The following is a 221,398-nucleotide window of genomic DNA, read 5'->3' on the forward strand; positions in this document are numbered from 1 at the left end:
TATTTTCTATGTACGAGGTGCCACACTAGAACTTTTTACAATATATTCACACACTGTTGACCCAAAATGTGGGTCTTCACAAGGCCACCCGAGTGGAACATTAGTTTACTCTATGGACACATTGCGTACATTGTTTAAACATTATGAAGACAGTCCACGCTATTGGCATAAATGGCATTTCATGTTCTGGATTAGATCCTGGAGGGAGCAAAAGCTGTTCGAAAAGCGGTTAGGCCAGGCTGCATTTGTTAGTTATCTTGTGTCCAGCAGGGGGCGGCTCATCTTACCGAAATCGAGATTACTCTAAAGTGTTCACTAAATATACTGCTCCCCCTGCTGGAGCCTCGATGTATACAATCTATATAAATCTAACACATGTCTATGTCTGCACACATAAGACACTGAGCTACTTCCGTCATCATCTGCTCCTACCATGGACACATGCAATTAACACACACACTTACCTGCGGCGTCTGGGGGAATTCAAAATGAAACGCAGCATTGGGGCAAAACGCAAAGCGCCCAGTTCTTCTTGGGAGGCCCCACGCCTGATCAGCTGCCGTCGCTGCCTGATGAATCGGTCCCTCACACTGGACCACCTGGTCTCCACATAGTTAGCTTAAAACAAAAGCATCCACACATTAGGAATATATCAGCGTCAGGTGACCATAACACTCGAGTTAATGGTTTGCCACAGTGGCTAAACAACTTACCAATTATCCATTGCTGTAATCTAGTATGCTGGTCCCAATCTGGGTATACAATCCGGGCAACCTCCCTCCATGCGGCACTCCGTGTTAGCCGGCTTCTGTACCCAGGCGCAGGGCCGTCCCATAGCACTGGCCGAGCATGGACCTGAAAATCCAAAATAATTACAGTAACGTCTTAGAAATTATTAGTCAATAAGGTCATAGCTACTACACCCATTTCACATGCTACACGCCATGTTTGATTGTAAATAGTACGTCACTTATGTGGGTGGGGTCTCCAGCTTCACCTGCAGCCAACTCCCTCCCTCCATGATGTTTGCTGGCGCCACATATCATATACACAGTACACTACTACTCACATCATGTCCTCATAGTATTTGCCCAAAATATATGTGCTTACTACTAGGGAATGGAAGGCCACAATCCGGCGCGGGGGTCTGGGATCGGATAGCGACACGGGGGGACACGCCTCCTCTCTGTAGTCTCGCCACCTCAGCACTGGGCGTAGCGGGGGTGGGGGGGGTTAACTATTGCGTGTCGTGTGCTCGGCGAATTGCTATGTGACACCATGTAACGATGCTCAGCTTACCCATTTCTGTCCGGCATTGTCACGTCGTAAGCCGCTGCACTACAAGTGCCATAATGGTCGGCCACGCCTCTTTGAACGTGGCTGCTGCGGATTGTGTGTGCTTCCGACGTTACAACGCCTGACAAAGTACAAAGCAGAGCAGCGCTAAAAGCCAAAATACTCATTAGCCGAGCAGTGAACATAATTAGCACAGCACACCAAACACTCCGGCTAAACAACAACCCCGCTACGCACACTGATGACGTGCATGTACTACAGAGAGGGGGCGTGTCCACGCTGTGTCGCTAGCCTATAGCATCATCAGCCTGCGCCGGATCTTGTGCGTGATTTGCGTACTATTTAAGCGACCTCCTTATGATGACACTATCAGCACATTATATGGGAGGATTTCTACTATGTATGTGCCGCCAACAACCATCATGGAGGGAGGAGGGAGGAGGGAGGAGGGAGGAGGGAGGAGGGAGGAGGGAGGAGGGAGGAGGGAGGAGGGAGGAGGGAGGAGGGAGGAGGGAGAAGGGAGAGAGTTCGCTGCACGGCCATCTCGCTAAGAGCAATCCTAAGTCACGCCCTGTTTGCCCAACAACATGTGCTATTACAAGGACAATTCCTCGACCAGCCATTACTTTCAAATCTCGCCTAAAATACGATGTGCGTTACATGGTCCGAAAGAGCTAACACATTCACAGATTTGGAGGAGACACACACATCTGAAAAGACTCATGCAGTCATTGCTCGATTTCAAGCGCCCCCTGATGGCAAACACATAGGAATTACACACAATCGTACTTACATAAACTACTCGGAGCGATGTATCGTGCCACTAAATGACTATAGACAATCGTACACATAAAATAAATATTATCTAGCATCTATTGATCATTACATAATCGATTTGTTTTCACAAAATTATTTACCACTTAAACAGGATGCAATAACAGATGTGACTTTTGGACATCACAAAAACCGATATAAAAGACAAGACTTGTAAATTACATGTATGTAAATGTGACTCACACAACAAATGACAGTCATACATTAAGTCACGGCCACACAACTATCTTCTCCGAGTCCAAAGGACGATCGAAATCTTTCTATCGATGATCTTATCTATGTATAAAGCACTCCCAACAGCTCCAGAAAATACTTACTTCACTGATCAGCTGGCCGACGGCTATAACAGACCGATCAGGATACATCTCGGGCTCCATGAATCACTCCGGCTTTGTTGTCCAAATCACTTCTTCTTCCAGCGACGGTTTTCAAAGTGCCGATTCTTACAATGCAGACACATCCTAAATAACCTTGGCTTCTACCCATAGGAACTCAAAATGATACATTTGTTATCTCCATCCAGTCACGGACACGGCCTAGGTGAAGCCTGGGCACAAGCAGTTGTTACATTCATCCCTGTATTTTGAGTTATATTTAAAAATATACAAGGACAATTACAAAATAAGACCGTGAGAAATGTGTGGCAAACAATATTTCTCTCATGGCTAAGCTTCAAATAAATAATTCCTTTCTTCTATCATCCTATGTCAAGGCCAAATGGCAATCCTGCTCTCATCACACAGGTGCAACTAGCCACATTGCAGGGTGGCACTCAGATACATGCACTAACAATGCTATATAACATTTGGACACTTCTCCAAGAAATGGACCACAAACACAACATTCCTTTCCCTTCCGGCCCAAAAGGCACCTGCAAAGGTCCAGGACACATGTCCACTCTCTGACAAGGCCGAGAGCACACCTGTACCAACGATACCTCATACCCAGCCCTCAGGCCAGGCACTCACTGGTCGTCAGTTAACTGCAAACTAAGGTGTAATCTCCAGAAGGAGAAAACTGTTGCGCATCCAAGAAATGACCACAGAACAACACGTTTGTTATTCCTAGATTCATTCCTTACACCCCTTTGTTTGCACCATGTCGTACCTGCTTGCCGCTTGTGCCCCACTATTTCTGTGATCCATTCTATATTGGAGCTACCGAACCGGTGGATCAGCCCAGCCACTATGTCCATATGTGAGCGAACACACTCATTTACATATGCAAATAACCAGCCCTTGGCGGCAAAGCCCACTGTTGACTAGAAATCAACGTTAGTTTTCACTTTGGTTACTGACAGGGTTAAGAAATTGTGAATTACCATATGAAATAGAGGCTTTGTATTCAGACTGATAAAGTGTTGCCATCTGTATACATGGCTAAAATAGGCATGTCGCATTAATGCAAATCATTACGCGAAACAAAGTGCACAACCAGCTAAGCTTTTTCAGGGAGAGGTGAAAAAATGAGAGATTATATAAATACACAAGGAATTGTATTCCAAAACATTCTCAGACTTGCCAAGCAATATGATGTCACAATAGTAAAGTCAAAGTTAGATTAGGACAGAGGGGGAAGGGCGCATGAAGCTGCAGCTTACTGCAGACAGATCATTGCATTCTGCTGCAGGCTCCCAAAGGCCGATCTCGTGGGCCAGTCTAGGAGCAGACTATCAGATATTCATCCAGCACACACTGAGTCAATGATTAGCGTAGTGACACAACATGTTAATAAAAGCCTGAGACTTGGGGGAAATGTTACATATATATCGTGAACACATCCATTAACTGCACTATGCGCAAAGGCCAAACCAATACAAACATAATAATCGTAAATGTTTTGCTTTTTAAAGTGAAAACATGTGAATAGATCCTTGATGTATCCTTGGCAAGGCTTTAGGCCTCTCCATGTGTGAAAATGGGGAGTTTATTATAGGATACAGTACATTGTGTAAGCGCGCGGTACTTTAGTAACCTTGAGCCAAATCACTACATTACACCTCCCAATCGAGAGAGAACAACGCAGATGTGTGTGGAAGAATGTCAACTATTCGACTTACACACACACACAATGTAGCATTGTTTTCTCCAGTCCAAATCTAGTTTGGATTTTATTGTTGATCATTAAAATACTTATAATGTTGAATTAAATATTATATCTAAAAGAATTTTACACCAAACTCAGCATGTTCTGTATGAAATATCACATTAAACACATTATTGTGTATAAAGGTTAACAAAAAGGATACATTTCACAAATCAACCTTCTGTGCAAGATGCTGAGTCAAACATAGGCAACAAAAGTCAGTAATGGATGTAAAAACCGGACACATCAGACACTTGCATTTAGGAACTCATCTATTTGTATGACAGTCCTTTTTTTTCCTTATTGACGTTTAAATGTAGTGACATATTGGTTCTGCTAACAAGGGCCCCTACACACAAGAACCATTCGCCCTGGAGATAGCTCAAGGAAAGACATTATGATTTTACTTTTTTCTATAGATTCTTTTAAATGAGGATCTTAGCAAACTGTTTTTTCAAACAGAGTGTACCATGTCACCCCGGTAAGGTGTCCTCAGGGACATGGACCCTACTCTACCCTAACACAAAATGACCTCTCTGGGCCTGAAAAAGGAGACCACTTGCCATAAACCAAAGAAAAAAAAAAAAAAAAAATAATAGAAAAATTAAAACAAAAAAAAAAAAATAATATTATGATGTATTGCCTCATACATCACATAGTAGAAATCATAAACGTCGTGAGGAACGAGATGGCCGAGAGCGCCGTCCACGCCGTGGCTGGCGCCTAGGAACGGCCCTAGTACCCTCAGATGGAGGGGGCATGGCACCAGGTGGCTCTCGGGACAATGCTGGGGGGACAAGGGGGGAGAGAGGTGGGGGCACAGGTGGGGGCGCAGTGGTCTCGGGGAAAAGAAAGCCCTCCGGCGGGATATGTGGCCTCCGTGAGTGTAACCCATACACAGATTGTAGGAGGACGCCCACATAGCAAGGGTCGGGGAAAGTATCGGGGTCAATCTGCTCGTGACACGACAGCAGCACTTCTGTAACCATCCGCGCACTACGTGCCAGATTAGTAGGGAGATTCCGTAAACGGACTCCCAGATAGTAGCAGAAGAAATCATTCTGATCATCTCCTCCATCAAACCGCCTGACAAAGTTGACGACAGATTGATCCAACTCACTCAGTGCTGAATGAGGTTCTTCTTGCTCCCGACGCCTCCTGGTGGTGGTAGTAGTGGGCCTCGTGAGTGGCTGACGTGGCCGAGCTGCCAGGGGCACACCACTAGGACCTGCACCAGATGTTGATGGTGCTGCAGCCTCCTCCTCTTCGTGCATGGAAGTCGAGCCAGAAGGTCCTGGCATCGGCTCCGTGCCCTCAGAAAGAGTAGGACTGCCAGGCTCCTGTGATGGCGGTGGCGTGGCACTATCCCCCTCCTGCTGTGATGCTGCAACATCAGAACCAGCAGCATCCTGTCCTCCCGGTGGGTCTGAGAAATTGCCACTGGTTCTGTGGAGAGACAGAAAGGTTAGCTAATATGGACACATTCATAAAGGTACTTCATATATCGAATGTTTAAGTTTTGATAACATACAGTATGTCGAAATGTGTGTTTTGGTAACACGAAGACATTATGTAGTACTATGAGCATCCTATGTTAGGACATACAACTATATTAACTCATTCACATTAGTGTTTTCTAATAAACTTAAACCAAAAAACATTTGCCCAAAATGTTCCCCTTTCTGAGTGTGTAAACAATGCTCTCATCTTCAGGGCATGTTGTGGGCATGGAACCATTCTGGTGACAACACAACAACAAGTGTTTTTTAATGTGGCCCAGCAGGGAGAGGGGCCTGAGTTAGTCATGTGACCAGATACACAAGCGGCCAGTAAGAGGCCTGTGTACCTGTCATAGATCCCCGCAGGCCACACTGAGACAGTGACAGAGCAGCAGGCCGCCCAGCATTGAGTATAAAGGAAGTGAATAGTGTGGGCCGGAGAACAGCTCTCGGACTGCTTAGTACTGTAGGACACAAAAAACATTATCCGCTGCATAGAAACAGGCATTTCATTCACCATGCTTACTGGCTCTGCCACCTACAGCACACGCTAAACAACTGAGGGAGTGACCGTGATCTGCAAAAATCACGAGATGTTGTTCTAGCGCCATGACAGAAACTAACATATTTTAGAGAAATGACAGGATGTTGAAGCACGAGTCAGAGTGGTGTGTAAGCATTTGTTTGAGTGTGAGCAAAGGGGACTATTGTGATTGGTCAGGATACATTAACCCTCTCTGGACAGTCACATACACCAGCATGAAGGCTAACAAACATGACACAACTAGGGCCTTATAAAGAATGGCAATAGTGTATGTTGTCAAATTATCGGGATACATTAAAGATAATTGTCTGCACATTCCTATAAAACATATACATAAAGAGGAAGATTGGTGAAATCGGATGAGATTATCTGCTAGTGAGTATGGACCAGGTTCTGCTGAACAACCAAAGGCAGAATTAAAATTCATTACTCCCATATAACATTTTATCTCATGTATTACATATTGTACACTATATGATACTATATACATTATGGAATAAGAAAAATATACTTACTGCCGTTGACTGCGGCTCGGGATAAAATCCAACAAAGGCGCATAGCGCATGGAGATCGGCTCCCCACCCCTCTCCTCCGTGCGTATCGCCCGTTGGTACTGGTCCCTGACACTAGACCAGCGTGTCTCCACTGCTCGGACTGACAAAAGCCAAGATTTATTAGAAATAGATAGATTTTAATAATTGATATATATTTCGAGGTCTTGGTAGAAATATCGGACATTGTTCTCACAATTTTATGTCATACATTATTTGACAACACGACATACCCATCCGCAGCTGCTCGCTGTCCGTCACATCGCCCCACTGTGGGACTACCACAGCCGCTATCGTCTCCCACGTCTCGCGACGCAGGACGCGGTCGTGGTAGCCACGCACAGTCAAGTCCCACAAATGGGGACGGGACCGCACCTGAAAAATTATATAGAAAGACAGAAATCACTAGACATCTCCATCTGACTTCACCTCTCTGTGTGTCTACATCGATTAGAATAAGAACATGTTTTCCATTATGACATTACATAGAGTGGTGTTGGGATTCCAACAGACCACCTGTGTAATCTAAGGAACACAACCTAATAACCACTGAGCCAAGACTCACTAAACCAAGGAATGCCAGAACTCTTTGAACACACTTCTGAAAACATACCAAGATTGGTGTCTAATGATTGAATTTAGGAAAGGCTTTGTATCTTAACTAGCACTAATTAGTAGGCCACAAGACCAGATCAATGCCAGCTTTGCATTCACACCTGATGAAAGAGAAAATCCACATTGTTTAGAAAATACATGAACACATGTGCAAACGAGTGAAGCTAACTATTTCACTGCTGCGGTGTTTGTTCTGGTGTGTGTGTGGTGTTTTGTTATCTTAGTGTGTGGATAAAACATGTCACAACGACTATGGTTAGAGATCTCGACATTTTGTAATAACTATGGTCAACATTTATGTATTAAACAGTCGCTGATATATAGTGAAAAATATATTTTAATAATTAAATACATGTAAGGTTAGGTATAGCATTAGGTCGAACATTCTAGGAGGAGCACACAATAACATGAAACTACGTGCAAAAACGAGCTACATGAAAAACGCATCAAAAACGCAACCTTGCTCGACTCGATTGGCAAAATATTCCACAAACATTACTTGACTATACTGTGTACTGTGTAGTGCGCACGCTTACTCAGATTCACATGCACTATATCACACAAAAAACGCATCAAAAACGCAACCTTGCTCGACTCGATTTGCTAAATATTCCACAAACATTACTTGACTATACTGTGTACTGTGTAGTGCGCACGCTTACTCAGATTCACATGCACTATATCACACAAAAAACGCATCAAAAACGCAACCTTGCTCGACTCGATTTGCTAAATATTCCACAAACATTACTTGACTATACTGTGTACTGTGTAGTGCGCACGCTTACTCAGATTCACATGCACTATATCACACAAAAAACGCATCAAAAACGCAACCTTGCTCGACTCGATTTGCTAAATATTCCACAAACATTACTTGACTATACTGTGTACTGTGTAGTGCGCACGCTTACTCAGATTCACATGCACTATATCACACAAAAAACGCATCAAAAACGCACTATACTGATTTGTGCAGAAAAATTGTCTACATTTGTACACATGTCACTGTTATTAAATACAATTGATACATGTAAGAAATACAACAACCCTACACTCAATAGGGATACTAAATTCGACATATGTAAGTAGTGGTTTTATATGGGAACTGCACTAGAAATTAATACTATAGCAGATAAGGAAACACATGACGATACTTTGTGGTTTTTTTCAGGCCACATTCCCACGCCCGTGTCGCATGACTAAAACGATTATATTTAAGACCACTAACAGTGTTGACATTCATATGTGTGTTACATGTGGCTTAGGTGCGTTTTGGTTGGCCGAGACGACCATGTGCATTTCTAAGTCCAAGTAAAACATTTTAACACATCACATAAATATATAAACAGAGATATGTATTTTGGCTCGCATACATTACATATTATTAGACATATATTTACATAGATATATAGATAGAGAGAGAGGGATAAATAGATACACAGAAAGAGACTACACATCCTATTTTCGAAGTAAAACCATTCTAGAAAGATGAGTGTAATTCTTCGATCAAACTTACCTCTGCGATCAGGCGTGGAACATCAATGTCCCGCTGCCAGGAACCACGTCGCCCACGACCAGCACCACCATGCTCCGCTCGCCGTGCCATCGCTCCAGATCGGGACACCTAAAAGGATGGTCACCTATTGAAGCCCATTCACTTGGGCCTTTTAAACTGAAGGGGCGTTACGCATTGATGAATTATTCTAATGAGAATCCAGATTGATCCGGCAGTAATCAGAGGTTCCGGCAGGCCCGAATGTTACTTCCTACGGTCGACTTGGACCATTTCGGCCCGGAAATAATGGTCTTGCTCATTTTTTACGGACCCGGATACAATCAGGCCAGAAACTCATACGGAGTGTGCACTGTGCAGCCGCATATCCTATACTTCCCAGCATACACACGAAACATCAAATATACGGCCGCACTATTACATCCGTACATACGGACGCACTATTACTACGTGTGAATCGAGCCTAAGGCTGCGTTTACACATACAAAAACTGCAGCAGATTTGATTTGCTTTGAATCTGCAACTTCAAATCTGTACCATCAAATCTACTGCAGATCCTGTACGTGTGGACAGAACAGGCCTTAGTCATGGCTCTACATAGGCATAGACAAGAAACATAACGGGAGTTAGACACTGACATGTTAGTGACAAAAAATTACATATATTCCAACTCTGCAGTATGTTAAAAAGAGACATACAATACATGGCAACAGATGAATTATTAGTACGTATATAAATTAGCTTAGTATTATGTTAGTTAGGAGCTGATGTGGAGGAATACTTTGTCTATATGTAAATAATCTTTATGTGACTCCACTGACAATAGACAGTAGAGTAATGTTATGTTATTACATCCCACCACACTCTTATAACATCCCACCACGGAAATACATTCAGCATAATGAAGGGGGACCATAGGTAATAGCAGGGGTGTAGCTAAAGGCTGATGGGCCCTGGTGCAAAATTTTAGCTTGGGCCCCCCCCCCCCCCTCAATCCCACCCGATCAGACGCAGTCAGACGCATTCATTTACTCTAAGGTGACGCCCCCTGATGTGCCACCGTGTCCTAATGAATTGTCACTGGGTCTCTCATGTACTGTGCCACTGCCCCCTATAGTTTGTTTCATTCCCTAATCATTGTTTCACAATTTTTGAGTCTCCAGCTTGAAAACTACAACTCCGATCATTAACTGCCAGCAGGGTACGATGGGGATAGTAGTTCTGCAACATGGAGAAACCGAGACTGCCAAACTACAACTCCGATCATGAGCTACCAGCAGGACATGATGGAAGTTGTAGTGCTGCAAACTGGAGAGACGCAGACTGAAAAACTACAACTCCCATCATAAAAAACGTCAGCAGGGCATGATGTGAGTACTAGTAAAGCAACCTGAAGAGACACATGGTGCAAGCCTACAACTCCTATCATGAACTGTTAGGAGGGCATAATAGGGGTTGTAGTTCTAGGTATTATCTCACCTGTCCAGGTTTCTTCTCCTCTCTGGTCAGATCTGGCTGCTATGAATGGGGGCGAAGCTGATCACTTTGCTCCTCATTGCACAGATCAGAAGTGCTAGAGGCAGAAGAAGGAACAGAAGGCTCGGGCCAGCAGTATATTCAGTAATCAGGGCCGTTTCTTGGTTATTTTGGCAACAGGGCGAGTATTGGAAAAAGCGAAGCCCCCACCTTGTGTGGGTCTGGTGCTATCAATCACTGCCATATATAGTACTATGTAATATTTATGGCATACTGTACTATGTGGCATACTGTACTATATGTGGCATACTGTACTATATGTGGCATACTGTACTATATGTGGCATACTGTACTATATGTACTATATGTGGCATACTGTACTATATGTGGCATACTGTACTATATGTGGCATACTGTACTATATGTACTATATGTGGCATACTGTACTATATGTGGCATACTGTACTATATGTACTATATGTGGCATACTGTACTATATGTGGCATACTGTACTATATGTACTATATGTGGCATACTGTACTATATGTGGCATACTGTACTATATGTACTATATGTGGCATACTGTACTATATGTGGCATACTGTACTATATGTACTATATGTGGCAAACTGTACTATATGTGGCATACTGTACTATATGTACTTTATGTGGCATACTGTACTATATGTGGCATACTGTACTATATGTACTTTATGTGGCATACTGTACTATATGTGGCATACTGTACTATATGTACTATATGTGGCATACTGTACTATATGTGGCATACTGTACTATATATACTATATGTGGCAAACTGTACTATATGTGGCATACTGTACTATATGTGGCATACTGTACTATATGTACTATATGTGGCATACTGTACTATATGTGGCATACTGTACTATATGTACTATATGTGGCAAACTGTACTATATGTGGCATACTGTATTATATATACTATATGTGGCAAACTGTACTATATGTGGCATACTGTACTATATGTGGCATACTGTACTATATGTACTATATGTGGCATACTGTACTATATGTGGCATACTGTACTATATGTACTATATGTGGCAAACTGTACTATATGTGGCATACTGTACTATATATACTATATGTGGCAAACTGTACTATATGTGGCATACTGTACTATATGTGGTATACTGTACTATATGTACTATATGTGGCATACTGTACTATATGTGGCATACTGTACTATATGTACTATATGTGGCATACTGTACTATATGTGGCATACTGTACTATATATACTATATGTGGCAAACTACTATATGTGGCATACTGTACTATATGTGGCATACTGTACTATATGTGGCATACTGTACTATATATACTATATGTGGCAAACTACTATATGTGGCATACTGTACTATATGTGGCATACTGTACTATATATACTATATGTGGCAAACTACTATATGTGGCATACTGTACTATATGTGGCATACTGTACTATATGTACTATATGTGGCATACTGTACTATATGTGGCATACTGTACTATATGTACTATATGTGGCATACTGTACTATATGTGGCATACTGTACTATATATACTATATGTGGCAAACTGTACTATATGTGGCATACTGTACTATATGTGGCATACTGTACTATATGTACTATATGTGGCATACTGTACTATATATGGCATACTGTACTATATGTGGCATACTGTACTATATGTACAGCATACTATATTACACTGCTGTACTGTATGTACCTGATCAATATGTAACTTACTACCTTGTAGATAACATAACATACTGTATACACCATGGGTGGCAGGACCCCAGCGGTCGGAGCAGGGGGTGAGGGGTTTCCTATTGCATACCTAACCAAATACAGTCGTACCTTGGTTTAAGAGTAACTTGGTTTAAGAGCGTTTTGGTTTAAGAGCTCACAGTTTTTCAAAATTGTGACTTGGTTTAAGAGCATTGCTTTGGTTTAAGAGCTCCATGTTCTGGGTGGGAGCGCGAGTGGAGGAGGAGCATGGTCTGCATAGCGGGGTCTACAGCACTTTACTCTGACCCAGGAAGTCTCCCTCACCTTCCAAATCATAGCAGATCATAGCACTTCAGGCTGGGGCTTACATCAGGGGACAGGACTGTGGAGGTAATCTCTGCATAGCTGTAACCCCTCTCTCCCCGGACAGAGAGCGCTGCATGTATGTGCCCACATCTGCCCCGCTCATTCCTTCCTGCTCCCTGCAGTCTCTGTCCGCCCTTGTGTTTCCCATCCTCTCCATTACTGTACAGTAGTTTATGATATCACATATTCTGCTGTTTCTTAATCTTTGTTTCATCTGTTTTACATGTAATTCAGAAAAATAAATCATTATTTTTGGGGTTTGGAACCAATTGTCTGCACTTCTATAATTTCTTATGGGAAAATTTGCTTTGGTTTAAGAGCAGATTTGGATTACAAGCACGGTCCCGGAACGAATTATGCTCGTAATCCAAGGCACCACTGTATATTGTTCAGGACTCTGGGAAGGCTGTATCCCACCTGTAATAATCTCAGTACAGCTCTGATCTAGTGTCTCACCCAACTTTCCAGACTCCTGAATGGTAGTTTATGACAACTGCATTGGAGTAAGGGGTTAACCACTGCACAACCAAGCAAATATAGTGTTCAGGAGTCTGGGAAAGCTGTGTGCCTCTTATCTAATAACTATTAGAACTATAAAGTTGAAGTCCAAAACTTTTGACCCCAGAGTTGTGGTGAAACTACAATTCCCAGGATGCCCTGAGAGCTGTATGAGTTGTAATTTCATCACGGCTGGGGAGCAATAGGTTGCATACTGCTTGCTGCCATACAGGATCCTGAGAAAGCTGGGTGACATTTGTTATGATGCAAAGTGCAGCTCTCATTGTCACCCAACTTTTCAGGCTCCTGAATGGTGGTTCATGACAGCTTAGTAGCAATGCTGAAGTGAAAGGGTTAACAGGAGTGAGAAGGTTACCTGAGCCTCTCATGTGCTTGCACAGTAGCCACAGCTCAGCAGTCCCAGGTACACAGTGCAGGATTGTGGCACCTCCCCCTCACATGTCTGTGCCTGGAGAGGAGCAGACCATCCTGGGAGACTGGGGGGAGGACAGACTGGAGAAGCTGTGAGCGGACCTACAGATGAGGAGCCACAGCAGAAGCAGAGCTGTCTTCACCCTACTGTACTGTACAGGGGGCACTGCTTGCAGTCCAGGGAGCTTCTAGGTCCTTTCGATGGTGGCAGTTTGGGGGGCACCTACAGTTACCCCTACCACACAGTGCTAAACACGGCCTAATTCACTTGTATCACGGATTTGAGAGCAGCTCACTGCAGTTCTTCCAAACCAGCTGCAGAGTGACAGGAAGTGGTGAGGGGGGCCAGCGGGCCCCCTGTAGCTAGGGGCCCGGTCGCCATGGCTACCGCTGCGACCCCTATAGCTACGCCACTGGGTAATAGCATTAATTACCTTTACAATCTTGTTCTTCAATAAGGTATGTTACAGGTATATCCCGTCTTGTTCCATCACATCAAGCGTATGGGATATTAACATTATATATCAGATGGAAACCTGTATACTGAATATTTTCTCCCTAGCGCCCTGAAAGTCCTGCAGCAATGTCCATGCAGCCCCTATGCATGATTATCGAGCCATGCATAGGCTTGGTAAGCAAGCACTGATTGGTACTCGCCTACAGTGGAATCTCAGGTTGTCTAATATGGCCCTTAAAGGGGTCCCCCGGGCCAGGGGGTATTTTTGAGGATCGCCAGGGAGGGGCTGGAAATTGAAGCCGGAGGTCACTTGTGTCCAGTGTATCCAGGGTTTAAAAAGGGCTGAGTTGTCCAATTTAAGGACATATTTCTTAAGAGCCGTATAAAGAAAGGAAACCGACAATTTGCTTGAACCTTAACCAATAAGATCATCAAATGCGTTGTCTGGTGATTGTTTGGATAGGTTTGTTACTCTAGATGTGCAGAATGCGTGCAATTGATAGAGGTATAGAAAATGTGAGGAAGGGATATGGAATTTACTTTCTATTTCTGCAATAGTGAGCCATTTATGGTTCGTTGGATCTATGAGGTCCCCTATTACCCTCAGGCCTGATTGTGCCCATTGAGCCAACCACGGAGCATGTTGACCTAGGAAGAGTTCTGGATGTCTGGCCCCCAGGTCGCTACCCCTGGCTTGGTTGCTAGTGACAGCAGGCGAGGCGTGGCAGGAGCAGTAGGCAGATGGTAATGCAGGCAGAGGTCTGTAGGCGTAACCGCAGGTGGCAGGCAGAGCTCAGGAACAATGCGTAAGCAGCGGACAGGGACTAGGGACCGGGACAGTGGACAGGGACTAGGAACAAGGACTGAGGTCAGGAACAACAGGAAACTGGGCCAAACGCTATGGGAAGCATGTAGAGGCTCCAACACCTGTGGTGGGGTATTCTGGGATTATATAGGGAGTGACCAGAGCAACTATCAATTAAGGGCGGACTGGCCCTTTAAATCTGAGGCAGCTCCGGCCGGGACAGACAGAGACAGGAGCGGGACGAGGTAAGGCGCCCCCCGGGGCCGAACTAGTGGCAGCGCCGGGTCCCTGCACATGGACCCCAACGGCTGCATGAGGCAGGGGAAAGTTGCGTTGGCGGCCCGGACCACGGGACGCCGCCGCAGCCGTGACAGTACCCCCCCCCTTAGGCCTCCCCCTCTTTCTAGCCTGCAGGAACCTCTTGATGAGATCTTGGTCCAGGATATTAGCCTCGGGTTCCCAGGACCTCTCCTCAGGACCAAATACTCTCCAGTCCACTAGGAAGAACCGTCTTCCTCTGACAGTTTTCATGGCCAGAATGTCTTTAACAATGTAGACGTCGTCAGAGACGGCTTGAGGAGCAGTGAACGAAGACTTATTGGAGAATCGGTTGAGGACCACTGGCTTTAAGAGGGAAACATGGAAGGCGTTCGGAATCCGCATAGTAGGGGGTAGGCGGAGTTTGTAGGTGACAGGGTTGATGCGTTTTAGCACCAAGAAAGGACCGAGGAATCGAGGACCCAACTTGTAGCTGGGAATCTTGAGTCGGACATATTTGGCCGAGAGCCAGACTTTGTCACCTGGGAGAAAATTTGTGGCAGGTCTTCTTCTCTTATCCGCCTGGTCCTTCATGCGGTCAGATGACTTGAGCAAAGATTGTCGAGTCTGTTCCCAGATCGACTGCAGGTCAGACAACAATTCCTCCACGGCTGGGACCTCAGAGGATGGAGAGAGAGGCAGAGGAGGACGAGGGTGACGCCCATAGACAACATAGAAGGGTGACTTGCCTGTGGAACTCGAGTCCAGATGGTTGTAGGAGAACTCTGCCCATGGAAGCAGACTGGACCAGTTGTCCTGGCGAGCGGAGACGAAGTGTCGTAGATAATTGCCAAGGACCTGATTGACCCTCTCCACTTGCCCGTTGGTCTGGGGATGATAGGCCGATGAGAAGTCCAGCTTCACTTGAAGTTGAGAACAGAGAGTACACCAGAATCTGGAGACTAATTGTGAGCCTCTGTCAGACACTATATGAAGAGGAAGACCATGTAGGCGAAAGATATGCTGAAAGAACAGCTGGGCCAGGCGAGGAGCGGATGGTAGTCCAGGAAGAGCCACGAAGTGGGACATTTTGGAGAAGCGGTCAGTAACAACCCAAATGACAGTGTTACCTGCAGATGGAGGCAAGTCTGTGACAAAGTCCATGCCTATATGGCACCAGGGGCGGTCTGGAACTGGCAAGGGCTGAAGTAGGCCGGCAGGTTTTAGACGGGAGGACTTGTTCCTGGCACAGATGGTACAGGAAGCCACAAAGTCCTTGACATCTTGAAGTAGGCTGGACCACCAGTAGTGGCGGGAGATCAGTTGCCCGGTCTTTTGAACTCTCGGATGCCCGGCCACCATAGAGGAATGACCCCACTTCAAGATCCGTCTTCGAAGAGCAGGGCCCACATAGGTCTTTCCGGGAGGCAATCTTTGAAGAGTGGATGTGGCAACTGGCACTAGGCGATCAGGAGGTATAATGTGGCGAGGAGAGTCCTCTTGTCCCATGACGTCAGATGCTCGGGAGAGGGCATCGGCTTTCACATTCTTCTCAGCCGGACGGAAATGGATAACGAAGTTGAAACGTGAAAAGAACAGCGACCACCTGGCCTGCCGGGGATTGAGACGTTGGGCCGATTGGAGGTAGAGAAGATTCTTGTGGTCCGTGTAGATATTTACCGGATGCCTAGCCCCCTTTAAGAGATGACGCCACTCCTCCAGTGCCAACTTAATCGCCAAGAGTTCTTGGTCGCCAATAGTATAGTTCCTCTCGGCAGGGGAGAAAATCTTTGAGAAGAACCCACAGGTTCGGGTCTTGCCAGATGCGTCCCTTTGCAAGAGAACGGCTCCAGCGCCTACTGAAGATGCGTCGACCTCAAGTGAAAACGGCTGGGTGGCATCCGGGCGGACTAGAGCAGAAGCAGAAGCAAAGGCTGACTTTAGGCTAGTGAAGGCTTGCTCGGCCTCAGGTGGCCAATGCCTGGGATCCGCCTTCTTCTTAGTGAGAGCCACGATGGGTGCGACCAGGGTAGAGAAGTGTGGGATGAACTGCCGATAGTAGTTGGCAAATCCTAGGAGGCGTTAGATGGCTCCACACAGGAGTCCCACAGGACGTGGCCACTGGAGAACAGCTGAGAGCTTGGCCGGATCCATTTGTAGACCCTGGTCGGAGACGATATACCCAAGAAACGGAAGTCTGCGCTGATGGAAAACGCACTTCTCTAGCTTGGCGTACAAATGATTGGCCCGAAGTCTTCGTAGGACCTGACGTACTTGTGTCACGTGAGTCTGCTGGTCAGGGGAGAAGACCAAAATGTCGTCAAGATAGACAATGACGCAGTCATAGAGGAGGTCACGGAAGATGTCGTTGACGAATTCCTGGAAAACCGCTGGGGCATTGCATAGGCCGAATGGCATGACCAGGTATTCGTAGTGCCCATCTCTGGTGTTAAAAGCGGTCTTCCATTCGTCTCCTTCATGAATACGGATTAAATTGTACGCTCCCCTGAGGTCCAGCTTAGAGAAGATCTTGGCTCCACGGAGACGGTCGAATAGTTCAGGGATGAGTGGAAGAGGATATCGGTTCTTGACTGTCACCTTATTTAGGCCCCTGTAGTCTATGCATGGGCAAAGAGAACCGTCCTTCTTCTGCACAAAAAAGAATCCTGCGCCAGCAGGGGACGTGGATTTGCGAATGAAACCCTTCTGTAGGTTCTCCCGGATGTAGGAAGACATGGCCTCAGTCTCGGGCACGGAGAGAGGGTACACCCGACCTCGTGGAGGAGAAGTTCCAGGAAGGAGATCTATGGGACAATCACATGTCCGGTGAGGGGGTAGAGAGTCCGCCTCTTTGGCAGAAAAGACGTCAGCCAAGTCTTGGTATTCTGTCGGTAGGCCGGGTAGAGGCTTGACCGAGTCAAATGACGTCATAGAGCACTTGGGCTGAGGAAGCTTCAGACACCGGATAGGACAGTCCAGACCCCAACTGAGAATCTCCCCGGTTCTCCAGTCTAGCTTAGGGGTATGTAATTGCAGCCACGGTAGACCCAGCAGGATGTCGGAAGAGGAATGGCGCAAGACGTAGAAGGAGATCTTCTCCTGATGCAAGGCGCCCACCTGGAGGACTAGGGGTGCTGTCTGGTAGCGTACAGCTTCAGTAAGAGTCTCACCCGTGACCGAGGAGATAGACAGGGATCGGGCTAGCTGGGTCACGGGTAGCCGCCATCTTTGGACCAATGTGGCTGCAATGAAACTGCCTGCAGACCCAGAGTCGATGAAGGCAGTAGTCTGGTGCGTTTGTCCTGAGAGTGTCTGGATGGAGACTGGCAGAGACAACCTTGGAGAGGTAGCATTCACACCTAGGGAGGCCTCTCCTACCGGACCTAGGTGCAAGCGTTTCCCGGACGCTGAGGACGTTGAGGACATCTTTGCCGGAAGTGATCAGAACCACCGCAATAGAGACAGAGGTTCAGCTCCAGTCGGCGAGACTGGATTCTGGAAAACCGGTGCCAGACGGTGATGGCGACGAGGCAGGCTTAGTCGCCGTTCTTGCCGGACCTCCTCCTCTCTCTCGGAAAACCGGTTGTCGACTCTGGTAGCCAGTAGGATGAGATCGTTCAAGGAGGTAGGAAGATCTCGGGCGGAGAGCACGTCTTTTACCCGACTGGACAGGCCCTTCTTGAAGGTGGCTATTAGAGCGGCCTCATTCCAGTCTAATTCTGCTGCCAGGGTGCGGAACTGGATGGCGTAGTCGCCAACGGTGGAACACCCCTGAGAGAGATTGAGGAGAGCTGTCTCAGCCAAAGACGCATGGGCAGGTTCCTCAAAGACGGAGCGGAATTCGGCCAGAAAGGTTCGGAGATTGGCAGCAGCAGGGTCATCTCGGTCCCAGAGAGGTGTGGCCCAAGCCAGAGCTCTACCCTCCAGTAGGCTGATGATGAAAGCCAATTTAGAGCGCTCGGTGGAAAACTGACTACTTAAAAGTTCAATGTACATGGTGCATTGAGTCAGGAATCCTCTGCACAACTTGGGATCACCTCCGTATTTACTCGGGAGAGCCAGTCGAAGTCTCGAAGGAGTTGCCGGAGGAGGAGAGCGCTGGGCTGTAGTATGCTGCTGTAAGGCGGCTGTCAGTTGCTGAATCAGCTGCGACTGTTGCTGGATCTGTTGCGCCTGTTGGGCAACCACTTGGGCTACGTCACGGATATCAGGCACCTCGCTGGGATCCATGGTTGGAGCCTACTGTAACGCCTGGAGTTGTGGATCCGCTGAACTGTCACTAGCGATGGTGGTAACCGCACCAGGGAGCGGAGTCTAAGGGGCCGCTGGTTTTCACCAGAGCCCGCCGCAAGGCGGGATGGACTTGCGGCGGCAGGCGACCCCCAGGTCGCTACCCCTGGCTTGGTTGCTAGTGACGGCAGGCAAGGTGTGGTAGGAGCAGTAGGCAGATGGTAATGCAGGCAGAGGTCTGTAGGCGTAACCGCAGGTGGCAGGCAGAGCTCAGGAACAATCCATAAGCAGCGGACAGGGACTAGGAACAAGGACTGAGGTCAGGAACAACAGGGAGCTGGGCCAAACGCTATGGGAAGCATGTAGAGGCTCCAACACCTGTGGTGGGGTATGCTGGGATTATATAGGGAGTGACCAGAGCAACTATCAATTAAGGGCGGACTGGCCCTTTAAATCTGAGGCAGCCGGCGCGTGCGCGCCCTAGGAGGTGGGGACGCGTGCGCCGGCCGGGACAGACAGACAGGAGCGGGGCGAGGTAAGGCGCCCCCCGGGCCGAACTAGTGGCAGCGCTGGGTCCCTGCACATGGACCCCGGCGGCTGCATGAGGCAGGGGAAAGTTGTGGCGGCGGCCCGGAGCACGGGACGCCGCCGCAGCCGTGACAAGTAGAAATGGCAAGCCATGTGCCTTTCTAATTTCCTTCCAGGTTATTATAGTTTCTCGTAACAGAGTGGAGCATTTAACCTTCTTAGGGAGCTTGGCAAAGGCTGTGTGTAGTAAGCATCGGAGATCCCATGGGCGGGCTAATTCCTTCTCTGGAGCAAGATTGGAAAAATAAGAGGTATCATGCAACCAATCTAGAACGTGTCTAAAAATGCAGGCTAAGTTATAGCCTCTGATACAAGGGAGATTGACCCCGCCTTCTAGTTTCCCCAACATCAGTTTATGCAGAGATATCCTTGGTCGTTTGCCCTGCCATATAAACACTGAAAAGGCCTTATGCAGAATTTGTATATCCTTGTGCTTTAATAGAACACATGGTCTGGTCTCTTTAACTGAAATAATTTTGGTAGATTTTACTTTTTTGTTACATGGATGACTGCATGTTACTGTCACATGGCTTTATTTGGTACTTTCTGCGTGTATTTAGAAAAAAGTAATTTATTTTTTTATTTGTATTTATTAAAATATTGTTTATTTGGAATAAATGTTATTTTTCCAGGTGAGAATGAGATAGAAGGATCCCCTGGACATCTTTTACCTTCCCATTATGAAGTAAATGATGACCAATCACAGATTGGCAAAAAAAACACTGGACTCTTTTGCTAAAACTGAATGTGGGAACATTTTTGAAAGGGGTCTAAGTTCTCCATGCATGACATAATTCACACAGATAAAACGCCATTGTCATATTCAGAATGTGGGAAATCTTTTAGTAAGAAATCACAACATGAAAGACATAAGAAAACTCATCCAGGAGAGAAGCCATATTTATGTTCAGAATGTGGGAAGTGTTTTAGTTGTCAATCAACTTTTTTGAAACATGAAAATTCACACAGGAGAGAAGCCATTTTCATGTCAACAATGTGGGAAGTGTTTTAATTGGAAATTTACTCTTCTAACACATATGAAGACTCACAGAAATCAGCAGATTGGGTTGTTAATGCTCCATATGATCAACATTGAATTCTGAGCAGGAATCCTATTAATTAGAATTGAATCCATGTACAGTAACTGTACTGCCCAGCATGGACTTGTCTTTCCACCTTAGTCAGATCATCAGACCGGAGACTAACATTACATATGCTTAGTTAAAACACTCAAAACCATTACTGCTATATTTAAACTCATCCAAGTTTTCTTTAACACTAATTAAACATGAACACAGCCTGATACAGCCTTGGCCATTTTATTAAAAAACAAAAGGGGGTTTCCTGCATTAGAGCTTGACTAATTGAGAAATGTTTCTGCCCACTGACGCAATCTGTGCCTGTTGAAATAAAATTAAAGTGTTTCCTGCATTAATGGAACTAGAGTGTGGCTAATTGTGAAAAGTCTTGGGACTGTTATGCAATCTGTGCCTGTTAAAATCAAAATAATTTTAATTGGAAAAAACGGGTTGCTGCAGTTAGCCCATTAGTGCATGCCTACTGCACAGAATTCCTGGGTGACAGACCCTTCAGTGCGTGATTACCATACTGAAAGCCTTTTACTGTGTGGCTACGTCAGCAGATGATGTAATGTGTGTTCATTGAACAACTTTAGTGTCTGTGCCACTTGTTAAAAGGGCCTTCATGTTCTCAACCCCCCCCCCCCCCATATCACCACATAGTTGGAAAATATTATCCCAAAATTTCTACTGGATAAAACCTCTGTACATAGACCAACACTACTTCTGTACAGTGACCATAGTAGCAGATAATAGTAGCAGATAATAGTGTTGCGATAGTTCTGCAGACTGTGCAAGTAATTATTGTTACATCCAGTGACTCACAGGGGGCTTTTTTCCTGAGCAGAATTTAAGAGGGGGAAATGTAAAACTTGACTTTTATTTAAAATTTTAAAATTAGTCAGTTATGTCCACATGCTGGTGAAAAACAACACCATTACATCACTCAGATGCAGCTAACAAGAACCAACCAAACGTCAAGACAATCAATGCCTAGGCAACACTGTTTTGGTGTGAATACAATATTAAATGTTTTGCAGAAATAGAAGTGTGAAACGAGCATTGCTCCATATCTGTGGAGTGTCTCTTTCTTTGTTCTATACACTGCTGCTGTTTTGCGTCATTAATGGAATGAACACATTTTGCACTTTTATCCCAGAGGGTCACTGCTTTACGCTTCTGTTCCTGCAGGACTTTGTGAACTTTACGAAAAGCTGAGAACCACCTGGGTTTTATTTTTCAAGCAAGAGCTGAATTCCATTTAGGTGCAGAGAGGAGCATCACAAGGCAGTGCCGGGTATTTATTTCTTCCATTTTGCCTACAGTATTAAGGCCCGTTCACACTGAGCAAAACATTTGGAAATTCCACGCAGAACCCGCACCGCAGACTCGTTCAAAATCCCGCCTGCCTCACCGTCTCAATATGATGTCTCGCACGCCTCCACTCTCCACTCATGTCAATTGTTTGAGCGGAGCGCAACACCTCCTGGTTATACTCCTGAACACCTCCTGGCATGGCTTCCGCTATACACTACATTACAACACCTCCTGGTATTACTATTACAACACCTCCTGGTATTACTATTACAACACCTCCTGGTTATACTCCTGAACACCTCCTGGCATAGCTTCCGCTATACACTACATTACAACACCTCCTGGTATTAGTATTACAACACCTCCTGGTATTACTATTACAACACCTCCTGGTTATACTCCTGAACACCTCCTGGCATAGCTTCCGCTATACACTACATTACAACACCTCCTGGTATTACTATTACAACACCTCCTGGTATTACTATTACAACACCTCCTGGTATTACTATTACGACAACTCCTGGTATTATCATTACAAAACCTCCTGGTGTATTTCCTACAACACCTCCTGGCATGGCTTCCGCTATACACTAAAAACATGGCACTACCTATATGTTGGAATTCCATTTTTTTCCCCCAATAATATTTTATTACATTTTATTAGGTAATGAGACAGAGAAATAAATAAAATAATTTGACATATACAAATTCAGATTAAATAAAGCAGTAATAATAAATAGTCCAACAGAAGTGATAGTTTGTAGGAAAAATTATATAGTTTGGAACAGGGGTGTTGCTAGGGTCTTAAAACATCTGTTGCACGGGCCCCCTGAGTTGACTTCTGCAGTGACGTTACACACACACTATATACTGTATGTGTGTGTATAACTTTAAAAAAAAAAATAGATGATCACATAGGCTAGTACTTGAAATTGTGACAGTTGACGTCTTCTCTGATCAGATTCGCTCACTTTTCTCTTTATTTTCCATTCAGCCCAAGCCATAACCCCCTTCTCTTCAGAATCTGCCAGGAAAAACATTTTAGGCTCCTTGCTCCAGCACACACAGTAATTAGGGCATATAGGGCACATAGGAAACCTATCTGTGCTCACATAGTATAGGCCTTCTCTCTAACCCCACATAGTTGTAGCCCCCCCCTTCCCTCTGTGTCTGCATAAATTATAGGCCTCAACTGTGCCTCCAAATAGAATAGCCCCCCTGCTCAGCATCCTCTCTATATAGAATAGCCCTCCTGCTGTACAGCATTCCCCTATAGAATAACCCCCCTGATGTGCAGCATTCCCATATAGAATAACCCCCCCTGCTGTGCAGCATCCCCATATAGAATACCCCGCTGTGCATTATTCCCGTATAGAATAGCCCCCCTGCTGTGCACCCAAATATAGTAATAATGCTCCCTGCTGTGCCATCCCTCATTGTTAAATGCCCCTACTGTGCCTCCATATAGTAATAATGTCCCCTGCTATGCTCCCATATAGTAATAATGTCTCCTGCTGTGCCCACATATAGTAATAATGTCCCCTGCTGTGCTCTCCATATAATAATAATGTCTCCTGCTGTGCCCTCTATATAGTAATAATGCCTCCTGCTGTGCCCTCCATATAGTAATGTCTCCTGCTGTGCCCTCCATATAGTAATAATGTCTCCTGCTGTGCCTAAATATAGTAATAATGCTTCCTGCTGTGCCCCAATATGGTAGTAACGCCTCCTGCTGTGCCCCTCATATAGTAGTAATGTCTCCTGCTGTGCCTCCATATAGTAATAATGTCCAGGCTGTGCCCCATATAGTAATAATGTCCCTGCTGTGCCCCCATATAGTAATAATGTCTCCTGCTGTGCCTCAATATAGTAATAATGCTTCCTGCTGTGCCCCAATATAGTAGTAACGCCTCCTGCTGTGCCCCTCATATAGTAGTAATGTCTCCTGCTGTGCCTCCATATAGTAATAATGTCCATGCTGTGCCCCATATAGTAATAATGTCCCTGCCGTGCACCCAAATATAGTAATAATGCCCCCTGCTGTGTCCCCCATAGTAAAAATGCCCCCACTGCTGTGCCCCCTATATAGTAATATAGCACCTACTGTACCCACCATAGTAATAAAGTCCCCCTACACACACTATCCCACCTTACCCCCCCTACACACACACTACCCCACTTGACCCCCCCTACACACACTACCCCCACCTGACTCCCCCTACACACACACACACACTACCCCCACCTGACCCCCCCTACACACACTACCCCCACCTGACCCCCATACGCACACTACTACCACCATCTGACCCCCCATACACACACTACTACCCCTATCTGACCCCCATACACACACTACTACCACCATCTGACCCCCCATACACACACCACTACCCCTATCTGACCCCCCATACACACACTACTACCCCCCATCTGACCCCCATACACACACTACTTCCCCATCTGCCCCCCACATACACACACTACTACCCCCATCTGCCCCCCCATACACACACTACTGCCCCCATCTGCTCCCCCATACACACACTACTGCCCCCATCTGCTCCCCCATACACACACTACTACCCCCATCTGCCCCCCATACACACTACTACCCCCATCTGCCCCCCCATACACACTACTACCCCCATCTGCCCCCCCCATACACACACTACTACCCCCATCTGCCCCCCATACACACACTACTACCCCTATCTGCCCCCCCATACACACTGCCCCCCCCCCATACACACACTTTTATGACTTGTTAATGGTTGAACTTGATGGACATGTGTCTTTTTTCAACCGTATTAACTATGTAAACTATGTAATGTCTCGGATAACACCTTTAGGACAATGTACTGCTGCAGTAAAGTCTTATGTTCTGGATTATATAAAGTGGAGGGTAATGGTGGACTGGGAACTTCTGTAGGGCAGATCGGTATTGGATACAGATACTCCTGTGTGAGGAGGGTTGGTAGGACATTACGTTGGGGTAATGGAGATATGAGATGTATAGTTGTGTGAGATATTAGATCTGGATACTGTATGTAGTACACTGCAATATGTATCCTGAGTAATACAGTGACATCTCTCCAAAAGATCACACTCTTATGCAGATTTCTGGTGACTAATGTTCCACCATATATAATACATACTGACCATTTTCTGTGAGAAGACCACCCCCTTAGAGGATTACTTATTCATGTAGTTTGAGGGTTTACTGTAGATTATATTAGGACTCTCATAGTCACACCTATCAAGGATGAAGAGAACACAACATTAATGATATAATGTACCTCATGCTACAGATACTCTCATTTAATCGATAACCATAAAAATTGACATTAAGGGTACAAACCCACTTGACGTATTTGCTGCGTGAATCAGTCTTAAAAATAAGCAGGCAAAACGCAGGTTGGCTTTATACAATAGTTCTGCGTTAAAATACGCAATTGCTTGGGGTATGTTCACACCTAATGACTCGCAGTGGAAATCTCGCTGCGAGTTTAGCAGTGAGGTCCACTACGAGCCAAGGTCCTTGCAGGTCCCTCCGACCACACACTCGCAGCCGTCTTTCACACCGCTGCGAGTATGTAATGCAGCCGACCCCTTAACCCCTTCATCTGCTCCCGCCCTATGTAAACATTACCTCTCTCCTGCAAGGGTCCCGGTGTCCTGCTCTGCCGCCCAGCCAATCAGTGGCTGTGGTTGGGCAACACACTGATTGGCTGGGCGGCAGAGCAGGAAGTCGGGACCCGTGCAGGAGAGAGGTAATGGAAACAGAGAGCGGGAGCAGATGAAGGGGTTAAAGCGACTCTGTACCCACAATCTGCACCTCCAAACCACTTGTACCTTCGGATAGCTGCTTTTAATCCAAGATTTTTACTGTGGTCCATTTGTCAGGTGATGCAGTTATTGTCCTAAAAAACAACTTTTAAACTTGCAGCCCGTGCCCTATGGGTGTGGCCTAGATTGTGTATGCATTAGGCTGGCACAACCTCTCTGTCCCTCCTCCCCGCCCTCCTCAACATTAGTAATGCTCCAGGCAGATTTTCTACTATTCATCAGCTGTGTCAGCCCGGTACATGGGCTGGATCATTAAGGCACCTGTGCAGTGTTCAGCATGGAGAAAATGTTCTAGGGGCATTCCTGATGATGAAGAGGGTGGGGAGGGGGGACATAGGGGTGGTGCAAAGTTAGAGCACAGATACTGTAGGCCACTGCCGTTAGGCACGGCGCTGCAAGTTTAAGCTTTAAAGGATACCTGTCACCCCCCGTGTCGGGGTGACAGGCTCCCGACCCCCCGTTAGAGCGCCCTATACTTACGTGATCCCGCCGGGTCCCGCTTCCTGATGCGGTCGGGTCACAGAGATTTCAGCTCCCGAAGCCCGGCGCGCGCGCTCACAGGAGAGTCCGATGCCCATAAAGAATGACGGAGCATCGGACTCCCCATTCATTCTCTATGAGCGTCGGACTCTGTGTGCGCGCGCGCCGGGTTTCGGGAGCTGATATCTCTGTGACCCGACCGCATCAGGAAGCGGGACCCGGCGCGATTAGGTGAGTATAGGGGGATCTAGCAGGGGGTAAGGAGCCTGTCACCCCGGCACAGGGGGTGACAGGTCCTCTTTAAGCTTTATTACCACTGGACCTACCAGGATAGTTAAAGGGGTACTCCAGGTAGAAGTTAAAAAAATGAAACTTCTGCAGAAGCATATAGCATTACTTACCTGTCTATCCCAGTCTTGAAACTACCAAAAATCCATTTGTTTGGTTTTTTTTTTGCTCTGTATTGTGTTTCTGTCTTTCCTGGTTTAGCATTTCCCAGAATGCAATGCTTTCCCTCAGCTGACCATCAATGTCCCCAACCCACACAATCAGTAAAATTAGTGCTGCACCTGCTTCTGGCCGGTCAGAGATGGCGAATCACTCAGGGGATTGGGGGATGCAGCCCCGCCTCCTGTGTCATCACGCCCTGCCCCCTGTCTGCATCATCAGCCTGTGCTCAGCAAACACACAATGTGAGACAGAGGCATGGAATATTTGTCTCCTAAGGGGGGGAGAGCAGAAGGAGCAGGAGACAATGTGGATTGGCACTTTTTTTTTCACTTCCTGGATTTCTATCAGCTACCAGTGTGGCAGAACCGTACAGATACGGTAATACATTGTATAGACACATCTATATAACTTTAAGGGTGCATGATTCTCAAGCCATCTAATAGGCTCAGTAAGTAAGTGGCAATCTGGTAGCCAGAGCAGCCAGAGGATTTCCTCATAGACCCACTGCAGTGTATCCGCAGCCTACAGGATCCACAGCAGATTTGATGGTGCAGATCTGATGCTGTGTTCAGTTATTTAAATTAAATCTGCTGCGGATCTGCTGCAGATCTGCAGCTGAAAATCAGCTGCGGAACCGGTAAGTGTGAACGTACCCTTAATGTATTTTTAATAGAAAACACGTTTTCTTATCCGGAGTTCCCCTTTAATACACCTGACCTGGGATGGAATCACACATGGAGGGGATGTCTCTGAATGCTTGAGCACTGGCAGCACCCAGCTTCTTTTTTTACACTGCAGTGGGTCTTTGATGAAATCCTCTGGCTACCAGATTGGCACTTGCTTACTGAGCCTATTGGATGGTTTGAGAATCATGCAGCAGGGCAGGAAATCATTAGTAATGTGTTACCTATAAACATAACTGAGCTCAGGGAGGGGAAACTATTGTGTATGCCTATGTCTGTAGCTGATACTTGTGCAGTTTACTAAGACTCCAGCTGGTTACAGAGAGTGGAGATAACCCAGCAAGATAGGAAGTGTGGAGGGAGAGGAGTCATGTGATCAGAGGAGGAGGTGGAGGGAGAGGAGTCATGTGACCAGAGGAGGTGGAAGGAGAGGAGTCATGTGACCAGAGAAGAAGGTGGAGGGAGAAGAGTCATGTGACCAGAGGTGGAGGGAGAGGAGTCATGTGACCAGAGGAGGATTGGGCAGGACACAGATGCTGGGGTGTAGTAGGAGGGGATGCAGCTAGTGACTGAGATGCAGATGGGAGGGAGGTGGAAGAGCCGGCAGAGAACTACTCCCTCCCCCACTAGGAAGTGTTACTGCACAATGAGGAGGAGAAGAGACAGAAAGCAACACAAACACAGCCAGGTAGTGATGTATATTTAGTTATGTGTATATTCACTTTCTGTAGCACTTTTATCACTTCTTAAAGGGGTTATCCAGCACTACAAAAACATGGCCACTCCCCCCCCTCCCCCCCCCGTGTCTCCAGTTCAGGTGTGGTTTGCAATTAAAGGGGTTATCCAACGCTACAAAAACATGGCCACTTTCCCCCTACTGTTGTGTCCAGTTTGGGTGGGGTTTTGAAACTCCGTTCCATTGAAGTAAATGGAGCTTAATTGCAAACTGCACCTGAACTGGAGACAACAGTAGGGGGAAAGTGGCCATGTTTTTGTAGCGCTGGATAACCCCTTTAATGTCTGGGATAACCCCTTGTAGGGAATGTACTGCTGCAGTGATTTTCTATAATCTGGGATTAGATAAAGTTGGGGGAAATGGTGGGCAGTGGAAGGAGACCTTCTGTAGAACAGATCAGTATTGGATAGACACTTCTCACTGGGTAGGATTATTAGGACATTACTTTGGAGTAATGGAGATATGAGATGTATATATAGTACACTGCAATATGTATCCGTAGGCTGGCTGATAATACAGTGACATCTCTCCATAAGACCCTCCTTTCCAGAACACAGTTCTTGTGACTGATTTCCAGTTCCACTATATATATATATATATATATATATATATATATATATATATATATATATATATATACATACATACTGACCATCTTAAATGAGAAGACCTCCCCCATAGAAGATTACTTATTAGGCTAGATTCACACGTAATGGATCTGCAGCGGATTTCACTCTGCGAGTTTGCAGCAAAATTGGCTGTGAATCCCTTACTGTTATTCTGAATAGGGTTACATACAGCGGAATCTTCATCCTGCTGTGAGTATGTAAAGCGTACCTGGTCCATGCTCTGGCCTCCTCCTGTGGCTCCTGGCATCTTGACGTCCTTCTTAGCCAATCAGTGCACTGTCCTGAAGCCAGAGGGGGAACAGGTAATGTATGCACCAGGCTGCCGTGGGTTAAGGGGGCCGGCGTTTACATACTTGCAGCGGGATGAAAAATCCACTTTGCAAGGATTATCCCGGCCGGTTCTGCAGTACCGGCCGGATGATCTTTTGGCCGCAGGGTTCTGATGCGGGCGCATCAGCTTGTGCCCGCATCAGCCCCTCCCACAGCACACAATGAAGCAGGCGGCCATTGAATTGCAGCGGCAGAAAACTGGCATGTTAGTTATTTGCGGGGTACGGGATCCCGGCCGGAGCGTATACAATGTGCTGGGATCCCACAGAAGATAAGGCTATGTCCACACCGCACAAAGTACGTCCGTTGTTGCTGATGGCAACAACGGCCGTACTTTTACGTAGTGTGAACATAGCTTGAGTTTGTAACCCTATTCAGAAAGACAGTAAGGGATTCGCAGTGGATTTCACTGCAAACTCACATCGAGAAATCTGCTGCAGATCCGTTATGTGTGAATCTAGCCTTAATGTAGTTTTGAATGTCATTTCAAATAGCTTTTACTGTAGATCATATTGGGACTCTAAGGGGCCTGTTCCATGAAGCGATAATCGGCCAATTCGCTCAGTGGAATAGAGACAACGATCAGCCGATGATCGTGTCATCGGGCACCGACCGTGCATCGCTGCGAGGAATAGCCTTGCGCTGCGGGCGGCCGACGATTTAAAAACCTCATACTTTACCTATCCAAGCTGCAGGTCTTCTCCTGTGCTCCTTCTCTCCCATCCCCGTGCGCAGCAGCATCTTCGGAGCGGCCTGTCTGAGCTGACAGACCGCTAAGTTAATCATCGGCCAGTGATTGGCTGAGCAGTCTGCTAGCTCAGACAGGCCGCTCCGAAGCTGCTGCTGCGCGCGGGACCGGGAGAGAAGGAGTGCAGGAGAAGACCTGCAGCTTGGATAGGTAAAGTATGAGGTTTAAACAAGGGCTGCAAGGACATCGGTAACAATGTCCCTGCAGCCCTCTCTAAATGATTATCGGGCCGTGGAATAGGCCTAGTAAACGACATTTACATTATTGATCAGATCCCCATCGGCCCATGGAATAGGACCCTAAGAGTCACACCCATCAAGGATGGATAAGAGAACACAATTGTAAGGAGTGTTGAGATGCCAAACTGTTTAGGTTCATAGAACATTGTCTATTCCGAACAGTTCAGCATTTCCACTTAACACTAGATATATATATAAGACCTCATCCTACAGATACTCCAGTTATATGAATATCCATAGTCCTTTACAATTGACAATTTGTGACACACTTATTTTTATATAAAATGACATTCAGCACAAAATCTTTTTTTCCCTCAGGTACTTTAGGGACAGGACTCTTATAACTACAGTTTTCCTTTTAAGGATGATGACTATTCTTGAAAATCACCCACCAAGGATGAAGAAGAAGAGAGAACACATGGCGGGAAGGATATTAGACCTCACCCTAGAGATAATCTACTGGATAACTGGACAGGTGAGAGTCTCACATGACATCACTTGTATCTCTATTAGTAAAGCAGGTAAATGACTGGAGGGGAAGGATTGTTAGACTCTCTGTAGTGATCAGTGTCACCATACACAGGATTACACAGTAGTGAAGAAGGGGTCTGGTGAGTGTGTGACGCCCCCTGGTGTCAGGTCAGGAGGCTGGAGCAGGACCCAGAGCCCCATCACCGAGCCTCCACCTCAGTCACTGATACATGAGCAGAAGATTCTAGAACTTACCTCCAGGATCACTGAGCTGCTGACTGGAGAGGTGAGCAATGCTGCTGGGAATGCTGGGACATTATACAATAACACCAAGGGGTGAGGGGTCTGGAGGATAATTGTATCATTGTCTGTGTCAGGTTCCTATAAGGTGTCAGGATGTCTCTGTCTATTTCTCCATGGAGGAGTGGGAGTATATAGAAGGACACAAGGATCTGTACAAGGATGTCATCATGGAGGATCATCAGTCCCTCCCATCACCAGGTAAGAGGAGAGGAAACACTAGGGTTATGGATCTCCTGGATCCCCCATCATCTGATCATCACATATATACAATGTATTCAGTCACTGTGATTATTTCCTATAGATGGATCCAGTAGTAGAAATCCACCAGAGAGATGTCCCTGTCCTCTATATCCCCAGGATTGTAAGAAGGAAGAGGAGGAAGAAATCCCACTGGATCATCAGGTACATGAATCCGAATCCTCTTGTCAGGGACTTACCTTGCCATGTTCCTGCTTAGTCTGTGTCGCCTCTTTAACAGCAAGCACATCGGGATACCAGGATCTAGTCACCTCTAGGGGGCGTGATATCAGGAACTCCATAGTGTCAGGTCAGTCACAGATGGCCCAGCTTTCTGGAGTGACATCAAGCACAAAGTTTGAACGGGCATCTATCTCATAGCTTTCTGTGATAGTTTTGGCTTGCCTACTTCATCGCTATTCCTGTGTACTGATCTTCTGTGTTCCTGACCTCTGCTGGTGTTTTCTGACCTAGGCTTGTATTCTCATTTTGTACCTTACTCCTGACCTTTTGACCTTTGCTTGCTATACGTTATCTATGGGACACTGAGGCCGTGCGATTCCGTTGCGGAAATTCCGCCACATTTACTCAGTGTGAACATACCCTTAAACCTTTTGTTTCTGGCACAAGCTGAACACTGTCTTTCATTGTGGAGGTTTACGCATATGAATTTGAAGAAGGTAGAGCCTTGTCCCAAGTTTCTGCAGCATTGACTAATCTCTGTCCTAGTGGTTACTTTTCTGCTGGTTATTTTTCCTAGTGGTAAATTTTCCTCTGCAGAAAGAAATTATGAAATTGTTGGTTTTAGTCCTAGATTAAAGATAATCTAAGGTCTCTCTTTGTTTTATTCCCAGATCCATAATGTGAGATCATTGCAGGAAAGTTATGGAGGAACAACGAGTGACCCTGAGACCCCCATATCGGTGTCAGAGAATGGTGAGAGCCTTTCATACTTATTATGTTTACAATCTTCTACCTGTTTTTCAGTGGAGGAGATGTATAATGTATAGATAAATATATTGAAAAAAAGTCCATCAAGTTCAACCTCTAACCCTACTGACATATAATGTAACAATGAAAACCCGTAGATCTGTATAGGAGCTGCAAACACAAAACACTAGGATATTTTTTGTGAAGACAATTTATTTATCCGTTTAGATGTTGTAGGACAATAAAACTAGATCCTTATTTCCAATATTTTAGGAATGTTATATAGGGTCTGATCCACATGACTTAACAATTTTGATGCTAATTAGAGATGAGTGCAACTCAAGCATGCTTAAAGCCAATTGTTCAACATTTATATTCCGGTGGCTTAAGAAGTTGGATGCGCCCCTAGGGAGTCCAGGAAAATCTGAATACAGCCATAGGCCTTAGGCTATGTCCATGTTTTAAAAGACTCCCTAGGGCTACATCCAACTCCTTCTGCCACCGGTATTCAAATGTTAAATGATTGGTCTCGAGCATGTTTGAGTTCCGCTCATCTCTACTGCTAATATTGAAAAGATGATCAAAAAATTCAGGGTAAAAGATTTTCTAAGAGGAGCAATTCTTAGTTATCTCAATGATCAGAATTGTAAGGTTTTAAAATCATCATAAGGGTACAAACACACACACCGTATACGTAGCGTATTAACTGCTGCGATACGCAGCAGATTAGATCTAAATAACTGAACACAGCATCAAAACTGCACCATCAAATCTGCTGCGTATACGGTGTGTGTGTTTGTACCCTAAGGCTGGGTTCACACTACGTATATTTCAGGCAGTATTGTGGTCCTCATATTGCAACCAAAACCAGGAGTGGATTAAAAACACAGAAAGGATCTGTTCACACAATGTTGAAATTGAGTGGATGGCCGCCATATAACAGTAAATAACGGCCATTATTTCAATACAACAGACGTTGTTTTAAAATAACAGCAAATATTTGTCATTAAATGGCCGCCATCCACTCAATTTCAGCATTGTGTGGACAGATCCTGTGTTTTTAATCCACTCCTGGTTTTGGTTGCAATATGAGGACCACAATACTGACTGAAATATACGTAGTGTGAACCCAGCCTTAAGTGCAAATGTAATCAGGACCCCAAAGGCCAAAAATTCATAGATTTTCTTTCTTTTTATTTTAAACTGACCACGTTTAATGGAAATAATTTAATTTTTTTGTGTGTTTATATGGGCATGACTTAGGGCTGGGCGGTATACCGTGAAAATACCGATACCGTCTCTGGCGTCGGTTAACCGACCTCAACTTTGCCAGGACGGTATCTGCGGTATTTCACATGTTTGTGTGCTGAGCAGCGACGCAGGGATGCCGGCAGCCAGGCAGGATGTGGCTGCAGCAGATCGAATGAGGGATCATTGGCCAAATGCAGCCTCTAAGTGTCCTGCGCTCCCCGCCTGGGCCTCTCTCCCCGGTAAGCGCATGCAGCACAGAGCCGAGGACCGTGACCGCTCTGCCCCCTCCCCCTCCTGTCACTGCCGGGACCCGTCTTTTCAAACAGGGCAATTGCCGCGCAGAGCAGTGACCTGGAGCCAGAGCGGTTCCAGAGGCTCCAGTCACTGTGCGCAGCCACAACTCTCCCCCTCTGTGTAACTAACAGCAGCTCTCATGAGGTAACCTCTTCCTACTATGTGCCGCTGCCGTCCACACAGCCCTCCCCCGTCACCAGTCTCCGGGAGGTACACTCTCCAGCCACAGGGTTGTAGATCATCTCCCCCAGGTCAGATAAGGATTGATGGGACAGTGTCTGTGTAGCAGCAGGTTACTGCACGGAGGAGCCGCTGTCTTGTTTAGCTGCCGTGCTCGTCTCTTATCACTGACACCCGAGGCAGAGGCTAAAGGAGGCAGCGGTTTCTCAGTTCTCTATGTACACAGAGCATAGCAGAGCTGTCTCAGTTGTCTCCTGTGTGTATACAGACCTGTCCCCCCTCCTGTGTGTGTATACAGACCTGTCCCCACCTCCTGTGTGTGTATACAGACCTGTCCCCCCTCCTGTGTGTGTATACAGACCTGTCCCCACCTCCTGTGTGTGTATACAGACCTGTCCCCCCTCCTGTGTGTGTATACAGACCTGTCCCCCCTCCTGTGTGTATACAGACCTGTCCCCACCTCCTGTGTGTGTATACAGACCTGTCCCCACCTCCTGTGTGTGCATACAGACCTGTCCCCCCTCCTGTGTGTGTATACAGACCTGTCCCCCCTCCTGTGTGTGTATACAGACCTGTCCCCCCTCCTGTGTGTATAGAGCTGTATAAGGGTATGTTCACATCTCATTTTTCTCCACACGTCGGGCTACACGTCAGGAATCAGTGAAAAAAAGGATGCGGACGTGCGGACGACAGCCACATGACGACCACATTGACTTTAATGAGCAGGACGGAGTCATTACGTGTCTGTGTTCTGCTCATTTGCCGGACGTACACGGCTGTTGTGCAGGATCTGGTTGACCACTCTTTTGAGTCTTGCACAAAAGCCGTGTACGTCCAGCAAATGAGTAGAACACAGTCACATAATGACTCCGTCCTGCTCATTAAAGTCAATGTGGCCATCGCCCGCACGTCGGGCTGTGCGTCCACATCCTTTTTTCACTGATTCCTGACGTGTAGCCCGATGTGTGGAGAAAAACAAGATGTGAACATACCCTAACTCTGCTGAGACCCCTAATAATGACAAATAGACTAATTTCACAGCCTTGTGTTGCTGCTCAGAAAGTTAATTTTTTTTTAAACAAAATATCCTGAGTTTGGCACAGACAAGTGGGTGTGGCTTACAAAGGGGCGTGTCATAATTATCGTTCAATTATCGTTACCGCAGCTACATGTGCGATAAACCGCGATATTGATTTAGGCCATTATCGCCCAGCCCTAGCATGACTGCATGTTACTGACACATGACCTTACTTCTTGCTTAGAAAACCTGAAACCTGTGTGCTTTCTTTATTATTATTTTTGTTTTGTTTTGTTTGGATTGAATTTTATTTCTTTTTCCAGGTGAGACTGGGGTGGGAGGATCTCCTGGACATCTTATTTTATCTTCCAATTTTAAAGTAAAGGATGATCAATCACAATTTGACAGAAAAAGCACTGGACACAGCCTTTTTGCTAAATCTGAGTGTGGAGATATTTTTGAAAAGAAATCAAAATTTTCCATGTATGAGAAATTTAACACTGATAAAATGTCAGAATATGGGAAATCTCTTATGCAAAATTCAAGTCTTGTGGAACACCAAAGAACTCGCACAAAAGAGAGGCTGTTCTGCTCAGAATGTGGGAAATATTTTAGTAAGAAATCACAACTTGTCAGACATCTAATAACTCACACTGGAGAGAAGCCATTTTCATGTCCAGAATGTACAAAATGTTTTAACCTGAAATCAAATCTTGTAAAACATATGAGAACTCACACAGGAGAGAAGCCATTTTCATGTTCAGATTGTGGAAGATGTTTCACCCACAAATCACTTCTTGTTAGACATTTAATAACTCACACAGGGGAGAAGCCATTTTCATGTTCAGAATGTGGGAAATGTTTTAGTCAGAAAATAAATCTTATTACTCATTTAAAAACACACACAGGAGAGAAGCCTTTTTCATGTCCCGAATGTGCAAAGTGTTTTATTCTGAAACCAAATCTTTTGAAACATATGAAAATTCACACAGGAGAGAAGCCATTTTCATGTTCAGAATGTGGAAGCTGTTTTACCCACAAATCACTTCTTGTTAGACATGTAATAACTCACACAGGAGAGAAGCCATTTTCATGTTCAGAATGTGGGAAATGTTTTAGTCAGAAAATAAATCTTGTTACTCATATGAAAACTCACACAGGAGAGAAGCCATTTTCATGTCCAGAATGTGCAAATAGCTTTGTTTTGAAATCAAATCTTTTGAAACATATGAAAACTCACACAGGAGAGAAGCCATTTTCATGTTCAGAATGTGGGAAATGTTTTAGTCAGAAAACTAATCTTGTTACGCATACAAAAACTCACACTGGAGAGAAGCCATTTTCATGTCCGGAATGTGGAAAGGGTTTTATTCTGAAATCAAATTTTATAAAACATATAAAAACTCACACAGGATAGAAGCCATTTTCATGTTCAAAATGTGGGGAATTTTTTAGTCAAAAAATAAATCTTGTTACTCATATAAAAACTCACACAGGAGACAAGCCATTTTCATGCCCAGAATGTGGAAAGGGTTTTATTCTAAAAGCAAATCTTTTGAAACATATGAAAACTCACACATGAGAGAAGCCACAGAATTCAAAAATGTCATGGATACACAATCTAGAACATGTAAGTACCAATTACAACATAACATTGCTTGGGTGTCCAAATGTGTTCCAATAAAAGTTCTCCATTTGTGGAAGAAACATTTTGCTTGTGATTCCTTGTATCTCTCCAAGTCTATTTGATCTACTCTAAAGAGAGTGAAATAAGATTTCTTTAGGTGTCAGGGTCATTGAGTGTAGATATAGCTGATGATTTTGGTCCAATATATAATAGTTGACGAGCAACTCCAAACTCCATGCCATAGGTTTGTTAATGGAGCAGTTGGAGCATGCTGTTATCCTTTCGGAAAATGATGATTAGAGATGATCAAACATCGAAAAATCTTAAAGTGACTGTACCACCAGGCCGAAGAACTGGAGGCGGGCCGACCCACCCTTAGTGGGAGGAAACCCTAGCCCCTCTATGATAGGGTTCCATTGATTCTAATAGAGTCACGTCATGGAGGGGCTGGAGTTTCTTCCCACTAAGGGTGGGTCGGCCCTCTTCCAGTGCTTCAGCCTGGGCCTGGTGGTACAGTCACTAAGTTCTATCGAACCTGGAACCTTGTCGAACCTTCCACATTTGATTCCTGATGCCTTCCCGGTCCGTGGGGAAGGAGGAGATAGTCCGGGTACCACCTGGAATTCCGGGATTCAGCCTAGGTAATAGGCTTGCCACACTAGAGTTTTAGCCATAACTTTTTGTTTTGGGGGGGAAATTCAGCGGCCTTTATTTAGAAAGCAAGAAGGGTAATCTGAAGCATTTGCTTCCAGGTAATAAAGTTGGAAGAGGAACACTCAGATTTTAACATCTGAGTGTTTGAGTAGTAAGGGCAGTGTCTGAAGGCGGTATAATAGTTTGGAAAAAACTGATCGTTTGGCAGAGTCCCATAAATGTTAATGGTAGGGAGCTCCAATTTAGCAGTTTTGAAGTTATTTTCTGTATGATTAGAGTATAGCACACCAAGCGTGCTCCCTAGTAACTGCAGGTTTTGTGTTTTTCCAATTGAAGAAATTTGCAGAAAAAGCCCAGACAAGCCATAAACATGTGAGGTAGGAAGTAAAAAAGGCCAGCCCAGCCTTTCTAAGGCTTTATCTGCATCCAGTATCACAGATAGGGGTGAACATACTAAGAAATAACTTTTATTACGTCCATATATATAAAAAAACATAATCCCCACATGACAAACACAGTCGTGGTCACCTGAACCACTTAGGAGCTATCACCAACCGGTATTACTCCTCAACCAACACTGGACAACGCCAGACAGACAACAAAACCAGCGATAAAATGAAATAAACCGGTAATCTCACCCTTCCATGGTCTCCCTTCAGCTTTCAAGTCCAGTGGTGTGTAGGAAGAAGCCGTATCCAAACTTGTATAGCAACGTTTTTGACCCTGTTATTCCCTGCGGTGTCAAAATATGCCGGCTCTCCCTCCTCGCTCAGGGTGTTTGGGGTTAACCCTTAGTGAATCGGGTTGCCCCTACCCCGTGCTACCCCTTTGTTACTGCCCCTAAGATACCAAGTCCATACTCTGTGTCCCCCTCCTACGATTGTTTCAGCCAGTTTGCTGGGATCTTCAGGGAGCGTGGGCATCAAAAACGGGACATTTGTATCTACATCAGGCAGGGTAGGTTTTGCGTGTCTGCTACAGTGGTAGCTAGTACGCTATATCGCTCTCGCTGGTGTGCGCTGATCCGCATGCACGAGAGTCGGCAGGAGAGCCACCCGTCTATCCGCCAATATCTTGATGAATATTTTGAAGTCTGCATTTAGCAGGGAGATTGGTCGGTAACTAGCCGAGTCAGACGGGTCTTTTCCGGGGTTAAGGAATAACTGTTATAAACGAGTCCATCATAGCAGAGGGGATCTGGTTGTCTCCTAAGAAAGGAGTTAAAGAGAGGAAGCATATGGGGGTACTAAAAGAGCAGAAAAAGTCTTATAGTAAATATAAGACAAGCTGTCAGGCCCAGGGGATTTTCCTGAAGGCAGATCTTTAGGGATGTCCATGATCTCCTCCACCAAGATGGATCTGTTAAGCATGTCTAAGGGCCCTATTCCACGGGCTGATCATTAATGTAAACGAGTGCCAATCTGCTAGATCGGCGCTCGTTTACTGGGCCTATTCCACAGCCTGATGATCGTTTAGCGAGGGCTGCAGGGACATTGTTACCGATGTCCTTGCAGCATACATTACCTAGCAGGGCTTCTCATCCGCTCTGTCTTCATCCCGGTCCCGCTCGCAGCATCAACTCCGAAGCAGCCGGCCTGTGATTAGCTGAGTGGTCTGACAGCTCAGTCAGGCGGCACCGAAGCTGCTGCTGCGTGTGGGACCGGGATAAAGACGGAGCGGAGGAGAAGCCCTGCTAGGTAATGTATGCTGCTTGAATCGCAGCACATCGCTATTCCACGCAGTGATGCTCGGAGGGTACTGAAGATTTTAGGTTTGGGCCTAAATAAACGATCAACCAATGACACGATCATCGGCTGTTTGTTTTCTTTATTTCACGGAGCGATAATCATCCGAGTCGACTCGATTCGGCTGATTATATCGCTCCGTGGAATAGGCCCCTAAGTCCTCCGTGGAAAGCTTTTGTAACCTACAATGAGCCACATAGGACTGAAGGAGGGGGTCTCTTTCATGGAGGTCCCTAGGGAGGGAATATAGTGAAGAGTAGTACTCTGAGAAGACAGTGGCTATACGAGTAGGGTTGTAGTGCAAGCCACCCGCTGTCTTATCACAAAGGGGAACTTCTGCAATGTCTGATCTCACAGTTGGGAGGACAACAGTGTACAGTATGAGCCTTATTGGCTCTGTCATAATATTTGTGTTTGGTGTAAGAGAGCAGGCAGGTGGCTTTAAAGACCGCTTCGTCTTTCAAAGAATTACACAGAGCCACAATTTCCCTCAGAAGATGGAACAGTAGGGCGGCGAACCATATGCTCCTCCTTGTAGCGTAGTTGTTGAGTGAGGCTTACAATTCAGGACTGCGCATCTTTTTTAATACGGGAGGAAAGGGCAATACAATTACCCTGCAATACAGTTTTATGGGCGTCCCACAATGTGGATGGGGCAGCAACACTGCCCATATTCAGTTGGAAACATTCCCGGATACCAGCAGCCAAGATGTTTTAGCAAAGACTCGTTCAGTCGCCAGCGGCAGACCCTGCGAGCATGTGTCAGTAGCAAAATGTCCAAAGAAACTGGGGCATGGTTTGACCAAGTAATTGAGTGGATTTCACATCGCATCGTGGAACAAATCTATGCAGGTATGTGTGGAGCGCAGGTGCGAGTAAAAGGTATAGGTTTTGTCCATTGGGCAGCACATCCGCCAAAGGTCAAACAGCTGTGCTGCCTGATCAGTCTGCAGAAGGCTGAGGAGAGCTGAATCGTGCCCCTAGGCGGGGTGCAGCCGGATACTTTGGGGGAGATTTATCAAAGGGTGTAAAATTTAGACTGGTGCAAACTGCCCACAGCAACCAATCACAGCTCAGCTTTCCTTTCAGCACTGCCTAAAGCTGAGCTGTGATTGGTTGCTGTGGGTAGTTTGCACCAGTCTAAATTTTACACCCTTTGATAAATCTCCCCCTTTATGTCTATCCCAGGTCTCAGAGGGCGGCAGGTTGGTCTCCAACAGGGACGGAGGAAGGCGAGAAAATTTGGCAAAAACTTGCATTAGAAGTGTAGCTGCCACACATTAGGAGAGTATACAATACACAGAGTAATTTGGACACCTTCCAATTTGCTAGTTAGTATAATACAACATCCCTAAGGATCAATTTCACTGGTATCAACTAGGAATGGACAAGAGGCACTAATCAATATGGCTACTCCCGCCCTCTTCTAGTCTTTCGTGGCAGAATAAACAGTGGGATATTTATGATAGGCAAATTTAAAAGTGTCCGACCTATCATGATGCATTTCTTGAAGAAAAACTATACGTGCGCGTAAATGCGCAAGCTCACACAAAAGCAACCTCCTCTTCAGGTCAGAGTTAAGACCTTTCACATTCTAAGTCCAGGCGGGAGACAACATAACCGAAATGTACCTTAACTCTAAGCAGAGGTGAAGCTCCGGAGGATAGGGGTCCCAGCGATCCCCGGTCCATAAAAAGAGGCTGGCCTGATGGATCAGGTGGGATGTCAACAGGACGGCCAGGCTACCACTCACAACATATAGCCAAAAGAGATGTAGAACGGTTCTCTGCAAACAGAAACAAGACACAAAAGGGACAGACTCCATACAGACAAACAAAAGGAAACCAAAGACTAAACCCCTTAAGGACAGGGCCAATTGTCACTTTTGCGTTTTCGTTTTTTCCTCCTCGCCTTCTAAGACCCATAACTTTTTTATTTTTCCACCTACAGGGCCATGTGAGGGCTTGTTGATGGATGATGGAACCCCCAAAATATCATTCATTGGGTAAATTTGGGTAAAAAAAAATGCGTTTCCACAATTTTTTTTGGGGGGGGGGGTTTCCATGTTTACGTAATGCACTTTATGGTAAAAATTGCATTTTTTCTTTATTCTATAGGTCACACACTGAACACAGCAATATGCATGTTTACTAGGTTTCCTAAAATTTTACTATTTTTATTAGCAGTAAAATTTTTTTTTTTTTTTTGCAAATAGGTATATTTAAAATGGCCCTATTGTGACTCTTATAGTGTTTATTTTTTCACCTACGGGGTCGTATGGCCACCCGCCATTAACGGCAAGGGCCTGGCTGCAGATAGCAAGCCAGAGCTCGCTCCATAGCATCTACCGCTATGGAGCGAGCTCAGCTCCTGAGTCCCCTCTATAGCCCGAGACCCCGACATGGCGTACATTTACGTCCTCTTGCTCCAAGACCCAGGCTACGGGGTGTAAATGTACACCCGTGGTCCTTAAAGACCAGAGTGAGCTGTCTGGTTTAGAAAAAACAGAGACGTCCCCTTCTGGTGGAAAAAGGCAAAAATAAAGAAAAACCCTGCCACATAAGTAAGAGACCTGAAAAATAACACAAGGTTGTGTAGCAAATATAGTATAAAGGTTTTTATTTACACTACATCTGTACAGAGCCGCAGTATTACAAAGACGCTTGACAGTAAAAATCTGGCACAAATATGGTCAATATCTACAATAAAAAGCAACATTAGTTCATAGAAAAGTAAAACTAAAACATATATGCTCCCCTGTTAAAAATACACAAGCCCTGGGGTGTTAGGTGTCAGAGCAGAGATCTGTTCTTGCTTCAGTTACCCTGACTGTATACTCCATTCACATACAGAGCTGCGTTCACAAAACTGCTGTTGCTGTTAATAAACTCTGACAGGCTCCAAGACATCACATCTCATTGCTAGTTTGTGCTCTGCACAGACAAAGTTGGCTCTACATTTCCCATTATGCATTGCACTATAGGAGCTCAGCTGCGACTATGAAAATTGTGAATACAGCTTTGGATCTGACAGCCCTAGAGCATACAATGTTACTGTGTACATATATTACATTACTTCTCCTGAGTTACATCCTTTATTAAACTCCAGAGCTGCACTCACTATTGTGCTGGTGGGGTTACTGTGTACATACATTACATTACTGATCCTGAGATACATCCTGTATTATACGCCAGAGCTGCACTCACTATTCTGCTGGTGAGGTCACTGTGTACATACATTACTGATCCTGAGTTACATCCTGTATTATACGCCAGAGCTGCACTCACTATTCTACTGGTGGAGTCCAACTACAACTCAAGTGTCACCATCAGAATAGGGCAGTTCTGATGTATAATAATTAATGTATGTATACAGTGAACCTATTATTATATCTAAGGTGATTTTGTTGGTTGACACTTTAAGGCAAGGGCCCATTCTCCCTTGAAGTTCCTTACCCTTGTATGCATTTTGATGATTTTTCCAGTTGAGATTAATTAAACTAATGGTTAACTATTAAGTTTCTGAAATTAAGAAAGTAAATCTGCAGCTGCATCCCCCTCCTTCCTGTCCGCCATGTAGTTTTACAATAGATAGATTTTTTGGTGACTGAGGAGGTTTATATTTAAAGCGACAAATAGAAACATCTAGACTTTAATCTCTTGATCTTTCTTATCTCACAGATGTAGCACAACATCTCACACGTGTCACCATAGTGCCCAATGTATCCTTGTCTGGAGAATGATCTTTATGTATTTATAGCGCAAGCGGCAGGGAGCATCTGCATACGTATATAAGGCTCACTCTACTGTGAGCATGTCCTTTATTCAGCATAAAATTTCTATGATTGGTTGAAGCTTTAAGTGACCACACATATCCTCAAAAAAAGTTTCAGCAATCGGCAGCCATTCAAGTAAGTGGGCAGCAATGGCTTATAAGAGCAGTACCCTCTCTCTGACGTCCATATGTCCTTATGGTATACATGAAAAGGGGGTGCTACAAGTGTAGAATGACTACTACTATGTGTCAGGTTCCCTTTGAAATACAAACTGGTGACCACGCTGAACAAGTGTCGTCTTTGCAGCCTTGGAATGGTCGCCATGTTGTCTTGGTTTGCAAAGCAGTGGTGACGTGAGGCTATGGAACTGTATATAGTACTGTATATTTATGGTGCCCCTTCCAGTAGCATCTCTGTCCACCACAGTGTTCAAGTCAATGGTGGACATAACGAGAAGGAACCCTAAGGAGAGACACTGTTCTTATTACTGCCAGGCAGATAGGCAAAGGTGGCATCTCCATATAATGCTCCAGGAGGCGCTGTCCCTTTACATAAAGGTGCCCAGAAAACATGTTTGGAATGGCGAATATGGTGTTGATCCCTCCTCTGTGGTTGGTTTATATCTATGCAGGGAGCCTTGTCTATTAGATAACCATGCTCCGTCCACTCCGGGAACTGCGATCCTGAAATATATATAAAATAAAATATAGATCAACAATTAAAAAAAAAGTACAAAACACTGCATTACACAGATAAGAGTCAGAAATGTTGGCTGTAAATAACAGTTATCCCTTCTCTCTGATGGTTTCAGTAAAAGGACATCTTCGTGCACGATTGCGGGGAGTCTTCCTGGTGTGCTCAATCAAATGTCCTCTATAGACTGCTGCTTGCACATGATGCTGATTTACTGAAACAAGCTGCAGCTGCATCCCCCTTCCACCCCCTCTGTCCTGTCTTCTAATCACTGTTCTACACTAGATGGATATTTGGCAAATAGGTTTCTGAATATTTATGCAATATCTCTTGTGGTTCAAAAGTTCATAATGATTGAACCCAGGGCTTTGTGTTAAGCAGAGCTGTCCATGGTGCTGAACACAGAGCTAAAGGCACTGGATCCAATCATTATGAACTTTTGAACCAATAAAGGTATTGCAAATCTGATTGCGGCAAATGATTTCTGAGAAAGCTTAAAGTGTAACTGTCATTTCAGGGTCATTTTTCTGAAAACATTAAATATCAACAGTACAAGCGATTTTGAGAAACTCTGTAATAGGTTTTATGTACTAAAAGAGTTTCCTTCTGGACTGAAAAAGCAATCTCCCAGGCTCCCCCCTCACATCAAATGAAGATGAAACCTATTACAGAGTTTCTTAAAATCGCTTATACTACTGATTTCTGCAATAAAAAAAAACATGACAGTTACTCTTTAAGTCCTTCTCGCATCACAACTCTCAAGAATCAGAACAAGAACAAGACCAAGAATCGGCTCACACACCTCCTAAAATACTGTGTTGATGTGAACCTTGCTCTTTCCATAACTCCAAATAGTCTCCTTTGAAATAATAACAGTATAATGCTACCCTGTCCTTATTAGCGCCATCTTGTGACTAGTCACTGTCTGCCACAAGATCAACATGCTCCTATCTTTCACTGCTGTTAACATCCCCATTATCTGATGCCAAAAATACAAGGAAAGGATCTATTTGGCAGACCGAGCCTTAGAAGTGCATCCCCATCACAGACACTCAGAAATGTCTTGTCATTGGGGGTTTGATGGCAGGTATCTTACCGATTGTCTGGCCGCAGCACTTCGATGGTTTTTGCTCTTCCCTACAGTGATATCTAGTGATTTGTAGCTAGGTGGTTTGTCCTCCCGCCACTCATTTGACCTTGGACGTCTTTCTCTTCTGTCTCTGTACTGACTTTCATCATCTGAACTCCATGAGTTGCGTTCACTTGGCGGAGAGTAACTCCTCCTTCTACGGTTGGGTCGTTCGGGACTTCCTCTCCTCCTGGATCTTTCAGGAGACCTTTGCCTGTCGGAGCTATAGTTGGGACGACCACGACGGTCATGGTAGCCATGGTCATCAGAAGGGCTGATTCGGTCACGTCTACGAGGAGGTGAGAGATCTCTCCTTGGACGGCCATCACTTTGGGGATCTCTCCTATAACCCTGAGACCTGTCGCTTCTCTGTCTGTCCCGTAAGTCACTCTCACCAGAGTAAGAGTCTTCCAGGGACCTGTTCCTCCTCCCCCGATCGCTCTCTAGCTGATCCCATGAATGATGCCTTCGATGCTGGGAAGAGTTGCTGCTTCTGTGGGAGTTGACAACATGCTCCACAATGGGAGGCAGCTGAATAACTCTGCGTTCTACTTCTCGTACCCCAACCCCCATCTCACTGAGGGAAGACAACACGCTGGGTTGATGGCCGGCTCCGCTGTAAAGGCCGCCTCCTGCTAGAGGTTGTGCCGGGTTTAAATTCTTAATCTCACTCTCCAGAAAATCCAGCATGTGGTTGTTGGAGGAAGGAAAGCTTGGCTGCCGGACCATGGGAAGGCTGTTTTGCTGGGAAAAGTCTATGAAACATAAAGAACCACAGATTAACTATATGTAATATGGTGCATCCAGTCCTGCTGACACAGCTAGGCATAACACAGTGTATAAGATGTGATCAGTATATTCGGTGTGCACTCACCTCTCTGGAGTAAAGGGTTGAGCTGATAAGAGGAATGCTGAGAGTTGCGGTCCGCTCCAGCATAAAAAGCTTTCTCTAGCATCCAAGGAGCATTGGCCTGAACTTGCTTTATATACTGGTGACGAGCAAGGGCTGCAAGAGAGATCACATAGTAATGACATGAGGACTATATCATAGTGCTGGAGGTAAGCAAGTGCAGGGAAACCTTAAAAGAGGTCCTCTGACTTTATACTGTGTGTAGGGGTTTCTAAATTATCACATAACTATGTTCACAGGGCTCCACTTAAATGGGTTATCCAGCGCTACAAAAACATGGACACTTTTGCCCCACTCTTGTCTCCAGTTTGGGTACAGGTTTTAAAACTCAGTTCCATTAAAGTAAATGGAGCTTAATTGCAAACCACACCTGAGATAGAGACGAGAGTGGTGCAAAAGTGGCCATGTTTTTGTAGCGCTGCATAACCCTTTTTAATTAATGAAAGGGATGAGCTTGTTCCTGTACAGAATGCTATATGTGTATCTGGGGAGATTCATGTTCCTCTAAAATGCTGGTTTATTTCTGTTCAGAGCTCAGCGGGTGCTTCCTGCTTGTAGAGCTGCAGGATCAGTTTAGTGGTTCTTACTGGTAGAGCTGCAGGAACAGCACTATGCGGGTCTTCCTTGCCTCTGAAGCTGCAGATTCAGAATTCATTGAGTGTTTCTAGCTTGTGGAGGTTCAGAATCAGAGCTCAGAAAGTGAAGTGTACTCTGCTATCAAAGCTGCAGGATCATGGCTCAGCAGGGGTACCTTACAAGCAGAGCCGCCATCAGGGCAGTACTGAAGCTGACAGCTGTACTGCACACACACACTGCTCTTTCCTGCCTGTCAGCCTGCTCACTGTGACAAACAGGGTTCCAGGTGTAGACAGAAGCAGGGCCCCCTCTTCCCTCCCTGGGCCCCTCCCCAGCCACATCACTACCTTCTCTGGCTGCTTTCTACTTGTCGGGACAGAAGAGGAAAAGGAGGGGCCCAAAGCCGCTCCATGCCCCCCTGGAGTCTCCCTGCAAAAAGTGTAAAGGCCCTGTTACACGAAGCGATTATCAGCCGTATTCGGTCGATAATCGTTTTGTGTAATAGAAAACAACGATCAGCCGACATGCACAGTGTCGGCTGATCGTTGTCTTCCAACAGGCTGAAATGCCAATGATCAGCCTTTTAAGGATCTGCCGCCGTTGCTCCGAGTATTAGGAACAGCAGACTGCCGCTGTCTCATATGCCCCCCCCCCCCCCAAGGTTTTACCGGCTCCTCGCTTGCTGTCTGTGCGTGGGGGCAGGCTGCCACCGCGTGCACACCAGGTAGTAATGGAGCACATAGCTCTTGATATCTCGATCAAACTTTCAGCCCCTCTCTGCTATATGCTGGAACTTGTAGTACACCAATTACAGCTAAAAGATGATGTCTGGTTCTTTGTAAAGTAAGAGGCTTCTAAGGTTCTGCAGCAGCTGATCTGTATTATGAGGTTCTGCAGCAGCTGTGTAGTATTATGAGGTTCTGCAGTAGCTGAAGTGTGTTGTGATGCCTGTGTAGCACTACTTACATTCATTATTCACCTCAGCTGCTGCAGCACCTCATACTACACCTCAGCTGCTGCAGAAACACATTATACACCTCAGCTGCTGCAACATTATGCAGCAGCTGCTACAACATTATAATACACCTCAGCTGCTGCAGAACCTCATAATACATCTAAGCTGCTGCAGAACATCATAATACACCTCAGCTGCTGCAGAACCTCATAATACACCTCAGTTGCTGCAGAAGTTCATACTACACCTCAGCTTCTGCAGAACATTATAATACATCTAAGCTTCTGCAGAACATCATAATACATCTCAGCCACTGCAGGTCCTCATAATACACCTCTGCTGCTGCAGAACCTCATAATACACCCCAGCTGCTGCAGAACCTCATAATATACCTCAGCTGCAGCAGATGTATGTAATATATACAGTGTGTTGTGTATATCACTTGTATTATACCCTTGTATATAATATGCACATGACCTGTATTATACCCCTGTATATAATATACAATTTTCCTGTATATAATATACACATCACCTGTATTATACCCCTGTATATAATATACACATCACCTGTATTATACCCCCAGATATAATATACACATCTCCTGTATTATACTGCAGTATACAATTTACACATCACGTGTATTATACCCCCGTATATTACATACACATCACCTGTATTATACCCCCTGTATATAATATACACATATCCTGTATTATAGCCCTGTATATAATATACACATCCCCTGTATTATACCCCCAGATATAATATACACATCTCCTGTATTATACCCCCAGATATAATATACACATCTCCTGTATTATACCCCCTGTATATAATATACACATCTCCTGTATTATACCCCCTTTATATAATATACACATCTCCTGTATTATACCTCCTGTATATAATATACACATCCCCTGTATTATACCCCCAGATATAATATACACATCTCCTGTATTATACCCCCTGTATATAATATACACATATCCTGTATTATAGCCCTGTATATAATATACACATCCCCTGTATTATACCCCCAGATATAATATACACATCTCCTGTATTATACCCCCTGTACAAAATATACACATATCCTGTATTATAGCCCTGTATATAATATACACATCTCCTGTATTATACCTCCTGTATATAATATACACATCCCCTGTATTATACCCCCTGTACAAAATATACACATATCCTGTATTATAGCCCTGTATATAATATACACATCTCCTGTATTATACCTCCTGTATATAATATACACATCCCCTGTATTATACTACCTGTACAAAATATACACATATCCTGTATTATAGCCCTGTATATAATATACACATCTCCTGTATTATAGCCCCTGTATATAATATACACATCCCCTGTATTATACTACCTGTACAAAATATACACATATCCTGTATTATAGCCCTGTATATAATATACACATCTCCTGTATTATACCCCCTGTATATAATATGCACATCACCCACTGAAGCTGACAGCTGTACTGCACACACACTGCACTTTCCTGCCTGTCAGCCTGCTCACTGTGACACGCAGGGTCCTAGGTGTAGACAGAAGCAGGGCTACAGCAGATGAGGTGTATTATGAGGTTCTGAAGTAGCCGAGATGTATGATGAGGTTCTGCAGTAGCTGAGGTGTGCTGCAGTGTGGTACACTCCCACTCTGTGCTTAAAAAATAATGTAAGTCTATGATCGGTACGGATCTGAGAACGCAGACCTGGACCGATCAAAACTTTTGACATGTCTCTATGATAAGTTTTTTTTTAAACTACAGGTACCCTTTAAAGGGTGCCTGTTACAAAGTTCAGGTCTCCACAGTGGCGTTCAGATGCAGATGCTGCTGGGAGATTCTGTTACCGTGTTTTTTTCTAAAATAGGGCTTGTGCATGGAACTGGTCTGGTGTGGGACATGTCCAAAACAACTCAATCTTTTACAGGCAGCTGAGTCTGCAAGCTGCACCAGAGACATCAGCCAAAGATACATCTCAGATTTTTTGTTAATGGGGTGGCCCAGACACTTTGGGTCAATGGGGCCCAAAAATTCCTGATGGCAGCCCTGCTTACAAGTAGAGTTACAAGATCAGAGCTTAGTGGGTATTCCCTGCTGGTAGAACTACAGATTGAGCACTTAGCGTTTCCTGCTTGAAAATCTAAAAGTTTAGAGCTAAGTGGAGCTTTAGAGACTCTACAGACTCTTATTGGGTACTCCTTGATAGAGAAACTGCTTGTTGAGCTTAAGGGTAAGTGCTCAGTGGGTTTTCCCTGCAATGCTGCTGCCACTCATTGTTCCGACTCTCAATGTGGTATCTTGTGCAGTTCCGGTATATTACATTTGTACTACGATTATACTCCTAACATAGACAGGTCTACAGTGCTGAGGAGGAGGCAGATGAGTAACACATGACTGAAGCATCTGACTACAGTGTGTGTAGTCTGTAACTATGGGGACATGTAAGCCTGCATAAAAGCTGAATACAAACACTGTGGGAGAGGTTCACTCAATTCTATCTGCAAAGTAGGTTTTGTTTTTTTTTGTAAATTGTAGGTTCACTGGAATAACAAAAAAGTTACCTAAGATCACATGACCCTAAAGCTCTAAAGGGCATTTGATATATATATGTCAGCACAAGCAACATGTACAGTACCTTCTTCCGGACAGCAACACTTAGTCGGACAACAGGGACAGCGGACATAGCAGCAGCAACAGTGAGGACAGCATTGGCACCAGCATATAGAAATGAAGATGAGTAGTAACAACCCGCCCAGAACAATCAACAGCACAGTAAGCCAATCTGCAGAAAAACACAAGGAAATCCTGAGGTCACCACATATGTACGCACAGTATATTCCTTCATCACTGACCACCAAAATACTGTTCTGCCTGCCAGGAGTCATGGAGGTTTCTCCTTCATCAGCTCCTCATAGAAAATACATATAAAAAAGAATAATTAAATGTTCATACAGAGGAGACCTAAACTTACGCAAGACGATCAGCTTCACTTCCTTATCAGGGTCCCCGGATGTGTCTCCTTGAGCCTCCACAGAGCAGTAATAGACACCGTGATCCCACCACATCACTTCACTGATCACCAGATCGGCTTCTGCACAGAACAGAGAATCAGAGTCAGAAGTCCCGAGCTGTATGCTAGTAGTCCATCTGGGCCAGGTAGTCATGTGAGCATATGTAGTCACGGTCCTGGGTGGGTTCCAGTGCTGTAATCACACCCCTCTGGGCATGATTGAAAGCGATCCTGTCCTGTGACGTCACCCGGGGGGCATCTGCACATGCGAAAGATGACGCTGCTGTACTGCGCCTGCACAGTACAGCAGAACCTTCTCCCCCTGTACTGCGCATGATAGTATAGAAGTCAGCACACCGTTGCGCAATGCCGCCCCCAGGTGACGTCACAGGACAGGAGTGCTTTCAATCATGCCCAGAGGGGCGTGATTAAAGCGCTGGAAGCCGCCCAGGGTACAGGGGTATGTTTGGTGTACCAGCACGATTCCTTAGCTTTAGGGACGTTTTTGACGTGATTGGTTCCCTTGACTACAGGATGTAACTCAGGATCAGTACAGGATCATTTAATTTGTGCAGCTTCTTATCTATACGTACAAAAAGATTGATGTGTGATCAAGATCTCTCCTTAATGTGCACTGTACACATTCATCTGTCTGTAGTGGGGAAACTTCTGGCCTTCAATATATTGCTGCTGGTGCGTAACAAGTTTATTGTTTTATATGCACCAGCAGCAATGTATTAAGAAAAGAATGCCGACAACCAGAAAACTCCTTTAAAGGGGATTTTTTAATCTGGGGTAGTTATGCCATATCCACAGTATGTACAGGATGGAAATACCCCTTTAGAGTGGGTTCACACATACCATATCCGCAGCGGATTTGATACCTTCCCAGTCACTTCAATGAGATTACATACTCACAGCGGGATTGTTACCCGCTGCGAGTATGGAAAAGTCAGCCTCTTCAACCCCCTGCGGCCCGAGTACATACATTAACGGTTCCACGCTTCAGCTTGCTTCGGGGTCTCCCGGCGTCTCCCAGTGCTTAGCCAATCAATGCGCTGATGTCATCACTGCGAGTATGTCATCTCATTGAAGTGACTAGGAAGGTCTCTGCAGCGGATTTCGCTGTGTACTTGCAGCGTGAAATCCACTGCGGTTACGGTATGCGTGAATTCACCCTTAAACAGAGCACGTGTAGCCCACCTTAGTGAATGCCCAAGGGCAGCATCAATATATTAAAAAAGGTCAACCACCAAACAACCCCTTTAAGCCTCAAAGTTATCAACCATATTATGATTTGTGGCACCACTGACCTGATCCCTCCTTCCATTGCTCCATCTCTGATGCCTATTGTAAACACTTTCAAGAGTGAATAGAGAGTCACATAGGTACTGTAATTGGTCTTTGGGGCAAAATATACTGCAAGCTGCTATTTCCTGTGTGACCTGACTTCTTTATATCAAAGTAGGAAGACCCCATCCTACTTTGGTTGGTACTAAAAACTACAGCCAGTAGGGCAGCACTGTGGAGGCACAGGAAAAGGTACATAGTGCTTGTTTTATTGTTTTTTTTTTCGTTCCTGCCCTTCCTGCTGGAATTTTTTCATTTCCTTCAGACTTCTTTAATAGTAATCAGAAGTGTGCTGCAATTCCCCCCTCAGCCACTAGATGGCAGCATTAACTCATCTCAAAGACCAAGCCCAATCACGAGGTCACACTAGAACACAGCTTGTGCCAATTAATAATTTACTTTGCATCTGTAATTCTGCATGTTCTCATTTATTATTTGCCCTTCAAGGGCCATTGGGTTGGTGACCTTAAAGGAGTTGTCGAGCGAAAATCTTTTTTTTTAATCAACTGGTGTCAGAAAGTTATATAGATTAGTAACTTACATCCATTAAATAATCTCAAGTCTCCCCATACTTAACAGCTGCTGTATTTCCTACAGGAAATGTTGTTTTATTTTGAGTCTGACACAGTGCTCTCTGCTGACATCTTTGGGGAGACAGGAAATGTCTAGAGTAGGAGAAGTTTTCTATAGGGATTCCCATAGAAAGCCTCTCCTGCTCCGTGATTTTATAAACAGAGATCTGAATCCATCTGAACGATCATGTTTCTCCAGAGAGATCTGAATCCATCTGACCAGACCATGTTACTCCACAAAGATCTGGATCCATTTGACTAGACCATGTTTCGCGAAAGAGATCTGCATCCATGTGACCGGCCATGTTTCTCGACAGAGATCTGGATCCATGTGGCCGGCCATGTTTCTCCACAGAAATCTGCATTTATCTGACTGGGACATATTTTTCTATAGAGATCTGAACCCATCTAACCAGCCCATATTTCTTCATAGAAACCTGGAGCGCTCTGACCACCTTGTTTCTTCACAAAGATCTGGATCCATTAGACCAGGTACCAGGAAGGCAAACATTAGACTAGGGCTAACCACATTTCTAACATATATTTATGGAAATATTATTTTTATTCAGAGGTTTAAAATGCATCTTAGCTGGCAAAAAACCTAGATTATACCAATATGAAATACATGAGGATGATGGCATCTGTAGCCTGTTCTGACGGTGTGCTACACTGTGTTAGTACAGTCTGTTTAGATCATTGAGGATTATTCAGACTGAAAAAAACTGTAGCAAACCCTCACCTACGTTAAATGTTATTATTCCTTTCCAGAATTATAAAGTGCTGTGGAATATGTTGGCGTTATTTAAAAATGTTATTATACAATGTCATATAGATCCTAGTAATGGGAAAGCTCTGAAAAAGAATAGAAAACAGGGGGAAAAAAGCAGCCATTCGGGCTCCTAGTGTAATAGTGTTTGAAAGAAGTCAGAGAAGAAAGCGCTGATTCTCCGCTGTATGGCAAGCACGAGCTCACACAAAAGACAGTGCAAACAGTAGTAGCACCACACTAGACAAGATTCCATGTAAATTGCTTCCGCTGTCTATATGACAGAATGTAAAATGCATTGTGCTGCGAGACAGCGAAATATGAACCTGTGTCATCAAATTACACTGAAAGAAAAGAGAAGGAGGGCAGCCATATATAATCCAGCATGACTGCTTAAAGAGAATGTGTCACCTAAATTTTCTTTTACTGATCAGAGTCAGATACAAAAACTTGTTCCTTTTTTCTAATCTGTTTCTATTTTCTGACTGTATTTTTTATTTCACGTTTTGCACATTGTTATGGGGGCGGCCATCTTAACTGAGCTGTCTTTAACAGTTTTTAGTGACATGCTTTACAGCAAGACTCATGGACATAGGTGACAATAGACAGAGTCTGTCCCCTTTAGATGAATATAAATACATTACTGAGCATGTTCTGTGACCTTTGAAGAGGTAATTCCAGCAATGCTGTAACAATCACTTTACAGCAGCCTATTCTTATCACTACAGACACAACATGAAGTCTCTGCTTAGTTTTAGCCCCAGTGGTAAGAAAATAAACAGGAAGATTTCTGGATTATTTTATAATATAGATAGAAATATAGAAAATTAGAAAAAAGTCACATAAAAATAATAAAAAAAATTCTTAAAAAATATATAACAATAAGCCATCACCTGCATCTTCATAAAACTGCCCTTACATAAAAGAATATTAGTACTATAATACTGCTCCCGTTCTACAAGAATATTACTACTATATCACTGCCCCCTACATACAAGAGTATAACTACTATAATACTGCTTCCTATATGCAAGAATATAACTACTATAATATTGTCTGTTATATACAAGAATATAACTCCTATATTACTGCTCCTATATACAAGAATATGGCCATGGCCTCCCTTACCTGCATGTGCACGCTTTGCAGGGTTGGCAGTCGCTGACCGACACAGTGTGCAGTTAGCACAGGGACCCGTGTGAACCAGGAGACCGGCACGTGGTACACAGGGCAATATGGTTTGATCAAATTATATACCAACATCCTGGCATTGGTTTTTAAACATAGCCTAGCGGCATTAGTATCAGCCATAGGTGGGATGTGCAGCCGCTCCTTTCTCTCCATGTCGTATTTTATAATTCACCCTTTTCTGAGCAGCTGGCACTCGCCTTTATAAGGCCCACATGACCCAAATTGGCAGGATATACCTGTGCTTACATGTCAGTACCTCATGTTTTTCCCGTTCTGTCTGCAGCAGTGGTGGTGAGTGCAATACCATATTCATACTTGTGTTGTTTGGGGGCAGCCTTCCCCTCCGGTGGTGCCGGCTGGGTTTTGGTGGGGCATTTTGGGTTTGGTCCTGTGACATTGGGGTTGCAGGGCCGTTCCATGACCTCCCTTCTCTGCATGTGCACGATTTGCGGGGTTGGCAGTCGCTGACCGACACAGTGTAAAGTTAGTGTAGGGACCCGTGTGAACCAGGAGACCGGCACGTGGTACACAGGGCAATATGGTTTGATCAAATTATATACCAACGTCCTGGCGTTGGTTTTTAAAAATAGCCTAGCGGCTTTAGTAACAGCCATAGGTGTGATGTGCAGCCGCTCCTTTCTCTCCATGTCGTATAGCTACTATAATACTGCCTTCTATATACAAGAACTACTATAATACTGCTTCTAAATACAAGAATACAACTACTATAATACTGCCCCTATATATATAAGAATATAACTACTATAATACTGCTCCTATGTACAAGAATATAACTGCTATAGTACTGATCCCTGTATACATCTCTAACACAGCCTGGTCACTGGTCTGGTACTTACTGTTCTGTATGGTGATCTTCCTCTGCCTGTAATCCATGCCCAGTACCGGCTCATTTTGCCCCCGCTTCTGGATGACGATCCGCACCTCCCGCATGTTGTCATTACAGTCATTGGACGGATCCTGACTCAGGCTTAATGAAGCCTGATACGCTGAGGAAAGATATTACAAAAGTTCAGGTCTTTACACAGGAAAGATCCGCTATTCAGGACTCTATAAAAGTCCAGGGAACCATCCGCAGAGAGGGTCATTTTATTGTACTATTTGGGTAATGGAGAAGCCCTTACATTTTATACATTTATGTTGCCATATTTTATAAAATATTTTTTAAGAACCTTACATGCAGAGTAGTAGTCAAAAATGGGATCTTTACAGAAGGACTTGTAGCGCCAGGTGACGGCCACGTCCTGGATGAGTGCGGAGGTGCTGTAATCGCACTTAAGGATGATGCTGGAAAATAACATTGTATATCGCTGCGTGTCCTGGACAGTGACCTGTACAGCCAGACATCCTGGAATACAAAAACTTAATCAGTACCACAAATCACAAAATATAGACTCCACTCACATCATCGTTATACAAGGATTCTGATTGGCTAATCACGTCAGGAATATTCATATAGGAATTGACTTAGAGGGTTTGTCCACTTTCTTAAATGGGTATTCCCCCCCAAAACTATTTTTGCATTAATAAAAAGCCGGGGGCCATGTGTTACCTGCTGCTGCCTCCGCCACTGTTGGTCGGTCTCCCTGACTTCGCCCTTAGCATAGTGTCATCTGCTGCAGAGGACTGTAGGTCTCACTGTGTGCTGCCCACTGTACCACCGCTGCTGCTGATCAGTCTCCCTCAATGTGGATGATGACACACTGTATGACCCCCCCATGATCACTGTGTGTGTTTTGTCACACAGTAAAGACAGTGCTGTGTTTACTTTGCAATGAAGTAATGATCAGCAGTGGGCAGGAAAGAAAGCTAAGGGGGCAGGTACAAACAGACCAATCAGGGAGATGCATGATGGGAAATGTAGTTTCCCAGCCAGCGCCACCTCGGATATAGACAGGCTTTTAGAAAAAAAATTTAACTTCGGAACGGCAGCAGCTAGAAAGACGGGAGATGGTTCAAAATACTCCGAGAGACTTGGTGAGTAAGGCTATGTGCACACATCGTAAGAGACTGGCTGTTCTCTGAAAAGCTCATCCCGGCCGGTACTGCGGTATCGGCCACATGATCTTTTCGGCCGCAGTGTTCTGATGTGGGTGCATCCGTGTGCGCCCGCATCAGAACTCTCCACTGCACGCTATGGAGTGAGCGGCCGGAGGCGCTTGCTCCATAGTGTGAACTGACAGGGTTTTCTGTGGCCGCTATTCACTGAATAGCGGGTGCAGAAAACTGACATGTCAGTTTTCTACGGCGCCACTAGGGATCCAGTCCGGAGCGTATGCTATGTGTATACGCTCCGGCCAGGATCCCATAGACGGAGAGTTAATGTATATCTTCTTAATAATTTTACGAAAATATAAGTTGTGTGAACATAGCCTAAGGATATAGGACCAGAAAGAGAAAAGACAGGTGCAGCCCTGAAGCTTACGTCCACCCCCCTGTCCCTGCCTACTTGCCTCAAAGCCCTAACTGCAGCGGACAACTGGTCGACGGTCCCTAATCCTTATTAAGTGTGAACACGGAACAAAAAGACAAGACAAATACAAAACAATAAAGTAAGGTCAGAGGTCCAAGTTAGCAGTGCAAAATGTAATCCAAGAGAATAGTTGAAGCCCAAAAGCCTGAAGTCAGAAAACCACGTAAACAAATGCAGGAAGGAACACTTTGTCAAGACACACTAGTAAACTAGGCTCTATCGCAGGCATGAAATAACGGTCATGGGGGGCTTGAAGTCCCAGCCCCAGGACAAATACAATAGTGTAACTGGCAGCTGTGCTTCTCAGCCGGGGGCAGGAAGCCCCGGCAGAATCAATGAAGGCCACCTCGCCCCTAGCAAGAGGCCGGCCACACGCTCCAGCAGTGCCGTGGGACAGAGACCAGGTTGGTCAGGGAGCTTTTTTTTTTTGTTTCGCTCTTGGGTGGAATACCCCTTTAGGGCACAAACCCACTTGACGTATTTGCTGCGTGAATCAGTCTTAAAAATAAGCAGGCAAAACGCAGGTTGGCTTTATACAATTGTTCTGTGTTAAAATACGCAATTGCGTATTTTTGAAGCGTGAAGCTACATGCGTTTTTCACACAGGTTGTTAACAACTGATGCTTTGCTAACAACAAGCTTCATGCTTCAAAAATACGCAATTGCGTATTTTAACGCAGAACAATCGTATAAAGCCAACCTGCGTTTTCCCTGCTTATTTTTAAGACTGATTCACGCAGCAAACACGTCAAGTGGGTTTGTACCCTTAAACTATTTTTTTATGGTTCACAATAAATAATAACATAAATTTAAATCCGTTTTGTGTATACAGTTCCTAAGGAGAGCTATATGTCTCCATAGTAATAGAAGACAGACAAACCCTGCGGTATGTGTATTTTACACTCAAAACAAGTGCCTCCAGTGGTCATAACCTGGAAGTGCATTTTTGCCTAATCTTGCAGGACTAGTCTCTGTATCTTGCTCTTATGTGTGTGCAGGACACCTTGTTATTTCACGTCCAACGTCTACAATTATATGACATTACAGCAATGTGCCGAGAAGGGACGTGACTCACTGCTGGGGCAGGCAGGAGGCGTGGGAACATTCGATCTGGGTATTGCTTACAATCACAGGATTTAAAGGGGAAAACACTAAGTTGCTGCAACCTTTACTGTATCTCTAGGCAAGTGGCTAATGCACCAATAGGAACCAATAGGATATACACAAAGTGTGGCCATATGCTTTGAATTGATCCTAAAGAGTAAGGCCAGAGGTGGTGTACATGAAAATTTACAGGACAAAAAACGTGAAGGAGATTTCTTTATACTATACTTTGCAGGAATAAAAATTATACTTACCTACTCCCAGTCTCCTACAGCAGCTCCTTCTGGTTCTGCTCCTCTCTTCTAGGACACTGCTGCGGCCTAATAGGCAGGTCCTGCTCAGACATCTCATCTCAGAAGCAGAAGAGAGGGGCAGCTGGAAACTGAAGGCCGCCATAGTGAGAGCAACAGGGGAACAGGACTTTTTTTTTTTTTTTTTTTAATAACCCTAGTAGTATAGGAATAATTTTACTACACCAGAATACCCCTTTAAGGTGGCATGAACATTCCTTCAACCAAGAGTTACTCCATACACATGAATGCTTGCTTGCTTTCTCTTCCAGTATATTCTTCTTGTATAAGCCACATTTCTTATTCTACTCTCATGTATAATGGGGTCAGAATCAATCAATGAAATGACAAATTCCACTCTGCTATATCTAATATAAACTTCACTCATCAGCGCAGAACAAATAGTTCCTTATTCCAGATATATCACAAGGCAACTTTACTTTACCTGATAACAATATGAACATGCAGCCAATGTCAATACTGAGGCCGAAGATAATATTATTATTATGTATAGTGACCAGGAAGCTCTGAGCACAGCTAACATACAGACAATATGGCCGGGTATTTTCATCATCAAAAGGTATCCTATAGCAATGGTATAACCAGTGGATTGGTGGGGGTCTGACTGCTGGGACCTCCACTGATCCTGAGAATGAAGAACAAATCAATGCTTGGCTATGTCCACAAGCCCAATAGAGAATGAATGGAATAATAGTCACACATGCTTTCTGTCGCACCTTTCATTCAGAGATTTTTCTCTGGATCAGTGAGAGTCTCTGTGATTGGACTCCCAAAGATCCACTAATTATTTCCTATCTATACCAATAATGAAACTTTATAGCGATCAGGCCGTATATTGTATAAGCACTGAAAGCTTCTATATGTGATACAAGACCTCATATCCTGCATTTCTGTAAAATGATGAGGTTCAATAAAGTAAAATGTTATCCATTCCTATCCATATACACTGAGCTTTCAAAAGGGAACCAGTCAGCACGATTGTGCTGATATGGTTCCCAGAATCATAGTATAGAGCTACTGCTGCAGCCGTGGTACGTTCCAACCCCCGGCTGAAGCAGTAGCTTTAGTAAGGAGAAAAAGGACTTTTATTTTGCTGCGAGACCAGGAAAGAGGTGGCAACTAGTCACCTGGGCGGGCAGCCGCCCATGACTACTCACCCCTTTCTGCCTGTCAGTGCGCTTTGCTGGGATTATAGACAGACAGGGAGGTCATCAAGTGGCAGAGCCCGCTGCCAGGCATAGAGCAGTGACCCGTCACGGGCGGCTCCCTGCCCAGATGGCTAGTTGCGGCCCCTCTCCCTGCCTCGCGCAGCAGAATAAAAATACTTTTTCTCTTTACTAAAAGCTACTGCCTGCAGCCGCAGCTGGTACATACCAAGGCTGCAGCAGTAGCTCTATACTATGATTCTGGAAACCATATCGGCATAATTGTGCTGATTGGTTCCCTTGAAGGGGTTATCCAGGATTAGAAAAACACAGCTTTCTTGCAAAGAAAACAGCACCGCCCATGTCCTCAGGTTGTGTGCAATATTACAATTCAGCTCCATTCAATTCAAGTGGACTGAGCTGCAAAACCCAACCTGAGGATAGGAGAGGTGCTGTTTCTGGAAGAAAACCACCATGCTTTTTTAAGACTAAACAACCCCTTTAATTTCAGGCCATGTTACTTGTAGCCTGCCCATCTGGTCATGCATGTCCTTGTATCAGCAGCGTCTCTTCTTGTATTCTTCATGTTGCATATTTCAGCACTTAATATACGCTATATAAATACAGAAACTTTTTTTCATTGCCTAAAGAAAGGGCAAACAACCTGGTTATCCTAAGTAACTAAGATATGACTAAGTAACTTTACTTTACCTGATAAGGATATGGCTACCTGATAACAATGAATTGACCCCCCCCCTCCCGCGCCAATGTATATATACCCTCTGTCAATGTCAATACAAAGGAAGAATGTCACACACACTATATATATTATACACACATGTGAACACTGACTGACATGGAAACTGATCTTCTTGCTAGATACAAGCCTAAGATCAGTATGTTCAATGGTAAGCATCTGCTGGAGAGGCATAAGGGACATCATCACTAAAGCAATTGAAACACCATCTCTAAAATGATGAATCGCCTCTCATATAGATGTGATGTTCAGGGCAAGACGGTGTAAGTATTAAGAAAACAGCCGTCAAAGCCTACAGATCTGTTGTGCTGTGAATGAAACACAGGTACAGTTACGATCGGCTGCGAGTTGGGGCAAGATCCCAACCCTACAGGATCATAGAAAACCTGGAATTTGGAATGGTTGCAAGTTCACCCGCCATCTTGATTTCCATAGGTTTTGCGTTAATGCCACCACTTTGCTCCAGCTTGCGGACAACCAAATGCCATTACATTGCCCTATAATGTACACTATTCGTTAGTAGCATTAGGTATCCCCAGGGGTGTACGTATGTATATACTTTTTTTTTCACACTGTGTCTTTGCCATCCCCACTAATGGTGCCCTATGCAGCTGCCTACTCTTCCCACTACCTTTAGAGAAGGGATAGCCTGCATGACAGTTCTATGTTGGAATACCTGAAAGCCTTATTACACTGTATTCAGGTACTAATAGGGATGTGCGGATGGTATATAACATCCATTGCATGATTGCCCATAGCAACCAGCCACCATATTCCAACACAAAGAAAATGAAAGCAAACTCTTGACCGCTTGCCACGGGCAACCCGCTGTCTGCAGTACATCCAAACATGGCTTCCAGTATGTGTTTCAGTCACGTGTTGGTTGTAGCACCTGATCACGAGATCACTCTAATTCTAAGTAATGGAGTCATGGCATGTCACTTCCTGTCAGATAAGACACCGCGTGTTATCAGTGTAGATGTGAAGTCCACGTGTCGCCATTATGATTCCAATCTCCTAATCCCTTTAGGCATCGCTATAATTCACCCTCATTATTGCGGATCCCTGTCATAAGGTTAACGGGTCATTCGAGAAGTATGTCACCAGGATACCTCAGAGCCGTGTAAATAACAAACACATGGGACAGGGCAAGACCGCACCGCAAAGTGACGGCACCTTAAAGAGGAACTCCATGAAAGGGTTGCCTAGTTGCTCACTCCTAAACTTCCTTACATTATGTCAAAAGTACAATGCTAATTCATCTGGTAACATTGCAGACACCATAATGGGAATCGGACAGAGGTCGCTATTGTCAACGAAGACCATCAGACATCATAGGTGACCAGATCATGGGGTGCTATAAGGGTATGTTCACACTGAGTAAATGTGGTGGAATTCCGTGGCAGAGAATCCTGCTTGCCTCAGTGTCTGACAGCATCTTTATGGGAAGGCTTGCGCGCCACATTTACTCAGTGCGAACATATCCTAAGGGCCAGTTCACACTAAGTGTCCTGCAGTATTTGAGTGGGAAAGAGTGCGCCTCTGCTCCCAACGCTCTCCACTCAAATAATTGACATGTCAATTCTTTGAGTGAAGAGGGGAGGAAGTGGAGGTGCGGGAGTTCTCCCATTCAGACACTAAGCACGGTGGGATTCTGCGCGGAGAGCTCCACCACAGAATTTCGCCATTTCTGCTCAGTGTGAACTGGCCCTATCTGTTTCCAGGAAAGGTCAATGACAATCCTGCCATGACGGCTTCCCCACAGTCCCATATGTCAGTTTCCAAAGTTATTCCCTTCTATAAATGACAATTTATTGGTTCTATTTTCTTCTAGGAAAGCTGAGTGGCTTTATAGTCACCATTACCGCTCACTCTGCTTTCCCAGCCTACTGAATGGCAGTCTGATCTATTTCTACAAAAAAAATTCCAGTAATATTTTCCCCTCATCATCTTTACTTCTAATAAACTTCCTAACTTCAAAAGCCAACCCAGCTTTTCCAGGGTTCTGCATGTCAACCAAGTCACCCTCTTCCTTACAATTTCTACACAAATGTTTCTTAATTCAATCCCCTTCTGGGAAAGCTGGGTGACAACTGATAGTCATTATTCCATCATCCGGTAGTCACCCATATTTTTCAAAGTTCTAAATAGATAAATCGGGAGAATGTATATCTACATATTTTTACAGTGGTGCATAACAACCAAAATTTACTGTACAGTATAGCAATCAGCATGTGGAGTATAATGTATAGTAAGTGCATGAACCTGATAAAACAGCAGCAGCTTAGAGATACCGGATGGAACTGCAGATCCCCATAATGCAGTAGCGTAGTACAACAGACTAGAATAGAGAAGCAGGGCTGCTGTCAGAGGTCTGTGTGGTCACATGACAGCAATGGGGGAAGGGGGCGTGTTCAGCATGGACCAATCAGGAAGTGAGAATCACAGAGCTGTGCAGGAGGACAGTGACAGAAACTTTATATACAGCAGTGTGAATGGCTGAGTGTAAGCGCAGGCACATTATGGCATGGATGGAGAGGATGGGAAACACAAGGGCATCATTCAGCTTTTCCAGGGTCCTGAACATCAGCTTTCCTAAATCCTGCTCTTCTTTAAAGTTTTTTTTTAAATAACAATTTCTTGGTTTAACATGTTTCTAGGAAAACTGATTAACACCATCATCTTCATGCCCGGTGATGCCCCAGCTTTCCCAGTATCCTGAATGGCTCTTCTGCCTGGTTACACAGCATCAAATGGTATTTCCTCTCCACCCTCCAGCTCAGGGCCAGGACAGGAGGACAGCGGCGTACGTTCCGTGATGTAACGCTGCTGTGGTGAATGAAAGCTCCTTTCATGGGGAATTCAGAGGAAAACAACCTGATCCTGACTAAGGGAGGACTGTGTGGCCAAGGCGTCTCCCCACTGAGAGGCTGCTCTGCTGCTGTAGCACTACAAGGCCCAGCATACATAACAAAAACTGCACAATGCTTTTCCCAATCAAAGTCACAGTGAAACCTTAGCTTTACTGTGAGGCCATGTTCACACAGAACACATTTTTCTGTGTTTTAATAGTTTTTTGGTGTGTTTTATGTTTGCTTTGAATTAACTGCCTCTGTTTCCCTATGTTTAATTCTGTTATACACAAAAAAGCGATCAGCCTTTCTTTTGGATACGTAAAAAACAACACGCAGCACAATCTGATTTTTTTTCTTTAAGTATCCATTAGCGTATAAAATGTAGAGGTTAAACAAAAGCGTGGTGTGAACGCAGCCTTATTCTTAGGCAGTACATTGCTTGCAATTTTCAAGTTTATTTTACGTGTCAAAGGTGTAAATAAAATAAGTGTGTAAAATTACTGCATCACTTATTAAATAAGCATGTCACTTTTTTACAGCTGTAATATATTCTGTTGCAAAACTACCACTCCCATCATGCCCTGACATTTTGCAACAGGTTGGAAAATACTCATATAGATGTACCTGACCTGAGCTCCCACAATCCCCTGCGGTGGCAACAGGTGTCTCAGGAGGAAGCCCCTGTCTACACAACACCTGCCATAGGTGTGTTAGCGCACGCGCACTGCGCTCCCCGACCCCCGCAGACAAAGTGAGATGGACTCTCTCTACAATACCCCAGTAGCCGTTGTGCTCCCCGGGCACCCCCCGGACTCACCTGATAATAGACCGCTCCACAGCAGCAGCTGCAGCCGCCGCACCTGCCCCGTCATGGCCGCCTCAGCTGCGCGGGCTTCCTGGCACTTGTAGTTCTCTCCTCACAGGTCAGCCTCAGGTGTCGCCTCCTCGCAGGGATGGGAAGTCTATGGGGATCCCCTAGGCTGGGGCTCAGCCGCCCGTCTCCTCCATCAGTGACCCGGAGACACCCGAGAGCGAAACTTCTCTGCCAGCCAGAAACCTGTTCCCCCTCCCCCAGCTACTGGCAACGGGTGACACGGTGCCCCTCCCTAGCCCCGCCCCTACCTACTCCAACCTGTTCGCTGCCTGGCTGCAGAGGATTGCACTCGGCTGCAGGGAGTCCTGCAGAACATCGCAACTGACACCCTGTACATCCCTATACAGACACTATATACACTGCACAGCATCGCAGGGGACACCCTGTACATCCCTATACTGACATCCTGTACAGACACTGTATATCCTGCAGAGCATCGCAGGGGACACCCTGTACAGACACTATATACACTGCAGAGCATCGCAGGGGACACCCTGTACAGACACTATATACACTGCAGAGCATCGCAGGGGACACCCTGTACAGACACTATATACACTGCAGAGCATCGCAGGGGACACCCTGTACATCCCTATACTGACACCCTGTACAGACACTGTATATCCTGCAGAGCATCGCAGGGGACACCCTGTACAGACACTGTATATCCTGCAGAGCATCGCAGGGGACACCCTGTACAGACACTATATGCACTGCAGAGCATCGCAGGGGACACCCTATACAGACTTTATTTATCCTGCAGAGATTTACAACTGACATCATGTGTACTTCTGTACACACACTATATACTCCGCAGAGCATCGCAGCTGATATTCTGTGTACAGACACTCCATTGCACGTGACCCCGTGTGTATCCCTGTAGATATACATATAATGTTCCATAAGATGATAGAATCCAGGGATTTGATCAAATCCTGGGAATGAACACGCTGTTCCATCAGTGATTTGATCAAATGCCTGACCCCTTTTGGGGAAATGATGGAATGAACGAGTCAGGAGCCGTCCGGCTCCCCGGTAGGCATATGGCAGCGGGGTGGATGGGACCGGAGACAGACAGGGAGCAGAGCGGCACGCCTCCCGGTAGGCATATGGCAGCGGGGTGGATGGGACCGGAGACAGACAGGGAGCAGAGCGGCACGCCTCCCGGTAGGCATATGGCAGCGGGGTGGATGGGACCGGAGACAGACAGGGAGCAGAGCGGCACGCCTCCCGGTAGGCATATGGCAGCGGGGTGGATGGGACTGGAGACAGACAGGGAGCAGAGCGGCACGCCTCCCGGCAGGCATATGGAGGCGGATGGGGGAGCAGAGCGGCACACCTCCCGGCAGGCATACGGCAGTGGGGCGGATGGTAAGCAGAGCAGACAGGCTGGGGGAGCAGGAGACATGTTGCAGGGCATAGCGGACAGGACCGGAGGAAGACGGGGAGCAGAATGGCACACCTCCCGGCAGGCATACCACGGCGGGGTGGACAGGAAGTGGGGCAGACAGGCTTGGGGAGCAGGAGGCATGTGGCAGGGGAAATTAGCCGAACGGGAAGCAGAGAGGCCGCAGAGGTGGACAGGGAGCGGACAGGCTGGCGGAGCAGACAGGCGATACAGTAAGCAAGTTCTGTCTTGCAGGGGGAAATGTTAGAATTCGTTCCATCATTTTCCTGAAAGGGGTCAGGGATTAGATCAAATCACTGACTTTCTTCAGGGAAATGATGGAAAGGCGGCGCGGTAATTTCATCATTTCCTGATTCAATCATTTGACTGCAACATATACACTGCAGAGCATCGCAGCTGACACCCTGTGAACCCATGCACAGACGTAATATATATCCTGCAGAGCTTTACAGCTGGCATCCTTGTACACATACTGTATACTCTGCAGAGCATCACAGCTGACATGTCTGTACAGACACTATATATACACTCTGCAGAACATTGCAACTGATACCCTGCAAACCTCTGTACAGACTATATATATTCTGTAGAGTTTTGCAGCTAATACCCTGTGCATCCATGTACAGATAATATATACTCTGCAAAGCTTTGCAGCTGATTCCCTACATACTTATGTACAGACACTATAAATACTCTGCAGAACATTGAAACTGACACTGTGCATCCATTTATGGACACTTTATGCTTTGCAGAGCATTGCAGCATTCCATAACTTCATACAGACTTTAAATACCCTGCAGACCATTGCACCCTTGGCCTAAAGCAGGATTATTTATATTGCTGTGTGTACCCCAGATTCAGCAAACCCTGCTTTTCTGCTATAGCCACAATGATAGCAGTGTGCACCGCCATATGATCCAGCCATGAATATAGGTCAGGACAGAGGCGGACGTGTCTCCAGACTCCAAAGACTTGTACTGGGACCTTTCACAATGTGGAGAGGTGCCCATCCCCCATCCACTTATTCCACATAGGACAAAAGACTTATCCAGTGAATGGAGTAATGTGCCCCCTGCTGAGCACCCGCTACATGCCATTCATGGGGGAGATGAGGGTTGGCCATTGTTCTGCCTCCACAATTACAGTTTCTTCTTTACCATAATATTTGTGCATTAGTGTACCTGTCTATAATACTTACACAATTATCAAATAATACAGTAATAAATAGTGGCCTTATTACCATACATATTACTGTCTAATTGTTACAGAATAACTACAGTATACAAGGAGTAATATTGTCACATTACATTATGCCTCCATATTGTTACAGAATAACTCCAGTGTACTGAAACCAATAATATCTATGATACCAGTATACAAGGAGGGGGCGGGGCATGGTCACATGCTCCTCCATGTCAGCCATTGTATGGACAGACTCATCGCAGAGCAGTACAGCACAGTCGGGAGAAGGGATTTTAGCTGTATGAGGTACCCAGGGAGCGGATGTCAGTAAGGGCTGTGAGTACAGTTACTAATACTATACACTGAGCAATTTTACTATGGAGTGGCCAACCCCTTTAAGTCCAATATTGCATCCCACACTTTATTAGACCCCTTCTGTACCCACACACTTTGTTAGACGCCTTTTACTGTGCCCAACACTAGGCCCCTGTTCTATACATATAGGAAGAGATTTATCAAACATGGTGTAAAGTAAAATTAGCTCAGTTGCCCCTAGCAACCAATCAGATTCCTTCTTTCAATTTCCAAAGAATCACTGAGGAAAGAAAGGTGGAATCTGATTGGTTGCTATGGGCAACTGAGCCAGTTCTACTTTATACCATTTTGATAAATCTCCCCCATAGAGTTTATTAAGCCCATTCTGTACCACACACTTTATTTGGCGTCCATCTGCACCCCCATACTTTATTAGGCCCCCTTTCATCCTTTGCTAGTTGCTGCTTGGTGCATGCTGATCTCATAGCTCAGCCTGTGTCCATCTTTCTGCTGAGCCTGTGCTTACATACAGCAGCCATCTGAAAAAGCAGAGCTGCAGTATAAAGTATTGGGAAGGGACATAGCATCAGCTGTTTAGTCACTTCTCACCATCTTCTTTCTCTTGGGAAAGCTGGGTTGATGCCATTACATGAGTAAAAGGGTTGTCATCCAGCTCTCCAGATGTAAGTGCTGCAGTAGTTCATACCCTGTTGGGACTTTTTTTGACAATTTAGACCCTTAAAAAGTTGTGTGACATCTGTGGAAGAAGGTTTGGAAAAGTAAGTACCATAAAACCTTGTCATTTTTTTTTTATTAAATATTGTTTTATCATGTTGTGTACTGTTATGGCTTGCAACCTTAAACTCCCGAGCCATTGAAAAAACACAACTCCCCGCATGCCCTGACAACTGCAGGGATGTGCACACAGCCTCGGGCTGTCAGGGCATGATGGGAATTGTAGTTTTTTTAAAAACTTGCATGAGACAAAATCAGCATGTAATAGCATAAAGCTTTTACAAGGTGCTCAACAGGCCAGACCGGTCCTACCATCTCCCATTTACTTTATTATCTAGGGAAAGAAAAATACAACATCTTGTGAGACATAATAATAATGATAATTTGAGCTGTTTCAACAATTTCTGCGCACAACTAATACCACAGGGACTAAAATAATATTGCCCTATGGTGCAATTGGAGCGCAGCATACCAGAAATCGCATAGCTAACCCCTACTGTTAAAGATATATAGAGGTCCTGGGCAATCTGCACAGGGGGTTCCTATGTAAAGGGGATCATCTCCATCCGAATCACTGGGGGTCCTTACTTTCTGCAAACAAGGGGTGCACTTACTTTTCCTGCACAGCATTTTTGTGTGTGTTCACACAGTGCTGTTTGTATCAAAAGTACAAAAAGTGTCTCGTGTGAACTAAACTTGAAATGCCTTGTATATATAGCTGATCAGTCCCGATGATGTGCACTCTCAGGTATCAGGGTTGCCACTAACCCGTTCACATGCAGTCATATCAGAGAAAGTACTGGAGTGCCATATAATAGCATACGATATTGTTTATGTTGCCTTATGTTTCAAACAAAGAAGAAAAGTAGACTCACGTTTCAGTTGCTTGATACTGTTCGTTTATTTCAAACGTTTTCGCATGGTGGATCCATGCTGGTAGCTAGTGGGCTCTCAGGTGTGCATAGGACGGAGTGGGCGTTCCTACTGCCGTGACGCGACGTTTCGGGGCGGACCCCTTACTCACGCCCACTCCGTCCTATGCACACCTGAGAGCCCACTAGCTACCAGCATGGATCCACCATGCGAAAACGTTTGAAATAAACGAACAGTATCAAGCAACTGAAACGTGAGTCTACTTTTCTTCTTTGTTTGAAACATAAGGCAACATAAACAATATCGTATGCTATTATATGGCACTCCAGTACTTTCTCTGATATGACACACAGTGCTGTTTAGCATGCTAGCGAACCCTACCAAGACTAGTGTGGCAAAGGAATGTTGTATCTAAACTCCTTATGTGTGATACTGTTTGCTGAACCATTGTATCTAGGCCTATTGTGTATGATACTGTCTAATGAATAAGTGTATCCAAACCCATTATGTATGATACTGTCTAATTAACCAGTGTATCTAAGCCTGACATGTGTAATACTGTCTGATGAATCAGTGTATCTAACTCTATTATGTATGATACTGTGTGATGAACCAGTGTATCTAAGTCTATTATGTCTGATAGTGTCTGATGAGCCAGTGTATCTAAGCCTATTAAGTTTGATACTGCCTACTGAGCCAGTGTATCTAAGTGTATTATGTGTGATGCTGTCTTTTAAACTAGTGTACCTAAAGCCCCTATTCCACGGGCTGACGGAGAGGAGCAAACAAGCGCTGACAGCTCGCTGTCCCTGCTATTACACGCGGCAGCAGTGAGTGTGGGAGGGGCCGCGGGGGGGCTGCCCGGGTGATCGCTAGATTGTTTGGGCAGCCCATAGAGAATAGCGGCGGTCTGCTGCCGCCGCTTCTATTCCACGGAGTGACGGCAGCAGATCGCTGCTATATCAGTGGCTTATTTTTCAACATGTTGAAAAACAAACAACTGCAACAATCAGCCGACATGAACAATGTCAGCTGATCGTTGCCTTCTATTCCACGGACGATTATCGTCTGAATACGGCCGATAATCGCTCAATGGAATAGGGCCTTAAGCCTAGTACAGTATGTGTAATAGTGCCTTCTGAGCGTGTGTACTGTATCTAAGCCTATTAGCTATGCTACTACAGTATCTGCTAAGACAGTGTATCTAACCTATCATATCCAACCTATTTTGTGTGATATATTCATATCAGCCAGTGTATCTAAGCCTATCATATATGGTGTATCTTAACCCTGTGAGAACAAGACTAACCACATTGCAGTCCCTTGAGATGTAGCTTGTAATATATTGAAGGACATCTTATAATGTCAGTCCTCCTTAGGAGGATGCGGTCCCAATATGGTATACATACAATACAGTACCTGTAGACTGTATGCACTAAATGTGTGCTATGTCACCCTCTCTGGGTAGTCTGGGCACACTCAAGGCACTGTGTAATCTCAGCTTGGAATGTCAGTATATTTGTCTATGAATGTGGGAGTGAAGTTACTGGGTCAATAAACATGTATCTTAGATGACGTGTGCATTTATAGACTCTCTTGTTGGCCTGTCTTTAGACGTTGTATTCTATCGTGGGTGAAGTCTCATCTGTAGCTCTAGCCTTAAAGCCTACATCCACCTTTATACACAGTTTACAGTTCTATATCATCTGTATTCAAGGGCGTAGTTATAGGGGCTGCAGGGGACACCAATCGCAAAACCTGACAGGGCCCATAAAGTCCCTCTTACCCATATGAGGAGGCCAGTGCTATACATGAGGCATTATAGTTGGGGGGCCCTGACAGTTGTCTTTCCCTGTCTTCCCACACTCATGAACGTTCAGCATGGCAGAACATTCATGTTTTCCGAGGGGAGGATTACGTTGGGCAGTGAAAATCTGCCTGACCCATCTTCTCACTAATACAACAGTTTATCTGACTTTAGTGTAAAGTATATGGGCACTTTTATCCTGTACTGATCCTGAGTTAGGGCTGGGCGATATGGCCAAAATCTAAAATATGGATTTCTTTAAAATTATTCTTGATTCAAATCTCAGTATTTATTTTTTTTGCTTATTATGATAGGTGTAATAGCAGAGGCATAGTAGATGAGTGGTGTAGTAGTATTGGGAGTAGTAGTGGGAGAAGTAGTAGCAATACTATTAAGAGTAGTAGTATCAGGAGTGAGAGTAGTACTATCAGGAGTGGAAGTAGTAGCAATAGTATTGGGAGTAGTAGTAGCAATAGTATTGGGAGCAGTATTATCAGAAGTGGGAGTAGTTTATTTATTTTTTATACTATGTTCATGGTTTTGTTCCGCCAAACTTTCAACCATTACTCCTAGTACAGTTGATTCTACTTTGTTAATCCATCCTTTATGACGGGATCCTATTATTTGCCTATTTCCACAATGTTTTCCTGAATGTACCACTCTTTTAATCTCTTAACATGTACACAGTGTGCTATGCTCCATGGCTCACTACATGGAAATGTTTATTATGGAGATTTCTATATGTTGAAAATTTATAAAAACAGTTTTAAAAGAAGTGGCAGTAGTAGTAGAAGTAGCAGTATTGGGAGTAGTAGTAACAATAGTACTGCGAGTAGTAGTATTAGTTACTAGGTAGGCATGGTGGGAAAGGGGTGCCGTGTCAAATCCTCACCCGCTATCCGGTGATCTGGGCCTCTACTGCCCCAGGGGCTCCTCAGTGCCCGGCCACCGCTTCTCCTCCTGGATGTCTAACGGGCGGCAGCAATCTCCTGGGTGCAGGCAGGCGGTTGCTGTGATCTCCTGGGTGCACGCAGACGGCCCAGCAGGGTGTGCTCTGACCTGCAGGAGGAGCATCTTGCTGCTCTAGGAACAGAGTCGTTGTTCAAGCCAGAGGCTGGGTGTAACCACATGCACGGGTCTTGGGCCGCACTGCTTTCCCTGCAGGTCAGAATGCACTTTTTTTTTTTTTTTTTGAAAATCACTGTACTGCACTGCCTCACTAGCGTCCTAACATGCTGTGTCTTTTAAGAAATTAAATAAAAGAACAAGTTTTTTTTATCTTGCTACGAGTGATAAGTGGCACAATTTTTCTTACTTTGGATATTGAATGCACAGAAATTGTTTTATTTAAGCTGAGCACACCACAAAAAGATGTAGCAAAGTTCCACACAATAATAATACAATCCAAGTTATTCACCTGGTGATTCAGAAGGTCTCCGGGAGTGGAAAAAGCTATAGTGCCGGACTGTGTCTTTTTGTGAGATATATTATGTGCGTGTCTGTGGGGTTTGTTTTTGTTTGGGGGGGGGGGGGGGGGGGGGAGCGGCACCGCACTACCCCTTTAAGGCCATGGTCAGGAGTGGAGTTTAGCTCTCCTCCAAATTTTCACCCTCTATTTCGATGCAGGAGGCATAAGCTGGAGACTGATGGATACTATGTTGCTGCCCAAGAGTGGTAAGTAAAAGATTCCGGCACTCACTGTTAGGGTATGCATAATGTTTTATGAGAGATAACATCATCAGGAGTAACCTAGGCAATGGATATTACATGCAATTGTATCATAGTCCATGTTACTGTCTGTCTTTCTGTTACAAGGTGGAACAAGCACAATCCTGTTTATGAGACAAAATCTAAACAATGAACGAGCAAAACTGGTTAGAATACCCGACAGATTAGTGTATGTAAGGAAACACACATACAAAGACAACATAAACGTAAATATGTCTGCAAACACTCATGCATCGGCTGATTTGGTCACTTTGATCTGTCAAAAAAAAGATTGGCTGTCAGCTGCACTTCACCTTGCGCAAGAGGGGATGTGGAGCTGACGACTGCAGCAAAGGGCCGTAAAAAGGATCCAGTACAATAACATGCTAATCCCTAGTTTGGATAAATTTGTCGCTAACCCTAGCTCTCTACCGACAGCACCGACTCCTATGGCTAGAACTCTTGAGGAGGCTGGTCTGATGGACGTGTGGAGGTTACGTAATCCAACTACATTGCAATACTCCTGTTACTCTAGCTCACATCACTCCCTGTCCCGTATAGACCTGGCTGTTGGTGTGGCATATCTTCCCCGTAGTTTGTCAGACCACTCCCCGCTACATGTCCAACTGCAATGGGGCTATAGACCACCCGGGGCAGGCCCAGTTTGGCGTTTAAACCCCTTTTGGCTGTAACTGGTTGACACAGATGGGTCTGTGGGGACGGCTATTAGTGAATTCTTTACACATAATGTTGGTTCCTCCTCTAGAACCGTAGTTTGGGATGCTATGAAGGCATATGTTCGGGGGTTATATATACAAAAGATCAGTAGACACAAAAACAAATCGAAAGCCATGCTGGTATCTTATGAGCGTAGAGTGGTAGACACTGAAACCAGGTATATTTTGAACCCATCCGCACAACATCTGAGTAATTGGGAGGAAGCGCAGAAACTGCTTAAAGATTATCAGACTAGTACAGCTGACTATAAACGCTTCTTCAGCAAACAGGCACATTATCAGGAGGGGGAAAGTGCTGGACACATGTTAGCTATGGTTATTAGGGCGCAATCAGGTTCCCCACATATAGCTGAACTTATATCAACTGACAAGGGAAGGGTAGCGAATGACGCTGACATCCTGGCGTGCCTGTATGAGTACTATAAGACGTTATATGCGTCCAGGTTGTCCAGGTTATATGCGGACCCAATGGCAAGGGTTAGGGCTAATGGGGGCTTATCGGATAGCTTTAGTCTACATAGAGGGACCAGGTAGGGCTGCCCCCTATCGCCCCTTTTTGTTCGCCATTGCAGTGGAGCCCCTGGCCTCTCTGATTCGCTCATCTACAGATATAAAAGGGTTTCCCTGGGGGGGTGGGGGGAGGGAGGAAGAGAAAATTTCCCTATACGCGAATGACATGTTATTATACACAAATGATTATGACACTTCCATCGACCCTATCATGAATGTTATCACTCAGTTTGGTTCTAAATTAGGTTTTGCCATCAACTGGGATAAATCTGTAGTGATGCCTATGACGGCCTCGTTATCACTAGGATCCCCTCAAATTCCTCTGCAGCGGGTAGAGCGTTTTAAATATCTGGGGGTGGTGGTATCGGCACGAGTGGAAGACTATATTCAAGATAACCTGACGCCCATTATTCGGAAAAGTGCAACTAAGGTAGATTCATGGTGCCGCCTGCCATTATCGGCAGTAGGCAGGGGTAATCTTGTTAAAATGGTGCTTATGCCGCAATTATTATATATACTGCACAACTCCCCCATTTGGGTCCCGAACAAATATTTTAAAAAGATTAACACCCTGTTCAGAGAGCTTATATGGCAGAAAAAGATGGCCAGAATTAAATTAGACACTCTCCAAAGGCCTAAGACTGAGGGGGGTCTGGCGATCCCTGACCCTCTGCTGTATTTTATAGCAGCTCAATTGCAACACATGGGAATAGCAGGTCGGATGGTCTCCTGGTTAACAGGACACACGCCACCTCTGGCTGCGGTGGATACGGCCTGTGTTATGGGTCGCGGAAGGTTTATGCCTACATTGCGCCTATTGAGTAAAGTTTGGATTCACACTAAAACGACACTGGGTATATCTGGTTTTACTACTCTTACCCCACTATGGAAAAACCCGCAGCTGCCAGAACTATTTCGGCTGGAGGGTTTCTCCCCGTGGAAAAATGCAGGGATTTACTATATTACACAGGTATGGAGGGAGGGTTCGATTGTCTCCTTTGATGTACTTAAAGAAACTTTCCTTTTTACAAACGTAATGTTTCATAAATACTTACAAATTCGTCATGCACTACAGACCCAAAATAATTTGACACCCTTAAACCTGTCATCTCATCACCTCCTAGAGGCTGTGGGTGAAAAAGGAACACTACAGGGGGCTATATCCTCAGCATACTCCTCATTGTTACAATCAAAACTTTCCGCAACTTCCCTAACAATCAGGGATAAGTGGGTTCAGGATGTTGGACCTATTGATGAATCCCAGTGGCGGGAGGTATTGGAAATGGTTCCACTGTTATCCCTATGCGAGGCCCAGCGGATGCCGCAACTATTTCTGCTACATAGGGTCTATAAAACCCCACACATTATGCATAAAATAGGGTACCGGCCAACATCTAAGTGTCCTAGATGCGATGAAGAGGACGTCCATATATTTCATATGTTTTGGGGCTGCCGGGTACTGCATGCATATTGGGAGGGGGTGAGAGACATTATTTGTCGGGTTTTTGGTGTATCTATAACGTTATCACCCCAACAGTACATTTTAGGAATGCTTAGTACCCTGCAATTGGACGATTATACTGTACTAGGGGTGCAAAGGATAATGTATCAGGCACGTAAGTGCATTGCCTCTAAATGGATTCATAAAGAACCACCTACTATACCTAAATTCTTGAATAGGATGAACATCATTGTTAGAATGGAAAGAGGTGTATATGTCAAAAGGAAATGTCTCCGTAAATTTGAGCAAATATGGGGAAGATGGCTGGATACGCCAGGTATTCCGACCCAAGTATTACTACAAACCTGTAGAAACCCCTTCCAGCACTTTCTTAATGCAATGTCTAGATAAGTGATATGGTGAACATAGTATATAGATGCCTAAACGTGTATCTCCTCCCTGCCTAGGCAACTACCGGTAGGACCAGGGAAGTTTAGAATACATGCATGGTGCTGTGAGGACCCTAGATGGGAATGTAGGAACTAGCTGAACGGACACAGTGAGGGCTGCAAAAGTTTTGTTTTTATGTTCGTTTATTACACCTGCTTCTTTTTCTTACTTTCTGATGTGTAGTGTTACCGACACAGGGTGTCATGCGATCTATGAGGCATGGTATAATTTACAGGATATCTACGTACACATGTTCTTTCTCTCTCTCTCCTTCTTTCTTCTTGTTTGTTTGTTTGGGAGGAAATGTAGAAAAAGGTGGATTCACTGCAGACACTGCTTCTGGTTCCTTATTTGTATATGGTACCTTTGGTATTATGTGTGAAGTATGTTTTACCTGTTCACATCTGTTAAAAAATGTTTTGTATTAGACTGGAAAATGTACATGATATGGTTTATATGCAAGACTGTACAGCAGTGAATGTGTTAATAAAAACTACCTGATTCAAAAAAAAAAAAGGATCAAATACCGAGGTGGATAAATGAGTGCCAGGCTAGGGGAGCCGCCCTTATTTTTTTTTTACTGTGAAAAAGGAACAGCTCTTTCAGTTAAATGTGGATGGCTCTCTAATAGTTAAGTATGCTATACCCATCAGTTTCTTTATGGCAGTGCTTCCCAACCTTTTCCACCTCGGGGCACCCCTTGGGAAAAAAAATTTCCTCAGGGCACCCCTACTAAATAATGTTCTACAAAATAAGAAAACCGTCATACAGTGACTCACAGGTGACGTCTTCTTGGATCTGAGGTGTCACTTTTCCTTTTCCTCTCCATCCAGTCCTCCATGATGATTCCTTCCAGATACGTTTCATCTCTTCAGAACCTGCGAGACAAACAATTTAGGCTCCGCACATTTCTAGCAACTTCCTTTCCTTTCTCCCTCCTGTAGGCTCCCATAGTAACTGCACTGTTTGGTGTTATGTGCAGTAAAGCGACTAGGAATGTGGGATGCCCCCTGTATGTAGGATCCCCTGCTGTGCCCCCATATACTAATAATGCCCCCAGAGGTGCCCCCTATGAACTAATAATGCCCCCAGAGGTGAACCCTATGAACTAATAATGCCCCCAGAGGTGCCCCCATGAGCTAATAATGCCCCCAGAGGTGCCCCCATAAACTAATAATGCCCCCAGAGGTGCCCCCTATAAAATAATAATGCTCCCAGAGGTGCCCCCTATGAACTAATAATGCCCCCAGAGGTGAACCCTATGAACTAATAATGCCCCCAGAGGTGCCCCCTATGAACTAATAGTGCCCCCAGAGGTGCCCCCATGAGCTAATAATGCCCCCAGAGGTGCCCCCATAAACTAATAATGCCCCCAGAGGTGCCCCCTATAAAATAATAATGCTCCCAGAGGTGCCCCCATAACTAATAATGCCCCCAGAGGTGCCCTTATATACTAATAATGCCCCCTGCTCTGCCCCTAAAAAAAACAAACATCCTACTCACCTAATCCGCGCTGTGGCTGCGGGCAGAAGCTCTCCTCCTCCTCCTCTTCTGGCTCCATCTTGCGAGCCGCGGGGTCGGGACGTCCGGCAGGCGTGATGACGTCACATCATCACGCCTGCCGGAGAGGTCACGTCCCGGCCTCCCATAGGCTGCTGGTATGAAGTGCCAGCAGCCTATGGGAGTGAATGTAGGAGCAGGATGCTGACACTTCCTGCTCCTACATTATGGTCACTTTAATGTTCCGCCCACTCACAGTGCGGGCGGAACATCAAAGTGATCTGTGCATCCCGAGAAGCTGCGCGGCCGCAGCTTCTCGGGATGCTTAAAGTGACAGCGCACATTTCCCACCGGGATCCCGCGGCACCCCTGGCGGGTTCTCCCGGCACCCCGGTTGGCTGCTTTATGGAATATATCAGTAGTCATTCTTAAAGGGGTTTGCCGATTTAAAAATACTTTTCCCCTATCCACAGGATAGGGCACAAGTATGAGATTTCAGGGGCTCTCACAACTGGGCCCCCAGGGATCTCTGTATTGACACCCTAACTTTTGTTTTGTATAGAGCTCTATTCATTCTTTAAGGAGCCGCCGGAAAGAGCCAAGTACGACACTCTCCTGTGCTTCATAGAGAATAAATAGAGCCACAGGTCACGTGCAGACCCATGGCTGAATTCAAAACAATAGAGTCGAAGTGCCGATACAGAGATCCCCGTGGGAACTGGAAGTCGGACCCACCATGATCTAATGCTTGTCCCCTATTCTGTGGATAAGGGACAGGTATTTTTAAATCAGATAACCCCTTAAATTGCTGTGGTATTCAAAAAAATTATACTTGTCTGACGAATTGTCATTGTAAGATGTAGCGCCTCCCATACCATGTTCAGACTGGTGAAAAAGTCTACTGGCCCCGTTGCCCATATGCAAAAAATGTCATCTATATATCTCTACCATAGACAAAACATTTTGTCAAAGTTAGCCATACAGCAGTTTGCTTCTGGCAGAGACCATGTTAGAGCCCATTGCCAAGCCTCATTGTTGGCATAATTCTCCTTTAAAATAATGTCAAGCAAATGAAGAAAAAAGAATTGATGAAGGGAAGGCAGGTGTATAAGTGACTGGCTTGTAACTCCACTACTGCAACCACCCACTTCTTATGATCAGTTGATATGTATAGACTATACTAACCAAATTACCATGGAAATCTCACCAAGTATTTTTTTAACAAAATAACCCATGTATAATAAAAAGGACCTTGTCCCTTTTACCAATGGTGTTAACGTTTTTTCAGGAACAATGTCAAGGGACTTAGGGCCCAATTACACGGAGCGATGATTCAGCCCATTATCGCTCTTTGTAATACAGACAACGATCAACCGACGGCAGCAATCATCGGCTGATCGTGTCTTTTGGTCCTGACCTAAAATCAACGGATGACGACCGTGTAATAGCGATGCATGGCCATCGGCTGACGATTGTGTAAAAAAATAAATAATTAAGTGTATACATTACCTCTTCACGGTCCGGGTGTTCTTCTGCCCTCTGCTTACTTCCCGCAGCCACCGCTTTAGCTTCAAAGCGAGTCTCTGAACTGATAAGCCACTCAGCTAATCTCTAACCATGGTCCCGGACAGTAATTGGCTGAGAGGCCTTTCAGGTCTGTACCAAAAGACACGATCATTCAGCCTTTCCTAAACGATTATTGAGCTGTGTAATAGTCTTGTCAATCTAGAAGATCGGCACTGATGAGGTTAAATTTTGTATAGGATGGTTTCAGATTAGAGTTAGCAGCTGCAGTTCTGCTTACAACTTAAAATCATAGACACATACAACTCATGTACGTATCAGTAACATAAGTTTGGGAAGCGCCCCTTTTATTGATTTGTGTTAACTTTTATAGACCGAGTATGGGGCAGTACTACTCATGCGCAGTGTATTCACATGGATTATATAAACATTCAATACAGGTGGGGTTTCAAGTCACATACATGTCACACTCTGATAGGTCAATCCATAGATGGTCAGCAGTTTCCTGTCCTGTGCAATCAAGCTGGTACAACACCTTGTTTACCATAAGTTGTTATATATCAGTGTCTCTCTTGCTTCTATATTGTGACTGCAATGATAAATTCAAGGAGCTGTGCTCATTGGCCTGCTGCCAGTATTCCTTTCCTTCTTCCAGACCATCTTTGTATTACCCTCTGATCATCTTCTAATTCAGAGGCCTGTATATATTGGTGTAGACCCACAGGTACGGTGCAAGTAGGTAAAATCACCCAGCAAAACATAACCTAGCCTTATCAGGCACTCACTTACAGGAGGCATTAAGCCATATAAAAGGACCCATAAAGGGAATGTGTGATCAGAAAATTACATGATTTAACTCAAGTTTTATGTGAAACTTTTTTTTTTATTTTGGAGATGTTTTTTAATTTTATAAAATTCTAAATAACGTTTTCACCACTAGGCCTGCACAGTTCTGTCTGTGATAAGGAGGGTGCTGCTGGAGATGAAAGATGATACCAGTAGATGGAAGAGAAGCTCACAGCTCAGCCTCTCCCTCCCTGAATAATGAACTCATTAAAAATCACAAAGCATGCCCAGTTTCTGTCCATTTCTGACATTGTCCATCAGGCTTGCTATAATGTGTATATCACTAAATGCTGTAAAAAACTGCTCAGCCAAGATGGCAAAATAGAAACATTTGGGTCTAATCAGTAAAAAAAAAAAAAAATTCTAGGCGATGCTTTTCCTTTAAGACAGAATTAGTTTATGCCATGGGTGAGCATATCAGGAAATACATTTACATTTTACTGTCTATTGTTCCTGTCCCTCATGTCTCATAACCACCTGATTGTCCTTTTTATTTTAATAGTGGGATCATCTGTTTTCACTCGCAGCTTTTACAATCAGTTCTTTATGCTGCAACAAAGAATGAAATACATAGAATTCACAGGAGGGGGTGCACATAAATATAAAACTTAACTTTTATTAAATACGTATAAAAAATTATATCCCACGTAAACGGACCAATACACAAAACATAACAAAAGAAGTAAAGTTGCAGTCACTGTCCTAAGACCATTAGTTATTGTCTATTGTACTCAGATTCGTTTTGGTCATAGGTTAGAGACAACACCAGGGTAGAAGGATACACTCGGGGCAGGGACCTCTCAACCCTATTGCGCCCTAACCGAGTGGTATGTGTATACTGGTCTGCAGCCACTGCTCCCAGACACACACTCAGCGTGCGTACCTGCACAGAGTGTATCACGGCTTATTTCTGCCACTGCAGCAGCCGTTAAACACAGCTTTAACCACTCCCTGTATTGTACCTTACCTCCTTGAGAAATCCGGCAATCTGGAGGAAACGCGTCGGAGGGTAAGGGACCAGCGTTACTGCTTTAGGGCATAACAGGGTTTTGATTTTCCAAGGGGTAGACCAGGGTAGGGGTCGCCCTTCTTAGGGCGAGTGCCCCGCTCCCCCCTGTGCGAGAAGGGGTAGTATACACATACCACTCGGTTAGGGCGCAATAGGGTTGAGAGGTCCCTGCCCCGAGTGTATCCTTCTACCCTGGTGTTGTCTCTAACCTATGACCAAAACGAATCTGAGTACAATAGACAATAACTAGTGGTCTTAGGCTGATATCATTTATGACAGTGACTGCAACTTTACTTCTTTTGTTATGTTTTGTGTATTGGTCCGTTTACGTGGGGTATAATTTTTATACGTATTTAATAAAAGTTAGGTTTTATATTTATGTGCACCCCCTCCTGTGAATTCTATGTAATTACCTATGGGGTGCAGTTGAACACATTCCCCTAGTGGATATGTGCACTCTGTTTATGCTTTAAAGAATGAAATGCATTGTTTTAAAGCGAATCTACCATCAGGTACATTGCTTTGTGTTTTTTACATGCCGCGGTCCTTTTTTTGAACCACAGCCCGATTCCCGAGCATGGCACCGGTTTATTCCCAGGCACCGGCCTAGCATGAAACATTTGGGGTGGGCCAGCCAGCCACTAGTGTGACTATCTCTAATGGAGCCGTGTCACAGAGGGGAGGACAAATCGTCACACTGGGGGCCGGCACTCCCGCCTCCAGTGCTTCATGATAGGCCGGTGCTTGAGAGTAAACCGACACCGTGCGCGGTTTATTCATATAAAAAAACAACAAATGATGTTCCTGACAGTACATCCGCTTTAAACTCTAGTCCAATTGTCCCATATATTCAATAAATAGACCCCATATCAAAGCTGCAAATAGAAAAAAAAAAAGCAAGACATATAGGGAAATAGCAATAAATGATTCACATAGAGAACCCCCGGGAACAGGAATATAGAGGAACCCCAGCCGTACCTGAGGTATGTTTAGCACACAATGGCTTCAATATTCTACAGATTATTGTTTGAATGTTTAGACATGTAATACATATAAAAAAAAAAACAATAAAAAGAGTAAAATATTCTACTTTCACCTATGCAAAACTACACTTCAATGCTTCTGCTCTTTGGTCTGTTTTGAATGTAATCGGCTGGGGAGACCTTGTGTAATAGTGCCCCCGTGTGGAGAGACTTCTATATACCATGCAGTATTTTCCCAGTAAAGTTTTTCATTCCTTTTTCTTCCTTTATAATAATTCCTGCATGCTGATTCTGTAACACTTTACATGGCTTTGTCAATTTTGGCCCCTGTCCCCATTAGGGCTCACAAGCTAAAGTTGCCTGTGTGTTTGTGTGCTGTTTTCACCTCTGTGTCTATTTTTTACAATACAGCTCAACACCTGCATTATTATTTGTGCCAATACAGACCCAGGATGAAAAGGAAGATACAACATTGTAGATCTTTAAAAAAAAAGTTATTAATCGCATTGTGTTTCACTGCAAAACCCACTGCAATCCTAAGATACAGCCGGGGAAAAGGCACAACAAAGTGCATTGCTCCTGGCTGTCAATTAAATTTTACCAGTTTACTCCATTACTTGTTCGCTGTGTATGCCTTATGAGTTTTTGCAAACTAATCAGTAAAGTTACAGTTGTTTTATTGATAATATATTTTTGTAATATAATTTATCAATTAGTATTTGTTGTTGTGACATTTAGTAGACATGTAGGTGTATATGCTATTTAACCCTCAGTCGGTGGTACTGTACCAGTAACAGTATTATGTTTGAATAAATTGAGGCTGTTAGAGATGCACGGGTGATCAGGTGTGATTACCCTACAGTGTGGCCTCTTCACTCACCCGTTTGACTTCTGGTTGTCAGGTCACCTGATGTGACTACGTAACATACAAAAGGCTATAAAGACAAAGAAAAGGAACACAAAGCAACCAATATGCTTGCTTTATACAGTAATTTAGCGAGACAGGTCTTCATACTTTCATTTCATACAAGAGAATTTTAGGATACGGTCCATTCACCAAAAAAAAAAAAAGTTAAATCTATAGCACTAATAGGTTTCAGTATTGTACAGTATCACTGTATCTACATTGTACATTAGAAGGCATCTTGAGGGAACAGGTCATATACTGAAGCACCACACCAAATACATTTAAAAACACTATAGTGGTTTCTTCCCCAAGACCAAAATTTTTTGCTAAAGCATTTCTCACATGCTGAACATTGCTATTGTTTCTTCCCTGTGTGAGTTCTCACGTGTTTTATAAGGCTTGAATAATGGTTATAAGATTTCCCACATATTGTACATGAATTTGGCTTCTCTCCTGTGTGACTTCTTACATGCTCCACAAAACTTATTTTCTGACTAAAGCGTTTTCCACATTCAGAACATGAAAATGGCTTCTCTCCCGTGTGAATCATTTGATGTTTAATGACACTTGATTTGTGACGAAAACATTTCCCACATTCTGAACACAAATATGGCTTCACAGCTGTGTGAGTTTTTAGATGTTGAGCATGACTCGATCTATGCTTAAAACATTTCCAACATATAGGACATGAAAATGGCTTCTCTCCTGTGTGAATTCTCTGATGTTTAATAAGATTTGGCTTATGACTAAAATGTTTTCCACACTCTGAACATGAAAATTGCTTCTCCCCTGTGTGAACTCTCTGATGAGCAACAAGATTTGATTTCTTACTAAAACATCTTCCACATTCCGAACATGAAAATGGTTTCTCCTCTACATAAGGTTGTGGTTGTCTTTCAAAATTAGAAACTTTATTTTTTACATTTTTTCCACCTTCTTCATAACAAGGAGATAAATGAAGATGTTCATGGGAGCCTCTAATCCGGCCTTCACCTATATATAAAAATAAAAAAATTAAAAAAAAAATAATTTTTTTTTAATATATAAAAATATGGCAATAAAACCTGTGGGAGGAAGTGTGACAATTGTATCCCTGGACTTGTAGGAGAAGTCCGGCAAAATTTTTTATTAAAGTATTGTATTGCCCCCAAAACTTATACAAATCACCAATATACACTTATTACGGGAAATGCTTATGAAAAAAATGTTCCCTGCACTTACTACTGCATCAAGGCTTCACTTCCTGGATAACATGGTGATGTCACGACCCGACTCCCAGAGCCGTGCGGGCTGTGGCTGCTGGAGAGGATGATGGCAGAGGGATGCTCAGTGTCCCTCCAGTGCCCTGTGTCCCTCAGTGTCCCCCTGCCATCATCCTCTCCAGCAGTCACAGCCCGCACAGCTCTGGGAGTCGGGGCGTGACATCACCATTTTATCCAGGAAGTGATATCACCATGTTATCCAGGAAGTGACATCACCGTGTTATCCAGGAAGTGAAGCCTTGATGCAGTAGTAAGTGCAGGGAAAAAAGCACTTTATAAGCATATCCCATAATAAGTGTATATTGGTGATTTGTAGAGATGAGCGAACCTGGAGCATGCTTGAGTCCATCCAAACCCGAGCATTCGGCATTTGATTAGCGGTGGCTGCTGAAGTTGGATAAAGCCCTAAGGCTTTGTGGAAAACATTGATATAGTCATTGTATGTATCCATGTTTTCCAGACAACCTTAGAGCTTTATCCAACTTCAGCAGCCCCCAGCTAATCAAATTCCGAACGTTCGGGTTCGGATGGACTCGAGCATGCTTGAAGTTCGCTCATCTCTAGTGATTTGTATAACTTTTGGGGGGGCAATACAATACTGTTTCAGAGCCCACTTTTCTGCTTTTTGCAATTTTTTAAGTGTTTTTATTGTATGTATCTTGCCCTTGTTTCTGTTTTGTGTTGTATTGTCTGATCACCCTGCTTTTGATGTAATAAAAATAAGTTTTTGATATCCACTGTGGTGTGCAGCCTTCTTTGTTTTGTCTATTGTATTTTTCTGTCTGTTGTGCTGCGCCCATGAGTATTTGTTTGAGTGGTGCCCACCGATTATAGGCTGTACATACGTCTTAATTGTTTATGTAGTTTAAAATATTTTTTTTACTTTATGAATTATTTTCTTTTATCAGTCTGCTTTTAATTGTCTTTTACATAATAATGCACATGCATCTCTCTATTATACCTTCTGGTGCTCTTTTCATGCACATCTAAGGTTGCTTTACTTTGCAAGCCCTTTTACCTCCTGCCAAATGGGGCTGTGTTCCCACATTCTATGCCCCCATGCATTCACCGAGAGCCGCATGATGTTGCCAGATTATCAAATATTGATGAACAAATGATGGTGTGGTTTTGGCTGCATGTGTTCCTCAGCATGTGGGAACGTGGCCTAAAGTTCATAATTTTAATACTTTTTTACAAACCTATAAAACGCATAGTATAAGGGTACAGAATGTACCCCCTAGAGATGTGTACTTAGACACCAATATCCTGTAAATACTGGTGCAGGACCCTTAGAGACTGGGATCCAGGCACCACAGGTTAATAACCTAGGCTTTAAATGTAACTTCATATGGTAATATGATATCAACGCTCAGGTTTTATAAGCCATTTATATTACATGAGATCAGGACGAAGGATCAGCCTGAACCAAAACAACGTACAATGTCCTGGATTGGAAAACAAGTAAAATGAGAGAAGTGGCTCTTACCATTTGCTGGTTTAGATGACATTGATTTAGGTTTCTTGAGAACATTTATTCTTTGAGACATTTCCTTCAAGGAACCCACATTAAGGACCTGTGGGGAAAAGGCTTTATCTTCGTTTATTTTGCACACACACAGAAAAGTATTATTTGTATCCTCTACGAAACGGGAACCCCTATTTTGTAGCCAAAACCTACCACAGATAATATAGAGCATACTGCAGGGGGAGATAAATAATAAAGCAATTTTTTTTTATGTTACCCTGCCGGTGCGGTGATCCTGGCGGTGTGGTCCATTTTTTTAAAACGCCCCCTGGTTTCCACGCTTTGCGTTATTTTTGACCTGTGACCCGGCTTTGTGCACTGGAGACAGGCCCAGCGCCCCCCAATGTGACTATATCTCCTCTCCTTGGTGATACGGCCCTGTTGATTGTAATGGAGCGCGTCACAGGAGGAGGGGATATCGTCACACTGGGGGGTGCCAGGCCCACCTTCAGTGCATAGTGCGGATTATAGTGTAGGATTATAACGGCGCCGAGTGTGAGAACCAGGTGGCGTTTTGGGAAAGTGACAGCGCCACTGGGATCACTGTGCCGACAGGGTAATGTAAAGAAAAAAAAATGCTGTACCTAATGGTACATTCACTTTAAGCTTCATTACATCAATCTGTAGAGGATTCACCTTCATGTACTGTACCTGAAGATCCAGTGGGATATCTTCCTCCTCTTCCTTCTTACAATCCTGGGGATATAGAGGACCGGGACATCTCTCTGGTGGATTTCTACTACTGGATCCATCTATAGGAAATAATCACAGTGACAGAATACATTGTATATATGTGATGATCAGATGATGGGGGATCCAGGAGATCCATAACCCTAGTGTTTCCTCTCCTCTTACCTGGTGATGGGAGGCACTGCTGATCCTCCATCATGACATCCTTGTACAGATCCTTGTGTCCCTCTATATACTCCCACTCCTCCATGGAGAAATAGACAGAGACATCCTGACACCTTATAGGAACCTGACACAGACAATGATACAATTATCCTCCAGACCCCTCACCCCTTGGTGTTATTGTATAATGTCCCAGCATTCCCAGCAGCATTGCTCACCTCTCCAGTCAGCAGCTCAGTGATCCTGGAGGTAAGTTCTAGAATCTTCTGCTCATGTATCAGTGACTGAGGTGGAGGCTCGGTGATGGGGCTCTGGGTCCTGCTCCAGCCTCCTGACCTGACACCAGGGGGCGTCACACACTCACCAGACCCCTTCTTCACTACTGTGTAATCCTGTGTATGGTGACACTGATCACTACAGAGAGTCTAACAATCCTTCCCCTCCAGTCATTTACCTGCCTTACTAATAGAGATACAAGGGACGTCATGTGAGACTCTCACCTCTCCAGTTATCCAGTAGATTATCTCTAGGGTGAGGTCTAATATCCTTCCCGCCTTATTGGGTATGTCCTTCTCCATCCTTGGTGGGCCATTGGTGAAACTGACCATCCTTGTTCAAAGAAAACCTTTAGTGGTGAGAGGCCTGTACCGAAATAAAGAGAAATCAAGGAAGATAGGATGCTATACCATATCTTATGTGAAGTTAGCGTCCCATTTAGAATCAAAATATAAGAACTACCAAAATCAAGATAAAGCTGAGGTAACTTAGCCATTGGGGTGTCTTTTATATACCACTGCTCTACAGTATATACAGGGTTACAAAGGACACATACAGAAGTGTACGAGCTATAGCTGCAACTAATACACACTATGTATGGAACAATACATGCAGTATGTATTTTCAGTAAACACTATATATGGTATAACACAAACTATGTATAAGCAGTATATACACAGTATAACAAATGATGTATATGCAGTATACACGCTATATACAGTACAACACATGTATACGGAATATACACACTATATACAGTATAACACATGCACAATGTATATGGAGTGTACATGCTATATACTGTATAACACATTATGTATATGCAGTATACACACTATATAAGGCACAACACATGCACTATGTATATGCAGTAAACACTATACAAGTGGTACCTTGGTTTAAGAGTAACTTGGTTTAAGAGCTCACAGTTTTTCAAAATTGTGACTTGGTTTAAGAGCATTGCTTTGGTTTAAGAGCTCCCTATGCTGGGTGGGAGCGTGAGTGGAGGAGGGGTATGGTCTGCATAGCGGGGTCTACAGCCCTGTACTCTGACCCAGGAAGTTACCCTCACCTTCCAAATCATAGCAGATCTACTGGCTGGGGCTTACATCAGGGGACAGGACTGTGGAGGTAATCTCTCCATAGCTGTAACCCCTCTCTCCCCGGACAGAGAGTGCTGCATGCATGTGCCCACATCTGCCCTGCTCATTCCTTCCTGCTCCCTGCAGTCTCTGTCAGCCCTTGTGTTTCCCATCCTCTCCAATACTGTACAGTAACTTATAATATCACATATTCTGCTGTTTCTAAATAATTGTTTGATTTGTTTTACATGTTATTTAGAATTTGAAAAATCATTATTTTTGGGGCGTGGAACCAATTTTCTGCATTTCTATGATTTCTTATGGGAAAAAATTTGCTTTGGTTTAAGAGTGGATTTGGATTACAAGCACGGTCCCGGAACGAATTATGCTTGTAAACCTAAGCACCACTGTATACGGTATAACACATGAACTATGCATAAGCAGTATACACAGTATAAGGCTGGTATCACACACAGTATATTTCAGTCAGTATTTGGTCAGTATTTTGCAACCTCAACCAGGAGTGGATTGAAAACACTGTGCTTTCAGTCCACTCCTGGTTGAGGTTGCAAAATACTGACTGAAATATACTGTGTGTGAACCCAGCCTAAAACATTATGTATATATAGTATACACGCTATATACAGTATAACACATGCACTATGTATATCCAGTAAACACTATATAAGGTATAACATATGAATAATGTATAAGCAGTATACACATTATAAATCATTATGTATATATAGTATACACGCTATATACAGTAAAATACATGCACATATGTATGGAGAATAAACACTATAACGGGACACATTATGTATATGCAGTATACACACTATGATATATTACATTATGTATATGCAGTATACACACGATATATGATATATCACATTATGTATATGCAGTATACACACTATATAAGATATATCACATTATGTATATGCAGTATACACACTATATATGATATATCACATTATGTATATGCAGTATACACACTATATATAATATATCACATTATGTATATGCAGTATACACACTATATATGATATATCACATTATGTATATGCAGTATACACACTATATATGATATATCACATTATGTATATGCAGTATAAACAGTATAACAAATCCACTATGTATACACATCTGTATTATAAAACTACATGTACATGATGACAACTCGCCCCAGCACATGAAGTTCTCCTCTCTGTGACTTTCCTTCCTCACTAGCTCTTCATCCTCCCTGATGGCAGCTGCACTACTGCTGGCAGGAGAGGAGTGGGCTGCCTGACTACACTCCCCCTGCTCCCAGCAATCCCTGCTCTCTTCATGATTAACCCTCCCTCTCCCAGATGTGATCCTCACCATAAATATTATCCCTGCACACTGCTCCCAGACAATAGCTGTTAACACCTTCTCTCCCTGACATATGGCTGCACTATTAACCCCTTCACAGTGCACACTTTGAACAGCTCCACTACGTCTGCTTAACCCTTTACATATATCCATAAGCCACAAAGGATGAGGGATGGGTTGCAAGGTGTGCAGGTCAGTGTGAAGGCTGGGTTCACACTATGTAAAAGTAATGACCGTTATTTGTGAATTAACGGATGTTGCTATGAAATAGGGCCATCGTTTTTACATAGTGTGAAGCTAGCCTTAGGCTAGGTTCACACACAGTATTTTCGCTCAGTATTTTGCAACTAAACCAGGAGTGGCCTGAAAACACAGAAAGGCTATGTTCACCCACCGTTAAACTAAGTGGATGGGCGCCATTTAATGGCAAATAATTACTGTTATTTTAAAACAATGGCCGTTGCTTTAAAATAACAGACGTTATTTGCTGTTACATAATGTCCATCCACTAAATTTTTGTGAAAATAGCCTTTCCGTCCTCTTCTGGTTTTGGTTGCAAAATACTGACCAAAATACTGTGTGGGAACATAGCCTAAGACTAGGTTCACACTATGTAAAAACAAAGGCCGTATTTCATAACAAAAGTCAAAAGTTTTTTTAGACAACAGTGTTACTTTAAGGCGAACCAATAACTCAGATTTTCCTGGTAACGCTAATAGCAGTGCCCGGAAGACAAGCTAATGCTGCGTTTACACGAAACGATAATTGGCCCGATCGTACGATTAACGATGTCGGAGTAACGATTTTTTTTCCATAACTATCAATGTTTAGACGGTACGATATATCGTACGAAAAATTCGTTTTGCGATTGTTTTGCGATCGCTTAAGCCTATCTCACACATAAATAAAATCGGCGAACGACTGTTCACACGGAACGATCTGCGAATTTTTTGCGAACGCTCAACGACAATTTGAAAACATGTTCAAAGATCAAAATGAAGGATTTCTCGCTTGTCGTTTGATCGTTCGCTGCGTTTACACGTACGATTATCGTTTGAATTCGTTATCGTTATCGCGCAAATTCGCACGATAATCGTTACGTGTAAACGCAGCATTAGGGTACAAAATGTACTATTTGTGCAAAGAATGGACGCTGTTTTCAATGAGAACAGCAGCCGTTCTCTTAAGTCTGGGCGACGTTGCATTCAGATCAATGCAATTCAACCCGTTCCATTCTCACACCGTACTGAACAGCTGTTGTTTAAATACAGCCATGAAAATAACCGATAAGTCAATTATTTTGGGGCGCTAGAACAACGGCCGTTGTTCACACAGTGTATGGCTGTTCTGACGGATGTACATTGCTTTGAACTCTTTGTTTAACTAGATTGCTGGCACACCCAAATGTTTCCGCAATCCAAATAAAATAAAATTATGTTCCTGCGACTGATATGGCAGTAATGGCGGCAGGAACATGTCAAACAGTGGCCGATGTTTGACACAGAAAACAATAGCCGTGTCAAACAATGGCCGTTCTTTATACACTGTATGAACATAGCCTAAAACACTGCCTTACCATGTGTTCTGTAGAAGCTTTAGCAGATAAAACTCAGTCTTTTATTCCGGCGTGTGAGACAGGCAGAGAGCCGGGAACTAGTCATCTGGGCCGTGACTAGTCATGGCGCTCTGCCTGTCAGCACGCTCTGTGGAGGTGATTTACAGGAAAAGAGGCTTATAACTGAACTCTTCCTGTCAATCATCCCGCAGAGTGCTTTAACAGGAAGAGAGCCATGACTAGTCACGGTCCAGATGACTAGTTCCCGGCTCTCTGCCTGTCTTGGGTGCCAGAATAAAACACTTTGTTTCAGCAGCTAAAGTTTTAGTCACCAATAGGTGGCGCCAAGTCACTACTAAAAGTATGGCTTTGTGTTACTATTACTGTTGTATAGCAGTCCTTTTAATTAACCCATCAGTGGGGGTGTCGAGAATGAGACTATTCTGAGGACAGGGTCTTCATATCATACCTTCAAAGAACCCTTTAAAAGGAGTTATCCAGGCTCCTGAGAAATTCAATGGTCGAGCTGTAGCAGCAGTGATCAGACACCAAACAAGAAAACCCTGCTTGATTGGCTGATCGCAACTTTTGTGTGGCCATTTAATGGGCTATTACACGCATAAATAACTTTTGATATGTTGCTGCCCATGGCGAGACTACAATTCATTCCATACTTGTTATTATCTATTCAGTCTCCTTCCCCCAGTTCTGAGCTGCTGCTTTCTGCTCAAGACACAAAAAAATTAGATTTTTTTCTCTGTCTCCCCCTCTTCCCCTTTCCCTTCTGAGACAGCTGATGTAGACAAGTTCCTGAAAGCTTTATCTGCAACATTGTAGTTTCTTGGTAATGATGGGAGGCTTAAACCGAGGTCAAGTTGCTGATGAACTCACTGTGATGAATGTTTCTGGCATTACAAAGTTTCTACAAAGTTGCAGATAGGGACTTGTTTACATTAGCCATCTCGGAAGGGAGGTGGGAGGCAGGAGGAAATGAAAGAAACGCTCACACCCAGTTTTTTGTGTATTCAGTAGAAAGCAGCAGCTCAGAACTGAGGGAAGAAGACTAAATAGATCATAACAAGTATGGAATGAATTGTTAGTCTCACCATGGGCAGCAACATATGAAAATTTATGTTTGAGTGGAATGTAAATCATTGTTATTGGCTGCACATCATTCGCCAATGCATGCAGGCATGGTCACAGTTGTATGCATGCGTCTGCATGTGGCTTTTTTAACTCCTTAAGGGTATATTCACACGGACGGACTCCGGAGACGGAGGACGGAGAATCTCGCTGCGAGCCCGTCAGGTCCTGGCAGTTCCCATACACTACATACTTGCTGCGGTCTAAACGACCGCAGCGAGTATGTAATTATACCGCCCTTATCCCCTTCTGCTCCCCCGCTGTAAGCATACTTTACCTGTCCTTGCTGCACGGGTCCGGCGTCCTGCTCTCCCGCCCAATCAGTGGCTGCGGCTGGGCAACACACTGATTGGCCGGACAGGAGAGCAGGACGCCGGACCCGTGCAGCAAGGACAGGTAATGTATGCTGCTTACAGCGGGGGAGCCGGGCGGGAGCAGAAGGGGTTAAGGGCGGTATAATTACATACTCGCTGCGGTCGTTTAGACCGCAGCAAGTATGTAGTGTATGGGAACTGCCAGGACCTGCCGGGCTCGCAGCGAGAATCTCGCTGCGAGCCCGTCCGTGTGAATATACCCTAAAGAGGTACTCTAGAGAAAACAAAACAATTAAATCAATTAGTGTAGGGATAGTTATACAGATTTGTAAACTACTTCTATTTAGAAATCTCAAATCTTCCAGCACTTATCAGCTGCTGTATGTCCGTCAGGAAGTGCTCTCTGCTGCGTCCTTGGTCTCTCAGTTCAAGGATTTTGTCCTTCAAAGTTTGTGCCAAGCAACAATAACTGGCGCATCAACAGGAGGCATGTTCACTACCTAGTAAACCTGAAATACTGAATGTATTCTACATCTTTCAATATCGGAGCTAATAATGATGATTCAGGCCATTTACAACTTTTTTTTCTTATACATATTTTTATTGTGATTTCTCTTTACAACACTTTCAGTGTAGTGCAGTCATGCGGCGCAGGATTTCTCCTGTGTGCAGTATAGAGGATAGCGTTTGACAGCTTACCATATGAAAAGAACAGTACAAACATGATAAAGACAGAGGGAAAAAAGTATTTGAAATCTGGATTTGCTGTGGAGTAAAATGCCAGGTTAAAACAACAACAACAAAAAAAAAGTACAGTACTTACCTAGCTCCAGACCTTTACAGATCTTGTTAAACTTTCTGCTTCCCAGACAAGTACTCAGTGCAGGACCTGCCAGCACAGATATCCACTGGCCACAGCCATGTCTTATCTCCGCCACTGATTGGCTGAGCAAGCAGGTGCTGAACAGAGTGCTTGTTTAGGCTAGGTTCACATTATGTAAAAATAACGACGACTGTCTTTCATAACATCCGTCATTGTGCAAATAATGTCCGTTACTTAATGCACAACCTTATCTGCGCTCTGACAACTGTTGTTATGAAAGACGGCCATGACGGTGTAAACCTAGCCTTAGGAAGCAAGAAGAGGAGAAGATGGGGGGGGGGGGGGGTGAACAGGAGCTGCGAGAAACTTGGACTAGGTAAGTTTACATGAGCAACATATATCGGAAAAAAAAGTCAGAAAGTCAGTATACTGTGTGTAAACCTGCCTAAATTGCTTTTCTTCCCAGTAAGCCACCTGGTCTCCCACAAGACCTGATTTCTGGCAACAACATTTCCAATATACTTTGTATGAATATTTCACAGGAACTAAATTCTGGTTTTTGAACATGAATATGGCGTCTCTCCTGTACAGGATTGAATTGTTGATCATAAATAAATGAGGAATCATTCTGAGCAAAAAAAATTTAAATAACTGGAGACAACCAGTGTTTAGAACAATTTGAACTGAGTAAAACAGTTTCCACATTCTGAACATAAATTTACGGCTTTAACATTGTGTGAGTTCTTGAGTGATCCGTAAGACTTGACTGATGCTTATAACATTTCCCACACACCTGGCATGACAGTGACCTCTCCTTTTTGTGAGTTCTCAGATGTTCAGTAAGATTTGATCTGTGACTAAAACACTTTGCACACTCAGGACATGAATATGGCTTCTCCCCCGTGTGAATTCTCTGATGTGTAACAAGGCTTGTTCTAAGACCAAAACATTTTCCACACTCTAAACAAAAAAATGGCTTCTCCCCTGTGTGAACTCTCTGATGGTTGAAAAGAGCTGCTCTGAAGGTAAAGCATTTTGAACATTCTGAACATGAATACTGCTTCTCTGCTGTATGATTTTTCAGATGGTCCGCAAGACGTGATTTCCGGTTAAAACATTTCCCACATTCAGAACACAAAAATGGTTTCTCCCCTGTGTGCGTTCTCAGATGGTCCACAAGACGTGATTTGCGACTATAACACTTTCCACATTCAGAACATGAAAATGGCTTCTCTCCTGTATGAGTTTTCTTGTGTCTAACAAGAGTTGATTTAAGACTAAAACATTTCCCACATTCTGAACATGAGTATGGCTTCTCCCTTGTGTGAGTTCCCTGATGTTCCACAAGGCCTGGGCTTTGACTAAAAAACTTCCCACTTTCTGAATGTAACAATGGCTTTTCATCTATGTGAAGTCTTTCTTCTTTAAAAAGTTGAAGTTTATTTTCAATATGTTTCTCTGATTCAGAACTTTGTAATATTTTACCCTGTCTATGTTCAGTTGGTTTTGCTTGGCGAATCTGTAATTGATTATCCTCTATTTCATAATAGGAAGATAAAAGGAGATGTCCATGGGAGCCTCTCGTAAAGTCTTCACCTGAAAAAAATATACATATTTTTCTGTAAGAATTTAAAAAAAAAATTCTACCAGATAGGCTACCAATAGTTAATCCACAGGATGCCAACACCCTTCAGCCCCACAGATCAGTTGTCTGGAACCCTAGCTACACAGAGAATGGAGATAGAACCAATTGGCTGTGGACTAAGTCTAGCAGCAGCAGCACACTGTTAGGACCCCATTACACGACCCAATGACTTTCTGTAAGCGAGCGACAATCTGCTAAATCTGCAGGGGCAACTGAGCCAGTTTCACTTTACACCATGTTTGATAAATCTCCCCCAGAATGTTTTTAGAAACCTCAGTCTGCAATATATAATGATAGAATAAAACACAAGATATATGAAGGGCTCTCACCATTGTCTGACACTGATATGGGGATTCCAGGGCCACTTGTTGCACCTCCATCCTTTTTCAGCAATGATACAACATTATGGACCTGAGAAAAGAGAAGAGAAAGTGACTTTATCTTCTATCCAGGTTCCTTCTTAAAGACATGAATCAATTTTCCCTATAAAAAAAATGATCGCCTCAAGTCTTGATCAGACAGGATCAATATTCACAAATCAACAGAAAGATACATGTTTTTCTCAGACAGCCCATGGAAAGATAACCCCTCCCTACTAAGCTTAGGTGGCTATTGCTCCCAAACCCTAGCAGGTGTCTTCATGCCAGGAGGAAGCTTGAACCTTCTTCTCGCCAGCCGGAGAATGGTCTCTCCTGTCCTTTGTAGTGAGCATACTGTGAAAATCTACTGACATTTACTATACATACTTGTACAATTTTGTCATCTTCCACCCAGACATCTCTTTGCGGTACTAAATATTGTTGCTTTTAGTCTTTCCTCATACCTGAAGTTCTCCATCTTGTACATGTTGCTGCACTAGGGTTTTTTATAAAGCAGAAACCAGAGGTGGACTTATCACTTGCGCAGCCTGTTCAGCTGCACAGGGGCCCAGGCCAATAGAGGGGCCCACCAGGCTCAGACTCTAAAGTGTCAGCTCAGCATGGTACATGTCTGTAGTGGGCCCCCAGGTGGTATCAGCACCCGGGAAGTGCGGGCCCCCTGCTCCTGTGGGGCCCACTTAGTCACTGGATGCTATGTCCGGCTGGGGCTGGTTCTCCTCTCTCCTCCTGCACACTGCTGCAGCCCCTCCCCCTCCTGTACTCCACTGTCTGGCATACCTTGTGTGAGGAGGAGAGGACAGTTATAAGTTTATGCTTCTTTGCCAATAACTGAATATCTGTGCCCCCTCCTGCAGCATGGTTGTTTTTATCTTTCATCTCCCCCCTAAGCAGCCACATACAGTACATGTATCCCACCTGTGTAGCCACATACAGTACATGTATCCCACCTCTCGGAAACTACAACTCACAGCATTCTCTGAGAGCTTCATAAGTGTAAAGCATTCTGAGAGTTGTAGGGTTCTTTATTTGGTTGTCCCCCATGATCAGTTCTATTGGTTGGCCCCAAGGACCCCAGTCTCACACTGGGGCCTGCACAGACTGCAGTACAGTCCTTTAGTGGGCCCTGGCATCTGTGCTGCACTGTAGGGCCCTCCCGAGAAACCAGGACACATGTACCGGATACCCGGGTGTACATATGTGTGCACCTTCAAAACAGAAAGGTGGAGAGACGAATAGGTTATGGGGGCCCAAACACATTTTTTGCACAGGGGCCCATTGCAGTCTGTGTCCTTCCCTGGCAGTAACATTATTTTGAATAGTGACAGTGTTCTGAATATTTGGTAATGCAGTCAACTCACTGTGTTAGTATACACCGTGTGTTGATATGCTCACTAGCGCTGTTTGCCATGGAAAACTGGACTGTATGAACTTATGTGCAGTGCTACCGGCCGGAGCATGTGCCTAGTTCAGAAGATTTCTCCCTGTTGATCATCTCCTCTACACTGAATAAAAGCTGGATGTGGACTTTGGCAGAACTCCATTGATATCGGCATCTGGGCAAGTGTTATATTCACCTTTCCAGCTGGATTTCTATACAGGTGTTTGTCACCTATATAATCTTGACTCTCCTTATTCTGACTGAACCACTAATAGGCTGTGTTGGGTGTATCTATATGTTTAGTAGATGACAGTGTTCTGTGAGCTTTAGAAGCAGCTGATTGATGATAATTATTCTTCATAATAGGAGGAAATTTAGCACACTTTTTTATTAAACAAAAAATAATCTATAGCCACAGCCTACCGCAGCCAACACCAAATTATACATCATATATATATATATATATACACTCACCGGCCACTTTATTAGGTACACCTGTCCAACTGCACGTTACCACTTAATTTCTAATCAGCCAATCACATGGCGGCAACTCAGTGCATTTAGGCATGTAGACATGGTCAAGACAATCTCCTGCAGTTCAAACCGAGCATCAGTATGGGGAAGAAAGGTGATTTGAGTGCCTTTGAACGTGGCATGGTTGTTGGTGCCAGAAGGGCTGGTCTGAGTATTTCAGAAACTGCTGATCCATTGGGATCTTCACGCACAACCATCTCTAGGGTTTACAGAGAATGGTCCGAAAAAGAAAAAACATCCAGTGAGCGGCAGTTCTGTGGGCGGAAATGCCTTGTTGATGCCAGAGGTCAGAGGAGAATGGGCAGACTGGTTCGAGCTGATAGAAAGGCAACAGTGACTCAAATAGCCAACCGTTACAACCAAGGTAGGCAGAAGAGCATCTCTGAACGCACAGTACGTCCAACTTTGAGGCAGATGGGCTACAGCAGCAGAAGACCACACCGGGTGCCACTCCTTTCAGCTAAGAACAGGAAACTGAGGCTACAATTTGCACAAGCTCATCGAAATTGAACTGTAGAAGATTGGAAAAACGTTGCCTGGTCTGATGAGTCTCGATTTCTGCTTGAACAGGACAATGAGTTCACTGTACTCAAATGGCCTCCACAGTCACCAGATCTCAATCCAATAGAGCATCATTGGGATGTGGTGGAACGGGAGATTCGCATCATGGATGTGCAGCCGACAAATCTGCGGCAAATGTGTGATGCCATCATGTCAATATGGACCAAAATCTCTGAGGAATGCTTCCAGCACCTTGTTGTATCTATGCCACGAAGAATTGAGGCAGTTCTGAAGGCAAAAGGGGGTCCAACCCGTTACTAGCATGGTGTACCTAATAAAGTGGCCGGTGAGTGTATATACAGCATATACTGCACTGCTGCTACATCAATATTTAGATGATTTGTAGACATCTCAACTTCTACCTGAAGATCCAGTGGGATATCTTCTTCCTCCTCTTTACAATCCTGAGGATATAGAAGAAGGGGAAAGCTCTCTGGTGGATTTCTACTACTGGATTCATCTATAGGAAATAATCACAGTGACTGAATACATTGTATATATGTGATGATCAGATGATGGGGGATCCAGGAGATCCATAGCCCTAGTGTTTCCTCTCCTCTTACCTGGTGATGGGAGGGACTGCTGATCCTCCATCATGACATCCTTGTACAGATCCTTGTGTCCCTCTATATACTCCCACTCCTCCATGGAGAAATAGACAGAGACATCCTGACACCTTATAGGAACCTGACACAGACAATGATACAATTATCCTCCAGACACCTCACCCCTTGGTGTTATTGTATAATGTCCCAGCATTCCCAGCAGCATTGCTCACCTCTCCAGTCAGCAGCTCAGTGATCCTGGAGGTAAGTTCTAGAATCTTCTGCTCATGTATCAGTGACTGAGGTGGAGGCTCGGTGATGGGGCTCTGGGTCCTGCTCCAGCCTCCTGACCTGACACCAGGGGGCGTCACATACTCACCAGACCCCTTCTTCACTACTGTGTAATCCTGTGTATGGTGACACTGATCACTACAGAGAGTCTAACAATCCTTCCCCTCCAGTCATTTACCTGCTTTACTAATAAAGATACAAGTGATGTCATGTGAGACTCTCACCTCTCCAGTTATCCAGTAGATTATCTCTAGGGTGAGGTCTAAAATCCTTGCCGCCATGTGCTCTCTCTTCTTCTCCATCCTCCTGGAGTCACTGATGGAAAGTCCTATATTCTTACAAAGAAATGGACAGAACTCTCACAATTAAACTTAAAGGAGTTATCCAAAATAAGAAAAACATGGCTACTTTATTCTTAAAACTGTACCACAGACACTGCCTTGTTCTCCTAAGTTGTTGCTGTCTGACAACTCAAGACTCAAATTGATAAAAACATTTGATAGATCTATGATATATCAAAAAAATTTTAACCCTTAGCTGCACCTTAGTGGCCCTCTGTAAGGCTGGGTTCACACTGCAATTTGCAATCTGTTTTTTTTTTTTTTCCCCCCATTAGTTTTTTGCAAAAAACACATGGAAAATGGATGAATTTGTGTGCATCCATTTTGATCTCTTTTTACAGTGACTTTTATTCTGTAAGTATGCTTTTTGTTATAATAGTAGTCAATGGAAAAACGTATCAAAACGGATACACATAAATGCATTTGTTTTTTGCAAACACGGATGAAAAAAACGTATTGCAAAAAACATTAGTGTGAACCCAGCCTTACTACGTGTAGCAGAGGGCCGCTGCTTTATGCCAGCACGACCCGATACAAGTGTCGGCATAAATGAACCCCTTAGATCCGGTCTTCAAGTCTGAAAACATAAGCCCTCATATGACTAGTTTGATAGAAAAATTAGTTGTCAATTTTAGAATGCGAGAAGCCGAAGACGAAAATGCCAAAGGATTTTCCCAAAGGGTTAAAGGTAATGGTGCCCTTTTTAAATTGTCAGCCATCCCTGACACATTGTAAATACAGGATTATAACTATAGTACTAATCCCCCTATACAGGATCCATAGTGCAGTGCACCACATACAGCAGCCACATCTAATCTTCCCGCACGCTATATATCTAATCATCCTCCCCGGACATTAGTAGCAGTATCTGTTTGCTATACTGATCTGTCCTACAGAAGGTCTCTGTCCACTGTGCACAATTTCCCTCCACTTTATATAAACCCAGATTATAGGAAATCACTGCAGCTGTACATTCCCTTTAAGGAGTTGTACCAGACATTAAGAAGCCATAAAAGTAAGTGTATATATACATAAGTAAAGATACATCACTACCTGGCTGTGTTTGTGTTGCTTTCTGTCTCCTCTCCTCCTCATGCTGCTCATTGTGCAGTAACACTTCCTGGTGGGGAGTGTCAGAAGTTCTCAGAGAGTCCACCCTGCTCCCTCCTACTTCTCCTAGCAGCCTGGATCCCCACCTACTACACCCCCTCCTCTTATCACATGCTTCCTTCTCGCCTGGTTCCCTCCAGTATCTCAATCACTTTGTAGACAAGCTCAGATCATCATGCTGTTTTTTTTAGTATATTATTTCTCTGTCTGAGAAGTGTCTGTCTGATAGATTTATCACACTCGCTCCTTGTTAATTATTTAGACTGTGTTCACACACGTTGCCGTTTCAAACTACACTACTGCAGTACCAATCTTGATACTGCAGCATTTTCATTGAAGTTTCACAGTACTGTGTGAATGCAAACTTAAAGGGGTGCACCAGCGTGGGGGCACTTTTTTGGGGAGACCGGGGAGGAGGTGGCTGAAATAAAAGACGTCCACTTACCTCCCTGGTTTCAGCGGCGGGTCCCGCATCACGGCGCTCCGGTTCCCGGCCGCTTCCTGGTGTCTGACGCCGCCCGAGACGCTACAGGATCCGAGCGGACTTCAAACGTATCCCGTCTCCTTCACTGAGTGGCTGAGTGGCCCTGAGACGTAGCTTCTCGGGTGGCGTCAGACACCAGGAAGCGGCAGGGCACCGGAGCGCCGTGATGCGGGACCCGCTGCTGGAACCGGGCAGGTAAGTGGACGTCTTTTATTTCAGCCACCTCCTCCCCGGTCTCCCCAAAAAACTGCCCCCACGCTGGAGCACCCCTTTAAAGGGGTTTTATATTAAACTTTTTTATACATTGCCACCCTTGTGTGCAACATAATAAAGAGACCTTTTCTGTTGCACTTTTAGGGTAGCTTCACACGTACTGGATCTGCAGCAGATTTCACTCTGCGATTTGCAGATAAATCAGCTGCAGAACCAGGTATAGTGAAATTCCATAGGGTCCTGTACCCGCAGCAGAATTTTCATTCCACTGCAGATGTGTTACCCAGCCCCTTTAACCCCTCGGTTGCCCACTGCCCGCCGTCCCGGCCCGAAGCATACATTACCTGCTCGGCGGCGCGGCTGTGTGAAGCTCCCGAATCCCCTCGCTCCCCATCAGCCAATCAGTGCTGCCGTGCACTGATTGGCTGATGAGGAGCGAGGGGAGCCAGGAGCCTCAGACACAGCTGCAGATCCGAGCAGGTAGTGTATGCTCTGGGCCGGGGGCAGCCCTGGAGCATACATCACCTGCTCCAGGCTCCTGCTTGCTTCTGGGCCTCCCAGCATCTCCCGGCAGCCAGCCAATCAATGCACTGCGGCAGGGCAGCGCGCTGATCGGTCGGCCACCGGGTGATGCTGGGAGGCCCCAAAGCAAGCAGCAGCCTGGAGCAAATAAAGCATGCTCCAGGCCGGGGCTGGAGGGGAAAAAAGGGCCGGGTTACCTATCTGCAGTGGAATGAAAATTCTGCTGCGGATATGTAACCTCATAGACCTTCACACTACCAGGATCCGCAGCGGATTTCGCTACAAACTCGCAGTGTGAAATCCGCTGCGGATCCGGTACGTGTGAAGGTACCCTCAAATGGGAACTCCAGGTAACATATAGCATTACTTACCTATCTATGCCAGTTTTGAAACTACCAAAAATCCATTTTTTGGGGGGGTTTTGTTCTGTATTGTGTGGTTGTACTTCCTGGTTCAGCAGTTGTACACAGTACTACAGGTTCCAGAATGCAATGCTTTCCCTCAGTCCTCCACCCTGCCCATTACCCACCCAAAGCTGTTGCAGAACATCTAGGCTGTGTTCACACATTGCTGTTTCATTGTGTGACTAAATTAATTGCAGCACGCTGTATTCTCTACCTGTAACACCACAGAGCACACTGTATTCTCTACCTGTAACACCACACAGCACGCTGTATTCTCTACCTGTAACACCACTCAGCACACTGTATTCTTTACCTGTAACACCACACAGCACGCTGTATTCTCTACCTGTAACACCACTCAGCACACTGTATTCTTTACCTGTAACAACACACAGCACACTGTATTCTCTACCTGTAACACGACACAGCACGCTGTATTTTCTACCTGTAAGCACAGTTACTACCTGTAACGCCACACAGTACTGTATTCTACACCCGTAACACCACACAGCACACAGTTACTACCTGCAACACCACACAGCAAACTGTATTCTCTACCTGTAACACCACACAGCATGCTGTATTCTCTACCTGCAACACCACACAGCACACTGTATTCTCTACCTGTAACACCACACAGCACGCTGTATTCTCTACCTGTAACACCACACAGCACATTGTATTTCCATCTGTAACACCCACACAGCATACTGTTACTACCTTTGACAGCCACACAGCACGCTGTATTCCCTACCTGTAACACCACACAGCACGCTGTATTCTCTACCTGTAACACCACACAGCACACTGTATTCTCTACCTGTAACACCACACAACACGCTGTATCCTCTACCTGTAACACCACACAGCACGCTGTATTCTCTACCTGTAACACCACACAGCACACTGTATTCTCTACCTGTAACACCACACAGCCAGGGCCGGCCTTAGGGCAGATGGCGCCCTGTGCGAAATTTGTTTTCGGCGCCCCCCCCCCCCCCGCGAAGCATCAGGGTCTTCCTTCCTCCGGACATTGCTGTTTCATTGTGTGACTAAATTAATTGCAGCACGCTGTATTCTCTACCTGTAACACCACAGAGCACACTGTATTCTCTACCTGTAACACCACACAGCACGCTGTATTCTCTACCTGTAACACCACTCAGCACACTGTATTCTTTACCTGTAACACCACACAGCACGCTGTATTCTCTACCTGTAACACCACTCAGCACACTGTATTCTTTACCTGTAACACCACACAGCACACTGTATTCTCTACCTGTAACACGACACAGCACGCTGTATTTTCTACCTGTAAGCACAGTTACTACCTTTGACAGCCACACAGCACGCTGTATTCCCTACCTGTAACACCACACAGCACGCTGTATTCTCTACCTGTAACACCACACAGCACACTGTATTCTCTACCTGTAACACCACACAACACGCTGTATTCTCTACCTGTAACACCACACAGCACGCTGTATTCTCTACCTGTAACACCACACAGCACACTGTATTCTCTACCTGTAACACCACACAGCCAGGGCCGGCCTTAGGGCAGATGGGGCCGGCCTTAGGGCAGACCTTAGGGGCCGGCCTTAGAGCATGCCCGTGCGGGCGGACAGACAGCGGAATTCCGCGGACATTGTCCGCGAGAATTCCGTAGTGTGAACCCGCCCTTAGAGCAGAGAGCGGAGGCACTGGAGGCATCGCACTGACACACTAAGGCAGGCAGGATTCTGAGCAGAGTCCATAGCAGGGGCTTCGCACAGAATTCTATCCCTTTTACTCGCCATACACTGACTACAGACACCCTCTCACTGCCATACACTGACTACAGACACCCTCTCACTGCCATACACTGTCTACGGACACCCTCTAACTGTCACCTGACTACAGACACACTCTCAATGCCATGCACTGATAACAGACACCCTTTCACTGCCATGCATTTACTACAGACACCCTTTCACTGCCAACTGACTACAGACACTCTTTCACTGCCATGCACTGACTACAGACACCCATGCACTGACTAGGCACCCATGCACTGACTATGCACCCATGCACTGACTACAGACACCCATGCACTGATATACACTGACTACAGACACCCATGCACTGATATACACTGACTACAGACACCCATGCACTGATATACACTGACTACAGACACACTTGTCTAATCTTGTATGGTGCAGTCCCCTCACCTTCTCTATCCTTAGAAGAGGGTCAGGACTTCTTGCCTCAGAAATAATGGTCATCAGGATGGCAGGCAGAGCACAGGCATCCCTGCAGACAGCTTCCAGGCCCCCATGTGCTGTCTGTGCTGTGCAGGCTGTGGTGCTGTCATCATCCTCCCTCCTCCACCAAGTCCTGACAGCAGGAGGAGGAGGAAGCTAAATGAAGCTGCACAGGAGGCACAAAATGAAAGTATCCTGCTCTGCTTCAGGTGGGGGCCGGAACAGGAAACAGCAGGGAGGAAGAGCCCAGGAGCGTACTACTGAAAGTTTAGCAGACAGTGTGATGTGCAGCTGCAGTGTTTCCTCACAGAGCCCATTACATCACCACACTCTGCACTGTCGGCTCCCTGTGAGAGGAGCTGACAGCTTTGAAACACTGATCACAGGGTCGGCACAACAGCCGGCCGGCGCCCCCCTTCTGTTTGCTGGAGGGATGCGCCTGTGCGGTTGCACAGGTCGCACACCCCTAAGGCCGGCCCTGCACACAGCACACTGTATTCCCTACTTTTAACACCACACAGCATGCTGTATTCTCTTCTTGTAATGCCGACATTGGAATAAAGTAAATAGCTTTTTTAAATTAATTTTTTTTTTCATCTCCCCACACGTATTATAATCAAGCATCTTTGAGGTTAAGCCCACAATAAGGACTTTATCGGATATTATCTTACACTGGAAATACTGTTTATACAGTACCTCGTTTTTTGGGGGCAGGTGGGATTGGCAGTGCCGGTTCTAATCCTCTGTGGCATTTACCATCATTTAATTGTGTTACGGCATCATTTTTGTGAATACACTGCAGTACTGCAATGAAACTTGATGTGTACATAGCCAGAATTTCACTGCTGACTTTTGCACAATCAGTGAAGTTGCAGCACCTGCTTCTGGTTGGTCAGAAATGGTGAATCACGCAGAGGATTAGGGGATCCAGCCAAGCCTCCTGAGACATCACGCTGTGCCCCGTCTGCATCATCAGCCTGTGCTCAGCAAACACACACAAGGGTGCATTAATTAAAGGGGATACTACCTACAACATGGGGGATACTAACTATTGGGGGAGCCAACTAGAAGAGAATATACCTACAGGGGGATGCCCACTACATGGGGATGTGAGGAGGATACTACCTATTTGCGGGGCAGGCGGAGAGGTAATGAAGTGGTGAAGGTGTGGCAATAATATTTGTTTCTTATATGGTATTGTTGGTTTTGTTGCTAGTATTAATGGTCTTGAAATACTGGATGTTATTTAGTAATGATATGGTATATACTGGTATTATTGGTCTTGGTATACTGGATTTTAGTAATAGCATAGGGGTATAAGCCACTATGTGGTGAAGGTTTGGCAATAATATATATTTTATTTTATATTCTGACATTATTGGTAATATAGGTCTTGGTTTACTGTATTTGGTCAGTAAGGGTCCTTTTACACAGCCTGATATGGAGCCGTGCAAGGACGCAAGCAAGCGCTAATCAGGGAGATTAGTGTTAATTTGCAGTGACTTTAGAAGGCACAATGAATCAAACGGCCAGGCTGCACCAACTACCATTTTATCATTAGTGCGGCCATTTACAAAGTGTATTGCTACCGGCCACGATAACAATATATTTTACCATAGTGTAAACATGCCATCAGCTGAAGATTGAGTGCTTTTATGCTCCTTTGCTGATCAAAGTGACTTTTACATGGGCAGATTATCGGCCGAAGGAGCGTTGCTAGAAACGCTTCTTGCATATAATCGGCCTGTGTAAGAGGCCCTTTACAGTGTGACGGTATAGTGATGTATGGTCATAATAAGGTAATAAGAGAGATTTACTGCAGCGCCTTTAGGGCTGATAGTTGTGATGCAGATAGCAGCCACCAGGATCCCTCATACAACCTGTCAGAAACTACCACTCCCAGCCTACCATGAGAACTTTAAAAGTTTAGGGCATCCCTGGAGGCACATGTGGTGGTCTTGCCCAAACCTGGTAAAGACCCTAAACATTGCAAAAATTACCGCCCTATCTCCCTTATCAATTGCGATCTTAAACTTTATGCCAAGGTATTGGCCTCTCGTTTGAGCCCTCTCATCTCTCAAATCATTCATGTTGACCAGGTCGGTTTTGTTCCTGGCAGGGAGGCAAGGGACAACACCCTTAGGACGCTTTTGCTACTGTCATGGGCTGGCCGTACGGGATCTCCTTTGTGCTTACTCTCCATTGAACTGAAAAGGCTTTTGATAGACTGCATTGGGGGTTCCTGCGGTCGGCCCTGGCGGGGGTGGGGTTGGGCCCGCACTTTGTGGAAAGGATCATGGCGTTGTATTCTTGCCCGGGTGCGGGCCAATGGCGTACTCTCTAGTCCGTTTGCAATCCATAATGGTACGCGCCAGGGCTGTCCCTTGTCTCCCATGCTTTACATCCTCACGATGGAACACCTGGCTGTAGCCCTTCGGCAGAATCTAGCGATCAAAGGGGCGATATTTGGGCAGGACCACCACAAATTGGCTCTCTACGCAGATGATCTTCTTCCGTACATATCTTCCCCCGTCACTTCTCTCCCCTCTATTCTACAGGAATTCCAACGGTTCGGTGACCTTAGTAATTTCAAGGTTAATCTGTCCAAAACTGAGGGTCTTAACATCTCAATCCCACCCGATGTCTTTAGCACGGTCAAGGCCTCCTTTCCTTTTCAGTGGCGGGAGGACTCTCTCACCTATTTAGGTGTTAGAGTCCCTTCTGCTCTTAGCTCTCTCTTTACTTTGACTTACACCCCCATGCTGAACAAGGTCCTCTCGGAGATGTCCTCGTACTTCTTGAAACCGGCTTCCTGGTTTGGGCGGATGGCTATTGTGAAAATGGACATTCTTCCCAAACTACTGTACATTTTCCAGACTGTTCCCATTGTAGTGCCAGTGGCCTTTTTCAGGACTCTACGTCGAGCTGTCTCGAAATTTGTGTGGGGTAAGAGCAGGCCACGGATTAAGCATGCAGTTCTCACGCAGTCCAGATCTTTGGGCGGCATGGGTCTGCCTGATTTGCGCTTTTACCATGAGGCGGCGGTTATGCGTGGAGTCCTGGACTGGGTGCACTATAGAGGCCTGAAAAGGTGGGTAGACGTGATGTTTTCTTTGTGCCCGGTGAGCCCCTCCGTTCTCCCCTGGATATCCCCCGGGGACCGTTCCGTTCTTTCAAGCCTTCCTTTTCTGATGTCACATACGCTCTGCGTCTGGGATAGATGGGTCACTAAACAGGGGTTGTCCACTGTCCCTGGGCCGCTCTCCCCTATACTTCAAAACCCGAAATTCCAGCCCGGATGGCAGGCACACGCGTTCCTGCTGTGGGACCGGTTTACGTGTCCTAGAGTGCGGGATTGCATGACGGGTGGAACTGTCTCCTCTTTGGCCTCCCTTCAAGCCCAGTCTACAAGAGGTCGGCTATCCTGGCTGGAATATGGTCAGTTGGTTTCTTTCATCCGGGCCCTCTTTCCGCGGGGCACCCACATTCCTGCGCTCACTGATTTTGACAACCTGGCTGTCTCTGCTTCTCCAATCCCACATTGCATTTCGGTTATCTATCAGATCCTGATCAGTACTGTCAGTCCTGATAGAGCCCCCTTCTTTGCTAAATGGGAAGCCGACCTTGCTACCTCGTTTGATGCTGTCTGTCCAGAAGATGTGCGAACTGACTCATGGTATCTCTATGTCTGCTAAGGCTAAAGAAAAGAACTACAAAATCATCTCTCGGTGGTATTACTGTCCGGTCACCTTGCATAAAATGTTCCCTGAGACATCTGATCTCTGTTGGCGATGTCTGATAGAAGCAGGCGACATGTTACATATCTGGTGGGCCTGCCCGGGAATCCACGATTTTTGGGACAAGGTCTTAGGAATATACAATGCATATTCTGGACAGACTGTCGTCAACTCGCCCCAATTAGCCTTGCTGTCTAAACTTCCCGGATCTCTTTCTAAGACCAAAAAGGGAATCCTGCAACATTTTCTGACCGCTGCCCGCTTAGTTATCCCCCGACATTGGAAATCTCCCCTTGTGCCCACCATAGCAGAGTGGATAGGTGAACTCAGGGACCTTGGCAGAATGGAGGAATTGGTGGCTGAGGCTCATGATAGATCGGACAAATTCGAAAAAGTGTGGTTTCCTTGGCGCCTGTACATGGACTCTGAGGAGTTTCTGGCTCTTATTCGATAGCCCCTGGCGTGCAGGGGCTCTGAGTTTTTAGGCTGCTAAGCTGAACCGGCGATGGTGTCCATCCCCCCCAATCCCATGGCCTCTTCTTCTCCCTCTCTGCTTTTCCCTTATCTCTTGCCTTCCTTCCTTATATTCTCTAACCTTTTTCTTTGAGTTTGCATTTATACAGTTGCTGTTTTATGCCGTTTCCTTATGGTGTCCTTGGGCACCCTGTCATGTTATTATGACTGTTGACTGTTTCTACAAATTCGTTTCGTTATAATGGAAAACCTGACACCATGTGACTTGCAGGTCACATTTTGTTGCTTGATTGCTGAACCTGTATCTGTTACCGTTGCACGATTGTCAATAAAATCAGATTACACATAAAAGTTTAGGGCATTCTGGTACTTGTAGTTTGACTGAAAACTTGTTAATTCACAAAAAACAGCTGTAGACATCCTGGATCCAGATAAATCTGGGATGGAACCATGTCAGCATGTCACTTCTCACTTGTTCTTCATTGGTGGGCCCCAGGTACCACAGACCAACACTGAATTTGTCCATGCAAATCTGAATATTTTTGTGACATATTGTACTTTACAGTAGGTACTGTTAGGGTGAGACTTAGAATAAAGTTGTATGGCAGCTGCAGTCTGCCGCGAGTATCAACCAAACACATGAGACCAAGCCAGTGTTCAAGCTGATTCTGTTTATTATGGGAACAACCCTTATGCTACGTTTACACAGAACGATTATCGGGCAAATTTTCGAGATAACGATCGCATTGAACGATAATTGTTCCGTGTAAACGCAGCAAACGATCAAGCGATTAGCTAAAATCGTTCATTTTGATCTTTGAACATGTTAATAAATAGTCGTTGATCGTTTGCAAAAAATTCGCAGATCGTTCTGTGTAAACAGTCGTTCACTGATTTTACCCATGTGCGAGATAGGCTTAAGCTATCGCAAAACTATCGCAAAACAAATTTTCTATACAATATATCGTTCCATCTAAACACTGATCGTTATAAAGCAAAGATTGGGATCTATCCTCTTTTCAAATCCATTACTGGCTTTTGCTTCCAAAATCTGTCAGATAAATCTCTCTATTTAAACGCACCCTTTATATCTTTACAAGAAAACTTCAATATGTAGGAGGACGACACAGGTGTGTTCAAACATTCTACATAAGAAGTCGTTGTATTAGTCTCCAACCTCTTTAGCTGTTATCTTTTGGTGAAGACTCCCAGTGCAGACCTTGAATTAAAGCATAGAGCATAAAATAACAAAATTTCCCTAGCCATAGAACATAGTAGGAGGGGCTTTTCCCCGCAGCTGCTTGCAGAGCGTTAAACAAAGCAAGTATACATTTTAAGGCTGGGTTCACACTACGTATATTTCAGGCAGTATTTGGTCCTCATGTCAGGTCCTCATATTGCAACCAAAACCAGGAGTGGATTGAAAACAAGGAAAGGCTCTGTTCACACAATGTTGAAACTGAGTGGATGGCCGCCATATAACAGTAAATAACTGCCATTATTTCAATACAACAGCCGTTGTTTTAAAACAACAGCAAATATTTGCCATTAAATGACGGCCATCCACTCAATTACAACATTATGTGAACAGAGCCTTTCCTTGTTTTCAATCCACTCCTGGTTTTGGTTGCTATGAGGACCTGACATGAGGACCAAATACTGCCTGAAATATACTGTGTGAACATAGCCTAAAAAATATAACACATATAAAATAGACTTTCAGGGCATTCTGGGAGTCGTAGCTCTGCAAGAGTTGCAAAATAGGAAGCACAAATCTTGTTTTATCTGCCCATAGCAACCAATCACAAAGCAGCTTTTATTTCTCAAATTCCACTGGTAAAATGAAAGCTCAGATGTAATTAGTTGCTATAACTCCTTAAGGACCCTTGACGTAACGGTACGTTATTGGGAGCTTGCTAAGCTATGGTTAATGACAGGCAGCTGAGGGATCGCAGCTGCCTGTCATTATCTCCCAACCCCAGACACAATCATGTCTTAACTGCACACTGATGCTCTCACTGCAGCAGTCCCGCACACATAAAAAACCCCTTCACTTTAGGAAAGTATATATATGCTCCTGCTGCACAGGGTATGTATACGTATTGTGGGGGTAAAGGGGTAAAAAAAACACACAAAAAAAACTTGTTTTAATTTTTTTTCAAAAATCAACACCTTTTTAGACCCTGTAAGGGACTTCTATGAGCAATACCTTGATTTCTCATAGCGATCAACGCATAATTATGTACTGCATCAATCTATTATATCGGCACTTGGTTCAGTCCAGGCCAGATATGGTGCTGGATTTCAGGTGAATCAGTCACCTTGGCTCCACATCACCTCCCAGCAATCTCTTGGGAGGGAGCCAATCAGACCTCTGAACCACCGATGAGGTATGTTATAGGGGTTATCCAGCGCTACAAAAACATGGCCACTTTTTCCCCTCTCTTGTCTCTAGTTCCGGTGTGGTTTGCAATTAAGCTCCATTTACTTTAATGTAACGGAGTTTGAAACCCCATCCAATCTGGAGACGAGAGGGGGAAAAGAAGCCATGTTTTTGTAGCGCTGGATAACCCCTTTAAAGCGACTCTGTACCCACAATCTGACCCCTCCAAACCACTTGTACCTTCAAATAGCTGCTTTTAATCCAAGATCTGTCCTGGGGTCCGTTCGGCAGGGGATGCAGTTATTGTCATAAAAACAACTTATAATCCGGCAGCGCTGTGTCTAACGGCCGGGGCTTACATTTGTATATGCATTAGGCTGGCACACCCTCTCTGTCCTTCCTCCCCACCCTCCTCATCATTAGGAATGATCCAGGCAGATTGCTTTCTATTCCCCTTCTGTGTGCATAATAAACATGGGCCGGATCGTTAAGACACCTGTGCAAAGCTCAAACAGCAGTAAATGTTCCTGGATCATTCCTAATGATGAGGGTGGTGGGGAGGAAGGACAGAGGTGGTGCCAGCCTAATGCATATACAAATGTAAGCGCTGTAGGATTAAAAGTTGTTTTTAGGAGAATAACTGCATCACCTGCCGAACGGACCCCAGGACAGATTTTGGATTAAAAGCAGCTATCCGAAGGTATAAGTGGTTTGGGGGGGTCAGATTGTGGGTACAGAGTCGCTTTAAGGATCTTTAAATGCAGCCGTCAGTTTTGACAGCTGCTTCTAAATGGTTAGAGACTGTACCTACAATCTGACCCCCCAAACAGTTGTACCATCAGATAACTGTTTTTAATCAAAGATCTGTCCTGGGGTTGGTTTGGCGGGTGATGATCACATAATAGAGCTGACCACAGCTATAACCAAAAGGAATGATGAACTGGATTCAATGACAGAGCATGAATAACTCATATATAGTCAAATGATAGATATGACTTGAGAGAATGGACTGTAAACTTGTAAAAATGGGGAGGTGTGTACCTTTATATAATGTCCTGTATAAAGCCCACACTAGAGGAATATCTAAATATGAGGGTAAGAACATGTAGTGTCTCTATAGTAGAAATATACAGAGATATCATAAATAATTAAATTTTGATAGGGGTTTGCTATATGGCAAATAAGAATATAGCACAAGCTGCAGAGTTTATTATTGGAAAAAACATAAAGGAGGCAGCAAACCCCAATAAAGCTGTTATTATGAGGGACATTACCAACCCCAATATAAAAGGGGAAACTGAAACCTCTACATCCCATAAAAAAACGGGATTCTGTCTGTAAAATAATTATCTTTACCAAATGCAGAAGTGTACCAAGTACAGAACCTAACTAGAGGGAAACCCAGGAAATACTATAGGATGGGGGGGGGGCACCTAGGAGAAAAAGACCACAATATATTACATTCTAATGTGTCCTTCAGTAGGATATTCTTGATCAAACACAACATAAAGTGAAGGTTAATCAGCACCGAAAATCACAGAATGGGATAATATCCTCAAATAATCTATACATGACAATAGATTTAAAACATTAACAAGGCATTGATAAGTTGTAACACTTTAATCTCACATAGAAGAATTTTTGCATATAGGCAATTTAGTCCAAACTTAGTTGAATTTGGATATAGCAGTATTGGTTTTCAGTATTGTAACTAAACATAAGTAAGGGTGAAGAGGAACTATCAGCAGGTTAGACAATCTAACATGCTGATAGACCCCTATTGCGCAGGAGGCTACAAGATGTATGTCTCTTACCTTCATCCTTGGCCCCATTCCTGTGCAGTTAGCCTTTAACTCCTCATTCCGGTAAGACTGTCAGGAGCACTGCCTGTCCCCATAGCACCCACCCCTTCTAATAATGAGCAATAGTAGGGGCTAGCCGCATCAGCCCTATGAGGGCAGAGCAGTACTCCTAACATTCTTAGAAGACAGAGGAATAGAGGACTAACTCAACGGGAATGGTGCCGAGGATGAAGGAAAGAGACATACCTTCCCCCTCAGCCCCCTTTTGCGCAGGAGGTGCGATCAGCAGATTACATTTGTCTAACCTGCTAATAGTTCCCCTCTAACATCCTGACTGATCTTCAGATTGAATGGGAAAGACAGAAAATCCATGCTGGGCAGTACAGTTACTGTACATGGATCCATAGGATTCCTGCTCAAAACTCAATGTTTATCATATGGAGCATTAAAAACCCAATCGCTCAGCATAGACTCATGTTGCTTCATGTCTTATATGAAAATCAATGAGGACAATAATATTATAGAGACACTAACTCAGAAAGCATCCTGAGGTCCTACACTGGAGCTCCACAGCAGCCACATCTCCCACATTCTGAACATTTAAATCACTTCTCTCCCAAGTGATAAAAAATAAATACGGTAACATGATTATTGTTTCTGTTCTGTGTGGTTTCTCAGATGTCGCTTATGAAGTGCTTTTGTAGCAAAACACTCTGCACATTCGGGACATGAAAATGGTTTCTCTCCTGTGTGAATTCTCTGATGTTCCACAAGACTTGATTTCACACTAAAACACTTCCCACATTCTAGACATGAAAACGGCTTCTCTCCTGTGTGAGTTCTCTGATGAGTAACAAGATTTGGTCTCACACTAAAACATCTCCCACATTCTAGACATGCAAATGGCTTCTCTCCTGTGTGAGTTCTCTGATGAGCAACAAGATGCGATTTTAAAGTAAAACATTTCCCACATTCCAAGCATGAAAATGGCTTCTCTCCCGTGTGAGTTCTCTGATGTTCCAAAAGACCCGTTTTCTTACTAAAACACCTCCCACATTCCAGACATGAAAACGGCTTCTCTCCTTTGTGAGTTCTTTGATGAGAGAGAAGCTTTGATTCCCAAGCAAATGATTTTCCACATTCTGAACAAGAAAATGGCTTTTCTCCTGTGTGAGTTCTCTGATGTTCCACAAGTTGTCTTCTCTGACGAAAAGACTTTCTACATTCAGGACATGAAAATGGCTTCTCTCCTGTGTGAGTTCTGTAATGTTCCAAAAAACCTATTTTCTTACTAAAAGACCTCCCACATTCCAGACATGAAAACGGCTTTTCTCCTTTGTGAGTTCCCTGATGTGTGAAAAGACTTGATTTCCAACCAAATGATTTTCCACATTCGGAACAAGAAAATGGCTTTTCTCCCGTGTGTGTTCTCTGATGTTCCACAAGTTGTTTTCTCTGACGAAAAGACTTTCTACATTCAGGACATGAAAATGGCTTCTCTCCTGTGTGAATTTTCATATGTGTTACAAGAGTTGATTTAAGACTAAAACACTTTTCACATTCGGGACATGAAAACTGCTTCTCTCCTGTGTGAGTTATCATATGTGTTACAAGATTTGATTTACGCCTAAAACACTTTTCGCATTTGGGACATGGAAACTGCTTCTCTCCTGTGTGAGTTCTCTGATGACTGGAAAGATTTTTATTCATAACAAAACACTTTCCACATATGGGACATGAGAATGGCTTCTCTCCTGAGTGAATTTTCATATGCCTAAGTAGTTGTGATTGCTTACTAAAACACTTCACACATTCTTGACATGAAAATGGTTTAAATCCTTTGTGAGTTCTCTGATGAGAAATAAATTGTCTTTTGTTAGTAAAAGATTTCTCACATTCTGAGCATGAGAATGGCCTCTTAACTGTGTGACTTGAAATTTGTTTGAAAGATTTCTCACATTCTGAATACGACAGTGGCGTTTCATCTGTGTGAATTTTCTTACGCATGGAAAAAGCTGATTTATTTTTAAAATGTTTCTCACATTCACTTTTAGCACAAAGTCTGTGTCCAGTTTTGTTTTTGCCAATCTTTGATAGATCGTCTCCTACTTTACAATAAAAGGATAGAGGATGTCCGGGGGATCCGCTCATCCCATCATTTCCTGAAAAAAAAGAAACATTTATTCCAAACAGAACTTCATTTTCTAAAAAGAAAAAAATAAAATAAAATTGACCGATAAACAATGCGTAATACCATTAACAAATCAAGATAACAGTGTCATATTTTCCTAGTACCATACACAGAGTACCATGTAAAGCCATTTGTCAGTAACATGCAGTCAACCACATAAACACCAAAACATCTACCATATTATTTCCATTAACCCCTTCCCTCACGGCTAATTTTAGTTTTTGCGATTTTGGTTTTTCCTCCTTGTGTTTAAAAGGCCATAGCACTAGTATTTTTTCACCTGCAGACCCACAGGAGCCCCTTTTTTTTTTTGCGTCACTAATTGTACTTTGCAATGACAGACTTAATTTTTCCATCAAGTATGCTGCAAAACCAGAAAGAAATTATATGCGCTGTGAAATTGAAAATAAAATGCAATAATTATTATTTTGGGTGGTATTGTGTTTACACCTTTCGCTCTGTGGTAAAACTGACTTGTTATCTATGATCGTCAAGTTGATACGATTAAAATGATAGGCAATTTGCCTAACTTTTATTGTATTTGACGGCTTTTAAAAAATAAAAACCTTTTTTAAAAAACAATGTTCCTTAACCCCTTAAGGACCAGGCCTAAAATGGCCTTAATGACAGAGACAAATTTTATGAATATGACCTATGTCACTTTAGTCATTAATAACTTCGGGATGCTTTTACCTATCCAGCTGATTCTGAGATTGTTTTCTCGTGACATATTGTTCTTTACATTTCTGGTAAATTGGAGTCGATACTTAAATCTTTATAAAAAAAAATCCAAAATAACGTGAAAAATTGTGAAAAATAGCATTTTTCCACCTTTGAAACTTTTCTGCTTATACAGAAAATGGTTCTGCCACATAAATTATATATTAAATAGCATTAGCAACATGTCTACTTTATGTTGGCAGCATTTATTAAACTATCTTTCTTTTTTTTTTTAGACAATAGGAAGCTTAAAACAGCAAATTTCCAAATTTTCAGTAAAATTTCAAAATCAGATTTTTTTTAAAGGGACCTGTTCAGGTTTAAAGTGTATTTGAGGGGATTGTATGTTAGAAAATCCCACAAAGCACCCCATTTCAGAAACTGCACCCCCTAAACTCTGCAAAAGCACATCCAGAAAGTTTTTAACTCTTTAGGGAAGTCACAGAAATAAAAGCTAAGTGTGTAAGAAATTTGAAAATTTTAATTTTCTGTGCAGAGATTTTATTGTAATCCAATATTTTTTATAATTATAAACTTACCAGAGAAATGCACCACAATATTGATTGCCCCGATTCTGCAGTTTATAGAAATACCCCATATGTGGCCCTAATGCGCTATTTGACGCAACTACAGGCCTCAGATATAAAGTAGCGCCTAGTGAATTTCAACGCCTCCGTTTTATTTGGTAATTTTTGACCGTACCACTTCAGGTTGGCAGAGGCTCTGGGGTGCCAAAACATAAAAAACACCCCTAAAGGGACACAATTTCAAAAACTACACCTCTTGAGGTATGTAACAAGGGGTGCGGTGAGCATCTGGACCTCACAGGTGCTTCACAGATTTTCAGGACAATGTGGCATGAAAAAAGAAAAATGTATTTTTTACACTAAAACCTTTTAGTCTAGCCTTCAATTTTTCATTTTCTTAAAGGGATAAGAGGAAAAAAAAGACACAAAATGTGTAGCGCAGTTTCTCCCGAGTACGGAAATACCCCACATGTGGCGATAAAGTGCCAAGGGGGCGCAGGACGAGCCTCCAAAGGGAAGGAGCGCCAATTGGCTTTTGGAAGCTGAATTTCACTGGAAAGGATTTCAAGGGCCATGTCACATTTACAGAGCCCTCGTGCTGCCAAGACACTGGAAACCCCCCACAAGTGACGCCATTCTGAAAACTACACCCCTCAAGGAATCTAACAAGGGGTGCAGCGAGCATATGGACCCCACTGGTGACGGACACAAATGTGGAACAATGTGACGTGAAAGTGAAAATTTTAATTTTTCCACTTTCACGGCACAAATGTGCCGTCATCAAGGGGTCCATATGCTCACTGCACTCCTTGTTAGATTCCTTGAGGGGAGTAGTTTCCAGAATGGGGTCACTTGTGGGGGGTTTCCAGTGTTTTGGCAGCACGAGGGCTCTGTAAATGCGACATGGCGTTCATCATCCATTCTAGCCAAATCCAGCCTCCAAAATCCAAATGGCGCTCCTTCCCTTTGGAGGCTTGCCCTGCGCCCACATGGTGCTTTATGTCCACATGTGGGGTATTTACGGACTCGGGGGAAATTGCTCTACATATTTTGTGTGTTTCTCTTTTAACCCCTTGTGAAAATGAAAAATTCAAGGCTAACCCAACATTATAGTGTAAAAAATTTAATATTTTATTTTCACGCCACGTTGTTCAACATTTGTACCCGTCACCAGTGGGGTCCATATGCTCACTACACCCCTTGCTACATTCCTTGAGGGGTGTAGTTTCCATAATGGGGTCACTTGTGGGGGGTTTTCACTGGCTTGGCAACACAGGGAGTTTTTAAATGCAACATGGCCCTCGAAATCCATTCCAGCCAAATCCAGCCCCAAAAAGCGAAATGGCGCTCCTTCCCTTCGTAGGCCCGTCTTGCGGCTGCATAGCGCCTTAAGTCCACATGTGGGGTATTTCTGTACTCGGGGGAAAATTCTCAACATGTTTTGTTTTGTTTCTTCTTTTTTAACCCGTAGTGCGAATGAGAAATGTCAAGACTAGATCAATGATGTTGTGTAAAAATAAAATTTTTTACACTTAAACATTGGCCTAGCCGTGAATTTTTCATTTTCACAAGGGTTTAAAAGAGAAAAAAAAACACAAAATGTGTAGAGCAGTTTGTCCCGAGTACGGAAATACCCCACATGTGGACATAAAGCGCCATACTGGTGCAGGGTAAGCCTCCGAAGGGAAGGCGGGACATTTGGCTTTTGGAGGCTGGATTTGGCTGGAATGGATTTTGAGGGCCATGTTGTATTTACAAAGTCGCCATACAGCCAAGGCAGTGGAAAACCCCCACAAGTGACCCTATTCTGGAAACTACATCCCTCAAGGAATCTAACAAGGGGTGCAGTGAGCATCTGGACCCCACTGGTGACGGGCACAAATGTGGAACAATGTGACGTGAAAGTGAAAAATTTCACTTTTTCATTTTCAAAGCACAAATGTGCCAGTCATCAAGAATGGGGTCACTTTTGGGGGGTTTCCAGTGTCTTGGCAACAAAGGGCCTTTGTAAATGCGACATGGCATTCACCATTCATTCCATGTCTACATGTGGGGTATTTCTGTACTTGGGGAAAATTGCGCTACACATTTTGTGTCTTTATCTTTTAAGCCCTTGTGAAAATGAAAAAATAAAGACAAGATCAATGATTTAGTGTAAAAATTTATTTTTTTTTTACACTAAATGTTGGTCTAGCCTTGATTTTTTCATTTCCACAAGGGGTTAAAAGAGAAAATAAACGCAAAACGTGTAGGGCAATTTCCCGAGTACGAAAATAACTCACATGTGGACATAATGTGCCATATGGGCACAGGGCAAGCCACCAAAGGGACAGAGTGCCATTTAGAAGCTGGAATGGAGGATGGAGGCCATGTTGCATTTACAAAGCTCCTGTGCTGCCAGGACAGTGGGAACCCCTCACAAGTGACCCCATTCTGGAAACTACACCCCATAAGGAATCTAACAAGGGGTGCAGTGAGCATATGGACCCCACTGGTGACGGGCACATATGTAGAACATGTGCTGACACCAGGGGGCCATATCCCCGCTGCACCCCTTGTTAGATTCCTTAAGGGGTGTAGTTTCCAGAATGGGGTCACTTGTGGGGGGTTTATAATGCCCTGGCTGCACAGAGGCTTTGTAATTGCATCATGGCATCCTCTAATGGGAATGGGGGCCATGCCTATGTAGTCGGGGAAAAGGGACCATTTTAATTTATTTGGGGGTATTAGGCCAATTATTAGTTTATAAGGTTGGAAATGACAGGTGTCCATCAAATTCAACCTGTGTTGATCCAGAGGAAGGCAAAAAACCCTCGTGAGGCAGACAACAGTAACCTCGTCACAGGGAAAAATTCCTTCCCGACTCCATAATGGCGATCAGAATAATGCCTGGATCAACGTGACCCCTGAAATAAGAATAAGGGACAGAATTTAGAAAATTTAGATCTCCAATGACGTGTGGTACGCCTTGAAGCAATCCTGTATACAGAGGCCGGGGTGATCAGGACAGGTGTCACACTGAAAAATGGTGTCCTTCCTGATCCCACTTTTGTGGCACACTCTGCACTTCTTTTGGGATCTCCCCTTTTTTCCAGTGTGGGGGACTTCACCTGGAAAATGTTATCCCTGTACGATACGGGGTCCTTCATATCCAGAAGCGCTGGGGCCCGCTCCGTGGCTGCCGAATATCAGGGCTTTGATCGCTGCTTCCTGGAATTCAAGGAATTTCCCCGGGTGGCTGGCATATCGGTACAGCACAAAAGCGTTGTACATCGCTGTTTGTACCAGATGTACGGCCACCTTTTTATATCACGTTCTGGTTTTTCTCGTGGCGTTATATGGTTTGAGGACTTGATCTGAGAGATCAACTCCTCCCATATACTGATTGTAGTCTAGAACACAATCAGGTTTGTTCCTTGTGGTACCACGTACAGGGACAGGGGTGACGCTATTCCTGTGAATTGTGTTTAAAATAAGGACATCGCGTTTGTCCTTATATTTGACCAACAACATATTTTTACAGGCATAGGCCTTGCTCTCCCCCCTTCGTATCAGTTGCCTAACTGGATGACTTGGGAGGCCTCTTTGATTTTTTCGGATCGTGCCGCAAGCTACAGTAGCTCGGGCAGCGAGGGACCGAAAGAGGGGGATGCTGGTATAAAAGTTATCAACGTACAGGTGGTAACCTTTATCCAGCAGTGGGAAGATCAGTTCCCAAACGATCTTCCCACTTACTTTGAGGATGGGGGGGGGGCATTCTGGGGGCTGGATTTGGGTGTCCCTACCCTCATATACTCTAAGGCTGGGTTCACACTACGTATATTTCAGTCAGTATTGTGGTCCTCATATTGCAACCAAAACCAGGAGTGGATTAAAAACACAGAAAGGCTCTGTTCACACAATGTTGAAATTGAGTGGATGGCCGCCATATAACAGTAAATAACGGCCATTATTTCAATATAACAGCCGTTGTTTTTAAATAACAGCAAATATTTGCCATTAAATGGCGGCCATCCACTCAATTTCACCATTGTGTGAACAGAGCCTTTCTGTGTTTTCAATCCACTCCTGGTTTTGGTTGCAAAATACTGACTGAAATATACTGTGTGTGAACCCAGCCTAAATCTGTAAGTGTACCCTGAGGTACTCTCACAGAGTTTGTAGAATTTTACGCCATACCGTGATCTCTTATTGGGAAGGTACTGGCGGAATTGGAGTCTTCCTTTGAAGCTCAGGAGGGACTCATCTACTGAGATGTATTTCTCTGGTATATACATCTCAGTAAATTTGGCTGAGAAGTGCTCTATGACTGGCTGTACTTTGTACAGTCGGTCATATGAGGGGTCATCTCGTGGGGGGCACCTTGCATTGTCATTGTAATGCAAGAATTTTAGGAGGGCTTCAAATCGAAACCGTGCCATGGCCATACTGTAAAGTGGGGTATTATATATAATATCCCCACTCCAGTAATGCCGAATTGTGTTTTTTTTAATAGGCCCATGTGCAGCAGGAGCCCCCCAAATTTTGTCATTTCGGCTGCATCAGTAGGGGTCCACGCTATGGGCCTAGCAAAAGAAGAGGAGGGGTTCTGGGCTAGAAATTGGTGTGCATACAGGTTTGTTTGCGCCACCATCAAATTTATAAGGTCATCAGAGAAATAGAGCTTGAAAAAGTCTATTTCTCTGAGACCTGTGGGGTTAATTTGGATTCCCGCCATTGCCATAAAGCCAGGAATCTGGGGCTGATAATTTTGGGGGTCTGGGGTCCAGATGGGTTCACCTATCTGGGGGGCGGTATGGGGTCACCTATCTGTGGGGCAGGGGACGGGATGGGATGACGTGTCTGGCGGGCAGCCAGAGGCGTCCTCCTTGGACGCCTACGTGGATAGTCATCATCACTGGATGATGATGATAATGATGATGATGATGAATGGAGGAAAGAAAGGATCATTCATCCTCACTGGCCGTGACATTTTGGGCCATTTTTATTCGGGGATTGGTATATGGGGGGTAGTGGTGTAGTGTAAAACTTTCTTTCAAGTAATGTAATGTGTAATGTGGGGTAGTGTAGTGTAATGTAGTGTTTTATACGTGTTTTTATCAGTAAGGGGGGAAAAACCTACGCCAAAAAAGGAGTTGATGGTAAATGCCGCACTTATGTGCGGTACTTATCAGCAGACAGTGGCGGTAGGATATAGAAAAAAAAGGGGGGGGGGGGGGGGAAGGGGGGAAAAAAAAAACACGCCAAAAAAGAGGAGTTGCTGATCAGCGGCGCACTTACGTGTGATGCTGATCAGCACTCAGCGGCTAGGGGGGAGTACAAGTAGCTGGCGGAAGACTGCCGAAGTTTGGTGAAGAAAAACCGACGGGAGCAGAGCCGAACGCAGCCGACGAAGATAGAAGAGGACACCGGGGACCGTGAATCTTCCGTCCAGACGCCGGGATTCAGTGAGTATGGTGCCTGCACACCACACACACACCTTCTCTGCACCTCTCAGCTAACTAGCTGAGGGGTGCAGAGAAAAGGAATATTTATTTTTACTTATATCGCCGCCATTGGCCAGCTGGGGCTGGCGTCCAATAGCGGTAATCGGGAGGGTGGCACCATGGCCCCCTTCACTATACACAATGATGGTGATTGGTGCTGTCTCGGATTACCGGGCCCCCTGGTCAAATCAGCCAATTACAGCGATCGTCGCCCCGGGGGCCGACAAGCTAAGATGGCCTGCTGTAAGTTACAGCAGCCATCATTACCCGATCGCTGTGTGTTTACACACAGCGATCGGGTAAACAGCGGGCGTAAATGTACGCCTGTTTGCGTTAGGGCACGGGCTTTTGGGGGCGTACATTTACGCCCGCGGTCGTTAAGCTGCAGTCACGGGTTGCACTAACCAGCCGGGATTGCAGCGCTTCAGAGCAGGGTCACGGCGTGACCCCTCTCTGAACCTCCACACCAGCAGGACATGCCGGTATGTCCTTTTGCGGGAAGATGTTAAAGAGGACCTATAGCCAATTTGAAAAAAAAAATTGTATATATTTTTTTTGCTTTTGATGACCTCATTACATTCTTTTATTATGTTTTCATCCCAACCTGCAAGGGCCACATTAGTTGGACCAACTTGCAGGGCAAGCAAATGCAGATCTGAGAAATCAATGCTAGCTTACAGAGCCTATTAGATGGCTCCATAATAGTGTGGGCAGGGCTGCACGTCATTTGCATTTTTTTTTACTTGTTTTATTGAAAATACTGATACAAGACATACTGAAAAACTTGGCATATAATTCTGCTAAAGTAAAGTGCCAACATGGCATCAGCTTGAGATACATTTAAAAAAAATGTACAGTGGTACCTTGGTTTAAGAGTAACTTGGTTTAAGAGCGTTTTGGTTTAAGAGCTCACAGTTTTTTAAAATTGTGACTTGGTTTAGGAGCATTGCTTTGGTTTAAGAGCTCCCTGTACTGGGTGGGAGCGCGAGTGGAGGAGGGGCATGGCCTGCATAGCGGGGTCTACAGCCCTGTACTCTGACCCAGGAAGTCTCCCTCACCTTCCAAATCATAGCAGATCCATTTCAGGCTGGGGCTTGCATCAGGGGACAGGACTGTGGAGGTAATCTCTGCATAGCTGTAACCCCTCACTCCCCGGACAGAGAGCGCTGCATGTATGTCCCCACATCTGTTCTGCTCATTCCTTCATGCTCCCTGCAGTCTCTGTCAGCCCTGGTGTTTCCAATCTTCTCCATTACTGTACAGTAACTTATAATATGACATAGTCAGCTGTTTCTGAATGTTTCTGTTGCTTTGGTTTAAGAGTGGATTTGGATTACAAGCACAGTCCCGGAACGAATTATGCTCGTAATCCAAGGCACCACTGTATATATAAAAGTAAAATGCTGTCTAAAAGTGAATAACTAACTAGTTGGTGACAAATGTCTGGGTCACTATTTGGAGTTCCAGTCCAGCAAGTAATCCATGGACGTGCTTTGGCCAAGACACATATCTTACAGACTGTACACCTGCAATTGTCGGGACATTGAAGAAGTAGATGGAACAGTAAGTGGAGATTGACACCACACATCCCAAAAACTTTATGGAATCTATTTGAACATTTTCTGTGAAAATAAATAATCCTCTCATAAGGTACGATTCCATTTATTTATCAATTCCACATAGCAAGGGTAGGTGGGCAACGGTCAGTCCATCTTATTGTGATGGCTTTCCTGGTCATAAAAGAAAAAAGTTTCTCGCAGGAGAATATGAATATGAAGTGGGATAACGGAATAATGGGAATACATACAGTGGGGAAAAAAAAGTATTTAGTCAGTCACCAATAGTGCAAGTTCTCCCACTTAAAAAAATGAGAGGCGTCTGTTAATTTACATCATAGGTAGACCTCAACTATGAGAGACAAAATGAGAAAACAAATCCCGAAAATCACATTGTCTGATTTTGTAAGAATTTATTTGCAAATTATGGTGGAAAATAAGTATTTGGTCACCTACAAACAATCAAGATTTCTGTCTCCCACAGACCTGTAACTTCTTCTGTAAGAGTCTCCTCCACTCATTACCTGTAGTAATGGCACATGTTTAAACTTATCAGTATAAAAAGACACCTGTGCACACCCTCAAACAGTCAGACTCCAAACTCCACTATGGTGAAGACCAAAGAGCTGTCAAAGGACACCAGAAACAAAATTGTAGCCCTGCACCAGACTGGGAATACTGAATCTGCAATAGGCAACCAGCTTGGAGTGAAGAAATCAACTGTGGGAATGGAAAATGGAAGACATACAAGACCACTGATAATCTCCCTCGATCTGGGGCCCCATGGGGTCAAAATGATCACAAGAACGGTGAGCAAAAATCCCAGAACCACGCGGGGGGACCTAGTGAATGAACTGCAGAGAGCTGGGACCAATGTAACAAAGCCTACCATCAGTAACACACTACGCCGCCAGGGACTCAGATCCTGCAGTGCCAGACGTGTCCTACTGCTTAAGCCAGTACATGTCCGGGCCCGTCTGAAGTTTGCTAGAGAGCATTTGGATGATCCAGAAGAGTTTTGGGAGAATGTCCTATGGTCTGATTAAACCAAAGTGGAACTGTTTAGTAGATACACAACTTGTCATGTTTGGAGGAAAAAGAATACTGAGTTGCATCCATCAAACACCATACCTACTGTAAAGCATGGGGGTGGAAACATCATGCTTTGGGGCTGTTTCTCTGCAAAGGGGCCAGGACGACTGATCCGGGTACATGAAAGAATGAATGGGGCCATGTATTGTGAGATTTTGAGTGCAAACCTCCTTCCATCAGCAAGGGCATTGAAGATGAAACGTGGCTGGATCTTTTCAACATGACAATGATCCAAAGCACACCGCCAGGGCAACAAAGGAGTGGGCTTTGTAAGAAGCATTTCAAGGTCCTGGAGTGGCCTAGCCAGTCTCCAGATCTCAACCCTATAGAAAACCTTTGGAGGAAGTTGAAAGTCCGTGTTGCTAAGCGACAGCCCCAAAACATCACTGCTCTAGAGGAGATCTGCATGGAGGAATGGGCCAACATACCAACAACAGTGTGTGCCAACCTTGTGAAGACTTACAGAAAACGTTTGACCTCTGTCATTGCCAACAAAGGATATATAACAAAGTATTGAGATGAAATTTTGTTACTGACCAAATACTTATTTTCCACCATAATTTGCAAATAAATTCTTACAAAATCAGACGATGTGATTTTCTGGATTTGTTTTCTCATTTTGTCTCCCATAGTTGAGGTCTACATATGGTGTCAATAACAGGCCTCTCTCATCTTTTTAAGTGGTGGAACTTGCACTATTGGTGACTGACTAAATACTTTTTTCCCCACTGTATAAGTGTGGATAGTAATTAAACAAATTCTTTCCAGAGTTGGTATATGGAGAGATAGGTCCACAACATGTACCAGAAGTCTTCCCGAGTAGAATAGCACCTGGGACATGATGGGGTTGGTATACGGCCCATATATACCCATTTATAATGTAGGTTTACTGGAGTTAGGTATGCTTGAACAAGGACATATAATTGGACAAGTCTGTTGCTAACAGATGGAGAAACAAAACTTTGGGATTTAAAGGAGGGACTCAAAACCTTTATCATCTAGGCCAGTAATAATAATAAGTGCTTTCCAGTTTTCTAATGCAGGTACGGGAATTTGTGTTGCTCTAATGAGGTGGGGATGGAGGGCAGATACCAGGCCTCCTGTGTCTTCAGATTGTATGATACCCATTAGCGGATGAAGTAGAGAGCTGTGAATTTATTGCATGATGCAATTACAGCAACCTATAAAGGTAGGTTTGGGGAGTACCAAAAGAGCCTTTAACTATTGAGAAGAAAACCAAGGAGCCCTCCACATACAGATCATACACTCTTAGGCTATGTTCACACTACGTATATTTTCGTCAGTATTGTGGTCCTTACATTGCAACCAAAACCAGGAGTGGATTAAAAACACAGAAAGGATCTGTTCACACAATGGTGAAATTGAGTGGATGGCCGCCATATAACAGTAAATAACTGCCATTATTTCAATACAACAGCCGTTGTTTTAAAACAACAGCAAATATTTGCCAACACTGTGTGAACAGATCCTTTCTGTGTTTTTAATCCACTCCTGGTTTTGGTTGCAATATGAGGACAACAATACTGACTGAAATATACGTAGTGTGAACCCAGCCTTAAGATGCCAGCAGAGTACATCCAAAAGGGTATAAAAAGGTATGTGCACACCGTTGCGAACCTCGTGTAATCCTCAGCTCGTGCCCACAGAGTGCAGTGGGCGCGCGCGTCTCCGCCCGTGTCATAGACTCCATTCTATGCAAGGGCGGATTTCTTCCTCCGTCCACAGAATGAACTTGATCATTGTTTGGACGGAGGGCGGAATCCGCCCGTGCATAGAATGGAGTCTATGGCACGGGTGGAGACGCGCGCACCCGCCGCTGTCCGCAAGCGAGTGCGAGCGTCGGATTACACGACGGACTTTCCGTCCTATTTAATCAGTGTGCACATACCCTTAAAGGGGTTTTCCAGCAAAAATCTTTTACTTTCAAATCAACTGGTGTCAGAAAGTTATATAGATTTGTAATTTTCTTCAAGTCTTCCCGTACTTATTAGCTACTGTCCAGAGAAGGAGAAGTTTGCTATGGGGATTCCCATAGAAAGCCTCTACTACTCTGGAGAGTTCTTATCTCGGCCAGAAATGTCAGCAGAGAGAACTGTGTCAGACTGAAAATAAAACAACATTTCCTGCAGGACATACAGCGGCTAATAAGGATGGGAAGACAAGATTTTTTTTTAATGGAAGAAAATTACAAATCTATATAAACTTTGTAACACCAGTTAATTTGAAAGAAAAAGATTTTTGCTGGACAACCCCTTTAAAGGTGAGACAATATCTGGACCTTATCAAAGTCCATGGTCTTTTTGGACGCTATCCATATTTACCGGGTGTGTCGGGAGTAGTGGTATGTGAGGGACGGTAGGGGATTGAAGGAAGGACCATAGAGTTAGTGGCTTATTATAATAATGCATGTGGATTTCAGATGTGCTAGGAATTTGAGTCTGAGTCCAGAAACCTAGGTACTTAAAGCGACTCTGTACCCACAATCTGACCCCCCCAAACCACTTGTACCTTCAGATGGCTGCTTTTAATCCAAGATCTGGTCCTGGGGTCCGTTCGGCAGGTGATGCAGTTATTGTCCTAAAATACAACTTTTAAACTTGCATCACTGTGCCCAACGGCCGGGGCTTACATTGTGTATGCATTAGGCTGGCACAACCTCTCTGTCCCTCCTCCCCATTAGGAATGCTCCAGGCAGATTGTCTCTTATTCCTCAGCTGTGTAAACACTGAACATGGGCTGGATTGTTAAGGCACCTGTGTAATGTTCACACAGGAGACAATCTGCCTGGAGCATTTCTAATGATGAGGAGGGCGGGGAGAAGAGACAGAGAGGTTGTGCCAGCCTAATGCATACACAATGTAAGCCCCGGCCGTTGGGCACAGTGATGCAAGTTTAAAAGTTGTATTTTAGGACAATAACTGCATCACCTGCCGAACGAACCCCAGGACCAGATCTTGGATTAAAAGCAGCTATCTGAAGTTACAAGGGGTTTGGGGGGGTCAGATTGTGGGTACAGAGTCGCTTTAAGCTGTCCCCAGCAGTGTCTTCTCCCAGAGCAACATTGGTCTTCTCAGCTCTCCTGGCCTCCGCTCCACTTCAGCGTGGGTCCAGGAAGTGACGTCAACCATTAGAGCACACACTGTGATGATCAGATGATGGGGGATCCAGGAGATCCATAACCCTAGTGTTTCCTCTCCTCTTACCTGGTGATGTGAGGCACTGCTGATCCTCCATCATGACATCCTTGTACAGATCCTTGTGTCCTTCTATATACTCCCACTCCTCCATGGAGAAATAGACAGAGACATCCTGACACCTTATAGGAACCTGACACAGACAATGATACAATTATCCTCCAGACCCCTCACCCCTTGGTGTTATTGTATAATGTCCCAGCATTCCCAGCAGCATTGCTCACCTCTCCAGTCAGCAGCTCAGTGATCCTGGAGGTAAGTTCTAGAATCTTCTGCTCATGTATCAGTGACTGAGGTGGAGGCTCGGTGATGGGGCTCTGGGTCCTGCTCCAGCCTCCTGACCTGACACCAGGGGGCGTCACACACTCACCAGACCCCTTCTTCACTACTGTGTAATCCTGTGTATGGTGACACTGATCACTACAGAGAGTCTAACAATCCTTCCCCTCCAGTCATTTACCTGCTTTACTAATAGAGATACAAGTGACGTCATGTGAGACTCTCACCTCTTCAGTTATCCAGTAGATTATCTCTAGGGTGAGGTCTAATATCCTTCCCAGCATGTGTTCTCTCTTCTTCTCCGTCCCTGCTGGGTGTGTGTTAACAAAAAAGCCAGTATCTTTCAGAGAAAACTTTAGCTGTGAGAGTCCAGGAGCTAAGGAACCTGAGGGAAAACAAAGCTTTGGGATTACATCACATATTAAGGAGGGACCTACACCTATTAACTGATGGCCAAACGATCATTCAGCTGTCAGTTATCTCTCCTGTCCAGCCCCTGTTCTCTCTGTACACAGGACAGTTCAGCATGACCGGGCGTTCCTGTGTTCTTTTTTCAGGAGGGTTAAGTCGCAGCCAGAGAGCTCTGGCTATGACTTATCTCTCCCAGAACAAATGGTTTCTGCAGTGATTTTCCATTACAAACCCCTGTGACCCTCGATCATCGGTCAGTGGCCGTTTAGGACAGCTTCATACACCTTATACTGATGGCTAGACACACTGCAAGCAGCAGGTATGGGTGTCAAAAGTACTTTTTGACCAATCGTAATTATAATTGGTCAAATATAAAGCTATAAAATGTTGCTAATTTTTATTGTGTCTCCCCCACCCTTCATGACCAAGCCCAAAATTACCACCCTAATTTTCATTTTTGCATTTTTGTTTTTCCTCCTCCCCTTCTAAGAGCTAAAGCGCTGTTATTTCTCCATCTACAGGGACATTTAAGGGCTTGTTTTTTCAGGAACAAGTGTATTTTGTAATGGCGCCTTTCAATCTACCATAAAATGTTAAATGGAACCCCAAAGATACAGTGGTGCCTTGGATTACGAGCATAATTCGTTCAGGGACCGTGTGTAATAAAAAAAATCCACTCTTAAAGGGGAACTCCGTAAAAGAAAAACTCTTTTCTATTAAAAGTACATCAAAAGTTATATAGATGTGTCTATACAATGTATTAATGTATTACCATATCTGTGCGGTTCTGCCACACTGGTAGCTGATAGAAATCCAGTAAGTGAAAAAAAATGGCCTCCGTGCCAATCCACATTGTCTCCTGCTCCCACTGCTCTCCTCCCTTAGGAGACAAATATTCCATGCCTCTGTCTCACATTGTGTGTGTTTGTTGAGGACAGGCTGATGATGCAGACAGGGGGCAGGGCGTGATATCACAGGAGGTGCGGCTGGATCCCCCAATCCAGAGTGATTCACTATCCCTGACCGGCCAGAAGCAGGTGCAGCACTAATTTTACTGATTGTGTGGGTGGGGGACTGTAATGATCAGCTGAAGGAAAGCATTGCATTCTGGGAAATGCTAAACCAGGAAGGACAGAAACACAATACAGCGCAAAAAAACCCAAACAAGTGGATTTTTGGTAGTTTCAAAACTGGGATAGACAGGTAAGTAATGCGTTATGCTTCTGCAGAAGTTTCATTCTTTTTTAACCTCTACCTGGAGTTCCCCTTTAATCAAGGCAAATTTTCCCGTAAGAAATCACTAATATGCAGACAACTGGATCCACACCCCAAAAATGACTTTTTATTCTGAAGAACATGTAGAACAGATAAAACAAACAATGAGAAAAAACTGGATATGTGATATTATCACTTACTGTACAGTATAGCAATCAGCATGTGGAGTATAATGTATAGTATGTGCATAAACCAGAAAACAGCAGCAGTTTGTAGATACAGGATGGAGATGCAGATCCCCATAATGCAGTAGTGTAGTACAACTGGCTAGAATAGAGAAGTAGGGCTGTTGTCAGAGGTCTGTGTGGTCACATGACAGCAATAGGGAAGGGGTAAGTGTTCAGCATTGACCAATCAGGACATGAGAATCACAGAGCTGTGCAGGAGGACAGTGACAGAAACTTTATATACAGCAGTGTGAATGGCTGAGTGTAAGTGCAGGCACATTATAGCAGGGCTTTGGGATATTTTTACTTTTTTTTTCCCCCTGGGGGAACCATTGCATTTATTACATTGGTGATACTAGTCAATGCTATGCCATAGCATAGCATAGCATAGATCAGTGTTACCTACAATTTTCTCATAGAACAGGCTCTATGTAGAAGGCTCTATGAGAAGATCACCCATTCAACGGCACAAAGGTGAGTAGAGCTCCACCGGCGGTCAGGATAAACAATCGGTCCTGTCATTTACACTTAAACACCACAATCGTGGCTTTTAAAGGGTTAATGACAGGCTGCAGCCTGACATGATGGATAAGGGACGTTTCACACTCTCTATGAAGAGCACTCAGCTACTGAGCGTGCTTCTTCGCTCCATAGGGAGGAAGGACATACCATACGTCCAGGGTCTTCTGGTGACAGGCAGCCATAACGTACCGTTACGTCCAAGGTCGTCTAGTGGTTAAGGTGTTACTGTTATAACTTTCAAAATCTAAATCAGTGGAGGATGTGATATAAAACATGTTTGCATTCAATATTTCTTTTTAGTTCTCATGCTTTAAAACAAAGCTATACTTATTTGTATCCAGGTCCAGTCTCCTGAAAAATTTTTGTCTTGTGCTGGTTGATAAAAAGAGACTAAATGCAGGAAGTCCCGCCCAGAATGTCACGGCTCAATGTGCCTGTCAATCAAATGGCTGCCTTCTCTGTGAGCGCAGATTAGTCTCTTTTAGTTTCTGTTTTTCAACCAGCAGAAGACTAAAAAGCTGCGTTCAGGAGACTGGACCTGGATACAAGTAAGTATGGCTGTTATATAACATGTCTTCAGGAGACTGGACCTACATACAAGTAACTATAGGTGTTACATAGCAGGTCTCCAGGAGACTGGACCTGGATATGTATAGCTTTGTTTTAAAGCATGACAACAAAAAAATAATTAGTGTCAATTGCAAACATGCTTTCTATCTCCTGTTGGTTTAGATCTTGAATGTTATAACAGTGACACTTAAGATGTTTTCAGTAAAACACCTTTATAGCCTATATACAGGATAGACCAACACCTAATTGGCAAGGTTTTTCATAAATGCACATCCACCAATCTGCCATTGTGTACAGCCATGGCACTCTGAAACCCCAATGTGTGAAGCTGGAAGCCTCAGCTTTGTACATTGTGCAGTGGTGGCGAATGAGAGATGGGGCCCTATTACATGGAGCAATACTCTTCCGAATCAGGCCAATTTGGCCAATTATTGTTCTGTTTAATAGAGACAACGTTCAGCCAATGACAGTGATCATCGGCTGACCGTGTCTTTTGGTCCTGACCTAAAATCATCTGCCGCCGGCGCACAATGCTACATGTATCTAAGCGCGTCCGATGGTTGGTGACTGTAAAACACCCCCCCCCCCCCCAAAGCACGACTGTATACATTACTGTACCTCTCCACAGCCCCCATTGTTCTTCTGCCTTCTGCTCACTGCTGTAGCTTCAGAGCGGGTCTCTGAACTGACAAGTCATGGCCAATGATTGGCTGAGTGGCCTGTTAGTTTAATGACCCGCTCTGAAGCTACAGCAGTGAGCAGGAGAACAATGGGGGCTGAAGCTACATGGGCAGCTCCGGGAAGCGAGCAGAGGGCACAAGTAAACCAAGGATTGTGGAGATGTATAGAGGGTAAGGGCTGCATGGACATGGACTAATGTTCTGTGAGCAGACCTTGCAAAAAGATCATCAAGCTATGTTATAAGCTCAGAAAACGAGCACCAATCTAGCAGATCGGGACTTACTGACAGAAGGCATCGGACCGTGTAATACGGGCCATACCCTTTGCCACCACAACACAATGGACAGTGTCAAGGCTTCTACCTCAGTAAATTGTTTCCACCTTAGTGTCAGGGTTGGGCAGAACAGCTGAGTGCTCGGTGTATGCAACCCCACCAATTAGTGGACCGGACATCTCTACTACTTGAAAAAAATCACTAGTGACTGAATACATTGTATATATGTGATTATCAGATCATGGGAGACCCATAACCCTAGTGTTTCCTCTCCTCTTACCTGGTGATGGGAGGGACTGCTGATCCTCCATCATGACATCCTTGTACAGATCCTTGTGTCCTTCTAAATACTCCCACTCCTCCATGGAGAAATAGACAGAGACATCCTGACACCTTATAGGAACCTGACACAGACAATGATACAATTATCCTCCAGACCCCTCACCCCTTGGTGTTATTGTATAATGTCCCAGCATTCCCAGCAGCATTGCTCACCTCTCCAGTCAGCAGCTCAGTGATCCTGGAGGTAAGTTCTAGAATCTTCTGCTCATGTATCAGTGACTGAGGTGGAGGCTCGGTGATGGGGCTCTGGGTCCTGCTCCAGCCTCCTGACCTGACACCAGGGGGCGTCACACACTCACCAGACCCCTTCTTCACTACTGTGTAATCCTGTGTATGGTGACACTGATCACTACAGAGAGTCTAACAATCCTTCCCCTCCAGTCATTTACCTGCTTTACTAATAGAGATACAAGTGACGTCATGTGAAACTCTCACCTCTCCAGTTATCCAGTAGATTATCTCTAGGGTGAGGTCTAATATCCTTCCCGCCATGTGCTCTCTCTTCTTCTTCATCCTTGTGGGGTCACTGATGAAAAGTTTTATATTCGTTCAAAGAAAAGTAAAGAATTCTTACAGCTGAACATTAATGGGTTATCTCAGGTTAGAAAAAAAAAAAGCTTTCTTCTGAAAACAATCCCGTACAGGTTGTGGGTGATATTAAAACTCTGCTCCATTTATTTCACAACCCGAGGACAAGAAAGCAGTGCTATTTTTTGGGGGAAAAGTGGCCTTTTTTTTTCTTAATTTAGAACATTTTAAAATTCTGGGAGGAAATAAGGACTTGATGCTAAAATCTTATCTTCCATGAAGTATAATTGTGAATTATAAACTACTGATACCAGCAGACAACAGAGGTCGCTTCTATATATTCCTCATCAGGGCCGTTTCTACCACCGGGGCGCTGTCAGGGAGGAGGGCGCAGTAACCCGGACTAACATCTGATGTGCCGCGGGGGGCACTGTCGGTCGCGGGCGGCGATCAGATGTGCCGCGGAGGGTGCTGTCAGGTGAAGTTACTGGCCTCCTGGGCCGGTCCCGGCCCCCTCCATGCCCGGCTACATCCCCCACTGTGACGTGCCTACGTCTCCTCCACAAGCTTCCCTCTCACATCCCTAGCGCTGACCTTACGTCCCCATCGCTGACCTTACTTCTCAAACACCGCCCTCACGTTCCCAGGGCCCCCCCCTCTTCTCCCCAGTGCTGCCCCCGCCCCTGAATTCTTGTTCCCGACGGCCGCCATTTGCTGATTCCCGCCTGGCCTGTAGTGAGGAGCAGAGAGAGAGGCAGCATAGGAGCAGCAGCAGGTAGTAAAAATTAGTATAAATGAAAAGAAATGTAAGGGTACAAACCCACTTGACGTATTTGCTGCGTGAATCAGTCTTAAAAATAAGCAGGCAAAACGCAGGTTGGCTTTATACGATTGTTTTGCGTTAAAATACGCAATTGCGTATTTTTGAAGCGTGAAGCTTGTTGTTAGCAAAGCATCAGTTGTTAACAACCTGTGTGAAAAACGCATGTAGCTTCACACTTTAAAAATACGCAATTGCGTATTTTAACGCAGAACAATTGTATAAAGCCAACTTGCGTTTTGCCTGCTTATTTTTAAGACTGATTCACGCAGCAAATACGTCAAGTGGGTTTGTACCCTAATGTAAGCTTTAAGTGTGGAAGCTGGGCCGCCAGGATTAAAAAAATTAGATTTTAATGAAAAATTGTAAACTACACCGCCCAGCATGCCCTGACACTGTCAGTTATAAACCTTCAGGAACTGCTGGGAGTGGTAGTTCTCCCAACAAAATAAAAATAAATGTATTTTGTAGAGAGAACTATAACTACCAGCAGTTACTGAAGGTATATAGCCTTCAGGGCATGCTAGGAGTTGTAGTTCCCAATCTATGGGGTTGGATGTTAAATTTTTTATTCATGTAAAAGAATTTTCCAGAGCTATATAACACCCAACCCCATAGATTGGGAACTACAACTCCCTTCATGCCCTAGCAGCTATAAACCTTTAGGAACTGCTGGGAGTTGTAGTTCTCTCAACAAAATGAAAATAAAAAAAGGATTTTGTAGGGAGAACTATAACTCCCAGCAGTTACTGAAGGTATATAGCCGTCAGGGCATGCTAGGAGTTGTAGTTCACAATCCATGGCAGGGGTACTCAATAACATTTAGTGAGGAGCCACTTCCTGGGGTCTATTGTCAGGTGAATGTCCGAGCTAAACATCAGTAGGAAACGTGATGCGCTCCCCCAGTAGTATAAAGCCCCCCTGTTTCTCCCCCAGTAGTATAAAGCCCCCCTGTTGCTCCCCCAGTAGTATATAGACCCCTGGGCGCTCCCCCAGTAGTATAAAGCCCCCCTGTTGCTCCCCCAGTAGTATAAAACCCCCCTATTGCTCCCCCAGTAGTATATAGACCCTGTAGCCAAAGTGACCTAGAAACTACCCTGTATCCTCATCACATAATAGCCATGTATAGTTCAGTAGTCAGCCATCCCTGACACATAGTAACTACAGGCTAATAATAATAGTATTATTCCCCCTATACAGGATGCATAGTGCAGTGCACCACATACAGCAGCCGGATCTAATCTTCCCAGAAGCTATATATCTAATCTTCCTTCCCGGACATTAGCAGCAGTATCTGTATCCTATACTGATCTGTCCTACAGAAGGTCCCAGTCCATCATTTCCCTCCACTGTATATAATCACAGATTATAGGAAATCACTGCAGCACGTCATGTAAAAGGACGTCATGTTACAGAAAGTGAATATATACATAAGTAAATATACATCACTACCTGGCTGTGTTTGTGTTGCTTTCTGTCTCCTCTCCTCCTCATTGTGCAGTAACACTTCCTGGTGGGGGAGGGAGTAGTTCTCTGCCGGCTCTACCTGCTCCCTCCTGCCTCTCCTGTCTGTAGCTGCAGCCCCTCCTACTACACCTCCAGCATCTCTGTCCTGCCCCATCCTACTCTGGTCACATGACTCCTCTCCCTCCACCTCCTCCTATGGTCACATGACTCCTCTCCCTCCACCTATGGTCACATGACTCCTCTCCTTCCACCTCCTCTGATCACATGACTCCTCTCCCTCCTCCTCCTCTGGTCACATGACTCCTCTCCCTCCACACTTCCTATCTTGCTGGGTTCTCTCCACTCTCTGTAACCAGCTGGAGTCTTAGTAAACTAAAAGTATCAGCTACAGACATAGGAATACACATTAGTTTCCCCTCCCTGAGCTCAGTTATAGGTAACACTAAGAGGGTGTCTGCATCTACATTTCTCTATATAACAGGATGATAATGCTGTTTTTTTTATTACTTAGTTTCCAAATCTCAATGTCAGCTTTACCAAATAGTGAATTCTGTGGAAATGAAACTGAAATAAATAATAATAATAAAACACACCCATTGTTTGAAAAATATATATATTTTTTCCGATGAAACCTCACAAATTTCTTTTTCTTTCTAGCAGTATATTTTATATAAAAAAAAAAAAGAAAGAAAGAGAAGGGGACCCCTGCAACATAAATGAAGGGACAACATGGGCTATTACAGATCCCTTAATTCTCTTTATTTGTACTAAAGGAGAAGTCCGGTGGGGAATCATAATCATATTTACCTGTCCCGGTGACCAGGCAGCCTCTACGTCTCGCCCTGCTGCTGCGTCATGACCCGGCTGATGGATGCCCCACTCAGGCAGTCAGTGATGGCTTTGAGTGGAGGCACGCAACATCCTATTGACATACTGAGGCAGGCGGGATTCTGCCTGTATTACTCAGTGTGAACATACCCTTAGTGTTTTATATTTGCCATCTGCCATAATAATAATGGCCCCCATATACCATTAAAGGGGTATTTCCATCTAATATAGTTACACTTGTAGGACTTGTTAAGTTAAATATTTTTGCAAATACATTGATTTAGCAAACTTGTATCCTACTCCTGATATGCTTCTTTTTCCCTCCCATTGTTGACAGATTGTTGGCTAGGTTTGTTTTATTTCCAGCAGCTGTGACTTAAACCCATGAAAAGTATAAACCAAAACAGTATTCACACCAGTGGGGAGGGAGGGGGACCAGCTGCACTTCTTGGTCTCAGGGGAATAGGGAAGAAGGCTGATGTGAGGCTACTATACATACCCATGGAGTGGCTAACATTGATACAGTCCCAGTGATAGGCGAGGCCCCCAGGACCGTCAGACAGTCTGGGAGTGAAGGGCTTTAACCTCTTCTTGACAGTGACACAATGTCAGTAGTCACCCTCCCTCGCCAATCAGGTGCATTGTCATCTGCTGAGGTTCCTTATGGGTAACAATCAGTTGGTCGCCCACTCACTCAGTCACCCCCTTCCCCCCAGGCACAACCCACAGATACATCTCTCGTCTAAGGATAAAGATTATTGCTCCTGGATGGATGAGGACCTGACTAGAAGAAGTACAGAAAGTTGGGGAAATTGTATTGTGTTCTCTGGATAAGCGGGCTTCCAAGCCATCAGACCTCCATGCCGAAGGAAGAAGACCCTTTAAACAAGCCCCACACGTGATGAGCTTCTGGAGAGCAGGAGCAGAGAAAACAATGTAGATACAAGCTCCATTCAGTGCAGTGGTGACTGACTGCAAAGAGAGGGTATGTGCCCAAGGCGGAAGATGTCACCCGTAGATGTGAAGTATGAGCACCATGCTGAGCCGAGGGAGAACGGGTCAAATAGAGACTCTGGGTCTAGAGTATAAATGTGGACAGAGGGAGTGTGTGATGGAGAGAGGAGACCAACCGCTTCTCCTCACATTTTGTGTGACAGATTTGCAGTCCTCCCTCCATTATTCATACTACTCTTAAAGTGAACGTGTTGACTATTTTTTATTTCATGATAAAAAAAAATATATTTTTGTTGGAAAATATGAAAAACTAGAAACTTTTTATATGTTCCACTATTGTTCAGTACAGGGGGCTAGTATAAGAACATGGCGGGGAAAAGTGAACTGTAAAATGGCCTCTCCCTTCACCCTGTCACTGTTCTGTCTTCTTACACATTGCCACTGTGTGCAGTCTGACACACAGCATAAACCTTTTCTGTCTTCCAAAATAAGCAGAATGTTCTCTGTAGTCTAACTTGTTTATTGGTTAACAGCATGAATATGTGAGCATGAGAGAGTGAGCTTGGTGAAACTAAAAGAACTAAAAAACAGGTATAAGTAATGAGCATTAAATCACATAACTATGACACAGTACAGTTAACAGTGAAAGCACATGGCAAGATGGCTGCCTATACATGTGAACACATGGCTTCCTATCAATCACTCCCTGAGTAACAACTGCAATCTAACTCAGTGAACAATTCTTCATAACATAATATGACAGCAACAGAGATGTTTCTCTTACCAGATATACTGTGTCCAGGGTAGTGAACTTAGCCATACCGGAGGATTCAAACCAGTGAATTGTGGGGAACTTCCTGCTTAAGACTCATCTGGCTGCCCAGAATGCTTTGCTCTACCCATAAGGCCTCTTACTTTTACTTGGGAAGGGTTTTTCTGCTCAGTTCCATTGAAGTGAATGGAGCTTAATTGCAAACCACACCTGAACTGGAATCAAGAGTGGTGTTGTCTCTGGAAGAAAGTGGCCATGTTTTTGTAGCACTGGATAACCCCTTTAAGGGTGCCTTCACACATACCGACTTGCAGCAAAAAACTTGCTGCGAGTTTCTGCTACGAGCCGAGGTCCTGGAAGGCCCCTATCACTACATACAAGCAGTGGTCTGAAAGAACGCTGCGTGTATGTAATGCAGTCGCCCCCTTAACACCTTCGGCTCCCGCACCGCTGTCTCCATACATTACCTGGCTCTGGCTGCACGGGGTTCCGGTGTCCTGCTCTGCCGCCCAGCCAATCAGTGGCTGTGGCTGGGCAACACACTGATTGGCTGGGCGGCAGAGCAAAATGCCGGGACCCCGTGCAGCCAGAGCCAGGTAATGTATGGAGACAGCGGTGCGGGAGCCGAAGGTGTTAAGGGGGCGACTGCATTACATACACGCAGCGGTCTTTCAGACTACTGCTTGTATGTAGTGATAGGGGCCTTCCAGGACCTCGGCTCGTAGCAGAAACTCGCAGCGAGTTTTTTGCTGCGAGTCGGTATGTGTGAAGGCACCCTAAAGGGGTACTCCAGCGCGGGGGGGGCTATTTTGTGATCCCACCGCTGGATCCGGGGAGGTGAGTGGACGTCTTTTCTCTCAGCCACCTCCTCCCCAGCCAGATCACAAAATACCCCCCGCTGGAGTACCCCTTTAACATAACACAATAATCAGGATAATGAGCCTGGTTGACAGAACACTCCCTGCTTGGCATTAACTGATGTCACTACTAGGCTCTTTCGGTAAAAACAACAAAACAAGTTCCGCTACTGGTCTCTACTCCCCCACAATGCATATTCATTACTTTTTTTTACTATCATAGTATATACTGCCATATGCAAGTAATATGAATTAATGAATATGCTTTGGGGAGGAACATAGACTGACCGGAAACAGGATGTGTCTTAGGTTGAGGGAGTATCTATATCTAGTACTAGAAAATGTACCAGGTGCTGCCCAGGTGTCAGTGTGTTAATTAGATTTGTTCCAAGGTCACCTAGGAGGCAAATCTATGCCCTTGTTTTTTTTGTTTAGGGGGAAATCGCCAGGAGCCCTATATACCCTATAAACCCCAACAGTTGTGCATTGTTTATGTAAATTGTAACTTATGCATATTAGAATTAAACTAAAAACGTTTAACATCCTAAATACCTAATAGCCAAACTTAGATGTCATGTGATCAGACCGTATACAGAGCCTGGTTATATATAACATTGGCAGTGTTATACAGAGCCTAGTTATATACAACATTGGCAATGTTAGCTACAGCCTGGTTATATACAACATTGGCAGTGTTAGATACAGCCTGGTTATATACAGCATTGTCAGCATTATATACAGGGCCTCGTTATATTCAACATTGGTAGTGTTATACAGAGCCTGGTTATATACAACATTGGCAGTGTTATACAGAGCCTGGTTATATACAACATTGGCAGTGTTATACAGAGCTTGGTTATATACAATATTGGCTGTGTTATATACAGCCTCATTATATACAACATTTCCAGTGTTATACAGAGCCTGGTTATATACAACATTGGCAGTATTATATACAGCCTAGTTATATAAAACATTGGCAGTGTTATACAGAGCCTGGTCATATACAACAGTGGCAGTGTTAGATACAGCCTCGTTATATACAGCATTGCCAGCTGCATTGACATAAAGATTTTCACCTGATGAAACTCTGGAGCAGTAACCTACAATTGTCCATGTGGAAAACATGCAGAATCCAGATTTATGCCGCCATCTGCAGTGATTGGCCTTGGACCTTGTTTGTTGTCATTGCAAATTATGCTGATGAGTTAATCAGTGGAAATCATCTATACCTGTAGTTTATAGTTGGAGGGGTTCTGTATACCTATAGGGGTTCTGTATACCTGTAGTGTATAATTGGGGTGGGGGTGGCAGGGCTGTATACCTGTAGTGTATAGCTGAGAGGGGTCCTGTATACCTGTAGTATATAGTTGAGGGGGGCTGTATACCTGTACTGTATAGTTCAGGGGGTCTAGTCTACCCATAGTGTATAGTTCGGGGAGTCTTGTATACCTGCAGTGTATAGTTGGTGGAGGTCCTCTATACTTGTACTGTATAATTTGTGGATCCTGTAATATATAGTTGGTGAAAAAGCTGTATACCTGTAGTGTATAGTTAATGGAGGTCCTGTATACCTGTAGTTTGAGGGTCCTGGATACCTGTAGTTTATAGTTGGGGGGTCCTGTATACCTATAGTGTATAGTTGGGGGGTCCTGTATACCTATAGTGTATAGTTGGGGGGTCCTGTATACCTTTAGCGTATAGCTTGGGGGTCCTGTATACCTGTAGTATATAGTTGATCTGATGTACACAGTGAGGTGGACTATATTTTAATGTTTTACATATACTATATACCAGCATAAAACAGTCAGTAGTCACAAGTCCATATTGAGTCTAAAAAAACTGATGGCCACTCTTAGGTACACGTCAGGATGTCTTTCTGATGATAGTCTAACATATACTGTATCTGCAATGTACAGACAATACAATGTACAATGATGCCCTTAGATGTATCTATAGTAGGTCTGAAGTAACTGGTATGGGGAGTTTAACATACACATTTTATGGAAAAAACGGATGCAATTGTGTGTCATCCGATTGGACAGTGTACACTACTTTTCTGTACGTAAAAAAATAAACACATACGCTTCGATCCATTTTTCTATAATGGAAGTCAATGGAAAACGGATCCAAATGGATGACACACAAATGCATCAGTTTTTTTTCCATTAAAGGTATACATTAAAGGGGAACTCCAGGTAGAGGTAAAAAAAAAAAAAATGAACCTTCTGCAGAAGCATATAGCATTGTCGACCTATCTATCCCAGTTTTGAAACTACCAAAAATCCATTTTTTATTTTTTGTTTTGTTTTGTAATGTGTTCTGTATTTCCTTGTTGAGCAGTTATACAAAGTACTACAGGTTCCAGAATGCAATGCTTTCTCTCAGCTGTTCATCACAGTCCTCCACCGTGCCCATTTCCCACCCAAATCTTTGCAGAATATCTAGGCTGTGTTCACACAATGCAGTTTCATTGTGTTACTGAATTATTTGCAGTACTTTATTATTTCATTGTAGTCCCACCCGCACAGCGCACGGTTACTACCTGTTACACCACACAGCGCTGTATTCTCTACCTGTTCTGCTGATATTGGAATAAAGTAAAGAACTTTTTAAATTTGATTTTTTTTCTTTTCATTTCCACGCACATATTATGATCAAGCATCTTTTATCTTTGAAGTTGAGCCCCACAATAAGGACTTTATCCGATATTATTTTACATGGGATATACTGTTTATGCCATTTTTTTCCTTCAGTGCCGGCTCTGATCCTCTCTGCTGTTTAACATCATTTAATTATGTTACTGCATCATTTTTGTTAATACGCTGCAGTACTGCAATGAGACTCCAACACGTGTGAACACAGCCCTAATTTCACTGCAGAGTTTTGCACAATCAGTGAAGTTGCAGCAGCTGCTTCTAGCCATTCAGTGATGGTGAATCACCCAGGCAGGCCCGCTTCTGCCATGAGGCGGAATGAGCTTTCCGCCTCAGGCGGCAGAATTTGCGGTCCGGCTGGGGGCGGCATTATGTCCCCCCTGATGTCATTTTTATTAAGTATCACTTAACAAAAATGACAGCGGCCGCTCACCTGTCCCGTCGCCCGCGCTCTCCACATCCCGTCAGGTCCCGCGATGTCACCCTGCAGCTGTCACGGACCTCCAGGCTGTGGTGAGTGGCCGGGGTCGGTGGGGGACGCGCTGGGGTGATCGGGTCGCGCGGGACCGCCCCGCGCGACCCGATCACCCCACTCACCACAGCCTGGAGGTCCGTGACAGCTGCAGGGTGACATCGCGGGACCTGACGGGATGTGGAGACAGCAGAGATCGCGGGCCGGCTGCGGTGTGGGACAGGTGAGTAGATGGCTGCTGCTGCGGCGGCGGGGGGGGGGGGGGATGGGGGGGACTTTGTTCCGGGGGGATGTCGGCTATCACTCGGGGCGGCCGCCTGAGGTTTGCCTCAGGCGGCAGAAACCCTTGAATCGGCCCTGCACCCAGGGGATTGGGGGATCCAGCCCAGCCTCCTGTGACATCAATCCCTGCCCCCTATCTGCATCATCAGCCTGTGCTCAGCAAACACACACAATGTGAGACAGAGGCATGGAATCTTTTGTCTCCTATGGGAGGATAGCAGAAGGAGCAGGGGACAATGTGGATTGGTACAGAGGCCAGTTTTCTTCACTTCCTGGATGATCAGCTACCAGTGTGGCAGAACCGCGCAGAAATGGTCATACATTGTATACAGTGTCGGACTGGAGTGCCTTGGGCCCACAAGGGGAAATCATTCTTGGGGCCCACCCTTCAGCCACCACACTTATCTATGGTAACATTAATAAGGGTCCATTAACACTGCGTGATATGGGGCAGTGTAGGGCTGCAAACAATTGCTAATCAGCAGGGCAGGAATATATAGAGATGTGCAGCCGACAGCAATGATTTTTACAGCCGCACAAAAGATCAATCAGCTGACTATCGGGCATTTGCTTGTCAGCTGGTCTCTGACACTTTTACATGGGGCTTCCTAGGAGCGCTTGTTACTGATAATTGGCCGATGTAATTGGGCTATAAGACAATTTTCTTTGTATGATAACGCTGTATACTTAGATACAAAAGTCATACAGCTACCAATGACACCAGTATATAAAGAGCAAATATCCCCACACATATTACCGCCATACTGTTACTGACCAGATCCTGTATACTGAGACTGATTTTACCAATAATACCATTATATAGGAGGGAAATATTATCATCATACATATTACCGCCATACTGTTACTGACCAGATCCTGTATACTGAGACTGATTTTACCAATAATACCAGTATATAGGAGGGAAATATTTTCACCATACATATTACCGCCATACTGTTACTGACCAAATCCTGTATACTGAGAGTGATATTACCAATAATACCAGTATATCAGAGGGAAATATTATCACCATACATATTACCGCCATACTGTTACTGACCAAATCCTGTATACCAATATTACCAATAATAACAGTATACAAGGGGGAAATATTACCGCCACACCACAACCAATACCATCACTATATTGTTACTGACCAAATCCATTATACTAAGACCAATAAAACACAGTACTGGATTACAAGCAACAAACACCACCACATACTGACTAACACCACCGCTGCTACTGAATAAGATTCACTGTACACAGATCACCATCACCTCATCCAGTCACATAGAGGTGGATGCAGCTGTACACAGGTTCTGTACTCCATATACATTACACTGTAGTTATATCAAGTGACTCACAGGGGACGTCTTCTCTGATCAGAGTTCTTCCCTTTTCATCTTCTTCTCCATATGCCCTGGGCCATTATGAGAACTCCTATGAGCCACGAATCCACAGAATCTGCCAGAGAAACATATTAGGCTCCTCACTCTGGCACCATCCTCATCTCTATACTAACTGCACATCTGTATTGGCCCCTTTACACCCTCATTTAGTGGGTAGCCCTGACACTATGTATGTATTAGAGATGAGCAAACCGGGTTCGAGTCAATCCGAACCTGAACGTTCGGCATTTGATTAGCTGGGGCTGCTGAACTTGGATAAAGCTCTAAGGTTGTCTGGAAAACATGGATACAGCCAATGACTATATCCATGATTTCCACATAGCCTTAGGGCTTTATCCAACTTTAGCAGCCGCCGAATCAAATGCCGAAAGCTCGGGTTCGGATGGACTCGAGCATGCTCCAGGTTCGCTCATCTCTAATAATATATATATATATATATATATATATATATATATATATCTCCATATCTCTTACAGTATATGGTCCCCTCTGTGTTGTCCCCATTATAGATGTCCTCCCCTGTGTTGTCCCCCTTATAAATGGCACCCCATATTGTCCATCCCCCATATAGGTACCCCCCTTATGTTGTCCATCCCCAAATATATAGCCCCCTCATGTTGTCCTTCTTCAATATAGATATCCCCCTCATGTTGTCCATCCCCCTATAGCCCCCTCATGTTGTCCATTCCCCCCATATAGCCCCCTTATGTTGTCCATTCCCCCCATATAGCCCCCTCATGTTGTCCATTCCCCCCATGTTGTCCATCTCCCCCCATAGCCCCCTCATGTTGTCCATTCCCCCTATAGCCCCCCTCATGTTGTCCATTCCCCCTATAGCCCCCTCATGTTGTCCATCTCCCCCCTATAGCCCCACTCATGTCCATTCCCCCTATAGCCCCCTCATGTTGTCCATCTCCCCCCTATAGCCCCCCTCATGTTTTCCATCTCCCCGCTATAGCCCACCTCATGTTGTCCATCTTCCCCCTATAGCCCCCCCTCATGTTGTCCATCTCCCCCCTATAGCCCCCCTCATGTTGTCCATCACCCCCCTATAGCCCCCCTCATGTTGTCCATCTCCCCCATAGCCCCCCTCATGTTTTCCATCTCCCCCATAGCCAGCCCCCCCACATGTTGTCCATCTCCCCCCATAGCCAGCCCCCCCTCATGTTGTCCATCTCCCCCCATAGCAAGCCCCCCTTGTTGTCCATCTCCTCCCATAGCCAGCCCCCCCTCATGTTGTCCATCCCCCCCATAGCCCCCCCTCATGTTATCCATCCCCCCTATAGCTCCCCTCATGTTGTCCATCTCCCCCCATAGCCCCCCTCATGCTGTCCATCTCCCCCATAGCCCCCCCTCATGTTGTCCATCTCCCCCATAGCCCCCCCTCATGTTGTCCATCTCCCCCCATAGCCCCCCCTCATGTTGACCATCTCCCCCCATAGCCCCCCTCATGTTGTCCATCTCCCCCCTCATGTTGTCCATCTCCCCCATAGTCAGCCCCCCCATGTTGTCCATCTCCCCCATAGCCATCCCCCCATGTTGTCCATCTCCCCCATAGCCAGCCCCCCCATGTTGTCCATCTGCCCCATAGCCAGCCCCCCTTGTTGTCCATCTCTCCCATAGCCAGCCCCCCCATGTTGTCCATCTGCCCCATAGCCAGCCCCCCTTGTTGTCCATCTGCCCCATAGCCAGCCCCCCCCATGTTGTCCATCTGCCCCATAGCCAGCCCCCCCTTGTTGTCCATCTCCCCCATAGCCAGCCCCCCATGTTGTCCATCTACCCCATAGCCAGCCCCCCCATGTTGTCCATCTGCCCCATAGCCAGCCCCCCTTGTTGTCCATCTCCCCCATAGCCAGCCCCCCCCCATGTTGTCCATTTCCTCCCATAGCCAGCCCCACTATGATAAAAACACCAAACAAAACCAAAACACAACTCACCTGTCAACACGCTCCCCCGTCGTGGGTCTCTTCTCCTCTCTTCCCGGATGATCAGCTCCTGGTCCCAGGCAGCACCATCACCACTGAGCTCCGCGCGCCACAGCAGCTGGGACTTCCGGTATGCGCTACGTGAACCGGAAGTCCCAGCTGCCGGACTGCGCACAGAGCTCAGTGATGATGACGCTGGGACCAGCAGCTGCTCATCTGACGGGGCGGCGGCGGCACCGGCACGCTTGTGATCGCAAGCAAGACGCTGCTTGCGGTCACAAGAGTGATTGACAGGGCGGGAAGCCTATGGCTTCTCACCCTGTCAATGGGAACACTGCTAGATTTAACTGGAAGCGATCGTTGCGATCGCTTGCAGTTAAAAGGGAAGGTGCGGGCCGGCAATCGGAGGCTGAGTGGGCCCCCCAGGAGCACGGGGGCCCACGCTGCGTGTTCCCTGACTAGGGGGCGGAGCCTACTCCTGCTCGGGGCCCACCGGGGGTTTCCCCGGTCCCCCGGTGGCCCAGTCCAACCCTGATTATATAGACACATCTATATAACTTTTAATGTACTTTTAATAGAAAACAAGTTTTATGTGGAGTTTCCATTTGTATATATCTCTGTTTAGAGAAAAAGGTCTGTAATATTTATCAAGAGAATAACCTGAGGGTCTTTCATGTATCAGGTATAAAAATAGAAAATAGAACAAACAAAGCAATGATAAGTCGTCATACTTTAATCTCACAAAGAAGAATTTTTGCACAGTCTATTTAGTCCACAACTGGTTGAGTTTGGATATAGCAGTAATGTTTTTTTTTATTGTAACTGGCCATATGTAATATTATTCTCCAGCCTGACTTTCAGATTGAGGTGGAAAGACACAAGTGCATGCTGGGCAGTACAGTTACTGTACATGGATCCAATTCTAATAAATAGGATTCCTGCTCAGAACTCAATGTTCATCATATGGAGCATTAACAACCCAGTCACTCAACGTAGACTCATGTCTCTCCATGTCTTATATAAAAATCAGAGAGGAGAATAACATTACAGAGACACTTGGAAAGCATCCTGAGATAGAAGGTCCTACACTGGAGCTCAACACCAGAGCTTTTTTATACAATCTGAACAGTATAATGTTTTCTCTCCTGAGTGAATTCTCTGGATTTCAGGTTTAAAACTTTAAAATACAATGACATGTGTTATTATTGTTTTTTCGCTATGTGATTTCTTTTTTAATATGTTAAAGGACTAAATAAGGTTCAGGAGGGAAGTGTTTTAAATAAAAAAAAAATAAAATAAAAAATCGAACTAATATATATGTTTACTGAAAGAGTAGTGGATGCTTGGAACAAACTTCCAGCAGGTCTGTTAGGTAAATCCTCAATGACTGAATTAAAACCTGCCTGGAATAAACATCTATCCTAAGATAATAAGAAAGGAAATACTAATAGGGTAGACTAGATGCACTAAGTGGTCTTTTTCTGCTGTCAGTCTTCTATGTTTCTATGCTTCTCTCCTGTGTGAATTTTCATATGACACATAAGATTTGATTTAAGACTAAAACACTTTTTACATTCTGGACATGAAAATGGCTTCTCTCCTGTGTGAATTTTCTGATGTCTAATAACATCATACTTGTTACTAAAAGGTTTCCCACATTGCGGACATGAAAAAGGCTTCTCCCCTGTGTGAGTTTTCATATGAACAACAAGAACTGATTTCAGACTAAAACACTTATTACATTCAGGACATGGAAACATCTTCACCCCCGTGTGAGTTTTCAGATGTTTAACAAGACAAGATTTCTTACTAAACAATTCATTACATTCCGAACATGAAAATGGCTTCTCCACTGTGTGGGTTTTTATATGTTTCGCAAGATTTGATCTCAGACTAAAGTTTTTTTTACACTCAGGACATGAAAATGGCCTCTCTCCTGTGTGAGTTTTCAAATGAGACACAAGACTTGATTTCAGCCTAAAACACTTGTTACATTCTGGACATGAAAATGGTTTCTCCCCTGTGTGAGTTTTTATATGTTGTGCAAGATTCGATTTCAGACTAAAAGTCCTTTTACATTCAGGACATGAAAACGGCTTCTCTCCGGTGTGGGTTTTTATATGTATCACGAGATTTGATTTCCGACTAAAACACCTTTCACATTCTGGACAAGAAAATGGCTTCTCTCCTGTGTGAGTTCTCATGTGAAACATAAGATTTGATTTCAGACCAAAACACTTTTTACATTCTGGACATGAAAATGGCCTCTCTCCTGTGTGAATTCTCTGATGTCTAATAAATTCTGATTTGTTACTAGAAGGTTTCCCACATTCTGGACATGAAAATAGCTGCTTTCCTGTGTGAATTTTCAGATGTCCCACAAGACTTGAATTTTGCATAAAAGATTTCCCACATACTGAATAGAGCAGTGGTGTTTCATTTGTGCAAATTTTTTCATGCATGGAAAAATTAGGTTTCCTTTCAAAACGTTTCTCACATTCAGTTTTGGCCAAAAGTCTGTGTCCAGTTATTTTTCTGTCAATCTGTGATTCATCATCCTCCACTTCAAAATAGGAAGATAAAGGATTATGTCCAGGGAATCCCCTCATGTCATCTTCACCTGGAAAAAGAAATACATGATCTAAAAACACTTAATTTTTAACCCCTTCATGACACAGCCTACTTAAGTTTCAGTTTTCTTTTATTCCCTCCATGCCTTATATGTATAGAGCTGTATGAGGGCTCCCTTTTTTTTTTTTTTTTTGAAGAATCAATTGTAGTTAGTAATGACATCTTTCATTTTACCATAAACCTATAGAACAAAACAAAAAAAAGCAGGATTTCTTATTGTTAATCATGTTTTTATAAGGCCATGACAGCATCACCTGAACAGGAAACCTAAGAAGATAAATATCTGACACGCCTCTCCACACCTCAGTTTTATACAAGTACTTCACCAGAGTAGATAATTTATATATAATCAATATGTACAGAAAAATAAAATCAACAATTCAAAACATTGTGTGTGTGGTGAGATTAGGGCCCTATTTAGTTTTCACCAATTTAATGACAAACAATAACAAAGGAGTGCTTTTTGCGAATGATCTGAGATTTTTCAACATAATCCACTGAACAATGGTTGTAATTATGACCGCTATTTTGATTGTTCATATGCAGATAATTCTATGGTCAGAAATGGTCAGATTTCTATGGAGAAGAAATCTATTCCCATCTAAATTGTGAAAGGACTTGTCTGCCTTGTGCATATCTGAGAAAGGCCTTCTACACACTAAGGTAGATGTTACATCCTTCTGCTAGCTAGTAAGAGTGTCAATTACATTATCCGACAGCCCCATACCACCCAGGACTATTCTCTCAGAATCCATGCTGTCAAGTGTAGATGGGGAGAACTTGGATGCTTGACTGGGCCCTGGAGTAGCAGATCCTCTCTCTCTCTGGGAGAATCCATGGCTGGCATAGAAAAAGCTTCCCGAGATGAATAAAACATGGTGAGAGTTGCTTTGTTTTCTTATTGGTATGAGATTGAATAGAGGAAAGGCATACCCTCTCTCCTTCCCCCAATACTGAGAGAAAGTGTCCATTGGCAATGGAGAGTCATCATGCCTGATGAAGAGGGGATTGCTCCCTTGGAACGCATTGCATTAAATAAAAGCCTAAACTTTATTCTACACCAGTGCCAGGAGGGCAAAGGGGAACGTGGCCATTGTTCCAGAAGGGGTGTTTGTGCCAAACAGATTCCACTAACTTCCTCCCTGTACTGCTACTGTGATTGACACCGAGGATGCACCCTGGAGAATCGGAAGGAAGTAGGTAGCAGGCCCCGTTTATCCAGAGTGCATATTAGAGTCCGCCTAATTGTGTACGACCCACTCAGGTCAGCATGCATTTGCACACACATGAATGTTCCTCCAAAGTGTGCCACTCTGACTATTTCCCTTGGCAACCAATTTACCCCTCTGGCTTTGATGTAGACTCCACCATACAAGGTTTACTCTGGATTTGGCTGATAAGTGAAAAGGGTGATTTAGGGAACTGTTTTCCATCCCCTTTCTGGAGAATATCGGATTTCAAGTCTCTTGACCAGGAAAATGCATGATGTTAGAAGGATCTGCACTGACATGGCTCCTCTTAAAGTAGGTCTGTTTGTTAGAATGAGGTCTTGGACATAATTGGATATAATTAGCTCCTGCTTTATAGAGATATGGGAGACATCTGTAGGGAGGAGACCAGGAGAACTCCCAGAAACATACATTGCTGAGAGGGACTAAGATTTGATTTTTGATGGTTTATATTCCATCTTTTGAAGGTGCTGATAGGATATGCTAGGTTCTAATTCTGCAACCAACAAGAAGTTATCCAGATATGGTAAAGAAAATAATGTTTTTTTTCCTAATATGGGCAGCCATTTCTGACATCATTTTGGTAAATACCCTTATATGGGCACATGGTAGTAGGCATCCTCTAGGTTGATGGTAAGTTCAGTAGGGTAACTGCAGATTTGATGGTCTTCATTCGAAACCTCTTGTAGGAAAGGTGTCTGTTTAGATCCTTTAGGTTGACAATGAATCGGTAGGCGTATTTGCAGCAAGACTCGCTGTAGATCCCGTCCCTATACTTTTAATGGTAGACAAACACGCAGCAGGGATGTACACCCCATTACCCCCCCCCCCCCCCCCCCGGAGCTGATACTTCACCTGATCCAGGCTCTGGCTTGCTTCGGCGGTTCCCGGTGTCTTCAGCAAGCCGCAGCGGGGACCAGGTGAAGTATATGCTCCAGCCAGCCCAGAAAGGGCATAAAAGCCAAAAAACCGAAGTAGCGCGGTCCACATGACCCGTGACGCAGGCAGCGTTATGACATAGGCACATGTGCATGCTGCATGTGGGCACAGACTTCGAGCAAGCTGGAGGGGAAAAGGCATAGCTCCCCTGCTCCATTACCTCCCATCCACGCTTCCGCGTCAAGCAGATGGAGCCGTCTGCCAGACCAGGAGAGATAGAAGGGAGACAGGAGGAAATGCGATCGTAATTGTGTTCGTAATATATACTGTGAACGACGTGAGTCTAGACTGAAACACTTGCAAACGATAAACAATGATTTTGAGGTCAGCTCAAAAGATACAAGCAATGTCCTATCATAAAATTACTAACAAAGATATTGGGAAATCTATAAAGGCCATTTACAGACTGTATCTGGCGAATGACAACACGCTTACTCAATAGGCAGCGCCATCAAGGGACTTGCAGCCTTATAGCCTTATATTCGCAGGACAGGAAACTTCAACTGAGGTGTGGAGAGGTGTGTCAAGTTTTTATCTTCTCAGGTTTCCTCTGCGATCATTGGTGCTAGGGTAAAATAAAAATTGTTAGGTTAAACTGAAAAAGAAAACACAATGATACAATATTTTTTTTTGGGGGGGGGGAGAGAATGTCCTATTACACCAGATATCTCTCCGGGTAGGACCCAGCCAAGGGGTGGCTCCTGTAAGGAAACTGGCTAGTCCTGTGTTTCGAGACTCTTTGAGGAGGCTCCACGGGCTCTTCTTTTGCATATTCATGTTTCCCAGGGGGCAATGCACCTAGGACTTCACTGCATTGAGCGCTTTCACTTGCAGCGGGCAGTGTTGTCGTTTGGCTGGTCTCCTTGAGATCAGCCATCTGTTTCTCTAATAAACAGGCTCAGTGATGGACACAGAGTGTGGGGCATGGTCACATGCGTCTTGTCTTATAAACAGAAACACCACAGACAGGACAACACAGCCTGCAGGACGGATGTCCCCCAACGCACCCCATGATCAAGCTAACGCGAAACGTGCGTTGAGGGAGGAGGAGGACCACGCAGTCACTGGATCTTAGGTATACTCTGCACTTTTGCATGTTACTAGTTTGGAAGATGGCCAGGCACTGTTCCTAATACCGTATATGTTTACAACTATTTTAGCTGCCAATCTACTGGAGATTTTGTATATATTATCTTCCAAGCACTGTGCACTTTAGTTTATACCCTTACTGCTTACTGTGCCCTTTACTAAGCCCCTCTTTTGGCTGCTAGACTAACTACACTGCGCTTCCTTAAATTATCTAATCATGTTCTGGTGATCTCTGTGGCCCACCTATCTGTGCAAATCTGTGAATACAATCATTTTGATTTTTAAAGATATGTGTGTTTATGTATGCTATATGAATTTTCAATTAAGTTTAAATTGTTCATTATACTTTGGTGTGAGCTATCAATTGTAGGAATTTATTGTTTCATAAATAGCCCTATATATTTATTGTGGTCTGTTTAGGAGAGGATAATATATAATATATATATATATATATATATATATATATATATATATATATATATATATAAAATGGTCCAAAAGTAGGTGGACAGTATGTGTAATAGGTTTAGCAACAACTAAATGAGCCTGGTGTCAATGTTTGAGTTGGAATTTAAAGTTTGGTGTTTTAGGACCAATATTTTTTGTTGGAACAGTCACGGGAGATAAGTCTCGAAAGTCTAATGAATCAAGTTGTTCCTCACTTACAGCAACAGCCTAATTAATTTATTTTTAACAAGATGGGGCCCCTCCACATTATTCAAGAGTAGTCCGCGAGTATCTTGATGAAGCATTTACCTTTAAATGGATCGGCTGAAGAGGCCCACTTGATTGGCCGGCCCATTCACCAGACTTGACCCCAATGGATTTTTACTTTTGCGGAGTACTCAAGGACAAAGTGTATAGTCGAAAACCAAAAAGTGTCGGTGATTTGAAAAATTACATAAGAGACGCATTTCAAGAAATTAATACCCAAAGAGACTTGTGCAAAAATGTTTGTTGAAGTGTTAGAGGCATACTTTAAAGCTGTGCAAATTGTGATGGTAAACGGTTTGAGCAACTGCGTTGATAAAATTCAAGGGCTTTTGTGTTATTGTTCAGAATAAAATGTAATTGTCAATGTTATGCTTGTGTTAGTAAATATAAATAAATGTTATTATTTTCTGTCCACCTACTTTCGGACCACTATATAATTTTTTTTTTTAACTTTTTTTTTTTTTACACTTTTTAATTCTCTTTAGAGGACTATTACACACAGTCATTAGATTGCTTATACTGTTCAATACAATGCCATTGCATAGAACTGATCAGTGATATCTGCGCCCTGGTTACATAGTTATATATTCTGCTTACGCAAGCCACGGTAACCAATGGTCAGTGAAAGGCGGTGCTGTCCTCAAACTCTACGAAGTAAGCTTAGCTTCTACGTTCGGTTCATAGAAAAATAGAAAAAAAAAACACTAATAATTTTGGCAAAACTATGTTTAACGTACAACGTTTTTTATATTTTTCTGATTACACATTCACTCTAATGTAAAAAGATCAACATCTCTTCCTCTGAAAAGTAGGTAGAAGATTGTAAGTGTAATATGTATGAAAGGCTCTCACCATTCTCTGACACCGATACGGGGGTCTTAGCTCCACTCTTTGTTGCTCCATGACTTTCCTGCAGTGGTCTCACACTTTGGATCTGAGAAAAAAACCAATACGGAACCTTAGATTATCTTAAATTCAGGTAAAGGTTTAACCCCCAAACTGCAATAATAGAAGAAGAAGGAGGATCTTCTCCAGGGGCGATCAGACAGGATCAGCAGTTAGCCAGGTATATTACATATCCACAGAAATGTGTATGTTATTATGGGTGATAATCCTGAAGTAGACAACTGTGCTCACTAACATTATTTACTAACATTACAGCTTTTACAGTAAAGAAGCCTTTTACCACCAGATATCAGATATAACCTTATTTCCAATGATCAGTGACACGTAATTGTTCCCCTTTGTGGTGCCCTTACTATGAAATGCCGCTCCCAGTATTTCTTGTATTTTCTCTACATATTTAGACGTCACTTATCAGGACTCAATGAAGTTTATCACTATGACTGAGGTTGCAATAATGTAATAATAATAGTAATAATAATGAAATAGTAATAAATTTATATTTATTAGCAACTGATTGGCATTGTGCTGTTACTCATTGATTTACACTGCAGAACTTTACATTTATCCACAGTGAGGATGCCTTTACACATACTGTATTGCAGCAGATTTCATGCTGCGATTTCCACAGCGAAATCCACTGCGAAACTCTGTCCTGTCATTTTCTATAGCTCTACATTTTCAAAACGGATTTTTCGGTACATTACAAGAATGTACTGCCTTCCCACTTAGTGTACTGTATTACTGTTTCTGTCCATAGGATGGTCGATCATGGAGGAGCATGTGACCGTGCCCCACTCTCTTTGTCCTCCATAGGAATATACAGGCTCAGTGATTGAGACAAGAGTGTAAGGCATGGTCACACTCTGCCCTGCTGCAGCCCCTGATTGGCTAAGCAGGACGTCAGGGAGCCTGGAGCCTGAGAGGCAAGCGGGAGCATGGGCAGGTAACGTATCAGCCCGGCAGCTGGCAGGTTAAGTGGGAAGGGGCTACATTCTTGTAGCAGGATTTACAGTGACATTAGCTTCATGTACCCGATCCAGTGGGATTTCTTCCTCCTCTTCACAATCCAGGGGATATAGAGGACCGGGACATCTCTCTGGTGGATTTCTACTACTGGATCCATCTATAGGAAATAATCACAGTGACTGAATACATTGTATATATGTGATGATCAGATGATGGGGGATCCAGGAGATCCATAACTCTAGTGTTTCCTCTCCTCTTACCTGGTGATGGGAGGGACTGCTGATCCTCCATCATGACATCCTTGTACAGATCCTTGTGTCCCTCTATATACTCCCACTCCTCCATGGAGAAATAGACAGAGACATCCTGACACCTTATAGGAACCTGACACAGACAATGATACAATTATCCTCCAGACCCCTCACCCCTTGGTGTTATTGTATAATGTCCCAGCATTCCCAGCAGCATTGCTCACCTCTCCAGTCAGCAGCTCAGTGATCCTGGAGGTAAGTTCTAGAATCTTCTGCTCATGTATCAGTGACTGAGGTGGAGGCTCGGTGATGGGGCTCTGGGTCCTGCTCCAGCCTCCTGACCTGACACCAGGGGGCGTCACACACTCACCAGACCCCTTCTTCACTACTGTGTAATCCTGTGTATGGTGACACTGATCACTACAGAGAGTCTAACAATCCTTCCCCTCCAGTCATTTACCTGCTTTACTAATAGAGATACAAGGGACGTCATGTGAGACTCTCACCTCTCCAGTTATCCAGTAGATTATCTCTAGGGTGAGGTCTAATATCCTTCCCGCCATGTGCTCTCTCTTCTTCTCCATCCTCGGTCGGTCACTGATGAAAAGCTCTATATTCTTTCAAAGAAAAGTACAAAATTCAGACAGTTGAACATAATGGGGATCAGTAAAAGATTAGAAAAACACAGTTGCTTTCTTCCAAAAACAGTGCCACACTTGTTACAAGTCTGCCATAATCATTTTGAAGGAACTGAGCTGCAATACCATGGACAAACTGAGGACAAGAGTAGCACTGTTTCTAGAAAAAAAAAAAGTTTTCTAATTCTAGAGAGTTCCTGTAAGAAACCTAAGGGAAACCTGGGGGATGGGATCTTACCCCCTGGTCTTCTCCCAGTCTTCTGCTGATCAGCAGCTGAGCAGGAACACTGCTTTAGCTGCTGATTGGCTGAGCTGATGCTGGGGCAGCATCTTTGAAGAGGCAGAGCCTGGGACACTTGTATCTCAGTGTGCCAGGCTCTGCTGAAGATAGAAGACATCGGGGTGAGTATCAATAGGGTTCCCCCTTCTCGCCCCAGCACTTCACTCATCCCAGCGAGGAAGGGGGGGGCAATTAACCTCTTCCTTGCTGGGATGGGTACATTGTGACATCAATGTGGCCCCCATGGGGATAATTGAGGATGCCAACACCTGTCACAGTGATGGGTGTTCTGCTTCTGGCTTTTATTTGTGTTTTTCCCTTTTGTTTTTCAGATATCGGTATCCTGTGGATTACGTCGGATTCGTTGGACTACGTTGATGACCAGAATTTTTTATTTATTTAACAAAATGGTCAACAAGGGATGTGGGGGGTGTTCTTTTTTAAATAAAATACTTTATTGTGTAGTGTTATTTTTCCTTACCTTCAGACTTAGCAGAGGTAGAGTAGAAAAAAAACAAGCCCTTACGTGGCTCTGTAGATTGAGTACAATAGCTCTTAGTAGGTGAGGAGGAAAAACAAAAGAATAAAAGTGGAAATTAGTGCGGTCATTTACGCCCTTTTGGTCTGGGTCATAAGAAGGGTTAACATTAAATCGTAGGTTCTCCTTCAATCTTATCTTTTGTAACATATAATGCCCCACTAATCATGAATTGTAAAAAGCTACTGATATCAGCAAAGGAGGTAACTTATATATACACTAGACTCCTGATCATATAATAGCCATGTATAGTTCAGTAGTCAGCCATCCCTGACACATAGTAACTACAGGCTAATAATAATAGTATTATTCCCCCTATACAGGATGCATAGTGCAGTGCACCACATACAGCAGCCGGATCTAATTTTCCCGCACGCTATATATATGATTATTCTTCCTGGACATTAGCAGCAGTATCTTTATCCAATACCAATCTGCCTTACAGAAGGTCCCAGTCCACTGTCCATCATTTCCATCCACTGTATATAATCCCAGATTATAGTAAATCACTGCAGCTGTACATTCCCTTAAAGGGGTTATCCAGGACATTAAGAAGTGATAAAAGTGCTACAGAAAGTGAATATATACATAACTAAATATACATCACTACCTGGCTGTGTTTGTGTTTCTTTCTGTCTCTTCTCCTCCTCATTGTGCAGTAACACTTCCTGGTGGGGGAGGGAGTAGTTCTCTGCGGCTCTTCCTCCTCCCTCCCATCTGCATCTCAGTCACTAGCTGCATCCCCTCCTACTACACCCCAGCATCTGTGTCCTGCCCCATCCTCCTCTGGTCACATGACTCCTCTCACTCCACCTCTGGTCACATGACTCCTCTCCCTCCATCTCCTCCTCTGGTCACATGACTCTTCTCCCTCAATCTCCTCCTCTGGTCACATGACTCCTCTCCGTCCTCCTCTGGTCACATCACTCCTCTCCCTCCACACTTCCTGTCTTGCTGGGTTCTCTCCACTCTCTGTAACCAGCCTAATGGTGCGTATACACAGAAAGATTATCTGACAGATTATCTGCCAAAGATTTGAAGCCAAAGCCAGGAGTGGATTTGAGAAGAGGAGAAATCTCAGGCTTTCCTTTATGACCTGATCTCTGTTTATAGTCTGTTCCTGGTTTTGGCTTCAAATCTTTGGCAGATAATCTGCTGTGAACCGCGGCGGTCCCGGGTGCCGCTTGTAGCCCGGGACCGCAGGTATTAGCGGGCACGGTCCGATCTCCGTGCCCGCTAATACAGTAATCAGATGCAGCTGTCAAACATGACAGCTGCATCCGATTACCGGATTCAGCTGTTCCCTGGTGTCTAGTGGCGGAGATCGCTCCTCTGGGACGTTGTCCCGGAGGAGCGATCTCCGTTTCTGAAGCCGGCCGGGGACCGCTCCAAGATGGCGCCGTCCCCGGCTCGGCACTCGTTTACTTCCGGCTGTAAACGAGTGCCTATCTCATGGATCTCTGCAGCATATCTATGCTGCAGAGATCTCTATGAGAGATCAGATCACTTATACTAGAAGTCCCCTAGGGGAACTTCTAGTATAAGTGTAAAAGTAAAAAAAAAAGTGTTGTTAATAGTAAAAATCCCCTACCCTAATAAAAGTCTGAATCACCCCCCTTTTCCCAGGTTATAAATAAAAGTAAATAAATAAATAAATAAACAAACATGTTTGGTTTCGCCGCGTGCGTAATCGCCTGAACTATTAATTAATCACATTCCTGATCTCGCACGGTAAATGGCGTCAGCGCAAAAAAATCCCAAAGTGCAAAATTGCGCATTTTTGGTCGCATCAAATCCAGAAAAATTGTAATAAAAAGCGATCAAAAAGTCGTATATGCGCAATCAAGGTACCGATAGAAAGAACATATCATGGCGCAAAAAATGACACCTCACACAGCCCCATAGGCCAAAGGATAAAAGCGCTATAAGCCTGGGAATGAAGCGGTTTTAAGTGACGTATATTTGTTGACAATGGTTTAAATTTTTTACAGGCCATCAGATACAATATAAGTTATACATGTTACATATCGTTTTAATCGTAACGACTTGAGGAACATATATAACAAGTCAGTTTTACCCCAGGGCGAATGGTGTAAAAACACATTTCCCCCAAATAAACAAAATGCTTTTTTTTTTTCAATTTCACCACACTTTGAATTTTTTTCTGGTTTCGCAGTGTACTTTATGCAAAAATTCAGCCTGTCATTGCAAAGTACAATTAGTGATGCAAAAAATAAGGGCTCATGTGGGTTTCTAGGTGGAAAAATGCAAGTGCTATGGCCTTTTAAGCACAAGGAGGAAAAAACTAAAACGCAAAAGTCGAAATTGGCTCTGTCCTTAAGGGGTTAAAAAAAATAAAGGACAAACCTTTGTGTCAAAAATACATGAAAAAAGGAACAGTGTTTGTACACCCAAAGACAAATAGAACATACCCTCTGAAGTTTTATCTTATCTGTACATCCAGTTGGGTGATATACCTTCTGGTGTATCCATGTAATCTCCTATATGTTGGATATTTGTACAAGATTAAACCAACACTGTCACTCGACTTGACCTTCCTGTGTACAAACACTTTTCTGAACAAAGAGATTCTGAACATTATCTTAGGTTTATAGATCCCACCACATAAGAGAAATGAAGATGGATTAAAGCGACTCTGTACCCACAATCTGATCCCCACCCCCAAACCACTTGTACCTTCAGATAGCTACTTTAAATCCAAGATCTGTCCTGAGGTCCGTTCGGCAGGTGAAGCAGTTATTGTCCTTAAAAACAACTTTTAAACTAGCAGCCCTGTGTCAAACTGGCATGGCCTAGAATGTGTGTGCATTAGGCTCTCACCTCTCCATCCCTCCTCCCCGCCCTCTTCATCATTATGAATGCTCCATGCAGATTTTCTACTATTCATCACCTGTAATAGCACGACACATGGGCTGGATCGTTAAGGCACCTGTGCAGTGTTCACTGCAGAGGAATAAAAAAAAATCCTGCCAGTGGCATTTCTAATGATGAAGAGGGTGGGGAGGAGGGACGGAGGATGGTGCAAAGTTAGGGCACAGATACTCTAGGTAGTTTGGCACAGGGCTGCAAGTTTAAAAGTTGTTTTTTAGGACAATAACTACATGACCTGCCGAATGGACCCCAGGACAGATCTTGGGTTAAAAGCATCTATCCGAAGGTACAAGTGGTTTGGGGACATCAGATTGTGGGTACAGTCACTTTAACTGCTTTAAAAAGATGTGAACTATTCTGGATAAAGAGTACTGTAAATACAGTGTATCCAAACGTTTTAAATATAGAATATAGAATTACAGATAAGATATTTAGGCGAGTCCCCCTAGATGGATTCTTGCCCCACAGACATTAAAGGGGTTATCCAGCGCTACAAAAACATGGCCACTTTCTTACAGAGACAGCCCCACTCCTGTCTCCAGCTTGGGCGGGGCTTTGCTGCTCGTTTCCATTGAAGTAAATGAAGCTTAATTGCAAACCACACCTGAACTGGAGACAAGAGTCGTGTTGTCTCTGAAAGAAAGTGGCCATGTTTTTGTAGCACTGGATAACCCCTTTAATTCTGAAACTGTGAGCAAAAAGGTCCTTTACTTGTATATTTCTCTTGTTCTCTAGACTACGGAGTATGGAGGAGTATACCATGAACCACCATTTTGTCTCTTTCTCTCTAAGCCAAGAGTTCCATCTAGCAAGGTATCAGCAGTCTTTTTTCAGCTCACACCTGCAGGTAGCTGCCAAATCAATCAGCAGTTCATCAGTGGACTAGTGAACGGGATTTAGTGCGAGTCAATTTCCCGTACCAATACCAGCGAACCAGGTTTCCAGGGGATTCACCCCAAGCTGAATGGGTGCATTGCCATTACCTGATCTCTTATTAGAAGGAGAGAAGAGTTCTTAGATGCATCCGTTTTGGTCATCGTTTACACCTGCAATGAGGAGGAAGCAGTGGTTGTCAACCTGATATAGCAGGCTTAAGATCCAGTTTGAATCCTGTACAGCCCTGATAATTAACAACACCTGTACCCTGCTGTAATACCTTTGTTTATGAGACTTTGATTATTTCCTTTATACAAGGCCTGTGATTTTTTTTTATCTAATTCTCATAAACAATGGATAGTGGAACACTCCGTATTTGTATCTATTATTATTAAGCTGTCACATATATGCAAATGTTTTTTGATTCTTAATGTGTATCAATTTAGGTTTTTGTGAACCCTTATGTTTTAAGGAGGAGGTTATGTACCCTTATTAATATGTAAATTCACTATGACGTCACACTCGTTCTATACACTAACCTGTTTGATCACGTTATTGCTTGAGAAATGTCACACTGCTTTGTAAAGGCTATTTTTATGGAATCAACACTTTGACGTCACAATTCTTTGGAGTGCAGCTAAATGTTGTCATTTCTACCTACAAGGAGAAAGAGTCTTATCATTGTTCATTACTTATCATTTTCTTTTCTGACACTACCTAGGGGGAAGAAACTTAAAGAGAATCTGTCAGCTCCCGGGCCCTACCTAGGGTGCCGACAATCTCATTTCTCCTACTGTAATGAAGTGTCAAAGAAGAGTTGTTTGTGCCACACTCTGGCACACCTCACCACTCCTTCCTCCTCTTCATGAATAATCAATGCTGCCCGGCCTCCTGCTCGCTCAGCTGTCAGCCAGTGTCTCTGATTACAGATTGGTCCTCTGTAGGCAGTTTATGTCAGAAAGAAACACTCAGATATAGTTGAATCTCTGAGCCCAAAAAAGTTGGGGCTGTGGTTTAGGTGTAACTCCCCTGTCTAGAGACCAGCAGTTCATCGTTTGGTTCAAATGCCCTCATGAAAATAAAATATAGGTATTAATTTTAAGGTTATGTTCATACACAGTATTTTTGCGCAGTATTTTGCAACCAAAACCGAGAGTGGATTGAAAACACAGAAAGGCTATGATCACACACTGTTGAAATTGAGTGGATGGCCATCATTTAATGCAAATAACGACCATTATTTCAAAGTAATGGCTGTAGTTTTAAAATAATGTCAATGGCCACCCACTCAATTTCAACAGGGATTTGAACCAAAAAATAACCTGCTGGCAGGTCTCTAGACAGGTGAGTTACTCCTAGACCACAGCTCCAACACATTTGGGGTCAGAGATTTAACTAAATCTCAGCGTTTCTTTCAAACATAAACTGCCTACAGAGAACTGATCTGCAATCAGAGACACTGGCTGACAACTGAGCGAGCAGGAGGCCGGGCAGCATTGATTATTCATGAAGAAGAGGAAGGAGGGGTACTCTGACACTTCATTACAGTAGGGTTCTACATAATCCAATGCATGGACAAATTAGGAAAAGGTGCAATGCTAACAAGGGGACTGCAAGCTACATCACACTGCCAACACCTCAGGTAGGGCCCGGGTGCTGATAGATTCCCTTTAAGGCCCTATTACACCAAGTGATTATTAGCCATTACATGATGAGAGAGCAATGCAATACCGAATCAGACACACAAACCTGTGTTGTTATTAAATTGTTTTATAAAAAATTCTTTAATAAAAACTATTGAACCAGAATCAAAGGGAATACTGTAAAACAAGCTGAGGTCAGAAACATAGTCAGGAGAGAGGTACAAAATTAGGATACAAGCTGAGGTCAGTAAACACTAGCAAAGGTCAGGAACACAGAAGATCAGTACACAGGGTAAGTCAAAACTATTTCAGGCAGCTATAAAGTTGCCTGTTTAAATATCTTTCCACAATTAAAAAAATTGTTAAAATGCAATAAAAATTTAAATTTAAAACAAAAAAAAATCTTTCCACAATTATACACAGGAGAGCCGGGCTGCATTATTGGCACTGTGTACCTGCAGTGCTGACAGGCTAACCAGCAAGAGCATCACTGGGGCCAGCCGAACTGACACGTCTCTGGCTTCTGCTTGACTGCTCGGCCACAGCATCAGCAGACGATGCAGATTCAGAGCTGCTTCAGTAGGGAGGAGGTGATTGCCAATGGAGTGCGGAGAGGCGGATACCTTACAATTAGACTATGTTTTTGTGTTTTAAATATAACATACCAACAAAACAGAGTCCTAACTAAATCACAAGTTATTGGTAACGAAAGTCCTTTATGCGGGGGTACTCACTCAATAATGTCGTCAGGCAAACTCAAATCCACATCAGTGAGAAAGGAGAAGAGGGCACTCACCGTTACTTGACTTCTTTATTTACAACTTGTTACATGTAGCAATTACCAGTCGGCGTGTACTCGCAAGTGAGGACGCCAACCCCCTCCACAGACACGTGACAGCTGTTTTGCGCGTCAATGACACGCTTCTGACGTCAGTAGAAGCACGTCAGTATGCGCAAAACAACTGTCACCTTGACTGTCATATTGGATGGTTTTGTGTCTCTCTTCCGCCTGGTTATGTCTCTAGGAACCTACTAAGAATCAGGGACTGGTTTGTTGCATTTTTTGTGGACTTATTAAAGTGTCGTTATAACTTTCAAAATCTATATCAACAGTAGATATATGTGCAAGTTTGCAATATAAATTCATTGTTTTTTTGTTGTTATCATGCTGTAAAACAAAGCTGAACTTACCAGAAATCCAGAAACAGTCTCCTGAAGGCAGATTTTCTGACTTGTGCTGGTTGTAAAAAAGAGACTAAACACAGGAATTTCGTTCAGTACAGACGCACGGCTCAATGTGTCCAACAATCACATGACTGCCTTCTCTCTGTGAGCGCTCAGATGGCCTGGGAAACACTGGACTTCCTGTTTTCTGACTCTTTGAGAAAAAAAAAAAAGTCAGAAAACAGGAAGTGCCGTATTCTCCATGATAACTAAATAAATAATGAATGTAAATTGCAAACTTGCTTTAAATCACATCTACTGCTGATTTAGATTTTTTAAGTTACAACGACAGTGACACTTTAAATGTTTTTAACCGTTTTATTTGTATATATCTCTGTGTGTTTAGAGATAGTGGTCTGTAAAATTTATTAAGAGAATAACCTAAGGGTTTCTCTGTTTCTCGTGTATCAGGTATAAAGATTAATTTCTGGAAAACTTAACATACAAAATAGAACAAATAAAGCAATGATAAGTCGTCATACTTTAATCTAACATAGAGGATTTTTTGCACACAGTCTAGTTAGTCCACAACCTGTTGAGATGGGATAAAGCAGTAATGGTTTTTAGTATTGTAATTGGCCATATGTAATATGATTCTCCTGACCGACCTTTAGATTGAGGTGGAAAGACACAAGTCCATGCTGGGCAGTACAGTAACTGTACATGGATCCAATTCTAATTAATAGGATTCCTGCTCAGAACTCAGTGTTCATCATATGGAGCATTAACAACCCAGTTACTCAGCATAGACTCATGTCTCTCCATGTCCTATATGAAAATCACAGAGCAAAATATCATTACAGAGACACTGTAACTGAGAAAGCATCCTGAGATAGAAGGTCCTATGCTGGAGCTCAACACCAGAGCCTTTTTTTTACAATCTGAACATTAAAATGGCGTCTCTTCTAAATGAGTTCTCTGGATAACTGGCTAAAAGGTTTAAAATTTAATGAATAGAGATGAGCGAACCCGATCGTTCTGCATTTGATTAGCAGTGGCTGCTGAACTTGGATAAAGCTCTAAGGTTGTCTGAAAAACATGGATACAGCCGATGACTATATCCATGTTTTCCACATAGCCTTAGGGCTTTATCCAACTTCGGGATGTGGACTTAGGGTTTTTTTAGGGAGTGTTTTCCAAAGGGGTAGTTCGGGGCAGGGGTCGCCCTTTTTAGGGCGAGTGCTCCGACAGACCCTGTGCGAGCAGGAGTAGTAGCATACTTACACAACTAGAGGCGTCTAGGGAGAGTTATCCTGACAGCCCAGCATCTTGGTGTACCTGTCTTCTATTAAGTTGGACTCCTAAGAGAGAAACACTGAACTGACCGTGGAGTGGGTGAGATTGAACCATTTATTTCTCCTTTGTACCACATAGTTTGAGTTGTAGTGTGTATTGAGTCCAACGAGTGCCATGGCATTGGTGTGCGGCTATTCAAATTGTTTTCTTTTCTAGTGAGCACCACGGTTGTGGTATTTAAATGTTTGTGGGGTGTTTTCTATTTTTAATATTATCATTAAAAGTGATGTTTTTTTGGCGTTTCCCCATTTAGATTTTTTTTTGCTATTTTGTTTTTGCAACTTCAGCAGCCACCGCTATTCAAATGCCACATGTTCGGGTTCGGGTCGACTCAAGCATGCTCGAGGTTCGCTCATCTCTAATAATGAACATAATTGTTTCTTTCCTATGTGATTTCTGAGATGTTCCTCAAAATATATTCTTTGAGTAAAACACTTTGCAGATTCAAGACATGAAATTTTTTTTTTTAGTAAAACATTCCCCAAATTAAAAGCATAAACATGGCTTCACCCGAGTGAATTTGCTGATGTTCCACAAGCTTCTTTTTCTTTCTAGAAGACTTTCCATATTTGAGACATGAATACATGAAAATAGCTTCTCTCTTGTGTGAATTCTCTGATGTACAACATAATATGATTTCAGCCTAAAACATGTCCTGCATTCTTAACATGAAAATGGTTTCCCTCCAGTGTGAGTTCTCTGCTGTTCAAGAAGAATTATTTTACTAGTAAAACACTTCCTACATTCGGGACATTAAATTGGCTTCTCTCCTGTGCGATCTTTTAGTTGTTTTCATATGAACAACAAGATCTGATTTCCTACTAAAACACTTTTTACATTCTGGACATGAAAATGGCTTCTCCCCTGTGTGAGTTTTTATATGAGAAACAAGAGTTGATTTCCGACTAAAACACCTTTTACACTCTGGACATGAAAATGGCTTTTCTCCCGTGTGAATTTTCATATGATACATAAGATGTGATTTCATACGAAAACTTTTTTTACATTCTGAACATGAAAATGGCCTCTCTCCTGTGTGAATTCTCTGATGTATACCAAGATATGATTTTAGCTTAAAAGATGACCCACATTCTGAACATGAATATGGCTTCTCTTCAGTGTGATGTTTTTGATGTTCCACAAGAATTGTTTTACTAGTAAAACACTTTCCACAATCGGGACATGACAATGGCTTCTCCCCTGTGTGAATTTTCATATGAGCATCAAGAGTGGATTTCAGTCTAAAGTACTTTTTACATTGTGGGCATGAAAATGGCTTCTCTCCTGTGTGACACCTCAGATGTCCCACCAGAGTTGAATTTTGCATAAACGATTTCCCACACTCTGAATATAACAGTGGCGTTTCATTTGTGTGAATTTTTTCATGCATGGAAAAATCTGTTTTTCTTTCAAGAAGCTTCTCACATTCAGTTTTAGCCAAAAGTCTGTGTCCAGTTCTTTTTCTGTCAGTCTGTGATTTGTAATCCTCTACTTCATAATAGGAAATATGATGTCCAGGGAATCCTCTCATCTCCGCTTCACCTGGAAAATTAAACTTAATTTGTTAACGTTACCCCTTTATGACACAGCTCCCTTGAGTACACGGCTATTTTTCTTTTTCTGATGTTTTTGTTTTTCCCTCCTTGCCTTCTAAGAGCCATAGCAGTTTCAATGTACAGAGCTTATTTTTTTGCAGAATCAATTGTACTTGGTAATGACACCTTTCATTTAACGACAAATATATAGAGCGAAACAATAAAATAATATTTTTGGGGTTAAATTGAAAAAGAAAACACAATAATGCAATATTTTTTGTGCAGTGCACTTACAGTGTTAACATATTATCTTGATTCTGTAGGTAAGTCTGATTACAACGCATGCTTTTATAGCTTTTGTATTATTTTCATACTTAAAAACTTTTTGCAAAATACAAATTCTCAAATTACATACAGTATGCACCATGAGCACCCAGCCTGGGCCAGCACTTTAGCAAAAACAAAATACAGTGATTTGCAATAAATTAGAATATCAACAAAAAGTGTTTTTTGTTTTTTTTTAGTAATTCAATTCAAAAAGTGACCTCATATATTCTATAGGGTCATTACATACAGAGCGAACTTTTTCAAGTGTTTATTTCTGTTAAAGTTGATGATTAGGGATAAAAAAAAACCAAAAGTCAGTATTTCAGAAAATTTGAATAATTAACCCAAAACACCTGCAGTGGCTTCCTAAGGGTTATAAAAGGTTCAGTAGAGATGAGTGAACCTCGAGCATACTCGAGTCGATCTGAACCCAAACGTTCGGCATTTGATTAGCGGTGGCTGCTGAACTTGGATAAAGCCCTAAGGCTATGTGGAAAACATGGATATAGTCATTGGCTGTATCCACGTTTTCCAGACAACCTTAGAGCTGTATCCAAGTTTAGCAGCCCCAGCTAATCAATTGTCGAACGTTCGGGTTCGGATCGACTCGAACCCGAACCCGGTTCGCTCATCTCTATTCAGTATGCAAAACAATCATGGGGAAGACTGCTTGCTTGACAAATGTCCAGAAGGCAGTCATTCACACACTCTACAAGGAGGGTAAGCCACAAAAGTTCATTGCTAAAGAAGCTGGCTGTTCTCAGAGTGCTGTATCAAAGCATATTAATGGATAGTTGAGTGGAAGAAAAAAGTGTGGTAGAAAGAGGTGCACAAGCAACCGGGAGTACCGCAGTCTTAACAGGATTGTAAAGAAAATGCCCTTCAAAAATTTAGGAGAGAGATTCACAAAGAGTAAACTGCTGCTGGAGTCAGTGCTTCAAAAGCCACCACATCCAGACATCTGCAGGAGATGGGCTACAAGTGTAGCATCGCATGTGTCAAGACACTCCTGACCAAGAAACAATGCCAGAAGCATCTTATCTGGGCCAAGGAAAAGAAGAACTGGACTGTCGATCAGTGGTCCAAGGTGCTGATTTCAGATGAAAGTAAATTTTGCATTTCATTTGGAAATCAAGGTCCCAGAGTCTGGAGGGAGAGTGGAGAGGCACACAGTCCAACCTGCTTGAGGTCTAGTGTGAAGTTTCCACAATCAGTGATGGTTTGGGGAGCCATGTCATCTGCTGGTGTAGGTTCACTGTGTTTCATCAACACCAAAGTCAGCACTGCCGTCTACCAGAAAATTTTAGAGCCTTTCATGCTTCCCTCTAATAAAAAGATTTTTGGAGATGGAATTTTCATCTTCCAGCAGGATTTGGCACCTGTCCACACGGCCAAAAGTACCAATACCTGGTTTACTAACCACAGCATCACTGTGCTTGATTGGCCAGCAAACTCGACAGACCTTAACCCCATAGAGAATTTATTGTCAATTTATTGTCAAGAGGAAGATGAAATACACCAGACCCAACAAGGCAGACAAGCTGAAGGCCGCTATCAAAGCAACCTGGGCTTCAATAAGCCCTCTGCAGTACCATCAGCTGATGGCCTCAATGCCACGCCGCATTGATGCCATCATTCATGCAAAAGGTGCCCCGACCAAGTATTGAGGGCATTTACTGTACAGACTTTTCATTTGGCCGACATTTCTGTGTTAAAAACATTTTTCTTCAGTTGGTATAGGATAAATGTTGAGCTCCTCCAATCGCTGCACATGCCAAGTTTGAACTGATCCAAATGCCCTTAAGATAACGTTACGGAGGAAATCTATTGTGCTGCCTAAAGCCTGAGGACGAGATCCAAAAGGATTTGCCTATTCTGTCTGGAGCAGGGACAGGAGGGAGAAGCGACAAGCTGAAGGTTGCAGTTGGCAGGAATGACACAGCTGAAGCAGTGCTCTGCCATAGTGTTGAATATTGTGTGGTGTATTGGCTGTAGAAGTATCTCCCCTGTGCGTCAGTAGGAGAATTGGATGGAGATCTGGAAATGCCGGCCACAGACACATGCAGAGTAGACTGTTATCTCCTACTGCCCCAAGGACCGCCGGACTGTCAACAGGACTGCAGTGATATAGGCCACTGAGGGAGAGGACAGCCAGTGACAAAGGGCTGAGGCCACACCAAAAGGACCAGATAAGTACCGACTTAGGGCTCTATTTAGATCAGAGTCGGCGGGGTCAGATACGGAGATCGCCGGGGGTTCAGGGGTCGGACCCCCGCGATCTCCTAGTTTTTCCCCTATCCTGTGGATAGGAAAATAGTTAATTTTTCCCGGAATACCTCTTTAATTCACAATAAAATGAAATAGGAAATAATGGATAAAAAAGTAGATGCAGAGGGGAGATATATTATATTCAACTGTAAGTTGAACAAGATAACCTGTATTTTGGTGTTTATCTATGTCCCACCAACATTTACATCCTTCCGCCCTTAGGCCATGTTTACACAACCTAAGTTTTGATTTAATTCAAAACTTCTGAGCACTGCAGGCTTAGGTAATCCCGGCTGGAGTGTATACACATACGGGGACATGTATGAAAAGCAGTAAATGCCTTTTTTAGGTGCAGATGGAGCAGATTGGTGTAAAAATATTAGCAAATGGTATTTTTGTATTTTTTTTCGCATCTGCCCCACCTTCACCAGTGGGGCGGAGGGGGGCGTTCCGGGGGGTTTTGTGGCAGCATGCAGAGGGGGCGCTGCCTCTGCGTGCGCCGCAATAAAAATTTTTTCATATGCAAAGAAGGGGTCCGTGGAGCCTCAGTTACGAGTCTCAAAACACGGGAATAGCCAGATATCCCTCTCTCCAGAGAAGGAAGCCCGTTGCCTAGTGGGAAGAGCACCAAACCACCCTGATACATAGTCCCTCAGGTCCTCGCTCTGTTGCGAGCTTTGGGACCTAAATAGGGAAACACCAGTGTGGCCCCTGTAAGTCAAAATCTAACTCTGTGGCAAGTATAACAACATAGGACAAGGGTTACCAAGGCTAGGCATCCATCCACAGACTGCAGTTTCGGGGTATTTGCCCCTCGTCAGTGTGGAGTAGGATTCTGGCTACCGGGAGCAATGAAAAATAGACCAACAAAACACAACAATCACTGAACTCAGGGAGAACAGCGAAAAAATCCACATCACATTCGTACTCATTTACGAATGTCCACTGATTGCCCCCTTAATTATTTTTTCAGTGGAAAAATGATACTAAAACCTACGCAAGCTCTGAGCTGTGCGCCTCTACATAAATACCCTTAACTAGGGAGCTGTGGGGACATTTGTAAGCCCAACGTAAAAAAACGCCGGACTTCATAAATGTCCCTCATAGTATACACTCTGGCCGGGATTCCTATCGGCTGGACAAAAAACTGACATGTCAGTTTTGTGCAGCCGTTATTCATCGAATAGCAGCCACACAAGCCTGACGGGTCACACAATGGAGTGTGTGGCTCCAGAGGACTCTGTCATCTCTACTGCCGCAGCTGCACCTACACCCGGCACCTCATATTAGTCCTAACCAAGGTTCGATTTCCGTGTGTCCAGGGGTGGGTGTTACCACTCCTGACCACCGTGACAAGTAACCTCCTAAACACCAGAGCCCACCTGCAGGCTCAATACCAGTCCCACTGACTCGGGCCATGGCAGAATCAATCCCCCTTTAGAAATTGGAGCTGGAGGAAAATTAAAGAGATTTTCAGGCCATGTTCCCACACAGTATTTTTGTAATTATTTTGCAACCAAATCCAGGAGTGGATTGAAAACAGAGAAAGGCTATGTTCACACACTGTTGAAATTTAGTGGATGTACCTCATTTAATGGCATATAATTGTCATTGTCATGCTGTACAGCAAACCCCATGGGCCCTAGGACACAATGGACAGAATCTGTCCCATTCAAGGCTCAGTAACCTTCCTAGGTCATTCTACACGGAGGGAGAAGCTGATGATAAAGGAGGACACTGCTGGGAATAGATCTCTGAACAGGAAGTCTCAGCTTAGTTTTAAAGTCCGGCCAAAATAATTTTTTGATATGTTATTAATTATGGAAAGTTTGACAAATTTCTAATATACACTAATTATGGCAAATGGACATAAAGTGCTATTTCCCTCAATTTAGTAGATCAGGCAGACTTCAATTTTTCTAAAAACCAGTGACGTCACAAACCGAACCAGAGCAGGGCTGGGTGTAATTCCTATGAACCGTCCAGCAGGGGACGCAGTGTATGGAGAAATTACATAGTAAGAATAACTATCACAAGTGCCAGCAGCCCCATCCACGGCACATAGAATGAGGCTGCTGGCACTTGTGGTGCAGCTGCCCCCGTGCCAGCAGCCACCAAGTGAACACCCCCATTACCTAAAGACCCCCAAATTACCGCTATCAGAAGTGCCATCAGCCCCGTCCACGGCGCTTAGGACGGGGCTGTTGGCACTTTTAGTGTTTTTGTGGGCCCTTGGGCGACAGAGCCTAAGTGGGCTCTTTTGAGAAGCAACAATTAAACAGCAGGTACCCATATAGATGCCCCCCCCTCTTTGTACTGCCCCGTATAGATTGCCCCCCTCTGTGTAGCCCCCTTATAGATGGCCCCCCTCTGTGTAGCCCTCTTATAGATGGCCCCCCCCTCTGTGTAGCCCCCTTATAGATGGCCCCCTCTGTGTAGCCCCCTTATAGATGGTCCCCCTCTGTGTAGCCCCCTTATAGATGGCCCCCCTCTGTGTAGTGCCCCTTATATGTCCCCTCTCTTCCGGCTTAGGCAGCATGTCAGGCAACTTACTGATTCACTCACCCAGGAATCCGGGACCAGTGTGTCCTGGATTCCCAGAATGCCCCTGGACGGCAGCCCACCGGACCTGACTCAGCAATGATCGATAATCAATCATTGCTGAGTGAGCAATGAAAAGGTGCTGTGGGCCCCAGTACTTGCCTGACTAAGCCAGGTGCTGATGCCGGCCATGTGTGTGTGTGTGTGTGTGTGTGTGTGTATATATATATAGTTTTTCTTTATTTTTTTCATCCCCTCTAATTGAAAAATATGAACATTTATCTATACAATATACATCTCCTCCACTGAAAAGCAGGTAGAGGATTGTACGTGTAATATGTATGAAAGGCTCTCACCATTCTCTGACACTGATATCAGGGTCTCAGCTCCACTTGTTGTTCCTTCATAACTTTCCTGCAGTGATCTTACATTCAGGATCTAGGAATAAGACAAAGCAAAAAGGAACCTTAGGTTATCTTATATCCAGGAAAACCTCCAAACTGCAGTAATAGAGGAATAAAGAACTCCTCTAAGGGAGATCAGACAGCATCAGCAGTCAGCCAGGTATATAACATATCAACAGCAATGTGAATGTTATTATGTCACATGAAATGATGGGAGCCGAACCTTAAGTGGACAGCTGTGCTCACTAACGTTATTCACCAACATAAGGGCTTTTACAGTAAAGAAGCCTTTTATCACCACTACAGACTGAGTGGTCACTTTGTTCTTTGCGGTGACCTTACTACGAAAAGTCGTTCCCAGTATTTCTTGCATTTTCTCTACATATTTAGATGTCACTTATAAGGACTAGATGAAGTTTATCACTATTACTGAGGCCGCACTAATCTCTTATACAACAGTAAGGTTATGTGTACTGAATCTTACAATACATGATAAAATTCTTTTAGCTTTAGAAGCAGCTGATTGGCATTGTGCTGTTAGTCACTGATTTACACTGCAGAACTTTACATTTATTCACATTAAATCTATAGACCCAAGTACAGATCCAAAAAAGAGGAAGTTTACCACATTATGTGGCCACAACCTACCACAGCCACCAGTAGATCATATACATCATATACTGCACAGCTGCTTTATATATAGAAGAAAGCTATAGAGGATTTACAGAAACATTGGATTCATGTACCTGAACACCCAGTGGGATATCTTCCTCCTCCTCCTTTTTACAATCCAGGGGATATAGAGGACGGGGACATCTCTCTGGTGGATTTCTACTACTGGATCCATCTATAGGAAATAATCACAGTGACTGAATACATTGTATATATGTGATGATCAGATGATGGGGGATCCAGGAGATCCATAACCCTAGTGTTTCCTCTCCTCTTACCTGGTGATGGGAGGGACTGCTGATCCTCCATCATGACATCCTTGTACAGATCCTTGTGTCCTTCTATATACTCCCACTCCTCCATGGAGAAATAGACAGAGACATCCTGACACCTTATAGGAACCTGACACAGACAATGATACAATTATCCTCCAGACCCCTCACCCCTTGGTGTTATTGTATAATGTCCCAGCATTCCCAGCAGCATTGCTCACCTCTCCAGTCAGCAGCTCAGTGATCCTGGAGGTAAGTTCTAGAATCTTCTGCTCATGTATCAGTGACTGAGGTGGAGGCTCGGTGATGGGGCTCTGGGTCCTGCTCCAGCCTCCTGACCTGACACCAGGGGGCGCCACACACTCACCAGACCCCTTCTTCACTACTGTGTAATCCTGTGTATGGTGACACTGATCACTACAGAGAGTCTAACAATCCTTCCCCTCCAGTCATTTACCTGCTTTACTAATAGAGATACAAGTGATGTCATGTGAGACTCTCACCTCTCCAGTTATCCAGTAGATTATCTCTAGGGTGAGGTCTAATATCCTTCCCGCCATGTGCTCTCTCTTCTTCTCCATGCTTGGTGGGTCACTGATGAAAAGCTCTATATTCTTTCAAAGAAAAGTACAAAATTCACACAGTTAAACATAATGGGGATCAGTAAAGATTAGGAAAACACAGTTGCTTTCTTCCAAAAACAGTGCCACACTTGTTCTCAGGATTTGCATGGTTTTACAAGTCTGCCATAATCATTTTGAAGGAACTGAGCTGCAATACCATGGACAAACTGAGGACAAGAGTAGCACTGTTTCTAGAAAAAAAAAAGTTTTTCTAATTCTAGAGAGCTCCTTTAAGAAACCTGAGGGAAACCTGGGGGATGGGATCTTACCCTCTGGTCTTCTCCCAGTCTTCTGCTGATCAGCAGCTGAGCAGGAACACTGCTTTAGCTGCTGATTGGCTGAGCTGATGCTGGGGCCGCATCTTTGAAGAGGCAGAGCCTGGGACACTTGTATCTCAGTGTGCTAGGCTCTGCTGAAGATAGAAGACATCGGGGTGAGTATCAATAGGGTTCCCCCTTCTCGCCCCAGCACTCCGCTCATCCCAGCGAGGAAGGGGGGGCAATTAACCCCTTCTTGGTTGGAATGGGTACATTGTGACATCAATGTGGCCCCTATGGGGTTAATTGAGGATGCCAACACCTGTCACAGTGATGGGTGTTCTGCTTCTGTCTTTTATTTGTGTTTTTCCCTTTTGTTTTTCAGATATCGGTATCCTGTGGATTACGTCGATGACCAGAATAGTTTTTTATTTAACAAAGTGGTCAACAAGGGATGTGGGGGTGTTCTTTTTTAAATAAAATACTTTATTGTGTAGTGTTTTATTTTCCCTTACTTTTAGAGGGTGGGTTATACTGAGGAATTCTCACGGATAGTGTCTGCGGAATTCCGCTGACTGGCCGCGTGCCTTTCTGCCAGCTCCATAGGTACCATTCTATGGGCTCGCGTGTTCCGCTATCCGCCGAAAGAAGTGACACCAGGGGAACTAAGAAGAGCTGGGTACCAGTAATCCTGGAGCGTACAATTTGGGGCTCCTGGACTGGGCGGTAGCAGGCTGGTAATATTAGCCTGATACCCCAAAAGTTAAAAATTGCATTTCTTTCCAATTTTAGTCCATAAATAGGAATTTTGGGGTTCCGTCATACATTTAATGGTAGATTTAAAGGCGCCATTACAAAGTATACTTGTTCCTAAAAAAAAATAGCCCTTACGTGGCTCTGTAGATGGAGTGCAATAGCTCTTAGTAGGTGAGGAGAAAAAACAAAAGAATAAAAGTGAAAATTGTCGTGGCCATTTACGCCATTTTGGGCTGGGACATGAAAGGGTTAACATTAAATTGTAGGTTCTCCTTCAATCTTATCTTTTGTAACATATAAAGCCCCAGTAATCATGAATTATAAAAAGCTACTGATATCAGCAAAGGAGGTAACTTATGTATACACTAGACTCCTGATCACATAATAGCTACGTATAGTTCAGTAGTCAGCCATCCCTGACACATAGTAACTACAGGCTAATAATAATAGTATTATCCCCCCTATACAGCATGCATAGTGCAGTGCACCACATACAGCAGCCGGATCTAATTTTCCTGGAGGCTATATATCTAATTATTCTTTCCAGACATTAGCAGATCCAATACCAATCTGCCTTACAGAAGGTCCCAGTCCACTGTCCATCATTTCCATCCACTGTATCCATATTGTGGTAAATACTTGTGATCAAAGTATTTTAGTATTTGCCAACATAAAATTGCTAGAGCTGTGAGCTTTCGGGATTCAAAAGATCCCTTCGTCAGACAAGTTCACAAATGAATGACTTACAGAAACAGCACAACATTTTAGGGATGTTACAAACAAGAAAGGAGAGACATCTGTGAATTTCTAATCATCCACTGTATATAATCCCAGATTATAGGAAATCACTGCAGCTGTACATTCCCTTAAAGGGGTTATCCCGGACATTAAGAAGTCAGAAAAGTGCATATATTAAAACTAAATATACATCACTACCTGGCTGTGTTTGTGTTGCTTTCTGTCTCGTCTCCTCCTCATTGTGCAGTAACACTTCCTGGTGGGGGAGGGAGTAGTTCTTTACCGACTCCTCCTGCTCCCTCCCATCTGCATCTCAGTCACTAGCTGCATCCCGTCCTACTACACCCCCAGCATCTCTGTCCCGTCCTCCTCTAGTCACATGACTTTTCTCCCTCCACCTCTGGTCACATGACTCCTCTCCCTCCACCTCCTCTTCTGGTCACATGATTCCTTTCCCTCCACCTCTGGTCACATGACTCCCTCTACACTTCAGCTTAGTATCACACTATACTATAGAGAGGAGATGCCAGAGAGCCAACCAGTACATGCACTTCACTAATTCTGGGATGTAACCAGTAAAATGGCCATTTTCATTGGTTGATCATCTAGTTATTTACATGTGCTGCAGATCCTGACTGTCTGTAGCATTGTATGTTACGATGGTCCAAAAAGGAATATTGTATGTTGAAAATATTGTATCTTGAGGCCATTGTAAGGTGAGGGATCACTTTAATACTTAGACGGAATCTGTATTTATATCTCTCTATATGTATAACAGGATGATGATTTTTTTTTTTTTTTTTAAGTACGGATGTTTCCAAACCTTGATGACCTCAACAATCACTTATGACAGTGTGTGTTTGACCGCAAGTGATGTCATAGGAGACACATACACTGTACACTCTAAGGCCACATTCATGCAATGTATTTTTTAAATAAATAACGACCGTTAATGAAAATTGCAACAAAGGCCGCTGTTTATGTACACTGTGCTTTACATTTGTTTCAACAGAACAACGGCCGCAGTGTATACACACTTTATACACTGCGGCCGCACAAAAAACTGACATGACTATTTTGTGCTGCCGCTAAAAGCCCTCACAGCTTAGTACCTTAGGGTCTAGGTAGGGCCCCTAATAACTCTGAATTAACCTGTAGTCCACTCCTCTCCTCCACAAGCCAGCCTAACAAACTTAGTTTGAGTTAACTAAAGTAAAACAGAGACTTGTCAAGTATCATAAACTATTAGGCTGCATTCCCACGTTCCATGATCCTGACCGATCACGGACGTGGAATGCATGTACCGGAGTCCCCCCGTGGCCGGACAGCATCTGTAATTAGATGCTGGGAGCGGGGGAGACTGTATTCATAAGCGCCGCGCTGTAATGATGCAGCCGCGCGATGCTGTTACTACAGCGCGGCACTTATGAATACAGTCTCCGCCGCTCCCAGCATCTAATTATAGATGCTGTCCGGGTGCGGGGGGACTCCGGTACATGCATTCCACGTCCGTGATCAGTCAGGATCACGGAACGTGGGAATGCAGCCTTATTCCTCCAGCGAGAAGCTATATTCAAGCTTCAGTGTATAGTACTGTCAAGTACCCAGCTCTTAGGATTGAGTTCATTATTGCACCTTTACTAAAGAGTAAGAAAACGTGCACGCCTCTTAGTAAATCCAGCCAGCTGGCGCCCGAACCTGTGCCCGGCTTACCAAATCTACACCTGCTTCCAGGACGTGTAGATTTGGATCAAGAAATGATGTCCAGGGGAAGCCGCACCTCCTCCCCGCCTTGCCCCCACCCCCACCCATTGGGCGAGCAGGGGATATGGCAGGCATACACAAGGGAGAACGGGCGAATCTGCACCTTCTCCACGGCCCAGATGGACCTTTTATAAATGTCCCCCTTTGTGTTTTGCTTACACTACAAATGCACAAACACCTGCACCTATTCTAATTAAAAAGCGTGTGTTGCTACATTCAGGGGTGGGCACATACCACTCCTGGCCACCGTGACAAGTCCCTCACGGGTGCACCACCATTTTGCCCAGCTATACCACAACACCTGGCTCCCTTGGGTTACCACACCTAATATACACCTAAATAGATGTTACTTTAGTTCTAGTTTGCTAGTTAATAGTTACATTTGTTGATTGAAAAGTTTTTTCAGAGACCAGAGTTTATGGCCATGATTGATATTTGTATCTACTGTATATCAGCCTCTTCTCAGTGTCTGACTGATTACTGTAAAAGTGCTGCTAACACAGTACTTTTAATTGTCCATTTATTTGTCCAGGTATGTTTATAGATATGGTGGAAGTCCACCTCTCACCCAGGGGCGTAGCTAATGACTCCTGGGCCCTGGTGCGAGAGGTCAACTTGGGCCCCCCCCCCCCCTTCCTCGACCAAGTGATGCTATTGGTATATGTGTATAATATATATATATATATATATATATATATATATATATATATATATATATATATATACACCAAGACAGATATTACGAATAACGATCTTAAGATAGGAAGAGAAAATATTATCACCACACATATTACCGCCATATTGCTACTGACCAAATCCTGTATACTAAGACCAATAAAACATAGTACCAGATAGCAAGTAACAAATAATTCCACCACATACTGACTAACACCACCACTGCTACTGACTAACACCACCACATACTGACTAACACCACCACATACTGACTAACACCTCCGCTGCTACTGACTAACACCACCACATACTGACTAACACCACCACATACTGACTAACACCAACGCTGCTACTAACACCACCACCTACTAACACCACCGATGCTACTGAATAACATCCACTGTACACGTATCACCGCATCCAGTCATATAGAGGTGGACGCAGCTCCACACAGGCTCTAGACACCATATACATTACAGTGCAGTTACATCAGGTGACTCACAGGGGACGTCTTCTCTGATCGGAGTTCTTCCCTCTTCATCTTCTTCTCCATCTGCTCTCGGCCATTATGAGAACTTCTCCGAGCCACGAATCCACAGAATCTGCCAGACAGACATATTAGACTCCTCACTCTGACACCATCGTAATCTCTCTACAAACTGCACATTTGTATTGGCCTCATTTAGTGGGTAACCCTGACACTATGTGACCTCCTTATAGTGTATGCCCTATATGTAGCCTCCTTATAGATGGTCCCCACTCTGTGTATCCCCCCTTATAGTATATGCCTCCTACTATGTAGCCTCCTTATAGATGCCCCCTCTGTGTATCCCCCCTTATAGTATATGCCTCCTACTATGTAGCCTCCTTATAGATGCCCCCTCTGTATATCCCCTCTTATAGAAAGCCCCCTCTCCCCCTATGTTGCCCCCCTTATAGATGCCCCCCCTTATAGATGGCCCCTTCCCCCCCCTTATATATTGCCCCCTTATAGATAGCCCCCTCTCCCACCCTCCTATAGATGGCCCCTTCCCCCCCTTATAGATGGCCCCCGCTGCTATAGATGGCCCCTTCCCCCCCTTATAGATGGCCCACTCTCCCCTCTCCTTATATAGATGGTCCCCTCTCCCCCCCCCTTATAGATGGTCCTCTCTCCCCCCCCTTATAGATGGTCCCCCTCCCTTATAGATGGTCCCCCTCTCCCCCCCCTTATAGATGACCCCCCTCTTCCCCCCCTTATAGATGATCCCCCTCTTCCCCCCCTTATAGATGGTTCCCTCTCCCCCCCCCTTATAGATGGTCCCCCTCTCCCCCCCCTTATAGATGGACCCCCCTCTTCCCCCCCTTATAGATGATCCTCCTCTTTCCCCCCTTATATATGATCCCCCTCTTCCCCCCCTTATAGATGGTTCCCTCTCCCCCCCTTATAGATGGTCCCCCTCTTCCCCCCCTTATAGATGATCCCCCTCTTTCCCCCCTTATATATGATCCCCCTCTTCCCCCCCTTATAGATGGTTCCCTCTCCCCCCCTTATAGATAGTCCCCCTCTCCCCCCCCCTTATAGATGGTACCCTCCCCCCCTATAGATGGTCCCACTCTTCCCCCCCCCTTATAGATGGTCTCCTCCCCCCCCTCCCTATAGATGGTCCCCCTCCCCCCCCCCTCCCTATAGATGGTCCCCCTCCCCCCCTTATAGATACCCCCCCTCTAGAAGGTCCCCCTCTCTCCCCCCTCCTTTATAAATGGCCCCTTCCCTCCTATAGATAGCCCCCTCTTTCCTTTATTAAAACAAATAAAAATAAATAAAAAAAAACACACACAACTCACCTAACGCGCTCCCCCGGCGATCCTCTTCTTCTTCAGCCTCCGTCTGCCCCGGATCATGCGCTGCTGCCGGGGGTGTCGCGTCCTATCCCCGGCAGCGCGCGCATCATAGAGTTCCCTGTGCTGGGACCTCCAGCACAGGGAGCGTCTCTAATGTGCGCTCCCTGTGCCGGAGCAGTGAACTCTATGATGCGCGCGCTGCCGGGGATAGGACGCAACACCCCCGGCAGCAGCGCATGATCCGGGGCAGACTGAGGCGGCCTCTTGTGACCGCAAGCAACACAATGCTTGCGGTCACAAGAGTGATTGATGAGGGGGGGGCCTCAGGGGCCCAGCGGGCCCCGCGGGCCCCCCCTTGTGGCGGGCCGGGTCGCAGCGGCGACTGCTGCGACCCTGGTAGTTACGCCACTGCTCTCACCCTAACTCCTCCACTCATCCTAAGGGTACTATTACACAAAGCGATTTTTTGATGATTAACGATAAACTCAAACGACCACTGTGGCGAACGACCTGAAATCGTTCACCCAATTACACGGAACGATGATCGTTATTGCATTCGTCCTGTCGTCGCCACTGTGTTCGCCGCTACTGAGAACGATGTCTATTAAATGCAAACGATTTGCGAATAATCAATGATAAAAATAGGTCCAAATTCTATTAACCCTTTACGGAGGGGGCCAATTTTCGTTTTTGCGTTTTCGGTTTTTCCTCTTTGTGCTTAAAAGGCCATAGCACTTGCATTTTTCCACCTAGAAACCCACATGAGCCCTTATTTTTTGCGTCACTAATTGTACTTTGCAATGATAGGCGGAATTTTTGCATAAAGTAAACTGCAAAACCAGAAAAAAAAAAGTGTGGTGAAATTGAAAAAAAAAACGCATTATTTTATTTGGGGGGTATTTGTTTTTAAGCCATTCGCCCTGAGGTAAAACTTGTTATTCATGTTGCCCAAGTCGTTAAAACGATATATAACATGTATAACTTTTCTTTTATCTGATGGCCTGTAAAAAATTCAAACCACTGTTAACAAATATACGTTCCTTAAAATCGCTCCATTCCTAGGCTTATAACGCTTTTATCCTTTAGTCTATGGGGCTGTGTCAGGTGTAATTTTTTGCGCCATGATGTGTTCTTTCTATCGATACCTTGATTGCGCATATACGACTTTTTAATCGCTTTTTATTACATTTTTTCAGGATTTGATGCGACCAAAAATGCGCAATTTTGCACTTTGGGATTTTTTTGCGCTTACGCCGTTTACCGTGTGAGATCAGGAATGTGATTAATTAATAGTTCGGGCGATTACGCACGCGGCGATAGCAAACATGTTTATTTATTTGTTTACTTTTATTTAAAACCTGGGAAAAGGGGGGTGATTCAGACTTTTATTAGGGGAGGGGGCTTTTTACTAATAACGATACTTTTTTTTTCTTTACACATATACTAGAAGCCCCCCTGGGGGACTTCTAGTATATACACTTTGATCTCTCATTGAGTTATAGTTATACAGCAAAGATCAATGAGATGAAATCGCTGCGCGGCCCCGCTCTGAACACCTCTTACGGGCACATGACGTACCGGTACGTCATGCGTCCTTAAGAGGTTAAACGACCAACGATTTCTCGTTGGCCGTTTATTCGTTGTCTTCTATTACATTAAACATTATAGTTCAAATCTGAACAGTTTAAAGATTTTATGAACGATAATCGTTCCGTGTAATACCACCCAAACTCTCTACTATGTATAGGCTAATTTGTGGAGGTCTCACGATCAGAGTGCTGCTGTTGTGGGAATTATCTCAGGGTAGATGGGTCAATGCAATAAAAAGGACTTGTTGTAAATTTAAGGTTATTTAGAAGTCCAAGTTCTTTTTATTGTACTGGTTTATCTATGTGATGTATTTCCCCTCACCCCCCCCCCCCATACCCTCTCTTATTCACAGATGTCCCCCACCCCCCACCCCTTCTTGTTTGTAAAATGTTGTGCTGTTTCTGTAAGTCATTCATTCGTAAACTTGTATGACAAAGGGATCTTTTGAATTCTCGCTCACAATTCTAACAACATAGATTTTTCTGGCTAACAAAGTACCATACTATTTTTTCTGATGAATCTGTTAGAATTGGTGCTATAAAATTATTATTTTTTGTTTCATAATACTATCTTTATCCAGAAGAAAGTAGTTGCGATGGGCACAAATGTGGCATCGACTTTTGCCAACATGTTCGTTTCCCAGACGAAGGACACATACATATCCATAGATGACGTCATTATTTGGCCAAGGGACCACACTGAACGGATTGAATTTGTTAAGGCCCTATTACACGGAATGATTATCTGCCGTATTCGGCCATTACGGCTGATAATCATCCTGTGTAATAGAACTCAACGATCGGCAGCAGACCGCTGCTATATTCTATGGGCTGCCCGGACAATCAGCAATCATCCGGGCAGCCTCTCCACACCCCCCCAATGACTCTCACCAGCTCGCTGCTGCAGCGTGAAAAAGAGGCGGCAGCAAGCAGGGAACGAGGAGCAAACAAGCGCTGACAGCGCTCGTTTGGTCCTCTCACTCGCCTCGTGTAATAAGGGGCTTAAAGCGTAACTGTCATGTTTTTTTTATTGCAGAAATCAGTAGTATAAGCGATTTTAAGAAACTCTGTATTAGGTTTTATTAGCCAAAAAAGCCTCCTTCTGTACTCAAGAAGCAATTTCCCAGCCTCCCCCCCTGACTTCTTATCTGTGCATTATCAGGCAAACACTTCATTACGGAGAAGCCAGTGAAGACGGGCTCTGCTCTCTCCATTGTAAGCCTATGAAGGGGGGAGGGGCTGAGGGAGATGGAAGAGGTGATATGAAGGTCGGCTGTTTGTAGACTCCCTGGGCACCTAAAACGCTAAATTCAGGGGTCAGAAAGGTCAGTGCTTATCTATGAACTTACTGAGAGAAGATTGCAGGGTGTTGTGCTGTGCAGGACTGCTCCGTGCTCAGTCACTCCTCTCAGCCCCTCCCCTCTCCATAGCCACATAATGTAGACAGAAATCCTGCTTCTTCTGATGTGAGGGGGGAGGCTGGGAGATTGCTTTTTCAGTCCAGAAGGAAACTCTTTTAGTACATAAAACCTATTACAGAGTTTCTTAAAATCGCTTGTACTATAGATATTTATTGTTTTCAGAAAAATGACCCTGAAATGACAGTTACGCTTTAAGTTTCATCAATCAGATTGACGCTAATATACAATTCTCACATACCTACTCAACTAAAGTGCAATTCATGGACGTTAGCCATTAAAGGGTACAAATTTATATACGGATATAGGCTGGGTTCACACTACGTATATTTCAGTCAGTATTGTGGTCCTCATATTGCAACCAAAACCAGGAGTGGATTAAAAACACAGAAAGGATCTGTTCACACAATGGTGAAATTGAGTGGATGGCCGCCATATAACAGTAAATAACTGCCATTATTTCAATATAACAGCCGTTGTTTTAAAATAACAGCAAATATTTGCCATTAAATGGCGGCCATCCACTCAATTTCAACATTGTGTGAACAGATCCTTTCTGTGTTTTTAATCCACTCCTGGTTTTGGTTGCAATATGAGGACCACAATACTGACTGAAATATACGTAGTGTGAACCCAGCCATGTACTGTAAAGAGACTGACAGGAACATGTTTTTACATTTTGACAGCTGCCATACCAGGGCGATGTTTAGAATCCGTCCATACTGTCACGGCCGCGGCGGCGTCCCGTGTTCCGGGCCACCGCCGCGACCTCCTCCTGCCCCATGCAGCCGCCGGCGTCCTTGTGCAGGGACCCGGCGCTGCTGCTAGTTCGGCCCCTGGGGGCGCCTCACCTCTCCTCCGCTCCTGTCTCCGTCTGTGCCGGCCAGGGCGCGCGTCCCCGCCTCCTAGGGCGCGCGCGCGCCGGCTGTCTCTGATTTAAAGGGCCAGTCCGCCCTTAATTGGTTAATTGCACCTATCACTCCCTATAAATCCCAGCATGCCCTGTCCCTTGTGTTGGAGCCTCTACATGCTTCCCATAGCGTTTGGCCCAGCCCCCTGTTGTTCCTGATACCTATCCGCTACCTGGTCCCTAGTCCTTGTTCCTGGTTCCTGCTCCCCTGTCACTCCATTGCTCCTGTGTTCATCCTGTCACCTGCGGTTACGTCTACAGACCTCTGCCAGCACTATTTCCTGCCTACTGCTCCTGCCACGCCTCGCCTGCCGTCACTAGCAACCAAGCCAGGGGTAGCGACCTGGGGGTCGCCTGCCGCAGCAAGTCCATCCCGCCTTGCGGCGGGCTCTGGTGAAAACCAGCGGCCCCTTAGACTCCGCTCCCTGGTGAGGTTAGTGCCATCGCTGGTGACGGTCCAGTGGATCCACTACTCCAGGCGTTACACATACAGCCAGATGCTGCAGGCTCAGAGAGTCACCGACACTCCAGACAAACTGACAAAAGCACTTGGCAGAATGGAAAGTGAGTTTAAAGACAGGGTTTACCCAACTAATCTTTTGGAACAACACCAAAATAAGTTAGAAGATCCTGTAGTACAACATAGACCCCCTAGATATAAACAAGAGAGGATTCCATGTGAGACTGCATAGTGATATGTCCCCTAAAACCACAATATTAATATATAAATATTAATCTATGAAATATTATTCACCAACACTGGAGTATCATCAGTAAGTGTTATAGTGAGACCTCTGATTTTCAGATACCACCACTGATGTCTTACACAGGAGACCCAAAACTGTAATAGAGAAAACATAGTTAAGGCTGATGTGTCTTAAAAAAAATGAAGGACAAACCTTTGTGTCAAAAATAATGGATTACACCCTTGCCTTACATGTGTGAGTTGTGCATACATGAAAAAAGGAACAGTGTTTGTACACCCAAAGACAAATAGAACATACCCTCTGAAGTTTTATCTTACCTGTACATCCAGTTGCTCGATATTACTCGTTAGGGCACAGATACTCTAGGCCACGCCAGTTTGGCACAGGGCTGCAATTTTAAAAACATTTTTTTAGGACAATAACTGCATCACCTGCCGAATGGAGCCCAGGACAGATCTTGGATTAAAAGCAGCTATATGAAGGTACAAGCGGTTTGGGGGGTCAGATTGTGGGTACAGAGTCACTTTAACTGCTTTAAAAAGATGTGAACTATTCTGGATACAGAGTACTGTAAATACAGTGTATCCAAACGTTTTAAATATAGAATATAAAATTACTGATAACATATTTAGGCGAGTCCCCCTAGATCAGGCATGTCCAAAGTCCGGCCGGAGGGCCATTTGCGGCCCGCGTTCCGAACTTTTACGGCCCCCCAGGTATCCAGCTTGCTATTATCTGCCTGTGTTATAAAGCATATAGCATGTAGCATGTAAAATGGTCGGCCCTCGCACATGTTCACTTCATCAAATTTGGCACTCTTCGAAAAAAGTTTGGACATGCCTGCCCTAGATGGATGCTTGCCCAACACCCATTAATTCTGTAACTGGGACCAAAAAGGTCCTTTCCTTATATATTTCACTTGTTCTCTAGATTACCTGAATCAAAACAAGTATGGAGGAGTATACCATGAACCACCGTTTTGTCTCTTTTTCTCTACACTTAGGGCCCTTTTACACAGAAAGATTTTCTGACAGATTATCTGTCAAAGATTTGAAGTCAAGGCCAGGAATGGGTTTGAAAAGAGGAGAAATCTCAGTCTTTCCTGTATGACCTGATCTCTGTTTATAGTCGGCTCCTGGTTTTGGCTTCAAATCTTTGCAAGATAATCTGTCAGATAATCTTTCTGTGTAAAAGGGCCCTAATAAGAGTTCCATCTAGCAAGGTATCAGCAGTCTTTTTTCAACACACACCTGCAGGTAGATGCCAGATCAATCAGCAGTTCATCAGTGGACTAGTGAACAGGATTTAGTATGATTCAAATTCCCGTACCAATACCAGCGAACCAGGTTTCCAGGCAGGGGCGTAGCTAATGTCTCCTGGGCCCTGGTGCGAGAGGCCAACTTGGGCCCCCCCCCCTCCTTTCACGACCAAGTGATGCTATTGTTGTGTGTGTGTATATATATATATATATATATATATATATATACACACAGTGGTGCCTTGGATTTTGAGCATAATTCGTTCCAGGACCGTGCTTGTAATCCAAATCCACTCTTAAACCAAAGCAAATTTTCCTATAAGAAATCATGTAAATGCAGACAATTGGTTCCACACCCCAAATATATTTATTATTCTGTACTGTACAGTAATGGAGAGGATGGGAAACACAAGGGCTGACAGAGACTGCAGGGAGCATGAAGGAATGAGCAGGGCAGATGTGGGCACATACATGCAGCACTCTCTGTCCGGGGAGAGAGAGGTTACAGCTATGGAGAGATTACCCCCCCACACACAGTCCTGTTCCCTGATGTAAGCCCCACCCTGAAGGGGATCTGCTATGATTTGGAAGGTGTTTAGAGTACAGTGCTGTAGACCCCGCTATGCAGGCCATGCCCCTTCTCCACTCGCGCTCCCACCCAATACAGGAAGTTCTTAAACCAAAGCAATGCTCTTAAACCAAGTCACAATTTTGAAAAACTGTGAGCTCTTAAACCAAAACGCTCTTAAACGAAGTTACTCTTAAACCAAGGTACCACTATATATATATATATATATATATATATATATATATATTTCCCTTTACGTCCTCAGCAGCAGCACAAATGGGGAAGATCCTATCTTCCTGCAATGGTAGGACAGATGGTACTAATAAAAGATTGATTAGGAGCCCTATAAGAAGGCCATACAGACCCCTCCTCCTTGTGTTTTTTTCTGTCCTCCTGTGGGACAGGTGGTAGGAGAGGGAAGCAGGCTCAGGCCTATGTTTGTGTCTGACTTTCCTTTCCAAAGATTCTTCCTTTCCACATGGTCGTGTGGAGAGGGGAAATTTATAGAAATGTTGTTTTTTCCTGCTCTGCTGCATCAGAGAGGAGATTATTTACTTTTTAGTAGAGTTATCGCTCAGCTTCTCTGCTGTATGAAGCCGCTGTGTGAGGGAAGCCAGGAAGCTGCTGCAGCAAGTATCATGGTGCTGCCAGACCTGTGTCCTTACCTGGGCGGCTGCTAATGTTTCTTGATACTTCAGCAAGGTAAGATATGCTGTTTTTTCTTTTGAGCTGGAAGCCTGGCATGTGTGTCAGGAGGATTATTGGATATATATATATGTTGTATGAGGCTTTTACGCCTCAAATGTTTCGTTTCAATGTCTTTCACTTTTTTTAACATTGGTTGTGCAAGTCCTGTTAGACTGCTTCTCTATATGAGTGACCTATGTGACTATAGTGTGTATACATGAACACAGCTTTAGAGCTGCTAGTTGGGTATTAGTACACCTGCTGTCTCATTATTTTCTCCAGTACTGCTACAATGAAGCTATGAAACTGTGTATGTGTGTGAACACATCCCTAGAGCTGCTAATTGTGTACACCTGTTGCCTCATTACTTTCTATAGTACTGCCATCAGATGATGCAGTGAAGCTATAAAACTGTGTGCACACAACCCTAGAGCTGCTAGTTGTGCAGTGTGCACACCTGCTGCCTGATTACTTGCTATAGTACTGCTACCAGATGATTCAGTGAAGCTCTGAAACTGTATGTGAACACAGCCCTAGAGCTGCTAATTGTGTACACCTGTTGCCTCATTATTTTCTATAGTACTGCCATTGGATGATGCAGTGAAGCTATAAAACTTTGTGTTTGTGTGTGCACACAACCCTAGAGCTGCTATTTGTGCATTGTGAACACCTGCTGCCTAATTACTTTCTATAGTACTGCTACCAGAGGATGCAGTAAAACTGTGTGTGTGAACACAGCCTTAGAATTGTAGTTGTGTAGTGTGTATACCTGCGGTCTGATTACTTTTCCAGTATTTCTATCAGATGATACAATGAAGCTATAAAACTGTGTATGAACACAGCCTTAGAGTTATTGTGTAGTGGTAGATACACCTCCTGTCTAATAATTTTCACTAATACTGCTAACAGATGATGCAGTCACCCTATGGAGCATCTGTGTGCTACTCCAGTGCTGCCATTTAAGAATGCAGTGAAGCTACTGTGTGTGAACACGGCCTTAGAATTGTTAGTTGTATACTATACACCTGCTTTCTATTTACTTTCACTATACTGCTATCAGATGATAGTGATCATGTGGACCTTCTGTGTGCTGACATTTAAGAATGCAGTGAAGCTACTGTGTGTAAAAACTGCCTTAGAATTTAGTCGTGTAATATGTACACCTGCTGTTTAATTACCTTCACTAATACTGCTATCAGATGATGGTTATCATGTGGAGCTTCTGTGTGCTGCTATTTAAGAATGCAGTGAAGTTATGAAGCCACTGTGTGTGAACATTGCCTTAGAATTGTAGTGTACTGTGTAACACCTGCTGTCTGATTTCTTTCACTATACTGCTATCAGATGTTGTAGTGCACTATGAAGCTACTGTGTATGAACACAGCCTTAGAGTTGCTAGTTGTACAGTGATAGTGATACATCTATCTAATTACTCTCCCTAATACTGCTATCAGATTATATAGTGACCATATGGAGCTATGTGTGTGAGCACGGCCTTACAGCTGCTGGATGTGTACTGGATACACCTGCTATCTGATTACTTTCCCTAATACTGCCATCAGATGATGCAGTGATTCTATGGAGCTTTTTTGCGCTGCTCCAGTGCTGCTATTTAAGAATGCAGTAAAGCTACTGTGTGTGAACATGACCTTAGGATTGTAGATGTGTACTATCTGATTAGTACTGTTATCAGATAATGCAGTGACGTATGAAGCTACATCCTTAGAGATGCTGGATGTGTACTGTGTATACCTGCAGTCTAATTACTCTGTAATACTGTGTACACCTGCTGTCTAGTTACACTCTGTAATACTGATATCAGATGATGCAGTGACCCTATGGAGCTTCTGTGTACTAAAGGATGCAGTAAAGCTATGAAGCTGCTATGTGTGAACACAGCCTTAGGATTGCTGGTTGCATATTCAGTGCACCTGTGTGTCTGTTCCAGGCACTCTGCACTAGTCTGTTAGTCAGCCGGTCAGTCTGGCACAACTTCCATCCTTGGATGTAGCAGGATTCTGGTAACAGAACTTCTGGGGAAAAAGCTTTCTTGGCGTACAGATCCTGCAAGATTCGACTTTCAGGTGGCAGGGAATTCATTTGTGGATTGCAATTTTTTTCTCAGAAGGGACAATGACTGCTTAAGATTTTACATCTGAATGATAATCTACAGGCTGAACTGGATGGAGTCCGAGGTCATGGCTCCTTCAGACGCACAAAGACCTTGTTCAAAAAAAAAAAAAAAAAAAAAATTCTTAGTAATTTAAAAAAAAAAAAAATAAATAAAAAATAAATAAATTAAATAAAATAAATAATTGTCTATATTACTATAGCTGAGCAGTATACTTGGCTGCCCGATCCCCACAATTTGGAGACTGGTCCTTCGTTGTAAGGGGGCAGATGTTCACTCCAATATAAAGATAGTTGGATCTGTATTGGACATTCTCATGAAAGTCCTTTTTTTCTTATGATCAGGTCCATTATCTGCCCCAGTCTAATAAGAGGAGAAGGAACTTCTACTTTTGTTCCACATTCCGTAGGAATTCTAGTATGGAAGGTAAAGGAAAGAATCCTGCACAAGAAGGACCAGACGTCTCGGAGGCCTTGGGGATGGGGACAAGAACTTGTGACTACGTCTTTTCTGACAATTTATTTCCATAATGAGAGAGGTCTGTACCAGTGTTATATGATAGGAAAGGCTACCATATTGAATTTTGATCTGTGGGTCCCTCCTAGAGGGATGTTATCTGACCGTGTATACCTGTATACAGTCTCCTCTGAGGAAGCTGCTGTATGTGGGATCTATGATCTGTGGGTCCCTCCTACAAGAAGGATGTTTTCTGACCAGGTATACCTGCATGTACCTGTATACAGCCTTCTCTGAGAAGGCGGTTGTATGGAGGATTTATGCTCTGTAGTTCCCTCCTAGAAGAAGGACGTTATCTGGCCATGTATACCCACATGTACCTGTCTACAGACAAAAGCTGCATATTCCTTTACATCAAGACCTTTTGTACAAGGCAATTGGCATTCTTTTCAATTTACAGCCCTTCTGTTTGGAATCATCTTGGCTCCATCTACAGTCACAAAGGTGATGTCTATTGTACTTTGACTGTTTGAGAAAATTGAAGCTCATCATTGTTTCTGGCATGGGACAATTCCTAGGGAGGAGAATAGATCCCCAGTCTGTGACTCTCTCTTCCTCCAGAGAGATTACAGAAGTTGACACAAGTCGGGGTTCTCAGTACTCCCCAGTTGCTGTCACTTCATCTGATACCCTTGGGTCTTATGTCTACACTGGAAATAACACCCAGAGACAAGGATAGCTTTTCCTGCTCAATGGCAGCAGTCTCCCAATGGAGTGGGTAGAGAAAACCATTGATATATCAAGCAGTGGGGCGCTTGTATGCAGGAGCAACGAGCAAAGGAGCCTTAATCCCCTTCAGAGATGTTGCTGCCATCCAACATATGAAGGGAATACTAGTCCACTCCAGCACATCAATCTATGGTAAGCTATCAGTATAAGATCAAAACCGCATCTAGGATGGCGCATATCGATCTTTATAGGGGCACTAACTCTGTAGCATTACTACTGGAGGCAGGGGCATTTTGTCTGCTGGCAATCTATGCTGCGATGTAACCCTGTCGGAGGAACGGTCTCTGGACTAGAAGCTTTCTGGTAAATCGCATGGAGGATAGACCTATTCCTATTCAAGGTTCAAATTGGGAAAACCTTTTTTCCTCACTCCTAAAAAGCCCAGAGTCTTGCAGAATCTGAGACAAGGTTGGGCCTTGGTCAGCCTCATTTGCCCCTATTGACCCAAGAGGGCATGGTTCACAATGGTGAGCCCCCTGCCTAAGAATCTTCTGGGAAGTCTCCCAGTCTCCCCAGCTACTGACACAGAGTAGCAGAGATCACTCCCAGCGTCCCTGCCAGGTGTGGGCAGAGTCTAAAAATCTTGCAAGTAGCAAGTCTCTGGTTTCATGATGGCCTCTTATTATCTAAAAGCATGGCGCTGATTCCATAGGAATAATCTGGAGGCTTCTGTATACCCTCAGTTAATAACTCAAGAGGGCAGGCTTGTCCGAAGCTTGACTGCCGTCAACAAGGTGGGAATTGATATGCTGTCAAAGTGGTGACCACTCTTCTGCAGTCCAGAGCCACAACTGCCTACAGAACCTACCTGAAGGTAAAGAAGATGTTTGAAGCCTGGTGGGTGAAAGTCTCTTCCACATCTCCATTGTTACAATCCATTACTCCTGCCAACACGGGAGAGAAGGAGCTTCATCCCTTAGATGTGGGAAGGGCTTGGAGCATGTATATTGAACGGGCAAACTCCTTCAGGAAATCTAACCACTTGGTTTTATCCTTTGCAAGAAAAAACAAAGGATGCAAGTCATCCAAAGCTTCTCTGTCCAGATGGATAAGGGAAGTCATCTCCATATGCTACCAAGAAGCTGGATTACAGGTACCTGGTGCAATCAAGGCACATTCAATGAGGGCAATATCATCCACATGGGCTGAAAAATGATCTGTACCCTTGGAACAAATATGCAGGACTGCTTCATGGTCGTCCGTCAATACCTTTGTCAAGCACTATAGACTAGATATTCACGAGTCAACCAGTTTTTGGCTCAGCCATTCTGTCTTCTGTAATGTAATGGCCCTCCCTAGTCTGTTTTCATAGCTTGCTATATCCCCATTTGTGCTGCTGCTGAGGACGTAAAGGGAAAGGATAATTTTTTACTCACCGTAAATTTTCTTTCCTGTAGTCCGAAGCAGCAGCACAGACTTCCCGCCCTGATTTAAACAAACTATTATTTATGCAGCATACCTTGATTGTTTTAATGCCTTATTAACTAAGATTTTATTATGAATTTTTAATTTTTGTCGTTAGAATTGACACAAGGAGGAGGGGTCTGTATGGCCTTCTTATAGGGCTCCTAATCAATCTTTTATTAGTACCATCTGTCCTACCATTGCAGGAAGATAGGATCTTCCCCATTTGTGCTGCTGCTTCGGACTACAGGAAAGAAAATTTACGGTGAGTAAAAAATTATCCTATATATATATATATATATATATACACACACACACACACCAAGACAGATATTACCTATTACCGCCATACTGTTACCGACCAAATCCTGTATACTGAGACCAATATTACCAGTAATACCAGTATATAGGGAGGAAACATTACCGCCACACCACAACCACTACCATCACCACCATATTGTTACTGACCAAATCCAGTATACTAAATTACCTCATCCAGTCATATAGAGGTGGCCCCAGCTCTACACAGGCTCTATACACCATATACATTACAGTGCAGTTATATCAGGTGACGCACAGGAGACGTCTTTTCTGATCGGAGTTCTTTCCTTTTCATCTTCTCCATCTGTCCTGGGCCGTTATGAGAACTTCTCCGAGCCACGAATCCACAGAATCTGCCAGACAGACATATTAGGCTCCACACTCTGACACCATCTCCATCTCTATACACACTGCACATCTGTACTGTCCCCTTTACACCCTCATTTAGTGGGTAGCCTGACTCTATGTGACCTCCTAATATATGCCCCCCTCTGTGTATTCCCTCTCCCCCTATGTTGCCCCCCCAAATAGATGGCCCCCTCTACCCCCTCCCTTATAGATGGCCCCCTCTCTCCTCACCCTCCCTTATAGATGGCCCCCTCTCTCCTCACCCTCCCTTATGGATGGTCCCCTCTCACCCCACCCTCCCTTATAAATGGCCCCCTCTCCCCCCACCCTCCCTTATAGATGGTCCCCTCCCCCCCCCCCCCCTTATAGATGGTCCCCTCCCCCCCCCCTCCCTTATAGATGGTCCCCTTTCCCCCCCTTTATAGATGGTCCCCTTCCTCCCTCCCTTATAGATGGTCCCCTTTCCCCCCCCCCACCCTCATAGATGCCCCCCTCCTTTCCCCCCACCCTCATAGATGGCCCCCCTCTTTCCCCCACCCTCATAAATGCCCCCCTCTTCCCCCCCACCCTCATAGATGCCCCCTCCTTTCCCCCCACCCTCATAGATGGCCCCCTCCTTTCCCCCCACCCTCATAGATGGCCCCCTCCTTTCCCCCCACCCGTACAGGCTGATAAAAAAACAAAACTTAACTCACCTGACATCGCGCTCCCACGTTGATCCTCACTCCTTCGCCTTCGGTCTGTCCCCGGCTGCTGCGCGGCTGCCGGGGGTGTCGCGTCTTATCCCCGGCAGCGCGCGCATCCCAGAACTCCCTGCGCACCGGAAACCGGAAGTCAGGGCCCAAGGCGCGCAGGGAGTTCTGGGATGCGCGCGCTGCCGGGGGTAAGACGCGACACCCCCGGCAGCCGCGCAGAAGCCGTGGGAAAGACGGAGCCAGTCTCTTGTGACCGCAAGCAAAACAATGCTTGCGGTCACAAGAGTTATTGATCGGGGGGCCCCGCGGGCCCCCCTTGTGGCGGGCCCGGTCGCAGCGGCGACCACCGCGACCACGGTGGCTACGCCACTGTTTCCAGGGGATTCACCCCAAGCTGAATGGGTGCATTGCCATTACCTGATCTCTTATTAGAAGGAGAGAAGAGTTCTTAGATGCATCCGTTTTGGTCATCGTTCACACCTGCAATGAGGAGGAAGCAGTGGTTGTCAACCTGATATAGCGGGCTTAAGATCCAGTTTGGGGACTTCCGGTTCCGGCGCCATGCGATAGGGGAGCACGTCGGCTCGGCTCCGCAGCGAGACCCTGAAAAGATCAGGCCCGCACACCCGCAACTAACCGTGACCGGGTCCCAGGGTAACCTCTGCATGCCCGGCACCCGCATGGAGCGATATCTGCATAAGAAGGGCGGCACAGCTAAGGCAGGAGGTCGGAAATCGCGGAGGCTGGAAAGCGGTGAATCCAACATGGCGCCGTCGCCGGCCTCTTCCAGGACCGCATCATGTGACAGGTCGGAAAGGGAACTCTCGGGGGGGAGGAAGACAGTGAGGGGTTCGCCCTGGACTACGCGGCACTGGCAAGCGAAGTGGCTAAAAAGATCACACCAGGCTTGAAAGAATCGGTGACTGAGGCAGTGGCAAACACACTGAGGCAGCTGCAGAAGGAGGTTGTGGCACATGGCACACGCATAACGGCGGCTGAGGAGAGGATCAGTGTTGTGGAAGACATGTTAGATACTATGTCCTCCCGCTGCCAGGCGATAGAACTAGACGCCAAGCGCCTATGGGAAAAGATAGAGGATCTCGAAAACAGATCAAGGAGAAATAATCTCCGGATAGTGGGAGTCCCGGAATCTGTTCGCCAGCGAGACCTCATGCACCTATGTGAGACAACCCTCCCCCAGCTACTGGGGCTCCCCCACCCGTGTAAAGTCGAGAGGGCGCATCGGCTGGGCCCTGATCTGCGCCAGGCACCAGGAGAGGGCGCCCCCCCCGGGATTGGCTCAGAGAGAAAGACCGCGGCAGGTCATTGTTAAATTCCTGAACTTTACGGATAAAGTGACACTGCAAAGGGCATTCCCCAACAGGAGGGAGAAGCTAGAGATACAGGGGCACAGAATCCTCATATTCGGAGACTTTTCGGCTGAAGTTACCAGGCGAAGGAAGCTGTTTTCTCCGATATGTACGGCACTCTTTCATCAGCAAGTGCGCTTTGCCCTTCTGTATCCAGCAGTGTTGAGAGTATTCCATCAAGACGGATCATTTTCCTCTTATTCCACACCGGACGAGGCGGTCGAGGGTCTTAAAGACTACCTAGGACGCAGTCCCCCGCGATCCCATGGACAATCGCCGCCACGTGGCCGACCCCAGCCTGCAGGAGATAAGGACACGGTGTCGCCAAGAGGGACTGCTGGTAACACCGACCCCGCTGGATGCGCTAAAACTTGACTGTATTGGAACTGGCCGCTTGCGACTAGGGATGAGACCCCCTAGCAACGGAGAAATCGCCCTCCCGTCTTTCTGAATACTTGATCTTCTTTCCCTCTACCCATCCCTTCCTCCCTCTTATTCTCCCCCCTTTCCCTTCTCCCGCTCCCCCCCCCCCCCCCCCCCTTTTTTTTTTTTTTCCCTTTCTTCCCCCGACTAACTTGCTATACATCCCAGGCAGACCTGTCTACGCTCAATATACCATTACTGACACCTCCAGGTCTCTACTAACCGACACAGGGGCCGCTGCGGGGCCGGGCTCCGCTGGAGCTCAAGTCGTCGGAAGGGTTCCCCCTTGTGGCATGGAAAAAAGTGAAGCCCTTTGGTCCGATATTCCCGGAGCTTTGAGCGTTTCGGGAAGGATCTTAATGCAGTCAAAGCTCTAAAGCCAGGCCCAGACGGGTTCACCCGATGCTCCATTCATTCAGTCGGACTCATCTCAGCGACACGTGCGCCGGACTTCCCACGGGGATATCTCTGTTCGGGGACTGGCCGAAGAAGCGTGACCCGGCGCGATCAGGTAAGTATGAGGGGCTCTAGCGGGGGGTCGGGAGCCTTTCACCCCGTGACCGGGGGTGACAGGTCCTATTTGAGGAGGAGGTTATGCACCCTCATTAATATGTAAATTCACTATGACATCACACTTGTTCTATACACTCACCTGTTTGATCACGTTATTGCTTGAGAAATGTCACACTGCTTTGTAAAGGCTATTTTTATGGAATCAACACTTTGGAGTGCCGCAAATATTGTCATTTCTACCTACAAGGAGAGACTCTATCATTGTGTAACAGACAATGTGGAGAGGTTGTAGATGGAGTCTATATTTCCCCAAGTTTTATCAGAATGTATGCAGTAGGTCTGGTGTAAAGCCTGGTAATGGGTGCTGATGTCCAGGCCACAGCTAGACAGTCCGGGTTTTAGAGTTCTGAGGCAGAGTAATCAGGACTCAGGTGCGATGGCCTTATAAAAGTCTGCTAGGTGCTCAGATCTCTCTCCCTGGGCAAAAGAGCTAAGGCCAAGTGTCTGTGAGAGCCCTGCTCTGAAACTGCATCAGGTTGTATGGACTGTGCTATTCTGTTTTGTTGGTGCCAGGTACTAGACCTGCACTGGGTTAGCCAGGAGCATTTATGTTTAGTTAGAGCCGGACAGGCATAGGGTTTTATTTTGCTGTTTTGTTTTGTTTTACTACAACCTGAGAAATAAAACTGGCTGCAGTCAGTTATACCAAACCTTGGTGTGGACTGACTCCTGCATGTGTGCCTGCCAGAGTGCCTGTCTACCCCAGGAGACCCTTTCCTGCTACCTAATCCTTTACAATTGTTAATCACTAATCATTTTCTTTTCTGACACTACCCAAGGGGAAGAATTTTTGCATTTTCGTTTTTTCCTCTTTGTACTTAAAAGGCCATAGCACTTGCATTTTTTCACCTAGAAACCCACATGAACCCTTAATTTTTGCGCCACTAATTGTACTTTGCAATGACCGACTGAATTTTCTTATAAAGTACACTGCGAAACCAGAAAAAAAATTCAAAATGTGGTGAAATTGAAAAAAAAAAAAAGACGCATTTCTTTTATTTTATTTTATTTTTTTTCGTTTTTACGCCGTTCGCCCTGGGGTGAAACTGACTTGTTATATATGTTCCTCAAGTTGTTACGATTACGACGATATGTATAACTTTCATTGTATCTTATGGCCTGTAAAAAATTCAAGCCATTGTTAACAAATATGTGTCAGGTGTCATTTTTTGCGCCATGATGCGTTCTTTCTATCGGTACCTTGATTGTGCATATGCAACTTTTTGATCGCTTTTTACTACAATTTTTCTGGATTTGATGCGACCAAAAATGCGCGATTTTTTTTTTTTTGCGCTTACGCTATTTACCGTGCGAGATCGGGAATGGGATAAATTAATAGTTCGGGCGATTACACACACGGCGATACCAAACATGTTTGTTTATTTATTTGTTTATTTATTTATTTGTTCAAGTGCCGAGCCGGGGTCAGCGCCGTAATGGATGGGGTAAGATGTGAGGATTACTCTTCCGGGACAACGTCCCGGAGGAGCGATCCTCCCCACTAGACACCTGGGAACGGCTACATTCGGTAATCGGGCTATGAGTGGCACCCAAGACCGCGGCGGTTCAGAGCGTGGCCACAACGCGGCCCCGCTCTTAACATGTGGAGGAGGCCCTGTCAGCTCCCGGGCCCTACCTAGGGTGCTGACAATCTCAATTCTCCTACTGTAATGAAGTGTCAAAGAGGAGTTGTTTGTGCCACACATCACCGCTCCTTCCTCCTCTTCATGAATAATCAATGCTGCCCGGCCTCCTGCTCGCTCAGCTGTTAGTCAGTGTCTCTGATTGCAGATCAGTCCTCTGTAGGCAGTTTATGTCTGAAAGAAACACTCAGATATAGTTGAATCTCTGAGCCCAAATAAGTTGGGGCTGTGGTTTAGGTGTAACTCTCCTGTCTAGAGACCAGCAGTTCATTCTTTGGTTCAAATCCCCTTATGGAAATAAAATATAGGTCTTTCATTTTAAGGTTATGTTCATACACAATATTTTTGCTCAGTATTTTGCAACCAAAACCCGAGAGTGGGTTGAAATTGAGTGGATGGCCTGCATTTAATGCAAATAACGACCATTATTTCAAAGCAACGGCTGTAGTTTTAAAATAATTGCAATGGCCACCAACTCAATTTCAACAGGGATTTGAACCAAAGAATAACCTGCTGGCAGGTCTCTAGACAGGTGAGTTACTTCTAGATCACAGCTCCAACACATTTGGGGTCAGAAATTTAACTATATCTGAGTGTTTCTTTCAGACATAAACTGCCTACAGAGGACTGATCCGCAATAAGAGACACTGGCTGAAAACTGAGCGAGCAGGAGGCCGGGCAGCATTGATTATTCATGAAGGAGTGGTGAGGCATGCCAGAGCGTGGCACAAACAACACTTTCACACTTCATTCCAGTAGAATTGTGCATAATCCGCTGAAAGGACAAATTAACAAAAGGTGCAATGCTAACAAGGGGACTGCCAGCTACAGCACACTGCAAACACCTCAGGTAGGGCCCAGGTGCTGATAGATTCCCTTTAAGGCCCTATTACACCAAGTGATTATTAGCCATTACATGATGAGAGCAATGCAATACCGAATGAGACACACAAACCCGTGTTATCAAATTGTTTTTATGAAATTTTTTTTAATAAAAACTATTGAACCAGAATCAAAGGGAATACTGTAAAACAAGCTGAGGTCAGAAATATAGTCAGGAGAGGTACAAAATCAGGACACAAGCTGAGGTCAGTAAACACTAACAAAAGGTCAGGAACACAGAAGATCAGTACACAGGGTAAGTCAAAACTATTTCAGGCAGCTATAAAGCTGCCAGTTTAAATATCTTTCCACAAGTATCCAAAGGAGAGCCGGGTCGCATTATTGGCACTGTGTACCTGCAGTGCTGACAGGCTAACCAGCAAGAGCATCACTGGGGCCAGCCGAACTGACACGTCTCTGGCTTCTGCTTGACTGCTCGGCCACAGCATCAGCAGACGATACAGATATAGAGCTGCTTCAGCAAGGAGGAGGTGGTTGCCAATGGAATGCGGAGAGATGGATTGCTTATAGGTAGACTATGTTTTTGTGTTTTAAATATAACATATACCAACAAAACAGAGTCCTAACTAAATCACAAGGTATGGGTAACAAAAGTCCTTTATACAGGGGTACTGTATAATCAATAATTCACTCAATAATGTCGCCAGGAAAACTCAAATGCACATCAGTGAGAAAGGAGAAGAGGGCACTCACCATTACTTGACTTCTTTATTTACAACTTGTTACATCCAGCCATTAACAGTTAGCGTGTACTCGCAGGTGAGGATGCCAACCCCCTCCACAGACACGTGACAGCTGTTTCGCACGTCACTGACGCGCTTCTACTGAAGTCAGTAGAAGCGCGTCACTATGCGCGAAACAACTGTCACTTTGTCATATTGGATGGTTTTGTGTCTCTTCCACCTGGTTATGTCTCTTGGAACCTACTAGGAATCAGGGACTGGTTTGTAAAAATTTTTGTCAACTTATTAAAGTGTCTCAGTTCAGTCTCCTGAAGGCAGATTTTCTGACTAGTGCTGGTTGTAAAAAAAACAGACTAAACACAGGAATTCTGTTCAGTACAGACTGCCTTCTCTCTGTGAGGGCTCAGATGGCCTGGGAAACACTGGACTTCATGGAAGTGCCGTATTCTCCATGATAACAAAAAAAAAAATTAAAAATAATGTAAATTGCAAACTTGCTTTATATCACATCTACTGTTGATTTAGATTTTGAAAGTTATAACGACAGTGACACTTTAAATGTTTTTAGTCATTTTATTTGTATATATCTCTGTTGTTTACAGATAGTGGTCTGTAACATTTATCAAGAGAATAACCTAAGGGTTTCTCTGTTTCTCGTGTATCAGGTATAAATAATATTGTCTGAATACTCAACAGACAAAATAGAACAAATAAAGCAATAATAAGTAGTCATACTTTAATCTACCATAGAAGATTTTTTGCACACAGTCTAGTTTGTCCACAACTGGTTGAATTTGGATATAGCAGTAATGGTTTTTAGTATTGTAACTGGCCATATGTAATATGATTCTCCTGACTGACCTTCAGATTGAGGTGGAAAGACACAAGTCACTGGGCAATACAGTTACTGTACATGGATCCAATTCTAATTAATAGGATTCCTGCTCAGAACTCAATGTTCATCTTATGGAGCATTAACAACCCAGTCACTCAGCATAGACTCATGTCTCTCCATGTCTTATATAAAAACCACAGAGCAAAACACCAGAGCCTTTTTCTACAATCTGAACATTAAAATGGCGTCTCTTCTAAGTGAGTTCTCTAGATAGCTGGCTAAAAGGTTTAAAATATAAGGAACATAATTGTTTCTTTCCCATGTGATTTCTCAGATGTTCCTCAAAATGTATTCTTTGAGTAAAACACTTTGCACATTTAAGACATGATTTTTTTTTAGTAAAACATTCCCCAAATTAAAAGCATAAACATGGTTTCACCCCTGAGTGAATTTGCTGATGTTCCACAAGCTTCTTTTTCTTTCGAGAAGACTTTACATATTGGAGACATGAAGACAGGAAAATGGCTTCTCTATTGTGTGAATTCTCTGATGTACAACATAATATGATTTCAGCCTAAAACATGTCCTGCATTCTTAACATGAAAATGGTTTCCCTCCAGTGTGAGTTCTCTGCTGTTCAAGAAGAAATATTTTACTAGTAAAACACTTCCTACATTCGGGACATTAAATTGGCTTCTCTCTTGTGCAATCTTTTAGTTGTTTTCATATGAACAACAAGATCTGATTTCCTACTAAAACACTTTTTACATTCTGGACATGAAAATGGCTTCTCCCCTGTGTGAGTTTTTATATGAGAAACAAGAGTTGATTTCCGACTAAAACACCTTTTACACTCTGGACATGAAAATGGCTTTTCTCCCGTGTGAATTTTCAAATGATACATAAGATGTGATTTCATACGAAAACTTTTTTTACATTCTGAACATGAAAATGGCCTCTCTTCTGAGTGAATTCTCTGATGTATACCAAGAGTTGATTTCAGCTTAAAAGATGACCCACATTCTGAACATGAATATGGCTTCTCTTCAGTGTGATGTTTTTGATGTTCCACAAGAATTGTTTTACTAGTAAAACACTTTCCACAATCGGGACATAACAATGGCTTCTCCCCTGTGTGAATTTTCATATGAGCATCAAGAGTTGATTTCAGTCTAAAGTACTTTTTACATTGTGGGCATGAAAATGGCTTCTCTCCTGTGTGACACTTCAGATGTCCCACCAGAGTTGAATTTTGCATAAACGATTTCCAACACTCGGAATATAACAGTGGCGTTTCATTTGTGTGAATTTTTTCATGCATGGAAAAATCTGTTTTTCTTTCAAGAAGCTTCTCACATTCAGTTTTAGCCAAAAGTCTGTGTCCAGTTCTTTTTCTGTCAGTCTGTGATTTGTAATCCTCTACTTCATAATAGGAAATATGATGTCCAGAGAATCCTCTCATCTCAGCTTCACCTGGAAAATTAAACTTAATTTGTTAACGTTACCCCTTTATGACACAGCTTACTTGAGTACACGGCTATTTATCTTTTTCTGATCTTTTTGTTTTTCCCTCCTTGCCTTCTAAGAGCCATAGCAGTTTCAATGTACAGAGCTGTATGAGGGCTTATTTTTTTGCAGAATCAATTGTACTTTGACACCTTTCATTTAACGACAAATATATAGAGCAAAATAAAAAAATATTTTTGGGGTTAAATTGAAAAAGAAAATACAATAATGAAATATTTTTTGTGTAGTGCACTTACAGTGTTAACATGTTATCTTCATTCTGCAGGTAATGGTGCGTTTACACAGAGATTTATCTGACAGATTTTAGAAGCCAAAGCCAAGAATGGATTTGAAAAAAAGAGAAATCTTAGGCCACATTCACACACCCGTAGTGCAGTTCATTGCCGCAGACCGCAGTACCGAATGTACATTCGTAGTGCTCTGTGCTTCACGGAGCACTACGTTCACACATCATTACCCCAGCGATCCGTGCCGCAAAAAAATGGTCCGCATTACAACATGTCAGTTTTTTTTGGGGCACGGATCCCGGCCCCGTATACACATACGGACGTGTGAACAGGGCCATAGGATAACTTTGGTTTCATGTTTCAACGGATGTGTGAATTAGGCTTAAGTCTTTCCTTTATGACCTGTTCCCTGTTTATAGTCTGTTCCTGGCTTTGGCTTCAAAGATCTTTCAGGTAAATCTCTCTGTGTAAAAGCACCATAAGTCTAATTACAATGCATGCTTTTATAGCTTTTGTATTATTTTGATACTTTAAAACTACTTTCCTTTTTGCAAAATACAAATTCTCAAATTACATATGCACCATGAGAACCCAGCCTGGGCCAACGCTTTAGCAGAAACTAATACAGTGGTTTGCAATAAATTAGAATATCAACAAAAAGTTACTTTTTTTAGTAATTCAATTCAAAAAGTGACCTCATATATTCTATAGAGTCATTACATACACAGTGAACTTTTTCAAGCGTTAATTTCTGTTAAAGTTGAAGATTATGGATTACAGCTAAGAAAAACACAAAAGTCAGTATTTCAGAAAATTAGAATAATTAACCCAAAACACCTGCAGTGGTTTCCTAAGTGTTATAAAAGGTTCAGTATGCAACACAATCATGGGAAAGACTGCTGACAGATGTCCATAAGGCAGTCATTCACACACTCCACAAGGAGGGTAAGCCACAAAAGTTCATTGCTTAAGAAGCTGGCTGTTCTCAGAGTGCTGTATCAAAGCATATTAATGGAAAGCTGAGTGGAAGGAAAAAGTGTGGTAGAAAAAGGTGCACAAGCAACCGGGAAAACCTCAGTCTTAACAGGATTGTAAAGAAAATGCCATTCAAAAATTTGGGCGAGATTCACAAAGAGTGGACTGCTGCTGGAGTCAGTGCTTCAAAAGCCACCACATACAGAGGTCTGCAGGACATAGGCTACAAGTGTTGCATCTCATGTGTCAAGCCACTCCTGACCAAGAAACAACGCCAGAAGTGTCTTATCTGGGCAAAGGAAAAGAAGAACTCGACTGAAGATCAGTGGTCCAAGCAGCTGATTTCAGATGAAAGTAAATTTTGCATTTCATTTGGAAATCAAGGTCCCAGAGTCTGGAGGAAGAATGGAGAGGCTGTACACAATCCAAGCTGCTTGAGGTCTAGTGTGAATTTTCCACAATCAGTGATGGTTTGGGGAGCCATGTCATCTGCTGGTGTAGGTTCACTGGGTTTCATCAACACCAAAATCAACCATGCCGTCTACCAGGAAATTTTAGAGCCCGTCATGCTTCCCTGTGCTGAAAAGATTTTTGTAGATGGAATTTTCATCTTCCAGCAGGATTTGGCACCTGTCCACACTGCCAAAAGTACCAATACCTGGTTTACTAACCACAGCATCACTGTGCTTGATTGGCCAGCAAACTCGACAGACCTAAACCCCATAGAGAATTTATAGGGTATTGCCAAGAGGAAGATGAAATACACCCGACAATGCAGATGAGCTGAAGGCCGCTATCAAAGCAACCTGGGCTTCAATAACACCTCAGCAGTGCCATCAGCTGAACGCCTCCATGCCACAGTGCCGCATTGATGCTGTCATTCATGCAAAAGGTGCCCTGACCAAGTATTGAGGGCATTTACTATACAGACTTTTCATTTGGTCGACATTTCTGTGTTAAAAACAATTTATTCAGTTGGTTTTATATAATATTCTCATTTTCTGAAATACTGACTTTTGGGCTTTTGTTGGCTGTAATCCATAATCATTAACTTTAACAGAAATAAACGCTTGAAAAAGTTATAAGACTCTGTATGTAATGACTATAGAATATATGAGATCACTTTTTGAATTGAATTACTAAAAAAAAAAACTAAATTTTGTTGATATTCTAATTTATTGCAAACCACTGTATAAAGTATAGGATAAATGTTGAGCTCCTCCATTCGCTGCATGTGCCAAGTTTGAACTGATCCAAATGCCCTTAAGATAGTGTTACGGTGGGAATCTATTGTTCTGCCTAAACCCTGAGATAGTGCGGCCTCCCTTAGGACGAGATCCAATAGGATTCGCCTATTCTGTCTGGAGCAGGGACAGGAGGGACAAGCGACAAGCTGAAGGTTGCAGTTGGCAGGAATGACACAGCTGAAGCAGTGCTCTGCCATAGGAGAATTGGATGGAGATCTGGAAATGCCGGCCACAGGCACATGTAGACTGTAATCTCCTACTGCCTTAGGACCGTCGGACTGTCAACAGGACCGCAGTGATATAGGCCATTGAGGGAGAGGATGGCCAGTGACAAAGGGCTGAGGCCACACCAAAAGGACCAGATAAGCCTCTGCATGCGCTGCATTTATAAAAAAATTTTCGTGGAAAAATTATCTTGAAACCTACGCCAGCTTTGAGCTGGCGTAGGTTTCAAAATTTTCGCACGGACGGGCTCCGTGCACTCGGGATTTTTGTAGAGGCAATGCGCCCTTTCATAAATCCCATGAGCTCCGGAGCTGCAACGACATTTGTCCCATGTAAAAAACACTGGACTTCATAAAATGTCCCCCATAGTATACTCTCTGGCCAGGATTCCTAGTGGCTGGACAAAAAAACTTGACATGTCAGTTTTGTGCGGCCGTTATTCAATGGAGCATGTGGCTCCGGGGGACTCAGTCATCTCTACTGCCGCAGCTGCACCTTCACCCTGCACCTCACATTAGTCCTAACCAAGGTTCGGTTGCCGTGTGTCCGGGGGTGGGAGTTACCACTCCTGACCACCATGACAAGTAGCCCCCTAAACACCACAGTCCCTCTGCAGGTTCAATACCAGTCCCAGTGACTTAAACCACAGCAGAATCAATTCCCCTCAGAAACTGGAGCAGGAGGAAAGTTAAAGAGATTTTCAGCCCACACAGTATTTTTGTCAGTAAAGTGGTACCTTGGTTTAAGAGTAACTTGGATTAAGAGCGTTTTGGTTTAAGAGCTCACAGTTTTTCAAAATTATGACTTTGTTTAAGAACATTGCTTTGGTTTAAGAGCTCCCTTTACTGGGTGGGAGCGTGAGTGGAGGAGGGGCATGGTCTGCATAGTGTGGTCTACAGCCCTGTACTCTGACACAGGAAGTCTCCCTCACCTTCCAAATCATAGCAGATCTACTGGCCTGGGGCTTACATCAGGGGACAGGACTGTGGGGGTAAACCCTTCATAGCTGTAACCCCTCTCTCCCCGGACAGAGAGCTGCATGTATGTGCCCACATCTGTCCTACTCAGTCCTTCCTGCTCCCTGCAGTCTCTGTCAGCCCTGGTGTTTCCCATCCGCTCCATTACTGTACAGTAACTTATAATATCACAATATGTTTGTTTCATCTGTTTTACATGTTATTCAGAATAATAAATAATTAATTTTAGGGTGTGGAACCAATTGTCTACATTTCTATGATTTCTTATGGGAAAATTTGCTTTGGTTTAGGAGTGGATTTGGATTACAAGCATGGCCCCAGAACGAACTATGCTCGTAATCCAAGGCACCACTGTATTTTGCAACCAAAACCAGGAGTGGATTGAAAACAGGGAAAGGCTATGTTCACACACTGTTGAAATTTAGTGGATGTCCCTGATTTAATGGCAAATAATTGCCATCATTATTTTAACCCCTTAACGACATCGGGCGTAAGTATACGCCCCCGCAGGGTGGGCTTTAATGCAAACAGGCGTATACTTACGCCCGATGTTTCCCCAATCGCTGTGTTCACACACAGCGGTCGGGGAAGATGGCCTGCTATAATGTATAGCAGGCCATCTCTGCTCGTCAGCACGGGGGGTGATTAACCCCTCCCGTGCCGACGATCGCTGCTATATGCTGATCAATACAGATCAACATATAGCAGCTGAAAACAGCTTTCCGGGTCATCGGTGACCCGGTGACCCGGAAAGCAATGGCGATTGGTGCTGTCCGAGACAGCACCAATTGCCATAAGTGTCCCGAAGAAAGATGGCGCCGATACCACCCCCACGATCGCCGTGATCGCCCATCACGGCGATCATACTGTAAAAAAACTGTTTTGCCGGGTTCTGCACCCTTCAGCTAGGTAGCTGAGGGGTGCAGAACAGGTGTGTGTGGTGCAGGTGTACCATACTCACCTGATTTGGGCGTCCGGAGCGACGATCTGCGGTCCGCGTCGTCCTCACGTCTTCTTCGGGTCACTTCCGGGTTCGGTCGTCCAGCGCCGGGAATCTTTGGAAATGCTCGGGTCCTCGGGTTCAGCGGGCCTCGGCAATCTCCGGCAGCGTCGCTCTACTGCCCCCTAGCGGCTGATCAGTGAATATCAGTTGATTTGGGTTAAAAAGATTTTTTTTTTTCCCCCAATTTTTTTTCTTCTTTTTTTGCGCCCTAACGCCGCTGAGTGCTGATCAGCATCGCACATAAGTGCGCCGCTAATCAGCAACTCCTCCTTTTTGGCGTAGGGGCGTTTTTGTCCCCCCTATATCCTACCGCCACTTTCTGCTGATAAGTGCCGCACATAAGTGCGGCATTTATCAGCAGCACCATTCTTGGCATAGGGATATTTTTTCTTGTAAAAAAAACATGTAAAAAACACTACACTACACCACACTACATGGAATAAAGTTTTACACTACACCACTACACATTTACCTACCCCATATACCAATCCCCGTATAAAGATGGCCCCCAGGGTGTTTTCGGCGTCAGAGGCATACGTTATTATTGCCTCCGACACCGAAACAGCCAGTGAGGATGAATGGGGGGATCCTTTGTTCCCCCATTCATCCTTATCATCCAGTGACGTGTCTGGGGGTAGCGTAGCGTACGCTGCCCCCCAGACACGTCTTTTCCGACAGGACCGTCCCAATAAGAGATGACGGTATGGCGTGAAATTCTACAAAAAACACACAAAATGTGTAGAGCAATTTCCTCCGAGTCCGTAAATACCCCAAATGTGGACATAATGCGCCATGTGGGCGCAGGGCAAGCCTCCGAAAGGAAGGAGCGCCATTTGGATTTTGGAGGCTGGATTTGGCCAGAATGGATGATGAACGCCATGTCGCATTTACAGAGCCCTCATGCTGCCAAAACACTGGAAACCCCCCACAAGGGGTGCAATGAGGATATGGACACCTTGATGACGGGCACATTTGTGCCGTGAAAGTGAAAAAATGAAAATTTTCCCTTTAACGTCACATTGTTCCACATTTGTGCCCATCACCAGTGGGGTCCATTTGCAAACTGCACCCCTTGTTAGATTCCTTGAGGGGTGTAGTTTCAAGAATGGGGTCACTCGTGGGGGGTTTCCAGTGTTTTGTCAGCACGAGGGCTTTGTAAATGCGACATGACCCTTGAAATCCATTCCAGTAAAATCCAGCTTGCAAAGGCCAATTGGCGCTCCTTCCCTTTGGACGCTCGTGCTGCGCCCGCTTGGCACTTTATGTCCACATGTGGGGTATTTCTGTACTCAGGGGGAAACTGCGCTACACGTTTGGTGTTTTTTTTTTTCTTTTATCCCCTTGTAAAAATGAAGGCTAGAACAACATTTTAGTGTAAAAAATAGAATTTTTCCTTTTTTACACCACATTGTTCTGAAAATCTGTGAAGCACCTGTGGGGTCCAGATGCTCACCGCACCCCTTGTTACATTCCTTGAGGGGTGTAGTTTTCTAAATGGTGTCCCTTTAGGGGTGTTTTTTTAGGTTTTGGCACCCCAGAGCCTCTGCCAACCTGAAGTGGTACAGTCAAAAATGACCAAATATAACGGAGGCGTTGAAATTCCCTAGGAGCTCCCTTATATCTGAGGCTTGTGGTTGCGTCAAATAGCGCAATAGGGCCACATATGGGGTATATCTATAAACTGCAGAAACGGGGCAATCAGTATGAGGGTTAATTCCTCTGCTAATAGGTTTATCATTATGAAAGATATTGGATAACAATAAAATCTCTGCATAGAAAATAAAAATTTTCTAATTTCTTACACACTTAGCTTTTATTTCTGTGACTCCCCTAAAGGGTTAAAAAAAATTTCTGGATGTGCTTTTGCAGAGTTTAGGGGGTGCAGTTTCTGAAAGGGGGTGCTTTGTGGGGCTTTCTAACATACAGTCCCCTCAAATACACTTTAAGGCTGGGTTCACACTATGTATATTTGAGGCTGTATTTGTGAGGCTGTATAGCAACCAAAACCAGGAGTGGATTGAAAACACAGAAAGGCTATGTTCACATAATGTTGTAATTGAGTGGATGGCTGTCATTTAATGGCAAATTTTTGCTGTTATTTTAAAACAACGGCTGTTATATTGAAATGATGGCAGTTATTTACCGTTATATGACGGCCATCCACTCAATTTCAACATTGTGTGAACAGAGCCTTTCTGTGTTTTCAATCCACTCCTGGTTTTGGTTGCTATGAGGACCTGACTTGAGGACCAAATACTGCCTGAAGTATACAGTGTGTGAACCCAGCCTAAACCTAAACAGGTCCCTAATAATATCTGATTTAGAAATTTTACTGAAAATTTGGAAAATTGCTGCTAATGTTTTAAGCTTCCTATTGTCTACAAAAAATGAAATATAGTTTAATAAAAGCTACCAACATAAAGTAGACATGTTGCTAATGCTATGTAATATATAATTTATGTGGCATAACCATTTTCTGTATAAGCAGAAAGGTTTCAAAGTTGGAAAAATGCATTTTTTCACAATTTTTCACGTTATTTTGGTGTTTTTCATAAAGATTCGTTATGAGTATTGACACCATTTTACCAGAAATGTAAAGTATCATATGTCACGAGAAAACAATCTCAGAATCGGCTGGATAGGTAAAAGCATCCCGAAGTTATTAATGAATAAAGTGACACTGGTCATATTCATAAAATTTGTCTCTGTCCTTAAGGCCATTTCAGGCTCTGTCCTTAAGGGGTTAAAACAATGACCGCTGCTGTAAAGTACCACTTATTAACTATAGGGGATCCGTGTCGCAAATGTGGGATGTATTAGGGCTCTCCAGTATACTCTGTGGCACACCAATTCCTTATACACCCATGCTAAAGCTTTGTGATCAGGTTATGTTTGTTGAGATCCCTCAGGATCGCTCCTCTTAGAAAACCTTCAGCATTTAGAGATATGCTGTACGGCAAACCCCATGGGCCCTAGGACACAACAGACAGAATCTGTCCCATTCAAGGCTTCTGAGCATGCTCAGTGACCTTCCTAGGTCATTCTACAGGGAGGAAGAAGCTGATGATAAGGAGGACACTGCTGGGAACAGATCTCTGAACAGGAAGTCTCAGCTTAGTTTTAAGTCTAGTGGCAGAAAGGAAAATACAAAATTTGTGAATTATTGTAAAATATACAAAAAAAAAAAAAAAAAAAACATTGCCAAAGATCGGCTTGCTCCAGGTTTTTGTGGGCCCTTGGGCGACAGAGCCTAAGTGGGATCTTTTGTGAAGCAACTGTTAAACAGCAGGTACCCTTATAGATGCCCCCCTCTTTGTACTGCCCCTTATAGATGCCCCCCTCTTTGTACTGCCCCTTATAGATGGCCCCCCTCTGTGTAGTGCCCCTTATATGTCCTCTCTCTTCCGGCTTAGGCAGCATGTCAGGCAGCTTACTGATTCACTCACCCAGGAATCCAGGACGAGTGTGTCCTGGATTCCCAGAATGCCCCTGGACGGCAGCCCACCGGACCTGACTCAGCAAAGATCTATAATCAATCATTGCTGAGTGAGCAATGAAAAGGCGCTGTGGGCCCCAGTACTTGCCAGACTAACGGATGCTGACGCCGGCCCTGTGTGCGTGTGTGTGTGAGTGTGTGTGTGTGTGTGTGTATACATATATGTGTGTGAGAAGTTTTTTTTATTTTTTTCATCCCCTCTAATTGAAAAATATGAACATTTATCTATACAATATACATCTCCTCCACTGAAAAGCAGGTAGAGGACTGTACGTGTAATATGTATGAAAGGCTCTCACCATTCTCTGACACTGATATCAGGGTCTCAGCTCCACTTGTTGTTCCTTCATAACTTTCCTGCAGTGATCTTACATTCAGGACCTAGGAATAAGACAAAGCAAAAAGGAACCTTAGGTTATCTTATATCCAGGAAAACCTCCAAACTGCAGTAATAGAGGAATAAAGAACTCCTCTAAGGGAGATCAGACACCATCAGCAGTCAGCCAGGTATATAACATATCAACAGCAATGTGAATGTTATTATGTCACATGAAATGATGGGAGCCGAACCTTAAGTGGACAGCTGTGCTCACTAACGTTATTCACCAACATAAGGGCTTTTACAGTAAAGAAGCCTTTTATCACCACTACAGACTGAGTGGTCACTTTGTTCTTTGCGGTGACCTTACTACAAAAAGTCGTTCCCAGTATTTCTTGCATTTTCTCTACATATTAAGATGTCACTTATAAGGACTAGATGAAGTTTATCACTATGACTGAGGCCCCACTTATCTCTTATACAACAGTAAGGTTATGTGTACTGAATCTTACAATACATGATAAAATTCTTTTAGCTTTAGAAGCAGCTGATTGGCATTGTGCTGTTAGTCACTGATTTACACTGCAGAACTTTACATTTATTCACATTAAATCTATAGACCCAAGTACAGATCCAAAGAAGAGGAAGTTTACCACATTATGTAGCCACAACCTACCACAGCCACCAGTAGATCATATACATCATATACTGCACAGCTGCTTTATATATAGAAGAAAGCTATAGAGGATTTACAGAAACATTGGATTCATGTACCTGAACACCCAGTGGGATTTCTTCCTCCTCCTCCTTTTTACAATCCAGGGCATATAGAGGACGGGGACATCTCTCTGGTGGATTTCTACTACTGGATTCATCTATAGGAAATAATCACAGTGACAGAATACATTGTATATATGTGATGATCAGATGATGGGGGATCCAGGAGATCCATAACCCTAGTGTTTCCTCTCCTCTTACCTGGTGATGGGAGGGACTGCTGATCCTCCATCATGACATCCTTGTACAGATCCTTGTGTCCTTCTAAATACTCCCACTCCTCCATGGAGAAATAGACAGAGACATCCTGACACCTTATAGGAACCTGACACAGACAATGATACAATTATCCTCCAGACCCCTCACCCCTTGGTGTTATTGTATAATGTCCCAGCATTCCCAGCAGCATTGCTCACCTCTCCAGTCAGCAGCTCAGTGATCCTGGAGGTAAGTTCTAGAATCTTCTGCTCATGTATCAGTGACTGAGGTGGAGGCTCGGTGATGGGGCTCTGGGTCCTGCTCCAGCCTCCTGACCTGACACCAGGGGGCGTCACACACTCACCAGACCCCTTCTTCACTACTGTGTAATCCTGTGTATGGTGACACTGATCACTACAGAGAGTCTAACAATCCTTCCCCTCCAGTCATTTACCTGCTTTACTAATAGAGATACAAGGGACGTCATGTGAGACTCTCACCTCTCCAGTTATCCAGTAGATTATCTCTAGGGTGAGGTCTAAAATCCTTGCCGCCATTTGTTCTCTCTTCTTCTCCATCCCCCTGGAGTCACTGATGAAAAGCTCTATATTCTTTCAAACCTAAGAGAGAACGAGATGTAATGAAATCTTATCTTCCATGAAGTATAATGTCTCACTAATTGTGAATTATGAAGAACTACTGATACCAGCAGACAGGGGAATTTTTTATATAAAAGACTACTGATCATATGATCATAGCCATGTATAGGTCAGCAGTCAGCCATCCCTGACACATAGTAACTACAGGCGAAAAAAAATGTTGTGACCAGGGATTGCTAGGTGGTGTTGCATAGCTGGGCTAGATGGTGGTGTACCGGTGGCCAGGAGTGGTTGACTTTGAACAAGAAACCAATTTACTGTAGTTCCTTAAACGCAGTACAGAGTACTTATTTCTTTCTTACAATAGAGGTGCAGTATATACATTCAATCCCTTGACCTGGGCACTTAGATTTTAACTCAGCTTCTCACTGGGGAAATAATACTTTAATACTTTATTTAATTACAAAGTCTTGGCTGGCTTTAGGAGAAGAGTGGATTGAGGGCTACTTAGGGGTTATTGGGGGCCTACCTAGACCCTAAGGTACTCACCTGTGGGAACTTTGAGAGAAAGTACCTACACCCATGGGTATGAACTTCCAGCTATTGCTGTCTATGAGCATAAACCAGGAACGCAGGCCCAACCTTGTGGGTAGCGCTAGCCATTGGGGTGACCCCTAAGGAAACCTAGCAATTGCAGTAGAGTATTTTAGAGTGATCCTGTCTTAGTTATCAGGAGAGAGAGAATAGCCGTCTAGTGTAGGTAGGGTTGTCCCTTTAGTCCTGTTCACCTCAGCCTCCTCTGTGTACTGTTAGCCAGACTTGGATGACCAGAAGCAGTTGCAGAAAATATAAAATAAATCCTTTGTTTCATAGTCCTGCACAGGAAACCTGGCATAAGCCAGGCCCTAAAAGAAAACCTCAGCAATAGCTCTCTCTGGTGTAGTCCTCTCTCAAAGAAAAAAACAAAGACTGACTAGATCTCCCTCTGGAAAATAATCTTATCTCTGATTGGCCAGACACAGACTGGACAGGGATTGGCCAGATCACATGAGGCACCTAGTTCAGGGATTGGTCAGGGAACATCACTCCATACATTAGTGACAGTTGGACAGTTAAAGTGGCATCAACAGGTTTGGGCCAGTGAACCTGCTGATATGTGCCTATCGCTCTTTACCTCAGGATTCCCGGGCTGTCTTCTTTATTCCTCTGCACTCCAGTAACTCGTTGTTTTCGGGCTAATTACTGATATGGTAATTAGCGTCCTTGGAGCATTTGGGGTGTTCCCCATGCTCCCAGAGCACCCGCTCGTCCCGCCTAGCCTGCCCCACTATGCATATTCATATATGCATAGCTAGGCTGGTTGTTACGGTGCATGTGCAGGGAGCAGCCCGTAACAACCGGCCTAGCTATGCATATTTGAATATGCATAGTGGGCAAGCCGGGAGGGGGCAGGCTAGAACGGCCGTGCTGGTGCTCCAGGAGCATGGGGAACGCTCCAAATGCTCCGGGACCGCTAATTACCATATCAGTAATTAGCCGAAAACAACGGGAGGAATAAAGAAGACAGCCCGTGGATCGTGAGCGGCAGGCGCATATCAGCAGGTTCACTGGCCCGAACCTGCTGATAGTGCCGCTTTAACCCTTTCCTTCAGCAGTGCATACAATGCAGTGAAATCTAGTAGCATAAAATAAGAAGTGCAGGCAGAAGTAGGAAGTACAGGTAGCAAACAGAGAATACAGGCAGAGTGCACATACCCTTCACCCTTCACCCAGAGGGTCCTATACAAAAGTACCTGACTGCAGGTCGGCAAGAAACCTAGCAGAGGCCACATCCGCTCTGGGACACTGCAATTATAATACTAATCTCCATACACAGGATCCTTAGTGCAGTGCACCACTTACAGCAGCCGGATCTAATCTTCCCAGAAGCTATATATCTAATCATCCCTAGACATTAGCAGCAGTATCTGTTTTAAATACCAATCTGCCCTATAGAAGGTCCAAGTCTACCATCCATCATTTCCCTCCACTTAATATTATTATTTATTTTTAAAGCGCTCTTGGATTCAGAGCACTCTACAAGCGATAGGGGGTGACAGACAGAAATATAATATACCAGGATATAAAACATCACTGCAGCAGTACATTCCCTTACAGGGGTTATCCCAGACATTAAAAAGTCATAAAAGTGCTACCGAAAGTGGATATATACATAAATAAAGATACTTTACTACCTGGCTGTGTTTGTGTTTCTTTCTGTCGTCTCCTCGTTATTGTGCAGTAACACTTCCTGGTGGGGGAGGGAGTAGTTCTCACTGAGCTCTTCCTGCTCCCTCCCATCTGCATCTCACTAGCTGCATCCCCTCCAGCATCTGTGTCCTGCACCATCCTCCTCTGGTCACATGACTCCTCTCCTTCCACCTCCTCTGGTCACATGACTTCTCTCCCTCCACCTCCTCCTCTGGTCACATGACTCCTCTCCTTCCACCTCCTCTGGTCACATGACTCCTCTCCCTCCACACTTCCTGTCTTGCTGGGTTCTCTCCACTCTCTGTAACCAGCTGGAGTCTTAGTTAACTGCACAATAGAGATGAGCGAACCTGGAGCATGCTCGAGTCCACCCGAACCCGATCGTTCGGCATTTGATTAGCGGTGGCTGCTGAAGTTGGATAAAGCCCTAAGGCTATGTGGAAAACATGGATATAGTCATTGGCTATATCCGTGTTTTCCAGACAACCTTAGAGCTTTATCCAAGTTCAGCAGCCCCAGCTAATCTAATACTGAACGTTCAGGTTCGGATCGACTCAAACCTGGTTCGCTCATCTCTACTGCACAAGTATTAGCTAAAGACATAGGCATACACATTAGTTTCCCCTCACTGAGCACAGTTATGTTTAACCAGAATTGTAAAGTGCTGCGGAATCTGTTGGCGCTATATAAATAAAAAAATATTATTATTATTATAGGTAACACTAAGAGGGTCTCTGCATCTACATTTCTCTCTATATATTATTTATATTATTTTATTTTTAATTACTGATTAGAGATGAGCGGGTTCGGGTTCGAGTCCATCCGAACGTTTGGTATTTGATTAGCTGGGGCTGCTGAAGTTGGATAAAGCTCTAAGATTGTCTGGAAAACATGGATACAGCCAATGACTATATCCATGTTTTCCATATAGCCTTAGGGCTTTATCCAACTTCAGCAGCCACCGCTAATCAAATGCCGAAAGTTCGGGTTCGGATCGACTAGAGCATGCTCCAGGTTCGCTCATCTCTAGTACTGATGTTTCTGAACCTTGATGACCTCAGCAGTTACTTATGACAGTGTGCATTTGACCATGAGTGATGTCATAGGAGACGCCTACACTCTGCACTCATAACAGAGTGATCTGACAGAGAAGACAGAAAGCAACACAAAAACAGCCAGTTATTGAAGTATCTTTACTTATATAAATATCCACTTTCTGTAGCACTTTTATAACTTCTAAGGCCTTATTCACACGATCTGTGCCGCGATCTGGAGAAGGATTAAGGCACGGATCACCTAGCCAGAGTCCCGCCACCGCCCGGTACGGATCCCCTCCACCCACCTCCAGCTGCAGAGATGACAGGAAAGCATGATGTGCATTGTTCGCATTGTTCCCATTAGGAACACTGAATGTATGGTGTTTCAAACGCATATGACGGTTTTAACGATTGGGACCCCCAAAGTCACACTGGGGGTCTAATCGGTAAGTGACAGGGTAATCCACCTGTCATTTACACTTAAATGCTGCAGCCGGAAGCAATCAAGTGCCGAGCCGGGATCAGCATCATTCAGGCGCTGACCCCGGAAAGGGTAAGATGTGTGGATCGCTCCTCCCCACTAGACACCAGGGAATGGCTGCATCAAGTAATCGGATGCAGCTGTCAAAGCAGATGTCAATGTATTAGCGGGCACGGCGATCGGACCGTGCCCTCTAATAGCCACGGTCCCGGGCTACGAGTGGCACCCAGGACCACGGTGGTTCAGAGCGCGGCTGCCGAGCGGCCCAGCTCTGAACGCATGGAGGCGGCCCTGGACGTACAGGTACATACAAGGTCGCCTAGGGGTTAAATTAAGTCCAGCTGGGTGCATAGATTGCATTTGGAATATCCACCAGGCTTCTCTATCTAAAAGCATACGATGCAGGTCTCGACCCCTAGATGGCACTGCAACACTATCTGGCGTAAAATGGCCAGATGCGAATATTTATTTGCAAAACGGCCATTATTTTGTGTTGGGGGTACGTACATTTTTTTTTTTTTAATATGGGGCCCCATAAATCCTAGCTGCGCCCCTGGATATTGTCACACTGGGGGGGGGGCTGCAGTGTAGAGTAAGGAGTGTTGCACAGCTGCAGGTATTCAGCGAGAGTGATAATGGAGGCACAGATAAGTTTAACCAAAATAGTTTACTGTATCACTTTAAAAAACAGTACAAAATTCCACTGTCTCAAGAATACAATGGACACTAATATCCAGCCATATTTTAAACATTTGCGGAAGTAATCTTCCACTACACCCAACTCTTGTCTTGTTATGGGTCCCCTCTCCCTCATTCACCCCAGCCAAATATCATTTACCAACCATCCTATTGTCGACGGCAAAACTCCTTATCCCAATTCACTGGAGGGATGAATCCCCGCCTTCGTTATGTGAATGGGTTGAAAAGGTTCAACAAATTGCTAGCTTTGAGGAGTTGTGCAGCTGGGAAACGGGATCACATGATAAATATTTAAACCTATGAGAGCCTTGGACTAGATTTTATAGAAACTATTTATCTGATTCTTTAACTCCTTGAGGAATTATTTCCACCCACTGAGGATTTATCATCTTACTACTGAAACTTCCTAACTCAATAGGTACCTGACATTCATTTATACTTACTATTTCTATTCTGTTTTTGGCCTAATTTAATATCGGACCACTTACTGAAAAACTTTGCCGTAACAAGGTTCCTTAGCCTAAGTCTTAGCAATAGTCTTTGTAGCTGATTAGACTTGTAGGTAATCATATGTTATTTAAAAAATATATATATATGTTATCTCTTTGCTGGTTCTAGGAGAATTTTGTCATTTATGTTTTATTTTATTTTTTTTTGTTTTTGTTCTGATGTATGCATATTCTGTCACTTGTGACTATATTTGCACGAAAATTACATAAAATAGTTGTCTCCTTTTGTTATGCATAGGACATCCTGTTGACTGGGTATTTGATACCAGGACCTGAGTGTCCTTACTGTTATTATTTCTTTAGAAGATGTTCCTCTCTCTCTACTTTGTCTTAATAAAAATCTGGGGAAAAAAAAAGAAAAAAAGAATACAATGGACACTTGTTTAAGGTGGCAATCACTCCCATAGGAGGTAGTACTGATTGTATTTGTCTAGACATGTGAGTCCACTGAGTCCACTCATAAGAATTTGACAATCTTTAGAAGAAAATAACTGTTTGAGAATACTGGAATACACTTGTAGTATAAGAGTTGCTTGAGATATACTAAGAAAATTGTTGAGTTGAGTTGAGATACACTTTTAAAGCTGGTAGTTAGTTGGAATAGGTTTGTAGTAAGTTTAGAAAGAATTTTAAGTGTACAGTGAGGGTAGGTTTGGGTTCCTGCGGCTACGGATTAGGGACCTATTCAGACACAGGGGTTCAGTTAGGGCTGTTAAAGAAAAATCCTAAATCCACGGGAAAGGACATCTGCCTACACTACCGTGTAGGCACAAAGTGACACACGATCACCGAGTTCAGGCCCACCTAGTAGGAGTGCTAGCTGTCTGAGACCCTCTAGGGACATGCTCGCAGCTTGCAGTAGAAGACTCGGCCTTAGTACTTAGCTTAGCTACTGACACGATTGATACCTCAATACACAAGTAGAATCCTTCTGAGGTAGCAGGAGAAGAGAAAACAGTCCCCCAGCGTGAATAGGTTAGTCCTGAGTCCCAAATACTCCTGAGGTAGCTGGCTCAGGGATTGATTAGCAGAAATCAAAAGACAGTGGCAAGAAAACCACAGGAAAATAATAGAGACACTAGTTAACCCTTATACACTTTTAACTATCTGCCGTGCAATAGAATAGAGACATCTGGTCGTGGGAGTTACATACTACAGACTTCTGTCTCAGAGTTTAAACACACATATGGTACCGACGTATAAAATACAGATGACCTGCTCTGGAACACTTCAGACTCCACCACTGAAAAAAAGCTATCCCCGTAGTTGTTATAGGGAGGTACCTGAAAATATACTTTAGAAGAGGGGTGTCAAACTCAAATACACAGTGGGCCAAAATTTAAAAATTGGACAAAGTCGCGGGCCAACCATGATATTTAATGAAGATTGCATGCAGCGTTTCTGGCACTGTCAGAGCTGTGTGCGGCGTTCCTGGCACTGCCTATCCTAATTTTCCTGACATGAAAGTTACCCATTATATCCCTCAAGCAGTAGGTAGTCCCATACTTGTGCCCCATGTAGTAGCCTTCCCCCCCAATAGGGCCCCACATACTAACCAGGCCTACTATTAGAGACCTACATAGTAACCAGCCCCCAATAGTGTCTTATATAGTAGCCAGCCCCCCAATAGTGTCTTATTTAGTAACCAGCCCCCAATAATGTCTTATATAGTAGCCAGCCTTCCCAATAGTGTCTTATATAGTAACCAGCCCCCAATTGTGTCTTATATAGTAGTCAGCCTTCCCCAATAGTCTCTTATATAGTAGCCCGCCCCCAATCATGTCTTATATACAGTAGTAACCAGCCCCCAATAGTGTCTTATATAGTAGCCAGCCTTCCCAATAGTCTCTTTTCTAGTAGCCAGCCCTCCTAAGTGCCCAATATAGTAGCCAGCCCTCCCAATTGTGTCTTATATAGTAGCCAGCCCTCCCAATAGTGTCTTATATAGTAGCCAGCCTTCCCCAATAGTGTCTTATATAGTAGCCAGCCTTCCCCAATAGTGTCTTATATAGTAGCCAGCCTTCCCCAATAGTGTCTTATATAGAAGCCAGTCCTCCCAATAGTTTCTTATATAGTAGCCAGCCTTCCCCAATTGTCTCTTATATAGTAGCCAGTCCTCCCAATAGTGTTTTATGTAGTAGCCAGCCCTCCCCAATAGTGTCTTATACAGAAGCCAGTCCCTAAAATAGTCTCTTATATAGTAGCCAGCCCACCCCAATAGTCTCTTATGTAGAAGCCACTCCTAAAATAGAAGCCAGCCCCTACTGTAGTTGTTCATGTTTGCCCCCTTAGCTTGGACTCACCCTTCCTGCAGCTCCAGAGGCTGCAGGAGGCGCCCATCAGAGGATGTGCGCGATGACTTCACCACAGTTTTTTTTTTTATAGTAGTCAGTCCTCTCCAGTAGTCTTATATAGTAGCCAGCCCTCCCCAACAGTCTCTTATGTAGAAGCCACTCCTAAAATAGAAGCCAGCCCCTACTGTAGTTGTTCATGTCTGCCCCCTTAGCTTGGACTCACCCTTCCTGCGGTTCCAGAGGCTGCAGGAGGCGCCCATCAGAGGATGCGCGCGATGACTTCACCACATTGTCTTCTCCCTGGTGGTCTAGTGGCTAGGATGACTTCACCACATTGCCAGCGTTGGGGCACTACTGAGATACTTCTAGGCCACAGGCTAAAAACTGCCTGCGGCCTACAAGATTATAATGTGGGTGGTCCAAGCAGCTCTACGGACCACCTATATTATAATCTGCTGCAACGTCAGGTGGGCCAAATTTAACACAGCAATGGAAAAGCAGGGCGGGCCATAAATAATGGCACCACGAGACAGATTTGGCCCGCGGGCCAGAGTTTGACATGACTGCTTTAGAAGAAATAGTTAGGCACAGCATAGGTTACTGTAAGGCATATATAATAATTGAAGACCACTGGAATAGAAAATACAGTGTGTTAGGCTATAAATGCACATTAGCAATAATTTAAAAGTATAAAAGTGGAAATGCAATTGGCAGTAAATGCATATCGTTCATAGCTCATATGAACATAAAAACAATCTGGATGCCTCAGTCTCTGTGCATCTAGAGTGCTATAATGCCTTAGTCTCTTGCAAAATATCAATAATAAAACACTCTTTGATAAAGTTCTGGTAAGTGAAGGCTTCTTCACAGTAGAACACAAGAGTAGGAAGGGGGGAAGTTCTCAGCAATGCTGTGCACAGGGATCTTGAACTGAGATGAACTGGGAAGCTTTGGCCAGGTGATAGTAGTCCCAGATAGCTTGTCCCCATTGATGCAAGGCTTGCAGCATGGTGACCCTTCAAACTTCCTCTGGATCCTGAAGTTCTCCCTTAGGGGAGACTGAAGCGGTGTCTGCTTCTTTAGAAGGATCTCCCTGGACTGAGGACAGCCTCGGGCCCCCAGGTGCTGGAGGGGAAATACTATATCCTTTAGAGACAGGAGGACTCCTGATACCCTCAACTGCCGCTGCATGACGGGAGAGGGGAGTCTCAGTCACATCCAGGGGTGAAGAAATAGGTGAAGGGAGCAGTAGGCCGGTTCTGGGTGGCCCGCTGTCAGTAGAAGTGCTCCGCAGAAAGTTGCGGAGGGTTTAGTGTACAGGACGATACAGCCTGTGGGTGTGCAAGCGCTGCAAAGAAGAATGGGACCACCACCCATGGTTGAAGTGATCTGACATCTTGCATGGAAGACTGGAGATTTTTATATAGAAATAAATTTACAAATCTGTGTAACTGACACCAGTTGATATTTTTTCCCTCTGGAGTAACCCTTAAATCCAAGAAATATAAAATAATAAATACTGTAGACATATCCTATGGGTTCAGACAAAATGTTTACCATATGTGCATCTCATCTTGGGCTCTACTACTGCAGCATCTCTATTGGCTGTATTTTATTTAGTTCACATATGGGAAATGCACCATTACATCTCCAACTCTCAATTCTTACTTTGGTTTGATGATGTTCTAGAGTCCTGTACACAGATAGGCAAATGTAGATTTCTGTTTCTGGGATCTTCCAGACTTGAAGTGAACAGTTCATGCTAGAAAACCTATGCCCTATGCATATAGCTAAATATAATGTTTTCATTGGGGGGATTGGGGTACATTGAGAGAAGCGTTACATTACATCATTCCACTTCCAGCTTTTCCCAGCACTCAGGAAAGAGCGGCACGGAGCGGCAGTCAGTTATAACGCAGCAGGTTGATAAGCAGATTTCAGAGATAATTAAATTCGCTCATCTCTACTCAACATACAAAATAGAACAAACAAATCAATGATATCTTCATACTTTCACTTCACATGGAAAAAATTTTGATTAAAAACAACTTGGTTGAATTTGGATATATCAGTAATATTTGCACAATGTAATGGATCATCAGGATATACACCCAGCTCCTCCATGTCTTGGAAGGCTTACTTCTGAGACTTGAAATCACAGAAAGTGGGTACAGTGGAGTATAAGGCTTCAGAGGTCTTTTGTTCCTCGGACAACCCCAGTAACAACCCAATCGCTTAGCGTAGACTCATGTCTTACATGAAAATCAGAGAGGAGAATAACATTATAGAGACACTGTAACTCAGACAGCATCCTGAAATAGAAGGTCCTACACTGGAGCTCCACACTACCATATGTCTATTGTTTCTTCTCTACGCCACCAGCTGCTCAGCCGTGATTGGCTGAGCATACTGTAACTGTGCTCAGCCAATCGCGGCTGAGCACAGTTATAAAGCGGCAGAGGGGAGCCAGCAGGAGCGAGTCGGCCGGCCTCCCGAAGATGACGTCTTTGACAAGATTACAGACGGGGTCGGTTGACACAGATCAGGTATGTATAGTGCTCTACACTTCCGGGTACACGGGCGGGGGTGGGGGAACATGGGAAGGGGGGCATTCACATACATAACAAGTTGTATAACTTTGTAATGTGCGTTATTTTGTGAATAATTTCTTAGCGCCGCACTACCCCTTTAAGCAAAAGATAGCCTGCTCCTGCACCTATATATTTAACCATAAGGGCTCCTAATGGGCCCTTATAGGTAAAAACAGTGGACTGTTATAGCAAGCAGCCATTGGCTCTCTGCTCTGCCAGTCACTCTTGTGGCTGCAGGCTGGATTCTGGCTCTGGCCACAAGAGATTTATTTTTTGGCCACATCAAGTGCTTTGTGTTGTGCGTAGGGGAGGGGGGCCCCTTAAATTTTTTTTGCTATGGAGCCCCGTGAATCCTAGCTACACCCCTGACTGCACCGCTACTTTATATATAATAGAAAGCTATAAAGAGTTTACAGAAACATCTTCTTCATGTACCTGATGATCCAGTGGGATATCTTCCTCCTTTTCCGCTTTACAATCCTGCAGATATAGCGGACAGGGACATCTCTCTGGTGGAGTGAATACAATGTATACATGTGATGATCAGATGATGGGGGAGCCAGGAGATTCATAACCCTAGTGTTTCCTCTCCTCTTACCTGGTGATGTGAGGGACTGCTGATCCTCCATCATGACATCCTTGTACAGATCCTTGTGTCCTTCTATATACTCCCACTCCTCCATGGAGAAATAGACAGAGACATCCTGACACCTTATAGGAACCTGACACAGACAATGATACAATTATCCTCCAGACCCCTCACCCCTTGGTGTTATTGTATAATGTCCCAGCATTCCCAGCAGCATTGCTCACCTCTCCAGTCAGCAGCTCAGTGATCCTGGAGGTAAGTTCTAGAATCTTCTGCTCATGTATCAGTGACTGAGGTGGAGGCTCAGTGATGGGGCTCTGGGTCCTGCTCCAGCCTCCTGACCTGACACCAGGGGGCGTCACACACTCACCAGACCCCTTCTTCACTACTGTGTAATCCTGTGTATGGTGACACTGATCACTACAGAGAGTCTAACAATCCTTCCCCTCCAGTCATTTACCTGCTTTACTAATAGAGATACAAGTGATGTCATGTGAGACTCTCACCTCTCCAGTTATCCAGTAGATTATCTCTAGGGTGAGGTCTAATATCCTTCCCGCCATATGCTCTTTTTCCAACCTTGGTGGGTGATTTGAAAGAAAATGGTCATTCTTGTAAAGAAAACTTTACATATGAGAGTCCTGTACCTAAGGAACCAGAGGATTTGGTGCCAAGTCTCATCTTACATAAAAAAGGGTCTCACTAATTTCCAATTGTATATTGATAAAATGAGAGTATCCGTAGGATGAGGTCTTATATCATTACAGCCGTGTTCTTGTCCATTCTGAGAGAGTCTTAATATGATCTACATTGAAAGCTCCTTAAGATGATGAAAACAGTCACTATGTATTATATTTGGTGGAACTGAAAACCGGTCAAAAAAAAATATCTACTGGATCAAAGGGTGCTCTTTTAGAGGGGTGTCCCTGTATTACTCAGCCGGCCTCAGGATACATATTGCAGTGTACTACATACAGCAGCCAGATCTAATATCTCACACAACTATACATCTCATATCTCCATTACCCCAAAGCAAAGTACTAATAATCCTCTCCAGACAGCAGTATTTGTATCCAATACCGATCTGCCCTACAAAAGGCCCCAGTCCTCCACTTAATTATTCCAAGATCATAAGCCATAACTGCAGTTATACATCCTTTTAAGTGTTAATTTGCTCAAGTGTACAAAATAACGATGATATACACAGTATATATGGCATAACATCTATCATGTATACACACACCTGTACAATATACATACAGGGACACAGAGTGAGACCACTTAAAACAACCCTGTAAATAAGGGTCCTTCTCACGCCAAGGCTTTATGCATAGTTTAAATTGCTCTCTACAGTGCACAGAGACATAAAAGTACAAGATGGTCTTCTGTTCAAGCGGACATTATAGACATTAGGCTCCACCCACCAGCTTTTATTCTTAAAAGTCACTTTAAACTGTTAAAGATATGATATTTGTGAAGCTATTACAAGAAGGCACTGACCTTCTAAATACGTAGACTTGTTTACATGCCTTTATGCTTACTATTTTTGTACCTCAGCCAATGAAAATAAGACAGGAGCTTTCATGGAGAAACGCCCTCCTTAAAAATATATATACTGCTTGCTATCTTTGAATAAACAAGATCTACTTTGACCCTGCAACGTCAGTGCGGTTCTTCCATGCAAGAGGTAATACTGTTAACTTAATTTGGAGCAGTAAATATGACAGCACCAAGAGTGCAATCCCCAAAAATGAGAGGTATGCTTATTATGCTGAATAACTATATGCGCACACACTATAATATATACAATGAATAAAGGATAAAAGGAGGCACTCACCAGCAGTGTATTCAGACCATCCGGCTTTTATTGCTGTGCGCAGGGGATGCGGGGGATATACATATATATATATATATATATATATATATATATATATATATATATATATATATATATGTATACACACACACAGGAAGAGTACCTGCTATTCAGCCCCCCCCCTTCCTTTATTATTTTCAGTCAAATGGTACTTACTGCTTTCATTGGTGGTTGTTTAAAGTGACTCACAATCTGCCCCCCTCCAAACAGCTTGTACCATTGGATAGCTGCTTTTAATCCAAGATCTGTCCTGGGGTCCGTTCAGCAGGTGATGCAGTTATCGTCCTAAAAAACAACTTTTAAACGTGCAGCCCTGTGTCAAATTGGCATGGGGGGAGGGGGGCAGATTGTGGGTACAAAGTCGCTCTAATGCCATTAGTTTATATATTAACTCTGAGACTACCAAATTTGTCAGGATATTACTTTCTGTGATATAAGTTTTGGGTCTCCCATCCAGAACTGTGCCCAGATCCTACTACTTAAAAACTCTTCGGGTATGTGCACACTACGGAATCCCGATGGAACACCCATTGCGGATTCTGCAGCTCGCACCTGCTTGCGGACTATGGCGGCTGCGCACATCTCTGCTGCTCCCACAGGCTTCATTCTACGGTGTGCCAGATTCCGCCGTCCGCTCGAAAAATGAGCGGGTTTATTCTTCGGCGGACGGCAGAATCTGCCAAACCATAGAATGGTGTCTATGACAGCAACGGAGATGTGCGCGGCCGCCAGAGTCCATGAACGAGTGTTCCATCGGAGCACATACCCTTACAGAGACATGAGAAGCAGAAATGTACAAGAGCCGTCTGTGTTAAGGATATTTATTTTTTACTAACCCTGTACATCTGCTGCACATTATGGTATACTTACACAAGGCAGATCAGCTGTAGATTTTCCAGGTAGAAAATTCACAGGTGCAATGCGTCCGTAAAGTATCTCGTACCACGCCGTGTGTCCTCTTCTCCCGGTTTCCGGGTATGTCATGACCTGGGTTGAACATCCCAAGCGGGTAGGATTTAGCCCACTTGGCCAATCAGTGACTGCAGAGGTGTCCTCCCCAGTCACCTACTAGCTGAGCGGGCATCCCTTAACTAGGTAATGACATAGCCGGAGGGGAGCTAAGAAGACAGTTGGCTGACTTCTTTTTTTCCCCACAACCTAGAACAATTTTTGGGCCCAACGCCAAGGCACTAACCCTAAGCACACATCCAATACAGGAGGGGCTTTGGGACAACTTAGTTAAAGGGGTTATCCAGCGTTAGAAAAACATGGCCACTTTCTTCCAGAGACAGCAAAACTCTTGTCTCCAGTTTGGATGTGGTTTTGCAACAAAGTTCAATTGCTGTCTCTGGAAGAAAGTGGCCATGTTATTCTAACACTGGATAACCCCTTTAAAGTGTCACTGTCGTGAAATTTTGTTTTTGCAGAAATCAATAGTCCAGGCGATTTTAAGAAACTTTGTAATTGGGTTTATTATCCGAAAAATGCATTTTTATCATGAAAAAGCAGTTTGAAGCTCTCCCCCCTGTCTTCATTGTTCTCCTATGGAGAGAGCTAAAGACCAAAACAGGACAACAAAGAGTTAATCTACAAATCCCTCACGGGATATCTCTTGGGACAGTCACCAGTGACCTGTCTGAGCTCAGATTACAGCTGTCACCCAGCTCCGTGCCTGTAATCCTCTGTATCTGCTTTCTGCTGCCGGCTAACTCCCTCCTTCCTCCTCCCCCCTCCCCTCTCCCTAGAGCAGACAGGTGACATCTCCTGCAACAAGTCACAATTTTCAGATTTTTCAGAGTGGATGAAAAAAAGGAAGGAGGGGGGGACCTGGGAAAAGGCTTTTTACATGCAGATAATGGCAGATTTGGCTAATAAACCCAATTACAAAGTTTCTTAAAATCGCCTGGACTATTGATTTCTGCAAAAAAAAAAAAAAATACGACAGTGACTCTTTAATGTCTTTGAGAGGCCAAGAAAGAGTTGAAGCTGATTGAAC

The 221,398-nt window shown here is 44.2% G+C and overlaps 1 protein-coding gene, 1 long non-coding RNA gene and 3 pseudogenes across 2 annotated transcripts; 1 reads left to right on the plus strand and 4 right to left on the minus strand.

Moving 5' to 3' along the window:
• Window positions 1-28,215: 28,215 nt before the first annotated feature.
• LOC138767255 (gastrula zinc finger protein XlCGF57.1-like) lies at window positions 28,216-36,741 on the plus strand (annotated as a pseudogene).
• Window positions 36,742-41,626: 4,885 nt separating this feature from the next.
• Window positions 41,627-63,619, minus strand: LOC138767798 (immunoglobulin-like domain-containing receptor 1). The gene is made up of 8 exons (XM_069945577.1): window positions 63,508-63,619; window positions 55,223-55,393; window positions 54,885-55,034; window positions 50,110-50,229; window positions 49,774-49,920; window positions 45,532-45,663; window positions 44,625-45,412; window positions 41,627-43,518 (listed from the first exon to the last, which is right to left on the minus strand). The coding sequence occupies exons 1-8, from the start codon at window positions 63,560-63,562 to the stop codon at window positions 43,480-43,482; spliced, it is 1,602 nt and encodes a 533-aa protein (XP_069801678.1). The 5' UTR covers window positions 63,563-63,619; the 3' UTR covers window positions 41,627-43,479.
• A 17,799-nt stretch (window positions 63,620-81,418) lies between these two features.
• Window positions 81,419-132,960, minus strand: LOC138767389 (oocyte zinc finger protein XlCOF7.1-like; annotated as a pseudogene).
• LOC138767806 (uncharacterized) lies at window positions 85,317-87,753 on the minus strand. The gene is made up of 3 exons (XR_011358854.1): window positions 87,668-87,753; window positions 85,638-85,779; window positions 85,317-85,529 (listed from the first exon to the last, which is right to left on the minus strand). It is a non-coding gene; the product is annotated as an uncharacterized lncRNA (long non-coding RNA).
• A 10,794-nt stretch (window positions 132,961-143,754) lies between the features above and the next one.
• On the minus strand, window positions 143,755-209,471 carry LOC138767390 (oocyte zinc finger protein XlCOF7.1-like; annotated as a pseudogene).
• Window positions 209,472-221,398: the final 11,927 nt, after the last annotated feature.

The sequence above is a fragment of the Dendropsophus ebraccatus genome, chromosome 11 (genome assembly GCF_027789765.1).
Source record: "Dendropsophus ebraccatus isolate aDenEbr1 chromosome 11, aDenEbr1.pat, whole genome shotgun sequence".
In the NCBI taxonomy this organism is placed as follows: Eukaryota; Metazoa; Chordata; class Amphibia; order Anura; family Hylidae; genus Dendropsophus; species Dendropsophus ebraccatus.

Bases quoted from the DNA above. Each gene is read 5' to 3' on its own strand.
- LOC138767798 (XM_069945577.1), bottom strand. From the start codon at position 63,562: ATGACGGGGCAGGTGCGGCGGCTGCAGCTGCTGCTGTGGAGCGGTCTA. The intron at 55,035-55,222 runs GTAAGGTTCTTA...ATCTTTCCTCAG, and splicing joins TTTTGACTACTACTCTGCAT to CGTATCAGGCTTCATTAAGC. The intron at 43,519-44,624 runs GTAAGATACCTG...TATATATTTCAG, and splicing joins GTGCTGCGGCCAGACAATCG to GATCGCAGTTCCCGGAGTGG.